At 42.1% G+C, this 210,149-nt stretch overlaps 4 protein-coding genes across 7 annotated transcripts; 3 read left to right on the forward strand and 1 right to left on the reverse strand.

Moving 5' to 3' along the window:
- Nucleotides 1-516: 516 nt before the first annotated feature.
- Nucleotides 517-3,785, reverse strand: sdsl (serine dehydratase-like). The gene is made up of 8 exons (XM_026320759.2): nucleotides 3,734-3,785; nucleotides 3,486-3,650; nucleotides 3,356-3,395; nucleotides 3,121-3,260; nucleotides 2,746-2,837; nucleotides 1,985-2,212; nucleotides 1,754-1,878; nucleotides 517-1,661 (listed from the first exon to the last, which is right to left on the reverse strand). The coding sequence occupies exons 2-8, from the start codon at nucleotides 3,636-3,638 to the stop codon at nucleotides 1,468-1,470; spliced, it is 972 nt and encodes a 323-aa protein (XP_026176544.1). The 5' UTR covers nucleotides 3,639-3,650; nucleotides 3,734-3,785; the 3' UTR covers nucleotides 517-1,467.
- A 4,979-nt stretch (nucleotides 3,786-8,764) lies between these two features.
- On the forward strand, nucleotides 8,765-159,553 carry LOC113139164 (tetratricopeptide repeat protein 28). Of its 3 annotated transcripts, XM_026322183.1 has the most exons (24): nucleotides 8,765-9,022; nucleotides 11,218-11,517; nucleotides 98,345-98,492; nucleotides 102,968-103,240; nucleotides 104,211-104,341; nucleotides 125,290-125,797; nucleotides 133,393-134,189; nucleotides 134,293-134,837; nucleotides 136,128-136,651; nucleotides 140,886-140,995; nucleotides 144,174-144,303; nucleotides 144,428-144,646; nucleotides 146,492-146,651; nucleotides 148,693-148,833; nucleotides 152,505-152,649; nucleotides 152,788-152,967; nucleotides 153,132-153,676; nucleotides 154,093-154,340; nucleotides 154,428-154,552; nucleotides 154,662-154,893; nucleotides 155,175-155,251; nucleotides 156,703-156,832; nucleotides 156,944-157,051; nucleotides 157,190-159,553. In XM_026322183.1, the coding sequence occupies exons 1-24, from the start codon at nucleotides 8,993-8,995 to the stop codon at nucleotides 158,800-158,802; spliced, it is 7,419 nt and encodes a 2,472-aa protein (XP_026177968.1). In that variant the 5' UTR covers nucleotides 8,765-8,992; the 3' UTR covers nucleotides 158,803-159,553. The 3 variants fall into 3 exon arrangements, with proteins under 3 accessions (XP_026177968.1, XP_026177970.1, XP_026177969.1); XM_026322185.1 differs by lacking the exons at nucleotides 8,765-9,022; nucleotides 11,218-11,517 and adding an exon at nucleotides 33,519-33,588; XM_026322184.1 differs by lacking the exons at nucleotides 8,765-9,022; nucleotides 11,218-11,517 and adding an exon at nucleotides 52,944-53,626.
- A 618-nt stretch (nucleotides 159,554-160,171) lies between these two features.
- Nucleotides 160,172-177,099, forward strand: LOC113138658 (phosphatidylinositol transfer protein beta isoform). Of its 2 annotated transcripts, XM_026321264.1 has the most exons (12): nucleotides 160,172-160,243; nucleotides 162,991-163,021; nucleotides 164,500-164,645; nucleotides 164,881-164,972; nucleotides 165,141-165,148; nucleotides 165,288-165,362; nucleotides 165,457-165,540; nucleotides 167,803-167,880; nucleotides 171,222-171,332; nucleotides 171,586-171,708; nucleotides 172,533-172,611; nucleotides 174,373-177,099. In XM_026321264.1, the coding sequence occupies exons 1-11, from the start codon at nucleotides 160,224-160,226 to the stop codon at nucleotides 172,578-172,580; spliced, it is 816 nt and encodes a 271-aa protein (XP_026177049.1). In that variant the 5' UTR covers nucleotides 160,172-160,223; the 3' UTR covers nucleotides 172,581-172,611; nucleotides 174,373-177,099. The 2 variants fall into 2 exon arrangements, with proteins under 2 accessions (XP_026177049.1, XP_026177048.1); XM_026321263.1 differs by lacking the exon at nucleotides 172,533-172,611.
- A 4,507-nt stretch (nucleotides 177,100-181,606) lies between these two features.
- Nucleotides 181,607-198,389, forward strand: mn1b (meningioma 1b). Its single transcript, XM_026320923.1, has 3 exons — nucleotides 181,607-182,472; nucleotides 182,620-186,204; nucleotides 197,076-198,389. The coding sequence occupies exons 2-3, from the start codon at nucleotides 182,688-182,690 to the stop codon at nucleotides 197,297-197,299; spliced, it is 3,741 nt and encodes a 1,246-aa protein (XP_026176708.1). The 5' UTR covers nucleotides 181,607-182,472; nucleotides 182,620-182,687; the 3' UTR covers nucleotides 197,300-198,389.
- The last annotated feature ends 11,760 nt before the right edge of the window (nucleotides 198,390-210,149 follow it).

A 210,149-nucleotide genomic window follows, 5' to 3' on the forward strand; every position in this document is an offset into this window, starting at 1 on the left:
TGTTTAGCTTTGTAAAAGTTAAATAGAAAAAAAAAAAAAATGTAAATAGACAAGTTATGTTTGATGGCAGTTTTTATTAATTGCTAATTCACTTCACATTATAATTTTAGTTTTTGGTTTGCACTACTCTTCCGAGAAAAAGATTCTAAAAATAAGCAAACTAGATGATGTCTGTTGGATATCCAGTTTGTTGTGTCGTTCTTTTTTATGAATTTTGGAAATTCCTGTAATCTTCTCACCTTTGTCTTGTACTCAGATGGATTCAGTTTCTTCTACTCATGGTGAAACACGTTTTCTTGTGTGAGTAAAATCGCCATTTTTCTTGGATAGAACCGAAAAACACAACAGACATGATATTTGACACATATTGGATTGTTGACTTGCTTGCTGATTTTGGTTCAGTTCGTTTGAAGGGATATACTGCTGCTAACAGGGACTCTCTCTCTTCTATCACTTCCTCCTCTGGGGGAGTAGATAAGGTCATAAAAAGGACATATCCATACAAAGAGGTGTTGCGATAAAATGTGTGCTGTACATTTACTTGATATTTATTACAATTATTTATGGTTGCATTAACTTAACTTTTACTGTCTTACCTCTGCACATCAGAAACTTAACATATCTAAAATGGATTATACAGATGTAAAGAATCAGATGGCATTTGAGATTTCTGTGTCACAATAAAGAAATGTCTTCATCTACAAGCATCGTTTCAATGTCCTGCCTTTTACATGGACTACACTTCCCCGTTAATTTAACCTCTGCCTTTAGGATAAACACTCCAGAGAGTCTGAGGACACATCTCAAAATTGATGTTTTCTATTTCAAAATCCCCTTCGAATGGGTCATTTGCATATTTGACTGAGCGGTGTTGACGTGGTGTAGCGGATATGGCTGCACTCGGAATGATTGATGATGCCTGCAAAGCATGTTTTGTCTCCTTTAGGACATGCTTTGTACGTACAGCCCCTGGAATTGACTCTGGTTACGTCATCGCTGCCAGTAAACAAGACACCTTTTAAAAGCAGCAAATACCGGCCCAGGCCAGTCCCAGCTGGATCTCTAATCATGCTCCTCACTGACTCACACTGTCCTACAGCTCCATTATGTGCTCTGATAAAGGGAACCAGATACACAAACAATGCAAAACAATATGATCCACTTTAGGGAGGTGGGATATCGTATTAAATGCTTCCACTATGTTTTAATTTGTGATAGAAGTTATAAAAAAGTTAATTTTTAAGTAAGCTTTTTTCCTCCAAACACCTGACAAAATTAAAAGTCATGTTCTTTTCTCACGGTGGCAGCAATATGCTGTCATCCATTTGTCAGTCCCAGTGCTCAGGAGTATTTTACAGTCTGGAATGAGTCAGTCTGTTGAGCACATGAATAATGGCATTTAAGGGCTGAAACCAGCTGATGGAGACCGAGAGGAAAGGTCAGAAAGACCCGAGGTAGTTGGCCGTGCTAAATAATACAAAGTTGTTTTTTCAGCCTCCACAGTTGCTGTATGCTGATATTGTTGCCTCCACACACCACGATGACCACCGGTCTCAGGCGATGTGCCAATCTGCCCTCATCCTGCATCCTTTTGATACTGCCGCTGTACACAGCTGCCAGAGCGGCGCCGCAGGCAGGCTCCACCAGGATCTTCTCATCATCTGCAGAAAGAGCAGATACCAAGAGAGATCAGTCTCTCTTGTCTGTGTCACTTTAGAGCTCGTGTGTCTGTCCAGCCGTGGTTCGGACTCACCTACAAAGCGTTCAACTGCTTTTACAGCCTCCTGGTCTGTGACTACTTCTGAGAAAACTGTGTGCTCTCCCACCAGTTTCATTGTCTGTGCAGAGACCCGTGTCAGGCCCAGTGTGGTTGCCACACTGGAGAGCAAAAATAAAAGGCCAGTTTTCACCAGAAGAGAAAACTGAGACGTGAATGACAGATAATGTCAATGTTTGGACGTAACAAAATATGATTATACAGTACCTGGTAATTTCAGGTAAAGTGACCAGCTCTCCAGCTTTTATGGCCGCATTGAGGCTATGAGCTCCCATGGTTTCCATGGCTACAATGGGTACGTCAGCCCAGTCGGCACGCCGCAGTCCCTCCACCACTCCATTCAGCAGGCCCCCGCCTCCCACTGACAGCACTATAGCCCCTGGCTTTTCCCTCAGGTCTTGCTGCAGCTCCTTCACCAGAGACGTGTGGCCTTCCCTGCACACACGAACACAACCACACGCTGTCACCTTCATGGACATTCAGCATCGAGTCTGGTATAATACGAACAAGAAAACTTTAGGCTTTTTCAGTTTTAGCAAAAATGTAAACTGCAGTCTAAAATGTTTTTATTGCTCATCCAAGGCAGCAATTCTTCTTTAAAAGCAAGTGTGATATGATATTATTTTCAGTAGTCCATGTCAGCAACTTATGTGTGTGTGTGGTTAAATGAATTATCTAACAAGCCCTTAAGGTTGGCATTAAGATAAGCAATAAAAGACTCTGCATCAGACATAACACTTCATCTGGCCCCTGCAGCTGCTCTGTGCATGAGTAGGAATGAGACTGTCTGATAAGGCAGGTGGTAATATCTGTCTTTTATTTCTTTCCCTGACAGTAAAGAATAATCTGTCTTGTATTAGTCCTCCTTCCGTCTATCTCCTGATGTCAAAAGAATTTCTTCACAGAGTACAGAGTAATGTAAATGCTGTCACAGTCACTAAAGGGCAGATGGACTGAGACGGTCTCACCAGATGAGGGGATCATCAAACGGAGAGATGAATATCCAACCAGGGTTGTTTGCCACCAGCTGTTGCCCATATTCAATGCTTTCATTTAGAGCCTGGAAGACAATACACAACTTAATTACACTAAATTCTAATTTATTCTGTAACATTTTGTAATACAATTTATTATCAACTTTAGTTAGATTTCTCCATTTGACCATAACCTCTACAACAGCACTTTAAGTTTTATGCTCAGTCATTACTCTGCCTTCTTAATGTGTCCTAAATGTAATAATTGTAACTAGAATGAAGAATAATAAGAAAAGATGTTTTACTGTGTACAACACTTAACCAGAGGCCAAGAATGTAGTAAACGATACATGCGTGTTATTAACTAACTTTTCCATAGATGACCACGGTGGCACCCTCGTCCCTGAGCCTCTCCACCGTGGGGACTGGTGTGACACTTGGAACTACTATGGTGGCAGGTACCCCAAGCTGCCGGGCAGAATAAGCTGCGGCCATCCCAGCGTTTCCTCCTGTTGGGGCCAAAAGTGTCAAAGGTTACCCTCACACACACTAACAGGACTGAGAATAATCATTACTTATGTTCTTTTATTGCTTTGGTTCTGACCTGAGCAGCAGACAAACCGCTCACATCCTCGCTCTGCCCACTACAAAAACAAAAAGACAGAGTTACATCCTTTGATTCAGAAGCCAGGACAAATCACACCACGACCACGTCAAAGAAAATAATCACTCACGGTTTTGCAAAGGTGCCCAATGCCCCTGATCTTAAAGGATCCTGTGGGCTGAGAGGAATCCAGTTTGAGATAGACAGGGGTCCCAGCCACTTTGGTCAGCGCAACACTTTGCCTCACTGGTGTGGCCACATGAAGAGGTTGTTGGGTCTGCATCTCAAAGTAGAACTGACAAACAGAGCAATGGTTTTATATATATATAAAAACTCACAAAAAAACATTGATCATTTTTTCAGTCTGCTTCAACTTACCAAGCTCAGAAAGTTATCAAAGACAGGAGAACACACTGTGCTGCAAACACTAACCCAGATGTCCTTATTCCTGACGCCTGCAAGTACAGTGCATATATACCTGCGTCCCTGTGGGCCTGGCAAAGGAAGACCCCTTGCAGACCAATCAGCGTCAGAGCCCTGCCGGTGAGGGTGAGGCAACACCAGGGCGCTTGAAACCCGCTCGATGAATTTCATCCCGTGTGGTGAAACAACTTTTTTCTGGGATGTGTCACAGAAGAATTGCTGGGTTATTCATGCGGTGTGTACAGGTGTGACTGGAAGCAGCAGTAAATAAGAGGAATGATGTCATGTTATTGTAGAAAAACTCTCTTTATTGCATAATCAGTTTAATTACAGCTTAATGTTCTTTTCCTCCGTGTAATAAACGGACTAATAACACGCTTTGCTTTGCGCTTCTCTCGCCCCTAAAGGAACTACACACACACACACACACACACACACACACACACACACACACACACACATGCTGCCATAACCAAAAAAGTCGCTACTATTTTGGTTCCGGTCCCCAACTGCCAAAAGCGAAGAGACGGTTCAAACCTGAATGATCCGGTGTTCACACAGTCATACTGACACACTCTCAGGCTGTAAACAGCCATTCAGCTGAATCTGTATCTGAGACATACTGGTCATAACATGACGCAGTGTGGCCCTGAACTTCTTATCGTATTGTTTTGACTTTCCTTCTCAGAGAAGTGTGGACCAAAGTCAGGTGACTCCTTCATGTCGCAGTGAGTTTGACCCATGCGGTAACAGCAAAGGAGGAAATTACAAATAATAGAAACAATAATAAAACATGTCTCTGTTTGACATTTAAGGTTTATGTAGAAAGGAAACAGTGTGTTTTCATGTTAATATGACAAAAACCCATTAAATAACTTCAAACACTTTGTGCCTCAGACTGTTCACAGCCAATAGGCCTAAAATGTGTCACACTATTGAGGATAATGACAAAGTTGAAAAGATAGTTTTTCTGAATTTTCCACCCTACAGTGTTAGCACCTTATCTTTTATTTATTTTTTATTTTTTTTACAATAAACCACATGTGACAAATTCCAAACCTGCAAGCCACAGGGTTTTTCTCTCAGCTGGCTTTTAGGAGCAATAAGAGACAATGATTCAGGTCCATTATAATGTCCCGTTAGAGGACGTGCCACTGAGCCTGCATGTGCAGTTATCAGTCTGCCTTCCTTTCCATCTCCTCCCACTTTGGATTTAGCCAGCTGAAGACTGGTGTTAAAATCGTAGTCTTTTTTCCCTCCGCTTCTCCTTCACCACTTTTCAGCATGTATGACATGATTGTCAACATTGTGCAGTCAGCCTGTCTCATGGTTCCATCAGTGGGTCTCTGGTCTCTGTCTCTCAGACGAACTCCCTGAGGGCTCATGAGCTCATCAGTGGGCGATGGGGGAGTAAGGCCACTGTTGCTGTTATGAGTCTCACTTAAACAAACCAAATAGTTTGGCACAGACGCCTGTGATCATGAAGCAGTTTTTCTCCATTCTGTGGACAAACCGGGCTTCAGTTCTTTGAAATAAGCCTTCGATGGTTGTTGTAACAGCGGGGCAAGTAGGAGTAGCAGCTTCTGTTTGGGGTATTTCCAGTGGTCAACTGCCTCTGTTGGGGCTGTCAAGTGGAGCTGGGTTTCTCAGTTATTGGTGTCTTTGTGGCAGAGCCCAGTCTAAGTCTAAATCTTAAACACTGCACAGACACATTGTGGCCCTGCCTCAGATAATTCCTTAGTATAAATTGAGTATTTGGACCCCGTTTATCTACCATGCACTCAGAATTAGGTTTTCTGACAGGTCTGACATTTTCTCCCACTATAGCTTTTTGGCTATTTGAGGCACCTATTTTAGACAATTCTCTAGCCGCTCCTGACATGCCCTTAGTAACCTGTCAGCTATACAGACTTCCTTTTATTCTGACCCAAGGCTCTTCCCAGAACTAACCAATAAATAAGCTGTAAAAATATTAATTTATAATTCTGAAAGTCACTGAAATTTATTGTTTTTCCAGCCCTGATCTTCTCTTCAAACCAGTTATCTATTTTATTGCTGCCCTGCCTCCACTGAGCCAGCTCTTATGGAAATAAGATGCAATATGGGGTTTGCATACACTCTTAATAGGATCATAACCTGTACTACTGACTATTGCACCACTGCTTATTACCATATATGTATATGTATCACTGGAACTGCTAACTGCACACTTGGTACTAATATTGCATGTTCTGCATTGCAGTTATATTTTAATGTACAGTTTTTGGTGTTTTGAAAATATTTATATGTATTTTACTTATTTAGCATATTTTTAATGGCGTCAATAGTGGAGGCAAAGGAAGGATTTCATTGCACAACAGACATGCTTATTGTTTATTGTACATTTATTGTGCATTTGACAATAAATGCTTTGAATTGAATTTGACGTTAAGCAAATTTTGCAAATATTAATTCATAATTCAAATTTCAGCAGTGTCTGCCTCCATCGAACCCCCTCTCTTGCAAAACAAATGTGCCAAGTGTTAGCTTGTAATTCAAATTTCAGCAGCAGAATTAATTAACTCACAAGTCACAGCGGAAAAGCCTTTACCAGAAAAGACATGTCTTGATGGACTGAGCACATTTGGAAAACAAGCAGGGCAGGGGCCCCCAAGGAGCATGGCCTGCCCACCCTTGCCCTAAAGGATTATCACACCATCTGCTGGTGAAGAGCAGCACATACATATTTTTTTTTTCTGTGCAAGAGTTGCATCAGTCTGCCTCATTTCCTGGTGTTACTAGACAGTATGCCTATGGTTACAAAATCTCTGCAAATGATTATTGCAGCCTCAGTCTTCAGGGACAGAAAGAATCACTTCTTAAATTACAGGCTATTTAAAGGCTGCAATTAATTATGGAAAACGTTACAGAAAAAAAAACAAGAATTATTTAATCCATTTTGTGTATAGCAGACACAACAGGTTATGATGTGACATGCAAATGTGTCATACAGTAATTTCAACAATTACAAAAACAACTAAACATAATAGATTTAAAATGTAAACAGCAGATTCCTATGAGTTTACAGTTAGTTATCTGAAGTGCATCAAACTAAATGTTTAATTTAAGTGTACCAGGAATCCATACTAATTAGCAAGCAAACACAATAATAGGGCCCTGAAACCAGTAAACCTAAATGGACAGCGTCCATCCATCCATCCATCCATCCATCCATCCATCCATCCATCCATCCATCCATCCATCCATCCATCCATCCATTATCTATACCCGCTTATTCCTTAACCAGGGTCACAGGGATCTGCTGGAGCCTATCCCAGCTCTCTTTGGGTGAAAGGCAGGGGTCCACCCTGGACAGGTCACCAGTCCATCACAGGGCCACATAGAGACAAACAACCTCACACACTCACACTCACTCCTATGGGCAATTTAGAGTCACCAATCAACCTGACATACATGTTTTTGGACTGTGGGAGGAAACCAGAGTACCTGGAAAAAACCCACACAAGCACAGGGAGAACATGCCTCTGACGGGTTGTGAACCCACAACCTTCTTGCTGTGAGACAACAGTGCTGACCACTAAGACACCATGAGTTTGTCTGCATGTTAATTCAATTTCTAGTTAGGTTAATTATTTTAAGCTACAATGCGGCTCTACCTATACTATATCCAGGATGGAGTGAGACCGTGATAGGTGTATTACTTGAAACCCCTAAACTGTATCTGTGCACATCTTCTGTTTAAATGTATGTATTATGCAGTTTGAGGCCTACCAGCTGTAATAGATCACTGGGGCCACACTGCTTACAGCTACATTATGAATCCTCTTGATGGCAGCTGAATAAGGTAAAAACTGACATTACTGACATACAGCAAAAGCTGCTAAAATTGTTGCAGTAAATATATTTTTAAAGAACTTGCAGAAGAACATTTACACGTCCAGCAAACATGGAGCAAAATTATCATTTTGAGTCGCATTTCAAATTTGAATTCAGGGTCCATTCTTCTTTTGGCTCTCGTTGTTTCACAGATTAGTTTGTACCAACTTTCCTCCTTAACCTACGTGGCCCTGCTCCGCTGTTCACTAGCTGCCCTTACTGTTGACTGGTGGTTGCTGCTGGGCAGATAGTGCATAGTGAGTTTAGAGCTTAGTTAGTTTTAGAGCTTTTAGGGTTTTTTCACTGAAAACTCCTGTGGCTAAAAATAACTTGAGGGTGGAGTTTGTGGGCTGGAAACCAAAACAGTGAGTTAAAAGTCTAAGATGCTCAGAGCTGAGGGGGACCACAGAGTCAGGTGATAATTCATCACCATGGGCGGTAACATGCACATTACACAGTCATTTGATCTGCTCAGCTCCAAGGCATTTGAGATCAAATTCACCCTAAATGATGCTCGAAAACATTATTCCAAGTTACTGCCACATCATTTGAATAGCCCCTATATAAGCTGCTGTTGTTTTTGTTTTGGTGTGATTTGATAAATAAGATACGTATGTAGCTTCTCTTAAACTGGCTGGATTTATTGATTAGTTGTAATATTGGGCTGTGTATTTATCTGCGTGGCAGCTGTGTCAGCTGTTTGTTAACAATAGGTGTTTTTTCCAGCCTTTTGGTGCTCACCTCTGACTGTGAATTACAACTCAGCAGTTTGAAATGAACACCTCTGGATGGTTCAGGTTTCAACAATATGACCCACACAGTCCAGGTAGTGCAGAAACAAGATGCTTGAGAGTGAGGTGTGCCCTCTAAACCCCCCCCCCAGCCCTGCCCTTACAGCCCCTACCACCGCCCGTGGACTAAAACTGTGTTAACATTTGCTTTGAATTTCACTTTATCACTTGTATATGTGACACGTGTGAAAGGCAAACAAAGCTGAGAGTGATACAGGTTCATTTAAGTGAGTCCGGCTCAGACACAGACCTTCATGCCTCAGAAATCCGCTATGGCAACAGGGGAAAAAAGGAAAAGAAAAAAAAAAAAAGGAAAAGATTTGACAACATGGCGCACTTTCCCTGAGAAAAGTTGCTCTTGAACGCCACACTGCTCCGTTTTTTTCCCCTTGCTTGTGGGTTTTATTCGCAGTTTATCGACACTTTGCACTTTATGCCTTAGTTTTTGAACGTGTCTCGCTGCGTGAAGAGTCGATTAAAAAGTCATCGAGGAGTGTGATGGGATGAGAGCGAAAACCCGCTGCACAAACCAAAGCAGTCAGCCAGGATGGAGAAGCAAGCGACTCTGAAAGAAAAGGTAAACATAAAAAAAAATACCCTGCCATGCGAGCTGTAATTTCTTTTAAAACAATTGTTGACATTTTATTGCCCCCTGAATAACACTTTTTACCTCGTGTCCTGGACAGGAAATACCAAATGACCATTCCTGAGAAAACCTCGTAAAAGACCTCTATCGATTTTCCAGTCATGCATGCATGGGGCTGCACGGTGGATGTGTGGGCTCTCCTGGCGCAGACAATAGCCAGCTTAAATATAATATGAATGTCAATGGGAGATCATACAGATTGCAAAACAGGCTGTAAATCCAAAGTACAGTCATTTGGTGAATGATCAGAGGAGCCTGCGCTGCCAGATTCCTACAGCAGCAATAGGTTAGTGTGTGTTGTAGTGAGCAAACTCTCCAAAAACAAACAAACAAACAAAGAACTATATATGGCATAATAATGGAACTATATAAATATAAATATATATTTGCAGTCCGGAGTGTATGTGTGTTTGGAGAGGCGAGTTAATGTCTTTCTCTCTGTGATTAAACTGGTATACTGTGTCCTCTGTAGTGGTCTAGACTCATTATCTGGCACTCTCCACCCTTCCTGCCCAGTGCTGCCCACATACATATGGTTGGCAGCACTGTTGTGACAGCTGAGACAACACAGAGCGGACCTTCCTGTTAAATCATTGTGATTAGTTCCTCTGATTCTCCTGTGGCCCCTGCTCGTCGGCCGAGCTCGGCCATGGTGGAGCGTTAGTTTGTAGGGAAAGGCTGCTTGCTGTCTGGGCCTGGATGCTCCAGTCTTTCTTTGGGAGCTGTGGATGTCAGTATGCATGACAGCCCTGTCAGGTGTGGCGTGTAGGCTGAGCCTGTTTTGTGTGTTTCTGAGAGGTTGGTAGCCTCCTGCACTCGGAACAGCAAATCCACCAGTACATATTTAATTTAAAACCTTTTTTTCCGAGATCTCAGAGGTTTAGCTTATCTGTTGGAGGTGTTGCAGCACTATTGAACTGCACCATTGTGCAGCTGTTGAGCTGTCTGTCAAAGATATCATACAGAGAAGAAGAAGAAAAGCTGCGAAAGATAAAGGTCAGGGGTTGCAAGAAAGTAACTGACTGGTACGGCATTGTAACTTCATGTTGAATCATTTAGATGCCCAAAGCTCTCGTGTCTGCTCCTTCTACTCCCTGGGCCTCTGGAAGTAATTACCAAGCCTGCCCTATCCCAGAATTCAGTCTGAGGAGGTGTGGTGAGAAAGAGGTATAATGGAAGCTGGCCCAGAAACATGCAACCTGAGATGAATTTCATGACTCAGTAATACCCAGCTGACCCTCCCTGTTAATCAATCAGGCTTTATTGGTTGCTTGTAGTTGCAGGATAACTGGAGTCAATATGTGAATCTGTGTTCAGATGCTTTTCCTGCCAGTTAGTTCAGGAGTGCAACAAGTTGAATATGAATGGGACTCATAATAGACTCAATCTTACATTTATGCAGATGGCCTCGCTCTAACGCAGGTATTATCTTGTTGTGGTGGGAGATTTGTCAAAGCAGCGAAGTATAATTTACACTATTGTTCTGTATCTAAACCTCTGCATTAAAGAATAATGAGCGAATGTCTGTGAACGTCAGAATAGATAGAAGCTTTATTTTGAACACAATGTGCTAAAGACCTGCTCTGTTTTAAATCTGCCCTTCTCACACAAAGGTTTGTTAAAAGAGACAAAACGTTGTAGTGAGTCAGCATAACTTGGATTATTTCTTTGATGTGTGCAGGATATACCTCAAAAGATAAAGTCATCACTCCTTCATGTAATATTTTACAGTTTGCAGTGAACCTTAAATGGTGTGTTTCAATATCTGAGTATTGAGTGATTCATTATTTTGGTCAACTTAAAATAACCTTCAGTCCATTTACACCAGACCAAATCCTTCCTGTTTTTCATAGATATTCTTTGCAGCAGACATTTGGATGATCATAACAGGAAAATCACAGGTGGAACAAAAACATGGCTCTGTTACTTCAGTGTCACGGACTGTACCACTGTGGTAGCACGCACAGTACCAGGGTCCTGCAGCTGACCAAATGAAATGGACTTCAGCCAGCCTAATGATAATAATTTTAGTTACTAGACATGTTCCAACCCTGTTTGTTATTGAGTGCCTTAGTCCTGTCCATGAAGTGATGACTGATTATTGCTCTGTCGTTCTGTTTCTCCAGTTTTCAATCTTCGGTTCTCAGACAGTGGGCAGACCAATCCGATGTGTTTCAGGGGACGACGGAACTAGGTGTGGTCTCAGCAAAGCAGAGTTCATGGAGAAGGTGCAGCAGAGCAATGAGGCGTGTCAGCGCGGTGACTTTCAGGCGGCCATTCGTTTGTACACTGATGCCCTGCAAGCTGACCCACAGAACTGCATCCTCTATAGCAACCGCTCAGCAGCTCTTCTCAAACTGGGACAGCACCAGGCAGCTCTGGATGATGCCGAAAAGGCTTGTGAGCTTAATCCCAAATGGCCCAAGGTAAGTCAAGGTTTTATGCAAGGGAAGGGAAGAATCCTGACTTTTTCCCTTTTTGAAGTAGGAATAATAGACTTTTCTCAGTTGCACCAACAAAGAATTGTAAATCTCAAACATAAAATCTAATTTGGGAGCTCTGATGTTCATATTACTGCCATTTATTGGGGCTTAGCAACATTGATTGCGAACATGCTGCGTTAGTGTAAAATGTTATGCTGAAAATAGTGATATTTTGGCAGTATAATAGAAATCATAATACAGTAGGTCTTAAGGTAGTTCTGCAGTTGTTCATCTATTCTAAATTATTTTGCACCATTGTTTGTTTCCAAGTGTTTCAGATTCCTTGCACATCTTCACTCCTCTGTTGCATTCTCGTGGCTACTGATCAATACGAAGTTTTCATGGGTCTTGTCTTTGATCTTGTCCAGGCCGTGTGGACTAACCTGCAATAGATTTCACATTACTCAGCCGCAGAGATCACTAGGAGACCAATTCCTCTCAGTGATAGAAATGCATTGATTTCATGATTTAGCATGGCGGGATTCTTTTGTCTTTGGAGAGAGAGATTGATGATTATGTGGTAGAGTGGTATTGATGATCATTTGTCGTTACCAATGGATACATCAGTGGCCACCTCTTTGATGTCAGGTAGTGATACTCAGGTAGGTTTCTCCCTCTGTCAAAAGGTGGTCGAGTTGAGAACTGAAGGATAATGTTTTGTGCTTGCTGCGTTGTCTCATAGTATATAATGATGACAGTAGTCTCCCCTCCCTGTTGTCACATTCCCCTCTTTAGCATCTGAAGGTTAACGTAGGGTACATCCTCTTTATTTGGAAGAGATTTCATAACCCTTGAAGCCAATGAGGCCAAACCTTAAAATGAAGTTCACTGTTTAAATCATTCTCCCTTTTTATATGCTATACAAGTACAATAAAGACTTTGTGGTCTGACTGGGGGATGGTTGGCTTAATCTAGGTAGTGAATCGCTGCTTTTTCTTGGATTTACAACCTGACAGTTCTGACTCTCATGCTGAAGTTTATGTTAATGGACTCGGTGTATAGCCTGACCCTTGTGTTTTATTTGGTAACATGAGACAAAGGGATTAATACGTCTGTGGTACTGACAAGTGTACAGAGAGTTACATGCCCCTTTTTAAATTTGAGTTTCTTATATCATCACTAGGGGTCAGTCTTGTCAAACTGGAAGGACGTTTCAAGCATTTTGTCTATGCATCACAAAAAGGTATTGAAGCTGTTTCATTTCCAAGATTTTTTTTTTTCACTCAGCAGGTTCAAGGAAAATGTAATAGTCATCATGTGTGGCTTTTATTTTTATTGTAGAAATGTACTTAAATGTGTATCAAAACAGTCACAATGCAGAATTATATGGGATGTGGGTTTTCTTCTTGGCAAATGTAAAGGTGGCTGCCAAGGTCACAACTAATCCATCCCACAGTTTTTTTCTCTGATATGGCAGGGGAAAAAAAAATCACATTTATCCCAAACCAATCTCTGGTTTTCTAATCAGAGATCAATAATTTCATATTTTCATATCCGCTTTGTATAGTGAATGGTGAATGAATATTACATGTATTACACTTCCTGTATTCAGTCAGTGCAGCCTTAAAGAATAAATTAGTTATCGCGGTCTTGACACTTATGGCGTTGGCCTCGGAGTGAGAAAGGTTTGGTGTTGTACCGTCCATCTGCTACGCCTGGATGTTTGATGACGGAACAGAGATTAAATCACAGAAGTGTTCTGGCATTCAGATCCTGTATGAGTACATAATATCATCAATCATACCTCCCTGTGATTGCACTTCTGGATTGGCCCGTCAAACACTGACAGGCTTGGTTTTGCTGCCCCAAGCACCAGCGAGCAGCCCACCCTCCTGAAGCCCACAGCGAGCCTGTGAAGGAGCCCCCTGTCTAATCTGTCAGCTTTGCCTGCTGTAAGTGCCAGAAAACACATTCTGAAAGAAGAAAGAAAATGTGTGGTTTAATGACCCAAGACAGCTTTAGGCCCTTTGTACCTCACCCTCTTACTGAATATAAAACGCTTAAATGAGAACAAAATAAGGTGTCATTTCATAGACCAGGGGTGCACACTTGTGTGTGTCTGTTCACATTTTGTCCCCGTGACCCTGTGTGGGAGAGAAACCGGGAGAAAATGTGCGGCACATAATCGAACGTTTTTTTTTTTTCCTTTGCATGATTAAATTTCAAATACAAAATGATGGATACTGTAGGAAATTCTTAAACTTTAGCTAATGTATTTTAAAGCCATAGGTGCGTGCCATTTATGTAAGATGGAAAACATTACAGCATCTATTTCCACTGAGTATTTTGTGATGCTGCGTTGCCCCGCAAGTACCTTTTAGGTGTACACGTGTGACAGAGCACAGTACCTTTTCTAAATGAATTCCTGTCTGTTCTGCTACTCCATCTGGTTCCTCCCTCTCAACATGACTATTCCAGTGACATGCTCAACAAACAGCCCTTTCTGCCATCACTCCCATTCTCCTGGCTGACAGGAGTGCTCCCAGGGAACCAAAAGACAACTGGCACTGCAGCGACAAGGGAAACATCTCTGTCATTTGCATGTCTTCTGATTATAGGTTATGATGGTGCCTGTCAGGGGTATTCTGTCTCCTCGAGTGTTTATTGCCAAAGTTGCCGCTGACACAGACTCATAATGACGGTTAAACCCCTCAAACCCTGTTCCCTTAGATGAGGCTGTAATACATTTTTTTGGTGCAAGCAATTTGTGTACGTTTTTCTTTTTCATCAACATACACATGTCCATTTACATCCCAGAGGAGGGTTTTGGGGACAATGAGTGTTTGCACTGTAAAAGGTCATGGTGTGTGGAGTGTTGAAAAGCGACTTTAATTACAGCAGCACCATATTGAGTAACTGTGCAAGTGGATGCTGAAGCATAAAGCATAAACCGTCTTTTTCCTGCAGTGCTGGGTGATGGCACTGGCTTTTGCTTTGCTATTGTACATGAAACGGAACAAAAAAAAAAGAATTGTCTGTGATTTGAAGACCCCAGCCTTTGCCACTCTCAGTGGTGCTCTGCTTATTTGGATGAAAACCACTGGGGTGTATTGCTCCCCCGTTACTGTGACAGTCAGTTAAACCAGCTTTCATCTGATCTCACAGTGTGTAAAGAATAAAGAACCTGGGTTTTGATCTGACGTGGAGAGTGCTTATAGTAGCTCTTGCAACTTTTCTTCTTGCTGTCATTCGCACCATCTGAACTATTTATCTAATAAAATCTTTTTATTTTGATATAGACTAAATAATGCACAAAGCTTCACAGTGAAGCCACAATAAGTTGGCTAAAACATATGTTTTTCTAAAGCAGAGAAGACATGCAGTATGACAGGTGGCCTAATACTTTGAATGCAGTATATTAGCACTGATCTAAACAGTCTTCTGTCTTGTTTTAGAGGTTGTGTTTTCATTTTCTCGGACATTGCCTTGCAGAGCTTGAAGCTGCCAGCCATAATGTGGAGTGGCTTTTTAGCCATGCTTACGATATGGCTCTAAGGACGTCAGTCTGGGTGATGTTCTGCCACTTTGCTTCACACTGAATTATCTCAACAACTGTGGGATGGATTGCCATGAAATGTGGTGTAGACATTCATGGTCCCCAGAGGATGAATCTTACTGACTTTGATGACCCCATGTCTTGTCCTGTAGCACCACTGTGAGGTTGTTATTTGCATTTTTGAGTGTAATGGTCCAACAACTATTCAGCAACTATTTCCATGGATTTATGGCACCTTAAAACAAAACGTAACAACTCTGGCATCGCCCTCACTTTTATCTAGCCCCATAGTCAGTCCACCATTTTAAATTAGTCTCATTTGCTGGCATTTGGCCAGCAGCTTGAGCTGTACTTTGTCTTTACTATGATCATGGCAAACATTATACTTGGTTAACATCGCAGCGTTAGGACCACTGAGCCTCACAGCGCTGCTTGCATGGTTGGAGACTCTTGTTAGAGCCAAACATTTAAACAACAAATTAGCTTTCATTTCCTGCCTTCCCTGGTCTGTCCTGTGCAGTTTTAGACTTCACTGACAGAAATTCCCTTTGGAAGTTAAAACCTACTGACTGTTAATAGCTCATATATTTTTTTTAATTGAACAATTATATATAAATAATATAATGTTAGATACATATTTATGATTAGCATAATCTGGAGTGATTTGAAAGCCCTAAATGCAGCTGCCAACAGCCTGCATATCTTCTATATTTATGAATAAATCCTAATGAAATATGAATGTCTCTAGTTACCGGTAGTCATAGATAGATGGCAGAGAGTCATTATAACCTAATGTTGTGCAGAGAAAGTTGCTCACTCGGTAGCTTTCTCAAATCAGATGTATTGCACCTCGCCTTTTCACGCTTGCAAATTATTGGGTTATAATGAAAAATGGGGCATAGGAGGAGGAGCTACAAATGCACATCTTTCACACTTTACTGCCACTTCATGACAGTAATTGTCAGAAGTAAATGCTGATGACTTTCTGAAGTTTTCAGGGAAGCCTCAGCATTTGAAATGTAGTATTAAGGCTGATGTAGGAGAGAAGTTCCACAAAATGTTAAATAAAAATAAATGAGTGAATATTAAAAAAATGGTAAAAACTGAACTGGATTGAGCCAGAGGAAAATAAGTAGACATATTATTACTTATTAAGCTTACTGATAGACTGGCATCTTAAAAGAATCTATTAACTTACCAAAAAGTAAACTCAATTTTTTGTTTTAGACCCAAGTCCTAGTTTTAGACCCTGCCCAGATTGACTATAGCTGGTGTGCATAACAATACAACTGTATATGTATAAAGGGTTAAAGTAACTTTCATTTGATTGAATCGCTTCACCACAGTGAATATGATGAAAACTATGATTTACACAGAAAGTTGGTTCATGCATTCAGTATTTGTTGTCTGTAATCTCAGTGCTTGTTGATCCTGAGCCTGTTGATCTTCTGCACGCCACAGCAGTGTTTTTATGTAAGAGGTTTTACAGATATATACTTATTATGACAATATACATTCCCTACTGTCTCTCTTCATGAAGATATGTGCCTTGGGTTAAAATAAGTTCTTCGTCTGTCCCACTGCTATGCTGCTGTTTTCCACTGTAGCTCCAGCGCTCACCATGGAGAGAGTAGAGTCATGAACCACTAATAAGAGGGTTCCGTTTTGCTTCTACCCAGCCGAGGCTTGAACTAATGAACAAATCAAATGAATGGCATGTAATTATAGGCCAGAGAGAGCGGGACGGACAGAGGGTTGGCGCTAGCGGGCACAAACCTGAAATTATTTGTCTGGAAAATCTGTGAAATGAGCGGGAGCAGCTATATTCTGTATTTTTCCTTTAGAAGGCCCTTGTGCCTATGTAGTTGCTGCACATACACACATGGGTGATGACGGAGGGAAAGTGGCCACACACATACACAAGTCTGCTGTTTTGATTTCAGCAGCACTTCCTTGGCAGCTATGTCTTTTTTTTTTTTTTTCTTTACACAGATGAGATGAAACAAATCCTGTGCTGCAGTTGTGTGTTTGCTAAGCAGTCCTGCTCTCTCTTACGTGGTATCCATAACAGGCTCTTGTATCCCGTATTATAGTATTCATTAATATGCAACATAAATTTATTTGAGCTACTGAATTGTTACGAATCTGATGGATGCAGCTTGCATTCAAAATCACATCCCCTTTTTCCAGTGTAATAACTCACTCAAAGTTGAACACATCAACATCCAGCACACACTGTTAGTATCATCTCACGTCACCATTTTCTACAATGTGTAGCTTTTGTGTGTGTTGAATTGCCAGTGAGTAATACAGCTCAGACACAACACGTAAATTATGCCAGTAATATGACTGATAGCATTTCTATCCAGAATTGGGGCTTTTTTTGTCTAACTCAATGCTGTTGATGTGTTCAGTATTTTTGTCTCCCCCCCCCCTCTCACAATTTGGAACAGCTGACTCCAAATCCTGCTTACCCGGGTTGCTGCGATGGTGGCCGAGTGGTTTTCCTCTCTGCCACCCAGGCGCCCCACCAAATTGTAGTGTTTAGTAAAATTTAATCTGCTTTCAAGAAACACCAGGCGCACAGAAAAATGAAAATTGCTCTGTTTTTTTTTGTTTGTTTTTTTTCTTACATTAACCATAAGCTTTGTACAGTGTACATGTTTGGTGAGTTGCTGGATCCTACAACGATCATAAAGAATAGGTTTTCAGGTCAGATGATGTAATGTGGTTGGATGTGTGTGTGATGACCTTCCTCTCACCCCACAGCTGTCTGTCTCTAGCCTTCCTGGGGGCATGGATGAGTCAGAACTGGGAGCTGATGTCATGCTGATGAAAATCTGTCAGGCTCATCACCCTATCAATATTTACTGGCCAGCTCACATGGATACGCATTTTTCGACCACCTTCTCCCCCTAAAATACTCAATCCAAATTTAATGTGTCCACTTTTTTTTTCTGACTAATTTGGTCAAGACTCTTACTGCATTAGTTTTGTAAATGTTTTCTTTTTTTTTTTTTTTGGTATGCCATTTTGTAGATAAGCTATTCAGAAAATTAAAATGCAACGGTCTCTTTGTCCCAAAAGAAATAAAGCTTGTCAAAGCCTAGGTAAGCACCTCAAATAAGAAACTTTCAATCATGTTAAAGATTGTCTGCATCCTCAGAATGCTTTTTCCCTCCGGATGCATCAATTGATTACCAGCTTAATTGCTTTTTGCATGCTATTACATGGTAAGAAATGTCAAAAGGCCCAGTGAAGGCAGGCTCATTGCCATTCTCATGGCATAACAGCATGCTGCTGATAGTGGATCAGCTTTACAAACCTGAGGAAATGAGGAAAACAATTGCACCCTGCCCCTAACACATAACCCCTTGGGTTACACAGATGCCTTTTTTCCTTCCAGCAGTTCAGCTCGCTGTCAACCTCATATTGTGCTGGCCCCTCCCACCTTGCAACTTTGGCAAGGTTTGGGTCCTTAGTCCTAGATGTCTCCAGATTTAGCACAGCCTGGCTTTGCTGCAGGGAGGAAATGTTCCCATTGGGGAAATGAAGAGCAGAGAGCAACCTGCTGGAAGCCCATTAGTATACACTGCATACGCATTGCAAGTTTTTTTTTTTTTTTTTTTTTTTCCTGTGATCTGCTTCTTGATTGCGTTGTCTTCACCTTTAAACCTTTGTGGACTAGTACTCTCTCATTTTATTCTCGTGTCAGTGCCAGCGCAGGTGTCTGACACACAGCAATACTGCAACACAGGTTTGAACAAAGAAAATTCATTCTGCTGATGCATAATATCACAGATGTTCCTGTTATATCTTTCACATCTTTAAGGAGGTGCAAGATTTGGTCTGTGCTTACATCTGAGTGGAAAGTGTCCCCTTCTTAGCTTGTGGTCTGTTTCATACGGCACCTTTTCATGATGTAACCTTCTTGCCTGAATGAGTCATATGCCGTGTTTCCTCCCTGAGAAATAAATTGGGAGGCATGAAGGAGCCACTAATTTTATTGCCACGTGGCTAGCACCAATAAATGGAAACAAGTATAGAAATAGTATGAGAAAATCAGCATCAAATCAGTTCTCACTTGAAACAATCAAAAAAAGTGGATTTATATCTGCGTTCGGGTGCGTGGCAATCAACCAACTACATCCAGTTACATCTCATTCCATAGTCCATGTCATTCCTTTTACTGTTGTCGCAGCCTTACTGTTGGCCTTTCATGTCTTGTTTGAATATGGGTGAACTTACAGTGCCAAACTAGGAGATTATATACTGTAACTGTTTTTGAAGTAAGCCATTAAAATGCATTGTGTGTATCCTTTAGGGGACACTCCACCCAAATTATATTGTTACTCACTCACCAAGGTTGTAAAAACCTTGTAGTTTCTTTGTTGGTCAACAACAGCTGTGATCAGATTCAATCAACTACTGTTAATTTCAAAGGTGACATAGAGATTTTACAAAACAAATATGTATCAAATCCTCTACACAAACTGCTCAGATCACTTATCCAGCATGCTCTGTTCCTCTGACATCCACTGTTCTCCTCGCTATGTTCCAAACAGCTGGAGTTAGGTAGTAATGATGGCCCTCCTCGAAGCCCTGAGGCTCTGTCGGAGCTAACTTATTTATGACTTTAAACATTTATTTGCATGCGTTTACAAAATCTGAGGAATGAGCGCATCTTTCCTTATTATTGCAAACAGAAAGAGGCCACATTACTCTGATAATCACAGTACACCAGTGTAAAATGTCAGTGCACATTAATATGTCACTTAAAATTAGTCACAGCCAGGTTTGTTCTGAAGCTGTTATAAACAAAGTCCTGTTTGTCAGTGTTGCTCATGTGGAACCAGAACATGAAATGTAATCAGGCTTTAGTTTAAGTATGACCTAATTTTATCCATTCAGTTTCTGCTGCAGGGTCACATTTTTCTCTATAATTACTGACTCAACTGGCATGCCCTATATAATTAATGATAGATGATTTCTAATAAGTAATGGATGTTTGGAGATCAGTTGGAAGCAAAGAATGCAATATCCTCAATATTATGTTAACTTGCTTGTGTGATAATCTCAGACTTTGTCCTGGGACATTAAGCAGGACCATTTAATATTCAAATTCAAGCCAGTAGAAGACAGATGAGCTTTTTCTATCTGAATGTCTGGTTTGTAATGTCCTCCAGCCTAATACATTCTTCTAAAGTGCTCCTTCTAGATCTCAGGGCTCGTTTTTAGGCAGCTAAATTACTCACTTGTGTCAGGTTATTACAATTAGCTGTTTGAGTGCCTGCACTGTTGTGTCTTACCTAGGTACTTCCCTCTAATTCTCTCTCCCCCATAATGAGTTTTACAGGGCAACGCACCAGCAACAGCAACAGCAGCAACAGCAGCAGCGAAATGGAAATGCCTGTGGAAATGTATTAGCTAAAAGGCTATGGCATACAGGTGGTTTATTTATGTGTGCAAAGCTGACAAATGACTTTCGTGGTTATGGGTTTTATCTGAGTATTTGACCAGAGGCACCAGTTGGCTGCTAAAAAACAAACAAACAAACATACGAACACACACATGTTCTCAAGTAGTTGTCTAGTGTGTTGCTGTTTTTAATGAGCTGGTCAAATATCGTCACATATACGTCAGTGATGAGCTGATCATTAACAAAATTTCACCTGAATGCTCCTCAAACCGGGTCTGCACTTTGACAAGTACAAGGTCTTGCTGAAAGTACCATTATCTTCAGCACGATGGCCACGAATGGATAACTTTGATCTGCCACAGGATGCTCACACAAATCACAATGAAGCCAGTGTATGACAGCTTCACTGCTCTCAAAACCATTAACGATTCCTGCACTGGACTGTACATTTGTACAGGTACGTATGATGAACCCATCGACCCATGTAGTTACACCCTCAGTCTACCATAGCGATAATGTCCCAAAGGGGATTAGACAGACAGTCAATCTTGCTGATGTTTCTTGGCCCACAGTAAAAGCCTTCTGCTGCTTACCAAGAGGATGATCCTGCCTGAGTGCCATGTGCACTGTGTTCAGAACTGGTCGTTCTACCACATATTTATGGTTTTGATGTTGACTCTCCAATACTTGAGGCCTAAACCACCTGCCATTGGTCACATTCATCTGCCACAAGCAAATGTTTTGTAATGTGTATTCTGCTCCATGTTTAGGTTTGCTCCCTTTGAGAAATGTAACAAATCAACAAAGTTTTGGTTGGGTTCAGCCCAGTGCTCAACCCCAGCCTTCCTGGAATCCACATTTCTGCTTTTTACAATGTGTGTCAGGCTTTTTTTTTTTTTTTTTTTTTAACCCATTCATATGCTGTTTATGTAGCAATACATAACGACACTTCTCCTTCCTGGGCAGGCTTTTTATTTTTTATGTGCATGTAAATCTTTGCATCTATACCATCTATATAAATTAAGCATTATAAATGATGGAGAGATTATTAGATGAAACAATGAATCAATTAATAGCTAAGTAATTTGCAGCTATTCTGATAATCAATTAAGTTTATCCAACAAAGCACACTGTGGTAAGAGTATATTGGTCTGTTAGAGTAACACTGATAATGGCTACATCCAGTCATCATCATTAGCCCAGCTGCCCTGAGCAACCACATTTGGACCATTGTCAGCCACTTCATTTGGTCTGGCTGGCCCTGTTGGTAACCACTTTTGTGTTTTAAAAATTCTCTCTCTCTGTTGTTAGTGTTAAATTCCACTTAGGAAAATGAGAGTGACAGTATTAAGTCAAAATGCAAAAGCAAAAAATTAAATAAAAAAAGGTTTTCTTAAACATATGCAACCTGCCACCCCCCCCATTTATGGCAAATGCAGATTAAAAGCCACTCTAACTCATGATTCATCCTTCATTTGTCTTCACTTTGTATTATTTTGCTTAATTAGAAAGGCAGAATTGCTTATTTTAAGGAAAATACATTTTATGCTACTGTATTAGAGAGAACCCAACCAAACCATGTTACTTCTGTCGAACTTTAACCACATTTTCGTCATGGATGAAAGAAATGACACCACCACCAAGGGAATCGACACTGAATTGTCTGCACATATCTTTTTACAGTGTATCCCCACTGAACCGCTGGAGCAGGTGGTGAATCAACAGTCAACAGCACATTAATGATCAGTAAATATCATTTTACACTGATGCTGTTTTACTTACAAAATCACATTATGTCATTACTATGAACACTAAAACGATTATCCAGAGGAGGTGGGAGGTGGATAATGATGCTGATGTAAACATCAATTATGTCCACCCACTTTCAGACAGGTGCCATCCTGCAGGCGCACCAGAGTGTCAGAGCATTATTACAACATGTGTTTATTTTATATCAAACAGTCAACATTTATTAAAACTTCTGTCCATCTGTATGCTCGGCCTGTTCCAAACTCATTGATTTCGTACGCTGGACCTCCTATTTTGTTTCATGCTCGTTAATAGGTGCACTGAGACTGTTGATCAAAACACAATTTTCTGCTTACTAAGTGTCTTGGTTTTGTGATTTATATAGAGTTCAGTCATTTAAAGCTTATTACTACTTAATTTGAAAGACTGCAGGGAAGTGTGTCAAATTAGACTTGGAGAATTGTTTCATCTATAATTAGGGTCTTGTGAGCTCCAGTGTTTCTGTTTATTATTGATTAATGCTACCTAATTAGCACTTGGTACCTAACTATGTTGGTTAAATGATGCAATTGTGTGAAAGACAATATGAAAGCAGTAAAAGAAACATTATTTATTTATATGTTTATTATGTAAACTAGTGTGTGTGTGCTGTGCAGTGTGTTGCCTAAATGGTTGGGATAGTCAGGTGCTGGTAAAGTTGAGCTCCAGTAAATGCGGCTTTTAGGAAACAGGAACAATCAGTGACATCTTTTTGTAGAGAAATAACCCACCTATGGGGTTATTGGGATGAAACCAGTGCAGTGCAGTTATTTTTAGTGCGTGAGAGAAAGGGTGAGGCAGTCTCATCAATCACTTTAATTGTGACTGTGCAGCAGTGTGAATTTTACCCACTGACCTTCCTATCAAATGTCTCCAGAAAACACTGTTGTGCAGTGCTGTTCTCCATTTGTCATATGGTACAAAAACCACAGGTGACGTCAGAGCAAGCAAAAAATTTTACCTTTGGTGTATTTACTGTATGTTTTAGCATTTTCTCTTATGTATGTAGCAGTGAGACTTCTCATCGTGTCAAACCTTATTGCAGCTGCTGCTGCTGTTGACACTGTGGTCTGCTAAGATGCAGTGCAGCAGCTGTTTGAGGTCAAATGAGCCACATGAAATTTTCTCATCCGTTGCTTCCATGAGCATGTGTGAAATGACCCATATGAAAATGAGGTCAGAACCTTCTCAGTGCGCAGAGTCCTTGGGAAATTCATATTTTTACAATGAGCTGAAAACAGGAAACCGGTTGGGAAGTTTGTCAACAAAGCTCGGAAACGACCTCTTTCGTTCATCGGGGTCACAGTTGTAGGTGTGCAAATCAAAACACTCTGAGGAAATTTTGACTTTCCTCTTGTAAATCCAGACTAACATAAACATAGACTATAATGGTTCAATTATCGGCATCTATCATCACATTAAGAAACAACGTGTGTGTGACGTTCTCTCTCAAATCACATATTGTGCATGTGGCACACAGTCACTGTGTCCTCACTGAACATATTACACTTTTTATGGGACTAATCTTTCTGTAAAGTGTTCTACACTGATCGGTTTTAAAGGCTGACGCGGTTTAACTACAGAGTTGGTGTTCACTGAGTACACTCGACTGCAAAACTATTTAATACATATTATCATTGTTTATGCCCCATCCTTTCCAAAGTTTGTTTACAGATACACAAGCATTGAGTATCATAATGAAATATAAATATATTGAGGATCAGAATGTTTCTAATTATTTTCAGTTTTCATTGACTCATAAATAGAATAAATGACACATTTACCCTAAGCATTGTTTATTTATGATGCAGTCTCCTTTTGAATTCATCTGCATCCTTCATGTAATTGCAAATTTGCATCCGAGTACCACCACAGCTCTCATTTCCCCAAGCAACACTTAACACACAACACATTCATTCATGCCACGTGGGATTTCATCATTACAAAGTCTGTGGTTAACCCTAACACGGTTTGTGGAAACAGAGTTTCATTTAAATAGGCAAAATAGGGGAGTAACATTTATGGCATCGGTACTCTAAGTATAAAGATCTATAATGTGATATATCATACTTATATATTATATGGATAATAATGCATATAACTCCAAGGGTAACTCCTTTTTTCTGCAGTCATTTGTGTGTGTTTGTCAACACCTGACTGTTGTTTTCTCCTGGAAGTCCTTGACACAGTTAATACGATGACAAAACGTACAGTAATTAAAGTAGGTAGTTTTGTGACCGTGCAGGGCCCTCTGAAGAATTGAAGTCGCTTTTGTCTGATGCATTTAATTAATAAATGGGCATGTTTGGCCAAATAGGATGGGAGGGAGGACAGTCTACAGGGGTCAACTCAACCTCACAGCTTGACTGTACACAACACAGATACAATATGCATTTGAATGTTACCTTCACACTGTGCTTCATTCATTTTGCTATTTTAGTGTTTTTTTTTTACTACCACTGTGTTTTTACAGTGTTTTGCACTACCATGCAATCTTCTGGTGTCTATGTAGCTTTAATATTTAATAAAGCTTTAATATATGTCTTATACCAATGTAAGCCCTATTAATATATCATATTTTAGTATCCTCTGTGAATTAACAGCCTTAGAGCAGTGTTACTCATAATTCACTAGAGGTTATGTTCCATAAGTTCCCCCTTTCATTTCCCTGCCATTCACTCTACAAAGAACTTCAGAGCTGAAAGAAAGTGTTAATATAGTGGAAAAAATTGCCTTAACTCTTTTCTCTGCCGTACGATAATGAAACTGTCTCCTTCAGCTGTAGCTGAGCCTCTACCTGACATATAATTAAATGTAGATGTCTGACATGAGATCTGAATTGTTTTTTCATTTGTCTAGAAGTTTGAATGTCATAGGACTTGTGTTTTTTTGGCACAGTTAATTAAAAAGCATCTTCAAATGTGTTTGTCAGGCTAATGCATTTTTCTGATAGTCTTAGTGATATCCTGATAGAAACTGATGTGGATATAATTGAATCTAACAGCTTTGCTGCGGTTAAAGATGGCTAGTCTGCTGCCAATACTGGCAATAACACAGATAAAGGCTCTGGTCGCACTGCTATCATTCTGATCATTGTTGATCTATTCCCTCGATGAATCGTAACACATTGTTTGATTGCCCTGCCGTTTCTCATCTTTATCTCTGCTGCTCTGTTATGGTCAATACCCTGGACCAATTGGTGCCATTTCACAGCGATGGTTCCATTATAACAGGCGAAATGTAATCCATCTGTGTGCGTCTGTGTGTGTATGACTGTCTGTCCCTGTTTGTCTGGGAAAGTTGAGCGAAACATGCAGACATGGAGGAAACAGACTGAGCTTCAAGTACAACACAATAAATGCACCAGTATATGTGTTTCCCTGTACTGTACACATGCTTTGGCCCCTGGTTTGTCCAACAGTTTTCTGCAGAGTGATAATGATTTGCTGATCAGTTTGTTGGTCAGTAACGGAATAAACTGCCTGATCAGACCAGAATAAACTGCCTGATCAGACCATTCTGAAACGAGAGAAGGTCACAAGGACAAACCTAACTAACTAAACAATAAACACAAACAAGACAGTCTGCGAGTTGACAAAATCAAAACCTAAGTCAAAACAAAAGCACCATGATAGAGAGAGAAATTATTGTCATTGAACAGAGTGCAGTGAAATTGAGTGTCACTTGTTGGTGCATAAGAAATAAAAATCCCAGTCACTCCTCTTTTGTCAGAGGCCTTGTTTGGTCCTTCCTTGAGCCTCTCTCCATAAACTCATTTGTCACACCAGGAAGGGAAACTTGAGCAGGTAACTCAAAAGAGAAATCAATTAATATATTTAATATAATATAAATTTTCATTTAGAAAAGAGTGTAGAATCTAAAAACACTAACAAACTAAATTCTCAACCAAACAAACTGACTGTTTTCCTAAATTAAGTGTCTGTAAATGATTCTAAGCAAACATGTAACAGTGATGTGGGTCAGTGTGTGTAGCTTAAACCTTTCATTGTGTGGCAGCCTGCTTCTTCGTACTGAATCATACTGAAATATTTCAAAGGCTATTAAATGGCCGTAAAGATTTGAAGAAATAATTATGATACTCAGAGGATAAATCTTCACGGCTTTGGTTCTCCACTGATGTTTTATAGTGTGACCTTCAGGTTGACATTTGTGGTTTTAGATGAAATGTCTTGAAAACTAAAATTTGGGTCAAATTTTCAATGAATGTCAAATTATTAGCATATACCCCCAAAAGCTATTGTTACATCTATTTATGTCCGTTTCCTCTTTAACTAAATAGTCACACTAAAGCACTGATCCACTCGTTGAGCAGAAATGACTATATGGAAATATGACCTGTTATAGAATATATCACACCCATGGTAGTTAGGGCTTCTGTAGTTACTGGCTGGATGATTGGCTATTTATGTACTTTTTGATGTGTGATAGGTGAAGTACGTCTGATACAGCTGTCCCAACCACTGCTCTGATCCCTCACCACGAGGAGTTTCATTCTCTTGTATAAGATGGTTTTTATTGGATGTGGCAGACTAATAAAGAGTCTCACTTTGTTGAGTTGAGGTGAAGGGTCAAAGCTGGTGATAAAGGTATAGATGAGGAGGGATGGGATTGTGTGTGTGTGTGTGTGTGTGTGTGTGTGTGTGTGTGTGTGTGTGTGTGTGTGTGCGTGTGTGTGCGTGTGTGTGTGTACGTGTGTACATGTACGTGTGGGTTACCATTTTGCAACCTGGCTCATATTTCACAAATCCTCAGGGTACAGAGGGGAGAACTGGACTGGGATTAGGGTGTCTCCATGCTGGATTCCTGTCAGTCACAGAGAAACACTTCCTATGCTGAAAGAGTCTGAGAAGGATGTGAGATGTACAGAAAGGCCAGGGGTGATGATGAGAGGTACTGCTGAGATATCACCGGAAAACTATAATTTTTTTAGATGACACATTATTAGAAAGATGGAAATAACCATCAAATTGTATAGAGATACTCATATGACACCAGTACAATGGATGACCACTGTTCTGTTGTTTTGTGCCAGTGATATGCAGTGTAGCATTTATCAATAACATTTCATTTGACTGAAAACATAGCAATAATTTAAGAGAAACCATGTTTACTCGACAACCTGAGGGTAGACATGATATCTAGATAACATAGCACTTATTTAAAAGCTGTGATGAAATGCTGTTTGGCTTTTGGTTGCTGTTTACTGTGTCATCAGGCCGTGTGTATTTATGTATGATACTGTAAGATTTCAGGCTGTCATATTGCTTTCAGTAGATCTGTTCGGTCTAGTGGTCCAGGAAAATATTATTCTTGGTATACAACTGGAGGAACAGTTGACCACTGGGGTCATTTTCCTTATATTGTAACAGTATATGAATCTTGGTGTTGCAGTAATGTGCAGTAAGCCACATTTTCTTTGCGCTACATGTTTCATTGTTTGGTGGAGCTGGAGTACACAAGGCTTAATGGTTCTGACTCTGTGAACGCCAGTTTTTTGTGCTGTAAATTCTATACCTCACTCATTTGTGGAGGTGGTGATACATGTCCCATATCTGTTTCCTGTGGTGTGTGTGTGTGTGTGTGCGTGTGTGTGTGCGTGTGTGTGCGTGTGTGTGTGTGCGTGTGTGTGTGTGTGTGTGTTGTTGTTGTTGTTGTGGGCGCTACAGGCATATAGGGGGTTGCACTAATTAGGACCTCTCTGCAGCTTTTGTGGCATATTCCTTCTGGCAGTTCCCTTGGCAGCTCTTTTATTAAAAAAAAAGCCCTTTTACTTGGTCATGAATTATTCACAACACAGGTGTCAGTCTGACCCTTGGTGATATCAGCTCACAAGATGGCTATAGCTCCACCACAAAAAGCAGCGCCTACTCACAGCAAGTGCAGTGCTATGTAATAATACACATGAAGGTGCTGTAGCAGTGTAAACAGACCCTTTTTGATTCGTTTGGATTTTTGCTGTTATTTGGACAATATGTGACCAGGTTTCTGTCCTGTCCAGCTTATTTTCTGTGTGTTCTGCTACATTTGACATTGTTCTCTGTTCCAGTCAGTTTTTTGCACTTTTAATCCATAGCTATAAAATGATTCCACAGATATCAACATTATATGATGCTCTGCAGAGGTTTTAAAACATCAAAACAGCTGAATATTATTAACCTGCTCTGTTTGGTAGAGCTTTGTAGATTTTTTTTGTATGATCCATATGTATTGTTGGATATTTACCTAATTTGCTAGAGGTAGAAGCAGGAAGCGGGATGTGGCTGTATTTCACTGCTCTAGTTGCCTTTTTAGAGAACTCCCACCGAGAGCTGTGGTCAGCACTGACACAGCTGGCCACTTTCATTTTCTCTGTAATTACTTTTTTTGCAATGGAGTGAATAGCAGAGAATAAAAGTAAAAAAGGCCATAATTTTGAGTCTTTCTTCATGCTTTTTCATGTTATGTTTTGTCTCTTAAAGCCTTCTGTCTGCCTGTCTCCCCATTTGATTATGCATACTGTCCTGGTCCCATTATTCCAGTAGTGAGGTCTCAGGGGCCATGTTCTCACCTAATAAACAGCTCTCTGTGTTTGTCTAATTTCTCCTTATTAATGTGGTCGTGTCTGGTGTGGAACCACTAAGTCTGGAATATTAGGCCCTAATTTGGCCTGCAGTGAAATTTGCTGTATGATGTGAGGGAAAGAGACAAGAGCGTCATCATTAAAGTTTCATGATTTAATCATGCTTGCACTAGTTTGCTTATAAGGTGATGTGGGTTGTGTGTGCGTTCATACTGTATTTACGTGTGTAATTCTACAAGAGAAGGTGAGAGAGTTAAAGTCAGTGAAAGATAAATTGTGAATATTTGGTCTCGATTGTTTACTGTGTTTTTCAGAGGGACGAAGTCACCTCCCTCTGCTCTGAGTGACACTGAATCAGCTTTAGTGGACTATCCATCACCTTGCTGTGGCGGCGTGGTCGAAGGGGGTCACTTCCGAGCAGTTACCTGTTAACACAGCTAATGGAGGTGCATATTTGCATGAGCCTGAGTAAAGAGGGAGCAGGAGCTGGATAGCAGACAAGCTGGGTGGGGCCTTTCTCATCGTGCAAATGAGACCATTCATCACAGCTTTGTTTGCCTGTATCCACCTTCTCATGAACAATTAATGTGCTGCAGACATTTTTGTGCTTCTTGGTTTTTTCCTTTATCTTACCTTCTCCCTCTCTTTGTCTCACTTTTGGGCACTGTCACTGCAGCACTAACCCCTCCTGCTGATTGTAACTTTACAGTAACTCCATTTATTAACTTTGTCTTTCCAGGCTGAGGCTGGTATTGTTTTTCCTTGACAGCCAAGGGGGACTGAGCACATAAAGCCTTTTGATTTTCCCTCTGTGCGTTACCTGTTTTAATGCTAACTGGCTTCTGTGTCTTGCCTGCGATGTGCTCCAGGCATTTTCTGATACATCAGACAACACAGGCAGCTGTGTGTAATGCTTCAAAGATTCAAGAACAGGATTAAGTTTTGCACTCTGCTGAGCAAGGTTCATCATGAAGATAATTTACTCCACAGATATCAACATTTCGATGCTCCACAGGGTTTTTTAGACCACATAAACCACTGAATATTCTTATAGAAACTTTTTTTTTTTTAGTTAGAATATTTTGTTACTTAATTAGTTACTTAATGTATTTTTATGTGTGATCAATATATATTGTTGGATATTTACCTAAGCAATTTGGTTTAAGTGCCTGATTGCTCATGAGGTTATAGAGACTCAGGTCCAACTGGGAATAGATGCCGATATCCCACGGACAAGAGTTGTCAGCATAAATCAGCCTCCTCACCATTAGGAAGACACATCCATTAGAACATTTCATTTTTTTTTGTTGCTGTTTAAGAAGACTTCTTAATATTGCCTATTGGTTTTCACACTGGGGAACATTTGTCTCAGCTTCTTCAAATATTTAAGCACAGACATTAGTTATTTCTGTGTGCATGACAGCCATGTTTTGTTCTCCGACTTGGCTAACAGCATCATAAAGACAGAAGTATGAATAATAAATGATAACAGTGACAGACGATGGTTTTGTTTTGGACTCTTCATCTCACACTGATTGCATTTACATACATGAATCTGGGTTGTTTTTCAAGAAAAACTGTAGTGATTCTACGCTGTTTGTCAAGACTTTGAATAGCTGTGGTTAAGTTTCCTTGTCGCCATGGGCAGACCATCGACCAGGATATATTGCTATCTTACACGCAATATAAAACTGTGATACTTGTAAGTAGAGCTGGGTATTGAACCTTTAAATTTGTATTCTACTTAAACTTTGATTAGCTGATTTCTAATTTGAGTTGATTCATTTGTTCAGTTTGGGTTGTGCTTTATGTTGGCAGACTTCTCATTGGCTTCTTAAGTTTGTAACATTTAAAAAGTTTGACTTTTAGAAATGTATTAGTTTACTACTAATACTAGTAAAATACTGATACCAGGGCCTACTTACAGTATAGGCTGAAAATCATTAATCATATAATGTAATCATTAAAGATATCAAGTCATGCTGCTATTGTTTTAGCAGTTCAATTCTGAAAGACTAAGACACTGACACTGTGGCATGATCTCTCAAAATCAGAGAGTGCTTTTACTAATACCACTCTGAACTGAATCGACATTTACATTCATCCACCTAAAGCACAGTTATTTGGTTCGGGATACAAATCTAATTCTTTTGACATGTAAAGGCAGCCCGTCTTTCATGCCTCAGTGCTGTGGGAATCTTTGTAAATGTGAAAGCTCAGACCTGTATTATGTTGTTTGATCTGGTGGGATTAGTGGACGTGTCAGTAATCCCTGATGATACTATTGGAATAAAATATAGACATTAAATTCCATTTGGATAGATTTCTCTTATAATTGGGATTATTAACAACTGAGTTTGTTTAACTAATGAGATGAAAAAATTGCTACATGTATCCACTTGTAGCTGCAGCACATATTAATTACACTTGAATGGGTGGCATAAATCATGTGGCTGTATGATGTTTTTGTCGTAGATTTCTCTGCACTGCATGAAGAAGCAGCAGATACTGTTGTTTTTTCACTCAGGGTGGCAGTACCCCCCTCCACAGTCTCTCTGAGGCAAAGCGATAAAACATGCATTCAGAGACCTTGGGAGTTCACACACATCTGTGCCTTTTCTTTTGCACACACTGTTAAACACACTGTTTGCAGATAGAGATCTCGGGATGAAACATTAACAAACAACTGACACCCAGAGCTAGATTTTGCTGTTTGAATTTCAGCACAAGGAGCATTACTGCATCGAGCTATATTAATATTAAGACTTTTTGCCATCTGGCCTGAAATACCACAACAGACATCAAGTGATTCATTTAGCTGTTGCTGTTTTTTCTCCACCGTGATAGAAACCAGCATGTTGCTTTAGGCGTTGCAGTGAAAATGGTAATAAAGATGGCTCAAAATCATGGAGTTGTTGTAAGAAAGCAATTCCTTTAAATGTCAGGGTGCATCTTGCACCTCCCCCTGCTCTGCTTTATTGGACATTGTCACTGGGATTGTGTGCACTCGGTGTTCCTAGGAGACTCAGTCAAGCTTGGAGATCCTTGCAGAGGGCTGGTGTGTAAGGGACTGGGGGAGGGAGGGAGACATGGTGGTAACATCAATAATTCACAACGGTATTGCTAGGGAAACAGGATGTGAAGGTATAGGGGGGAGTCAGACCAATACAAATAACACATTTCTCCAAGCTCTGTGCAAATGAACCAGACGTGGCCCCTGCCATATATTTTTATAGCATTTCCCAAAGATATAAATGTATGGAGCCCATAAAATTACTTAATGATTGCATTGATTTCAAAGAAGCTGTTTCTTCAGCTTGTGTCCCACAAGCAGAGTTTAATTTATGTCTGTTGAGGGTTCTGGCTTTATAAACCCTATAGTTGTAAGAAGAAGAGGTATAGGGAGCCCAAAAGAGCATGGGGCTGTTTCTCAGGCCTGCTTATTAAATTTCCAATCATAGCCTCTGGTGCAATGACATTACCACCATAAAACACCTCTTTGCTGTGTAGCCGTCTGGGCAGAAATTGCTATTGCTTGGTGGAAACTTGAGTGTTTCTTTAACATTGATTTCTATTGAGATGGGAGGGAGGGAAATAGAGTTTAGGTTGTCATTAAAACAGAAACACAGAGGAATTCCTATGAACTGCCCGTATTAGCTGCAGCTTTTGCAGCCTCTACCACAGGTGCTGAGCGGGCTTTATGAAGCATTCCCTCTTGTGTTTTTGGCTGCTTATTTTCTCTGCCAGGAGCTGGCCCCTGTTATGGATATAGGCTTAATCCATTATTGCGCTGATTGCCAATGTGATTTCTGTCACACCCTTCCCCAGGCTTGGGTCAATTATAGCTAGCAGTAAATGCATCAGTGGGGAGACTGTGATCAGATGAAGAGTATTTAGTCAGATGATTACCTTTTTGATAAGCAGTGAATCAGATTATTATTTGGATCTACGTTGTGATGATGAAAGCGAGAGTCCGTATTTCATAGTCTAACATTATACTACCCTTATACTATTGCTCACTGTACTGGTGTCTAGCTGCTTTTTCATCTTATCCCCACTCCCCAGTGACTCCACTCCCTCCCTCTTGCCCCTCCACAATTTTCTCATTAGTGATTAGAGCAGAGTTTCCATTTCCAGGCTATTGACTGCTGTTGGAAGCTGAGAACCCATTACATACGTTGCCCTACTAATTGTTTCCAGTTATAATGAAGTTCCTCACAGTTGAGGAATGGTAGTTAAGGCACATTAGGTCATAGGCACGTACAATGCATTAGTGTGAATGCAACCTGTTCGCTCTATCTTCGGTCAGTCATTTCGTTATTGTGTATAAATTCTGTTGTTAAGTGATTTTGGTAGCCACTCACGGGTGTAATGACTGAACGTACCTCATCTTAGCAGAGCCATATCTGATTAGTTCCCTCTGTTCATATGTATTAATTTGGATGGCAGTCAATGAGGTATGTCTTGTGACTGCAGGTTGTTGGTGGAAAACAGGCTGTGGAGTTGAGATTTCAAGTTGCTGTGTGACAGTAGCCTCAGTCTTTCTGTTAAAGGGAGTTAAAGTATTACCAGTCAGTCTTGGCTCTTCTCCCCTCCCACCAAACTGTGCTCAAAAATATGTGTGTCCTCGATCTATGGGGTCTTGTCCACAGTCAGCCAGACTGGAACACCAGGCAGCCAGCAGGCAGTGTTGCTAAGTGCCCACATCACCTCAACTGACTTCTCCTAATGGTAAGTGGCAGCAGCCAATGTGATGGTCTTCCAAAATCATGTGTATAGTTAGACAAACCACCTTGTAGAAATTCCATTTGGTTTTTCTCTGTGATCCTATTCTTTCAGCCGCTACAGTAACAACAAAAGTCGTAACCACAGAATATTGAAACAACAACTGCTTGGTAAAGTAAGAGCTTTAACATTGTTGCCTCACTGAAGACCAGTTCCAGCATTTACCTTCAGTGAATTCATGTTAACATTGGTGCTCAGCTTTTGTAGGTTTAAAGACATCTAGGCTAATTTCATTTAATTTGACATATCATTGACATACATTGTCTACAGTAGCCTAAAGGCCATTGATAGTGGACACAGAAGTCATGGCTGCTAGATTTGTGTTTGATTTACAGTAACTTCATTAGTCATATACCAAGTTGAGGCTTTTTCAAAATGAAAAAACTGATAAATAAAATTGATACCAAACTGTAAGACAAAATCTAAAATTTTAAATTTACCAAATGTACATCATAAATGTGTCCTTGGCTGTCGTTTCACCCATTGATCCAGGCCAATGAAAAATTGCCTTGTTCCTAATAGATCCTGGCAGGAATCAACCAGCCTATTGCCAACATGTTAATAGAGCCCAGTGACTCAATAATGCAGTATAATATTCAGTCCCCCTCTTACCTGCATGTAAAGTACTAATAAAAGCAGGTACATATACACATTACTGATACACTAAGCTCAATGAGTGTGTGGTCATGCATGAAGACATTGTGTTCTCCCAGTCAGATCATGAGCCTCAGTGTTGTTTAAACACTGAGTGCCAGCGTGTGTTGCTCTCCTACTGTACCTGGGTCTTCAGTAACTCTTGTAGCTTCTGTCCATGTCACATTGCTCTTATGCCTCTGCACTGTGGGGAGAGATGGGTAATACATCTCCTGAGCAGCAGCATCATGGCTCGTATTATGGCATATGGACCTCATAATTTCATAGTACATATATCAGAAAATAGCATGCCATCACAAAGCGAGCCATTGCCCCCAGGGTGGGAACAGGCGCTGGAGTCTACTTAGAAGAATCAGTGCTTCAGTGATTCTCTAGAGTGATTAAATACAGCATTTTGTCTTGGAAATGCCCACTGTCTTATTCATCTTGCACTGTCTCTGTGCCTTTTTCTTCCTGTTCCTTATTTCCCTTTTTTTTTTTTAAATGCAGCCTGAGCGATTTTCGTAGAACGATGAACTGGTGTTACCAACCCAGCAAAAGTAAATAACCAAGCCTATGAATTATTGATGGAATGCAGGACCTTTTTTCAGGAGACCCATCTTGATTGCCTTACTTAAAGCTCTCAGCAGCAGGGCTGCTCCCTTACTCTGTGTGTGTGTGTGTGTGTGTGTGTGTGTGTGTGTGTGTGTGTGTGTGTGTGTGTGTGTGTGTGTGTGTGTGTGTTCGTGTTCGTGTTTGTGTATGTGTGTGAACTTGGAGGTCTCATCTGCAGTATGCACACTTGGTTCTTGCTATTCTCACTGATGTAGAGTCTCTGTAGTGGGTTGCATCTTATTTTAAACTACTTTTGAGTGCGCTTAGGGCTGTTAGCTGGCACCTGAACAGATGCACGCACACACCAGACTTCAGAGTAAAGCTACCTTATGGAGTTTGTGAGCAGTAGAAGCACCACTGTGCATAGTGTTATGTATGGGTCGCCATTTTATTTGCTCTTGCACAAAAACAAGCACACAGGTGATTCTTGCCAATGATTCCCATTATTCCACTGATCTAGAGGTGGCCGTAATGTAGCCAAGAAATGTAGCCATGTGCTCTAAAAGGCAGGAAAGAGGACTGTTAGCACGTTAATATGGATATAAGCAATGAAGCTGTCAGATGACTCAAAAATAATCCGCTTTGCAGTTGTTCAAGTAGGAAGGATTCAACATGGTTGTTAGACTCACACAAATACGCTCAATGTGTTCTGTTACATTGCTGCGAGAAATTGCTGCTGTGACTGAGCTCTAAGACATACATCTAAACTTACTTATAGAATCAGAGTTGGACTGGGCATAAACTTGTGGCCCGTGCTCATAACATTCATTTAAATGAAGTAAAGTCTTAAATGGTGATGATTTTCCCCAGTCTAATAATTCTTATTTTTGTACGTGCTGAGTTTCTCTCAATTACAAAAAAAACAAAAAAACAACCTTCTAAAACACAAGTCTTAATTACTTTGAAGATGCTTACCAGAATTTTTGACAGGAGGTTACCAGAGTTTTTTACAATAGCATCTTGTTATTCATCCTAAGCCTCTGCCCTCTGCTGTAAGGAGAATTATGCACGAGGAGATGGCAGCATGCTGAGAAGGATGATCAAAAAGCTGATGCAAACACGGAGTGTAATTTAGAGTCACTGAAAAAACTGTACAGTAAGAAAATAATTTGCTCTGGCTGATATCACCACGGAGAGTTTTGCTCAATTGATGATGCAACATAAGAATTGTTTCAGCAATAACATACAGTATGTGGAGGGACGATCATGCTATGTATGTTTTATCTCAGTGTGAATGCAGTGCAGTGTGGCCCTTTTTACCTGGCTCTCTCTGCAGTGATCCTATAAACTGTGGTATATAATCAGGGGACTTCTGCATCACATTCAGTATTTACTCTAACTCAGTAACATGTTAGCTCATCCATAGAATTGCCAAAACTCATTATGACATTTTTAATGTACGCTGAGATCAGCCTAGAGTCAAAAAACTCTTATAAAAAGAATATGGAATGGCATTTTCTCACTCCCTACATTTGTGTTATTCATAGTCTTAATTGAGTATTTTTACTCTCCCAATAATGCATTTCTCAGTAATGCATTTGTGACCTCATCTAAAATTCATTATCCATGCAATAAACATTTTCCTTTATTCTTTTGCATACATATTAAACTCTTTTGCACCAAACAGCGTGCTGCCTACCTCAGGTCCTTCATTTGCATGTGCCTCATATTTGTTCTGGCCTGAGAGACTGTTGACGTGGGGTAATGCAATGCACCATGGAGCCTCACACGCCTGTCAGCCTCTCCATTCCCGCGTCTGTCATGTTAAAAGCCTTAAATGCTGACGCTTTGCGTATCTTTCATTGAGGCTGGAGTGTCATGTGCCGGTGCCCTAGAGTGATGTAGCAGCAGAAAGTCTGCTTAATTATTTAAAATATCAATGAATTAAATAATAACTGTGCTTCTGATTTTTTTTTTTTTTTTATTATGTAGTGTGTGATTTTGATGGGCCAGTGATGTAATACTTTGGCCTCTTTGCTCTGCACATTCTCTAGTACTGCAGAATTTTGATTAGTCACATTAGAATATATTGCATTGATGAAATATTCAAACTTCTCTGCTAGTTTCAGTATACTGTACTCCAGATACACTCTCAGCACCTCATCTATCATAAACGTGCTATTGTTTCTGGCTTCCTGTAACTGCATGCACATACAGCCAGTTTCATTCTCTGTCTCACTCTCATTTTGCACCAACTTTCACCTCCCTCTCCTATCCCACTTATTGTTCAGCTTGTGAATGGTTTGACAAGCTTATGCAGTCTCCCGTTTCTTTACTAGCTGGTTTACAAATAAAAAGAGGTGGTGGTATCTGTGCTGGCATTGCCACTCTGATCTGGTGGCTCATAGGCGCCGTAGGGCTGCCTGCTGATCCAGATGCTCAGAAATTACCCCGTGCACACTGCAGCCCCCTCGCTCCCCCAGACTGCTCGCAGCTGCCACTGAAAGGCTGGGATTTCATAGACGCTCAGTCGGCATTTCTTCACGGGCAGCGTGCACAAAATTATACTACATTACTGCAGTTTCAGCACACCAGAATCCTGCTCAGCGCTCTCATTTAAAGACTATTCTTGATGCATTTAAAGAAGATAATGAATGGAGCAAATGTTGGAGCACAGATAGGGTTTTTAATGTTTCGACGCCTCATGAACACGGTCCAATTACTAAAGCACAGATAAGATTGTAAAGGATTCCTTGCTTTTCTCTCTCACTTTGACATTTGGTCAGACATAAACTCCAAAGCTTGTGGTCCAGTGAGGAGGGGTCATCTGAGCTTAGTACACCAATTAATCCTGCCACTCATCAGGAGCTTGCTTGAGAATGGCAGTAGTTTACAGTTGAATTATGCTCAGCATTAATTAGTGGGTAACATTGACAGTGACAAGGAGAAATAGTCAGTTGGAGCCTTATCATGTGCCAGAGTGGATAGAAGAGACTTGCTTTTAATGCTGTCTTTTACACACCTATCACTCACACTCTGTCAATATCCTTTCTGCCAGTTCTATTCAGTCCTTCATTCATACATATTTCTTAACAAATCTCCTCATTCTGCTTGCCTTTCTCCACCCTGTTCTCCTCCACCCTTTCTTTTTCTTGTCACCCAGCCAGCCCTCTGGCTGTGCGCCTCACAGTTGCCATGGTAATGATATAGTTTCTCATCTCTGTAATGTGATGTCTTATTAGGTTTCATTGGGGCGTGTGTCACTATTTTATTTCACGCGCCATTTGTTGAGCTTCGGTCTCCTGTTGAAAAACCTCGTGCCTGAGAGGTGAGCAGTGAATGCACCCACAGCGAGGTGTAAAAGCTCTGATTGTACGCTGGGCGGGGGGGGGGGGTGGGGTGGTGGTGGCGGTGGTGGTGTTGGTGACGTTGGAGAGGAAGAGGACATGACTGAGTGAGACAGAGTGAGAGATATGTAGGACAGTGCCTGCTGTAGCTACATTATATTTCCTTCTTGGTTCACAGAAAAGATATATGAATCATAATGTGAAAGGCATGCTTGTCCCTGGGTAACTTTGTGTTTCTCTGTTCTGTGAGGCTGGCACCCCAGAGAGGGGTTTCAGCTGCTACCCAGCAGGAGGCACTGTGTGTGTGCTTCCAACCATCCACTGAGAAAGCACTTTATTTGCAGTACAGTGGGCTTACTGTATCTCCATCTGTCTTGAGAGAGTTTCTCGATGCGAACCACTGACGATCCAGTGGTGACTGCAGTTGCTGTCACTGCATCAGATGCAATTCTTTCGTTTTCATACGAGTCACACACTCTTGTAGATATGCGCAGTATGTCTGTAACAGCTTGATAATTAATGTCTGCATTAGTAATGACACTTGGTTTGTCTATTGAGAACATATTTCTTTTAAGTGTGTATTTTTTTTCCTGTGTGCGTTCAATTATGACCAGTGCTTTGAATAGCTGAATAAGGAAAATAAAGGTGGTAAAGGGGCTGCAGTCAATAACTGATCAATACTAGTCCAGATGCCACTGTCACAACACATCAATAGAGTTTTTATCCCCCACTGTGTATAAACTGCCTTATGTGAGCCCACAGGCCCTTTTAAAAAAAAAACGTTCTTTGCTTCATCTCTCCTGTCTTTGCAGATGTGGACTTGCACATGTAGTTTCTGTTGAGAAGTGACAGCCAGAACTATGCAATTGTGCCTATTGAACTGGCTATAGGGCTGGTAATTGCACATTGCCACTTCTCTTAATTTGCACAGGAACGCGGCAGCTGAATGAGGCTATTTTGTTTCTCTCTATTTCCAATTTGAAAGTACTCCAATTTCATTGGGGGTGAGTGTTTAAATGATGTTTTGCAGTCAAAATGACATTTCAGTTTCACACTTGAAAACTTTTCTTGTGGAGGTGCTGAAGCTGGCGCCCCATTATGCTGTTTTCTTTGCAAGACCACAGCATTTAGAGCGTATGCAGAGCCACTTCATTAAGCATGTAGAAAACCAATCAAGGCAGTGTATCATATCTCTCTCAGTGGATTTTTCTCCACTCTCATGCATCTCTTGGATTGCTGTCTTGTCTGTTTACTGTTGACAAATAGACTAAGCTTGTAAGTGATGTAGAAAAAGTATAACAACCAAGTATGTTTTTACCTTTTGAACTGTATGCAGTGAATTACCATCAACATAAGGTTTAATTTACACAATCCCCTCCCACCAAACTGCGCTCAAATACAGCTTTGAAGTTCCCTTGTAGTCCCTCTTAATAATGCTCTCAGAAACCTTCTTTTGGCTCTGTGGGCGAAGAGGCAGGTGACAGAATATACCAAAATATACCTTCCTGCCTTGTGTGCTTGTGTCTATATGTGTAGAGCTTTGGTGAAATCATGGCTAAGTAGGTAGAGCAGGTTTAAGGTTTGTTCTCTTGGGCTGCACTTGCTTTTCTGATGTATCCTCGTCAGGCTCATAGAGGAGGGCTGGTGTGCTTTGGATGGCATCTGTTGTCTTTCCTTCTCCTCTGGGCTCCATGCCAGGCACGTGTTTGTCAGATGGCACTGCTGGTAAGATGGAGGCTTCTAATATATCTTGACACGTTTGCTCTGCCTTCTCCTTGACTGGGTCATTTGTAGTATTTTTGAGAGCCTTGGCATATTATAATTTGCGTCTACAATTATCTCAAATGAACTCAAATTAGCATGCTGTCCTTTGAGCACAAATTTAGTAGTCTTACACCAGAAGCCAGGTCCATTTAAAAATGTAATTAGGATTCATCCACAATAGAACTGAACTTTAGAGTTTGACTTGGGTTAATATGATGTCAAATCTCATTTGTGTCTTTATAAAATTCATGCAAACAATTTCCCTTTTGGAAAAATTAAAAAAAAAAAAAAATTGTAATGACGCTCCTCTCAGGCCGTAGATTTGCTTAGTGCCTTCAGACTAACAACTTATCATCATATATATTTTATATATATTTGTTTATTTATTACATGTCTTTTCATTCAGAGGACAGCATAGGTGTTTGATTGTGGAAGTCAGTCAGATGTTTGAATAAGATAAAGAAAAATACATCTATGAAGCCCTCCACGTTCCTAGTGCTGAATTTTTATGAACTGCATGAAACCTGCAGTGTCATCAGAACTCTCATTGCAAAACCAAAGATAACACAGCTTCATGTTTAACGGCGAATGACATATGTAGATATCTCAGTCAAAGATCAGAATACAGCCGTATGAAATCCAAGTGATCCACAGTCAGTGTGTGAACAGTACACGCAGGACGGGGTTAATCATGGACACAGTTATTATTTGTCTTTCAGTCACACCTTCCTACTGCTCTGGAGATATTTGATTTAACTGCTTATGCTAACTTCACAGTTTCATGGATCTGGGTTGACTCAGGTGTTTCGTCAGTAAATATTGGAAGATTAATGTAATGACTGTTTCTGTTTGGCTTTTACCAAGTGACTGAGTAATATTTTCTCCTTGCTCAGCAGATGTCTCAGCGATGCCCTGTAGTAAAGCACCTAACTTTAAACTGCTGCAGAGGAGCTGCACACTGAACTCAAAATAAAATTCACAATAAGTAACTCAGTCATAAGTCATATTATTAAATACAGCATGACATCAGGACCACCCATTTCTCGGTGTCAGTTTTGGATTCATGCTCGGTCAGAGACAGAATTAATTTCACTGTTTAAAATAAGAAATTTGAAGTTGTCCACTCTTCAGCTCTCTTCTTTGCTTGGGAGAAGCAGATTTAGGTCAGAGAGATTTGGGGGTGGCAGAGCAGCTGGAGAGCTTGTTCTGGACTGTCAGAGCTGCCCTGTGTACCATCTGGATGGGCTGATAGTGCTGCAAAGCCAGTTATCCTCTTTAGAGAGCGGTGTGGATCTGCATAGCAAGAATTCTCCTCTGCCTATGGTGCACACAAACCAAACTTTAGGTGATCACATTACTGCTCCCATCCATTAAATATTACAATATACATATACACACACGCACAAATGTAACATAGGATGGTTTTAACAGTCAGGGCTTTGGGAATGTAGTAACTATTCACTCAGTTTTCTTCTTTAAACATCTAAGAATAGCAGATTTCTTTCCCACCTTCAACCCTCCACATTAGTACAGACAGGCCCAGGATGTCCAGACTGTACCCACAGAGTCTTCAAGCAGTCACAACTTTCATGCTCAGGAGCAGCCCTTTATGCCTCAGTAACAGTTAATCGGCGCACACTGATGTAGACTGAACACTAGACGCTGAAAGCTTTTACACCCCAGATTCACTTGTCAGGTTTGAGAAGTGTAATGCAAATTTGCATTCTCAGATATCATCATGTGACAGACAGCTTGAGTGTTGGTGTGAAAGCATCAGCCTCTCCCCTCCCTTTTGCTGTTCGTCACATTTCTCTATGGTTCAGATGGTTTCTAATAAAGCCAACTGAACAGAAAAAAATGAGTTGTGAATACAGTTGATAACAAAATCCCCCTTTTTTTTATTCCCCAATCCATTTCCTGTTTAGATACCATTTATAGTAGTAATCACCTCCCAGGCACCACTTCAACTCACCCTGTTGTGGAGCACCTTTTCTAAGAGGAAGGTGAAAATGAGCATCGCACCTCTCAATTAAAGCTGTGGCGTCAGTTGTTGTACCTTTGATTTCATTCCTAAGTGTTAATAAATTTTGTGTCAGCGTTAATAAGCACATAATCCACTCTTAATGCAGTTTACTTTGTGTGAGGTTTTTTTTTTAAGTCAGTGTGTGTTATGATGATGTGATTTACATACTATTATGCAGTTGTTAGTTTTAGCTAAGCAGTGTAACTGATCATAGATACGCAAATCTTGATGTTACACTAAGGTTTGCTGTGTATCATCAGATTTAGACTGATACCAAGGGACCTCCCAACATTTTCTGCTCCTGTTCCTTCTGTTTTTTTGTTTGTTTTATTGATATTTTTTGTTTGTACCATTATGAAGAGACATGAAACAACTTTTATAGATTACCCTTTTATAATCTTCTTGGTGATTTTGTATGTTTTGGTGGGTGTGTCCTAGCTAAGATATATATAGCATACATGAAATTTGCAAAGTAGAGGCTCAATTGTTTTCTCTTGTATATTACGTCATTTTGCTTATCTCCACACGGGCTGCACACTGTGTGTAGTGAGCGTGATGAAAGACAATGGATGATTGATGCACACAGAGCATTCACACATCTGTTGTGCTCCTAAGGGGGAGTTTTGAGCCATGCCCAGCCCCTCTGAGAGATGTTGGGGTGTGGGAAGCTGCAGCTGGGACACAGTGTGGAAACTCCGCAACTCCCAAACTCAGCTTTCACCGGCATTACATCATCTCTTGGACTTTTTCTCCAACCACAAAAGGTTGTGAGGCGAGGCCTGTTTACAGGGTAGATGGGCTCAACTGGGCCTTCAGTTGCCCTTAATTCTGGTCTCCTATTTCCTGTTTTCTGCCACGTGTGAATGCAAAATCTGGTCCAAGATTAATGTGATAATTAAAATTTCAAAGAAGCTATGACACAGTTATATATGCAAAGTAAATAGGTATTTACATTGACAATAGCACTGTGCTTAAAAATGTGGCATACTAGTTTATTTCAGTGATGCCACCATGTTGGAGCGGGAGTACTGACAGAAAGGGCTGTGGCAAATGAACCAGTTGAAGCTGGCTCCATTTGTGCTGTCGTCCAACGCAATGTCATCCTGCTCCGATCTGAGTTGTCCAGTCAGTTGAGTGGTTTTACAGCTGGAGTGGTGTAATTATTTTGAGATTCTTCAGACCATTATTTAATGCTATGCAGCATTTTTGCACCAGACTCACTGATGTGCTACAAAGACAGATTTCCTGATTTATTTTTTATTTATTATCTCACTGAAGCTTTATCATCACACCCACGCTAATATCCTCAAAATGCTTCAAACTGAATACTTATTGGATCAACTAATAGCATCTGACCCCTGCCGACCTGTTTGATGTCAGGAGTAGGGGGGTGCTGATTGCAGGCTTATTTTGAGGGCAGTCAACAGTTTTGCCTTTAAATATGGCTGAACGACACGATGCATAACCTAGAACGTTCCATGTATACTGAACCCTTAATGTGGCCTCATGTATTTTTAATGCAACGCGTTTAGTTTTTCATTCTGAACACTCACTGTTTGTGTATTTAGCCCTTGATCACGATTCCCCTCCATGTCCCATTAACTGATTCATCTAATAGTAAATCCAGCAAATAAGCCATTAAGTACCACTACATGTATCTTAATAATGTTTAGCCTTTAGCTGTGAGTCACCACAAGTTATTATTCGGGGTGTGTAGACAAAGGGACATCGTGATTTAGTTAGAAACTGAAATAAGGCTGATTTGAGTCACTGTTTTGTGTTGTGTTTAAGTCGGATGGCTATAGAGATGTTGTGATGTGATGAATGCCAAATGGAGTCAGATAAAGTGATGAGTCAGGCAGGAAGGATACTGGAGGGGAGCTGTGTGTGTGTGTGTGTGTGTGTGTGTGTGTGTGTGTGCGTGTGCGTTGGAGGTGCATGAAACGCAGGATGCGAGTGATGATGGATGAGGACGGAGCAAGAGAAGGACGGGGCATGAAATAGAATGAGGATGAAGGAGAAGTCCGGGCTGGCCCAGGGAGGGGGGGAAGGAGACTGTGAGACAGAGATGGAGAGACTGAGACTAGAGAAAGAATGAGGGTCAGAGAGGGACTAACCTACTGTCAGAATTGTTGATGTTTGCTTCTCTGTGCTGCACTGTACGTTTACACTTAAATTTGCATTTATCAGGCGAGTTTATCGGGCGAGTACTCATCCTCGCCTGTCAGGCCGATGAAGGTCAACATGTTGATGAAGGAAGACACTAGAAAGCCAAATACCTTCACTAACACTCTTAAAAACATTATACTATTTTATGAGCTTGAACACATTCCCTGGACAGTTGGAAGCATGTTTCTATCACATGTTGTTCTATTAATAAAAATCTCAGAGCCAGACTACGACCATGTATCAACCTGGCCATAGATTTCCTGCTAACCAATGGGGCCGAAACCATAACCTCCCCTATCAGACCACTAAGAGTGGTAAAGTAAATGGTTAACAGGCGCCTTTAAAAAGGAAATGCAGACCTTTTGTGATTTTATTCTATTCATATTCTGTTTTAGAGAAACATCTGATTGAGGTTGTGGTCTCTTTATACATTTTTAAAGCTTGGTTTAACGCTGCAATCAGTCCACTACCTGACAAACCTATCTGCTAAGTATCTGATAGAGTATTAAACCTTTTAGCCCTGATCAAACTGTAACAAACATTTTGTGCAATAATGTGAAATGTGAAAACAGTATCATGTCCAGTATATATTCATGTCTCAACTCCTTAATCTGCACTAAATTAAAGTATTTCTCTCTGCCTCATGCTCTGTAATACTGCACAAATGAACAGAAGAAATGAGCTCAAAGATGAAGATAGTGGTATCATGCTGGGATGGAGGAAACTCAGCAGGTAGTGTGATTCATATTTTTTTATTAGATTATTATAAGGATGATCCAAGATTAATTCATGTACTTTTCAGTGTCATAGTAATGTAAACGTAATTACTTAACGCTTCACGTTGTAGCCTGATAAAGGAACCTCTCTCCTGCTTTTCTTAAAACCTCATCTCTAATGACCTTCCAAATGGTCATCTGTACTGGCAGTCCAGCTGTGGCTCTGCAAATTACTGCTGAATTGTGGGTAAATGAAGCCTTCATTCTAGCTGTGAGCTGTCATGACCTGTTTGAGAAAAGTGGGATTGTATTCATGCGTGCGCACATGCTCACGTACTGTACAGCGCACACACACACACACACACACACACACACACACACACATAGCACGAACAGAGTCAAAGACAGGACGAGTCATCAGTCACTGAGTCAGTCTAAGGGTGGCATCTTAAAGGAAGCAGTGCCCTTTCTGTCTCTTTTAGCCGCTCTCTTACTTTCTTTCTCAGCCATTAGTTTATCTGTCACTCCTCATCGCTCCCCAGTAACACAGCCGCTGCTGTCGCTCTCTCTCTTTCTGGCCATTGTAGCGTGGCCTGACCTTCCTTTAGTTGTCTTCCTGTCTTCAACAGGCCAGCAGGGGAGGGCCAGATGGCTGGGTCTAGCCTGAGACTGGAGGCTCGGACTGGGGCAAACCCAGTGACCAAACTGGCAGCAGACAGGATCTCTGTGGGAAGCAGCTTCACCACCAGTGAAACTCCCCCCTACAGTCAAAAATGCTTATTATCCATCTTCAGACAGGTGGTCTGACAGTCCTGGATTTATGCTATAGCTTTAGCATAGAGACAGTGTGTCACAGGTGTAGTTTTTGTCCTAGCGCTCTTGCACAGTTTCATAGCAGACAGAAGGGTGAGCTGGAGCGTGGGATGAAGATGATTCGAGTAGAAAAGTCAAACCGATGACAAGGTGGTTTGACAGCGGGGGAGGGAGCTGGTGGGGGTGAGGGGCAGCATGTGTTGAAGAGTTTGATAGGAAAGGACTGGAGTGTTCCAATCCTTGGAGTGGAGTCAAACCCCCCACAACTTCTTTCTTCTGGTACATCAGCTCCTGCACCTCTACAGGATGTGCATTAAAAGCAAAGGGCTGTTTTATTCCTCTGAAGTATTTGCTCCACGTTGGCCAGTTAATAAAGGATTGAGGGTGTGCTTTACGTAACCCTTGTTTCAAAGGAGGCACAGCTGTTTGACTCAGCCACTCTGAAAACACGGACAGCATGCAAATGAAGTCATCTTGCTGATACATTAGAGCAGGGCCTGTTATCTGAGTGGTCAGGGTAAGAGAGGACAACTAATACTGGCTGGGTAACAACAGCACTACTTTTTTGTAAAAAAAAAGAAAAAAAAAGAAAAAAGCTCTCTTTATTCCAACCCATAAGTCAGGTGTTGGGATGAAAGAGAGGCCTGCTTGTGCTACTTGGCTAATTTAAAGGATTAACACCTGTTCTACAAAGACAGATAAATCCTAATCCTGTTTTAAACCCTTTGATCTGAAGTCAGAGTGGTTTAAGATGTGGACTGGCCTAATTCCTTCACAACAGTGACCGCAAACTACATGTACTGCCAGATGGAGCTCCTGGCTTCATGCTGCAGTATTTACTCTACTCAGTACCACAACTTTGCATTCACTTACTTTGCCTTCGTTTCTCTGCACAGGGATGGAGTCATTGCTAAGTCCTTCTGTGAATCACCCCTCCCTCTCCATTACAGAAGGGTTAATTCACATTTGATGCGCTCTCACAGGGTTAGATTAATAAGTGCAGGCAGTGCTGCCATTGGCATAATAAGCCTCAAGTATTAAGGCATTATACCCTGATAATAGAAGAAAAAAATGTGTTGTTGAAGCAAAAGCCGCAGTATCTGGCCTGGCTTTGGCTCAGTCATGCTTAGCTTTTATATATCTACATTTTAACAACCACAGTAACCAAACAAGACGCTGCAGAGGATCTTAGAGGTAGTTAAAGATTTGCACATTTATTTGCTATTAATTGTAGCCTGTTCGAGAGATCATCAGCCATAAACTGTGGCTTTAATGTCTTAATGTGCATATTATGATTACCAGATTGTGTGACTGTGTGTGTATGGGCTTGTGATGGTAACACATGGATACATTTGATATGAGTGAGAAAGGGGAAAAAAAAAAAAACGAGACTGTGGGAGAATTTAGATAGAATTGGTGTGGTGACGATGGTGGGAAGAAAGGTAATTGAAAAAGAGATGCATGAGTTTGGTTTTGAGGTTTTCTAAATGAGGGACTAGAACTGGGTGGGTCTGACCACAGCATGGTTTTGCGTATGTGTGTGTGCGCGTCTTTTCGTGTGTGCGTGTGTGCACGTATGTATCTGAGTTTGCATGTGCATACGTATTTGTGGAAAGAGACAGACACAAACACATTTGAATACATTGTCCTGCTCCATCTCTGTGTTTTGTATATAGAGGCAGGAGGACCACACAGGATCTCTGTCTCATGAGTATGTGGCAACGCTGTTATTATTGATTCTACCACAAACGTCAAACCCCAGCGCCTATTTAACTGTCGGCCTGATTTAAACGCTATGCTGGAACCTTTTTCATCCATGTCCAAGACCACTGAATTATTAAACACATCTCCAAAGCAAAGGTTCCTCTCTTTGCATAATGTCTTCACACAAATCTAGTGTTCAGCGACTCCAGGGGATAAACAAGCCCTTCTTCATTACTGTAACTGGGAGAAGAAAAAGAAAGAAGAGAAAATAAGGGGTTGGAACTTAAAGAGAATAAAAAGATTACAATCATGTGTCTTTATCACACTGTAAGAATCATTGATTAAATACTATTATGTCTCAACACAAAGAGAGCTTTCAATAGTATTATAATTATCACACATTTACAGAATACAGATAAGGGTATTTATGCTTTCTCTGTGAGACTGAAAATGGGCTTTTGGGTGCATCATGAGTATTAACACTCCAGGGACCTCAGTAAAACTGTTCATGAATGTTTAGATGGATACATAGATAAACAGTGCATGCTGCATCGAAAAGCCACAGATGATGAGAGATGTTGTATTGAAGTGCTTTCTAAAGCAGTAAAATTGTGTAAATATTGTGGAGGTTTGTGTGTAAAACTGACTAATTAACTGATTAACATTTGTAGATGTATTCAAGGTCATTGCTGAAGTTATACAGCTGTTGGAAATGATCATTATTTTGGTTAAAGTTAGGGGACCTTTGTTTTCAGGGTTGCAATAAGAACCTCTTGGTTCGGGTTAGGGAACGACTGCTTTCATGATTTAAAAAAAAAACAATGGTGGAAACGTGAAACTCTCTGTCATGTTAATGTTTGTGTCTTTCCATCCTGAACTACTCCATCTGACTTTTTACATTCAGTATGTTAACATCAAACTGCTTCCTTCTTTTCTTCTAATGGACCAAACTCAAAATTACTACAGCCACCAGAGGACCTTCTCACTTAATTATAAACAAATGGTGTTTTGGGCACTTGGTGGAACAACTAATGCTTACATCTTTATTGGGAGGAAGGTCTCCATGTGCCTGTTTAGGTAAACATTTGGCCACTTCCATTGTTGAGAAACCCATATTTATTCAAGAAAAAATAGTTAGTGCAGCAACTTTCCACTCAGAAAAGCTCCCAACCCAGGTCTCTGTACTGGCGAGCTGATGTTTTACCCCTGCTTTACTTGTGCCGCCTGATTTAGAGTATGCTTCCAGACAGTCTCAGTGTTGTTGAGTCTGATGTGGCATCAAAATGAGACAATCTGCCTGCAGTGCACATTGCCTAACGTGCATCCTGATGATCAACAGGAGCTCAACTGAGGGCACTGAAGAAAGAAACAAAGAAAAATATGTTTTTTTTTTTTTTTACACTCCAGGAATCCGCTTTTGTCATTCAGGACCAAAACAGCACAGTGGTTGAGCTGTTTATTAAATAGCTAGTGATGCCTCCAGCTGAACACTGACCCTGCTGATTCATTCAGTTGTGAGCGAGTGTTTCGCTTTCACTCTGTTCTGTCATGAGTCTACTATCCCTGTGGACATCACCCAGCAAACAAACAAGATTTGGGATGGTTTTCAGGCCCCGTAACATCATCCTTTGCTTGGGGCACATTGGGTGGTCAGCATATGTGACCTTCTCATAGCGGGGCTCCCTAGCCCCCATCCCTCCCTATTAGATGACACTTATCAGCGTCAGCGGCCAGAGTGACACAGTCCCAGCTGGGCTTCCCTGGAGGAAATGCTATGCGGTGCAGGGAATGATCCCCACAGCACAGTGAGACGTGTGTATGCTTTTGTGTGTCTCTGTTGTGACTATATATGTGTGTGTGGATTTGTTCTCTGCAGATAGGACCCTGTGACTCTGAGATATGCACATGCTCATTAATTAGAGGCTCTCATTATCCCCCCTCAGGCTTCAGACACTTAATCAACACAAAGCTATAACTAAGACATACACACACACACACACACACACACACACACACACACTCATGCACAGCCATCTACACAGCAGGCTATATTCTGACACAACATCATCCAAGAATAGAGCAGTGTAAAATAGGTGAATGAATGAATGTTGATGAGGGTTATTTGTTTTCAGTGATGTACGGCACAACAGAGTGGGTGGGTGTCATTGCCGTTTAACACTTTTATTATTGTAAATGTTGTTAAGCATTTTAAAACAGATTCGTCCATCTGCCATGTCTTACTGAGGAAGCAATCTGTCAAACACTATAAATTATATTCTTATGTTATAAATGTTCATGTTGAAAATATAATAAATGAGTTGTCAAGGCCACTCTTCTATGAATCTTGGAATTCTGCAGTAGTTTTTGTGATAGATTTTCTTTATAGGTGTGCTGTTGTCCATACAATCATGAAGAACTGAGACCTTGTGGACAGTCTGATGGCCGTTGCGTATGAAGCGGTGCTTGCATATCGTTATATATCTGTGCGTGTGCTGTGGAATTTATTGCCCCGTAATTAAAAGGCCGCTGTTTATTCGAACGAGGACGGATAGCAGACAGCGACGCTCCAGTGTCGTGACTTAAGAGCGCGAGTCTGTGTGAAAATAAATTACCGTCAGACAGTTTGGAGAGCTTCTTGAGTGTTGCTACTCTGTGGGGTTTTTAAAGACCTTCCTGACAGTTTTCATTTTATTCCCAAGCAGATCTTGTTACTATCATGTGGATGATGCACTTTTTGCATCATGTGGATTAATAAACAGACGCACAGACAGATACATGCAAACAAATGAGTGCAAAAAAACCCCCAAAAACCCAGCATTTTCCCATATCAGATAGATTTCATTTAGACCTTAAATTTGACTGGTCCCTCAAAGCTGTCTTAATTCTTGACCACCCTAAGTGGATCTGATTTGCTATGTGTAGACAAATTAGACCTGCAAATGGAGCTTTGAGAGCTGCAAATTCAAGCTACTAACCTCCATTCATTCCAGCAGATATTGTGCGCCATGTGGAAAATTGTAACTGTTACAAGGACATTTTACTAGAAGAATTTGGTGATTAAGTGAAGGAAAGGCAGTAGCATTCCTAAAGCGTTACTGGTGCCTCTAAAACTATTTCCCTTCTAATTATCTGTCCATAGTATTATTAGCAAATCACAAAATAAGCCATGTTTTCCCCTGTTCGTCAGCTGTAAGAAACATGCAGTGACACTGACTGTGAGCTTGGAAGCACAGCCCTTAGTTTTGAGATATGCCAGCGGTAGGGTGATGAATTTTTAAGGCTTAACATGAGCCAGTCTTTATTTTGTGCAGCTGTCTCACTTACATTAGTCTAAAAGCAAAACTAATTCTATAGACCGGTCTAAGCCATCTATATGAGGCCAGCTCTCGATCACAACATACAGTGGAGACATTTTTGAGGGCATTATTGGCAAGAACAAGAAAAGGAAGCACACACTTTTAAACAGCTCCAAGTTGTGGAAAATGAAAGAGGGGTTTTTGTTTCCCTCTGAAGGCTGGAGTCTGATTTCCTGTGCGGCTCTGATTGGGAAAGCAGAGGCACGCACAGGGAGCCTGCTTCTGTATGGAGATGCCAGATGACTACAAACAGACTGCTGCTGAACAGCTCAGTGAAGTGGCCTTTTATTGATCATCAAATATGTTTTATATATAAAAAAAAAAAAAATCTATTTTGGAAACCTGTTTTAGGTGAAATGTTGTCTGGAGTGCGAGTGTGTGGTTGACAGAGAACATGTAGTGCTGCATTTCCCTATGGGATACAGCCAACAGGAGTGAGTCGCTAGCTGGTCATAGAGAAAGAAGCGATGTGATGTAATATGTTACCAAGTGAAACAAAGCTGTAAAACCTAAACACAGAATAACTCCAGTTTACTTATGATTATAAATGCGTCCTTTGATCACAGTGCTTGGCCACACAGTGCCCCACTACGGTGCCAGTTGTCCAGCTGTAGTGTCACACACTTTGTTCGTGTTCATCCAAGTGGATTAGCAAGTGTCTCATGGACTCCCTGCATGGGAGTTTGTCCATAAGGCCATATGTTAGCTCACCCCCCTCCTCTCACTTGTCTTTTGTTATCTGAGTGACCCTCAGGTCTGCTGTGGACCCCGCTGACCCTGAAGAAACACCAGTGTATTGACCACCTCACGGCTCCACAGAGACCGTTTCCTAAACCAATTTAAATCACAAGCCTGTTGTTTAAACTAATTCCACCTTACTTCACTATCGACCATTTCTTTAATTTACTTTTATTCTATTTTAAGATAATTCCACCTGAAAACCTATAATTTAATAAAGTTGCTGTAATAATGCTTTCACATATTTAATAAAGGCTATTCTGTATTTTTAATTTTTTAATTTTGCTGCAGCAGCTGGCTTCAGCACCAGTCGATCTGTTTTACATGTTGATAGCTGCTCTGCTTTGTCACAGTTTTTGTTCTGTGATTGTGGCAGCGACTGTGGTGTGTGGGTTCTTACCAGAATAAACCATGTCCTCTGTTTTACATTTTATTCAGCCACTCTTCCACAATTAATGATTAAAAACTCTGTTTTTTGAGCACGGAAAATCTGCAGATATTTTTATTTCCACTCAAAATGTGCCAAAAAATACCGTGGAAATGTTAAGCACGCGGTGGCTGTATGCAGTGAAATATTGCACAGTATACTGTATGTGACAGCAGCTCTCAGCTGGAGGAAGCAGAGAAAGTGTACATAAACAGGCCTTCAGTTGTCCGCAACATCCGAGGCTCCCTGTCTTTTGTGAATCACGTTTTATCCAAGAATTCAAACTGCTGTGCTTAAAAATGGCTGAGGACAGTAGCCTCTACTGATAGAGATCAATGCAACAAGTCAGAGCATCAGTGATGTCTGGTGTAATTTGAATTTCCTTAGCTCATTAACACCAGTTTAAAGAGTGATAAGACTGTGTAGCTTTGCAGGGTTTTTATAGAGCTGCTGTGTCAGACTTGTGAACTAATGGACTATAGAGAAGTCCTGTAGTGATCCTGTAAGATATTTTAGCACTTTAAATGTTAAGTCCTTACACTTTTTCCAAATGAATATTGATGTGTAATGATGTGACTGGAGAGAGCCTCAATCATGTATTCTCTGTTGTTGAAAAAAACCTTTGGGTGGCTTTGCTTCAGCTATAATCCCAGCTGTACGTCGTGATGCTATTGTATGTTGAGGTTTATGCAGAGTATACTAAAAGCTTTCAGTTTGTGAAACAATTTATTTTAAGAGCTAGAGGCGAGGACGTTCCAGTCACCAAACCACAGGTCAATATTTTGGATATTCTCTAGGGCTCAGTGCGTAAACCTAAAGCGCACTTTTTGGCAAGCTGTGTGGCGGCGCTATGACCCTGCTGCCTCCCGCCTGCTCAGCTCCACTTCTCCAAGTCTGCAAACTGCAAGGCTGGAGGAGCGCTGGGAAGGAAGTCATCAGAGAGCTGTAGTCCAGTTTGTTACTGTTGCAGGAATCAGGATATCCTTCCAGCTCCTCACACAAATTCCAGGGATTTTTTTTTTTTTTTAGGTGGTTGTATTCCCTCCTCCCCCTGAAAGTAATCTCCCTGCTTGTCGCGCTGTCTCCGCTGTCCTCTTTTTGACTGTTGAGCCACAAATACTTCCAAAAGTATGTTTCGACTGCTGGAAAACAGGATTTGACCACTGTGATAAGTATTTCTGCGTTTTGGCACACAGTTCGTCTTCCTGTCGTGTCCTCTGCATCGAAGAGAACAGATTGGACACAGTCTATCCGTATTGCGCTGGACTAATAGTGTAGAGTACTCAGCTACAGGGGACGCTTCTTTTGGAAAAAGTTTAAGAATTAATTTTTCCTATTACAGTTCGGATTGGACCGGGCGGCGCCGATCCTGCGTGCCGAGTCAGGAGGGAGTGGGTTCATAACGGACTCGTACTTTGGATTTACGCACAGGAACCTTTACCCTGAACACAATCAGTCGACGACTCCATGTGTCTATGATTTATTCTCAACTGTGGATTTAACCGGTGTGAGATTTGTGTTGACTGTGCTGTCTCCTCTTAAAATTGCCGCAAAGCTCAGACTCGCACATCATCATGCGTCGCCTTTTGGAGAAAATCTGCTGCAAAATTGAGGGAAGTCGATGGGCAGCATGACTTGCGCTCTGGATTTCTTTGAATCTACATTCCATTCCCATGTAATATCTTAATGCTGTTCAATTTTGGTTTACAAATATGATGAAATGGCAGCCCCGGAAGAAGGTGAGTGTGTCTACTACATTTTTCCTCCAATTGTGGCGATAAAATAGCGTTTCTCTGGTAGATTACAAGTTGGAAAGAGGGGGGCTCGGTCACAGATCGCTGCTCTGTCTGTTCGTTTACTACAAATAGTAAAACCTATAGACACAGCAGTAATACCCAGGATAATACTATATTGTACTATACTCTATTGTAACCAAAACAGAGCTTGTAACTATAAAGTGTCTGTTCCCTTTGCACTTTTTCCACTATGCATTTTCTCTGGAGTCCATCTAAATGATTATGACAGAGACAGCAGTCAGCTGTTGTGCACTGCGCTATTTACATCTACAGTTTGTTTGCATTCATAGTGCATTGTGATGCAATACTAATATGTTGCTGTGATGATCTTTTATGGCATAACTTATGTTTCATGTGTTGTGAGTCTCTTTACAACACCAGACAGGCCTACACTCTTTAATCTGCACTAATCAAGACATCAGGGTGAATCTTTGGAGCTGTGGGCATATACAGTCCTGTGTTTAAAAGAAAAGAACCTTTTGAGAATGAAAGTAAGTAAAACATTGAACCTTAGCAGGATTTGTATCAAAAAAGTTTTAGGATGAGCTGGCAGAGCTCCTTACATACTTATATCTTAGAGGACAAAATCAGTGCTTCTTGGTTTCTTCTTTTTTTTTATGATCCGACATCCTTAGACAAATTGGTATTCTCAGATTTCTCTTATTGCTCCATTTTAGTAGGCTTGAAATATTACAACATGGAAAATATCTGAACATCATCTGGGGTTTATAAAAAACTGGTAGCACTAAAATGCCTGCGGTTAGGATTTTTACCAGCAGGGGGCACTTGTCTGACAGTAAGCAGTGTTCCTTTGCACCTTTACTCTGGTCTAGAGTCAGGGAAGGGAAAAATGAAGGATGTTCAACTCTTTTCTTTCCTCTTTCACCTGTTTTGCATCATTCTAAATTTTATTTTTCCCAAAGGAGTTTAATTTCAGTGCAAATCTGGATATTTTTTTTCATGCTAGCCCAGATATTTCTGCTTCTCAGTTGAGCTATAATGATGTTGTTTTATCTTTGTAACTACACAGTAGAAGGAGCACAATGAACCAGTACTACAAGTACCTTAAACTGCTGCTACTAGTAGTATATGAAATCCACTGAATGATTTTAGTAACCCTCTCATCTCTTTGATTAAATTAATTTTTGAATGCTGATTTTTTTTTTTTTTCCACATCAAGTGTCATTATTGTGGATAATCTCATCTTGAAAGATGAGATGAAAGTAAATGATGAAAAACAAGCTCCTTAATGTCAAATTATCAGCAGAGAAAATAAAAACGGTGAGTATGCCCTAATGATTTCTACAGCTGTGCAGTGTATCTGCCAGAATCATCCATGAGACCCCCCTTTGATGACTAAAAGCTTTTCCTCGGTGCAGAAATTGATTCCCAGCCACACTGCAGTTATGTGCTCAACCTGAAAATATCACAAGAGTAGCACTGTCCTTCATATGTAGATTCTCTTTTCATCATAGCCTAGATTTTATTGAAGTGGGCACATCAGATTTTGGTGGCTCTCATCACGGAAGAAAATGGTTACTGTGTTCTGTGTGATTTTGATTAATTAACCTGTTGGTGATGCTGGATGCATACGTATGAACACAAGCTCTTAGTGCATAAAACACAGACCCACAGAGCAGTGTTCAATACTTTGGATTACTTGCCACCCACACAGAGATTGTATAAGAATAAATGGTCAAGGAGAACGGAGTTGATTCATTCAGACCGTCCAGTCCATAACAAAGTACACTAATGAGTCAAAATTCCACCTCTGTGACGATGACGAGAAGAGAGAGGTTGCCTTAATTGTTGCTGGCAGATAGTTTATCAGTTCTGGAAAGACAAAGAGTTTCTCAGGGGATTTTCAGGGGATTTGGGTGATTAACTTTTTCTCTTTGAGATTTCGTGGAGATGCTCTGAACACCTGAGCCAATTAAGAAAGAGTGTCAATTACACAATGTTAAAAAAATGGTGGAGTGACTCAAGGCTGCTGTAGACTTGGGTTTCTGAGAAGGCTGTCTGGCCAGTGATAATCATGTTTTCTGCAGAGATAGGTTTTCTAATCGGTTTCAAATCCAACTGCAACAATGCACAAATGGCCTCTCTTAATTAATAGGGAATATACAGTTTGTGGGGCTCAGGGATGTTAACATAATGTATGTGGAGTAGAGTGGATGTACAGCAGTAGCCATGGCAGTCTTCTTCGATTGTGTTGTACTATAGGAACGTAAGCATTAGTACATGTGTACACTCTCAGTAATTGAATGAGTCAGGTAAGAGATAGCAGCATGCTTTAAAGTGTACGGAAACGAATGAAAGCTGTTGTGGCTGAAATCTGAGAATGATTGTTGGCTTTAATACACTTGGCAACAGAAACACTGTTTTTTATGTGTTCACATGTCTAAAGTGGTTTTTGACATGAATTATGGACTTCAGTGGCTTGGCAAGTCTCTAGTGACATATACCTGTGGTTGTGTTCTTGTCCATGGATTTTTTTTTTTTTTTTTTTTTTTTGGCAACAGCTGAAAGACATTCCATGCTTCTATTTTTTGTTTCCAGATGTGTTTTTAAGTCATCATCACCCCATGTTATCTTGAGCACAACCTCTCACAACCTGTTAATCCCAAACTGGTCTCTGTATTTGGAGTTCCCATAATGCCTTGTGGTGGTGTGACCAAGTCAAAGACATGACTGTTTGTTTTTGTGCTTGTGCCACAGGTTTCTGCAGGTTCCACAGTCATGGTATTGTGTCCCTCTCAGGTGGGAGGGATGGGATGCCTGTTTATGTTTCTGTGGCCAGACTCCGTGGGAGCTCAGGCTTTCACCATTAACAGGCACACATTTACCTCTGACCATGTTCATTGGCTTTTCACCTCAGGGAGTTTTTCATGCCGCTTTTCCTTTTTGATGTGGTATTATTTATAAGGCCTCCAATTGGGCTGTGGGGCTATCTCTCCCCCCAGCGCTCCATCAGTCCCTGTGAAGATCTCCTGCCTGGCAGCTGCGCAGCAATTTTAGAATATATTTACAGCAGGGGGAAACCCGTCAAATTGTGAAGAGAAACGCTGAAAGACACACATCTGAGCTGAGAAGAAAGAGGGTGAGGCTGTCAACGGGGGAAGGAATCACTTGGGAGAAGCTGAGAGTGCTGGACAAAGACATACATAAGGAAACAAACGAATGGGAGCTAGATTGTAGGATTGTGGGAAATAAGGAGATAGATGGGTGGATATTGAGGAGAAAAAATGGAATTGCTGTAGAGCTGTGGACACTGATAGAATTTCAGATAGTTGAAATTTGAAGAAGTGAAAAAAATGGGGAAGGGTTGGAGGCTCCAGGATAAGATAATGCAGGAGATAGAGATTAGGAGTTTAGGAGTGAGAAGTCCTGTAGTGATGCAGCAGGGATAATTAATGATAGGGAGTGATAGCACCTGCTGTTCCTGATGCTACGCAGTATTTACTGCCCAGCAAGCTGAGCGGAAAGGGATGTGGCTGCGTGGTCAGCCCCCTGGTCCATCCTCCTGGGGTGTGAAAAGACAGGGGTGGGTGCGGGGGTTTGGGGTCAAGAGTGCGTGGGGAACAGCGACTCAGCATAACAGTTTGAATTTATGTGCTGTACTCGCTCTGTTAATCCCAGTTCACCACCTCCCATTGGGAGAGCTGGACAGAGATGGAGGACAGGAAGAAGAGCTTCGTAGAACATGAGGCCTCCCTTGCTGTTATTGTGATGCAGTGCTCTGCAGTGTGCACAAGCTGCAGGCAAATGCTCAGTAAAGCACTCCTGGGAATCCACTGTCAAAACACAACAGGAGAAACAATGGAGATAGCGGTGATGCTGTTCTCATTAATCCTCATTGGGACCTGCACTTTCCACTGTGAGTGTGGAGATAGATTTTTGGATAGCACTGGTAAATGCAAAGATTGATTTATGTGTAGAATGGCCCATTTGTAATGTTTTCCTCCAAGTGTCAGAGCACTCATTTGTGATTTGCCACAGCTTTCCTTTACCCCCTAGTGCTTCTGGGTGAGCAAATGGAGCTATGTTTGAGTTTATTGAGGTCATTGTTCCAGGGGTGTGGTCAGCTGCTCTCAGGTCTCAGGAGGTGCCTGCCTCTGGGTGCCTCCATAGGAAATAAAGCGGACCTGACTTGATGGACCACATCAATAGGAACACATTTTCTTGTTCTATGGGGTGGAACAGTCCTCTGCAGGTCTTAAGTGCTGTTCTTTTCATTCTTTTCACTGATTAAGCTTCTGTATTATATACTCAGTCTTGCATGCATAGTAGAGCCAATGTTTCAGACATGAGACTTGTTTTAAATAAGGGATGTCAATGGCACTAGAGGCATATGGCCTGAAAAACATGCATACTTTTCCCTGTTTCACAACATTTATCAGAGTACAGCTGCCAAAACTGCAGATCCTACATTCCTTTGTAACTCCACATTGGACTGGCTCCAGTGGGCCAGGCATAGTATCAGCTCAGTCTGCAGGCTGCTGCAGCTGTCTCCAGCCAATGCAGCGTTGTATGTCGTGACTGACATTCACTGCCAGTGTGTTCTAAAGAGGACTTGGGATCCAGGTTGAATGTAGACGTGTGAAGAGCACCACTAATACTACCCTGCCCCATACTGACGCCCCTAAATCCCACTAATTCCATCTCTTCTTTTGTCAGAGATGGGATTCATAAGCCCTTCTTTGAAGGCTCAATTTTCCAGTAGTGTGTCCATGGCTTAGCTATAGCCTCCATAAAGCCAGGAGTAGACATTCCATTCATTGGATTGACAGTCTGCTCTGTCACCTGAGTGGTCAGTATCATGTCTTGAATAGATTATTGATGATTATTGGAAGTGAAAAAACTGAGTCAATTAACCCCTGAACCTCCCTGGTCACTGCCTGAATAAATGGCACATAGTGCAAGAGAAAACAAACAAGATTCATCTAAGCTTCTTTTTCCCCAATCAGCCTTTTAAAGGGAATAGGTGCTTTGCTGTGTTTTTGCAGTCAAACAGTGTAGTGCACACGCACGCACGCACGCACGCACGCACGCACGCACGCACGCACGCACGCACGCACACACACACACACACACACACACACGGCTTCTCCAGGAGTCAGAAATAACCAAGCTCAGAGCAGATTGTTGTAGTTCCTCTTGCCATCACTCTGGCCTATGTAGCCCTGCCTCTCCTTATTTTTCCTGCCTGCCATGCTGAATGTGGTGAGGGTAGCTGGGAAAGGCTTTTACTGCTGGTTGTAAAATCCAGCAGGAAGGAAAGAGAAATGGTGCCGAGCATGACCCACTGAGCCTTTTCCGCAACTCTCTCTCAGGGGCTGGTTTAGCTGCTGTTCCCTCTTGTAAGTCTGGATTTATTTATATGAGGCTTATGCTAGGATACTTATGTAAGGCATATGTTTATAGTTGCTAAGATATGTGGGCCAGGGGCGCTTCCATATCCTCCATGGTCCTGCCTCCTAAGGGAGATTCATGATTCCAGCTCCATTAGCAAAGCAGACAGACAGGTGCTGACTGACAGGCACGCTGAGAAAGATTCAGTAATGAGGACCACAGAACAAACCTCTTTGGTCCACCTCCCATGTTTCAACATTACAAATGATCTCATGCCTTATAGCTTTCATATATTTAACTAGGGGATCTGTAACAGTTTAATAGAGCCATAGCTACTATGCTATCTGGGCCTCCTACCCCCTCACTGTGGCTTTTCGCTGTCCCTTCTGTTGTTCACCCAAACCTCCTGTTGTTCTTGTGATTGCCTGTGTCTTAACCTAAAAGTGTTTTCTTTCTTTGTTTCTGCCATTGTCTACAAGCCTACATTTGTGTATGTGACTTGAACATTGATACATACCCCCCACACCCCTCTGGCTCCAGTAAATTGCATTGCCAAGTCCTTTTAAAGGAATTGTGTAGAGAAATATAAAAGATGTGCCTGTGTGTCTTGATGTGTCAACTTGTTTATCCCACACACTGTGTGTATTTGTAGACTTTAAAATGCTATTTTTTGTGTTTCTGATTGGAAGTTTCTTGAAAAATGTCTAGACATATACAGTACTTGTTATACTTGTGCAGTTGATGGAAACTGATGTATTAACATTCACCTGAGATACTAAAATATCTTTCTCTCTTCCAGTCTCGTATTCTCCTCCTCTAGGCCCCTCTCTTGATCTATATTCCTGTGACTGGGGTCAGAGGCCACATTAGACCACATATTGTTCAGCAGTTTGGAGAGTGCTCCAGTTACCGCTGTGAAATCTCAGGCATCAGCAGCTTCTTAGCTCTTTAAATATAGTGTACGACACTGCTACAGGGACCTTCCAGACACTACACAATGTCTGTGGTGTGACGTTACATTATTTTAAGTAATGCCTGCCTTTATAGCCTTGTAAAATGTGTTTGCTGCCTTCGCCACCTGTCTGTATGTTCTGCATGGTGAAATAGCAGTGAACGGAGCATGTTTAGGTCTATGAATGCTACTCTGTCTGCTGCAATAAAAACTGGTGTGTGCATTCATTCCAGCTGCTCCAATGATGGTTGTAAAAAAAAAAAAAAGATTCATAATCACTCAGTGGAACAAAACACCATAACTTGGCACACAACAGTTGGTGTAACGCTTCAGGTGTGAAATTACCCTCCCAATTTACATTTGAGAGTATGTATTAGCCCCCTCCTCCTCATCTTACTATGAACAATGTTGTCTTTTCCAGCTGCAGAGAAGGCTACAACTGCTGTGATAGTTTTTCTCCAGGCGTAACACTAGAATATATGACAATGTAGCATGGTTCAGTGACACTATTAGGTATGAAGTTTTGGTACAGATAAAGGACTGAAGTGCTGAGTCAAGCTTGTGGTATAATGAAGGGATATATTACATATTGCAGATACTGAATACTTCTTGTTTTTTGCTGCTGGGCAGTGCACATTTTAGCAACAGTGCCCTGGAGACATTACTGACCATAGCCATAGTGTCTGGCATTTGGACAAGTGAAATTATCACTCTTTGTGTGTGTCAGTGAACACGGCTGCACGTGTCCATGGGGCTCTGACCAGAAACAACTGCAGCCCTGAAACAGGCTGTGTTGCCTGGTTTTAGCACAAGGATACACAGCTGAACTTACTCACAAGCTTCTTACGTGGAAGCCTTGGGTTTTATTTTCTTCCATACAACTGGGACATAGTAATATTTATAGCATTTCAGTGCATACCCACTCAACAGCTGTCAGCTTGAAACTCATATGAATTGATATTATGTGCTCAAATGCAGCATTGTTGGTTTGAGCTAAGATGTTGACATTTACGCTAACAGATCTGTGTCCTCTAGCTTTCTGTCACTCCATCTACCCATCCCTCCATCACTGCATCGTGCTGCTGCACCTAGCTAGCTGAGCAGGGCCTCGGGCAGAACAGGTGCAGGCAGATGTGATGGTGGCTCTTCTGGCGCACACTCACATGCATGGATACACTCAGGGGAGATGGGTAGAGTGTGGAACTACTCTCAGTGAAGTGGCAGACCAGGATTATTTGTTGCAGAGCACCGAAAGCTCTGTGCTGGTTGTGTTTTGTGGTCTAACTAGAGAACGAGCAGGTGTTTAGAAATTAAAGCATTGTTCCGTATGCAAACGTGCTCTTGGTCCCAGAGGAACAATTTTGATCTGGTAAAATCCTGTTTGCTGCAAATCTGTGGACAATGCAGGCTAATTCTCTGCCAGTTGGTCCTTTGAGGTGTGTCTTTTTGGCATTGTGTAAAAAAATCCAATTTAATAACTTGGTTTGCCTTGTTGCTGTGATCCATACAATTACATGGTTGAAGGCCTCAACCAATAGAAATTGATCATATCTCTTGGTGTAGATGCCTTGTTTGACATACAATAAATTTGTTAGATATCAGCTCTTCTGTAGACACACCAGAAGAGGTCCTGTTATATATACAGATTACAAGTTGTTTCATGAGGAATGCACAGTGGATGTCTTATCGTCAGAGTAACACTGTGGAGAAATAGCCTGACATCTAATATCTTGCTTTTGTTGTTTAAGTGGCATCTGTCCTCCCTTTTTTTGTTCATGCTGTGCTTTGTTCTGGAAAGTAAAAATTGACTTGACATTTGAAATGGATTTCTAATCAAAGTGAGAGACGAATGTAATGGCTGCCTGATTGAGCTGTCGGTCTGATGACTGTTTGTGAGACAGCACTGCTAAACTACTTCAGAATTACTTATTTCTGCTATAGGAGAAATAATTAGAAGCTGATGAGAAATGTTAAACAATAGTAAAATTCAATCAGCACTCCACATTTAGGCTGCCTTTTTTCCTCACAGCACAGCATTTTTCCTGTGTAAATAAAGTATGTCAATCTACTGAGCACCGTGTGGCAAAGCAAACAGACAGATGGACTGTCAGGTTGACAGATAATGGGGATGTGAATGTGGCCGGTGACACTTCTTCTGAGACCTCTTTGACTGTTATCACAGCCACTTGTCCTCAATTAAGAGAGACTTTTTTAATTCCCTGTCCTCATTTCCTGCGACGACGGAAGCTGCCGCCCTGACGCAGGAACCGCTCATATCAGGAAACATACATAAAACAACGGGAGTCAGAAGGATGTTTTTCTGCTTTTCATCCAGCACATGTTTTCTGACTTCCACTTTTTCCTCATTAGCTATTGATGCATGTACTTAGTTGTCTCAATCAGAGCACGTCTTTAAGTGCCTTCCTGTTTGGGAAATTAACGTCAAATGATCTTGTTTGAGTGCCCGTTTCTTCTTGGCTTGTGTGATGGTGAGTCCTGGGGGATTCGCGAGAGGATTCATATCAGAGGTTGTTGAGGAAAGCGGGAGGGGGCTGGTTATGAAACCTGATTAGAATATGGTTTGAGTTAATTAACTAAGATTTTTTTTCTCATTCCGTCTATCTATGTGTAATCTAATTACAGATGGTGGTTTTCCAGTTCCTATCAAATGAAAATGTAACTGGTCCCATGAGGAAAGAAAGGGTGGGGGTGTGGAGGCAAGAAATGATGCCACCCACCCACCATCTCCTCCTTAAAGCTGTGCTGAAGAGTTAACAGATGTGATGTCGGGGCAACCAAAAAGCTTTGTCTCCATCATTGTGCAGTGCTTCATTTATTCTACCAGGCGCTGTGAAAATGCCACTATGTCAATGACGTTGGTGTCTCATTATTTAAAGTATTTAGTTAAGGACGCCATATGTTATGTTGCTAGTGCAGTAAACAGTTCACACATGATTAGTTAAACCAAAACAGCATCGTGCTTTTGGAGGATGATGAGAGTGTTGTGATCAGACATTGTGATAGAGGTATGGCATCACCACTGGAAAAAGCTATAGAGTATTTCCACTGCAGTATGGGCTCCAAAGATAATTCTGAACAGATGGTAGAAGACCTTTCATATTCATTTCTGCTGTCGTTTCCTTTTGCCTTTGTCTCGCCTGCATCTTTCCAACTTCTTTATATCTTTTTTCCAAACTTCTGAGTGTAGTGAACTTCTCCATGCTGACATGTTCTTTTGTTTCTGCTTGTTGAATATCTGAGAAGTTCTTGTCATGGTAGCTGATTGGAAAGATCAAGAGCTGCTCTTCAACTCTTTGTGTAAGAGAAGCTAAAGGCCAAAAATGCAATTCAAGCACTTCTGTCTTCCCTCAGAGATGGCTCTTATATTAGTGCCAACATCTTGCTTTCCTGTCTCACATCTTTTTCTTCCTTTTTTCTCTCTGTCTAAATTCGAACCTCTCATTTCTTCCCATCTACCTCTGCATATCCTCTGTTCTCCATCTTTATGTTGGTGTCTCCTAGGAAGAAACAGCCCTTAGCTGTAAATTGGCCCATTTCTCACATTTCATTTCCGAAAGTTGAGGCAGGTAGAGAGGAGTAGGGGGAGAACTTGCTAGCCCAGCACACTGGTAGAGCTGTGAGTTCATTAGTTTCCCTGGATCCTTGAAACAAGACACTAAGAGTGTTTTCTCAAAAATCAGCCAAAAATATAGTTCCTTATGTATTGCGTTTCACCGTAGACCCATCATTATGTATATACACAAGCATCTTGTGTCGTAGTCATGAAATAAAACAGAAGCAGACAGTTAACACAGAACATTTTGAAGCACACCAGGCACAGTGGTTCACTAAGTGAAGAAAAATATCAGAACATTTCCATTATTCTTCAAATGTACAAGTCCGTAAAAGCATAAAATTAGATATCTCTGGTGCATAAAATTAATTCAGAGACCTCTACAAAAGGTCAAAGCATATTTTCAAACTAAACCCACGATTAGCTTCTTGTTTGCCATACAATGTTAATGCTTTGTAAGAAGTTACTCAGTGTGGAATTGGTATGTCCAGTCACACATTAATCCAGCTCTAAAGTCTTAAATCCTTTGTGACCTACTAAGGATTAGGGCTGATTTTCTTATATTGTTCTGATGCATGCACATTCGAGACATTATTGAACTATGTGGTTACAGAGCATTTTGCTGTTGTGGCTGTCTGTCCGTGCTTACTGTCCCATTTTCTCCAGTCGCCACTTTTCGTGGTCGGAGATTAGGGGAGGGAGAGTGTAGCAGCCAATTACAGTCATATCTTTGTCCTGCTGTAGACTCCCCACTGTCTGCAGCCCTCTGCTCAGTAAAATGAGCACCCTCTTTTCTCTAGCAGCCCAATTTGTCAAGATCACTCATTCAGATTGGTGTCATTTTGAGTGGGGGCGGGTGTCTGCTTTTTAAAAGGAATGATTATGGCGAAGACAGATGAAAAGGCAAAATGCAGATGATCCTTAATCTCTTTTGAGGAGTCGTACCTCCTCTTGCTTTTCCTCACCTTTTTATCTCATGATCCCATTTCCTTTTCGTTCAAGGTCTTTCCGGTGTCCCTTTGACCTCTCATTTTTTCCTCCTTGATTTCCTTCTCTCTTGATCTCATTTCTACTCTTCACTATCTTTTCTCTTTTTGATTCAGTTTCCCAATGTACAGTTCTCCCATTTTTTTTCTGTTGCCGTTTCTTTTTCTTTCTCTGCTTTTCTCAGACTCCTTCATCATGTGGATGACATGGCACTGACCCCATGTAAATATGTGGGCTGATCTTGACTTTCATTAGTTTGTGTACATGAATATTGCATGACTGGTTCTCCTGTGCTAGCCAAGATTAGTTCTCAGTCTTTTCCCTTGGTTAATTGAAAACCATTATAACTGACTGCAAGTCAGGAGTTGCTCCAAAAAGCTCCTTTCTCAGGCTGAGGCTGCTCTGATCTGCCCCTACCCTCCCATCAAACCCAAAGCCTGCTTTTCGAATGGACACCAATCAAAAGGCTCTTCTGGGAGAGCCAGAGCAAAGTGTTGGGAAATGAGGTTAAGCGTGTAGACTGACTGACCTTCAATACTGCACCGCCCTTCATATCACCATCTGACAGCCTGTGAGAGTGCGGAAACAAAGGGTTTGTTGGGACGAGTTGTAATTGGACTGGGATACCGCACGGTAGATGAACCATTTGAGGCTCAGACAGATCTACCTCTGTGTTTTTTGACAGGACCTTCAGTTTATTTTTGACCACAACAATTGAAATGACAATCACAATACATAGACTTAATCCCAAGTTTAGTTAGTTTGGCAGAAGCCTAGAAGTCAGATGGTATCATGTAGAAAATATCAGCGGCAAGTTCATAATTTTATCCTGCCTTTTTTTTTTTTATTCACTTGTTCTTCAAATCTTCAGAAGAGTGTCTGTGGGGTGCTCTTTTAAACACGCCTCTCTCTACTCTATCTGATTTTGTGTTGTTACTTGGGGATATGGGGGGTTGAGCAGAGTGTGTCGAGATTCATTGGAAACAAGGTCCTCCATGTTGCCCCTGGACATGTTCCCCCTATCAAGCAGCTAATTTTATGCAACCCTCATCATGCCTTTGGAACAGGGAAAGAGACAGAGCAATTTTATCTTCAGGAGGGTGCTGAAATAAGAGGAGGAAATTGAGTGGAAACTATTGCTATGAATACAAATAAAAAAACAAGCAGTATATCATCATGGGAGTGTATTTCCCTGCCTCCATCCACTTTTCTCATTTGTTAATTTTCCAAATGAGACTATCCTACTGTTAATGGTTTTCCTTTGCATTTGTGTTCTACACATCAGCTGAGATTAGAGATTGAACGGTATGATTTTGTTATTCCCACTGTTGATATTTGAAACCAAGCGGATATATGATGCCATTTTGTTTTACCAATTTGATTAAGAATTTAAGCCTTTTTCCTGTTTTCTTCCACAACATTCTTCTTTTCACTCTGCCAAAAGCTAGTTATCCTCCACATGGCAGCATCCACTGGTACAAGGGCAGTTTGAATTGACAAATTCCTTTAAACAGTACTATTTTTATTCTGATAGTACATTCTGTGATTGTTGTTCACCTTTTATGCTTCAGCCTCTAGAACATAGGAAACACAGGGGAGACTTCAGCTTCAGGGCTGCAGTTGTCATCACTTTGGGGTTAGCCCCCACTTTACGCACCGCAGCAGCTGGCAAGCCAGGCTTGGACAGTTAGCGTGGGTCTTAAGGAGCTGTAGCATTTATTGGATGCAGACTGTTCCTTACAGCTGTACATTTTCTCTCTGGAATACTGCAAACCTCTCTGCACCGATTGCCTGTTTTACCATGTTCTGCTGCTGTGGCGTCACTTCTTCTTCTCCCAGTTCTCACTCGACACATCCTCACCACTGGACAGTATTTGTCATTGTTTTGGATTGTTGTAATAATAATAAAGCTACATTTCGATAAGCAACAATATTTGTCCACTCCCTTGTTTATGAGTATATAAAAATTGAAAAATATCCATTTAAGGTACATTTAGAGCGGCTAAAAAAATGTGTGATTCATTTCTAATTAATCACAAGTTAAGTTTAGACATCATGGGATTAATTGCGATCAAATTAATTGAATGACAGCGCTAATATGTGTATGTATTGTTATCTCTTCTTCTCCCTTCTCACCCAGAATGCTAGTATATGTTGTGTTTACTCAAATCGCAAAATTTGTTTCCCACACATTTTTTTCTCTGTCAGATATCTGTACTTTTTTCAGCACTTTCTTCAACCTGTGTTTTGCTCCTGCCTTGACCTTGATGATGTTCTGCTGACACATTTGTGTATATAAGTCACAATATTTTTTGCAAGCTGAATACTCAAGTGTTCTCTTCTACAGAAATACAAACACGTCATTCCTTTCCACTTTTCCTCTTCCCCCAAGTTCCCCTCTCTAGTTCTACCATGTGACACTGCAGTGCTGACAGGTTTGTGGTAAGACTTCAGGAATGGAAATTAGATGCATGGTGGCACTGTGTCAAAGAGCAGCAGATTGAACATTAGCCTAAATCGCCCAGCAAATGTTTGCAGATTTTTTTATTCAAATTAGCCTAGAATACTGTCTCAGGAGCCAAGGGTGCAGAGATAGCTCTGCAGTGGACACCTGCTCTATTAACCCCACATGATGCGTCCATGTTTGGGTGTGATTGCATGAATTATCACAAGTACGAGATAGAATTTAATGTGGGTGCTGTTTGTTTGCCTCAGTGGCTATGCATGTGATCCAAGAGAGCGTGAAAACCGAGAACAGAAAGTTAGATTTATCTGCCTTTAGCAAAGGATTAGTGGTTATATTGCATATGTCTTCCCTATGTTTATTTTCTCAAAAGCAAAGTTTTCCTTTTTTAGTCTTACATTTAGTCAAACAATAAATCTAAACCTGGGCAGAGGGAGGGAGGCTCCAGCCTGACTTCAGACAGGATTATTTATGGTGCATGTCCCTGTCGTTGGTGTTTGACTTATTGCAGGGTCACAGGATGTGGGTGGATTTAGGTGGTACTTTATCACTCTTACCTTACCATTCTCAATCTAGTCACGTACCGTCCTGTCACTGTGTTGGGTCACCTTAAGTATCTGCATCTGTATCTGTGTATGTGCTTGTTCCTGTATGTACAGTATGTAATGTATACATGTCAGTACTTGATACCACTTGATACTATTGACTTCAACCACACACACCACCTTCCTCTGGACACTGACAGTGTGAGCAGATCACCAACCAATGTCAAATGTGGAGGTTGTTTTCATCAATAAAATTAGGGCCTCGGTGATTTGATGCTCTAGTTATTTTCAGCATTTTCCTTACAGTTGATTTATTGCAGGATGAATTTGCATTAAGTGTACACTGACTCTTGTTCAGTTAGTATTCCATAAAATTGTATGTTATGCTCCTATAACACTTTGGGACTCTAGATGGATGGTTAAAAAAAGCATCATACTGATACAGCAAAACCAGAGCATTCCTTTTCTGTGTGACATCCCAGCCTTACATTACCCACAATGTTTGTTTTGGTGTGTATGCTAATAATTCAACCTCTCATTGTGAGCTCACTTCTTTCTATCTCCGTACCCCAACATTTTTGTCATCAGACCCAACCCATCTGACGAAGCTCCCTCTGGAGCCGCAAAAGGCTTTAAACAACTTATTTCTTCACATATATGCAGTGCTTCAGCTTAAGGACCTATAAACAGACTTTCATGTGTAAAATTGATGGAGAAGGCTTCCTCTTTAATTGGGAAGACTAACTCTATGCATGGTCTGCTCTGTCAACAACTGTCATGTAACAGCATCATAAGAAACTGTGTCCTTGTGTGGATTTGTGGTGTTTTATCCTTGTCATATACAGAATATTGCCATGAGTCCTTGGCCAGTTTGTGTGCACTGACAGGAATGCCCTGTTTTTAATCTTAGCCTGAAGTGAGGTTGCGTCATAATATGGTATGATACTATACCGGGGTAGGTTCAAAAATAGCAATAGTATTTTTTTTACTGTCATGAAAACAAAATCTGCTGTGTAATATGCTGTTTATAATAAATGAGTGTGTGTCGATGTCCAGCAGCAGCACCGCTGCTCGTGTCTAAAGAAGCTAAAAAGTACCCAGAGCTGCTCTTAGTTGTTTGTGTCTTCACATTGTTTTGGCTGCTGTTGCCAAGTAGGATGAGGTGACCTGCCTGTTTGACCTGGAACCTTCTTGCTATGAGGCAGAAGTGCCGCCATGTCTTCATATATATATATTCACCTTATGTATATCCTTATATATTTTCACCTTTCACAGATGCTAAACCTTTCTATAGGAATTTACCTGTTTACCTACTGTTATGTGTGTGTGTGTGTGTGTCACATACTTGACTTTGGCCTAGGAGTACTGTGTTCTGTATATTTTGCTGTGGGACTTGTTTTCAAGCAATTTAATTGGGAAAGTGTGTGCAGCTCTCTGTTGCACGTGTCTCTTGACTAAGTCTCGGCTGACTAGATATTATGTCAGCTGGGTATTAAATGTTTAATGCTGGTGGATGTAGAAGATTGCCTTCTACTTGTCCTGATTAAATATTTAGGGGTGTCTGAATGGTGCATTTGACATTGCTACTGCTGAGGGACCCTGTTCTCTGTGTGAAGTGTGGGAACATAAATGACTGCCAGCTGTCTCTTTGGCTGTAACTTGGGTGCAACAGGGACCTTGACTGAGTAAAACTGGTGGCAGACACAAAAGGGAGGTGAGAGAGAAGGTTATATTTAGCCCTGTCCTTGCAAATGCAGCCCTGCTTCCCCTCTGTGCAGCACGCCCCTACCCCTGTATGGGAACCTTACTTTGTACTATTGAATATAAGCAGATGAGGCTCTCATAGAAAACTTACTTAGATGTCTGCAGACGACTGTGAGCCATGAATGTCTATGTTACACTTGATGGACATCACAAATGCAGCCAAAATAAGAAAACTCTGCAATGGAGTATACATTAACTGAAAAACAGTGTTTCAAACTAGAATAAAAGTTCCCAAAAGGAAAGCAATTGAGGTTATTTCAGTTTCCATCTGGAAAAACCAGCAAGTCGCAAGTACAAAGACAGGCTTGGATTAATATCTTAAAATCAAAGAGCAGCTCACGCACTGAATAGCATGATCCATTTACCTGACATCTTTGTCCATAGTGGAAAAGAGTGGTAAGCAGCTGTATTTTTTTTTTGGTAGCTGATAACGCTGACAGAAACTGTTCAGTATATATTAATGTGGGATTCGTTCAGATCCTTTTTCAGTTCTTTGGCTGTTTGAAAGACTGTTTTCTGCATGCACGGAACATTTGAGAACATTTCTAACATGTCTTCTTCTGGGTTTACACCAATGTTATGCTATTACGCCTTCTAGCATCAGCATCTACATTTTATGGATTTACTGAGCTTTATTAGCAAATGGCAGAGCAATCTTGTAATCATGAAAACATTAACAGCTATATTGATGTAGCACTATGGAATGAATGACTGGTGCAATGCAAATAATGATTATGTGTTCTGACATGGTGAGTTGTGTGACATAATAATCACAACCACAATAATAATCTGTATACTCCTGTACTATGTAAACTGCTGCCTATTAAACATACGACTTTCTTTGTGGTTAATATTCGTCTTGAGTGGGATGTGATCAGAAGCAGTGAGCGGTGTTAGGATATCAGAAGTATATCTTGACGTGGGACCCCTGGGATCCACTCAGGAGACACCTGGTCACACCGCAGACCACTTTACAGTGCTGGCTCACACTGGCTGCATTGTTCTAAGAAGCTCACAGTGGAGACATGCACACAGAGACATGTTCTGCAGTGAGACGAGATGCATTCCTCTGAGGTTACGATGTACTGAACACCCTGGCGCTTTCCCCAGTGCACAAATCCATATTCACATCCACATGGCAAAGACAATTCCAGCAGTGTGTCACACAAAAACAACTGCAGTCTGCAACTGAGGAGATAAAGAGAAAGGAGGCAAACTTAGTCCAGCTGGAGAGCATTCCCTCTGGTCAACAGAGGAAGACGAAAGTAAGCGAAAAGCATGTCTGACTGAGCCTGTCTGCTTGGCTGGCTGTTGGACGACCCACAAAGGGACGCAGGGGATTGATCAGAAGAGGAGAAGACCTCCACAGGAACAGCCTGGAGGCAGGAGGAACCTTCTGCTCCACAGTCAAGTCTACTTCAGAAGAGACAAATGCTCTAGGATGAAAATAGACTCTACTGATGTGATCAGTGCCTGAGCTTAGACATGCCACATGATGTACGTAGATGTTTGGAACACACTTTGGCAAATGCTCTAGCAGTTTTTGCTTCCATAGCGGTTGGCAGATGCTTGTATTTGCTGGCCTCACCTTAAATGATTGCTCAACAGATAAGTAAGCTCATGGAGCTATTGAGAGACTCTCAATACTGTATGTCAACAGTCAAACCAGCCAAAGTCTGTGACGACCTTAGAGCAGATGTGGCTTTTATGTGTTGATAGATTAAAGCTTTAGAACTCTGTGAGCGCTAAACTAATGATTTAAAGTGTGACTTGTTGTGGTCTCACACAAAAATAAGCAAATTTCATGACTGTCTGCGCCCACTGTCTATTCTTTACAATAATCCAGGGGTTTGTGGTCGGTGTATAATACTATTTTCATTGTGTGGCTCTTTGTTTGCACTGGTATCTGTTTGTTTATTTTACCATTCTTCTTAGGAATGCTGTTGAGTCTCTGCTTTTCATTAGCAGGACTGTGTCAGGAGAATCTGACCCATGATTTGAAGAGGGCTGGGAGGGGTAAAATTATGTATGCTGTTGTAATACTGCCATGCATCTTTCTTGTAACATTAACCTGCATCCCACTTCATTAGCGTTCCTGTGATCCTGAGGCTCTGGCCCCAACATTGAGACTGAGGTCAACAGCATGCAGGACTGTATGGCAGGAGCAGGCTCATTTAAGAGCAGCTCAAAAATATGCCACATAGCTGATACACATAGGATGATAATTTTCTCTTTTTCTTCTGATGCATCACTGTTGCTCATATCTTTCTTTGGTCACACTTAAAATTTCCTCAGTGCATGCATTCATACCCTCCAGGCCATGATGTTGTGCCCAGTGTTTAGGGAACCTTGCTGTGTGGATAAAGACAGGATAAGTGGTTAATGTATGAAGGAGGCCTTATAGCCCCTGTTATGGCTGGATGGTTTAGCACTAATCCGATTGAGCAGGCTGGAGAGACTTGATGGGGGTGGCATCAGGTCCTCACAGCCAGACAACCAGGGTGCTCACACCTGCCACTCCATTTCATCTCAGTGTTCAAGCTGATTACTGACAGTAATTCAAATTGCTAATTATATCTGATTCACTATCAAGCAGGATTTGTAGAAATACAGATTATTAGCTGGTTTTGTTTTGGCTCAATTACCCACTTACCTCTCATGGGAGCTGTAGATCGTAAGCTAGACATGATCGCTGCCAGCTCAGCATCTCCAGCAGCTCACCATGGCTCCTTGCCTTAACACCTGCAGGTCTGCCTTTTGGTCAGAGGGATTGTCTAGTGTTGCAGGGTTAGCTCAAACGACTTCCTGTGATGAGAGGCCCACACATTGATGGCTTTTGTTGCAGAGAGCTAATGAATATTTAGAAGCTACATTGCATGTAAGGAAACGGGTAGTCAGAGCAAAGCATTCAGTGCAGCACATCACGGGGGTTATTGAAGTTTACCAATCAACCTTACAGAAAACATGAGCAGGATTTCCAAACAGTGAAAAGAGGAAAAAGACTTCTTCACATTAAAGGGAAGAAACCAGTGGTGGAAAACTTGAGTGGCAGAAGCAATCCTGTAAAGCAATCTATAGCAGCCCATCCAACCTTGAAGGAGCGTCCAATAGCCCGAGCCTTTCCTTCAGCATTAGCAGTCTTGTGTGGGATGCTGTATAATCTACCTGCCAGATTAAGATGACATGGTCATTGTCTAGAAGAGAGAATTGAATTATGGTGTGCGAAGGGGATTTAAATGAGATTATAGGCAAAGAACTCATCCAGCATGTGCAAGATGTGCAAAGTCAGGGGCTCTGCACACACTGACTGCACATGCACTCACACTTGCTCATGCAGTGCGAGCTATTTTGCATATAATTAAACACCAACACAAAAAAAGTGAATATGCAATACACACATTTACCCATGCATATGGACACGCGCACATGTACACACTTGGCCCACATTCATAGGCCACTTTGCCTTTCTTTTCTCTTTTTTTTCATGGCGACTCCACATCCTCTATGACTCTTTTCCACCTGCTACTGTTTTTAGAACATTGACTTGCAAGGGTTCCCCTAGCATAGGTATATATTAATCCCTAGGATGCGTGTGATTAACCGAACAAGTCTGCAACATATTTAGTTCATGTATCTGCTCTGTTTAACTGCAGCTAATCTCTAGCATCCCCAAGCTGCTGAGTTCTCATGATCCCCCCCCTTTCCATCTTTACCCTTAAACTCTTATCTCTCTTCATGTTTTTTTCCCTCAGGCTTTGTGTGCATGCATGTGCCAATGTTTTTGCAGATACAAGTGACTGTGAGTGAATGCGTGTCTTAGACATGTGTCTGCCTGTGCATGTGTGTGCATCTACGCATTCTCTGTTATCTCAGAGGATGTTATTGTGGCTACCCTGCAGGGCAAGAATATGTTTAGAGATTCTGCAACAGCAGCCATCTATTTATTTTATCATCATAGATCATCAGATGATACACAAAAGCTTTATAATAGCAGTGATGCTATCAATTAATCGTATTTACAGTATTGTGCACTATCAGGCCGTGATCTCCTCTTTCAGAACTATGTTTATGTCATACATATACAAATGCATGTGTGTCTGCATCTGTACCTCAGTTGAGGATGATGAGATTAGAATTAGCAGATGGGCTGTATTTGCATTAGCCACCAGGGTGCTAACACAGACAGAGTCAATCTGGTGTGTGGGGCTGAGACCAGGTTGTTGCCCACTGGGGTAGAGCCAGGCCAGGACACTCTGTCTGAGACTGTGCAACAGGGGGTCTGGGTGTGGCCTGCCTTGCTCAGTCTGTCCAAGGTTAAGGAGATCAGGCGCACAGGTGGGCTTAGTGGGAACCTCAGGTTCAGTGGCTGACTGATACTAAGTGATGAATTAAGGTAGAAAGCAGCAGAAATTTTACATTAAACCACTATGACTATGAATAGGTTAAGAAAGGGTGTATGACCAGGACATATAAAAGTAGCTAAAGAATAGGAGGGTAAAGAAAGCGAGAACAATGAGAGGGGGGAGGGCAAGTTAGGGGGCCTCATGAACCAAAACCCTCTTTCAAGTGTTTTAGAGTCAATTAGCATTCTTCCCAATATAGTCATGGTTTTTTATTTCTCTTTGTTCTTCTTTCTCTTGCTTGGTTAACACAGTCCCAAGCTCTCTGCAGGGGGCTGGGTGCAGTGTTTCACTATGCGAGGCTTGTGTTTGTGTCAACCAGCCCTTGTTGTTCAGTTCCCACACCATCACGTTCCCTGCAGAAATGGCCAAATCTTAATTTTTCCTCTGTGTTCTTCTGATATCTATTTCTTTCATGGTTACAAGGCAACACTGTGAAATATTACACATCCACAATTCAGCCAAGAGTTGAAAACAAACCTGTGCTGTTGTTTGTCCTATTTGCACATCGTTGTCATTGCTGATGGGAATATATGTACGCTGGCTCTACAGTTTGCCCTTTAAAATACCAAGTTCTGTTATTGTTGTCTAAATGCGAACAAATGAGTCTCGAAGAGGTCAGACAAGCCAGGCAACTGTGATTATTGGTTGTCAAGATCCATACAAATCGATGTGAACTAGCTTTACTTGTGAGAGCAAATGGGAGGTGTGAGGTTGTGCAAGGCCAATAAGTGGCCATCAGTTCCTGCCAAAAAGCAGGACTTTTTTAGGAGCAGCTCTCAGCGAGTTACAAATTAAGAAGTGATAGCAACTTGGCTGAAACTACCAAACAGTGCTTTAGCTGTGAGAGACAGAGATACTGACAGATACTTGCTGGGTTGTTTTAGGAGCGGCTTGCAAGCATGGCAGTTGTGGAACAAAAGGAGGGATGAAGGCTAGTAGTCCCCAGTGTGTTTAAGCTTTAATGCATGGACTTGGATTTTGGGAGGAATGTTTTTTTAAGAGAATAAGAGAGTTAGGGAGAAGCAGCATTTTTTTTTTATTGCACCCATTACATGTCATCACTCCAAACTAATCATGTCCTGGAAATTGAGCCTGAGGAAGACTGCTGAGCTTGGATTTTACTCGACTCGCCTCCCCCTCCCCCTTTTCTTCACTCTTTCCCTCTATCTCTCCCGCTTCTCTCTAACACCCTCACATTGTTTTCCTTTTCATCTCAGTCCAGTCTGTAATTCCCTATTCCTCCATCCATATCTGTGCCCTCTTTTATTACCTTTGTGTTCTTTGCTTTCTTTTTATTCGTCTTGCTCCATTTCTCTTTGCTCCCCTGTTTCTTTCCCTGTCTCTTCATTCTCTCTCTGGTATTTCACTGTTAACTACTGAATAAGGGAATGGTGCCCTAGCTCCCTCTATGCTGGACTGTTTCTTTCAAAGAACTGGGCTTTCAATTAAATTGGCTGTCATTAGAAAGACTGTGAATCTCGGAGGTTCCTGGGCCGTGTACAGCTTGGGCAACATTCGCATATGCTTTGATGATGGGGGCATTTTTCTTAGCGTTGCTCCCGTTTCTTCCTGATCCTGTCCGACGTACTCGTGCTCCACAGCTATGTCTGTGCATTTTAGAAGCAGAGCTCTTACCCCAGTGGTTTGGGCTCCATCAGACATGCTTATAATACCAGCTTCCTCATTCATAAGGTGGAAGTGTACTACAGTATGTGTTAAGATGTTGACTTAACCTGAGGACCCCAATCTAGTAATTGCACTGGATTAATAGTACCACGAATGCTATCTTCATGTGACAGGTGGTCACGAGATGCGGTGGGATAAATCACTGCATAAATTACCCAGACTGGTGGAATTGCTGGCCTTGCAAAGGGAGAAGCGATAAGCAACTGGATGGGAAATGTTACTGGAAGTGGTAGAGGCAACTTAACCATGACATAGAGGAAATGGGGTTTTGAATGGTTGAATCCTGAAACCATTGTGGGCATTTGTTATCTTTCAATACAAAAACAGAAATAATTCAGGTCTAGGTGAATGAGGTTGAAGAGCAGGGACACAGGGGCCTGGAGAAAAACAGCAGACAGATTACATGCCCGGTCTATCCTCCAGGGTGTGAATACCCTTTTTTCTATAACATGGTATTTTCCTACATATTTGATCCTCTCCTGGCTGTGATTACCATTCACCACAGTGTCAATCTCTCTCCACTTCCAGTCTGTCTTCCTGTAAGTGTGTGTTGGACTTGTTTGTGTGCCTATATATGCACACATTGTGGTGAGAAGGGGGCCGGCTATATTAGATTTGGCAGAGGCAGCACAATTTGTCTGACATGTTGGGGGAGAAGATTAGAGTAGGAAACACAAAATGTATCCAGTATTACACTCTCATCTCACTGCTGTAGCAATTGATTTTTTAAAAGTACACACTGGAGCGCCTGGGTCGCTGATAGCTGGGACGGAGGTGTGGAGAACTGCCATTATCAGGCCAAAGACTCCAATTCACACATGTAGAAATTCAGAATGAAAAGAGGATAAACAGCAATAATCTGTTTCTGCGGACGGAAGCGTGCCTAAAGTCATTTGGGGGAAAGCCGCAGTGTATGAGTTTCTCCACTGCTTTGGCTCATTGTCCTTTACTACATGGCTCGGCCTAAGCCTGCCCTGTGGGTCAGATTACTCACAAAATGCCTCATAGCCTTCCCAGGATTCCCCTAGTCTGAGCTTATCATTCGTGCACACATTCAGCAACTCCACTGGAAAGCACAGGCAGTGTCTTACCGCAAGTGCACATTATAGCTACCAGTTGACTAAATGCTGAATAGCATGGACAAGGAAATGAGGGGAAAAAATGCAGCCATCAGCAGTGGTCTGCAAAACATGGGTCAAGCATGTGAAAAGCTTTCACAGCAGTAAAGGGGCAACTGTGGCAAACAAAACTATCTTGAGTGAAATAGACTGAGAGTTTTCCTTATTCCCCTATGAAATAAACATTGTACATGTTAACATTCTTACTGGCCATTGGCCATTGATGAAATGAAAACACACTTAATGTCAGCAAGTTAATGCCATCCTTTGGCGATAAATGATTCCTTAATGGTTAGTCAATTTTTCCACTTTTGCTTGTAGTCTCATATGAAATGATTAGTGACGCATGGCTGTGTCAGAAGAGGGAACATCAATCAAGCCTGAGAGAAAGGAAGGCTAATGACACGTGTCTGAGAAGCAGACCTGAGGGGGTGGTGGGTGGTGATGGTTGTGGGATAGCTGCCTTTCACACTCAAAGATGTATTTTTGTTGTCTTTGTTCTCTCTTCTCATCTCACAACTTGTAATTATCAGTTGCTTGCCCGAACCTTATTGAATGTCTAAGCTCATTCTCATTGGTTCCTCTTTAGTTTCAGTTAACAGGAATACTTATGGAGGCACGTACACTAAAATGTTCGATCACCCCCCCTAAGAGGCGCCCCTGCTGCATACCTGCTGATGTAACGCCTGTGTTGTTTTGATGAGTTGTTTCTGCTCCATGTGTCCGTCTCTGACAAAAGCATGTGGCACGCTATGAACCATGAAGCCCCGGGTGTCATGTGAGCCTAACTACAAAAGGGACTCCACTCTCAAACTCACTCTTTGATCAGTCTGGAAAACTCAAAGCTTCCTTCATACTGTGCCAGTGTGTGGGAACACACTTTCACACAGAATTTACCTTGATGAAGAATTGAAACTGACTTGGTGGAGGAACGTGACCCTCCTGGGGTTTAGAACAAAGTGCTTGTGTTGGTAAACAGACACATTAAATTGCATTCTTCTGAGCTGTGAGCAACAGCTTGAAGGCCTGTGGTGGTGGTGTATAATTTCAGGATCCCTCGAGCTTTTCAAGACTTTGGTTAAACATTCCAGAAATACCATCCTGGCGATCCGTCTTAGGCCACCAAGCTAAGGAGAGGCATCCTGCTCTTTCTCCTCTTGAGGTCTGCTGATGTATGCTCACATCATCTGGCTTATTTTATAGCTGTCACTCAATATATTCAATACACGTCTCTTTCTGGAGGAACGAGTGTGTGTTGTTTTAACATATAAAACTGGCACTTTTATATCAGACTTTGCATTTTCTCATTATAAATGCTACTTTTAGGGTGCTACATCTCATTAAAACCAGAATGTGGAGGCTGAAAGGTTTTGCTCTTGTATGGCATCAAATCGAAAGCAGGCTAATTCTTAAAGGTTGCAATCATCCATCCATCCATCCATCTTCTATACCCGCTTTTTCCTGAAAGCCAGGGTCACGGGGATCTGCTGGAGCCTATAGGTTGCAATCAGTTTTAGTCTAATATATGGTTTTAAGTTCTTTATAGTCAGATAATACAGTAGTGAAAAATATGCCAGGAAAATGTCTAAGGAAATAAGACATACTAATTTAGTAAAAGAGTTTTTACTAAATGGAGTTTTTCAACTAAATAAAACAGATTTGAGAAGAAAAAGTAAGAGCAGCATACTATACTCTCAGGTTGTGCTGATTAAATGTGTACTTCCAACGGTGCTTAGATAACAAAAAAATCAAGTCAAGTGGTTAACTGCCCAACTCCCCCTGTCCTCAGGCTGCATGTCACACTTTATATACGTCGGTAGAAATCATAGCATGGTATTGCCCTAATGCAAACTTAATTATGCCCCTTCTCTCTTCTGAGCCTCAAGCTTAACCTTATCTTAGATGGCCCTGAACCATAACTGATATAATTATAGCAGTCCCTGTGTGAATGTGTTACCAGCACATTATCAGACGTGGTAAATCAGTTTATGGATTAATCAAATTTAGCCTTTAAATAGCAGCCCCCCTCCTCTCTGCCTTCCTCCGCCACCGCGCCCCTCCCGAAGTGGAATCAGCTGTATGCTTTGCCCATTTCCAGAGCATTCAGGTGTGGCTCCACCTCCGCACTCTATTAATAAGGAAGTAATGGCTCCATATCTGCTCCCACGCCACATGAATTGAATCAGTTCCACAGCTTGATTAAGAATGTGGAACTGGCTGCCTGGGTGTCCTGTGCAAGGCTGCGCTGGTGCTCTAGCTTTGGCTGAGCTGTCCAAGCTTAGGGGGGTACATGGGAGAGGTCTTGGCCTACTGTATACTCTGGATGCCTGAAGCACCTGCCTCCATTCAAACCCACTTAATCAAAGCTTCTCCACAGGAAACTTTGGTGTAGGTTTAGTTTTGGGGGAAAATACTTTTGGTATTCAGGCTTTTTAATATTGAAAGTGTCTTTGCACCACCGACTCTACCATTCAATTAATGAGTTAATTACACCCATACGGTATTATTTTATGAAAGAATTTATAATAATGAAACATAAATCTTTCCCATGGGCTATATGTATTTTTCATACACACAGATATCAGGTCAGAATCAGTAACCCTCTTTTTTTGTGCACATCTTTATTATAAAAGCAGCCATCATCTCTCATTTTTTCATTTTAATAATAAAGCATATATATATATATAAAAAGAGCCAGTGAGACAGACAAAGCAGTAACACTCAGCCAGCCACCTAATTAAGTATTTCTATAGCCAACAGCCATAGATAATGAAGGAAGCTGGGATTGGTAGCAATTGGTTTGACAGCCTTTTCTCCATGTTTCTCCCTCCTGCAGCACCGTCCTCTTGGTCTTCTGTAAATACCTTTGCGATAAATTAGCGTCACTGATAAGAACAGCTCTGCTTCACAAAAGACACCATAAGTGATGGTAATTATCTTTCTCAGATTACATTTCTAACCTTTGTGCCTTATTCCCTTTTCCCCTTAGCAAGCCTGTGGTTGTCTTAAGCACAGCAACATTGAACTGACAGGTTGTGTTTTTCAGATACGCTGTTATTTTGTGGAACTTAAGAGGCGCTTTCTCATCTCTTCCTTTGACTGGTTGTCATACACTTCAGCGCCACTGATGGAAAGAGTCGTCAGACGCTGTCAGACCAACCCTGCACAGTGGACAAATGTGACAAACACCTTTGATGCTTTGATGCTCTTTTATTTGCACGTCGTTGTCACTCACTTCACGACTTAAAAAAATTCATACTATGCATCCGAAGTCTTATGTACCACAATCAAAACTACGTGCAATGTTGTGCTCTTTTTGAGGAGAGCAGAGCTGTAGGAATGTTCATGAAGACAAAGATAAGTGATGGATACAATAAGGCAGAGGGGTGGGTGAAAAGATAAAGCAAATGTGAGGGAGGGAGGGATTGAGAGAGAGAGGCAAGAGGGAAAGATGAATAACAGTTTGACAGGTGGAATGAGAAAAGCCGCAGAGGGTGTTTGGAACAGTGTGGTAGGAGTGTGTGTGGTGCGGTGTGGCGCAGCACGGCGTTTGGGTCATACATCACGCTAATACTGCAGGAGGACATAGCCTAGCACAGCGCTATGCAGAGCAGGGGGAGAATAATGTGCTGCGCTTGCACCCGCTCAATCTGATTGAAACACACAGCACAGGGGCTACATTTACTCACCCCCCCACATGCCCACTTTATAAATCTACACTTTGCCTGTATATCCTCCTAGATAATACCTGAAAACACAAACAGAAAACAGACACGTGGGTTCTCCATCATAGTGGGAGGAGGGTCTGCAGCATTGTGTGCTCTAACTAGTTACATGTTGCTGTTTAAAGCTGCTTTTTCAAGGCCAGAAACATTAAAGTACTGTGATTGAGTGAATTAATTGCAAGGAGTGCAATTAAAAAAGCATTAGGTCGTGTTAAAAATGGGTTTGGCTTGGTATAAGCCACTAATGAAGGTTGTTTATTAATTTATAAAGAAACTGAATGAGGAAATAATGACGCAGACATTCCTCTTTTGTTGTGCTCATAGTACATGACATGCTAATTTATCTCATCTGTAAAGCCCTCTCTCTCTGTGGCTTTGTTATTTCCTATTTGAGGCTTGACACATGAGTACTATATATGGGCCCACTATTAAGGGTGGGGTCTGAGACGATGCCAGAACTGGAGAAAAAGTGATTATTGTAGATGATGGTGGTGTAAATGTTTTAACTCTCTCAATCTGTGAAATAATCTAACCTTCACCTAACTGGGCCTGCCTCTATGCTTCTTTCTCTGCTTGCCTTTGATCACTGAGGCAAGATTCAAAGCAATTCTGATGAGAGCTCAGACCATCTCTCTCATTCTACCGACATTTACATTACCCAGCCTGTGCTTTATTCAGCCCTGATAATTAGCTCCATCGCTGCAGTGCTGCAAAAAAAGTATGACAGTATCACCCCTGGAAGGGTGCTATACCAGCTGCATGTTTCTAGCCCATCTCACAAACTGAGCTAGACAGGTGATGGCCCACATGCCAATCACACCTAACACACCTGACGACATGCAGCAGACTGGCAAAGGTGATGTGATATTCATGTGCCAGGTATTAAATCCCATTTCTCCCTGAGTGTATGTAATTGGCTGGGGGTTCAGGTTTCATAGCCTGCCACCTGCTTACACCATCATTAGCATGGAGGAGGTGTTGCTTTACATTTGTCACTTCTCACCTCCTTCAGGGACCTGTGGTGTTAGGTGGGCCGAGTGTGGACCCTTTGCTGTTGTGCCATTCTAACCTCGGGAGACCATTAATTAAGGTTGAGGTCTAGACAGATGATTGCGCCTACAAGAAACACACGCAGAGGTGATGATGAGGAGCGTTTAGAGACCCCCCTGTCCAGCCTGCTGTGCTGTCTCACCTCCTGTCCATGGAGCTGATGGAATAGAGTCATCACGGATGGCAACCTCTTCCTCAGATGTGGGTGGGCTATTGGGGACCTCAAGGTCTGCCTAGGAAAGAGAACTGAATTCCCTTCACTAATAAAGATTTGTTCACCAGGGAATTAAAAATGGATAGAGGTTGTCTTTTAAAGGTATGCCTGCAGGGCTTCTGGGCGGGTTGGGTTTATGTTAGGTGACAGGTTGAGGTGTAGAGGTGACTCTTGCTGTTGACTAAGAAACTATTTTCATTTTTGTATTGGTCTTGTCTTGGGCTGTGTTCATTAGAGTTCAGGGGTTGGAGTGCTTCAACTTTCACAGATGTTGAAATTGGGGTTTCAAGGGGTGTGAAAGGGCCCCTCAGGCGGTGAACTGGTCCTTTGGAGCATTGTGGTATTTGATGGGGCAGCTGTAATTGCTCCTCCGAGACCAGGAAGAGTCAGCATCATCAAAACGAGCCCTTCAAAAGGAGATTAGCATCCAAAAGTAAAGAAATGCTGCATGGAAGAAGGGAATGCTTAAAAAGCTCAAGGCAGGGAAATGCATTTATTAATTTTGTGTTAATAACTTATATATTTTGAGAAAAAAACCTCAGATATCTTCCTGCGGTCCTTTAGAGAACTGCAATCTCTTGCCCTTTTATTGCCTTGTCCTTTTCTTCTCTGCAATCTTTTTCCCCACAAATTTATTTTCTTTCCATTTATGTCAGTGGTTGTGTATTGAAAAACATGAGAGAGTTAAGGCCAAGCCTCAGGGTCCCCCAAGGCCACCACTGAGGCTGCCTTTCAGCATGCAGCATGATGTTCAAAAGCTCCTCCAGTTTTTAGTCTAGTTGAAAGCCAAGTGTTTAGGATGATTCATAGTTATGACTGTATCCTTTGCTGTGTTGGGTCATGAGAGTGGCTTGGGTCATGGGCAGATGAGGGGTTTTGGACAGTGTCGTTGTAGTATAACTAGCCTGCAACAGCAATATTCACATCTGCTTCTAGGAGATAGTCATTGTGGTGTAGCACTTCCTGCACATGGCCTTTCTGCCCAAAGGTTTGTCTGTATGCTGTGATAAATATACCCCTGTAATAGACCAGGGTGTCACAAATCACTCATTTTTGTTTGTACGGATTGAGTGAATGTTGTTTTATGACTGAACGGTGGAGATATTTGCAGAAAGTGTGTGGCAGCGTCTGCTGTTGTATAACTGCATGTGTGTGTATGTGTGTTGGTGTGGGCCATGCATTATCCAGGCCAGTTGGGTCACCGCTGGAGTGATGGGTGTTTTTGATGGGTGACCTAACTTTCTCACCCTTCACCTGCTGTCTCCTTCTTCCATCCTTCACAGCTTTTCTCTACTGAACATGATGTATCACTGTATACTCCGCAAGCTAGACAACTAAATATTGGTTTAATCTTATCAGTTGTCGATAGGTCCACCATCTCCCGTCTGTGTAATGCAGATATATGTGCATTAATAAGACTTGACCTTCATGGCTAAGTACCCACAGAAAAGATCCCGTTCCATAAACAATAGCTTGCATCCCCCTGGGTGGGACCCCATTGGTGACCCATGATGAACTTCGACCAAAGCTGCCATGTCCTCCTGACTTGGTGCAGTGGCAATTCAGACTGTGACCAGAAGACATCGAGAGCGAGTTAGACTGACAGCTTGACCCAGACTCACTGGAATGCAAATAGGGGACCAGTAGAGATTAAACTGCCTGCTTTTTTAAATAGCCTTATCCTTCCTTTGGTGTGCAAGTCACTCTCCACTGGAGAGGCCTGGTCAAAGAGATAGGTGCCTTTTTTCTTTTCATGTTGTGAAATGTAGTTTCACTGGAACTGATTTGTCATCACAAGCAAATTATTTTCTTTCTTTTTTCATAGTTTTTTTTAGGTACTACTTTTGGCTGGGCTCAAACAGAGCGCACTGGTGAAAGATATACAGTTGGCCCTAATCTTATCCTTTCTTTTGTGTGTATGCAGTCCCAAATGGGCTGCCTCTTAGCTACCTTTGCCCCTTATGCTTTCATTCTCTCTTACCCTCTCTCTCTCTCTTCTCTCCTCTCTTCTTCACCTCCTCTGCTGCCACACTGAGACGGTTTAATGGAAATTATTCAGAAATGGAAAGAAACCTAAAGTCCAGGGTTCTCTGGCTCTTTGTCAAACCATATCTGTTCAAGTCAGGGAACGCATAGTAGTAACTGGGGCACAAATTTCTTAACTTTACTGAAAAGCCCTTTGTTATTTAGGCACTATATGTGCTGTGTTTCCTTTGTTTGCGCTTGAGTTTTTCATGATTGTTGCACATTCTTCCCCATTAACAATGAGGGCCAGTGCCCTGAATTCATAAACTTTCTTTTTTATTTTAATTTATTTAAAATCTCCTTCTGACTCCTTCATTTACTCTGAAAACACCTTATTTAAGGTTACAGAGCATCACCATATCGAACAAGACCAGATCAGCAAAATCCATTAATCACCAATGGCAAATGCAAAATGCCCCAGGGCCACATGACATTTTATCATAGGGTGCCTTTGAGATTTCCTTCAGCTCCAATGTTTGTTCTTCAAGTGACTTTGAAATTCTATTTAAGGTCCAGGTATTCTCCTGTCATTATATATAAACTCACAGTTAAGTCAATCTCATAAAATAAGAGCTTATGATGGCGTGTACGGTTACAATATTATTTCAATAATCATTTTCTGTCAAAATGGCAGTAGATCTACTTAATTGTGCATATATTAGGAGAAAAATAGGTACTCTTTTATGACAAACACTGTGTAAAGAGGCATATTCTGGTGTGTTTGTTTTGTGTAGTCTCAGTGGTACAGGACATTAAAATATCTTTCCAAAAATCCTTTCTGCCTGCTCTGCGTTGTCCCTGTTCAATCTCAGGTAGATGTGCAGTGTGGGTCTTCTCTCTAAGCTTGGTGTCACTCTCCCAGAGCCTCAAGACAGCAGAAAGAGGAGGGGGATCCGTCTTCCTTTCTCCTTCACTTACCTCTTTTGTTTGTCCTGGTTTCCATAGATGAGCAGGAGCCCTCCATTCTCTTCTCAAGCGAAACTAAGTGCTGCCGCTACTCTCAACCTGCCAGCTCCAAATTGGCAGCCTGACCTTCTTTTTCTTCCTCGGGGCACCTGCACAAAGCCATACCTCTACCATGGGGGAAAATGCAATTAAGAGGTGACATAAACACTGAGCACCCGTTGTAGCAGTGCCCAGGAAGAAGGAGGGGGTACAACAGCTGCCATTGTGACACGCATGCATAGATACTGGACTACTAATTGGCTTTACGCATTGCAGAGTTCACTGGGGTGAACAGCCTCAATAGAGAACAGTGAATGTGACTCGGTGCTACTGAATGAGCCTTGACAGGAGAGTGGTGTCAAACTTTGCTCCGGCTGGTGTATGTATTGAGCGTGGCTGCTCTCTGACCTTGTGTTTTGATTCATTGTAGACAATTATCACCTAATGTTTCTGCATTGGAGACAAACAGGCTGTGCAAAGCAGGGATGCAAATTTTAAGCAATGCCCCAATTGATATAATAACCCTCTGAAGTCATATACAAGCTACAAAATGTTAGTTTGTTAGACCTTTTAAACTTGAATAATTTCAAACTATGAACAAAATAAATAGAGAAATATATAAATAAAAACCTAGAAACCTTAGAGGCTTTGATGGAGGACATAAATTAAATGAAGCTAAAAATTTAAGGACACTGCTAAAATAATTTATTTTTCTTTTCAGAAAGAATATGTGATTTAGAGAGAAAGGACACAGACTGTTTATTTCATATTAAGGTGGAGTAAGTTGCCTGCAGCAGAAGATGTAATTCGTATAGTTTAAACAACCGACACTAACACCAAAAAAAATAAAAAAACATAAAAAATACCAGTCACACAGAAAACACATTGCTTATATTTCTAGGTGAATGATTCCATAATGACTGATAAAATATGAAGACATCATGTTTCTCTAATTAAGCTTAATAACTTGTGAATATTTGCAAATACTATATAAATTCTGCCCTATAAAATTATAATACCCTTTATAGTAATGTGATATGAGAATACCTCACAGCTTTCATTTTTAGTAGAGGAAGCCCATTAAAACAGGAACTGAGGGAGAGTGGTGTTTAATTGCCAGCGAAGGTGTGTGACATTTAGAGCAGCACATCGAATGTGGCCCAAAGTCCAAAAGGTGTTATGAGGGACTGAGTAATTACTCCGGTCTCTCCAGGCAACTGGTTTAATAAGACTTAATAAGACGACTCAGTGATAGAAGGGGCGCACACTTAAACACACACTGAATTCACACACATTTAAACCTGGCCTCACAACTTACCCAGATCACTGTGGTATATATTTTGTTTTTGTTTTTGTGTTTTTTTTTTTTGTCTGTTTAGAGGATGGAGGTGATACTTTTTGTTTGAAAGCAGTGGCTAGAGATATGATTATCTTCATTTTGACATGTTGGTTTTAATGTCAGCTTTGCAAAAATAGCATAAAATAAAAAAATAATGTTTATATAAGCAGATATTTGTCACTATTAGGTTGTAATAACCTGTGCCCAACCTTACATTTTGTCCTATCTGCTAAATACTTCATTTCAACATATTTTAATATCTTTACACTGGGAGCGATCAGGAGTTATCTATCTGCCTGGTTAGCCCTGTAAACAGCCTGCCGCTCCACCATGTCTTTGCTTACCATGTTTGTTCAGTAGATGAGTGGCTTCCTGGCCTTTTCCTCAGGGTTGTTTAGCTTTCAGACCCCTGACAGCGAAAAGGAAAATCCCTTGGGGGAACATGAAGCACTACAGGTTGAATGAAATTCTCTCTGAACACTCCAAAGCTCTCTTCATCTCCACAGGCTCCGGGGAAAAAAGCAGTAGAAAAATGTTTAAAACAGGATGCTTAATCCAGCAGCACTGAAATAGCATAGTAGTGCTATTTTTTTTTTTTTTTTTTGCCCAAGAGAGAAAACATTTTAAAAGAGGCCCAGCATGATAGGCCAGCATAATGAGCCATCACTGGCTGATATTAGGAAGTTTATTCATAGAGTAGCACTAGAAGATGGCTTAGTGCAGGATGTTATCTTAATGCCACAACATGATAAATGATGCAGGGAGGATAGTGTTAGAAAATAGTTAGGAAATATGTAGTAACATATTTTCCAGCACAGAGTAGTAACATATCTTGCAGGAAAGAAAATATAAGCAAAAAGTAAAACTGTGTGCTGAAATATAAAGACTAAGATGGTCATACAAACTGCAGGTAAACAAGGGATTAAATGAAGCTGATGTTATAGCAGGGGACCCTTTGCACATTTTTTATAATTACAATAATCATGATATAATGTGTTTCATTGTCTGTATTGTAGTTAAGTAATAGAACATCACTCATACGCAGTGCCACCTAATGATAAGTTATGAGAGTGAATCCTCCTTACATGGCCCGGAGTGTGTGTGTGTGTGTGTGTGTGTGTGTGCGTGTGTGTGTGTGTGTGTAAGTTATGGCAGGGTCTCATACAGGGGCTTGTGGCTCAGTAAATGATTGAGGCGGGGTTGGCTACATTGACTGGGGTCATCACTCCCTGGGTAGCCTGATAGGTAATTCATACACCCTTGCTATATAGGGGGCTCAGTGGCATTTATCACACCACATCTATTCCTAAAACCCACCAGCACTGCTGGCTTGTACTCAGGAAAACCATTGCATTAATACAGAGAGGCAAAGAGTGTAGTGTGTGGAGCCACAAAGCTTTGATTATTTAGCTTTAGCCAGAGAACTGTTCCTCTTATTAGCCAACCTGTGTCTTCTAGCTATTGCACCACAGAGCTGTGACTGTAAACCGACAGGTCCAGACAGCATGCTAATTTGAATTTGCAGGTTTCCTGATGTTCATTTGCTGAATGGTGCTGCGGACCTGCACTTTGCTCGGGGTAATCATTAGCACGAGAGGAGGATTTAGTATTCTCCTCAGCTGAGACACTCACATAGAGGGGTCCCTGGCTTCTGTTTCTATTAGTGTCCAGCCCTGCGGCTGCACAGCCAACACTTCAATGAGCACTTTCTCAACACGTGGCATTTTCTCTGCTGCAGCTGCTGTATTTCTAGCTCTCCAGCATAAGGATAGAAATATGACACAAGAGAACACGCATAGTATTTTCACACCCTACCCCTCTGTCTTTTCTTCTCTACCCCACTTACAATTTCACATCCAATTTTCCCATCGCCCAGTGATGCCCATTCCCCTAAGACCCCCAGCTACTGTGGGATCACTAGACTCCCCCGTGAATGTGTGTGTGTGTGTGTGTAGTCTTATTGATCAGGGTTGGGTCTCTGTGGCTTTGGGCTCCTGCTGCTGTTATCACTGCAGTGTAAAGGGTAGGGAGGAGGGAGTGTGGTTCACAGCACTGAGCACTTTGGGGCAGTGTGTGTGTGTGTGTCTGTGTGTCTGTGTGTGTGTTTGAGGGAGAGAGAGATTTAATAGGATTTACAGTATGCACAGCATGTTTTCAGTTTGAGCTTTTTCTCTTAGCTTTCGTGTTTGCAACAACAAATACAAATTACACAGTTACACCATGATTACGGTCTGTTTGGTCTGACAGCTTCCTAAAGGTAACGAGAATCCAGGTGGTGTTATCAGCGAGTATACAGCAGATCTCTGAATCACTGCGAGGACAAGTAGCACAAGTGGCATTTATAAAATGCCTTTCAATAAAAAGTTGTTTATGTACTGTAAGCAATTAAAATATGATAGATACAAAATTGGTTTTAAGGACACTGCTAAAATAATTTATTTTTCTTTTCAGAATAAATATGTGATTTAGAGAGAAGTGTTTATTTCATATTAAGGTGGAGTAAGTTACCTGCAGCAGAAGATGTAATTCTTACCTTTCACTTGGTGCAAAATTAGAGTGAAAGAAGAAGAATTGTTCCTTATTTCTGCCATTTTTGCCTCCTTTATAATACAGTCCCCTTTACTGTGGTTCCCTGTTCAGTGGGTGTGCACAGGACTCTTATGATGGATGACACTACTGGTCCTTTTGAGTGCATGCATGTGAATGAATAGGTGCACTGTGCACATGTTCCTCCCTTCTCTCCCTCTTTTCCTCATCAGCCTTTTTTCCCCTCTTCCCAAAATTCTCCTTCCTCCATCCTTTTTCCTCAGTTCAGCTGTTTTTAGACATGTGTGCAGACATGTATTCTGGGACATGCACATATAGTTATGTTCTTGTATGGCTACATTACACAGACACTCAGCAGAACTGCGTAACACCGGTCCTCTGCGGCCAGTGATTAATAACTTAACAAAGCAAACAGAGTCTTGCTTGTCAGGATCAATCTTTTCCTCGTCTTGGTGCAAGCCACTGTCACCAGTAATTTCCTAAATCTGTGTAGTATGAAATGAGGACCACTTTCACCTCTCCCTGGTTCTAAGCTAACCATAGCCTCAATTTTCTACACTTGTGCTCCTGCTCTCTTGGTTCCTGTGGATCCATTGTGCACTTTTCTTTTTTTTTTTTTCCTCCCATGTATCTCCACCTTTTTCCATGTAATACATCTCCTTCCTATGAAGGTATAGTGCTTCTGAATATAGCTGTGAGATAAGTGGTAATGGGATCTAATTTTAACATTTTAATGCCTCTTGTCATCCATGCATACTAATGGGCATTGCTCTGCCTAGCTGATCAAACACTATTAATCTATTTATAGTATGTATTTGTTTCTAAATGAGAAAATGAATACATTCTGCTATTACAGCCAGCTGAGTGCGGTGAGCCCTATTGATTGTTGGCACCCACAGTATGACTCATAGCTCTAAAGAAGTGTCTTTATTTGGCTTGCTGTTTGTGTGTGTGTACTGTATGCGTGCATTTGTATGACTGTGTGCGCTTGTTTTTTCCGGGAGGATTAATTTTATGATGAGGTCAGTTGCCAGATGAGTTTCAATTTGCACATTTAATATTTTTAAACATATAATGGAAACTGTCTACAGGTGGTAAAGAAATCTGTTCACTTCATCTTATTACTGGACAAGCCATCGAGTCACACAGCATGTATAGAGATAGGTATCAAAGCCAGGGAAGTACGGCTAACGTGATTAGCAGGCGGACACAATTAATGATGCATGGTGATGGCCAAAGAACGCTGGGGGAACTTGCTGTTTAATGAACTAACACAGAGACTGTGCAGATGTGTTACAGGGCCACTCGGTGTTATCAGAGGCAGACACCTTCTTTCTGTAGAACTCTGCCAATTAGCCCTATTATGGGAGTCGACTGTCAGGGTTTCGGTCTAAAACAGGGAGTACTTGTTGCTAAAATGTACACTAGCAGCATTGTGCTTATTAAATATGGGCAGTGATGTGAATTCTTTCCCCTCTGGTTGTGACATATCTCCTATGAAAAGGTTACTATAGTGATCAGCTCAACTACATCAGGGATTGTCCAATAATTTTCAATAGGTAAGCAGCCCTTAAAACTACTCTCCTCATTAATAATGAATATTCCACACTGATCTACCCATAATAATACTTTTTTTGATTGTTTCCCTGGTCCAACAATGTGCTGGAGCATGTCATATATATGATAAGTAGAGTGGTTTGTCCGTGTGGGACTCAACACACACTTAAATTGGTGCAGCATGGAGTTCATATTGCAGTGTGGCCAAGGGGGAATTAGCGAGTCTATATATAAACCACTCGCTGCATGTGTTGTGAATTAAAGTGAATTTATCTGGTAAGCGTGGTGGAGATCTCTGCATGCACAAGCATGGCAAAGCGGTGGCACTGCAGCCACAACAGTACAGTGACACAGCTGCTGCACTGGGAGATGGGAAGGAGAAACAGGTCATACATAGTGAAGAACTCTGATAGCCTGGATTGCAGTTGACATGTACAGCACACAAGGAATGAATAACAAGAGGCATCTCTGTGTTCCCTTCATGTGCTAACCTTTATCTCTCTCTCACCTCTTGCTCTGTCTTTCCTCTGGTGTTTTAAGTCAACGTCTACCCCTTTGGGCTACATTACCATAGTGTTTCCTCACCCTGCCCTCTTCTCTCTCCAGTCTTCAACCTCTCAGTGCCATATCTGTGATTCAGCTTGCTTTTACTCAATCATGTATGACTCCTTACCAGCAGAATCAAAAGCAGTGGAGCTCATGCCATGCTTTTCATTAGGGCTCTCCATAAAGGCTGACTGAGAGTCTTTTGAAGTATTGCAGGGCAACTCTGGAGAAGCCACACTGTCAGGCAGCCCGTGTTGCTGACTCTTGTTTGATGAAGCAACTTCCCACTATGACCAGAGCAACCTAATGAACACAGCACTGCAAAGTGCTGACACTGACAGGAAGCTGTGTCTACTGTGTGACAGTGTTTGGAAGTAATGATGTGGCGGACTTTGTCTCTCTTTAGTATCTTCAAACTCAGCAAGCTATGATAACCAACCCCAAAGAAACACCTCAGGCTCAGAAAATGCTTCTTTGAGTAGGCAGCTGAATTTTCACACCTCACAAAATACCAGTTTGAACATCTTTTGCACCGGTTAAATAGTTGGTCAGGTAGATATTACAACAGCCTTTGTCTCCTGCTAGAAAGTCAATGCATCATTTGAGATGGCAGCAACGTATGAGATGTGAAGAGTGTCATGGTTTAAAGAGGTGTTGAGAAGGGGTCATTTAGACATAGCTACCCATCTTTATTCGTTAATGGAGATGCCTGGTTCTCATGTTGAGAACATGTGTCTCAGCCAGTGTTTACTAAGAGGAAGGTATTTTTCATGCTTGAGTTCACTGTCAAAGCCAATTAAGGGCATATAAATGAAGATGGAGGACGTGGTGCCTCAGGCCAGGAGAGTACGGCACTGGGGCCAAGTAGTTTGGCATTACTGTGGGCCTAAACACATCAGGGACACATATGGTCTGGGCTGTTTATTCAGTTTCCATTTGCTACTGTATAAATAATCAGAACCTAAAATTTCTATTTAATAGTTAATAGTTTCATAGCCTCTTTTCGTTATTTGTTCCAATTTTGAATGAAATTTAATAATTGGTAAGAAATGTAGTTCTAACAGTCTACACTTAATTCCTCACCTGATATCTGTTTGATTGCAAAACATATACTCTATTAAATGTACGCCTGATAGGCATTTTTAATAAAGCCTTTTATGACCACTCCTGGTTTTGTCAGGGTGGAAAGCACTTCTGCAGCCTACAGTTTGCTCTCTTTTTCAGGTTCACCATCTGGCCTTGATTGATTAAAGCTCCTTTAAGTAATTAATGCCTACTTTAATTGAGAGTCAGTGCCTGTGGCTTTGGGGTTTGTGCGCAATGCTCAAGCAGAGAAGAGCCAAGGACCTAGTGGAGAGGGGCACGGAAATCTGTTTAGCACCCTGACCCTCTCAGCCTCACTTCTCAAGACTCTTAAGATGCTAATAAGAATGCAAGTATGCTAGCTGCATCCATGTGACAAATCGGGCCATAAATCATAGTGGTAGAGTGTGACAAGGTTTTTCCAACATTGGAATTAACGTGCTTGGAATGAGCTACCAGCATATTGCTGTTTTATCTGCTGGTTTATCACTTTCCATTGGTCCATTTCCTTTGTGAAAAGCGTCATTTGTGTTGGACATGCACGTAGTGGAAAGAAAATTGAATTCCCTCTACCCAACAGTGTATTGTGACAGCATGTCACTGTCCGACCCCACAGCTTGCCACTATTGTGCTGTTTCATCTGTTTGTGATAAATGAGCAATATCAGTTTTTCCCTTCTGTTGTACTCTGACTGTCACAATGGATGTGCACCACATGACACTTCCACAATCGTGAGGCCTGACCTTCTTTATTGAAGATATTCTTTGTCTTTTGGTAATTGTTTTTAGGAAACGTTACTCCCTCCCCAAGCCAGATAATGTGAGACAGTGAATACAGAGTGCTAAGCATTGATTCCAAATACCTGACTATGACCTTTTCCAATCTGAAGTCCTGCTCTTGCTGCCAGTTTGATGTGAGCTTGCTAATCAATTCCTCACAGCTGTGAGAGAGTACTACAATGTTTCTCATACTGAAGTCTCTACCAGGCAGCCTGCACTTTACCAGGGTCTTCTTATTGTCACCACTCATTGAATAATAAAACATTTACCCTTTAATTGCCAGCTTCAGAAAGAATGATCAGTTTTCATTTACGTTCATTAAAGCCAACTAATCTAATGGACTAATTAAGGGCTTTGGATGGAACAGCAATCACCAGCATCTACAACGCCCTTAGGGAGGAATACATCAATGGATCATAAATATTTTACTGCGTCTACCTACATGCAAATTGTAAGGTGCCTCAATTTGACTTGCATAAGTGCTTAACATGCACCTTTGATGTGGCTTATGTTGTTAACATAAAATTACTGTAGACTTGGCCGGGGCTGTTCTACAAAAGCCCTCCAAGTCAGCATATAGAACAAAATAAAGTCCTGAAAAAGCAACATTTTCATTGATTAGCTGGATTAAGGGCGAAATCTTTCACTCAGTGTGAGAAAAAATAACAGTCTGTCCCTGTTTTTTCTCACAGATAAAATGCATACACACAAAAAAAACACTTGATCGATGTAGGTCAAGGTTGTTTGCTGGTTTAGGGCTTAGTCTTATTAGATTGGGGAGATTGTAATAGACAGGCAGTTGTGTCATGATTCTTTCCCTGTGACCCTGGGGCCAGAGGTTTGTGTCTGACCCGACCTCAGACCTCATCAGTCCTGGGAGAGGTCCTGAGATCTGTACCTGCAGGGAGATACAGGAGGATGAATAGAAAGTCACAGATTTGGCTTCAGAAATAGATTTAATTAAGCGCTGGCTTCATTGTGCTGTTCTGTGGCTTTCAGCTTGTCGAGTTGAAGGGCAGAAGGCCCAAAGCAGCAATCACTCCATTTCACTTTTTCTTTTTTTTTTTTTTTTTAGCTCTTCTTCCAGCTAATTTGTCATGGTCGACAGTTATCCCTGGATATTAAATTAAGCAGTTGACATTTTGTGTACCCTGTGAATCGACTGTGTCACCTTGAAAGTGTAGTGGAAGAGATGTGCAAGGGATGGCAGAGGGGGATGTCTTAAAACCTGGTCGACACATGACATTTCTGGGTCACATTGGAAACCAGACAACGACACCTATAGTTAAAAAGTCAAGAAGCAGAGGAAAAAAAGGCAACAATCCCTTTGTTTGTGTCACACCATCAGTGTTAATCTGATCCCAGCTTGTGTGGAAAGCTGATTCCAAGTAATACATGTTTGTTGGAGACAGATGGTTGGTTTTCTTGAGGAGTTATTGATGTATTTTTCGGTTTGTATTTGTGTGTGTGTGTGCAGTGTATTTGGAGTCTGCTGTCTCTATTTGATGGTCTGATTTGGGTCCCATTATGTCGCCAGCAGGGGTTCTGTTCAGAGTTGTCGCATTGCCACCAACTGCCTTGTGGGTAATCAGCAACCATCTGTAGTAGGCGTATACTAAACGCACTATAGCAGTGAAAGGTGTGGCACAGTGTAAATGGAGTTTACGTGGCTTCTATTGATTTCCACATTTGAGAGCATCTTTATTATTGCTGATCACTGATCAGGGCACAACAAGCCCCACAGGCCTCGGGCTACCGGAGCACAGCTGGAGTAGTCGGTTCAATGGCTGCCTGAATTGTGAGCAAGGAGTTAGGCTGTTTGTTTACAGAGACATCATTGTGGTGGAGATATTACAACTCTGAATGTGTGGCAGAAAACAGCTTCAACTGTCTGTAAATAACCTGACTACACAGGCAGGTTTCCAGCTCCATCGCCCTTGATAAAAAGCATTTACAGTACAAATGAACTTGGCTATTTGATTTCTAGCTGAAAGTGGCTGGGGTAAACAAACAGGTATGTCTTTAGTGATAATTTTGTCTTGAAGCACTTGTCTTTTCACATCTGCGGGAGTCAGTGCGTTTCTCTGCATTTATTGCATTTGAAGATGTTAGATGAGAAACTTGCCATATGCCAAATCATACCCCTCTTTTTAATTGTTCATATCCATCTGGTGTAACAGCACAGCTAGTCAAGATATATTTTCAGTGAATTCCTGCTTTAAGCCTGTTAGGCCCACATCTTGAATGAGGATAGACAAGTACAAACATAGACATGCTCCCAGGGGCTGGGGACACGCGTCGGGTTAGTGCACTAAAGAGGATCCTACGCAGGGGGCAAGGACATATGCCAAGACATTAATCTGCTAATAGAAACGGAGCCTCCAACAGCTGGTCTTGCACCAAACTCCCTATCTTAATCTTGTAAACTTTCTGTTGATCTGCTCTGACTGTGGGCTTTATTGTGACCAGAGTTGTCACTGAAAGAAAATTGTTCATGTTTCATTGTACGTGTCTTGTTAGAGAGAAAAAGAGCTTATGTGACAGTAGTTTGCATGAACTTGTTTGTGCATATCTGTACGGAGAATGTGGGTTCCCCACAGTGTGTAGAGCAGTGCACCAGAGTGAATAACTTTTTTTTTGCATCATTTTTTTCTCCCTCCTAAGCATAAAAACATGAATATTTAAAACTACATCAAACAAGCATTCATGAAATATTAAAATGTTCGAGAAACAAGAAAAGCTTTTACCCTCTTTCTTACTCGCATGTCTTTTGTAGCTCTCTCTTTCTCTCTTTCTCACACGCACACACACGCACGCACGCACGCACGCATAAACACACATTTACTGACAGACATGCATGTTAGCACTCTCTGAATTTACCCACAGGTTAAGAACCACAAACCTTCCCACCTGATCCACTCTTCTGTAGTGTCAGCACATTGCTGCATTAAATAGAAAAGACAAAGATACAGGGAGGTTCAATAATGTACCCCCAATTGAATTTTGGGAAAAATACATCATGAGAACTCTTGGTTTGTGGATGTCATTTAGTACATAATGGCAAAAAGATACATCACATTTTAGGTGACCCTATGTTCTTTGAGATCTTTGAGTAATTCTCTAATATGCATTCTGTTTTTTTTTTTTTTGACTAAAGTGCCATTAAGTTGTAATGCTCAGAGTTGACAGAGTAAAGTTAGGCTAGTCTGTAGAGCCCTCTCTTTCCCTCTAATGCTCTCTCCTTTACTTCCTCTTTAGTCCTCTACTGTACAGCTCTCTCTCTTTTTCTCTCACTTGTTGTCTGTGTATGGCTAAGAGCTGGAGGCTGCACTAATCACTGTAGCAGCAGCTCTAAGCAGATGCTGCTGTGTTTTTAGAAAAGATCCTGTTAAGCGTGAATTAAAAAAAAAAATGCTGTGTAGGGATAAATCCCTGTTCTCCCTTCACCAAAAACGCTTCATGCCAGTGGTGTAGTTGACCTATTGGTGTTACATCTGCAGCTGAGGTTCACCCCTATACTATACAAGCATTTAGTCAAATATGCCAGTTTTAGTTTATCTTGAGCTTCCCATCACTATCGCTGTCAGTGTTGTCCCAAATTACTATTCAGCTATAGTAATGTAAATTCAAGTGAACACTGTTTTATGAGCAGCACTGCTTGAATTGACTTGTTAGATTATGCAAAGGCTGAGGTTATGTTTTGTGCGTATGTCTTTGTGCAGCGACTTGATGTATTTTGAAGGCAGTGAGAGATTAATGGAAGAAAAAAAAAATCCTATAAAGCTGTACGGCACATTGATTCTGTCATTTTTGCTGTGGTTCTTTCATTTCTGCATTTATTCCCAGGCTTATGTTTGCAGTGTTTTAATGCACTTGCCACGCAGTCTAGTATTTTAACCTTATGTAGGACAGGATATGGTTAAATAAAAGGATTAAATAAGATGCCAAATTTTGTTCGGAGCGAGTCTTATTCATCTTTTCTTTCATTCCGTTTTCCTGGTACTCTAGGTCAGGGCACGTCGCTTAAGAGAATGAAAGAAAGATCTGTGGGAGAGCAGTCATATTGTGGGCTAAATCTAATCAAAAGGAGAAGTGCTTTTAAATGTCTTTTGTTCTCCTGGGCGAAACGTTTGTGGGCCTCTCCACTCTTTCCAGTGCATCCTGTCCAAACTCCACTACCACTAGATGCAATTAATATTGAGCAGCTACCCTGGCCTACACTCCCCTCATATAATAACAGTGTCAGAACAAAGGTTAATGCTTTGAATCTAATCTCTGTCCTCGTCATTTTCAGTGGAGTTGTGATGCGAGCGAAGGGAGGTAGAAATGCTGAGGGGGGGCCACAGGTCTGGAGAAAGATTGGTAGTTCAGACGGAAGCAAAATTAATTACTCTTCTCTATAAATTCAATGTCATGTCTCATTTTCTCTAATCCTGCCCGCCTTTCTCACTTCCTAGCAGTGCTAACAGAGAAGCTTGGGAAGACTAATGAAAAGGCCTCTTAGATGCTAATAGCAAATTAGCCCTTGTGTCACTTTTGGAAGCTGCAAGTGGAGTGACTGGCTAGAGTGAAGAGGTGGCCCGACAGCAGGGTGGACTGCTGCTGCCTCCCTCGCTCAAGCACAAACACACAAAATTAGGAAAGGTTAGGACTATGACAGCCGCACACAGTGCTTATCCCTCATTGTCCTTCATGCTTTGCTGCTGTAATTGTGCATTTCTGATACATAATCCTAGACATTAGATATATACTGTATATTCATCCATCCATTTTCTGTGCCACTTATCCTGTAGAGGGTGACAGGGGGACGGACAGGTGGCTTGTCTATCACAGAGCTGACAAATAGTGAGAGGAAGCCTGAGTGCAAGGAGAACATGCAAACTTCACACAGAATGGCCTTAGTCAGCTGGCAGGTTACGTTGAGGCGACCGTGCTAACCATTATTTTCTGTACATATATTAATAAATATGATTATTCTGAGAGACAGTCTGCTTTCCCTTGGGGGAGTTTAGTGGTTTGGATCATGAATAATGAGCTGCATCTACTTCCATCTCTTTTTGCTTTGGCTGTTAGACTGAATCCAAATCAGTTTTAATGACTAACCAGGATTATAGTCTGATCATGACTAACACACAAACATACTGAGCCACAAACTTTCCTGGAGAAAGCGTCTCTTTTCTCTAACGAGTCCAAACAGACACACTGAAAAAAGAAAAAAAAAAAAGCACTTATTGATGGGGCTTTGGATCGCAGAGGCAGTGTCTGTTTTAATTTTTGATCTGAACAATGTTCCAAAACATTTTAGTCTCTCACAGAAAGATACAATATGTCAGCAGTCACATGCTGTTTATGGCTCAGTGGTACTGAATTATTATACTAGCAACAAAGTGACTGCTCTGTGAATAAATGCCTGGATGACAAATGTATTTAATTTTTGTGTGCTTGAAGAGGCATTTGCGTCTCAAAAACATGATGTAAAAATATGGCAAAAACAGACTCCCGGCCAGTTGTGTTTTTTATTTTACAACTGCGCATTGACAAAGGGAATGCACAATCTGCAGTATTTATGGATGTTCTTTAAAGGAGTTACAGACTCACTTGAGTAAGTAGCTCTCTCTCATTCTCTCTTTTATTTTTCTTAACTTTCTTCTAACACAGTCAAATCCCAGTGCTCTGTACTTGTGTGCAGTTCACTCCCACAGCAAACAGAAGAAAAAAAAAACACTTAACAGAAAAACAATAGTTGCTCCTGAGAAGGCAGACAGCCAGTGTGTAACATGTGCATTTATGTAAAACTTATAATCCAATTAACAAGTACAAAAAACTCAGTGATCACTCTATTATGGGAATACAAAAGAAGAGAGGTGCCATGTTCTAAAAACTGCTCATGTGGAAAAAATGCAAATGGCGTGAAATGAGTGTGTCTGGTAATGTGTTTGTGTAAAGCCCCATGCTGTTGCACTAGACTGGAGCCCTGATGACTCTGCTACTTCTCTCCTTCTGCAGGCATACTTCCGACAGGGTGTTGCCCTTCAGTACCTTGGTCGCCATGCCGACGCACTGGCCGCCTTCGCCTCCGGGCTGGCTCAAGACCCCAAGAGTCTACAGCTGCTGGTGGGCATGGTAGAAGCTGCCATGAAGTCGCCACTACGAGGTAAAAAAAAAATAAAAAATGCAGTTATATTTGCTCGTAGACAGTGTGTTCATGTGCATCGATGTCACTGTCTGTCTGCTTCTCCCTCTCCACATGTTTTGTCCTACGACTGCCTAAAAGCCTGTCTCACAGATAATCCTTACGCTCTGTCAGTCAATAGGCGTGTTGGGGTGACTTTACCTGTCAGTTTTTTACCCACACAACAGGCAGGCCATCTCTCTATCTGTCCGTCTTTCTGCCTTTGTGACTGGCTGGTGTCAAGTACTTACCTCTGGACTCAGAGGCCTGATGCCTGCAGCATCAGCATATCTTATTGTTAGTCAGGCTGATCATACGCACAGATATCCTGTTATCTTAATGAGCATCCAACACTAATGCCATTGTCTGTGTCTGCCCTATGTAAGCCTTTTTCCTAAAGCTGAGTGGCTTTATAAATAGTGGATTCAAGCCAAGATTGTTACTTAAATATGTTCTTTCTGCTTTTTTTGTTCTGTTATTTCTTATGTTTTATCAGCCAACTGCAGTGTCCTAATTGTCCATGAGTAATCGGTATGGGCCAACCTAATGAGCCTCAAAACAAACCTGGCAACAATTTTAATGACCACTGCAGAGGTTTGAATATGCTTCAGATCTGGATGGCACCGACTGCCAGCACAGACTTAGTCATCCTGCTGTCTGCCTTCAACATCGCCGCTTTTCCAAACTGTGTTGAAAAGTGTGCCTGTGAATAAATGTGGCCTTGTTTTATAATACACGATTAACTGAGACGTACGATGAGATCAGCAACTCTGAAGGTTGTTGAGTGTTCAGCGAAGAATTAGTCTTCTTTGATTGAATACAGTTGTGTAGCAAAAACATATTCCAAAGAGAAGGAAGAAGGAAGAGAGTCAATCTGAGCGTCATAGAAGCCTGTAACTGGAACCAAAACAAAAAAAGGATTTGGGTGTGAGCCCAGACCCTGATCATCATGGACTAGAATGGGTCCTCTCAGGAGGGGAGGACCAACATGTAGCCCAAGTCATTTAATCTCTTAATTGTTTACCCTATTTCCCACAGTGCCAGGCAACCAGCAGAGAACCCAGTCCAAGGTGTGTTGTGGAGAGGTAGCTAGGTCAAAGGATTAAGAACAATGATCCTCTCAGAGGGGCTCCTGGCACAGGGGAACGATAATCAATGTTACGCCAGCAAACAGGGAGGATAATGAGTGTTACTCAGCCAAAGTCCCCTGATAAGTGAAAGGTAGGCAAGTGTTGCTTTCTCTCCTTCAGTGTGGAAGAGCACTGCGTTCCTGCCAGCTGTGTTTATCGGCCACATAGCACACTCATCCCAGTATTCAGCTTGTTGATTACCTCTCCCACCAATTTAACTGGAGTTAAGCCTCATTGGAAAATTGATTCAAACATCTTCAACCAAAAATATGGCTTGTTTTGGAGTTTAATGACATTGTAATTACACTAAAAAGTTGTAATTACACTTCTCTTATATCATCCTGTAAACACACCATTATTCCCTAATGTGTGCAAACTCAATGTTGTTGCCGCGTTGCCAGGAAAGAGCTGATTGTATCTAGCTGTGATTGCAGTGTTCACTTATCTCAGCCAGTTATCTTACCACAGACATCTCAACACATTGTGATGTTTTTATTCCTCCAAAAGCACCTTTGTGTTTCTTTTTCACAGCAGAGCAAAGAGATCCAGCTGATGACATTCATACCAAAATAGTCAAATAAATAAATCAGGAGAGAGGAAGATGAATAATGAACCTGAGAGAACAATATCAATGCATATGCCTTTGAGAAATCAGCGTGTAGTGAATTCATCAAAGCTTGCTTTGCTTTGTTTCCACACTAAATTTAATATAAGGTGTATAATTCCCCAATTCTTACAGTGTCATATACAATTCAAGCCTCACTCTCTGACACACACATCCACTCTGCCTTTTACAGATCAAGGTTTCTTCTCATTATTTCAGAGTTAAGCAGCTGTTATGTTCTCATGTGACTCATGCTGTAGTTCCCTCATCAATGGACTCTCACACAAGTGGAAACTGGTACAATCTCAACCCCTTGTCCTCACTGTATCTGTCTATCCCCATTTGTCACTTCTGATCATCCTGGCAGCAGTTTTCCCTCTAGTGTCACCATTGTCTGTCTGTATCACTAAATGAGCTTGTGTAAACCAGCCACTCACAGTTTAATATATTGGAAGCTTTGTTTTAGTATTTACTGTATTCATTCACATGGGTAATATTCATACTATTTGTTCTGCTTCAGGTCTGTCTCTCATTCGGCTGCTTGGGGCCAGAGAAAGTGCAAAGGCTCCATTAGCTGTTAATTATCAGATTATTTTCCTCAAATGCTAACTAAGAATGGGTTTTCTCTTGAAGATCCCTCTAGATGGTTTCACGTTGCGGTAGTTATTGATCCAGCCCTGATTATTTTCCATTGAAATGATTTTCCTTTAACTGGACGTTCATTAGCATCAGCGCCTTTTAGCAAAGTGCTTTTGATGCTGAAACAGTTCTAGCACCAGAGGGCCTGCAGTATAACTTCCCTTACCTCCCTGGAGAGGCAAAGACATGGAAGAATTTTGCTAGAGATCAATTTAGTGTGTTGCTACTTACAAGAATTTATTCAATACTTTTTAATGTCAACAAATCCAATGAAAAGACCAAAACAAAGAATGATCCTACTAACAATTACTGTGTGTGAAGCCTAAGTTTTGGGCATTCAATGGTGCCATACCAATTTAACCAAGAACTATTGAAAAACAATTAAACACTGAGCTGAGCACCGTAGGTTGGTAGGGAAAACCATCAGACAAACAGATTGATGGTTTGGATTTATTTTTATGGTGTTTATGGTTTAATGGGGTAATCACTACACTTATTCTTTACAAAGGCTAGTTATGCAGATTAGTTACATCTTCAATGTTTATCAAAATGTATGATAACTGTCATCGCTAGGATGGTAATGCTCATTGGATCATTGATCATCAGTGTGCTGTCATTACAGCAAGGTGTGGTCCTAGCTGCTAAAGCAAAATCAAACGCTTCCCTACAATTCTTGCTTCTTAAATGCCAGCCTGAATGCTTGTGTGTGTGTGTGTGGGTGTGTGTGTGTGAAACAACACACTTGGATGTTGTCATAACTACCCATTTATGAATGCAGCAGCCATGACACCTTTTTAAAAAACCATTCTCTCAGTGTTTGATTTATGACTCAGCTTTTGGTGTCACTCTGAAGGCAATTACAAGCTATGAATGGATATTATATGCACACACTGTCTCTGTAAGCACGACATTCTGCCAAGTGCTGGAACAGAAGCGACGCTCTTGAAAGAGCATCATCAGTTATGCTTTTGACTGCTTGCGTGGGGACACATCTCATATTGTGTGTGTGTGTTTCTACGTGAATTAGAGTCTGTGTTTCAGAGAACTGTTGGTTTTTTTGTCACTAGGTACTTGTTGTGTCTAAATGTTTGTCTAAACAAATTAAAGTAGTAGTTTTATGAAAGTTGGACCTCATGATGAAATCTACACTTCAAACACAGCCTCACAGAGCCAGTTTGTACCGTCACAGTAACACCATGCAGTTATCTGTAGAGTACTTCGACCTAATTAGTAGCAACTCTGCTCAAAATATTTGCAAATACTGGCCCATGGGAATTAACCATCCCCCTGATACACTCCTATATATGAATGCAAATGTGCACTGACTCATACAAATGTATCAATAGTTCAAAGACACACACACACTTGGGTGTGCCTTCTGTGCCCACCCCCTCTCGTTTTTCGATGCTAGTGTCTGGCAGAGGGCTTTGTAATCTGAAGGGGCTGTGGATCCTGAATCCCGTGCGGCCCACCATTGATTTATGTCATTGTGTGCATTTTCAGCTTCTGCAAAGGTCACCTTGTCTGTCTCCTTTGCTCTGCATTCCTCTGCTGCTGTTGCCGCTGCTGCCATTGTACACTAGCTGCATCAGTGTCCCCGTCATTCTTTAAACTCCATCTCAAAACTCACACAGCCCTCTCTATTCTCTCGAACAACCACATCAACTGACACGCAGTGAAGGCAGAAATGTAATTTTGCTCTGTGGTTTGTAAAGGCAGTTGCCCACAATGGTCTAAACCTGTGCCAATTTTATGCAGTGGTGTTGGAAATTGCCTGAGATTACCCCAGTCTGGGTGAAGAGAACAGAAAAATGGCTTATGTGTTGAGTTTTTGTTAAATTGTCAGTGAAAGCTGTCACTCAGTCAGGCTGCAGGCTATGCTTATCCAGCAGAGAAAACAGACCCATTACTGCAGAATAGTAGAATCTGAATTCATGCAGCAGTCATGTTTATCAGGGATGGTAAATATGTTACACACTTACTGTAATCAATGTCAGATATCAGTCACCATGTCAGCACAAGGTTATGTTTAGTATATTACAGAGTAGATTTCTGATCTCTGTCTTACTCATGTCCTTGCGCAGAGTCTCTGGAGCCCACCTATCAGCAGCTGCAGAAAATGAAGTTGGACAAAAGTCCCTTTGTGGTGGTGTCTGTGATTGGCCAGGAGCTGCTGACAGCAGGCCACCACACAGCGTCTGTTGTGGTGCTGGAAGCTGCTTTGAAGATCGGCACATGCAGCCTCAAACTACGCGGCTCTGTCTTCTCAGCCCTCAGCAGCGCCCATTGGTCCTTGGGCAACACCGAGAAGAGCACTGGCTACATGCAGCAAGACTTGGAGGTGGCCAAGACTTTAGGTAAGAGGCCTTAAGTATAGAAGCAGGAATAATAATGTAGTGTTTCTACAAAAAACAATTATTTAATTTAATTTAATTTATTTAATTATTCTTTTTTTTAATTGCTTCTTTGATGACTGGTTTAGTCACATAGTGTCCCAAGCCCAAAGTAACCTCCTAAAGCTTATTTTGTCAATGCAACAGTCCAAAATTAAAAGATACTAAATTTCTATTAAACAAACCAGAGCAACACATCAACCCTTCACTGCCCAGTTTTTGCTATTTGTCTTGGTATCTTATTATTCATTGAGCCTCTGGATGAATTTTAACTTCAGTGGTCTCTTACATTCCTACTTGTTGTTAAGCATACCCTCAGTGATGCAAATGACATGAGAATTTCTTGTAGTAATGTTGTATTATATGCCATTAGTTTCAGCATTGTGTACCTAAAAATAAACTGCCATTGGGGTGTAGATCTTACTTATGTACACACTATGTAGGTGGTACACAGCTGGAAATAAAGAAAGAAAACTAGAAAGGTAAGATGAAAAAAAAAACAGAGAGTAACACAGACTGGCTCCACTCTTTTAACCCCCACACAGTTTGACACATGACTGGGCAGAGCAGCTGGAGATAAGGAGCTGTGGTTCTCAGGTGGAGCACAGAGACTTGCACTTTACTTTAGCCCTGTGTGTGGGGCCTCTCTGTCAGGCAGAAATAATAAGGCTTTCCCCTCTCACCCTCTGGAGCATTGAGATCAACAGTACCAGCTGTCAGGGAAGCTGCTCTACTGTGGAGAACTTAAAGCGTCCATTTTCCCTTTTAAGGGTACAGTGGCATGTCAGTGGCATGCATGTGGTTCATCACATCGCTGTTCAACGGTGGCAGTGGGATGATGGGAAATAAGCACCACTTGCTTTGTTATCACATAGGATTAACTGTAAATATTGTTTGTTGGCTCTCTTCATCTCTTTTGGCTTTTCCTCTACAGGTGACCAAACAGGTGAATGCCGTGCCCATGGCAATCTGGGCTCGGCATTCTTCTCCAAGGGAAACTACCGCGAGGCACTGACCAACCATCGCAACCAGCTGGTTCTGGCCATGAAGCTAAAGGACAGAGAGGTAGGAGGAACACAGAAAGACGTTAACAACAGACGTAAAAGAGCATGCTAACTCTCACTCTCAGGACAGTGAATTGAGTTTACAAAGTTTTTTTTTTTTTTTTGAGTATGTAATCATGTTGCAGGTGTGAGATTGTGCTGTGCCCAGCATTCCTCTGTTCTGGTTGTTTAGAGGGTATCTGACGGAGGAGGCTGAAGGACACAGAGATGCTTCTGCTCTTTGTCTATTTAAAAAATGGCTGTCAAGTTGGTGCAGAGAACGAATGAAGGTGATGGGGGAGGAGAGGGTGTGAGGCAGCTGAAGAAAAGGCCAGCAGGATTGCTTTAGCAGCTGGTCCCCCTTACTATCAGTGCATATCACGATTTTTGAAGATATTATGCAGATGTTTATCTGGTTCAAGTAGCAGGAAGTCTAGGGCTTTGTAACTTATGCCTAGTTTGGAATGTAATTTACACAGATTTAAGTTGTTTGAATATGTGGCAGAGAGAAAAGAAGGATAGAGAAGACCATGAAAGAGAGAAATGAGGTAGCCAGGCTTATCCACTTTACTTTTTGTTGCCCTCTTTCTCTCGCTCACTCTATGTGCTAGTTCTCTCTCTCTCTCTCTCTCTCTCTCTCTCTCTCTCTCTCTGTGTGTCCCACCTCTGTGGTCATTGTTGGAGGGGGTGACAGGTGCTTGTTCCAACACAATTCCCGTCACACAAGGAGAAGAATGGCTTCCGTTTCCCCTTCATTCCTTATCCTCCCCACCAGGCTGGCAGGCCTGCTTGTTTGTGTTTTCTGATATCAGGAGACATTTAAACAGTCCAGTTAAATGCAACACAATGCACCAGGATGAAACTAACAGTTGAAAAATGAGGCCAGCGGTCCCTTTGACATCTGTCCCTCCCACGGTTTGAGGATATGTGCAGAGCAGAAGTACGTTTATGAGTCTAGAGACAGAATGCCAAAAATGTTCTGTCATTTAATGAGGTTAGAGAAAGAGATGGGTGAGAGACGTAGAGGACACAAGCAAGGTCTTTAGTGTGTGCTCTAAGGGTTTGAATTCTCTGCAAATGGTTGGCTGTAGCACTAATTGGCTGACCAGTTTCAGCTTTTTTTTTTTTTTTTTTTTTGTGTGTAAGTGTGCATACCACATGCACACTACCATATCCCACATTCAGTTTTTCGGCACCTATTGACATTTAAGTACCTTGCAGATTAGTATCAGTACATCTGCTAAAATCAATAGTATATCACATTTTCAGCCACTCAGGGCTGTGCTGCTCACAATTTGCTGCTCAGAAGAAAACAGTATCGCCCATCATATACGAGTGCCACAGTGTCCCAGGCACTGGTAGAGGTCACTGAACACGGCTAATAGTTTCATTTTATAGAAAAGGTCCTGATTGGTTCTGCACACCCCACCTCTTCTCTTGTTCTTCTGTAGGCCCCCTAATCAGAGTCATATGTGTGTCACACCACCTGGTCTCCCTCAGAGCACGCTGGAGCCTGGTGGATAGCTCATTACGCCAAGGCTGGTGTTTTTGTTTCTGATGTAAACTTTTTATCTGGCCTTTCTGAAGCTGAGGTCACTTCCTAGAGGCCAGGGACAGGATGTTGTTTCTGACTGGGTTTCCATCATGCAGCCTACATTCTCAGACTGTGGAGAAGACGCAGAAGACACTTAAAGAGAATAAGTGGCACTGATTCCAGTCATTGGGAATGTAGGGATTTGTGGCATATTTGAACTGAAACAACTTTAATTAGAGTGCATTACAGTTACAGAGAATTGCCTGGATCTTCTAATGAAATCATGCACCGTATATTTCCGGACTATAAATCCCGCTTTTTTTTTAGTTCTCTGTCTTGTGCTGCAACTTATATAGTAAAGCAACTTATGTGTTAATTTACTATCATTTCAAATAGTCATTAGCATTAGATTGCAGTCTTGGCACAACTGAATATAATACAGTACGGCTGAAAGAGTGAAAATGTTTATGTTCCCGCTAAACTCTAACTCTTAGTGTAACACAAACAAAATGCCGCCCAAAAGAGAGAGAAATACTGCAGATCTCAAAGTGCAGGTAATAAAGTCTGCAGCTGAAACAAAGTTTGGAGTGAGTGTCAGCATTCAGACAACCTGAGAGAGGAGGAGACAGCACTTCATCTTTTCCCCAGTGTTGGCACAGCTGTTTAACTTTACTTGACACAGATGAAGGAATTTTGTAATGCACTTCTCCTTGTTGCTATGCCTAGCCTATGCTCTTCATAGGCTAATTTAGACTGCAATTAGTATAATTAGAAATGCAACTTATACACCAAAGCACTTTTTTCTGTTCAACAAGGCTGTTTTTTCAGTGCGACTTATAGTCCGGAAAATATGATACATAGCAAAATGTTTAATGTAATAAAAGGATCTGATGGACCCTGTGGCTTTGATAATGACATGCGATGTGGGTCTTGATTCTGTCGAGCTTTAGGTTTTGACGTTGTAGGTAAAAAGCCCCGAGGATGATCAGATACATTTAAATGAACCCTACTTGAAACTTGATATAGCGTTAGTGGGTATCTAGGTGTGTGTGTATGTGTGCAAGAGACCAACCCTAGTCAGAACCCTAGTCTTTTTTTCTTGCATTGGATACTGCCACATTTTAAATAAACTCCAGTTTATTGTTGGCGCTGTTTCTGTGGTTTTCAGGTCATTGCTTCTATGTCTAGTAAGACTGTATTCATAAAATGGCCTGTGGTTTTCTCTGGGTACTCGGGCTTTCTCCCATAGTCCAAAGACTTGCAAGGTGATTGGTGATTGGTTAATTTGCCCGTAGGTGTAAATACGAGTGTGAGAGGTTTTCTGTGTCTATAGATGATGGATCCAGTAATTAGATGATCCCTTAAACGTGGCAACATATACCTCAATGTCCATCTGTGCTACAGTAATCCTATTATAGAAACCACTGCTAATGTTTATAGTAGTGTAACTTTAAAACTTTAGTTGAAATTCTGTGGCCAGTGTGTGATGAAGACGTGGAGAAATAAAGAGATCCCAGAAGAGTGTTCTCTATAAATCAAAAAGCAGTACAGTACCAGGAAATCTTTTCTTGTGACTCTTTAGAGCAGAACACAGCAGCAAAACAAGGCAGATGTAGTGCTGGCTTTTTGCCTGTATCTGAGAACCGGACTATGTGACATTAATATATCACCATGAATCTGACCAGGACACTCTTCTATAAAGATGAGGAACTGAAAAAAATAGAAAATAAAACAGAAAAGAAGGCTGAGCTGGGGAAAGGCTCCAAGAGTGAGTGCTCTGTCATCCGCAACCTGGACTGGGAGCTGCGGTCCTAACCAGTGAGGTCATAGGCTAGCATGAAGTTAGTGTTTCTCTTTAGCTTGCTGGCTTTTTGGAAATATCCTTAGCACATTTTTTAGCTATCACATATACTGTGGGTAAACATAAACACAATCTCTAACCTTTGTAGCTCTGTTGTGTCTTTTGTTTTTCTCTCAATTTGAGCACCTGGCTTCATCTAAGGCCTGCCAGTAACCGTCTTTAACCAAGGCCTTCTCTGTCATTGTGAGACAAAGCTGTTAAGTTAGGTCTCTCCTCTCCATACTCTCTTTCTCATGCCCTCTGTTTGTCTGTGACATTTTCATCTTAAATAGCAGTTTTAACTAGAATGAGGTAACCCCTAATTTGGGGTGTGAGTATTTAGGAGAAACTGAGGCGGGCTGGCAGCAGTGTGCTCTGTAATTATATCTTATGGATGTTAAAAAGAGTCTCTGACTCTGACTGAGCTGCTGACTCCCCCAGCCCCAAGTTGAAATGGAAATCATGATCAGGGAAAAGTCAAAAAACATACAAACAGTTTTTTTTCCTACTCTGTCTCCCACCACTATTCTCTTTTTTCAACTCTGGCTTTGTTTATCTATGCTCTCCCTCCATCTGCCGCAAGGAATTCACTCAAATCTTGCCCCTCACTCTGAAAGTGAAACGGACTATTTCATCATGGGTGTTTATCTTACTGCTAGTTTGGAGCTGTATGGATTCTGTTGGACCTTAGCTGATATAAGGAGTCAGAGGGCTGAGAGATGAGCCTCTAAATAAGGGGTGAGAAGAGGGCTAAGTGTGGGTGTTCCTCTTGTCAGGGTCAGGGTTTGTCAGTGTTTGTCAGCACTGGAGGGGATCATTAAGGAATAAGTGGGGAATGGACGTGTGCCTCCACCGCATCTGGGGGCCCATGCTAACAGAGGATGGCAGAGGGTGGAATTCGGCACCCTTGTCTCTTTTCTTTAGCCTCAGCTGCTTTTCTGATTAAGAATGAGGATTTGAGGATGACTAGATGGGCTTATTTAGCCAGAATCTTGGATGGCGGCAGGGGAAGAACAGTGTCCAACTAAATAAAAGGCTATACTTTTCTTGCACACTTCATAAGGCAAGATAGTCTGCAAGTGCACTCAGCTGTTGATATTACTGTGTACAGAAGTACTTGCTTCCTCACCTCATGTTGTGCTGGACTAGGGCACAGAGCTGGCTATGGTGTAGCGGCTCTAAGGGCAAGTCCAGCCCGCTGTGCCTTAATGACGCACAGGCTCTCCGTGGCCCAGTGGTTTAGAACTGCTCTACAGGAGCTTGCTTAGCCATGAATCATGAGAGATGGAGGGCAGGCATCAGCCAATGGGCCATGCCCAGAAGCGGGAAACAAGGATTTGTGTGTGTGTGTGTGCATGTGTATGTGTGTGTGTGTATTAATAGGAGCACACATCTGTGTTCTAGTCTTCCAATGTCATGTGTGTGTCGTGTCCTGTTCACATGTGCGCTTGTCTTGGAACACTTCAGTGTGTTTGCAAATAAACATTAAGCACATTTCTCAAAAGAATGCAGGGTTGTAAAAGGTGTATTGTGTAAATTTGAGATGGGTTTCCATCTTATAAGTTTGTTTGAACTGCCCTTTAAATTTATTGCTCCCGATGTGATTGTTGCTGCACATACACATCATTTTAACAGAACAGCAGATGGGCTTTTCATGTGCATGAGTGAGAGTAAACATATGTGAACATGTGTGAATGTCTGACCGAGGCCCACAGCTATGATTTGTGCGTGTACAGGTTTTGGTGTGATGTTATATGTACTGACTTAACATGTCCTGCAACATACTATTGAGCCAGAGGTCTATGTGCACCCGCAGCAGAATCAAGGGCCATAAACATGTATGTCCTCTGTGTGTTTAGGCTCGTGAGTGTATGTATGCAAACGTGTGTAGGTGCTGTGCATTTGCTGCATTCGAGGTGACGCAGCTTTGTGTCTCCCCAGTGAAGCACTTGGAAGGCTGTCAGAGAGATGAATGATTGTTGTTATATCGACTACTGCTCTCTAACTCTTTGCCGCCTTCTCTCTCTCCTTCCTCATTGCCCCTTGCTCCGATTTTTTTGTTTCTCAGCTCTTCCACATTACATCTGATTTTTCTTTTCTTGTCCCCTTTATTTTCCCTTCTGTTCATTTTCTCTTCTTCATCCCTGTTAGTCCTATTCTTTCTCCATTTTATAGAATCTCAGACCATGTCACCATATTCACTTTAGAGGATACTTTGCCATCAGGGACTTTTTAAATTGGTTCTTCGATGTGAAGTGCTGTATGGTCTCCTACGTTTACTGATTGAAGCATCAATATGCAAGCATCACAGACCCTGCTGCCAATGATACTCTAACAAGACCTTAATCTAAACACTGCAGTGCCTTATGTAGATTGAACCATGTGCAATTGGGAAGTTAAGTAATTGCCTTGAATATTACACCTTGTCTATCTTTTTCTGCCTTGCTGTTTCAATCGAAGGCAATACAGAAGGACAGATTAGATAACAAACAAATAGTGACATGGACACAAGAGACTCCTTCGCTTAGTGCTGCACTGTTGTGATGCATTATATGATTATAGATGGCAACCAACAGAAACACAGACAGTGCACATCAGAGGGAGGAGGGGATCCAACAGGCTCCTTGGGGTTTTCACTGCACCACAGGACACTGAATACACCATAGAGCTTTTAATCATTAGGAAAATCAAATGTCCAATCATTAATCTTGGCAGAGGGATTAGATGTCACATGGGGAGAGGGATGGAGACGGAATGCGCCAACTCATCTTTTCTCGATAATGGTTGACGATTAAAGGCGTCAGCCAGAGGAACGTTAGTTCACATGGCTTTGATTTAAATGAACTGCTTGTAAGCGTAGCCAAGTTAGACACTCCCACCTCCATTTTGTCCCAGGATCTTGAGGAGTCCCATTATACAATAAGTCTCACATTCAGGAGAGCTTGCAAGTGGTCCTGAGAGGCTGGCTAAGGTGTTAGCTTTCATTCCGCCTGATTAATTCGTTATCTGATCTTGTCAAAGCAATACTTATTACGGTGTTGAGTCATCGTCTGCCTTATCCCTGCCATCAAGGCAATCTAAGTCTTACTCACTGGTGACCAAAAATGCATCAGAGTCCAGACTTGGGGCAGAACTCCCGGTTAAACCTGGCACTCCCTCCCTGCTTCTCGTTCTCCCCTCCGGCCTCAGGCCAGCCAGGCCCTCATCCATGCTGGCCAGAGAGCCATTTAAAGCTCTGGAACTGCATCCCTTTCTCCAGCCCGATCGATAGTGAAGCTGTCAGCAAGATGAATGGAGGCTTTAGGAAGTCCATTTTAATGAAGGAGAAGGAGCAAGGGAAAGATAGGTACTTAGAAAACAGGGGTGGGGGTGGTAAAAGGAGAGGGGGTCACTGAAGGTAGTTATGAAGGAAAGGCAGGGAAAAAGGGAGAGAAAAGTGAAGAGTGAGGCAGAGAAGAAACGTGTGTGTGCGTTTATTGAACATGTGTGCAGAATTATGTGTGTACTGTGTAGTACCGTCTCCTCTGACAAGTGTTGGGGAGGGCTGGACTGGGCTGATTTAGCTACAGTAAGTCCTATTTCTAGCTCAGCAGTGTGAAATGGCTCCTTAGCTACAGTAACTTGTAAAGCACACCCCCAACACAGAAACCTATATTAGTGGACTGAGGGGATTTCATCTGGCCTGCACACCAGCACCACATCAAGTCCTCTGGCTCATGAATCATGTCAGCAGTTCTGTGGTAAAAAGATATTGTTGTGACAAGCGAGAGCTACAAATCCAAGTCAACTCCCCCCACAGCTACCTTCAACTAACACGCTGGCTCGCGTCAATAGATTTGTGCACATTTGCATTTAGAAGATGTCCTTTGGAACAGACATTTAACTTGGGATTGTGTTGTTGTTGTAGTTTGTTTGTTTTCACCCTGTTTAATAGGCATTCTGAGCTGATACCCTTTGCCTTACGCCAATATGCAGAAAAGGCTGAATGCTAATTGGTGATTAAGAGCTAAGGTCAGAGGTTAGGTAGAGCCAGTGGTGTAGACCAATAATCTTCTCTTGGAAATGGCCCAGCTGAACCATTTTTTCACTCATTGGAGAAATTACTGGCCCTGATTAGTCATTGCAACTGTGGAGATGATTGCTGATTTATGCACATAGCCAAATACCTGCTCTAGTCAGCCAGAGCTTTGCACGAGAATGCTCCCTACTTTCCTAAAACCACTGACATCTGAACAGATAACGGATGAAAGTGGTCCATTGACCTGAAACAAAACACTGAATAAAGGGGAGCAAAGCAACATTTAATGCTTTCTTTTCTTCACTTTTGTATTCTTGCTTACTTGTTTGAAATATCCTTGTGTTCACAGGAGTAGGCCAAGGCAGTGTTTCATTAACTAATGCCTATTGTGTTAAAGTAAACAACAGGTGATTAAACAAGACACAATAGTAAAACGAAAAATGTGATATATCTGAGAAAGTAAGTGCAGTTGGTTGCCTTTGTGTCCTGATTCCTGTTGCTGCCACACTATATGTTTACACTGACAAAGAAAGAAGGTACTCTAAGTTCATTCTCATGGTGCAGTATATTTTGTCCTTTCCCTCCTTTCTTCTCTCACCGAAACAGGATGCATCCTCCTTCTGTGCTTTCCCTTTCTCAGATCTTTAAAGAGTGAAGTCAAAGATAGGAACCAGATAAGTCGTCTGCACTCACCCATCTGTAAAATAGAGATGAGTTTGTGCTTTGAGATAAGGCGAAATTCAGATGGTGCAGTGGACTTTCCGACCAGTCTGTGTGTGTGCGTTTGGGGAATGGTTTCTGTATTATGAGAGAACAAGGGGTCTCCCAGGGAGAGAGAGGTCAGCGCAGCTACAAGCGTTTGATGTTTGCATTATATATAGCTGCGGTGCACACAGGGATGTAGAAGGCATTTTTGCAGAGTGAGGAAACGGTCTTCTGCAAGACTCCCTGACATCATGCCAAAGACAGGGATTAAAGCTCCTAACAGCTCCTATACACTGAGACTAGCTCTCTTTCTCAATCTGTCTCTCTCCACTCTCATCTTTAGCTTTTGTCCCGCGTTACAGCAGTGTCAGCACTCTCGTCCCTGTGGCACAGTATCCAGACCTTCCCCACTCACTCTTGGACGGGATCCCTGTGTCTCTGTGAGGAGGTGGAATGTCTCTTTGTGGGAAGTGCTCAGAGAAAGCAATAAAATGGAGAGAAAATACGAGGCCCCAAGTGAGTGAAATGAAAGTACTCCATCTTAGGAGGGGACAGAGGCCTAAGGGTTCTGCTCATACTTGACCTTGCAGCACACACAGTATGGTCACTAAATAACAGTCGAGACCGGCCTTAGCTGGCAACACGTCACCCTCAGAAAAAGCTCTTGAATGTGCTGTCTTAAATAGAGAAAGGGACCAAGTGGAATCAAGGTTGTAAAATATTCACTAGAGGGCCCAGAGGTACAGACTGTGCTGGTATTTTATTGTAGCCAGACTCAATTTTGAAAAGTAGCTATTGCTGGTGCTGTCAGCAGATTTAATTGTAGCCACTGGCTTTCGCTTGTGGCAAGGTGCAGCCATCTCTGTTTGGAGGTACATGGCTCTGTTGTGGTGCCATGAACACACATGCACTGAAACTGAAACTAGATTAGTGTTGTTCAGTGTATAATAAATAGAAATGCTTTGTTTCCTTGATCAAGACCTGGTATGTTGCGAGAAATAATTTTATATTTCCCCCCGAAATTTACCTTCAGGGATTAATAAAGTTTATCTTATCTTTTTTTTACTACAACGTTTTTACTCCTTGTACAGGATTGTTCAATTATATTTACTTTAAAGACACTAGAGAAGAGAAAACCTGGTAAAAAGTAAGCCTATACCACGCAGCTACTCAGGTTTGGTGGAAGGAGTGCATGGAAATAATTGAAGCTGAGGTACATGAGTGTATAAGTGTATAAATATATTGTGATCAAGTAGATTTTTGCAGCTGGACAGTAAGATGACACTGAATTTTTAAAAAGTGAAGGGGACATGATCAAATTGCACCCTTGACTGTGTGTGATTCTTACTTTTGTGATTTTCCTGTAAAATGACCATAATTGGTTCAGACCATGTTTGGTATCAGACTACACACAGCTGCTTGTCTGTTCCATGCTTTGTGATTGTGTTGGGGAAATAGTGTTTGCAGTTATGTGTGTGCATCTGCGAATATGTGCATGGGCACGTTTTTGACTTCATCACCATTCAGAGAGGCTTAGTGTGATCTCTCATCATTAACTCTTCAGAGTTAATGATGAGAGAAGCAGTAGCTCCACAGAGGCCAATCACACACCAGCCTCTGACAGCATGCAGAGCCTTATCTTGCTCTTTGTATTGTGTGTCTCTTGTCTCTGTGCACTGCATGGGTTCTACTGCATGGGAATATATATGATGGGATTTCAGCTATCATTTCTTACACAATAGTGTTTATCATCTACCCTGAACACCATTAGAATATGCATGATTGCTTTGTCTGTCTGTTTGACATTTGGGGGTTTATGGACATACAAAGCAGAATCCATAATCATATAACTTTATTATGCTAGTATCAGACACAGATCCAGCACAGGAGGGGCTTTTGGTACCTCCAGGTCTCGTTCAGGGCTGCACCGCACGCTGAAGAAGGCCGATGGCGGTTTCCCCTTCCCCACACTCCAGGGGACTGACTGACAGGTTTAATGACACTGTCGGGGTTACAGCACGTCTCCAACTCATTTTCGAATGTGATTGAAGTTCGCAGTGGGTAGCTTTTCATCAACGTTGAGCAGACAAAAGGGACCTTTTCAGTGTAGTCTTTGTACGTGTGAGCAGTTTGTGTGTTTGCGCATTTACGTCTGCAGCTCTGAAGAGATGCACAAGAGAAAAATCGCTTCATGGTTGTTTGTATGGGCTGAGTCGGAATCTCATGTTGCCAGAGATGATGAGTTTTGTATGGGATTGTCTCTAGTGTGTACTCTGCCTGTTTATTACATACCATACATACACACTGATATACTTCAGCCTCTGAACTGAGAATGGCTGAAAAATAGGATTTCATTTCAGGGTGAGTGTGTCATTAAACTAATGCCTTGTGTAATATTCAAAACTTACAAGAATCAAAATTTACGAATCAAAACAAGGGAGGGGACGTTGTCTGAGTCTTATTGTATCAGTATAAATGTAATGCAATACACAGGAAGTCTTATGCAAAGAAGGTAATCGTGTTTCGTCCCTAGTGTACATACCAGTGTGTCCATTGGCTGTGCTGCTCAGCGGTGTCCAGCTGGGCTCTGGTTACAGTCCACCTTAGGCTCAAGCCCTTCCTTGCTGCAGATGTGGGATGAGTCATGTAATAGTTGTTGGTGTTGGCACAGCTGTATTTCTAACCCCCCTCCTCCTTCCCACCCCTCCTTTCTCATTTCCGCCCCATTCCTTACTCCCTTTTTCTCAGGTCTTCTAAAGCAGTCTGCTCGCCTTTCTTTGTTAAGTAGCAACTAGGCATATGTTATGGCTGCGAGCCCTGCATCCTGTCACTTAATGTCAGTGCAAAAGGGGTCTGGGATTGCTCCATCACTCCAGTGTGAAGAGGCCAATCTAACACAGACAGAAATCCACTTTGTTTGAAGCGACACTGGTGTTTTCCTATCATTCTTGCTCTTGACTGGTGGAAATAGAATTCGATTGGTGCTTATGCGTCTGCTTTGAGTCAACTGACACTCTTCAGCTATTGCTCAGCATACAAAGTTTCCCCCCACCTGGAGTACCTTTTTTCAGCTTCAGCTTGTCCTCAGTGGGGAGAGTTTAGCAAAGCCAAGTATTCCTCCTACGCTTGCAAATCCCCCTTATTACATTGCGTGACCTGAACACAACAGGCATTCCAGAAAAATCATGCCTTCAAATTCCAACACAGTCCCTGCAGAGTGTTTGGTAAACATATTCGCCTCTCCGCTCTCTGTGTCTTTCTAGCTCTGCCTCCTTATTCCTTAAACATCCATTTTCCCCATGTGTATCCTCCTCCATTAGGCTCTGTTGTTCTTTTTTTCATCAGAAGACTTTTGTTACTGTAGCAGAGACAGATGTGTGTTTGTGTATGTTTTGTGGGTACAGGACACAAAGCAGCAGTAGGAAAACGTGTGTCCCGGGTGGCTTGGCTAGGATGCCAACTTAATTTGTGGCTGAAGGGCTGTAACAAAAGCCAATCACCCTTCCACTCTGGCTTCTATTCTGCCACAGGCGAGAGATACAATCAGGGCCCCTGCAAGCAACTATTTACCTTCCCTGTCAATCAGAGCCCTCTGGTTTGTGCTCACAGCTGGAGGCGTCCCTGGCAGGTGGCCCAGCATCTTCCAGAAAAAAATGCCTTAAAAGCAATGATTATTTCCTGATTGTCTCTTCCTGTCTTATCTGTACCTCACCCCACGCTGTAACCTGGCATGCACTTGATCCTTCATTTGAGATTGCCTTTATTTTTCTATCTGCCTAGTTGTCACTATTCCACATTACCTGCAAATGAATGGCATCACCGCTGCTCTGCTGTACTGTCCTGGGAAACTTAGGACTTAAGGAAACTAATTCGGCAATTCTGGTTTTGATCCTTCTGCCTTTGCACACACACTCAAACACACATTCAGAACAGGGACACAGTCACCCCAGGAGGCAGATGTGTCTTTCATGGGACGTGGAAAGGAATGTCTCTGGGATTTGGTTTCCATCATGCTGCACTAAGGGGGCTTACCATCCTTATGGTCTCAAATCTTTGTTGCAGTTGGAGGTAGTGTGCACACACGTTCTTGAGCATGTGTGCATATGTGCATAATGTGTTTATGGATGTGATAATACACCCCAGTAGTAAGATCCTCTTCTTAGTCTTTATCAGGCAGACCAGTTCTGTCTGTCTGAGGTTCAAGCAAAGGACCCAGTGGAGCAAATAGCATGAGGTTAGTCTGGTGAAGCTCAGAGGAAGGAGGCACAGTTTATGGAGCACTGAGGTGCAGAGGTGATTTTGAGGGACATCTCTGTCTTTTGATCCCACTGAGTGTTGGTGTTGATGCTGTGTTCTGCAGGCTGCCGAGGCCACAGTAGCCATCCTCACCAGGCTTGTAATTACATTTGGGGAATAAAAGCACAGAGGGAGGAAGGGATTTAAATGGTTTGTGTGGTGGCCTGGAGGTAAAACGAGGTCCTTTCGCTCTCTCAGTTGCATGTTATTGTGGATTTATGCACCCAACACTTCAGCGCATGATGGCAAGACTCAGTAAAGACAGCACTGAGCTTGCTATTTGACTTGCAGGTGAGAGGTGAGAGGTTGTTTTGATGGGGATAAATGTTTATTTAAATGTTTTTAATAAATGTTAATATTCTGGTTCTGAGTACAGATTATATTATACATTCTAAACCTTACTTTGTCATCAGAGCTGCCTATGAAATTAGTTAGCATGGACTACATATATTCATAAACTTAACTGTTCCCACGCAAACACTGATATTTCTGTTCCTTATATTATTGCCTTCAACCTTCTTTAGTAATATATTGATAAATATAGCTATTCATCATGAAAATGAGTTTTTTGGCCACATGGGGGCAGAAGAAAAATCTAAAAACACCAACACCAGAGATGTTTAGAAAATGTGTTGGCTATTGACACATCCAGTTGACACAGAGACACGTTAGCCGTGGAAAATCCAGGTTCAATATTCACTCTCTTTCTCATGATTCCTTTTTTTTTAGGACAGCATTTGACAAAAGAGGGTAATAAAAGCTTTGTAGGGCTGCAGAGTTAGTTTTCACTGTGACACACTGCATCAGTGGATCTACTAGTACTATGATCCATAAGTGTAGCTTTAAGTGCAGTAACTCCATGGAAATTGGAAGTTGTGCCGCTTTTCTTTCCTTCTCTTGTGAAGAATACAAAGGCTATCATGGGTGTCTCTAAGCAGTTAAACTGTTCACTTATCCAGTTGAGTCACAGGAGAACAACTTTTTCCAGCACATAATTAAACTAAAACTACAGAGAGTTTTGAGCCTTCTGGCCTGTGTCAGCCACCAGTTTATTATGTTAACCAGGCAGCAAGAAAGCAGCATCACCTCAGATTCACTGCTGCTGACCTGATTCTGAGATGACAGAGGTGGGAATAATTCATTCTGAAGATGTGCAGTGCTTTTCATTACTCTGGAGCACACACACAACTCAGACCATCCCCATGTGTGAAAGTTTTAGACAGGCCTTAGAAATGAAAAGAAACCACCAAGAAGGTAAAATTGTTTTTTATGACAATTCTTCCATGAGCAACCATCTAATTTAGATATAAGGGAATATAGTATATCTCACCTTTTAACATCACAAAAGAAAAACACACTTTAAAGCAATGCAGTTGAAAGTGGTAACCTTGTATTTCACAAAAATCTGATATGGTCTTAACCCCTTAGGCATGAGTTGCTTGCTGTTGCAGATATATCAGAGGAGAGCAGCACAAAATCTCTGTCTCCTCTCTCAAACACAACTATGAGGTGCAGAGAGTCTGGACATTTGGTTGTCACTCTTCATTTCTCTCATTGTGTCAGGCTGCTCCAGGCAACAGCTCTAGCCAGCTCATATTGATCTGGATCTTCAGACCTTAACCTGTGTTCTCTTATCTCTCTCCTCTCCTCTCCTCTCCTCTCCTCTCCTCTCCTCTCCTCTCCTCTCCTCTCCTCTCCTCTCCTCTCCTCTCCTCTCCTCTCCTCTCCTCTCCTACCTAACAAATGGGGTTTTTTTTTGTGTACCACTGAAAAGGGTTGGACTGTGTATTCTTATATGTCATGCCTGATTCGCCCAGCTGTGTGGGCTGACAGGGACAGCGCCTCCCATCCCTCGGCCTCAAAAACACCCTTGAATAACCCTGGACTCCTGTGTCCTTGGATTGACTGCCCGGTTTCCTGCTGAATGCTCATGCAAATGAGGGGCCTGTAAGCTACAGTATGCTATATTTGGCACTGTGTCCTCAGACCCAGCAGGAAGATATAACAACAGCTAATTAGCTTTTAATGGATAGACTTTGAAAGTGATGTTGTTTCATTAGATGTGCGTCCCTTTTAGGCTAACTTTAGACTAGCGTGGATCTAAACTGGATCACTGTGATTTTTTTTTTTTTAGTCACAAACTATTTCTGCTGCCAACAGGTAGCACCATTTGGATTAGCAGAGACATTTCTGATCACTTTCAGCAATGTTGCTTTAACTGCTCCTAATCCCTATTAGTGTTTAAAATGGAGCTATCCGCTCTCTGCTTATTCCTAGCTTGAGGCCTTGCAAAGTGGCAAACCTTGATGTTTACCTCAAACCCCTTCTGGAATGACTTTCAAACACCACTGTGATTTCCCCTTCTGTCACCACAAGGTCTCTCAAGAATTGATTCCCTGCACCAGCAGGCTTCACACAGCTATGCCCGTGGAGATTTGACTTTAGTACAGAAATAAACAACAGCCCTGTGCAGCCCTTCAAGGCTTTGCTCTGATTTAGAGTACATTAAGATTCATTCACATTGCCCCGCTTCCCCTGTGTGCCACCTCTTCAGTTTCCTCCTCAGACTTTAGATTCATGTGTTTATATCAGAAGGCAGGAGGGCTGTTATAGCATTTGAACAATGCTGACATCCTGACACAAGGGACACGCACTGGGACTGAGGTAGGGGCTACGGGGGATGAGTGAAGCTCCAGTTCAGTCACTGTGCAACCCTCCCTCTCTTTTCCTCACTTAACATTTGGCCATTTCTGTAAACCTTGTTTTGTCTGGTGCATTGTCAGGGAGAGGCAGCTTGAAATATCAAACCCCCACGCCACTTGAAGGGAACAGTCAAATTTTCCACCAACACCAGTGGAGACTGTCAGATCCAATGTTACTCTGTGCCTCTTGTGCCTCTTGTGCCTTTTGTGCCACCAACTCGCCCAATATAGTCTCAAACAAATACACAGGCACATGACTTGAGATAGATGCACAAATGTGTGCCAAATGCAAAAATCTGGTCACACGCAAAAGTGGTTGCACACACACAAACAGAACACATCAAGCTCTGGGATAGATTTGGTATATTTGAGTGTTACTTTGTTTCTGTGTAAGGATGTGCGAGCGAATATACAACGGGTCTCTGGAGTAACCGCAAATGATCCACCATTTGCCCGGTACCGCTGCACGGACTACCCACAGCTCAGACAACAAAATGACTTTTTTACTACCAAAAGCATTCCCTGCACTGTGTGCCTGTCTGTATCATTAGTTCACTTAATGCTGCATAGATGGTTGTGTGTTTATGTGCTCGTTCCTGTGTACATTATGTGTGAATGTGTGAGTGTGTGACCGTTTGAGCAGCAGACAGTCTGACAGACAGCACAGTAGCTGTCACGAGTGCCCTTACCCGTAGCTTAACCTTTAGTGACAATCAATCCCTTGTATGCTTGTCCTGTGAGGGCTAAAGGAATTATCAAGCTGCAGGCCCTCTGGCGTCATTTATCTGCGAGCTGGAGGTCACAGAGGTTACGGAGAAACAAGTGGCTTCACTGATGTCTTATCACTGTTAACAGATCAGGTTAGCTCTGATGATTGATTAGATTAGAAATTGGTTGATGGCCATACCAAGTTATGGTATTTGCATTAGTTTTCTTCTGAAACAAATCAAATGTGGACTTTCCAAAATAAGGTTTATTTGAGGACACTGTCGGGAAAACAATGGCGTTATGACTTTCATGAATATTATTTTAAAGCTTGGCAAGGTAAAGAGAAGGGGGTTCTGTAAATTGGCTCCAGAGAAAGCAAAGTTCAATTCAGTTTGGCCTGTTCTACAGTGGACTGAATCCTGTGTATGTGTCCGTGTATGCTCCTGGGTGTGTGTATGAAAGAGAGCAATCAGGCACAGCTGTACCTGCCCTCACTTGGCAGAGCACAGCATTTGCCTGCTCAAAAAAGCAGAAGGTTTTGATATAGCAGAGAGGCAGTCATTTGGCTGATCTAATGGTCGCTCCCATAGGATCCATATCTGTGTGCAAACACAGAGTGAGGAAAGACAATGGCATATACACCCATAAAACCAGCTGAATATTTTATCATTCCCCCCCTGCCCCCACCCTCCACACCAGCATGCTGCCTCTGTTCTCTGCCTTTTCTCTCAGTAATGCAAGTCTGCACATACATGGTGTTTTGCACATGCACACACAGACAAGATCATGCACATTTAGAAAGCAACATTCAGGCTTCTTTGAGAGCGTCCCTGACTGATCTGTTCTGTCTCCAGGTTTATTACAGTTGAGATGTTTCCCTTTTTTGTCAAAAAGCATCTCTGCAGGTGAATTCAGATCTAAAGACATTTTTGCCCTGGGGATGTCTCCAGCATTCTCTTCTCTCATCCTTCAAACACAGTCTCTCTCGTAGCCTTTTATCTGCCCCCACACTCCCCCTTCACCCCCCACACCACTCTCCCCCCACACTCCCCACATCCCCGCTTCCCCCCGTGTTCGGTTCTGTTCCCTGCCAGCCGGCTCCTGTTGCTGTCTGAGCCCAGCTCGTTAAGGGAAACACTGGTGCATGGTCCTCCTCACCTTCCCTCTGCACTGCCTTTTAATTAGACAGCTGTTTGTGTGTGCACTGGAATACGTTGTGCAGTGTGTGTTTGTGTGTGTGTGCATGTAGTGTTTTTCGGAGGGCTGGAGTGTTTTCAGTCACATGAGGGATCTTTTTGAAGAGATTGGTATCAGAGTGGCTTGTTTGTTTCTCTGATGTTCAACCAAGGAGCTAAATAACAGTGTGCACTCAGTACAGAGTGTATGCAGCTTCTGTACACACAAATTTTACTTTATCAATTTAGTTGGTTTTTAGTACTGAAATGGTTGATTAATGAATTAGCCAGGCAACAGAAAACAATTTGGGTAACTCAACAACAGTTTGATTAATTGTTCACTGATTAATTGCAAAAACTGACATTGGCATTTATTGGTTCCAAAATGATGTTTTCTCTGTGGTTTATTTATGGTAAATTGAATTTATTTGGGATTGAAGGCAGTTAGTCAGGCAAAACAAGCTGTTTGAAGATAAGGCAGTGCGCATTTCAGTGTTGCTGATTTTATGATGTTTGTTGTCCTTTTAAAACAGAATTTTTGTGTTGCGTTCAAATTCATTCATGCTCTGAATTTTTATGACTCTTTAGCATTTGTGCTAAAGGATATTGCACAGAAATGTAATGTGTCTTTATTCGGTCACTGCAGTTCGTGAATGTGTCTGCATTCGTGCAAGTAATGTTTTTTTCCAAACTAATAGCCTTAAATCTGTATTAGCACAGTGAAAAATAGGGTTGTGCCCACTTCTGTGGAAAAGCAATCAAACCTGTTCTCCATCCCCTCTTGTCAAGAAGAGAATGACTCCTCTCCTCCCCCATATAATCCCATTAACAGCACTTTACTGAAGTAGTGGCTGCCCTGCTCTCCTGCAGGACATACTGTTTGGACACAGGGCACAATGTGGGCTCTTTAACACCTTACCCCCTCTTCCTAACTCTGTCTCAACTATGATCCTTTTATCAAAAAAAAATACTGAAATTATTGATTCAAAATATTGAGAGAATGGTTACCATGCGTTATCTTATTGACACTGGGCATTAACAAGTGGCACATTTTCACTTCTAGGCCTTGGTGATTTCTGTCAGGCTGAAATGTACAACACTGTACCAGTGGCTCTAATAGAATATAACTAACAAGTGTTGTTGAAGAAACAACAGGAGCATTGTTTTGAAAGTGGTTGATGTCAGAGCAGTAGATTCTTGTTTGTACACTTGCCAGTGCCTTTGTTTGAGTATTTATGCCCACACAGAAAGGGGATACACACGCCCATGTTTACGGGCATAGTAGAGGTAGCCTCCTCTACAAGGTTGGGAAAGTACAATCCAACTATTTACTGCACATCTCCATGACAACTAGGCTCGTCCCGTAAGCTCTGCCAGTCTATGATGATAGCCTTGGTTGTTTGGAGCATATCAGACCGCATAGGTCTAAAGTAAAATATGGAGAACTTTCAAAGGCATATTCGCACAGCTGCAAGGCGAGGCATAACCACATAGCTCAATACAGCAGAGAAGTGGTGGACAGCCCTCTGCTGTTTCAGGGTAAGAAATAAAACACACACCAGGGGTTCAGAGTCACAGACTCACATACCACCATGCTTAGCCATCAGGAACAGCTCGACTGCATGACATAAGGGGCTAATTATGCTAAGTACAATACATTACCTCTAGCATGTGCTGTGAAAGCAGACATTTCTCTAACACACTTAGTAGAGGGGGCTGACAGAGAGGGATCTGCAAAGAATTCTAAACCCCTGTCCTGGTCAGAGGAAAGAACTGGAATAATGTTGTTGAGGCCAAAAATTTCTGATTAACATGTCATCATAGACTTCTGCTCCCTCCCTTCTCTTACTCGCCTCTCTCACCAGAAGACCCAGTTTACCTTTTATTAGCAGACCCTTGGTGCAAAATTTGTTTGCTGGTAAGAACCAGTCGTTTATCAACAGTTTATAAAGGAAAGTGTTGGGATTAATCAAATCAGCACACATCCAGAGAAGTGCCGGACTCTGTAAACACAATCAGATCTGACTCTGTGGACAGACTGAGAGAAGTGGGAGGGGTTCAGGGGAACAAGGAGGGAGGAAAGATAAGTGCAGAGAAGAAATGGAATCAAATTAGAATGAACTCAATTTGGCAGAAATTATGGATTTCGCGCAATCATTTCCCTCACAGATGGGGTGTTATTTTGCGATACTGCTGGGAAGTCAATTTGAGCAGTGGTGGGAGAGGGCTGCAGTCAGAAGAGAAAGATACAGTCCCAGTGTCTGTCCCTGAGCCAAAATCAGTGCATCCTCTATGACTGGCAAGGCTGGCTCCTCATTATCTGCCTATCTTGGCTTCCATCTGAGTAGAAAATGCAGCGTTGCAGTCTCACTTTAGAAGGACACTGATCACAAGAGCAACTCATCTCAACTGGAGAAAGATTGCAACCCCCCCCCCGCTTTCTCTTCCCATGTCTCCCACCGCACTAAGTTGAAGGCAGACAGAAGTGAGGAATCCTCTCTTGTTTTATGCTCAGAAAAGTGGAAGTTTGAGTCGGGGAGATGGAGCGAAGCTTCAAAAGGGACATGTAATTGAGCAGCCCTAGATAGGCTATCTGGGAACATGAAACAGCAACAGTTGTGACGGAGGGTAATTGCCTCCCTGGGCCTGTATAATGCCTTGTCGAGTCTTTAAACTTAAGCAAACTGCTGGAAGTCCTTATGTCAGCAGGTAATTGGTTCCAGGCATGAGCAGCTATGTGAAATGAAGGAAAGATAGGTAGGTGGAGTGTATATGTGCATTCAGTAAGAATGTATGAAAGATTCAAAGAAAAGTGTTTGTCTTTGTAAGTGTTTTTGGGAGCATTCTGTTGTATTGATTTTTGTCTCAACAGTGTGCTTTGCTTGCAATTATTCAGAGGGTTCAATATTTTCATTATGTGGCGCTAAAGCAAAAAAAACATATCTCCTCTCTGTGGGCACATTTCTTCAAATTGCATCTTGATGTACTTGTGGAATAATACCTATTTAAATATGGAATTCAGGATGGTGGGGTTCCTGCTATCAGCGGCTAGTTTGGTAACACTGAAACGACTCACGACTGAGTAGTTCATTCTTTACAATAGCCACTTTTACTGATTCCTGTTGCTGAAGTTCCAGACGATGCAGGAGGGTCAGCACTGTGGCCTTCACTGTCACTGAGTGTTTGTCCTCTCCTCTGGCCTGCATCCAACCCCCTTCCTGGCTGGAAGATGCAGAGTGGGACCTCAGGAAGAAGATTCTTTATTAGCTGGCCCTGCATGATTAATTGAACATCTGTTCACACAAAGACAACTGACCCCAATTCCCAGCTGTTTACCCTCTGTATAAACAGTTAATAAGCCTGCAGTGAACGTGTCACCTAGGAGGTTGAGGCCGCATTTTGTGAAACCTCTTCATTTTCCTGCTGAAACTCTCCTTTTGCTGTTGTAGCCAGAGCTCTCTGTATCTTTATTTTTACAGGCAAGCGTTCCTTAAGAAACTGGATGATAGAATAGCTGGAATACACAGAATATTGTTCTCTGTTTTTTGTTTGAGAGGTCTTGCCAGCACTCAGCCAGTCGGCCTCCCGTGGTTCCCGCTTCCTGATTAGCCTTGCCTTTGTTCTGCTAGTTGTAGCACGCCATGAAGCGTGATTGTAGTGGGCAAACTGATGCCTTTAAAACTAGCCTGCTGCTGCGTTGATCTGAATCACACTTTTCCCCCTCTATGTTTAGCAAAGAAAGAATCAAATCAGGTTTTGCTTGTTGTTTGTTCTCTGAGCAGTAGGCCTCCAATGAGATTTGAGTATTTAGATGCTTCTGGCTAAAGGGACATTTAAGTGTGGGTTGGGAATCTGTGATGCAAAGACAACAAAATTGCTTGCTGTTGGTGAAATGTGGGTATGATTAATGTGGGAGTTTTTTTTGTGTACAGTTTATTATCTTGCTGTTTTTCTTACTCGCTGTCTATCTGTCTGTGTCTCTCTATACATAGGCTGCTTCAATGGCGCTGAGCAGCTTGGGCCATGTATATACAGCTATAGGGGACTATCCAAATGCCCTAGCCAGCCACAAGCAGTGTGTCCTGCTGGCCAAGCAGTCCAAGGATCAGCTCTCCGAGGCCCGGGAGTTGGGAAACATGGGGGCTGTCTACATTGCCATGGGAGACTTTGACAATGCTGTCCAATGCCATGAGCAGCACCTGGGCATTGCCAAGGCACTGGAAAATAAGCGCGAAGAAGCTCGGGCATATAGTAACCTGGGCAGTGCCTACCACTACCACCGAAACTTTGACAAGGCCATGTCCTACCACACGCATGTTCTGGAGCTTGCCCAGGAGTTGGAGGAAAAGTCCATCGAGATGAGAGCCTACGCAGGACTGGGTCATGCTGCTCGCTGCATGCAGGATTTGGAGAGGGCCAAGCAGTACCATGAACAGCAGCTGTCTATAGCTGAGAGTTTAAAGGACAGGGCCGCAGAGGGAAGGGCCTCCTCCAATCTGGGTATGTACGCAAAATACTAAAAAATTTCTAAGATGATTTAGCTGTTAAGTAATAATATCATGGACAAATCCTCCATATATCCCTGGTAGGTCATTTATGTCTGTATGGCAACACTTAATATACAGTGTCATTGCTTCAGAATTGAAAAAAATTATAATTACTAGTAGCGTCAAGGCTAAATTCAAAATCTTATCAGAGGGAAGGAAGCACCTGGTAGTGAGATAGCAGGAAATCTTACAGACTGGAAGTAGGTAAATGTTTACTGATTGTTTCAACATGGGATTTAAGTGTTATTTTAGCTGCCTTGGACGTAGCTTGCTGAAATAAGAGCAAGGTGACCGATGAGACTGAATATGCCATGCTATGAAACGTTCAGTAACAGTGTTCTCCATTGCCCTGTTATTGTGCTGCTGGTGTTTTCACTATGCTGCTGGATTCCTTTGATTCTCTTCATTTAAATTAGCTCTGTACCTATTGTTGTTTTCACTGATATTCACAGCAAATATGACCTGAGTTATGTGAAGCTGTTTGAAGATATAGTAGTCAGGCCCTGCACTATGCTCTACAGTGAACAGTATCTAGTAGATTATGGAAGCATAGTGGAATCAGGGCAGAAGATGGTGTGTTAGGTCTGGGTCATTTTAGAGCTCCAGCAGTTCTGTGGTGATCAAACTAAAAATAAACCTCCATAAAAAATGTTGTTTTTTTTTTGTTGTTTTTTTTTCATAGAAAATCTCCACCGTCACTTTCGCACTGGCTTGGATTCAACTACATATTAAAGCTATACAAACATAAATAAAAATGAGGTAGTGGTAATTAAATATATGATCAGGTCTTGATTGAAATTGAAAATGTCATTTCTGTCCCTGTTATAATTTAGTGTTCTAGAGGCAAGTCCTGCCAAAATGAAATTATTAGCAAGGTAACCTTGGGGAGTCTGCTAATATAATGATGAAAGGAATTTTAAAGATAAAGATGTCCCTTTAGATATTTAATATCCCATCAGATATATGGTATGACCAGTTCTCTTGTATTTTGTGCAGCAATTACAGCCTTCGCTGGATGACTTATGATAGCCATCAAGATAGTAGTAAACCTGACTCTAATGGAAAAGTAAGAGGTATAATAGTTTCTTCAAGATGAATTCTTTAACCTAATGTATAAAAGTAGGCAGACAGAGAGCAGGGTTAATCAGCCAAATGTAAATTGAAGTTGTCCTTTGACCACCTGAGTGGTCACACATCTTGGGTTGCTTTTAGCTCCAACACACAGCTGATTTTAAAAGTGAACTGGTAACTGGTAGTCATAAATTGGGCGCTTGAATGAGAACATTTTACGATGCTTGAGTACATGTGAGCTTTGATTCAAGTGGGCACTACATGTCAGGCAGCGAATTTATTCCTATCTATAGTATGATTGCTGTTGCAATGGCCAGAGTACTCTTATTCATTATTGGTTGCAACATTACCGTTCTTCTAGTGGCTGACAGAGTAATGATAGTGGTGGTGATGCAGTGCCAAAGACCTCAGACTGGTGACAGTGCAGACACTAAGTGTGTGGGTGGTAGTGGTGAAGCCTGTTGCTCCATGGAGAAGACCTGGACAAGCTGAACCATCATGTGGATACAATAACTCTTGATACCCAGGGGAGCCTACTGTCTACCTCCACGCAGCCTGCTCTAGTTGATGCTTCTTCTCGTCTATTCTTTCTCTACTCCTTTTTCACTTTTTGATGCCTCCTTCACTCACTCTCCATCTCTCCACTCACCCCTACTGATTGTAATCTGCAGCTGTCAAGCTCCCAGTAATTGAAACTGACTTGATGAATCGCTTAATTACCTTTAATAGCTGATTCAAGAGGAGCTGAATAATGAAGATAACAGAGAATGAAGTGGAGGATGTGAAGCATCAGTCTGTAATTGCTCCATTGTTGTTGTTTTTGTTTACGACACAGGGGTGTGCGTCATTATTTCGTCGTCACTGCCCGCAAGCCTGCTTAGCACAAGAAGATATGGGCTAAAACTAACAGGATGTTGTTTCAGACATCAAAAAATGGTGCTGTGCACAAAGAGAGAAAGGGTGAGCCAGTGAAGATTAATGAGCAGCGATAAAAGCAGAAAACAGAGATGGGAAGAAGAAGTTGCAGAAACAGGAAAGAACAAACTTTTATTATGCCCTCTCAGCTTGTCGGTAATGTTGCGTGTAGTGTTGGTGGAGCAGCAGCTGACATGGCTCTGAGGTACGGTTGTATAGAGAACGCTGTGCTTTAATATCTAACCATGATGCCCAGCGGTACTAGCAGCCCTGGCTCAGCACACTCTGACCTATAAAGGATATGAAAATGTAGCGTTCCAGCCACATTTATTATTCATTAATTGGCTAACTTACCCTCTAGTCAGCAATATTTAATATCTGGGGGAGGACTGAAGTGGTGTTTCCATGTAGTTCACATTTCTGGTATTCTTGAAACAGAATCTCAATAGATATTATTTTTCTTTGCATTTCACTTCAAAGAGATTTTAAATAAGTTTGTTTGGAAGCGTTTGTGTTTTATGTAGCTTGGTCTTTCCGCTTGTTTTTCCATGGTTCACACCTCCCTCGTTTGACCATATGTCTCAAACAAGTGACTTGAAATGTCGCCTCTGTCACTCTGAAAGGCTGGAGGTGAAAGTCCTAATTAAGCATTTCCCCCTCCTTTTTATCCAGCGCCCCTAGAGAATGGTTTCTGCTGATGTTCACAAACACAAAGCAAGAGAAAGAGGAAAACAACAGGAAGAAGAGTTCACACAACAACACATGCTCTGTGCTCAGATCTTCTCACTGGCACAAATTCTGTATTGAATTATATTTCTTTATGATAAACCACTTTCCCTATTTCAACTTTTTTGGGTCATGTGAAAATGACATTACAGAAAAGCAGTGGTGGAAATCTGATTTGTCCAGACATCTGACATGTCAGAGTAACACTGTTACATCAGTAGCTTAAGCATCATGATTTGTTTTTAATGGGCAGCCGCTCTTGAACATCTGAGTGTGAGAGGAATTATGTTAACATAGCCTTTTAAGGCGAAGGCATATACAGTTAATGGACAGAATAATCAAATAATTAAAAGATCGGATAAATGTCCGTTATCATGACACGATTTTTCCACTACTGCATCATCGTTATCGTCATCATCTAACAATAACAGTGGTTGTGTGGACATAAATTCTGTGCTTTTTCAGTCTGCACACAGCATAAAGCAAACAACACACAGGGACCAGACTTTGCCTGAAGCACCAGGACAGAGAGATTGTCCTGTTTTGTACCTTAAGCCCTTTAGAAACAGCAGTGCTTGTAGATATATTATTAGTATGAGCAGGGCTGAGAGAAGGAGAGCGATGAATTTACAGAGGAATTCAGTGAGCCTAATGGTCCAGACAGGATGAGTGAAAGAGCACTGTAAGAAGGAAGACAAGCAAAGAGCTTAAGAAATACGTAGAAATGCAAGTTCCATTTATCTGAGATCGGAGACATCTTCCATTCTCCGTTTTGCCGTCCGGATAAATACCTTTAGTAAATATTAGCAGGCCTGCAAAAGGAGAGCAGGGGAAGAGGAACATAGTTGGAGAAGAGGTGAAGCTGTGGTTATCAGGATTAGGATTATTAGGATTCCAGTGTTATGTTACTCTCCTGCAGAGACCTTTGCTGATCTTTGCAGCCTGCCCCCAAATTTCTGTTAGCTGGAAAAGCAGCAGACACATGATGCCTCCCCCTTACATGGCCTCGTTCAGTCTCCTGACAGAGGACCATTCCAGAAACTGGACTAGAGCCCCTGCGAAACACATTCTCCTATTCCTTGTGCTTACCTTCAATTTTAGCTTGCTGTATGCAGTCATTATTCTACTCACTGCAGAGCTATTAAATGAAACAAAAGAGCTGTAGCATTCTTCTGCATTAAGCATCTGTGGCCTTTTTTAGCATATCTGCAAATTCAGCATGAAATGTGATCTGTTCCTAAATGGAGAGGCGATTTTGCAGTGCAAAAAAAAAAAACGACTCAACAATGTTTAAATAGTAGGAGATATCAGATGTCATGTGTGCACAGTGCAGTGGCAATGTAGGAGGGGTGAGGGTCAGCAAGAGCGGAGAAGAAAGATGCTCAGCTGGTGCTCAGAGTACAGCACTCTGCCTGTGTTTCTGTTGGCAGACCACATATTCATCATGCACGCATTCATCTGCTCATAACCTGTCTTTTTCACTTTCTCCCTCCTGACTCTCTGTCCGTCAGACTGTCGGAGGTCTTTGTGTCTGTAAGTGAGCCATGATCCCTATAAATATTAGTCTAAGGGACAAACTGAATTATTGTTTTTATATAATGATTTAAAAGTACATCTACTTGGAAATACCTTTCGTGTTTTACCTTGCTTTATCAAGGTAAAACACTTTTCTGTAGTAAATAATTCTTTTAAAATATTTCATTTTATTAACTGTCCATTTTGAAGACAGTCACGTTACATCCACTAGTAACAACCGTTAAGTTATAAATCATGAAAGCTATTCAGAGCCACTGAACTATCTGTGGTAGCTGTGGTAGGATAGTTCCTTGTGTTGAGACTTCCGCTGGTTTTTATTTCTAACACATGAATGTATGCCGACCTCATTCTAAAATATAAATGAGGGACACGCTCAAGCCATTATTTTGGGCTCAGGATGGTCATCTCTAGTATCAGTACCCAATCCAGTGGCAGCAGCATCACTGTCGGTAAAATCCTCTTAGCTGTAAGCAACAGCACACTGGACTTACATAGCTCCTGGAAGAATAACACAGTGATTACTCAGGACACGTCACCATCCCTCAAAGTCATCACTGAAGCATATTCCTCTATGTACAGCCAACTGTGTAATGAAAAGTGACAACACATTGCCATGCTTTTAATGTCTTTGGTTATGGGGGGCTGGATATGACTTGTATAAAAGTATTTGAATGATGGTGGTACAGTATCCAGTTGATCCTAGTATTTCTTTATCTCATACTGTGTGCAAAATAGAAATAATTGAGCCGTATTGTTTACCAGGTTAGAGTCAAGTGCATTTACTGTAGTGTGCACCACAGACTTATTGTCATTAAAAGTATAGGCTATATCAGATCTCTAAATCAAAATGACCTCTGAAAAGTATTATTTTAGACAGCATGCCCTAATGGCCACTCCCGTTACTAATTCCCAATTTTGAGGTTCCAGCAGTTTTTATCAGCATGTTTGGTATGGTTTTATTTACTATCCAGCTGGATACTATTCCCAGAGGTTTCCATAATCCCCTTACCAATTGCGGGGAGGTGGACAGAAAATATTTTCTTGCTTGAAGTATGGCTCCAGGCGTAGCCTAAGGCTTATGGCAAATTTGGCAGCAGTTTCCAAGCCCTACTTCAGACTTAGCCATACACCCCAGCTTCTGCCCCGGCTGTCTCCTCTAACCCTGCGTCCATCGAAGGGACCCAGATCCATTTTTAGCCTGCAGCGCAGACCATGTTTGCTAGTAATACATCAGTAGACATTATATCCTCAATAAGAGCAGCCTCCATTGGGGAATGTGTAACCTTGGGAGTGACTTTGTGGCGAAGGCTGTCAGGTGCTCTTCCAACTAGCCTGCTGTGAATCTTAACATGCTTCCACTCTGAGGTAGGGCTCCTAGGAAAGCTGAACAAGATTGTCCAAGATCCAGGAAATGTCAGTGTCACTATAACCTTAAAATATAATTATCTGTGCCTTGTTCATTTATTTTTCCATGACAAAATAACACATCTACATTATTTGGACTGTGCAAATGGATTTCATTGATTGTGAGGTTTTAGGGGTGGTGTGATGGTGCGGTGTATAGCACTGTCATCTCACAGCAACAAGCTTCCAGTTTCAAATCCCATTCAAACCTAATGCCTTTCTGTGTTCTGTTGGTTTTCTCTCACAGTCCAAAGACATGCAGATTAGGTTTAATTGGTGACGCTAAAAGTGTTTATCTCTATGTGTCTGCCCTCTGTCCAGGGGCGTATCCCGTCTCTCACTTAGTCGCTTAGACAGCTGGGATTGGCTCCAGCCATTATTGTGACCTGGAATTGGACAATGCGGTACAGAGAATGGATGGCTTGATGAAAGTCTTCATTATGAAATGATGACATTTGCAATCTGAATTCTACCTCTACTATATCATATCAAGCTCTGCTTCTCTGTGTTGTGCTCTGCCATACGCCCACCGTACCAATTCATCAGGGCAGTAATTTGATGAGGTCAGTTCAGGTTATATCACTTTAACCTGAGAACACAAGCAAAACAAACTGAAAATAGGTTTGATTTGTCAATAGGTCTCTGCTGCATACTGAATCATGGTCTGAATTAAGTAGGCAGAAGATGTCTGATGTTTTCCCAGAAAAAAAAGCTGTTGGATTTTTTTCTGTTTCATTTTTAGATACCCAATTCAGGATGGTTTAGTATATAACTAATCGCCTCACTTAGACTTGATTTAAAATATTAATACTCATTTCTTCCATATCCATCAACCTAAAGATGTGTGCATCATCTGTCTCATATCTGGTAATGTGTGAAACCAATATACAGCCCAGAGGCTGAAACTGTAGATACACCAAATGTTTTTCCATTCTCACTGGCATGCTGTGCTGCTATTAATCTGACCAACATATGGATGCATATCCATACCTACAGTATAGCATTTGCAGTCATTTGAGCCATCTGTTTACTTTCAATCCCACTGTTTATGTAGCCTGTGTTTAGGCCCATAATGTGGCAGGTTTCGGATGAACTAAATGGGAAAACACACATGGCGGTTCCTAATCCCTGCAGCACCATCACATACTCACCACAAGCCACAGAGCCTCTCTCCATCCCTGCTTCCCACCCACTCTGGCTCAGGAACCCTTTCCATTTCTGGTGTCCCATCAGTAGCTGTACCCCAGTCCTAGTAACTCATTAGTCTCCATGCTGATGCAGCAAAGTCATGATGGCCATGCTGTGTGGTGGATGAAAGACTAAGTTATTTCCCTTATAGACTATATTCTTCTCCCTCACTGAGCATTAATGTTATCAGCCAGATGCCTGGCTTTGGGGTAAAGCTTTTATTTTTCAGAAGATGGTTTTATCAGAGATAATATACTGAATGCACTGAGGTCTCCATTATTTATTGTTTCTCCACACTTAACTCATTTTTCTAAAGCTATTTGCTGAGCTTTCCATCAAGTCTTCACACTGTACTTTAACTTTCACTCTTTCTTTCTTGCTCTCTGTTTTTGTTCTCCAACCATGTGGAAAAGTGCTTGATTTTGGTGAAATTCATCCAAGGCCATCATCAAAGACTGCTTAGACAATCAAATGAGTCTACTTTGGTGTTATAATAACTGTTTGATTGCTCTAAATTTCAATGACCACACTTATGTGGGAATACATGTTGTGTAAGTAGAGAAGAGATGGCTTAGAGAGCATATTTTAACAACCAAATTACTTGTTTTGCACATGAAGAGCTGACGAGGCACTTGAAATTTACTCAATTACAGTTTTTCCCTGAACCGGTCTAAGTGCATCCTCTTGCTCTTTCTCCTCTATCCACAGGAATCATCCACCAGATGAAGGGGGACTATGAGACTGCACTGAAACTGCACAAAACACACCTGGCCATTGCTCAGGAGCTGAATGACTATGCTGCTCAGGGCCGGGCCTATGGTAACATGGGTAATGCTTACAATGCCCTGGGAGCCTTTGACCAGGCTGTTCGTTACCACCGCCAGGAGCTGCAGATCTCCATGGAGGTCAATGACCGGGCCTCACAGGCTTCCACCCATGGCAACCTGGCTGTGGCCTACCAAGCCCTGGGAGCCCATGATCGTGCTCTGCAACATTACCAGAACCACCTCAACATAGCTCGTGAGCTCAGAGATGTCCAGAGCGAGGCACGGGCTCTGGGCAACCTTGGCAACTTTCACTGCTCTCGAGGAGAGTTCCCTCAGGCCGTGCCCTACTATGAGCAGTACCTCCGGCTGTCCCCTGACCTCCAGGACATGGAGAGTGAAGGGAAAGTTTGCCACAATCTGGGTTATGCCCATTACTGTCTGGGCAACTACCAAGATGCCGTCAAATACTATGAGCAGGATCTAGCTCTGGCCAAGGACCTTCACGACAAACTGAGTCAGGCCAAAGCATACTGTAACCTTGGTTTGGCATTTAAGGCCCTAGGAGATTTTTCTAAGGCAGAGGAGTGTCAGAAATACCTGCTGTCACTGGCCCAGTCTCTGAACAATGCACAGGCTCGTTTCAGAGCTCTGGGAAACTTAGGAGACATATTTGTCTGTAAAAAGGACGTGGCTGGAGCCATTCAGTTTTATGAGCAGCAACTGGCCTTAGCTCACCAGGTATGGTCACACATATCAAATGAATGAATGTGTACATATACTAGAATGATCTCTTTCACTCATGGGCCTCATGCTGATATGGTGACATTCCTTCTTGTTTCAGGTTAAAGAGCGTAGGATGGAGGCCTGTGCCTATGCCGCCCTTGGGGCTACGTATAGACTTGTGCAGAAATATGACAAAGCTCTGGGCTACCACACCCAAGAGCTGGAGGTGTACCAAGAGCTAGGTGATGTATCAGGAGAGTGCAAAGCCCATGGTCACTTGGCAGCTGTCTACATGGCCCTGGGGAAGTACGCCATGGCTTTCAAGAGCTACGAGGAGCAATTGGAGCTAGGCCGGAGGCTCAAGGATCCTGTCGTGGAGGCTCAGGTGTATGGAAACATGGGCATCACTAAAATGAATGTAGGTGTGATGGAAGAAGCTATTGGCTACCTGGAGCAACAGCTGGCCACTTTACAGCAGCTGAGTGGCAATGAGGCAGTAATGGACAGGGGCAGGGCCTATGGAAACCTGGGAGACTGTTATGAGGCACTGGGAGATTTTGAGGAAGCAATCAAATACTATGATCAGTATTTGTCAGTGGCCCAGAGCCTGAACCGCATGCAGGACCAAGAGAAAGCCTACAGAGGTTTAGGCAATGGACACAGGCAAGTCTGGCATTATGTTTCTCAGTATTTCACATTACTAAAAAAAATACTTTTTAGGCTTTGTATATTGCACCACGATAAATTTCCTTTAGCTGTTGCAGCAGCAGATAATTGTATTGACTAGGTGTTACTAATAATCAAAGTAATCTCCATTTGCATATTGTTTTTTGTTTTTTTTCACTCACTGTGAAAGACTATTATAGTTTAGAGACACCTGCCAGTGAGCAAGGCTTGGATGTGAGCCTACTGTTAGTGGCCCTGGCCTTATCTGTCTACAGAGAGGCTTTGGCATACAGACATCTGAAAGGGAAGGAAGCACAGTTATTTTGAGGCAGCCCCTTACATCTTGTGTCTTCTTTCTCCTTATGCACCACAGAGCTGATAGCATCCTAGGAGACTGCACAGCAAAATAAAACACCAAAAGCTCGCTGAAATCCTCATTTCTGAGATTATTTTTTTTTCTTATTGTGATTCATCATCATGGCACCACAGCAATCACACACGACAGTATTAGCCATGCATGAGTTCAGAGAGGGGAATAATAGGCATCACACACATACACACATCCTTCTCGTCTTCTACCAGCTCTTAGTCAAGCACATGCATTATCACACAACATTAATTAAGCTGAAGGCTTTTATTCTTTTAATGCTCCGTTTGAACTGGTATCCACCAATTGTTGTGAGAATGTGAATAAATTCTGTTTGAAGGCCGTGAAGGCGAATAAAAATGTCAAGATGGAATGAATGCTACTCTGTCAACACAATATACAGGAGGATGGAAGCGGGGATCCTTTGACAGATGACCCATCCCATATTAGAGGATGGTAAACAGTGTTCAAACAGTGTTCAGTTTCCATCCAAAACAGGCAAAATTTTTCAAATTAAAAATCATGGATCACAAGCACTTCATTCTGTCCGCTTTAGCAGCCATCAGCTCCATGGTTAACAATTAGATCTGTATTTCATATGCACCCAAGCTGAAATGATCTGGTGCTTTGTAAATGAAAGTGTTTCTGTAATGTGAAGTGTAGTAGTAGTGTGTTGTTTTCTGATAGCACTGTGTTTCAACAGATTAGATATGTATCTGTTTAAATAAAAAATGTAGATTCCACTAGATGCATGTGTTAGATTTTAATTTGAGCTTGAAAGAGCTTAGTTTTTTCACTTTGAAAAGAAAATGCCAATGGCAGATCTTTTTATAAGATGTCTTGTTGGACTGTTATCTCACACATCTCATTCCTAATCTGCTTCAATTTGACACTCATTGGTTTTCTGTCTTCATCTGCAGGGCCATGGGAAACCTCCAGCAGTCACTAGTGTGTTTTGAGAAGCGATTAGTAGTGGCTCATGAGCAAGGGGAGAATGGAGGAAAGGCTCAGGCCTATGGTGAGCTGGGTGCACTCCACAGTCAACTGGGCAATTACGAGCAGGCCATCTCTTGCCTGGAACGTCAGCTGGCCATTGCCCGTGACACCCAGGACCGGCTATTAGAGGGTGATGCCAGCTGTGGTTTGGGTGCTGTATATCAAGCTATGGGAGAGTATGAGACAGCCCTGAGATGCCACCAAAGTGACCTGGAGATTGCAGAGGAAGCGGGCAGCCCCACGCGCCAGGCCCGCGCTTATGGCAACTTGGGCCTTACCTATGAGTCGCTTGGAAATTATGAGCGGGCAGTTGTGTTCCAAGAACAGCACCTAAGTGTGGCGGCTCAGACTAATGACTTAGCTGCCAAGACACTGGCCTATGGCAGCCTGGGGAGAACACACCACGCACTGCAGAACTACTCACAGGCTGTCATGTACCTGCAGGAAGGTGAGTGAGTTAAAGAGAGCAGAAGAGAGGATTGCCTTTGTTGCCTGCTTTGATAGGCTTAGAGTTTGTGAATTCATGAATAGGAAATTCAGAGTCTATTTGTTGCTAAGCCTTTGCCACATTTTTATTAGCCTGTGTGCATGTATGCATGCATGTGTGAGTGTGAGTTCTAGTGCTTATGTTTTATAAGTGCACAGGGGGGATTTTGTGTGTATTATGCATTTGTGTTGTCTCGTGTGCTGTATAGGTGTACCGGCATTTGTGTGTGTTGTGTTTGTGCAAACCTATCAGGATGCATGCCAAGGCATTTTTCCTGTTTACTGCTAGCTGTTCTTCACACCTCTATATCTTCTTTCCTCAGAGGGTTCTTTGCAGCGTGCTGCCAAAGGATCTTTTCACACAGTGGTTGACAGACTCCTGGCTCATGCTTCATTGTCCCGTATAGATTATGGTGAAATAAAAACCTGCAGCTTGGCCCTTCAAAAATTCATTATGTCAGTGACAGTTCAGGAAGTGTTTGTGATAAGTGGAAGCATCCATAGATGTGAGCTGAATGTCCAAACCACCAACCATGCTCATGCCCATTGACAGACTTCATGCCCAAGGACACCCGCTGTGTTTATTTAAAACACACCCTGTTTGAATCTAGGAATATTGCTGCTTATATAATAAGATAGTTGTATATTTCATACTGCAGGGAGTGACTGCAAGGGAACAGGAATACATCTCCTCTATCTCACCTCTGTTTGCCTTGTTAGAGTTAGACGGACCTGCAGCGACCCACACACCTTCCACAGCCCGGCTTGTTGAGCTTCAATGGAAACAAAGGCGACAGGCCATTCTGTCTCCACCCTGTCCTCCTGTTGTCCCCCCGCACTGTCCTTGCATTGTTCCTCAGTCTGGCTGTGAAAACGAACAGTTCCTTCACTATTCTTGACAGCCAATTATTTCTAGCCAACCTACCCAAACTGAAAAGTTGGCAGTGCTCCCCCCCCCCCCCCTTCAGTTTTTCTATATTTTCTCCTCCTACGGCTAGTTTTGTGTTTGTTTTTTTTTTTTTTTTTTTTTAATTCTTCATGTTGCACTGCTTATTTTTTTGTTTTTGTTTCCAAAAAAAGATCAATTGGAAGGAGGGAGAGAAAGTACATTCCAAGTACACATATATCTGCTTATGTGTGTGTGTGCGTGCTTGTGTAGGTGTGTCTGATGGGTTTTCTGTGTTGCAGAGTAATACAGAGTAATAAGGCTATAAGGAACCAGTGTTAGACATGGATGGAGATAATCAATTAAGTGCTGATAGACAGACATAGTTACCGTCACTTCTAGTGTTCACACTACTCCCCAACTTGCCTTTGCTGTAATTTGACATTAAAGGCCATTGCACAGCATTGTCTCTGAGAGACTTTTCACACCAAGATGCACTTTTCACTGATTAACACAATGGTGTCATTAAATCAATGCTGTCATTGTAGCGCCTAATGAAGGTATTACACTTTCTTCATGCTTGGGTTATGGAACAACAACTAATGGAATAATAATATTAACGTAGAACGGCAGTTTTGGTAGAACTGTACCTGATCTGTGAACCGGGCATAAATAGGGTGACAGGTCTATTAATGAAACTATAATATATAAACAAGTAGTATATAAAAAAGAAATATACATTATGGATATTGCATTATGGCTTGCATGCTTTACATCTTTCATATCGATTTCATATGAGATTTTATATATATGATATAATATTATTAATAAATATTTAATGTAATAGTTTATTGTATTTTATTGTTTAGTTCTGTAACTTCTTATTTTCATAACTGACCAGATCTTTTGCTCAGGTACATATGCTGTAAGATCATCATGTCAAACACTAAAAAAGCAATTACCTTAGTTTTCCATAAATTCTAAATTATTCAGTAAGCTTCCACAAATGCCAATATTTTGTTCGTAACTCAGACGTCAGTACTATTTTGGAACTAGTGTGTACTGTTGCATAAACTTGTTTAAGTAGGATGAATGGTACATCCTTTTGAACAATTTATAAGTCATTGCCTATCATCTTCAGTGTTTTGCCTATATAATAGAGGTCGCTGTATAGTAGAGGTCTGATGGTGGTTGTTCATGATACTGGATAGGTAAACTAGTTTTGGGTGTGAAGAAACAAAGTAGTGAGTTTTTATATTTTAAAAATGTCTCCAGGATTGTGTTTTTTTTTTTCCCTCAAAAATTGTTTCTAATACACTCCCTTGTATACCACACATCTTTTCGCCATGTGGTCATGATGAAAGGGCACTGTCGTGTGTGTCTGTGCCAGGGTGCCTGTGTTTGCAACACAACATGCTATCGATGCATGAGATTTTGTGCACTTTTACGAACACGTGTAGTTGGTGTCTGTGCGTAAAGCTTGTGTCTGAAGGCAAAAGTGCTTCGGCCTCAGGGGCTGCAGAGAATCTCTCACCCAGCTGTCAAGAAGCCTTTAAAGTGTTCTCTGGTTGCTCTTCAGGGTGCAGCCAGCCCTGGCCACATCCTCATGTCAGCCACTGCTACGTGACTGTGCCTGCAGGGCGCACCAAAGGCACGCACAGTGACAGTGACAGACACTGAATGATACTGAGCGGGAGAACACAGGGAATGAAAGAATTAGGGAGGGAAGGAAGGATGGAAGAGAAAGAAAGAGGATGGCAGGCGAGCGGAGGGGAAAGAGAGAGATCGGCTTGAGTCATAATTCACATGTATTATTTCACTGTCAACTGGAGAATAAAGAAAACATAGAGTTGGTTGACAGTCAGGCTTGATCATAAAGAACTATCACAGAGCAGCGCAGAGAAAGAAAAGTCTGTGTGTGCGTGTGTGTATGTGTGTGTGAGCTTGCGGGCACATGTGTGAGTGTGTGTGTGTGTGTGTGTGTGTGTGTGCAGATGAAAGGCTCAGAGTTGGAGTTGAGATGAGTGAGGGGTGAGGCTGTCAGAGAATGAAAAGGATAATTTAGATCTGTTTCCTCTCTCTTGCTCCAGCGCCTAATGAGCCCTAAGCAGTGCAGAGTCCCTGCAAGCACTGCCACCACAGTCAAGATGAAACAGGTAGAGAGAGCACAGGGGGCCCAGAGACAGAAGAGCGGAGATGAGAAAATGAGTACAGGAGGTAGCAGGAGAGAGAAGCACAGCAGATACATGGGGGAAGAGGGCAGGCGGGCAGAGAGGGGGAGGGTGTGTGGAAAGATAAGGAGAGAGGGGAGACTGTTGCAAGCTTCAAAGACAGCTGGCTAGTGTGGCCATGGAGGAGCCATGAAGTCTATGGTTGCATGGTGTGCCTGGGTCTTGCAGAATAGACTGGCTGTTTCGGGTCACGCTCTGTTCTTGGCTTATCTGGTCCAGCCACAGACTGTTTTCCAGGAATGCAGAGAAAAGCAGACTCATACAAGGATGGCTTGGCCCATTTCTTCTCTTTTTCACCAAAAGCATGTTTAGACCCCTCCATCACACCAGCGAGTGGAGAAAACAGACTTGCAAATACAGAGTGTGTGTTTAGTGAGACTGTGCACTATCCTATTGCACAGTGCAAACTGCTTGCTATGCATTTAGTAGCTTGTGGGTGATATGTGGCCCAGCAGCTGTCGTTTTTTTTTCATCATGGTCCTCTGTGGAGTGGCATTTTCATCTCAGTAATTGGGCAGAACCAAGTGCTTGGTAGGCAGACTGAGGACACATGCAAAGATATGACATACACCTCAGTGCTTGAGGGATTGGACGTTTACATGCACATTCAAAACTCCCTTAAATGCCTCTCAGACAAAATATCTCAAAGTAGACTTTGCAATGTGGGTTTGCAAACAGACTATAGTATTAGTTTATTATTGTGTTTGCAAATATTTGTAGACGCCTTCATGATATTGTGTGGCTTCTTTTATGTAAGCACTGAAAGCGTGTTTGTGTTTGCCCAGCTAGTCAATCCTGAGCATTGATTACTATGCTGCAGTCCGATTAGTACAGCTAACAGCTTCCCTCAATGACAACAGTGTGAGGGTGTGTGTTTCAGACCCAGTGTGAGCAGTATCGTACAACTGAGGCCAAACATCCAAACCTGTTCACTGTCAGAACATCAGTACCACGCTATGCTTACATCTGTTACTCTGAAAGATGCCTAAGAGTCTGCCTGCTCTGAATAATTTTTACTCTGCTCTCCTCCTCCTTCTCCTCTCTCTCTTATCTGCTCCCCTTTCCTCTCCTTCTGACAGGCCTGCGGCTCGCAGAACAGCTGGCTCGGCGTGAGGATGAGGCAAAGATCCGCCATCGTCTGGGGCTGTCTCTGTGGGCGAGTGGGAATCTGGAGGAGGCCCAACATCAGGTAAACTATCTCCTGTTCCACTCTCCTCTCCTCTCCTCTCCTCTCCTCTCCACTCCTCCCCTCTCCTCCCCCCCCCCCTCTCCTCTCCTCTCCTCCTCTCTCCTCCTCTCTCCTCCCCTCTCCTCTCCTCTCCTCTCCTCTCTCTCCTCCTCTCTCCTCCCCTCTCCTCTCCTCTCCTCTCCCCTCCTCTCCCCTCCTCTCCTCTCCTCCTCTCTCCTCCTCTCTCCTCCCTCTCCTCTCCTCTCCTCTCCCCTCCTCTCCTCTCCTCTCCTCTCCTCTCCTCTCCTCTCCTCTCCTCCCCTCCCCTCTCCTCCTCTCTCCTCCTCTCTCCTCCCCTCTCCTCTCCTCTCCTCTCCTCACCTACCCTCCATCTGGATTCGTTCGAGCAAATTCACCTCTTGCAGTTAAAACCGCCCTCTAATAAGCACACATCTGTTGGTCAGCAAAGATTACAAATGAGAGCAGGAAGTAGATGTCCAAAGACATGGAGTGTGGAATAGAAGTTTTTAGAAATTCCTTTTTGTGACAGTGAGAAAACAACAATAGAAATGGGAGAGGTGGCTATCGAACTTAAACACAGCTGCTGGTAGTATGCTAGGGGGGTCTGTTGAACTGCTAAATGCTGTCATCTCAGCAGACAGGCGACAGATGACTGAATGTTTTTTTTTTTCTTGTATCTGTGTGCTTGGTCTCAGGAGTCCCAAGCCTCTGCATCACACAGGCATTCACTCCTCTTCAGCCCACTGACCACCTGGCAAGCAAAGAATATCCCGCTAACATCTCTCTTTACAGTCTGTCCACACACTGCAGTTCAAGATTAGTTTTTTTTCTACTTAGCTCATGTATCCATATACAAGTCTGTGAACAGTCAGCCAACAGCAGCGGCTGTCACGTGTGTCTGTAGGGATGTTATTCAGCTGCTTTCGTTTTCAGAATCTAGTCCAAAGCATTTCTGTGATGGCACACACACACACTACGTGTGACCCAGATAGCTTTGTTTTCAGTCCTGCATTATATTTTTCAAAAAGTAACTTTGTCTGTTTGCAATTATATGTAACAAGAGTTGGGAAAGAAAGACTGAACCAAGGTGGTGACTAGAGCAGGGGCTCATGAGTCATACGGAGGAATTTGTGTTCAATTAAAGCAAAATATTATTCTAACAAACCAATGCAACATATTTTCCACTGCGTGTTTGCTTTCCAGTTGAACGCTTGACCATAAGATCTTAGCAATGAATGTTAACATTGTGCTGTCCTTGGTTTAACTTACAGTGATTCATTGTTTTGCCCACATAATACCACAGCAATATCCAAGATTGTTTTTCCCTATATCAGCATGTAGCCCCCAGGGTGAATTGGCGGTGGGTAAGGACACTGTTGTCCTCAGGGTACAGAGTAAGTGTTTTTGTCAGTAAGCTGGACTGTTTCTACACATGGCCTTGGTAAATACCTTATTTGAATAGGCGTGTAATGTTATTCATGCAACATCCACAGGTGTGGGATAAGAGTACTTGACCTAATGTTACTCATTATATGTCATATATATTTAAACCCAGTTGTATTGTAACACCCTAGCTTTGATCCCAGTGTTCACCGTGACACACAGATGGACATACCCTGATTCTAACCAGCTATTTCGACAGTGCACGCTCCCTCTGAGAAGTGTTCACATCCTTATCTAAGGAGAACTTGAATCAATAAATTCATGTTTGCTTTAATATCAATGGTCTGCACTGTAACTGTAGATTAAGCATTTCATTTTTTAAAACTCTGATATCATCACGTCAGAGAGGATGCGAGATCCCCAGGGAGGTTTTATAAAAATCATTAGAGGCATGTGTGTATAAAGCTTCACTCGCTTTACCAATTTGGTGTGGCATTGACATTCACTTAGCATGTCAGATAAAAGCAATGTTGGTGACAGTGACTGTTCACCATAAGAGTGCTATCTGAGTGCTCTGCAGCTAAAGAAATGTAGCAGATTTTACCGTTACCACTTCCATAAAAGTCACTGCAGACGCAGCATATTTGGGATTGTCTCCCATTCATCTGTGCCAGGAGGGGTCACGCCAGAGGAAAGGCGTTATGAGAAATTAGTTTCACTCTTAAAAAGGATATCTGCAAGCCTAACAGATTAAACTAGCAGTGCAGCAATCAGGCGACAGCGCTATCAGAGAAATCAGCCTGGGACTAGCAGCTCCGTCTACAAGCAGTAATGCAGCATAGCTCACAGATTCTTTGCTGATTTCTACTCTCCCCCTCCACTCCCTCTGACACACTTTTCCTGGATGACCTTGGGATATGCCAGATGAGCTTCAGCATAGGCATATATGTGTGCTCACAAGAAATACGCACACCCTTTCTTTCTTTTAGTCTCCTAGAAAAACCGTAGTGCTGATAGAATGTATCCACACTAGCAACCTTTTCTTCTCTGCAGTTCTTTGTCTTATACAGTATGTGTGTGAGCAACCTCCCTGCTGGCCCCGGACTCCTGGAGAGTGGCTCTATAGCAGTCCCAGTCATCCTACAGGGCAGCCATAGGTGCAGAAATAGGAAATCAATAAAAGCTCCCATGAATCAGCACTCCTGGCCACCTTCTCTTGGCCAGTGTGCAACACTGCCTGCCGCCACACCTCTCCATTGTGTCTCTCCTGCTCTCAATCCAATGTCTGCCACTGAATGGAAAGGTTCAGTAACATAGACGGGCCTTCTGAGTTCACAAAGCATTTATTTCCTTTGGATGTTGTCTGTCCGAGATGCCTGGGTACTGGTTATGCTTCTCATTACCCTTTTGTCTTTCAAGGAGGAAATAAAAGCTGAAGAAAGGATTACTTGTATTTAATGGTGCTTTAAGCAACGTTACAGTACTTTCCTCTATTGGGAGTGAAGCAGTGAGCCCAATCAGTGATGACTGGTGAGGTGGGCTGCTACCATCTAGTGGCCAGAATCATTCTCCACCTACAACAGTCTAACCATACATGCTCATAGTAATGGTGGACGGTTTTATCCAAAATGTCTTTCTTGTGGTTTCATGACAGCTTACATTTTTAATAAAAACTAATAATATTAAGAACTAAAAAGTGTTGTTTTATAATTTTTTTGTATGTGTATGAACAAGCCTGGATATCGGAAAATGTCTGATTGTTTTTTTTTTCTTTTTTTTTTTTGTTCTTCATCAGCTGTACCGGGCATCTGCGCTGTTTGAGACCATCCGTCATGAAGCCCAGCATAGCACAGACTATAAGCTGTCCTTGTTTGACCTGCAAACCTCCTGTTACCAGGCACTCCAAAGGGTCCTTGTCAGTTTAGGTATGCCCACACACATTTCTTTTATCCTCACTAATATGTGTGGTTATATTTCAATGGTTATTCTTTTATTTATATCAAAGATTAGGTTTCAGAATTTGCACATTAACCATCATTGACATCACAGGCCACCATGATGAGGCCCTGGCAGTGGCAGAGCGGGGGCGTACACGAGCCTTCGCTGACCTCTTGGTGGAGCGGCAAACAGGCCAACAGGACTCAGATCCGTATACCCCAGTAACAGTGGAGCACATTTTGGACACTGTCAACAGCCAGAGGGCTTTGGTGCTTTATTTCTCTATGGCTGCTGGTTACCTGTACAGCTGGCTGCTGGCTCCAGGAGCAGGTAAGATTTGGCTCCCTGCTTGGTGTATTGCACAGATGTACAGTAAATTGTTTTTTTGGAATAATTTAATACTAAAATATCTGTTATTTTTTCTGTTCTTTTTTTTTTCTCGTTGCCAATTACCATATGTTCTTCAACACAATCAAATTTAGTGGAGAGGTTTCAAATTTCCGCTTTTACAGCTGACCATAGGACACTGTCAGTGGTAACTTTACACTTAGGCCATTAACCACTGAACCTACTTGAGTTGCTCTCCCACAGTCCTTTGTTCAACACATTTTTAGACTTATGATAAACTTATTTTCTGCAGTTTCTTCCTCAAATACTCAATTCCCTGTGAAGTATTACACACAAGATATATGTAATGCATATGTATGTATAAATAATTTACACAGCTTAAAATATTGAACACTAAAATAAGCTAATTTGTTTGATGGATGGGAAATCAATCAAATACTATGTATATAGAATGATGGGACAAAATAATAAAATAGTTTAAAATAATGCCTAAATATAGTATATGGATATAAATAAAATCTTTTCTCTATATATTAAAGCAGATTTTTTTGTACAGAGCTTAAAGCTGTAAACACAAAACTAGCTAGTTCAAATCAAAGTGGATCAAAGACCTAGAGGCTATGGCTTGTTTTCAGCTGCAGGGGCAAGAAGGCCAGCTTTAACACCATGTGGCAGTGCCACCTGCCACTCCACTGTTAGGATATGCCCCCCGCCTCGCTTCTCCCCACAGGAGGCATCTGCCAATGAACCATTCTAATTGATGGTGACACAGCCAAACAACACCGGAGACATCTTCACATGTGCCAGCAGGAAAAGACTTTGCTGTTACGCCAATTCACAACATAATTTCTCTGTCTCTTTTCATCTATTCTGATTTTTGTTTTTTAAATCTTTTTGCTTTTTGTAGACCCATACTTTTGCACTTCTTATTGTTTGCTTCATTTTTTTCTCTTGGTGACACACAAAGTAACAGCAGGGGTAAAATTCCAGTTTCACAATGACACCAGGCAAATCTGCAGGTGAATTACAGTGCATGTCACATTATTTCTGTAGTAGCCATAGTGTTTGCTGTTTCTTTGGCTCTCTTCAGCTCTCTGCTGTAAGGAGAGGAAATAAGAGCTCTAGGCCATGTCCCATGTCACAAGACCCAGCATTTGATCAAATCCAGCTCCTAGGCAACCAGATGAACTTGACCCACCAGAAACTAGTCATACGGAGGGGTGGAACACTACAGGGACGAGTGGAGATCTTCAAAGTGCTGAATATTGCCCCAGACTAAGAGGAAGCCACTTGATCACTAATCGCCTGTCTGTCACTTCCTGGCATACCCTGGCATCCAGTTGGCACGCAAACATGGCCAGCTCAGTCAGTAAAAAGGGCTACTAAAGTCCTAATTACTTCAGCTGTGTAAATTCAGTGACATTTTGAAGACCTCTATGTGCACACACACACACACACACATACATAACTATTTATTACAAAATGTGAGCACTTCTAGATTTATATACCACTCACACACCCAAAGACACACACACTTACACACACAGCCTGTACTACATCTCCAAGTGTGCTCTTCCCCACCCCCATGTGATGTTCCTGCATGAAGCTCAGCTGAGCACTCATGGCGGGCAGCAGATGGCACAGGCAGCCTTCTCTTATCTTTCATTGAATGATATTTGTTTTATTCATTTTGCTCCACAGATGCACTACTGCAAAGAGAATGGTTCTACTTTTTTTTTTTAATTTTTTTTTTTTTTTTTTTTTTTAACCTTTCACTTCATAAACACCTGAAAGCAGCCAGTCATGTTTATCCTCCTCTCTACGCAGGTATCCTGAAGTTTCATGAGGTGTACCTGGGCGAGGGCGTATCAGAAGGTGGCTCAGACTTCCAGGACGGAGGCGCTGGTGGAGTGATCAGCGGATCCTCATTGGAGCAGCACATTGCCAGTGCCCGTGAAGCTCTGGGAGTAGAATCTTATTACAGCAGGTGAGATGTTTTCAGCTCTCACAGTGATATAAGAAGTCTTTTTTTAACCTTATCCATAACATTGGATACTTATTTGCCAATAATTTGCAGAAGTGGATCACTTGTTTTTCCTTATCAAACATGAATTTATGCATTATCTTATAGCATGTGCAAACGTTCCAAGTGGTAATGTCACCACTGGTTTTATAACAGCCCGTTCTCTGGCCCTCATGTAATATCAGTTGTGGAAATACTAAAGTGACACAAGCATGGTATGATGGTGACTATTCTGGTTTTCAGTCTTTACCTAGCCACATTTCTTTTCCTATAACTTCAAGACATTTTGGTGCAAATGACTTCATATCCTCTGTTTTGGTCCAGCACTTGTCAACGCTGCCTCTCGCTTTATGATCAAACATTTCACTTTTATGAGATAACTGTTAAATGCAAATAAGAAGCAGCAGACACTCATTAATATTTTATAAGTCGACTGCAACATTCTGATCTAAAAATTATTGATTAATATAACCCAGTAACCATTAAGTCTGTGCTAAATGTACTTTTCAGTTTTTTTATTGAGCAGGGATAGCTGCCATTAAGAAAAAAGACATATTTGTAGAAATTTTGAAAATTAAATGAAAGGTGGTACAGAGAACACTGTGAAGTGCAACAAACTGACTGTTCACAAACTTATAATCACAGATTTAACTTTAAACAAAAAAACTAAATTAACCCTTAGACCAAAACTTTACTCCCAGATCTAGCAAAAGAAGTTTTTTTTTTTACCATTCAGAGTGGCTGAATATGGCTGAACAGTATTATTCTGCCTCATTGCACCCTGTGATGACAAGCCTTTGCTACCTGCCTAAAGTGCTCCACTCTCCACAGTGGGAATAAATGAGACGGAATAATGGGTCTTCAGATAGCCAGACTGTTGAACTCACTGAACAAACAACGGATTTGACAAGTAACGTAAGAGAAAATAACATTTACTCGTTGTGTAAGGAAGACGGTTGAGACAAGGTGGTAAAATCAATGGGGTAAAAGTCAAAGAAGCATAGGCTGATGAATAAAGACCAGTTCAACAGGGAATGTAGCCAATAGGGACTCTGCAGGAGATGAGAAATGTAGCGAGATATGTTGACAGCGAATATCACCCACTGACATCCTTGGGTCTACACCATGTTTGACGTTAGCCTTGTTTCTCTAGTTGGGGTTTGATCCATAGTGCCCAGCTGGCCCGCCCAGTGGCAGGCTCCACCACCCTAGCAGCCTGGTCCTCCTGCCCCATTACCAGCTCATTTACTACTCCAATGGGAAGTTGTATACACGCCACTGCGCCTGGATGGGCACAATATGGCACCACTTACCAGCCTATTCATTCTCCAGAGTGGAGAGAAAAGGGAGGGAGCACTCTGAAATGACTGGAGAGACAAAGTGAATGGGATGAAGAATGAGGAGACCATATGTGAGTGAAAGCAAAGATGATTAAGAGAGGGGAAGGATGCAGCCTTTATAACAGCATAAATATGTGTATGAATATATGGCTATAACCTACTAGCAACTTTTAAAAAAGGCTTTGTATTCTGCCTCCAACATTTCAGTCTGCATGTGTCAGTCACTATGTGCCCACTGGGGGAAGTGATCTTCAAATTTGATAAATTCTACATAGATTTCAAAATAAATGGTGGTGGGAGTAGTGGGAGCATATGATGGTAAGATCACATGGTATAAGGCATGAAGGGAGTTATGGGGGAGAGTGTTGGTGAGGTGCTGATCATGGGGTGGTTGACGCCCCACTGACTGGATCAGCATCACCAGAATTATAATGAAAGGATTTGACTCCATTTACCATCAGGGTGCTGGACCAAGCCTGGGAAATTAGGCCAAGTGTGTGGGTTGAAGATTGTGTGTTTTAGGCAGATCAGGAGTGTGTGTGGTTGGTTTATCCACAGACAAACAATATAAGTCTGTGTATTGTCTACTTTGCTGAAGTGCCTTTTTCTTGCCAACATTTCAGCGGCCGTGCACGTCTCATTCCATCTTTCCCTTTCTTTTACAGAGGATGTTCAAGCAGCGAGACAGAGAGCGAGGCAGGAGATTTGTTGGACCAACAATTTGAGGAGCTCAACAACAAGCTTAACTCAGTCACTGATCCAACAGGCTTCCTACGCATGGTGTCCAGAAACAACCTGTTTAACAGGTAGGACATTGTTGCAAATCACATAGACGTTCTTGCACTTTTGATGAGAGATGACCTTAATCAACAAGCCCTAGAGCCCGGTTGCCATGAAAAAAAAAAAAAATCTCTTTATTTAGAGAGATTTGTTGGTATTTTGGCTCATGTGTGAAAAGAGTCTTTTCTTCGTTGTTTAGGCAGTGTGGAGGCAGCATGTGAATCCTCCTTATTAAATAGATGGAGCAGAGCCAAGCTGCTAAAGTCCCTGTCAGCTGCCTATTCTGATGGGGCCTTGTGTTGGTGTGTGTGTGTGTGTGTGTGTGTGTGCGTGTGCGCCTAGTACTAGCCACATTGTAGTAAATGATATTGTGGAGGCCGAAACCTGTTTACACAGTCACGTTATTCGGGGTTCCTCTTAAAAACAAATATGTGTGTGTGTGTGTGTGTGTGTGTGTGTGTGTGTGTGTGTGTGTGTGTGTGTGTGTGTGTGTGTGCACGTCAGTGTGCATGTGTGCGTCAGCTTGCCAGACATTGAGACCAATGTGGTTTTAAAATGTTTGCCCTGTCTGTGCAGATTTATGGCTGAGGAGGTTTCACGGAGTCTGCCGGTGGTTTGTTCAGAGTATTATTTAATGATACAAATGCAAAGTTTTCATTTACATTGTGCTGATTGGTAATGTATCAGTAGATTGTGTGTGTGTGTGTGTGTGTGTCAGTGTCAGTGTGTTAGTGTGTGTGTGTCGTTGTGTGTGTGTCTGGGTCATATTTCCCTGTCCTCGTCCACAGTTGAGCTGCTCTTTGATGAGAGGGTAATTCCATCTTTAATTGAGTCTCGGTGCTCATTAAGCCCCTTTAATGGGCTGCCGGTAATAATCCGCTCATTCTTGTGGGCCTCAAAAAACCCTAAATTATAAAGCTCCTCACGCTTAGGAGCCTATCATCTATCACAATGTTAAAGCACGATTGCATGATAAAAGGAAGAGAACCCCATTGTCATTTCAAGTCATACACCTTGGGATTTGATGTCAGCTAATGTACATTTATGTGCTTTTTCAAGGTCTCTCATTGACATCTATTCCCCATTATCATTTTCCCTAACATGTTAAGATATTATTGCTCTAAAGACAGTATTTCCACAATTACTCATAATTAAGACAAAGAAAATGATAATAAACTTCAACTGAATGACCTCAAAAATCAGCAAACACAAGAACATTTTCCATATTAAAAGATCTGTGCTTATATTGATTTCCCTACTTTAATCTGTTAGATCTGATCTTCATTAGTGAGCTTGGTAGGATTTCTACTACTAAGGTGATAATGAAACTTGTGTCTAATCCCCTCAGAGTGCAATTGAAAATGTTTTTTTATGTACATTGATTGCATAATAAGATTGATGATCTCGATGCAGATGTCAGTAAAGAAGCAGAAAACACTGATGGAGCAGGACTCCTACATAAAAAAAAAGCCACTAGTGGCCACTAGTTTAACCACTTTTAAGCAACAGTTTATCTTCTGACTAGAAATGAGGTCAGTATAAAAACTGTAAGTCTGTGACAGAAGCTAAATTGTCTTCCATTTTATTATCTGTCAGATCACAGTAGAAGCAAGTCGTTCAACTGCAGACCGAACTAGGCAGCCACTGGACACTTCATCTTCAGCCTCACCGCTCTTAGTCTGTTTTTTTCACCGTTTCCCTCCACATTTGACACTCACCTTCTTTTAGCTTATCCCCTGCCTCCCCTCTCATTCTTCCTGTCAGGCTAAACAAATGATTGTTTGCTTTCCCATGGAGGCTTATGCCAAGGACTGGGAGAGAGACAGAGTGTTGGGAGGTTGGAGACAAGCCAGTGGCTGGGAGCAACCCGAAGGGCAGGATAGATATCACTTGGCTGGGCCCTTCAAGAAACTCTGGCTGGTGGAACAGATGGAGAATTGTGACATAAAGCTTGGTCCTGTGTGCCTACAGCTCCAAAAGCTTCTAACCCCACCGGCCACAATTCTCACTATGTTGTGTGTCTTTGTGTCTCAGCAGAGAGCTGTCAATCTCGTATTTTGGTTTGCTTCAGAAACTTTAAATACCGAGACATAGGCATTGACAGTGCAATGAACACACTTACAATCTCATCTCAGTGGAAGAGCTGAGGACTTACACAGAGTAGGTCCTTGTACTGATGGGATAAGCTGCACTTTCTTCCTCTTCCTGGGGTGATTCTGTCAAGCTGAGCGGATTCAACATTAGTTCATTTCTGTAACCCTACTACAGAACAATACTGCCATCTGGTGGAGCTTTACATATTGAAGTAACATTGCAGTGGTATTGGCCTCACGTCATGTGAAATTATAGACTCAGTTTATTAGATACGCCCAGTTAAAACTAATGTGCTCTGACACAACGGTCCTACAGCAAATCCTGCCTTTATGACAGTGATAATGTTTTAATGTTTTAGGGACAGGTTGATTCAAATGTATGGTCATTTTTGGAGGATCTAGTCTCTGATGCTGCCACATTGTATTGCTTTATATTAACAGGTGTTTCTGGTTTTTTTTTTCCTATCAGTGAGGGTTGGCCAAACAACAGCTCTCTGGATAATTCTGCACAATTTAACACCACACACTACATCATCCAGTTCAATCAACACCCCTTTAAAACGGTTTCAATTAAAATGGGGCATTATGACCTTAAAGAAGGGATGATTTATTGCAGGACCGTTGTATTAGACTGCATTGTTAGATAGATACATCTAATAAAGTGCAAACTGAGTGTGTGTGAGGGACTGAAGTATAATGGAGATACAGTATGGCCTGGCTTTTTCCACATCCTGTTCAGAGTGACTAAGATCTGAATGTAACAATCTCAGAAAAAGAAACTGATTGAGAAAGGTGGATATCATTCTTCTGCTGCAGCTCTGTTCTGCAAACACACATGGCCTCACAGAAGCTACAGTGTTTTGAGTACAAGTCTTGCTAGAGCTGTATCTGATGTAACACTATGCAGCAAGTTAGACATGGAGCCTGTCAGCCACATACTCAGCACATCTGCAAAGCTCGTCAGGAGCAGCAGGATAGTTTTATGTTCAATGATAGTTTGTTGCACAAGAAGCCTGTTTATTGATTTGGAGACAAAAAGCAGGCCAGAACTGAGTATGTTAAAGATGTAGTGATAAAATTACAGCTGACAAGGCAACTTAAGTTGCAGACTAAGTAAGTTAAATTGTTGCCCAAAAACTGTTTAGTGTTGTGGGTAGTGTATTAAAACATTTCCAATTAAAAACTCTCTTGATTTGACAGTTGACCATTGATTTCTTGATTTATAGTGTAAGGCTATTCAGGTTTGTCATGTAGAATTAAATCAGCACAGCAGAGTCTAGTTAACTTGAGGTTTTTATTATCTCTAGGTTTGGTTGAAGGAAAGTTATTTTGTAACTTAACTGATGACTCTAAATTGCCTACATGTGGGCATGTGTCAGCCCTTTGATAAGACTGGTGACCTGCCAAGGTTGTACCCCACCTCTCGTCCAAGTTGGCTGTGAATGGCTCCAGCTCCCCCATCACTCTTGATAAAAATAAATGGTATAAATAATGGATGGATAAAAATATGTGATGTGGCAAACTGTCTAAAGCCATCTTGAGTCTGCAGCAAGTATTGTGTACCATATGAACTCATAGCATTTCTTGATGTTGTCTTTATATAGGAGTTGCCAGAGTATGACCAGCCTTTTCAGTAACACTATGTCACCTGCCAAAGATGGTAACTCTTCCCTGCCCCGTCGCTCCAGCAACCTCAGCAAACCTCCGCTCCGGGCACTCTATGATTTACTCATCGCACCTATGGAGGGGGTGAGTACTAACTCTATACTACCTCTACCTGTCTGCTGATGCAGCGCTGCAGCACAAAAAAGAGCATAAGAGAAAATGCAGTTATGAGAAATAGAAGTCAAAAGCGTCATATATTGAATGTTACGTTGAATTCTTTAGGGCTTGATGCACTCCAGTGGGCCTGTTGGCAGACACAGACAACTGGTGATGGTGCTGGAAGGAGAACTGTACCTTATCCCCTTTGCCTTGCTGAAAGGAAGCTCTTCAAATGAATATCTGTATGAGCGTTTCAGCCTTATTGCTGTTCCCTCCATCCACGGCCTTGGATCCAGTGTAAAGGTCGGACTTCTCTTTCAGATGACTAACAAATAATAACTAATGATGTTTATGTACATAAATTCTTATTTTTACAATATCCTCTAAGGTCATTTTTAACCAATTGTTGAACTCCTGCTCCTTTGACTGCAGACCTAGCATTTAACCGTTTTTGCTCTGCTCTTCAGGCTCATTCTCGACGTCCAGGACCAGCTCCATGCGGTGGTGTCTCAATGGCAGCAGTGGTTGGTAACCCTCGACTGCCCTCACCTGTGATGGACCGCTGGCTGTGGGGACCCATGCCCTCTGCAGAGGAGGAGGCTCTAATGGTGGCTGAGCTGCTGGGATGTCAACCTCTGGCTGGCTGTTCAGCCACCAAGGAGAGGGTGATGAGTGCCCTCACACAAGCTGAGTGTGCTCACTTTGCAACCCACATTTCCTGGAAACTGGCGGCTCTGGTGCTCACCCCAAACCCCGAGGGTGTACCTGGTGGGGCAAGTGCAAGTGTGGGAGTGGGAACAGTGGGGAGAGGTGCGGGAGGGAGGAGAGGCAGTAGTGGCCGAGGCAGGAAGGGCTCCATTGGAAGCGGCTACACAATCCCAGAGTCTCTCCACATGCAGGATGACAGCAGTGATGTAGAGAGCATCTGTGACAGTCCACCTCTCCAGGAGTTCCTGCTTACAGCGGCAGACATACTGGACCTGAGGTTGCCTGTCAAGCTAGTGGTGCTGGGGTAGGTAGACTGCCTAGGGGAAAAAATTTAAATGGTGATTTCTATGTTAACATGACATTAACATTTTACTTTCCAAAGGTTATTTTAAAATTAATCCAATTAATAAATATCCTCTACAATTTTTTTAGGGCTTTTTTTTGTGGTAATATATAATTTTTCATGCATTTTAACGCTAAATTTTTAAGAACAATATCATTTACTAATTTAGGTTACTAATTTATTTACTAATAATGTAGTAAGCTGTGTTTGAAATGGAATTAAAGTGTTTTGGGAGCATATCTGGGCATATATATGTGTGTGTGTGTGTGTGTGTGTGTGTGTGTGTGTGTGTGTGTGTGTGTGTGTGTGTGTGGAAAGCATAGAAAGATACAAAAATGGACAATACTTATGTATTGTGTGCATCACTGTGGCTCCAGGTCGTACCAGGAATCCAGCAGCAAGGTCACAGCAGACGGCGTTGTGGGATTGACCAGGGCCTTCCTGGCTGCTGGGGCTCAGTGTGTTCTCGTGTCCTTGTGGCCAGTCCCTGTTGCAGCCTCTAAGGTTTTTGTTCATGCCTTCTACACTGCCCTGCTTAATGGGACCAAGGCTAGTGCAGCACTGGCAGATGCCATGAAGACTGTCCAGAGCAGCAAGCAGTACTCACACCCCTCCAACTGGGCAGGTAAGAGATCTTGTTCACTTATGTGTTAATTGTAAAAATCACAACCTCATAATGAAATTCTTACTTACTGCATTTTTATCTGTCCAGGATACATGCTGATTGGCAGTGACGTGAAGCTTAACAGCCCATCTTCACTCATTGGCCAAGCTTTGGCAGAGATTCTACAGTATCCAGATCGGGCACGTGATGCACTGAGAGTTTTACTCCACCTGGTGAGATATGAACACGCAAACACAATTCTTTTGAGGCTTAGACTTACTATAAAAACTTGCCTCAACTGCAGACAAATATACTGATGCTGCACTTTTATGCTCCTTGCAGGTGGAGAAGTCTCTTCAGAGAATACAGAATGGCCAGCGTAACTCCATGTATACATCCCAGCAGAGCGTGGAGAACAAGGTTGGGGGTGTCCCAGGCTGGCAGGCACTGTTGACAGCTGTGGGCTTTCGTCTCGACTCTGCAGGCACCGGTATCCCTGCCGCTGTCTTCTTTCCCACTGCTGATCCAGGTGACAGGCTCCAGCAGTGTAGCACCACTTTACAGTCTCTACTGGGTATGTATCAGAGACAAGCTCCACACAGCAGTTTCACCAAATTCCTCTTCTGTCCAGTGCTTTACCGATTTGGGGATTATATATTTGATGTGAGTTTTGGGCAATGAATTCATGTGGATTTCCAAATACATTACAACATAGCCACTTCTGTCTTGTTCGCAGCAATGTTTTAATGCACTCTGTATGATACTACCTGTTTAGTCACAGATGTGTTTAGTTTGGCGTATAAAAACGACCACTTTGTAAGACTAAAGAAGAACTTTCTTTGATCCAACCTTCAGGTCTGCCACCACCAGCTCTTCAGGCTTTGTGCAAACTCATCACAGCTTCAGAGGCAGGAGAGCAGCTCATCAACCGGGTAGGCCCCTGCAGGTCTCAACAGAAGGCAAAATACCATTGATGTTATGTAGTATTAAAAAAAACAATTGCCCCTTTCTCTCTGGTATACTTTCTCTGAGTGTGTCGCTAGAAGAGAATATCAAGTATATATCATTGCATAACTCAGTGACGTTAGGACTAGATGCATGCTAACACATGGGCATCTCAAGCTGCAGATTCATCAGCATTGAAATGCTGTGTGGAAACCTAACAGTCAGTCCTTCTAGTACAAAGTTTAAACTACAGTTTGAATCCTGCTCACTTATACAAAACTCATGACACCAGAAGAACTAATGTTACGCTGCTGAGGCTTATACCTTTTTTATGCTGGTTGGTGATTAGCAGGTTTTGTTGCCTCATATTACAAATACTAGTTTCCCTGCACAGAAAATGAAATAATCTCTCCCTAATCTAGGTATGCTGATTGCAACAAACACTGATAAATATTAAAATGTTTTGTTAGTTGTTGCTATTAACCTAGTTGACCTGTCGCTTTGTAAGCTTTGAATGGCCTGTGTGCATGCAATTAAAAGCCTATTCTCTCTCTCCTGTCCTAATGTGTGGTCTGAAGGCTGTTAAAAATATGGTGGCAATGGTAAGTGTGCATTCACGTGCCTGCACTCAATCCCATTCTACACTGTTCCTCCACTCCCCTTCACTTTCTGTCCTGCTAAGCTTCCTAAAACACCACTTTCATGCATAGAAGCTGCATGACAATTAAATGGTCTGTTTTGTTTTCATGCAATTTTGGCATTTTCATGGATAAAGTGCATCTGAGCTAACATTTACTGTGTTGTCTTATTCATGATTCCTCTGTCGTTCCTTCCTGCAGCCAGATCTTAGGGATTTTGAGTATTTAGGGATTTACAGGTCAGAGGTCAGTGGTTTTGGTGTGGTCGAAGGGATAAAGCTATGATCTAACAACAAACCTCACATAACAATTAAGAATGACGTGAGGAAAAGAGGCGTGTTTCTACTTTTGGCAAAGTTACGTCAAGTTGACAAAGGTGTCTCTGTTCCAAGCCAAATAATCCCCAAGCAAAACAGGCTAATGTGTGCTCGAAGGACACGGGTAAACCCTCACACATGTGAAACCCTTTCAGCTCTGCTTCCCTGCAGATGTGTTAATATTCATTAATGGGCTCAAACATGTTAGAAAACAAATTCATACATTCTGCACAAATTCTTTTCACAGTAGTTCCGCTATAAAAAGCAGTTGCCATTTTATAAGGGGACTTGGAAGGAACTTAAGGAATTAACCAAAAGCTAAAAAGTATTTAACTTTGCAGATAAATTATTTAAATTCAGCATAGAGCAGAAATTATTTGATCTCATAAATGAATTTGAATCATTTTAGTCACATCTTCAGTAGATTTCACAAAGCTGTTGTATTCTTGTGCTCATTCCTGACCACTTTACTATTCTTTCCAGCTCCACCAGGTGCTAGTCCAACTTCAGACAGGAGAGAAAGAACAGGATTTCTCCCTCCTGCCCATTCAGGTGTCCATTAGTGTGCAGCTATGGAGACTGCCGGGATGCCATGAATTTCTAGCTGCTCTTGGTGAGTCAGCCTGCGAAAACTCCCTATTCATGCATTTATATGTCCTGGTGGACTCCCAGAGACACTGTTAAATATATAAGTTATGACTGTTGCCTTTTTGTGTTTGTGTAGGATTTGACTTATGTGAGGTAGGCCAAGAAGAAGTGGTGCTGAAGACAGGCAAGCTAGCCAACCGTCGCACCTTGCACTTTGCTCTGCAGTCTCTGCTGGCGCTGTTTGGTAAGTGTTACTCAATATTTATCGTAAAATTTCTGTTCTTATTGTCAGTTACTCCACTGTACATCCAGAATGTGTTATAAGCATTTATGTGGGCCTGTCATTTATGTGAGATGTCAGATTTCTTTTTTCTTTCTTTAGACTCTACAGAACTGCCCAAGCGTCTGAGTCTGGACAGCTCATCTTCCCTGGAGTCTCTTGCTTCAGCCCAGTCTGTGTCCAACCCCCTGCCCATGGGATACTCAAGCCTTCCCTTCTCTCCTCCTTGCCTGGACAATCAGGCATCAGATGCCATCTCTGTTTATAGCCTCAGCTCTGTAGCCTCCTCCATGAGCTTTGCTTCCAAGTCAGAGTGTGATTTTCTTGGTCACCGGCAACGCAGTGGTGCCACAGCACATTACTCTGTTCACAAACACTCTCACGTTCCCCGTAGCCGGTCGTCCCCTCACGGTGCGACTGCTGCAGTGGCAGGAGCTCGTGGCGATGAGGAGGAATATGAGGGTTTCTCTATCATCAGCAGTGAGCCGCTGGGAAGTCACTGTGACTCTCTGCCTCTGCCACCAGGCCATGGCCAGCGCCACCACCGTGGTGGCAGGGGGGTTGTCGGTGGGTCAGGCGCAGGAACAGGGAGAGGCTACACTGTATCAGTATCATCAAGGGGCAGTGTGAGCACCCCCACATCCCCTGTCAAAACATGCCTAGTGCCCAGCCCAAACTCACCATTCCAGAAGGTAGGTAAGGTGAGCAGCTCAGACACAGGAGAATCTGACCAGTCCAGTACAGAGACGGACAGTACTGTCAAGTCTCAGGAAGAAAAAACTGTCCCTCTGGATCCTCAGGAGCTGGCCCAAAAGATTCTGGAGGAGACTCAGAGCCATCTACGGGCTGTGGGTAGTCTTCAGCGGGCCGGGGCAGAGAGTGGGACAGGTGGAGGATCCTCAGCTCGGAGTAGCAACTTCCGCTCTTCTGAAACAAGTGCATTCAGTCGTCCTAACAGCAGCGCTAGTGGCAGAGCTCAGTCTTCCCCAAGACCCAAACCTCCCTCGCGTTCCTCTTCACTGCAGAAGATAAGCTCTGGCTACAATAGTCCTGCAGTCTCAGAGTCTTCCCATAAGGAGGGAAGCCATCCTTCACCCAGTCTGGACAGCCATGCACAGTTCAAATTAAAGTATCCAAGCTCCCCATATAGCGGACACATCTCTCGCTCCCCAAGTAATGTGTCTCCCAGTTCTGGCCACCAGTCACCAGCTGGTAGTGCTCCCTCCCCTGCGTTGTCCTATTCCTCTACAGGCTCTGCCTGTTCTACATCGGCTGACGCCCCAGACTTGGACCGACTAAGAAGAGGGGTCATTGATGAAAAAGTTCAAGCTATCCACAATCTGAAGACATTTTGGGCTAATGCTGCGGCCCAGCAACAGCAACATCTAGGTCCTGTCAAAGCCGTCCACAGCTCCCCTGGACCACTTGCTTCTGGCAGTAAGGATGTACTGAGCCTTCTCAACCTCTCCCCACGCCATTGCTCCCCTAATGATACCCAAGACAGCCTGGAGCTGCGGGAGCTGGGGCTGCAGTCACTGGATAGGGGCAGTAAGAACTCTTCTAATGGACATCACTGCTCCAACCCCAGAAAAATGGCCCCATCACCAACTATTTCCACAAGCAGTAGCCCTGGTGCTCGTTCTATTCGACTACCTGCTGGCAACGGATACAAGTTCCTGTCGCCTGGAAGATTTTTCCCTTCCTCTAAATGCTGAGACATTTAAAATGGTCCTATACTTTTATCTGTCATTTAATATCCTGTGTGCTGGAGGAGTAGGGCACTTTTTGATGACCACTATTGGTCCACCAAACTTGACTGTCAGTGAGAAGGATTTTATCGGTCAGTGAGTGTGATCCTGCAGAGGCACATGAATACTTTAGAGAATTCTTTTCTTTGTGCCCATAACACTGTAAATGGCAACGAAAAATACTCAATGACCTGATACTGTGTATGTGTGTAACTGTGTGTCAGGTAGATGTAAATGCCATTTGGTATTTTTCCCCAAAAACTTTGCTGTTTGTGTGGGCCGAGATGCAACAGCTCTGACTGATTTCCTCCATACTATTTTTTGTTTTTAAATTTAACGGTTATTGTTATTATTGTTTGTTATTGTTATTAATATAATAATAATTATTATTATGTTTTGTAAATTAATTCCAGTGTTTCACAATCAGTATTAAGCGTTTTTATATTATTAAAAAGTGAACAAACCTGTACCATGTAAAGATGGATAGAGTGGAGAAAAAAAAGATTTAATATTTTTTAACGAAATCAAAAAGGCATTTTGCCTGATTTCTTTGTGAACTGAGTGTCTGCTCTGAAGCATGGATTCTCTTGTTATTCAATGTTAAGTACCATGTATGACTTTTTAGCCCATGATTTTTTGAGATTAAACATGACAATTTCATGACAACCATTTGTCATTTATCAGTAAACTGTTTCAATAAAAATCATCATGTTTGTTTTCTTGTATTCCGGACTTAAATTATTTGCTGTATAGCCTCATTGTGTGACACCTACAGGAGCTGTGGCATGGCAGAGATAGTAGCCAGAGTGTATGTTTTATGAATGAGAGATTTCAGTTTCTGATTTTCACTTTGCCATTATAGGTTATTGTGTAGATGAGCACTGACTATGGAAGTGTTTTTGTGCCACAAAACCGAAATTTAAAAAAAAACTGAAAAAGTCTATAACACAATAAAGTGCAAAAGTGAAGGGGTCTGATCCTTCTGGAGTGTTATTAGATATGCTGGAGGGCCTCTGAAAAATACTCGCAACTTATAACCACATATACTGACAGACCTAGCTTCATTTCATTAATTTAAAGATAAGAGAGTATGCACCCAATGCCAGGCACCAAGTCTAAGAGCATATTATTATAAGGGGCCCAAATATGTATCATGACATTTTCCCGATTGGGTTTGAAATCAGTCTGAAAGGATGTGGAGTCGGTAACTGCTGCGGTTTTACTTTGTTGAAGAACATCGCCAGCAGAGAGAGACTGGATTGGTTAAGACGTCTGTCCGTGTCTCCTTCTGCAAATCAGCGCTCACGAGGGCGGGACCGGACGCAGCTCTTAGCAGTGACGTCAGCAGTCATCACAGGTCCCTGTGGTCTCGGAAGAGGTTTGCAGCGATGGTCCTCATCAAGGAGTAGTAAGTGCGCAGTTTTTGGCTAAACTAGGCCTTTTCCCACCTTTCTTAAACACACACATCGTTTGAAAATGGGTTCTGTAAGGCACGGCAGCTTTTCTCAGTGTTTGGACACTAAAACAAACTTTTAATTCGGTCTCGGTGCCTGTGTCAGACACACGAGGGAAGGGTGGCGAGCTGTTGTGGCCTACCGGCTTTGACAGCACTGTGACATTGTGTGACAGCGCCCGCTAACCTACGGTTTCTCCTCCGTCCACGTTAAGTAGCCTGTGGCTTGTGTTATGTGTGTTTCAGCCTGTCGAGCTTGTGTTTATTCAAGCTGCGCTACGAATTACCCTGCGATGTGCTAATGCTAATGTAACGCTGTAGCTGACATTAATGGGAAGTCACGTAGAGCTGCTAATGCTATCATCGCAAAACTGACACGTAAAACCTCTGGCCGCGTCTGACAGTTAAACGCTACTTAAGAGAAAAAGAAAGTTGGTTAATGGGCGAATTAACTGGGTGCTCTACTGTTTCAAACCAAGCTGTTTGACTCATCATCTAGCATTAGCCTGCTAGCAACGTAGTAGCTAGTGTTGTGCTAGGTTAGGCTAGCTGGGTGTTAGCTGTCAGTCATGGAGCTGAATCAAAAATATAATAATGCATAATAATAATAATAATGACATTATCAGTTCGGAAAGTTAGTCAAGCCACAGTCAGCGTCTAAACGTTTCCTTCGTCAGATCAGTGTCTTCATAGAGGAATGGGTGTATTTTGATCAGGGCAGGAAGTGTAATGTTACTAATGTGCACAGTTAGCGCTTTTCTTCCTAGCCTGTCTTTGACTACCACCATCATCGTCGCATTTATTTTCAGAGCAGCAAAGGGAGATTTACTATATCTCTGACACACATGCCACATTTTAAAATCTCTTACATTTCTGAAGCTCAATCAAATTAACTCACCTCAAATTATTAAAGTCTCGTAGCACACAAACGTGAGTCCAACAAATCCGATTACAAGTTGGTTTTTGTGTGTATGCCATAACAGCGATGTGATAGAAAGCAAGGCTAGACTGTAATACAGAAAAATATCAAAATAACTACTACAAATTCTTTGACGTCGTGGCCTCATGTATGGTCAGTGTTGTGAGCTGGTCCTGTTCATGTCAGTCTACACTGTGTTTGTGTTTAACAATGTGCTTAAACCCATACCTTCATTTTTCTTACATGTATCTTAAAATTATCTTTGCATTTCTACATAGATAGTTAGATAGATAAATAAATACTTTATTAATCCCAAAGGAATCTGTTATTCAACTACTCCATATCACAGCACCCAAAACATCCAAATACAGAAACATTCATACAAAGTGCATTAAATGTACAGATAAATAGTAATAAATAAATAAAAGATATTTAAACAGTGAATTAAAAAGTAATACAAAATAAAGTGCAAATTTTTCTGCATATTACAACATATTTGTACTTACATGCTTGTGGCTTAGACCTTTTTGGCTTTTAAAACCTTCTTCATTCAGATATGAGGAATGAATGCTTGGATGGATGGAAGAATATTTGCAGTGTTGTCAATTTGTTGAGTTGTCAATGGTCTTGTAGCATCTAGGAAAGATAAGTTATTCTCTTATGTTAATAAAGTAGTATTCATTCTGGGCAAAGCTGAGCTGTGGCAAACTATGACAATGGATAGGAAAAGTGCAATCAAAAAATAATACATGCACCAGGTGTGTTTACGTCAGGGTAAACTGCAGCCTTGCTTTAGCGCTTTGAGAGAGCTTACTCTGCATACTTTTCTTCTTCTTTCACCGTGTGTTTAGTGGTCACTGTGGCAAGTTGGTGCTCAGCAGGGTAAATGATGCAGTTGGTTTGGGCGTGGCCCTAAATTAGAAGTTGTCATGCACTTCTACAATACACTGAGTAAAGACAGTGTCTTTAGTGTTTGGATTATCCTTGGTAATAAATATTTAGATATTTTTTTTTTCCTTTGTCAAACAGCAACACCTTCTGCCACTGGTCTGTGCACCACATTTATTTGGAGTCGATATTTGTGGCCCCTTATATCTTCCTTTGCCACTCTTTCTCTCACAGCTGTTTTAATTTGCTTCATCGACTAGCTGCTATACTTTCAATGTTTGTTCTTCTCTGCTCTAAATTTCCCCCCTTGTCTGGTGACAAGTTCCTCTCACTTTGCTGAAGTCAGCAGTGTTAAACTGCACAGTAGTACTTTTATCTGCAGCAAGAGTGACCATGACCACCTTTCTGTTTCATATCAGAGAAACTTTGTGTGCATAGTGGAAGTTAGTGATTAAGCACACGTGGCTATGGCAGTAATGCTTCTTGTTCACTTTTTGCTTGATACTGAGTGGAGAGCAACTATTTGCATGCAGTCATTATGAATATCCAAAGTACAACATATTTATAGGAAATTGGTTGTATTTTGTGTATAATAGATAATAGGCATGCACAAATTCCCTCTCTTTAGATATAGAATTTCTGTTGCCATAGTCAAAGTGTTTATATTTTTATCTGTGGTATTTTCTGACCCCTGCGTTTCCTTATTAATTTTTCAGTTTTTGAATGTGGTATACATTTTGAGCAGTTTGACTTTAATCATGTTTTTCTGAACTTTCTGTGGATGTTTTTGGTAGTAGTATTATTGTGTGACTTTGAATTTAAGCAAAGTTGGAATTCTTAGCATTGTGTGACCTTGTTGTACAAGTTTCAATGTTGACAATTCTCTCTTTTGCAGCCGTGTGGTTTTACCCTGTAGTGTAGAGGAGGTGAGTAATCGTTTTATTTTTTTAAAAAAAACATTTGTCACGTTTTAAAGTTGAGAGAACTGCAATTTGTCACTCTTGTCATTGTTTTGCTTAGGCAGGCAATTGCTTCTTGTATTTAAAGAGCTTTGTGTAATGAATCAAAGCCTTTCACCCTGCTGCCTTATATGGTGAAAAAATTTCTTGGCAATTAGTGCCAGTTTTTAAAACTCATTCCAAGTATTTGAAAAGTAAGTGTTCTCTTTAGGGGAGCAACATTAATAAGAGCTCCGGTACTGAAATATAAGCAAACATCCGCCCTTCTGTCGCACTGTCGTCTGTTGTTTAAACATCACTTCACATAAGACGCTCATTAATTTCGCCTGTACACTGTGGGATCGACAAAGTTTAATGTGGAGAGCCACTGTCCCGGACAGGGCTGCTCTTCACGGTATTTAAAAGACAACAGAATAGTTGATACAATCATGCTCCCACACCATAATTCATATGTATTAGCTAAATCTGCAGTCCATTGAAGTGACACAAAGACAGTAATACATCTTACTCAGTTCATACTGGTTTAGTTGCTCAATTTAAAACACATCAAGAGATACAGTGGTGTGAAAAAGTGTTGGCCCCCTTCCTGATTTTTTTTTTTTTTTTTTTTTTGCATGTTTGTCATACTTTGTTTCAGATCATCAAACAAATTTCAATATTAGTCAAAGATAACACAAGTAAACACATCATGAAGGTTTTTATTATTAAGGGAAAACAAAATGCAAAACTACACGGTCCTGTGTGAAAAAGTGTTCCCCCCCCGTTTAAAACATAACTGTAGTTTATCACACCTGAGTTCAATTCCTCTAGCCACACCCAGGCCTGATTACTGCCACACCTGTCGCCATCAAGAAATCACTTAAATACAACCTGCCTGTCAAAGTGAAGTAGACCCTAAAGATCCTCAAAATCTAGACATCATGCTGAGATCCAAAGAAATTCAAAAACAAATGAGAAAAAGTCTGGAAAAGGTTATAAAGCCATTTCTAAAGCTTTGGGACTGCAGCGAACCACAGTGAGAGCCAAACATCTCTATTTAGTTGTTTTTTTTTGTTTTTTTTTTATGTATACTTTAGTTGAACTGTTCAGTGTTGCCTATGGGGTGACTACATAGGCTGTGATAAGATATATTTAGTTTCATCTGAGGGCATCAACCATAACAATAGTTGAGAGCCACTGGCTTAAAACAGAGATAAGATGAAAAGAAGAGAAAACATAGACAGGATTTCTTATTCACAGGCCACATGCAACTTGTCATCAAAAAAACAATGCAATGCAAATGATGTTTATAACTGTTTTCTATCTCAGCAAATTTTATATAGCTCATCAAACCTGGAACATTAACAAGTTAGTTTAAACCAGCTTTCTGACTTTCTTTGAATTTTTTTTTTTTTTTTTTTTTTTTTTTACACTGTCACCTATCTATTTTGTTATTTGTGTTGCAGTATCAAGTGGGACAGCTGTTCTCAGTGGCTGAAGCAAGTAAAAATGAGACAGGTGGTGGTGAAGGCATTGAGGTGCTCAAGAATGAGCCCTATGAAAAAGAGGGCGAGAAAGGACAATATACACACAAAATCTACCACCTAAAGAGGTGTGTGCCTTTTTTGGTCTTTTTGAATTTAGTTTGATCCCATGTTTGTCTTCTGATATTGTAATAGCACAGTTCTACCAGGCAGTGTCAGTGTTGCCTCATCTTTGTTGTGACACAATTTTTGGCATTTTTGCTCCTGCACAATCTTTCCTCTAAAGCCCTTGATAAGTGTGTCTTACTTTTCCCTTTCTCTACCTCCATCTACCCATTCCCATCATCTCTCCCCACTGTACAGTAAAGTCCCAGGGTTTGTCAGACTATTAGCCCCTGAAGGCTCCCTGGTATTCCATGAAAAAGCCTGGAACGCCTACCCCTACTGCAGAACCAGTGAGTCCCCCTTCCTATGTCACTGAAACCCTTAATCCTCCTAAGGGTTAAATACACTTATTTGCATCATGGCCATATATTGTCTGTGATGTGAATTTACGGAGTATTAGTTTTATATATTTACTGATGCTTCTTTTCTTTTTTTCCTCATGCCTAACCTTGATTCAGTTGTGACGGTAAGCCTTTCAATTGCTTTTTTTAACTTTGTTTCTTGACTTATCAAAATATTCCTTCAAATAAGTTTAAGGTGTTTTAGTATGATCAATAAATTCAGTTCTGTCACATCAATCCTATCCTGATTTTTTTTCCTTGAAGAACGAGTATATGAAAGACAACTTCTTCATTAAGATTGAGACGTGGCACAAACCAGACCTCGGCACACAAGAAAATGTGAGTACATTTTCATCTAATCAAGGAAACATTCAGTTTGGACATAACACTGGAGTTTGTATGCTTTTCTTATGTTTTCTGTTGGGTTTTTCAGGTGCACGAACTAGATAATTCCACGTGGCAAAATGTGTCTGTTGTACCCATTGACATCGCAGACAGAAGTCAAGTGTCTTCTTCTGTAAGTACTCCCCCCACTGCAAGATAAAAAAAACAGTTTGGCGCCTTCATGTGGACAAACCTGATCATTACTAAGCTGTTTGCCACACTCAGTTCATTTTACATATGACTTACCAGTGATGTTGATTTATACTGATATATTTTTGAGCTGCAATAATTGTATCACTTCATTACTTTTGAGTGTATATTTGTTTTTTTGATTTTTTTGCTTTTTAAGTCATTTTGTTTTGTATTTCATGAGTTTAGAATTATGGTGTTGCAGTGTTACTGGCACAATCAGTAAATTTGGGGAGTTAATAAATGTGAATGAAACTGCCAATAGACAAATATTGTTACATTTAAAACTGTATGTTTTCAGCAAATTGACATGCACTTATGTTGCTGTTGATCAGATATTGCTGGGCCAAATGTCACATTATCCAGCATCTAATTCTTTCTTTCTTTTTTTCAATCATACCAGACAAGCTGGAATTTGTGTGAAGCTGTTTTAGTAGACCTGGTGGATCTCAGGCTGGGAATGTATTTTAGTTAGCTGGAGATGAAACACATATCTTCCTGGCAAACACTGGGTTGCAAAAATTGGCATGTTTGTTGGAGAAAATGACATTAGATTGCTGAAGTATAATGTTTAAACAGTTTCTTAAGATTTGGTCTCCTGTTTGCTGTATTATCTTGAAGGTATTGAAATGTTTGTACTCCATTTAAAGAGTGTGTATATACCACCAAAATGAGCACCAAAAATGGCCTTGATAATTTTTCAAAATACATTTTTTTTAACTCACATTTGAAATCTGTGAAATCTTACTTGAGGATGTTGCACATTATTTCTGTTATTTGACAACACATTGCCTCATTTCACTGTGGCTATGTGCGTATGTGTGGCTATTTTGGCTGAGAAGCACTGGTTTGTGTGTGTACGTGTTTGTTTGTGGTGGGTAGTTAACGAGGCGGACGTGTTTGCCTTGCTGGAAGAGTGTGTTGTGTCTGAGGGCCCTATCAGCCCTCAGCCTCAGGCATGGCTGCAGGGCCCGGGGCGTACCGCCAGCACAGATGAGTTTGTTAGTGTAATTAAGGCTCACAGTGCTTCATATGCCGGAACTAGGCAAATACACACATGACGCAAACACACTTGGTCTTTTAACACGCACACACTCTTTTACTTGAGGAGTAGCTTCTTTTCGTTTACCACGGCGCATCGATTCACAGACCTCATTAGTGCAGCACAGTGTATTGTTGTAGTGATGGTGCTCTCAGCATTAAAACAGCCAAATTAGAGAGTGTGTGTTGTGCGTGTGTGTTTATGTGTCGATGTATGTCTAGGGGTGGCTTTCTATCTCTTTCCACACGTTTGGCACACTCCTGTTGGCCAATAGCCCTGAAAAGTAGCTTTTAGCTGCAGGCATATCATGATTTATTTAAAATTACTGGGCCCTTGAGCTGTTGATAATTTGAAAGCCATTTCATTTATTTGTATTACTCTTCTCTTGCCTGTTTTATGAAGTCAACTTTGTCACGTGCTCAGCATATGTACTCACTATCCTTCTGTATTTTTCTATATGCCTTTTAAGTGTGTTTTTTTTTTTTTGCCCCCCCCCCCATGAGACTAACAGTCTCAGGCTAGACATTGCTTAATGTACTGCATCTATAGGCTAAAGGAATGCTGTTTCATTTAGAGCTGTAGGCGCATACACACACACACACACACACACCCCAACCCTCATCAGCACATATGCAAGTAGATGCCAACACATTCACTTACAGTACATGTACTGGCACTGCTCTCACCCTAATTAAACAGATGTTGCTGGTGGCATCAACGCGCCACAGACAGCCTTATCATCGAGCTGCTGAGTTGTTGCTCCATGACATTATCTCTGGTGGTGGTGGGTCGTGGAGAATAAATGCAGGTCTCACTGGCCTTTCAGTAGCAGTGACTGCTCTGCTCCTTGGTTTAGAGCACTGTTAGTGAACCATAGTGTACACACAGCCAGTTCTATAACCTACTGAATACCACAATGAAATGAAACTTTTTTTTGTTTAATTATTATTATATTAGTTATTCTAATAATGATATTATGTTAGAAATTCTTTTTTGCAAAAATGGTGCCAGACTTTGAGATATCAGAAATTTCTTAAATCATAGTATAGCAGTATCAATGTATGGCCATTTAAATTAAAGTTACAAAAGGATGAGCTCACTTTGTGTCAGAAATATATAATGTGGGATGTATTTTATTCATTATATAAATTGCTCTCCATCTAGGACTACAAGCCAGATGAGGATCCTGCCAAGTTCAAGTCAGTTAAGACTGGTAGAGGACCTCTTGGGCCCACCTGGAAGGTAATGCTCTTTTCAGCCACAGAAATTAGATATTTCACATTCACACACAAATGGCAAGTAATGTCACTGGAGATTAAATTCAACCCACGTTTGACCTTGGATACCAGACTGCTGTATACCTGTTCACTGTCATTTATATAAGACTTAATTCTACAGCTGTGGTTTCACAAACAGTTCAGACCATAAGTATTTGGACAGCTATACATTTTTTTGTTCTTCTAGCTCTCAGCTTTACATAAGCACAAAATGAACTATGTGTGAAATCTAGTAGTTCAAAAGTAGTAGGACAGATACACGAGGGTTAAATAAAATCATTTAATATTTAGTGGAAAATCCTTTCTGCTAAGTGACTGCCTGAAGTCTTCCACTTTATAGATGTTTTGAGTCTTCATTGGTGATGCTCTCCCAGGTCGTCACTGCAGCCAAGTTCAGCTTTTGTTTATTGTGGAGTCTGTCTGCCAGTAGTCTGGTCTTCAGAAATTAGAACACAGAACCACTGAACTAAGATAAGATCTTTAGTTGTTTAAGATGTTGTCCTGCTGAATGATGAAATGCCGTCCAATGAGATTAGATGCATGATGCATTTGGCTGAATCTGACCAAACAAAGTGCTTGTCTGTGCATCTGCATTATCCTCTTGGTTCCAGCAACAGTGAAATAATCAGTAAATGGCAGTATGACAGCTCCACTGGCCAGCCATACTGTACGTGCTAACATCGAAACAACAAAGAGCCCAAGAAACTTGTAGTAGCCAGGTGTCCAGTTACTTTTAACTGTTGTGGTGTGGTTATAGTGTTTTAAAAGGGCTTTATCTTCTACTTGGTTCTTTTAATGTGATATCCATTTATTTCAAGTTGAGTGTGCTGAAGCACTGAGTCTGAAGAACAAAATGTGTAACTGCCCAAATTCTTATGGTCTGGACTGTAGTTTGCACAAGACCATGGATAATTCTGTGCAGTTGTCATGGTTTAAAATGAATGCTGCAGTGTTTTTATCATTTAAAAGTTCAACATGGCTGCTGTAACGTTACTGTTAAACAGAACACTTTCAGTGCACTAGTGAAACTAAGTTGGTTGTAATAAAATGGAAAAAATATGGAACATCTGTAAATCTGTCCAGGACAGACTATACCCCCCATAGAGAGCCTTATGCTAGCTCTGAAGAAGCTACAGGGTTGAATGGCTGGAATAAGAGACACCATGCATACAATTGCTGGCGACACCCTCAGCTAACAAAAACCCACTGTTGAAAACAAAACACATGACATTTTGGTTAGTGTTGCCAGAAGGTATGTGAGCAACTTCCAGAAAATGGAAGAGTTCAGTGGTCTGATTGGACTCAGATTGCATTTTGTGTTTGGTGGTGGAAGCATCATGTTGTGCTTATGACGATAGCAGGTAGAATGAATGAAGCCAAAGTCGGCAGGAGAAATGCTACTTGGGGAGAAGATTTATTTTCCAGTAAGACAACAACCCCCAAAAATAAAGCCAAAGCTACACAGGAAATCCTAAAAACAGCAATGTTCTTGTCCGGGAGTTAGTGTCAGAGTCCAGACCTCAATCCAATCAAAAATGTGTGGTTGGACTTGAGAAAAGCTTTTTGCTCATGGTCACTGTACAGCTGAATAGTGCTTCAGCAGTCTTTCAAAGAACAATGGAGGTGAATTTCAGTGTCTAGGGGTGCAAGGCGCAGCTGACATATTCACATAGACCCTAGTCTTGGAAAAAAAAGTTGCCATGTAAGAGATAAATACTGTTCTTTTTTTTTTTCCCCCTGTTTTGTTTGTATTCAGAGATTATCTTTCCATAGAAATGTATTTTTTTCCACAGCACATCAGAATAGCTTTGTGTACAGAAGAGCTCAACACTGCAGGACGTGGTGTCAGTTAGCACTGTAAGGCTGCAGTTTGATGAAGACAAATCACCTCTTTCTCAACCCTAATTGGATGTAATAGAATTCTCAAGTCACCAGGTCAGATCCAGGTTCCACACTGAGCTTAGTCTGCCAGAGTTTCATCATGACAGTAGATGAAGAGGGAAATGGGAAAGAGGCATGTGTATGGACATCGATTCTAAATTTGACAAACAGCAATTCTGCATACAGACTTTGCCAGGAGTTTTGTTGCATTCCCCTCCCCGTCGTACCCCGCAGCCTCACAAACGGGTCCTGCTCACTGGTGGAGCACTGAGAATTTCTTTTCTGCGGTGGAGCCCTCAAAGTTCACCATGGGAAACTTTCCTCTACTTCAAAAATGTTCACAGAACAAAGGCAGCCAAACAGCTTTTAAAAGTATGGAAAAAAGAAGCACAACTTTTTATTTTGTGTTTTTAATTAGATCACTTTCCCGTCCGCTGTGGACATGGAAAAAGACTGTTTTTGAAAAGGTGAAAAAAAAAAAAAAAAAAAAGTAGTTATGTGACAACACAGGCACAATTTCTGCTGGCTTCTCAGAGCAATGAAACTCTTGTCTATCTCTGCATGCACACATGCTTGCATATCAGTACCCTTTGTATTTCTGAAAACTTCTGCTCCTTTGAGTGGGGCACAGAGAGGGAGAGAAGAAATGTCACCGTAAGTGTTTTGATGTAGAATCCGTTTCATGTGAAGTTCTCCTTTAGCGATGACAACTTTTCTAAACCCACTGCAAATTTAGAAATGTTTCTCATTTCCCCTCTCCCCGCTCTCCTCCATGATCGCAGCATCAAACAGCAGTGGGATGAGGGTGATTGAGGCGGGTCTGTGGCATTTTCTGTTGGAATGCCGAGCCAGAATGAAGTGATTAATTAAACAGGTGTTCTCAGAGGGAGAGTATGGGTGTTCTGGGGGCGAGTAGGTCCTAGGTGTTAATAATGTAACTCGCTTTTCACCACGACGCCCTTATCACTCCGCGAGCACCGTTTTATCTACCTTCCGTGGCCACAAAGGCATGCCTGTCGGGAACGGTGTCGCTGTCAGGGCGGAGGCAGAGAAATGGTTCCTTCATCTGGAGTTTATCCACTTTGCTCTGCCCCAGCCCCCCTCCTCCTCTCTTCTCTTCTTCAGAGGGAGGCAGAGTGCAAGCTGCGGATGGATTTAGAAAGTGTGTTGTAGATTAGAGCACTTTTATCTCTCCACAGCACATCTTCATATTGATAATTATTTCAGCAAGCTCCATACCCAAAGCATTATGTATTAATGGTTTTAGCTTTTAATGCAGCCAAGATTAGTCTAAAATAATAATCTCTCAGCCTTCTGCTGTTACGATTATGCTCTCATTGCAAAGTTTCTGTCAAGTTTATGCTGTGCTTTAAAAAGTGATGGGTTGTAAGTCCTGGTTTTCTTTTGGTGGTGTTCTCCCTAAAGAAAGAGCTGGTTAACAAGACTGACTGTCCAAGAATGTGTGCCTACAAACTGGTCACAGTCAAGTTCAAGTGGTGGGGCCTACAGACCAAAGTAGAGAACTTCATCCATGAGGTTAGTGAGATGGTTATACACATACACAATTTATTTTTACTCAGGAGTTGTATTCAAGCTCTGAGAGTTCCAGATTTTCAGAAGCAGTACTCTGATTGACCAAGACTAGCACTGAGTGATAATCCACCATTTTTTTTGACCCTGTGCAAATGGAGCATCATGATATGATTGTATTGTTTTTTTGTTTTCCAAAAATTTTGGATTTTCATCCATATCAACCAGCCCTAATCAAGACTACCACTCTCCCCTGCAGCAAGAGAAGAGGATCTTTACTAACTTCCATCGCCAGCTCTTTTGCTGGATTGATAAATGGGTGGACCTCACCATGGATGATATCCGGCGGATGGAAGCAGAGACACAGAGGGAACTGGATGAGGTGAGTGCTTAAAGTAAAGATTATTCCATAACTGATGGTTAACCTTGTGAATAGGAAACTACATTACATTTCTAATATTGGCCAAATTTCAGATACTCGACTTTTTTATCCTATTAAGGCTGTTTTTACATCCAATAATGGGAAGTAAAACTGTACAGACAAGAAGTGTAGTGTGCTAAAACAGGAAGCTTGTTGGAAGCAATCTTGTCTTAACTGATATTCTGAATATACATCTTAAAGGTAATTTACTCTTTATTGCATATGTAGCCCAGTGACCTGCTTTGTTGTCAATGGATTTTAAAGTATGTGCTATCGATATGGTGTTATTGCTGTCATGGGAAATGTGTCTGACAATTCTTCAAACTACTTGAATATTATGTCTGAAACACTTACATATTGCCACTATTCCCTAGTGGAAGTTTTAAGTTTTATACTAAAACATTCTGTGAACAGCAGAAAATGTATTTTTTTTCTATTGAAAGATTTTTTTTTTTTTTTTTTTAAATATCCTGATGAATTATGCTAATGAATCAACTGACATTAGCATTAAAGAACATTAAAATAAAAATGTATACTAACATTTAGCTTTCCTGATTAACACCACTGTATGACCAGCTTTCCAAAGACTAACGTAACAATTACGCATGTCCTGTTAACATTTTGCACCACAACCATTACTTCCTTGATAGCCAGATTTTGAGAATATGTTTTGGAATGTATAACAACTAAAAGTAAGAAACTTTCTTAACCTTTACTTCGTCCTGTCTGCCCCCACCGGCCTCTTTATCCCTGTTTTTGTGATGTACTGTGTTATTTTTGTCCAGATGCGTAAGAAAGGCTCTGTGCGAGGTACAAAGGCTGCAGACGAGTAGCCAGGCCAGGTGTAGGTCTGAGTGTTTCTGTGTAAGTTCTCACTGGTAGAGGGTCTTCGATCTTCGATGCTTACCCTGCTCCCTGTGGGCATTCTGTGTTGCTGCACGCCTGTGCTGCTTTCACTCTTTGGTGTTATGAAAGGGCTCTGCTATGTCTTTGTGCACACATGTGCATGCTTTCACATGCAACTCCATAGCTCACTCTGAATTAGTTAATCAATAACACCAGATCACAAAGGAATGTGACGTGTGTGCTGGGTGGTTAGGGGTTTTGCTGACCCGGTGAAAATGGTTTGCATGATTGCGTTTCTGTGTGTGTGTCTGCAATTGTATATGCAAGTGAGTTGTTTTCTGGATATACCCAGACATCTGGACAGACTTTTCTCAGTCACTCATGGTATTTTATTAAGAGGTGGCCAGCAGTTAAAAACATATACAAAAGGCCTGTCCAGTACCTGCAATCCAGAACCTCCTGAAAGAGGAATACAGGGCAGATGAGAAAACAATCCTCTGGTAAATCACAGACTTTAATTTCTGTGAATTACATTCTCTCTAAAACCTTACCACTAGCTGTTGAAACTACTCTGAATTTCAGCCTGGGAGCTTTTGGCCGTACAAGGAGAAAAAGGGAGGAATCCGGGCTGGACTGGCCAAAGTGGACCAGGCTCAAACATTCCTGGCTTACTACCAACATACAGCATTTAGTGCTTAGCCTCCTCCCTCCTCCACATCTCGCCCAATTCACCATGTGTTTCCCATTTTCCCTTGGAGTAAGTAAACAGGCGGGTGCCGTCAAAGAGGGCTGTGGTGAGGAGGCGGACATGGTCTGAACCTCTGGGCTAAAGGGTTAGCAGGGTCACAGTTGGACTGTACAGGACGACTTCGTGATAGTGGCCAAAGCCTACTTCTAGTCACCGCCAGTCAGGTTCTTAAGAAGACTTGCTTTGAATGAATGAGAACCTCTGCGTTATGGAGACAATACAACAGTCATGTCTGCTTTTCTTTTTTTTGTACCTATATATATATATATATATATATATATATATATATATATATATATATAGGTCAGTTGTAGAAGGGGGAGGAATGAGAGAAGAAAGGAGTGGTTTCAAGATGGCTCCTTTTTTCCTCATTAACATACAAATGGAAAACTGCAGTTGAGAAGAAGTGATTGAGAGAAAAAAGGGAGAGAGGATGGAGGAAAGGATGGAGAAGTGGGAGGGTGAATCCATTTCATCAGATCTGTCTATTCTTCTGTTTAGAGCCACTGTTAGGTTGAACTGTTCCATTAAGGTGTTCGGCTATCAGATTCCAGCACTAATTGACTTTCCAAAGCCATCAGCCTCAGGGTGGGAGAATTTGAAAGCGATGCTTTTATCTAGAAGACAAACAAGGCGTTTGATAAAGACTGCTGGAGCAGATTTTTAAGGAAAAGCTAAAGATTTTAGTTTGCAAAAAGAAATTTGCATTTTTAATGGCATGTGGTGCAAGAAGTGAAGTCATGTTTAATGAATACAATAGAAATGTCTAAGCCCTTTGCACAGTAACTAGCAAACATTCATTCCAAGCATCCAATAAACCTGCCCTCACTTGTTTAGCTTACATAAATCGTGTGTGTGTGTGTGTGTGTGTGTGTGTGTGTGTGTGTGTGTGTGTGTGTGTGTGTGTGTGTGTGTGTGTGTGTGTGTGTGTGTGTGTGTGTGTGTGTGTGTGTGTGTGTGTGTGTGTGTGTGTGTGTGTGTGTGTGTGTGTGTGTGTGTGTGTGTGTGTGTGTGTGTTCTTTTCCCCACAGCTTCGCAAACAGGGTGAAGTACGAGGAACCAGTGCTGCAGACGAATGAAAAGGCAAAGGATTTTAAACACCCACCACGACAGCAGCAATGGAGACGAAGAGGGCTCCTTTGGTGCCACTTTTTACCTTAACTGAATTAGGCTGTGGAGGAGGGAGTGCTGCTACCTGCAATCAATAAAGCAGATCCCTGACTTGCACCCAATCACAGACATTCTATCCACAGAGGAATTGATTTGTAGAAACCAACACGATCCCAGCTGATAAGCCTCTGGTTAATTTTGATCTCCCAGACAGAGAAAGGCCAGCTATCAGCATCACAGTATTGACGAGACCTAGCCTTGTGGAGAGATATGAAGAGGAGCCACTTGCAGTAGAGAGGGGGTTTTTTTTGTTTGTTTTTTTTTAAACAAAAGCAAATCCATTGGCTTGATTCCACAGTGGCATATTATTTTGGTTTTTCTTTTTTTGTCAGTGTAACCCTCCAACACATTCCTCTCAGAATGATGCCCTGTCTGACCTCTCTCTGTCTCCTCGGTTTTAACCGTACACACTGTGGCTCAATGGTTTGCATTCCCCGGCATGAGTCTGTCTGTTTGTCATACTCATGTTCCTTCCTGCCACAGCCTCCATTAAAAGATTACTAACACCCTTGGCGCCTTGGCCCATTGTAATCCTTCCCCCATCACCCCACCTTACACAAAGCACTGCATCTTATTAACACTGACAATCATGCCTGTGCAGGTATTCACTCTCACTCCTATACAGATTTAATAGAAACCCGCACGCATACATACGACACACATACATTGACACATGAGGATCAACGTGCGAATTCACACTCGCAGGTGTGGATGCCTTTGCAGTGACTGGTACCTTTAGCTCAAGCTGGGCAGATCCATGCAGGCTTTTTCAGCTATAAAGGATGTTACTCTGGAAGTGTTTACAGCTTGGTCCCCCTCCCCATCTCCCCCACACACTCCCTGTTCTAAAGAAAGCCACACATATGTAACATACAACGCAACATTCACCTAACAAACAGATGTCCCCAGAGAAAACCTGCACTGAAAAACAGCCACAGATGGTGCTACACCCCTCCAGCCTCTGTCACAAGCAAAACTGCACCTCACTGCTCACCCCGCCCCACACAGCCCACCCAGGAGGCCTGCCTCGCTCGTCTGGTCTCTGTGGTAGTTTTCCAAAAGACCTCTTCTGCTTCATGCTAGTTGTGTTTACAGATTAAAACGGGTTTATCAGCGCCCGGTCAACACCAGCACCACACACTGCTTGCCTTAATCTCCAGACCTTTATACCTGTTGCACCTGTTATACCTATTGTACCTCTGCTGACAGCTGTTGCTCTAGCTACCTCCCTCAGTTCACAGACAATTTTCTGGATGCCTAAAGATTAGCACTAGTTGCTATTTTGTTTGGAGTAAATCATGGCAGACAGAGCTTTATGAGTGACAATGTTTGTGATGTTTTCCTCAGTGTGTAGAATTGCTTGCGAATCCCTTCGTTTCCTGATAAGTGTCACAGCGCCTGAGCAAGTGCAATTCCTTAAGCAAGCAAAAATTTGTGCTTTGCAGCCGTAACAGGCAATGTGCACTGTTATGGCTGCAGATTTACAACTCTGCCTCAGACCAGCCGTTTGACTTTTCAACATTGTTGCACTTTCACAAGTGCTGTTTCTTTACTTAGGCTTCAGAATCATGTGGCAATGACCTGCAGTGTTGATCATCACTAGTGTTACATATATTTACAGTGCAAGTGATTTCATGTCCATGTTTTTCAGTTTTCTTTTGTTTTTTTTGTGTGGTGTGGCAATGTCTCCAATTGCACAACAGGATTTGTGTGTATGCTTTTTTTTTTTTTTTTCTAAATAATTGATTTTCCACATTTTTAGGACCCAGATAAAATATCAGAGTTAAATTATTTTAGTTTTTTTTTCTTTTTTCAATTATTTTGTTGGTCCAATGAGAGAATGTAATTGTTTCCTTAGTAATGGGTTATTGACTTGTCCAAAGCGTGTAAATGGATTTCTGATATGTTTACATGTATTTGACAGTTGTAGGCTGTTAATTTAGGAAAAATTTGAAGCAACTGTATGATTCAACATTTTTCACAACAAACTCTTCTCAGGTGACCAGTACAATGCTTTCCTGATATTGTTCCTAAGTTGCCCAAACCATGGATTCCTCTATATCACACCATGCCCTTTTCTGTGCTAAATATGGTATTGCAGATTGAAAACGATGAGAGGTGGTCATGATGCAACCTCTGTTCATTTTTATCACAGTATGCGAAACAGCCATGTGGTCTTTGTTACTGTACTGGGATTGTGCATATGTTTTAAAAGAGCAAAAAGTGTCAAACATTTTGGCTTCCATGTAATCAATGTTTCTGAGTGTATCTTAATGATTCCTGCTGTCTACTGAATAGAGAACCCAGTGAATAATATAAATCGATGGTTTACCATCTGTCAAAACTGTCACACAGGGGAGAGGAAGTATTGGCAAAACAACTGTATAGTCTTATCCTAATTTATGAAATCTCCAACTGTAAAATTTCTGGCCGTCTTGCTTTTAATTGTTTCTGATCATCTTTTTAATTTCAGGGGACACGGTAGTGAATGTATCATATTTTGTGCCTTTTCCATTCTGTCGATCTTTTTGTGTGCCTTACGTCTACATCTTGTATCTAAATATCAAATAAATTTTGTCTGGAAGGTACGCTTTGATTTCTGCTGTTTTTGTATGGTTGTGTACAGGTAGATGCCAGAGAGTGTATGTGGTCTGACATTTGTGTTGTGCAGCCATGTTTCCTTCAGGCCAATGGATATGTGTTATCGACTGGTCCAAGAGATGTCACTGCTGTTTCTCCCCTTGTAACAGCTTTGACCAGCTAATGGCACTAGCAATCCTGTAGACGACTAGCTTTGGAAGCACTCTTCACAATATATCCAGCTTTTAAACCACTGCCTAGTCATTTATAAGTCACTATCTTTTAAATAATGCAGTTAACAGATTTTGCTTGAATTAATTGAGAGGGCTGAGAATTGAAAGTGCTAGTTCTCTGCTCCAAAATGCACATATGAACAGATAAACATTTCTACTGCAAAGTTACTGGTGACTCCAAAATGCACCAGACGTTCGGTGACCTGTGGGTCAGAAGAGTTGCACAATAGCAGCGGAATCCATGCTAAAGAGCAGGAAGAGCCACTGGTCTGCTGGCTGAGATATCTGCCTTTTTTTTTTTATTGTTTGTGCAGGAATGGTCACATGTGCGTGCTGCAAGGAAACCAGTCGTAATGTCCCAGAACAAGCAAATAATGCTGTTTCTAAAAGGGGAGATGGGTAGACTCGCCCACGCACCTCCTGTTAAGTGGCAGCTCACAGCAGTCTACAGTAGGCATCTATCCATCCATCCATGTGTCTCACTTGCAGACAGGATGAAGGGACATGTCATGAGTGAGCCCCTGTCGTTTAAATAGATGAGGCAACAGATGAAGAGAAGAAATGAATCTCAAAGGGAGACTCAAGATTTGACACAGCAGGACATTCGGGCATGTTGCCGAAGAAAGCCTCCACATTCAGATCTAAAAACATTTTGTGATAGCCAGAGCAGCCAGCTTCGTTCCTTCAAATCATAAACAGAATTCACCATATACTTAAGTGTGTGCAAACGATTGTAAAGGCCTAGACTACAAAGACTTGCACTGTTTCTCACACCACATGGCTGCATTTCCTGTTGCAAGACTGTACACTGAGGTGAGAGCTTCTGCTATTGGAGGAAGTGGCACAATGAAGATTAAACTCACAGTTTGGTCCATTCCTGCCATGTTTGTGTTTGTGGCCTTCCCCTAGGGCTAGATTTGCTCAGGAGCTGTGGGTTTTCTCAGAGTGGGAAGTTATTTCTGGCTTCCACTGGTTGGTAGTGATGTCACGAGTGTTTCCTCATCCTCCGGGCTCGGGTCAAGTTTAGCCCCGGAGACTCTCCTGAGACTTTCCTGTTGTTTTGAGCAAGGTGGAAGAGGTGTTGAGCCAACTGACGAGGAGGGAAGGGTCAGACGGTGTCTCTGTAGCATCCCTCCTCTTTATACAATGGTGCTTCTCTGGATGACAGATGCTGCTTAACCCCCCCTGACCCAGGGACTTGTGATAGCTCAGCTGAGTGACAGTCCCAAAGACAACACACAGAGGCTCTACACTGCCCGATCTGCACAGGATGCCGTCCCCCCTCTACAAGGGAAGGAACTGTCTCTTTGGGTAACCCTCATGATAATATATGTCTATGTGAGGAAAAGCTTAACACCATGAATTAAGGGTAGAGAAGGGCACCCACTTCTGCTATCTTGACTATTCAGTAAAATATTGAGACAAATTGAGTGCTAAATCACTGCAGAGAGTGCACTGTGACAGTACATGTAAGCCTGTGGACTGTCCATTGTCATGAAGTTGCCTCAGCAGCAGCTCTGAGCTGCATTTATCATCACTCGGGACTCTGGGGGAAAGAGACCATGCCATCGGTTTGTCATACTTAACTTGTCTGTCTCCATTTGTGTAGACAGCAGACCGAGTTGGCAGGAACCCTATTGCAGGGGTATTAGTATTACAGTCAGACAGAACAATATCTTGATCTTCCTTTCTGCTGTTAAGCTGCAGAAAACTTGTTTCTAGTGTTTTGTGATAAAACAGGATTTTGTACATTGAGAAATGAACTTGAATGCTGGTATTTGTAAGGAGCTTCGCAGTGCAGTGACGGCAACCGTGGCTCAAAACTGTTTGATATTCATTCTCTGTTGTGTTTGTAATTCTGCATCTAGCTGGCTCTCAGATGGAGTCAGTTCTCCAATGAGGTGATACTGAGAAAGTGTGTGATTTTATTTATTTATTTTTTTTTCTTTTAACAACACACCACACAAGCCCAGCAGCCTTCTGAACAACTCAACACCTCAACATTTCTTCCCTAGAAGACAGGCACTTTACACCATGTCATCTTCGAAACACCACCACTGTCTGTCCCTGGCTCCACACACTGAGCTGCTGTTCTCTCTGCTCTAGAGTGCACGTCCACACCCCCAAAATTCCAAATATACACACTTCCCAGCACCTTTCAAAGCCTTGTCCTGACCTGTTTTTAGCCTTAGTCCTGACATGGAGCCTTCTCCTCTAAATGGAGGGCTAGGCATATTGTCTGCTTCTGTACACCAGCAGTTTGTGTCATTCCTCTGGTGCAGAAACATCCTAGAGTGGCATCTATAAAAGAAGCATTAAAAATTCAATCAGAAATTGCAGTATAGTATAGAATATTTGTACATTTAGAAATCTAATTATTATTAATCATTATCTTCTAGAAGAGAAGGACTCATGTCAGCCTTAGGTGATGATCACATTACTGCCAACCTTTCACTGAATTACTGGACTTCTCTTAAAATAACACGACTAAGCCAGTGGGGCTGAACATAGTTTTAAAAAAAAAAAACATTTATTTATTTATCTATTTATTTATTTATTTATTCAAAAATGCATTTACTTTAACACACTTCCATCTATTTACACTTTCAGCCCCAGCTTTTCTTTTATGATTTTTAAACCAAAACATAATATTTCCCTGCCTTGGATTCATACAAGATTAAAAATGTATTGGCAGAATGTACCAGTTTGAGCCTTTATGCTTCATATCACCGTTTTTCCTTTATAGCGCCAATGTGCAATTATCCTCCACTTCACTGGCGCCAGCCGCTAGGTGGCACTGTGCCTGTATGGTAAAAGTCTTCGCGCTTCCCTCCCCAAAGGTACAGCAGCACTGTCAGACATCATATCCTCCAAATGAACACTGTCCATTGTGTCGGGAAGATAAAACATAGTGTTATAATTTCACCAAAGTAAATGTCCATTGTGCTGAATGAAATAGCGTTTTGTTCAATATTCCCACGTGTCCTTTATTTCTAATCATTAGACTTCTCGTAATAATGTAAAAATACAGCAGCCACACAGACACACAACCCTGGATGAAAGTAGAATGAAACACATTTGACACATTTCAGATACACATTTCTTTGTGTTCCCTGCTCATTGCACGGGAGCATGAAGGCGCATTATGAATTAGACTACAGGGCAGAAATTAGGACAAAGTGCCTGTGTAAAATGACAGCACAGAGGCCGAAGATATCAAAAAGTAGACTGGAATCAGATTAAGGCACTGACTCAATCGTTTTGAAATTATTGTAGGCCTTTTTTTTTTTTCCAAACTCACCTAAAGTTCAAACCAGACTATTTTCAGTTCATATTTAATACAGCTCAACCATACACACATAATCTAGGCTACTGTGGGCCTACAGCTAAGTAACCTATACAGTCAATTATCCCTGATTTGCAAACACCTTCTAGTTTACAGAGTATGATACTTAGGTGATGCTGTTGTTAATGAAACTTTGGCTCATCCACATGATTTAGTTCAAATGGTCTTTTAAGGCGGATTTTCCCCGTTGGGACTCAGGCTGGTGCGAGTTTGATTAGTTACAGAGATAAGAGCGACTCACTTTGTAACTTTATCCCCAACATCAACTCTGATATTTAGGCAACATTTCTCATTGGGCACAGGCTATAAATAGATCTATTGAGGCCGGACGAACAATATCTTTGTTTTACCACAGAATCCCAGTAACATGTTGAGCCTGGAAGTGTAACAGTGGCTCACACGTGACAACAACTGTGACACTGAGCCCGTGACCTCATTAATGTGGATGGACACAGACTAAAACGTTGAGTCTTAGTGATGAAGCCACTGCTCGCTCATCAGTGTTGTTGCAAACATGCTGCATGGCTGTAAAAGAGGTGTAAAGCAATACGCACTGATTCTTACCTCAAGTGCTGTTACTCCAGGGGAGGATATGAGAATTACATGAGTGTTTCCTCACCTAAACCTACTGTGGACTACAATTCTGTGGTGTGAAATAAATAAATGTTACGTGGCCATCCCGATGCAAATTTGATGATGGGTTTTAACGTGAAAATATATATCTAGTCAGAATATGTCTAGATGTTCAGTGAAAGCCATTTCTAAGATCTGATGTACAGAGAAGAGTTTAGGATCTCATTGATTCTGCAGACCACCTTAAAAGCATTTGTCCCGCCCTCGACGCTTTCCTTGGCTGCTCTGATTGGCGGATACCTCGCGGATGGAAGTGGCTGTAGAAATGCAAAACTTGTTGCTGGCTCCTCTGGAGGCGTTGATCTCACACAGCGCCAAGCGGCAGAGCGGAGTGTGAGTGTATCTGTGAATCGCTCCCAAGTGCGCTCATACCACAGCAGACAGGACTCGGTAAACGAAGGGACGCACACGTTAGGAACGAGACGCACTGAAAGGACTTTAAGGCACGGCGCCTCACTGCAGAGCGCATGACCGGCAGCGGGTGGATGATGCTGTCCAGCCGCTCCGTGGTTGTGGAGTGCGGGTAGTGCACGCCGCGCTGCTCCGGGTTCAGGTCGCGCAAACGGACGCTCCGGTTCTCCGGTGCCTCAGTTGGAGAGCCGTGTTTGTGGACTTTCCATCACACTGGACTTTTGACTACATGCCTGCTGAGCAGTTGTGAGATTGTGAAGGACATCGCTAGGCAGTATTTATTTAAAGACTCTTACCTCTCAAAGTCAGTGGTGTTCGAACTACACGGCTCCAATTGGACTGTACCTTGTTTCCAGTATGGGACCTTATAGAAAACGTCGCTCTGGGACATTTGGCACTGGACTGGAGTAGGGTAATGATTAGATGACAGAAATTGTCATATTCCCTGTTTGACCACTCCAAGTCTTCTGTGCTCTCCTTTTAATTTGTTAGCGAGATGTTTTTGTTCGCCATGAAGAAACGCGCCCAGCAAACTTTGGAATATGATAAGCCGCTCGTGCGTCAAGATAAATAACAGTATTTTGTATTTGTTTTCTTAATCAAAGAGAAAAGGAAGAGCAGCCAAGTGCAGCATAAATACGAGCACACGGACACGGTTTACGTGCGTATTTGGACACAGTCTGTCCCCTCGCTCCTCCGCGTCCTTGGAGAAGTTGAACAAACAAAAACAATTGATCCAGCACAATGAGAACTTATTGGTGAGTTCTTACATTTAACACAGATAAAACAGTTTAATCGGATGTGTGATAAAACATTTTGTGAATAGTTTATTGTATATCTTTTAATTCTTTGTTTTTATTTTTCGCTTTTTTTTTTTTTTGTGCTTTTTGCTTTTTTGGGGACAGACGGAAAAACAGACAGTGTGCCGATGTCTGGCAAAGTGGCCGTCATGTGGGATTGATTGCAGGGGAGTATGTTTGGGCTGGAGCAGTTTGGTTCTCAGATTAATAGCAGAAACCCTGGCCAGTCAGAGAGAAACATAAACCAATCGAGACTGAACATGGGCTCCCATTATAAAAGCCCAGGTTTTCACGCTGGAGGCCCGCCGGGTGCCGTGGAACCCGGCATGGGCCCTTTGAGTGAGCCGCAAATGCTCGGGCTCAATATGAACATGAACGGAGAACAGTATGGGGGCTTTCACCCCAGGGGCCACTCGGACATGCATGCAGGCGGTGGACTTCAACAGCAGCAGCAAGGACCCATGCATGGATTTTTTAACAACCAGCAACCTCATCAAGGACATCCTCATGGCCATCAACCTCACCCCCACCAACATCACCCTCATTTCAGTGGGAACTTTGGAGGCCCAGAGCCAGGGTCATCATGCCTGCATGGTGGCAGGCTAATGGGCTACAACAACAATATGGGACCACAGCAAGGCTTTGGAGAAGGATTTGATCCTCTGGCTGAGGGACAGGCTGGGGATGGTTTTTCCCAGCAGCAGCAACAGCAGCAGCGGCCCGGTAACCTGCCTGACTTTCAACATCATGGGCCTCCCAGTGGCAGCCATGCCGTCCCTGCTCCCTGTCTACCCCTGGACCAGTCACCTAACAGAGCAGCATCCTTTCATGGTCTGCCTTCCTCCTCCTCCTCCTCCTCTGAGTCTCATGGCTTGGAGCCTCGGCGGATGCCCAACCAGGGAGCTGTAGAGGGATTAGAGTATAACTTCCCAAGCGAGCCTCCATCTGGACATTTTGATGTACCTGTATTTTCCCCATCAGAATCAGAATCTCAATTACCCCACTTTGGGCCAGGAAGGCCAGTTCCCAGCGGGAATTTCCCAGGGAACCCTGGAATGCCAAGGACACCAGGTATGCAGGGCATCTCTAAGGGGCACCAGCCACCACCACAGCCCCAGCAGCCTCAGCATGGAGTGTTTTTTGAACGTTTTGGAAATGGGCGGAAGGTGCCCGTGGGAATGGAGCCGGGGGTCAATGCAAGGCATCCTCTCATGCAGCAGCAACAACAGGCTGGCTTGATAGCCAGACAGAACTCATGCCCCCCTGGCCTCCCCCGACCCCCTCAGGCTGAGCCCGGTCCTGCTAACCCTAACATTCTGGACGGAGGGGTCATGATGCCTGGCCAACACAACCAGTTTGAATATCCCATTCACAGACTGGAAAATAGAGGTCTGCACCCCTATGGGGACCCCATGTTTAATATGCAACAGCCAGCTCCTCCTCCCTCCCAGCAGCCCCCAAATCAGAGACTGCAACATTTTGACTCTCCTTATATGAACATGGCAAAAAGGCCTAGATTTGATTTTCCTAATGCACATGGTGGTGAAGGCTGGTGTGGTGGTATGGATAACCACCTCTCTCCCTCTGCCTATCCCGGGCTACCTGGAGATTTCACCCCACCTGTAACTGAGGGTTTCCCACCTGGTCCCCTGCAGCATCCAGTGCCTGAGCAGCAGTCTCTGCAGCAGCGTCAGAATGCAGCCATGATGATTAAACAGATGGCTTCCCGCAACCAGCAGCAGAGGATGAGGCAGCCCAGTCTGCAGCAGCTGGGTCACCATGGCGATGTTCCTCCTGGCCCAATGGCTCATGGAGGCCCAGTTGGGAGCATGCCCAACTTCGACAGGGAGAATGGTGGCAGGATGCCCAACATTGATGGACAAAATCCTCATGTAACTCAGGAGAACTCCTGGTTCCAAGGGTCCCACCCACCAGGGGAGATGATGTCACGTCGTATGGGTGGAGCGGGTAATGAATCAGGGCCTCATGACATGGGGCTACAGCAGAACGGGGCTGGGATGATGTTTAGGCCAGGCATGGGCATGCAGGAGCCCATGAGAATACCAGGAGACGGGCATGTACAGGCTCTCCATTCCCCGGGCATGCACTCACAATTCAGTGGTAACATGGGCAGCCTCTCACAAATGCAGTCTCCAGGAGCAGGAGCAGGGCATCCAAATGCACCAGCAGAGAGGCGGCCAGCTGACTTCCCTGCACCTCCAATGGGAGCACAGCCAGCGTTTCCCTATGGAGGGGCTAACCGTCAGGGACCAGCCCACAGTGCTCCCCAGGGGGTGAACACCTCACCAGGGAGCTACCCTCCTCAGTCTGAGTTTCCTTCAGGCCAGCGGTCGTCTGTTAGTAAGCTTGGAGCTTTGTCCCTCGGGAACTTTAGCAAAACCAGCACTAAAGACAGTGTTTTCGGCCAGAGCTGCCTGGCGGCCCTTTCCACAGCCTGCCAGAACATGATTGCTAGCCTAGGGGCCCCCAATCTTAACGTAACATTCAACAAGAAGAACCAGAATGAGGGCAAGAGAAAACTGAGTCAGACTGAACAGGACATTAATAGCAGCACATCTAATGGGACTGGCAGTGCTGGTCCTGAATATTTTCAGAGCAGCACTTCCCAGAACAGCCAGATGCCTGGCACTGGGAATAGCAACTCTAAGCCTGCAAGTCAAAGCCAGACGGTGCAGGGGGAAGCCAGTGCCCTCTCCCCAAATTACAACATGGACGCTACCCCGTGCAGTGAGGGGAAGGCAACAACAGGGAGTGGGAGAGGGAGAGGGAGGAGAAAAAGAGACAGTGGACATGTGAGCCCTGGAATTTTTTTTTCCTCTGACAACGGTAACCCTGTTGTAAGTCCAGGCCAGCAGACCCCCTCAGCTGGCGTTGGGGAGAGGGGTGGGGGCACGCCCCATGATAAACACCTTCAGTCACCTTCTTGGGGGAAAGCAGGCGACCTAATGTTGGGGGACCAGGCCGACCTGATGTCTTCTTTGGACAGTGGCATTCAAAGTGTCGCCAAGTCTGACAGTAGCTCACCACGAGTGGACTTTCCTGACGATGTCAGCACCCACTATGGCAACGAGGATGAGGTGTCCTCCAGCTCAGATGCAGCAGGGACCTCAGCCTCCAAGCCTAACCGCAGCCCTATGATCACCGGCTCACCCAAAATGCAGAGAAGTGACCATGGGTTGATAAATGGACAGAAGCCCCTAGGCATGGGCATTAACAATCATACTACCTCGACACCAGACAGCTATGGACTGAATACTGGTGGGGGCACAGGGGCCAGTGGGGTGAGCCACCCGGGCACTCCTGGGGTGGATCAGGTACGCACCCCATCCAGCACCTCTGGCCAAGAAGAAATCCATCCTCTGGAGATTCTGCAGGCCCAGATCCAGCTACAACGGCAGCAGTTCAGTATCTCTGAGGACCAGCCCCTGGCCATGAAGAATGGCAAAAAGAACGGAGACTGTCCGTCACAGAACGGAGACAATGAACTGGTGAGCTGCAGCCCTGATGCTGGGAAGGGCTCAATGGGCACTATTGACCTTGACACCCTCATGGCAGAGCAGCACGCCACCTGGTACGTGCCCGGTGACAAGGCCATGATGGACGGAGCAGAAGATGACAAGGCCATGGGACCCTGGGAAAAAAATAAGAGCCAAAACAGCAGTAAAGAAGGTAAACAGAACTATTTCTTTTCTTTCTTTTTTTTTTTTTACCCCACTTTCCTTTCTCTCCTCTCAGTCTCTAACAGTCACTTGACACTTACAACGCTACATTCACATCTATTTTGTTTATGAAATTATTTAAATATTTTTCTCAAAATGTGATTTATTTTTTTTAATTTGAAATGCAGCGTAACATACAATACAAAATAGATAAAATGCTGTGATGTGACGCTGATACTAGAGGACCTCATGTCTATATTGTGCGGGCACAAAGCAGCCGACTCTGTATAACCAGGGTCTTTGAATTTTAAAGCTCCAGCCTATAGGAAGATAATAAATTTAATGGTAGCTCTATTCAAGTCTTTACAAAGAAGAAAGATTTATGTTGTATTTTTCTTGTTGAAGTGAGATCCTACTGAAGAATTTAAAAATGGCCATAGGAATGGAGCAGTTTTAAGTGCAGTGTGACCGAATAAAGTAAAGCCTGCAGTCTCTGCAACATATTTTCATAGGTCTCTTCATTGTAGAGGCACTTCAAAAGAACAGCTCGAGAAAAGTAAACATTTCCTGTGGTTCTTTATCTCGGTTTTCAGGGTGAACAACTACATTGAGAAGATTAATAGCTTTTTGAGGATATGCGTTTGCGCAGCGGGGTTTCCCTCGCCTTGTTACGTGTTTGTTTTTGTTATTACCATGGGATAATACAGAGCTGGTGGAGTGGATTGAATTTAGATTGGCAGGACAGGATTTCGAGGATTAGATATCATGGTGAAATTAATGCAGCCATTTAGCTTTAGTTTTATTTTTCTGTGAGAAATTGTTTTTATTTCGTAGCTATTTCATTTGAAATTGTGGTCTGGTTATTATTGTTAAGCAATATGTTATTACTAGTCACTGCTGTCATTCATCAGTTTTTATGTTTGACTTAAATATAATTTTTTTCAAAGTTAATTAGGATTTGATTACAACACAAAGTTTCTCAAAGCTGAAAAACTAATTTCTGATGTAGGAGAAACAGAAGCGTTTTTTTTCAGATAGACCCGAGACATTAGGCAGCAGTCAGCATCTGCAGGTTCATGGTTGGTAGCAGTTTTACCTTAATGTTTAATGATGACTCTAAATCAAAATGCAGGTAACTCATTTTACTGTTACGATGTTCAGCTGCGGATGCGTTTTTTTTTGTAGCTAATTTGCCCTCAATGATAATAATAATAATAATAACAATAATGATAATAATAATAATAACCATAATGATAATAATAATAATAATGATAATAATAATAATAATAATAACAATAATGAATTCTTTAATTTGTTATTTACATTTCATCATGCTTTTCTCATAATACAACAGATAGATACGATGGTCTAATTTGTGAAGTTGGATATAGCCCAGTAAAATGTGTTGCTTTTATTTATTTATTTATTTTTTAATGTTGTTTGATTCTTGTGTCTCGCGTCTGATAAACCTGTGCGCGCTATAGGAGGCCTGTGGATGAAGGACGTGCAATAACGTGGCTATGTACATAGATTTAATTGCAGACAGCGCCTCGCGCGTCTCCAGCGCCTCTTTGTTCTGATCGGTGCGAGTGCAGAGAGGGGCGGGGGCGCGCACCGTGCCGCGTCTGGGCTCCAGGCGCATTGTTTAGCTGTATGAGACTGAGCACCGGGAGTCGGCTGGTAACACTACATCCGAAGCAGCACCGTAACTTACTATTTCAAGAGACACATCACCGGTCACAATAATTATCAAGAATCAGAAAAATTACACAAAGTTCATAAGAATTTGAGCCAGAATTATCAAAAGCAGTACATTCCTCGTCAGCCAGCTCACCTATCTGTTTTCCCCATAATTGGTCTTACTTTTTGTTCCCATTATTTCTTTCATCATCACCTCTAAAAGAGATAACTGGATTCTATTTATTTATTTTTTAAAAAAGCCATCAAACAAAAAAGAGAAGCTCATTGATGCTAAGGAGTGATAGGTCACATCATTTCTGATTAATGAGTATTCTTTTCAGTAATGATAAGCAGTCAGGCAGTCTCACCTTGTTGCATTTACTGTTTTAATATTTCTGGGACTGATTTTTACATTTTACGTCACATTCACAAAAATCAGTGGGTATTTAAAGGCAGAGTCATCTATTTTCTGTTTTTTCCCCTCTTCCCTCCTCTCCTTCTCCCTTCCTCTTCCCATGACTCCTCTCCTCTGCTCTCCTCTCCTCTCTCAGCCCTCCCTGCATGGACAAGAGGCATGCAGCTCTGGAGCGATCGATAGCTAGTTAGCACAAATCACGGCTCCTGACAGTTTCTCATTTGAGTGCTTCAGACAGCAAAGATGAAAAAAGGTGGAGGTGTATTTGGGAGGGGAGGGGGATTTTGAGATTGAATCTGATGCTTAGGCTACACAGAAGGGAGCAAAATAACATAATAATTTAAGATAAGTCCTAGCCCACAGTGTAGTTCCATAAGAGCCAACATCCCACAGGCTTTTCACACTGCAAAAAATATCCACGTCAACCTGTCAGTCTAGTTTTAAATCCTCAGTGCTGTGAACAAAAATCTGCCATGGGGGAGATAATGTCAGTGACACTAATGTGAAATAAATCAGGCCTATTCATCAGTCAATTAGCATGAACTAAATGTAACTTGGTCAATAGAATTCGTACAGTTCATTTATGCTATTCCAGTGAGAGTGAAAACTGTATTTTTCCCCCACTTATAATAGAAATAGAAATAATTTTAACAGCCAGCAGAAGATGGCATAAGCAGCTGAGATTTTTTTTTTTTTTTTTTTTTGCAGTGGAAATATTCTGAAATACAAACTAAGAATTTTGTTTTCTAAAGTGGAAGATAAGGTGTATTTTTTTCCAGTGGGTAAAATTGTTTTCTGCTTCAAAAACTCTTTTTGTCATGGCCATTTCATTTACATACCTTATTTTGCTCTGTCAGGAGTGTTGTTGAATTATGCATAGATTATTTTTACTCAAATCATTATTATTCCAACAGGTTATGAAATTCAGTAATGATGAACTGTAGTTATTACATTGATTTACACAGAAATGCCTTATTTTAACTGCTTAATTAAAAATGAAAATATAATTGAAAATTGATTAAATTGTTATTTATTATAAGCAGAATTTAATTTTTACACAATTTATATATTTGTTTGTCAGGCGTTCGAGTTTACCTATAGTTTATCTAAATGCAATATCTTTTTCTGATGAGTTTACCTTTTGTGCTGAGAGCTATCTGTGTGTGTTAGTTTTAAGTTAGTGTTTTTTGCGTTGTGTTGTATAGGACATTAACTTTAACTGAGACCTGAAACAGGTGAACTGTGGAGGAGTGTGCTTCAGATGAGCTGATGGCAGTGAGAGTGAAGGAGCTGGGGGTCACGGGTCAGTTCAGTCACATAAGGTGAATGTTTCCATCACTCGGTGCAGCTTCACTAAAAATGCTAAATGTGAAGTTGTGAACAGGGGCCGCAGATCATTTTGTTGCCAAGTGTGTTGTTTGTGTTGCACTATCTGCAACAGAGACTATGGGAGCCACAAATCTTGCTATGATTCGAACAAGACACTGTGGAAAGTCGATATAATTTTTTTTAGCTAACTTCTGAATGTTTGAATGTGCAGACGACTAGCCTGTAAAAGTTACACCGCAAGGAGCCGTACTCTCAGTGTTGTTGTGTGTTCACCCAGGGCAATCCCAGCTCAGTCTCTCTGTGGTCCCTGTGTGCCTGTTTAAAGTGATGCGTGCTGCAGTAATGGCTCCCTTTGGACCCCATCATTTGGCCTCCTCTCTTTGTCACAGCACGTAGCTCAAGCTTTTCACTGAGACACAGTGATACCTGCCCCTGTAAGCTCACAGCCTGCAGATTCCCGTGTGCTACAAGTCTAGTTACGCTCCCAAAGACGCAGGGAGTGTAGGTCGACACAGGCAACTTTCCTTCTACGGTGTCAGTTAATAGTATTTCCCCTTTTTAAAAAACATTATTTTACACTCTTCCTGTTCCCTTGTGTATCTTAGCCAGAAGCTGACCGTTCACTTGGAAACTCATGCATGGTCTTGATAACAGCCACCCAGCAAGTGTAGGAAGTGATTCAGTTATTTTTATTTTTACTTTTCACAGTTTTTACCACAAGCACTTATGTCATTTTTTTCTTTTTTTTTATCAGCACAGTTAAAACACTTCACAGTTTGACCCTGTGGAATAGTTTCACTCTTCGCTGTCAGTAATCAGCCTAAACAGCTCTAATAATGATCACATTTCTGTCGCACTGACATTGACAAGTTTGAAAATAGCGAACTTGCATCTTATCACACCTACTAGAAACCAAGAGAAAGAGCTGTATTGATATCCCACCATGGAGAACAATCCTATGAGACTTGCCTGCCTTTGACATTTCAGTACAACTACCTCACAAATTATAGAAGTAATTTCTACTTCCTGTTTCAAAAAAAAAAAAAAAAAAATTATGAGGTGATTGGCACATGCTTGAATGTGGAAAAACAGCTCGGAGCTGTCTGTGTTCTTCACCTGTCATTACAAGTTGTTTCATATTGACTTTTTCAAGAACACACATCCACCTAGTTTCTCTCACACCCTGCATTGCAGTAATGATAATCATTATAGTAATCATACCAATTAGTCTTGGTAATATTGTTTCCAAAAGTCATAATTCATCCTCAGGCAACTTCTGTAAGTTGACTTGTTGACTTATTGACAGGTTCATCGGGGCTGCAAGAAAAAAAAACAAAAAACAGGTAGTTTATGTCTGTAAGTGCTGATTTCATCAACGTTAATTTTTTTTTCTTGCTTTGTGTTTGTGATTGTACACATCTGCACGCGTGTATTGGAATGCATGTGAGAAGGTGATGAAGGGTACGTTTGTAGACGCTGCAACTTGGTGGTGTGGATTTGTCAGCCGTAGACATAAAGTTTGATTTATTTAGACTCGGTGTCACGCTCACAGCTTCAGCCCCCCAATCTCAGGTGTCTTGCTCGGTGGAACACGCTCACTTAATTCAAATGTGTTGAAAATATTTAAGAGTATTTACTTGACTTGTAAATAGTGCGGGGCTGCAAAACGCCTATCACACATTTCAAGTGTCTGGAATTTAACACAGTGTTTAGAGTGCAGGTTTGCTTATGTGCTCACATGTGTGTGCGTGCATTCATGTGTGTTGTATATTCCTGGGCAAGTCTGTCTTGCAAGACATTGAGCACTAGTGACAGTCAAAGGGAGCCTATTAAAGAAGCGTGGTTGTGACTGATGAAGAGAGAAAAAGATGAACAAAGGTGTCAGGCCTTTTGCCTTGCTGGATTTTCAACTCCTCAAAATAACAGCTCATCCGGTGTTTTGTTTTCCCTGGGGAAGGGTGTTCGGATAAAATAAAACTTGCCTCAGCATGTGGTAAATACTCTTCTTGGATGCAGCAGAGAGTGGATAAGCTGGGAATTGCACTGAATGATAAGCACCAAACCTTCGCTTGTGAACGTATGTGACAAGTGTCCAAGTGTCCACTGTCTGCCAGTGGGATTCAAACAAGAAAAGCAAGTGTCACTTTGATGCAAAGATCCTGAAAGGTGTTCCAGGTTCATCTGCTGCCTGTGCCCAAGCACAGCCTTTAAGAGGTGTGTGTTTTCAGGTTTTCAGGGGTGTAGACGTCACACTGGCAGCAGGAGTTATGTTATTTGCCGTACAGGTAGTCAAGCAGCTTTAATTTGTATTGAGGAATTGACAAATGAGTTATGACACTGGAGCTGTCTCATGGGAGACAGAAGTAGAGACTGGTGTGAAAGAAAAAGTAAGAGAGGGAGAAGATTTTTTTTTTTTTTTTTTTCAGTGAGGATCTGTACTTTTCTTCATGAGTCAAGTGGCTGGGCAGTATGTATGGCATTTTTTCATTCTCATGCATATGTAGATGTTGTAAAAACATATTTTTCTGCACGTATGTATTTTTAAATATGTCTAAATGGTGTCACTAGCAGCAAAAGACCGATCAGGCAATATTAAATGTAATGTCTTTAATTACACAGATTAAAATGATTGATTCATACTGCTACATTTTTACACTACCTGCAGCAGAATCATTTTTACTCAGAAAAAAAGTCTATGACATGCTAGTGGTTCTAATCTCAAAATTGCCACTGTTTTCATGTGTGGTTGACCTTTTCCAAAAAAGGTGGAAACACAGAAAACAAACCATGCAGCACAGTGCTGAAACAAAATAGAGACAGCGAAGTAGATCAATATGTCACCGGCTTGGATGACATGCTGGACAGGTCCTGGACATGGTTGTGAGTTATGAAGGAGGCACTAAATCACTTCCCATGTTCTGATTTGTGTCTGGTTTCCTAAGCACTTCTTGTGGCCAGAGGGGGAGGTGTGTGTGTGTGTGTGTGGGTGGGGTAAGGAGGGGGTTATGAGCTTGAGAGGATGGGAATGGGTGTGTTGCTGGAGTGAAGGTAACGAATGCTGGGGGCAATGCCTGCCTGGGCAAGTTTTTCTTTTTTTTCTTTATGTTGTAGGCCAGAGAACAGAGAGGAAATTCAAACCAAAATAACCCCTGTGCCCTTGCCTGAGAAATATGCCCCCTACCCCACTGCTCCCTCCAGATATCCTCCCTGCTCTGAGAGAAAGGTCACACCACAGCAGTTGGGTGGAACTGAGGGGTTGGTGGGGGTGGTGGTTGCAGGGAGTCTTACATGCCCCCCACTCACCCTGGGGGCACAGGATACCTAGACAATACCTCTGTTAGCTCCTATATACTTCATTAAGACTTTCCTGAACACATGATATTATTTGATGTTGTGAGTGTGTTAATTACATCTGATCACCTTTTGGGACTGACCTGCATGTGCTGTCACTTCTGTGAGACTGTGGTGAACACAATATAGGGAGAACCATAAGGTGTTAGATTACAGCTGGCCAGAAACTTCTTTATCCCTCCCGGGCCCCTTTTTTTGAAAACAGACTTTTTCTCTGTGGTGTGGCGAGAGTTTTGTGCTGACAAAGACAGAGTCCTCACACAAGGCCATAGTGCTAGTTGTTATGCTAAAGGAATCTGACCTGATGTCACACACTGTCATAGGAGCGGAGGCCTTTGGGTGTTTTTGTCAGCAAGCGGGGCATTCTGATTGGGCCAGTTTGTGTTCAGAGAGGAAAGGGTCACGCCCTCAGGAGCACAAGGTTAAAGGTGAAGTGTCGTCATGGAAGTATAGGGCTTGGGATAGAAAGGGCAGAGGCCTGCCACACTGGGACTCTGGGTCCTGGGAAATCAATGTGACAACTCTGAGAAAGCAGCAAGAAGCTTTGCAGAGTCAAACCATCTCCCTCACACTTGATTTTTCCTTTTCTGTTATTGAAGAAAAATATTTCAGTCATCCTTTTTTTTTTCTGTTCTACTCATTTTACAAATAATCACAGTGTGTGTCGGCCTCAAAGGTCAGAGCCATTATTTTAAACTGTGCAGTTTTTTTTTAAGATTAATTGAAAAAATAATTGCAGAGTGTAACACTTATTATTGAATTGCTGGAAAATACAGTCTCCAAGCAGCCATTGTTTACCTCTCCATTGCTTCGAGCGTGTTGAGTGTGTGTGTGGTATGACATGTAAACCCGTGTCAGGCCGTCAGCTCGCAGACACATTGGTGTCAGCCAGACAAACCAGTGCACTGTGCTCCTTGCCTCTACTCATCTCTGTAAATCGTCTCTGGCTGTATCTGTGAGACAGCTCCAAAACCCTGCTGCTCCTGCTGCTGCGTGTGTGTGTGTGTGTGTGCGTGCACATGTGTGTGTGAGCATCATTGCCGAACACTAAATAACAAAGTACGGCACTTGGGGTGAGAGATATAGCGATATAAGTGCATCACATTAAATTCAGTATTTACTTAACACATCACTGTGGTAATCTTTTCTGGCTGTAATGTGGTTAAGGATATTTAGGTGTATTTGTGGCTCAGCGCAGCTGCTGTTACTGTTCCCTTTTTATTAGGTGTTTTCCCCCCTTGCTTATTGATGCTAAGCACTTGTTCACCTCAGATGAATAGGCTATTATGGAGATATTACCATGGATATGATTTCTGTGTTAGTCAATGAACAGCCATAACAAGATAGATCTGATTGAGGGGGGAAGAAAGATTTCCTTGCTTGTAAAATGTCATGGTGATTTGGGGTTTAGACTTGTGTGATATAGAATTTCACACTGCCTTTTCCACTTTTGAACAAATATGCTACCATGGACAGCTAATGCTTTCAATTTAAGTGCAATGTCTTGACTCCCCCACCCCCCCTTAAAAAATATATAAATTAAAGACTTATATCCCTTGAATCCCCGTTTGCTACTCTGTAATACTGACTGATATTTTAATCCTGTGGTGGTCAAGTATTTTACGAGTGGTGAATTTATTATGTTCTGTTAATTGAAAAGTGTATTGTAAAAACAATAGCAATCACAGTATTTAGAAAGACTGCAGTTCCGTATCTTAAAGAGATGATAGAAAAAAATTACCAACATTTTTTTTTATTGTTGCAGCATTTGTTAAATTGATTTTATATATGTGTAAAAAGAAATTCAGTTTTTATACATGAATGATCCCTGAACATGAAACCTGGGACTATAAAAGCCATAAATGTGTGTGTGTGCGTGTGTTTGTACTAAGAGTTATCATGTTTCTAATTTGAGCTAAAGTATGTGTATTTTACACTTACGTCCTTGGATTGAAGCTGAGTGATGTGTCTAGCTGGAATTGTGTGTGTGTGTGTGTGTGTGTTCATGCATGCACGTCCATATGTATGCAGGCGTGTGTGTGCATGTTGAGCAGCAGCTGAGGGCTGGTGTGGGCATGGCAGCGACAGCAGCGGCAGTGGTTGGCGTGTTGTGTGTTTTTGGCTGTGCGTGTTGTCAGTTTGTTGTGTGTCAGCAGTGAGCCAGGGGAACGCTTGGCTGCCTATTCAGGCCGGTGCGGACCCTGCTGTGCCCAGCTAGCATGAGCTGCTGGCGGGTGCTGGAGGGCACGACGCTGGAAAGAGGGAGTGTGAGTGGGTGGAGGGGAATGATACTGGCAGGGGGTGGGGATCCGCCATGCTGAGGTGTATGACTGGACCCTCTGGCAAATGTTAGATCTTGTCACCACCACCACCAACGACGCTCTAAATCCTCATTTCTCCTTACCTCCAGTACCCTCAGCCCCCACCTATGCCATGCCTGTAGTCTTTGAGAGGCAGATCAAGAGAAAGAGAAATTTGCAGAGGTCGACAGTCACAGAGACAAATGAAACAGGGAACAACGGGAGGCATGGCTGCCTGACCTTTTACCAAATCCCTCCACTTTTCCATTCCAGTGGTCGCAGGCCAGACAGGCTGGGGGGAAAGCCTGCCTCACTGCCTGCATGTCTGCCTGACTGCCTGTCTTGGTTGTCCTAGCTGCCTTTCTTGGCCTGGCGTGGCCTGGCTTGGCCTGGCCTGGCCTTATTTTCTCTGGCTGTGTTTTTGGTAACACTGCCTCACTGCTGTCTCTGGGTTTGTGAGAGCGGAGAAGTAGGAAGATGAAAAACAGTATGCAGAACAAAGAAAAACTCTTTAAGTAGTGGATAAAAGTCAGCTAAAAATGGGACGGGGGTTAGTGGATGGTATAGAAGTTGGCAAAGTGTTTCTCTTCTCTCTTAGGTGAGCAGCAGACTGACTGGAATGTTGTGATCCGCAACTTCTGTGCCCAGACTGTGTCGTCTATCACAGCCTCTCCCTTCTCAGATACATGTAACTCAGCTTGTCAGAGCTGTTTTCTACCTGTCTCTACACTCAGACACCAGGTTGTCCCTGCGCCTTAAAGCTCGGAGTCTTTATGCAGCACAGTGATCTGTTACAACCATCCACATGGAGCAAGGCAGTGGCTCTGTTCTGTGGTGAGAAGATGGGAGAATAATCAGATTGATTTTAGCGAGGGATCCCTAACATCTTAACACACACTTTCTCTGTGCTCTGGGCTTGCTTGGAGGCAAAACCCAAAGCACACGATGCAACACTTGTGTCATAACACGTAGCCGTTCCATTTCGTCTTCCCTAGTAGCTGTGCAGCTTTCCCCTGTTGTATTTTGCGTATCTTCTTCAAAACTTTGTTGCCCCATTCTCCCTCAGTATAATGCAGTCTGTATCTCAGTCTGTATTGAAGTGTGATGCTGCACTTTATGTATAGTTTAGCCAAGCACTTCCTGTCCTCATCAATCTTCCCCTTGACTAATTTTTTTGTTACACGGCACAAAGTGATTTTTTTTCCATATGTGAAGTGTGTGTCTCGGGCGTCAGTATTTATTTTGTAGCACAGCTGAGTTTTTTTATGTGACATATAATCAACCCGTATATGGATTTTCCAGAAGCGTGGTGCGACCATTTAATTTGAGGTTCCACACTTTGGTGACACAGGGTCGATACTGTGGCATGGCCATTATACCAGTAAATTGGGTCAAGACGGGTTAAAGGCCAGTTTTCTCAGTGCCCTTTGACCGTCTGACCGGGGGTCATGCAGGAGTGCTCCAGATTTGCACGCCTGACTGAGAACAAATGCAAATGAATGCATGTATGGTTGCGTGTGTGTTTTCACATCTGTATATCAGACATGTGGATGAGGAGTGTGAGGAAAGGAAGCAGCCTCTTTTTCAGGTTGTATTGATGGGGTGGAGGGGTGGGGGGGTGCAATAGTGTTGAATTAATTTCACAGTGCAGATTTAGAGTGGGATGTGAAAATGACACTGGTTTAATTAAAAGTGTGTATTTTAAATGGTTCATCTGTATCAGAGAATGGCAATAGCTCAAAGCTTTTTTTTTTCCCATTTTTGTTCAATCTTAATTAACCTTTTCCTCTCTGTGCTGTTCTACAGAATCAGAGCTGTCCCAAAGTAAGGTTGGAGCTGGGGCCCCGGGGGCTGGAGGAGGAGGAGGAGGAGGCGGGAGCAGTGGAGGGAACCACCTGCAGTGCCTGTCCGTCCACTGCACTGACGAGCTAGGGGACAGTAAGGGCAGAGGGGGGCCCGTCTCGTCCTGGCGCTCTCTCCACTCTGATATCTCTAACCGATTTGGGACATTTGTGGCGGCACTGACTTGAAGAAAAAGCAGGCCTTGCAGGAGAAAAGAAGATCGCAGAATAACAAGAAGGAAAGCTTCAGATACAAATACCATGAGGATGATTATTATAAGGTGTCGATGAGGCAACTGCGAGCAGCTCTTGCCTGTTCAGGGAGAGAAGGACATTTACACACATAAATGCAAACATTGCGAACACAGACATTTACTCAAACACATACACACACATAGACACATGCAAATGCCATGTTTTTTCTTTCACATGCAGTCACACTTTAGGACACCCTCTCACATACTGCTGGACAATACAGCTCGGGCCTCTATTCAACAATGCCCAAATCTGGAAAACCTCAAATCAATGTTTTTTTCTTTTCTTTTCTTTGTTGAAGAAAAATAAAGAAATGTCAAAGGAGGAGAATACAAATACAGAAGAAGCAGAAGAAAAGATATTCAGTTGTCATTGGCTGTGATTGTATACCCCCCCCCCCAAACCAATTTTACAGCGTCCTAATATATAGAAATAGGGATTTCTCCTCCACACTCAAATGAAGCCTGCTGGCTAATTAGAATTAGTCTGAACACCAAGAACTAGAAAGATGGGACGAGGGGGGATTATGCATGAATGTAATTCAACAATTTCCCGCTCCTTATCAAAGAACATTTTTACTGTTATCATTTGCTGCTCTTAATCATTTTGTTGTAGTTCTCGATTCTTTATATTGGTGAGAATATCTTTCCCTCCTTCTCTGCTATTGACTGTATGTGCTCAACCACTTGTATACAATTCAGCCAATGGGAACTGAAAATGGAGGTCAAGAGATTGTTTAATAAGGGAATTGAAAAAAAAAGACTATTGGTATTGCACATGTATAATAAGAGAAAATTTGCTGTGTGTTAGGCAATCTTGTAATCTTTAAATAAAGCTTCTGTTGAATTTGAATTTCTGAAACATTAGATGGAGGACTGTGACGGCAATTTACAAACTGATTTTTTTTTTTGTTTTCTTTTTTTAATAATATGTAAAGTGCAGTCGTCTGTTTTCCTGCATATTGTATATATCTGTATATGTTTTATTGAGTAACTAAATAACAATAAATATGACGTTAAAGGTGTCATTTGTCTTTACTTTGGCTGTTTTTATTTCTTTGCTACTCTATTATTAGTCACAGCAGCAACATAAGCAGCACAACATGAAATCATAAATAATCACGAAGACCCAAATGAAAATATATCCAAAATTGGTATTCTGCGTGCGAGCACATTTAAAGGTTTTCTATTCAAGGAATATTCAATATTATAGTATAGTGTGTGTGTGCCCTGAGGATCCTCACTGAATTGCAGAGGTGCCTACAGTATATTCCAAGTGACAGATATGACAGGGATGTTGTGAACTGATGCACACTACCTGACAAGCATGCAGGAACCTGTGCCATATTAAAGCCAGAAGCAACATCATTCGGAATGCTAGGAAAATGTGGCTTCCCGGTGGATTAGGTCGCCAAGACGATTAATTCCATGTACACCTGCTTGCAACCTGTGTCACATTTTATCCGCCCATCTCACCTGACGTCTTTGCTTAAATCCTTAGTGTATAACAAATCAGCAAAGACAAATATAAAATTTCTAAATGATTTTTTAGAATGTTGGTCAAAATAAAATGTATATAGCCACAATATGTTATTTTCATTTTCGTTTTTATTTTATTATATACTGTTACACAAAGGCTACTTTTACTTTCCTGTTTTCTCCATTATCTCGGTTGATTTTGGACTTTTTACTACCTTACTACCTACCCCTTCTTCTCCAGCCAGCTCTTGTAGCCCCGCACACATATGCACACTCCCTCTCTTCCCACTCCCCAGGCCCTCTTTGGCTCACCTGCTTTTTATTGGTCATCTGCATGGATGCTTAATGCTAATCAATAACTCCCCTGTGTGCCAGCTCTTAGGTGGAGACGTCAATGCTACCTAACAGGGGTAGTGATCAACTGCATCACTGCTGTCTTGGATACCCACACACAGCTCCCTGCAGGACCCTATCTGTATTATTCAGGTGTGTCTGTGCTTGCCTCTGTACTCATTGCCTGCTGTGTAGGATTGCAGAGCCTGTTGTCGATGTGGTGCGTAGAGAGCTGCAGTGTTAGCAAACAGCAGAAAGTGGTTATATGAGAGACTGTCATGTCACCTGGGAGGGCCTGTTAGGAAGGAAGAATGGGGGGAGAGAACTGGAGATGGCTGGGGAATAAAGGCAGATTACGTTGCTCACCATGAAACTGAAGCTGGAGATTTTCTGTTAGGTTTAATCACTGAATCAGTAAAATACTGTGTGAATCTTTATGCTTTTGAGTGTGCACTGTGTTTTTTTGTATGTCAGTCTTTTCCAAGTATTTTTGGCACTTCATCCCTTGAAACATATAATGCATTCAGTCAATTCTATACTGCAATTAAATCTGTCATCTTTCTGTTGTTCATTGTACTGTACTGTACAAAAGGACAAGTTCATAGTCACTAATGACACTGGTTTGACCTGTATCTGGCAATACAGATGACACAACTGACTAGCATACATTTAATAGATCAAAAGATGTGTCTTTTAAAGGGGTGGGTTGGTGACTGCGTAGAGATCAAAAAGGTTTCAAGTGTTTCTCTAGTGCCAAGGTGCTAAATTTCCTTAAACAGTAACCACAGTCTTTGTATGCTAGGAGACTCCTTTAGTTACACACTACCTGCCTGTCTGGTTTGGCTGACCTATTTTATAACAGGACAAGGGCTTGTGCTCACAGGTTTCTGATGCATACAAGCTGTTTGTGAATACAGCGTTTTTGTTATCTGATGACTACTTTTGCTTTCTTGCAGATGATACATTTGATCCATAATTGCATTTGATGGATCTGACCCATTTTTCCTGGAATGGATTTGAATGTAACACTTATTTTAGATCCAAAGTAGCATGTTAATGTCCCATTGTGCCTTACACAAGCTAGATGTGGAAATAAGAGCTATCCTGTTTTCCCAAACATGCCTGCAGCCTAGCCACATGCCATGCGGAACACAGTGACAAAGAGGCCTTGGGATATTGGCTCCAGTCAAGATGTATGGTGCTGGACCTTTTCCTTCAATGGGCTCCTCTGCGTGGCAGCCATATTGGGAGTACTGTGTGGTCGCCTGAGAACTTGTGTGTTTCCCAGCCAACGTGCATCTAAAGAATAACAATTTCACTAGCCATGAAGACCATCCATGGAGCCATGGGGGCCGTAGCCAGAAAGCTCGGCCAAACACTCTCCTCTCATGCAGCTTTCTATGTACTCCTATAAATACATCTCCTATTTGTATAGAGGCGATATGCATCTTTGGGAAAATACCACAATGTTGACATAAGAGCACCCTCTACACCCCACCTCCCTCTTATTTCCCCCTCTACTCTTTCTCTAAACTCTTTCTACCCCTTGCAGAACCTTTCATAGCCTGAGAGACAGAGATGGAGAGAGAGAAAGAGAAGGAAAGAGAAATGGAGGGAAACTAGGAGTAAAAGAAGTGTCTCTTAGAGGCCTCCACGGTCTTTAAGCCACTATGGTATCCACCAGAGCCCTCACATACACTCGGCCTCTAAAGGGCTTTTGTCCTGTAAAGAGGGGGTTTGGCTAAATTGGGGGTGCTTGTGGATTGGCGGGTGGGATTGGGCTTGGTGTAGTATATTTGGCTCCCACGTCTCCATCACTGAAATGGTGAACTTTTTTTAAGCTAGGGAATTCAGAGGTGGGGTTTGGAGGGGCAAAGGGGGTTCTGGTTTACTGGGGGGAGAGAGATTTGGAAATCTTCCAAATAGTGCCTTTTTGCTTTCAAAGAAAGCTCCACTTGTGTAAATGTGCTCTTTGTCCCTTTGCCTATTGTTTGAATAGCATTGTGGACTTTTTGTGGGAAGCTCACAGGGGCCTGGGGGGCCTAGGGGGCCAAAGAGGGACCAAGAGGGGCTTTGCCTGAATGACTCGTATGCAGGATGACAGAACTGTGGAGAGTCTAAGGTACAATTAAGAAATGCTCATGGATGTGCACACACACACACACGAACATACACCTGCTCAAATGCATGCAGACATTTCAGTACAAATAAACACCGACATATGAATATCAAACCAAAGTTCAGGTATTATCTGTGCAAATCTAAAAATGTATTTAAAACTATAAGGTTCTAATTTCTATCACCAGTGTAAAGTTAATGATGTAAATGGTAACAGAGACCATACCAGCTCTGGTCTTACACTGTCATGGCAGTAGTCTCTTTGCTGATAGCAACAATATGAAAATGGTCTGCCTTCCTCCAACCATAAAGGGATTTCTTGAGCTGAGTGTCTGGAGTCCCTCGCTGCAGCCAATTCACAACTTCCATCTGTCCTCACTCTCAAAAGATGCCGGCAGGTGGAAGAGAAGCATAAAAGCATTTGCATGTTGGGCCTATTGATTCTCCATTTACTGAGTCTATTGGAGAGTCAAGGAGAACATTTACGTACATTGTAAAATTTTAGAATTAAAACATATTAACGGGCCTGAGACCTTTGTATGTGTGTAACAAAGAGGAAGGAATAATATATCTGGCATGTGATAAATTCTTAATTTAATGATAAGTAATAATTTCAAAACACATAACGTACAATTAAGAAGTATTGTTGTGATTATACAATATTGCTGCAACAGGTGCATGTAGTTACATTGACCGGAAGTCGGCTTAAATTCAAATCCAATGAGGATAATCCATTGAGGATAAAATAAGGCCTAGTAAATCTCCCTCTTCCTTGTCAGGACAGTCTACTTCTCTGTCTTCTCTTACTCTGTCCTCTCTGTTTGTCTAAATCCCCAATCCCAGTCGTATGACCCAACTTCAAACAGTCCCTATTCTTTCTGTAGTTGGTTCAATATCCTCCACTGTCATCACCAGATATCCTGTGACCTCTCATTCCTCTCAACCCCCACCCCCTCGCCAGCACTGCATGCAGGCTCTCTGCTGGAACTCCTGGAAGGTGATTGAGCATGGCACCCTGCTCCAGCCCTGTCCTGCTTTGTCTGGGGACGTGTGCCTGTGTCAGGAACCACAATTAGTGGGGCGCGTCCCCTACCATTAATCACAGAACAGTCCTGAATCTCGGTGCAAGCTCAGTCCCCCCACAGCTGCACAGTGGCAATTTGCTCAGCATCAACCCTCGCATGTCATCGACATCCTCAGCACCATTCAGCTGTTTTTTTTCGGTGTCTCTCACAAATTCTTGGTCATCAGTGGTAACATTTGTCACAATATAAGCACTCACTGTAGTGAATTGTGATGCATTATTTTATGCTGGAATGTCCACAGAACAGCTAATACTTAAATCTGTATTTTTGTTGCCATTTCAGTTTCAGTGCATTTCCATCCATCTATCCATCCATCCATCCATCCATCCATCCATTATCTATAGTGCTTGTTCCTATCAAAGGCTGTATAAAAGTGCATTTCTAACTCAACTTTATTCTCTCTCATCTAGAGGTTTCCTATTTTTACTTGTTTGAACTTTTGTTCCTCTGAAACCTTTCATCAAATTCTGTACCTCAAAAACAATTTTCCTGGTGTCTAATATAGATTGAAAAAATTCTACATCAGTGTACCACTTCACCGCTTCAGCTGAACTTTGCAGCCCGTCTAGACAATGCTTTACAGTGAAGAAATGGAAACAATACATGCATTTTGCAGAATGTACCACAGACAGAGGGCAAATACAAGCCTGACTACAGGAGGGAAAAGCACATCCTGAATTCCCTCTTCACTTGGGGTATTCAGATCAATATTGTGGCAGGATGTTAAATATTTGTCATCAGATGACCACATTGATGAAACAAATCAATGGATGATCGCAGGGAATGAGACAAGGGGGTGTGCTTGCTTACCTAGCTCCTATGGGATGAGGAGGAAAATGAGAGGGAGAGATAGAGATTTGTTGTTTTTTCTCCAGGGCACAATCTGACTTTTTTTTCTTTTTTTCTACTTTTGGGGACTATTATGAAGAAACTGATGAGGGACCGTATGGGTGGAGGTGTATATGTGTGTCTGTGTGTGTGTGTATGCATGCGTGAAGAAATCCAGCAATGGAAATGGATGGTCAGGAAACCACTGTCAAAATCAGCTCTTTGTACTACATTGGTTAGCCCAGCTGTCTGTGTGCCAACTACTATTTTTGTACCCACATACATGAATATAACACATAACGCACACACGCACACACACACACACACACACACACACACACACACACACACACACACACACACACACACACACACACACACACACACAATGCTCCCAAACCTAAACGCACAGCACAAACACACTCCGTCTCTATCATACACACACACATATAAACACACCACTCAGTATGCTTCCCTTTCTCTCTTTATTTAACGCATAATGAATTTTGTGCCCGTCTCTTTCGATCTCTCTCTCTCTTGCTCTCTCTCTCTCTCTCTCTCTCTCTCCCCTTGCCTTATAAAAACAGAGGAATGAAAAGCAGCCAGATGGTAGCTCAGGCCTAATATAAAATCAATATGCTGCCTCCAAGAGAACTGAAGGGGAAAAAAAGAAGAAGAGTTGGTGAAAAAAAGAACATTCAAACACCAGGAATGCCAAAATAGAGTTCTTTGGTCTCTTCTTTCTTTTCTTCACCCCCCCCCTCCCCCTTCTTGCTCTTTTCCTCTTTCTCTCTCACACTGTGTCTTTCCTCTGACACAGATATTTGTGCTGACGGTCACACATGCATGCGCATTGGCTCCAGTGTGCTTCAACCACTCTCTCCAGCTTTGAGTAGGCAGAGGCCAACGGACTTCCCTACCTTTACCACCTCTGGAGAAGGCAAGAGGAGCTGCTCATGTGTATGTCTGTGTGTGTGTGTGTGTGACATCTCATTGGGCTGCAAATTGAGAGAAAGGAGGAGGGCAATGTAGAGATAGCCTTTGAAGAGGGAGAGGACTGAGGGCCATTGAGAAGTCATTAGGGTAATCATAATTGGCGCGGTGAATAAGCAAAGGGAGAAAAGAGGGAGGAGAGTATCTGCATGTGTGAGTGTGTGTGGGATGGGGGTGTTAAGATGCAGAGAGGGGATACATTAGAAGTTAATTTGATTGACAGCCACATGTTGGATGGTGGTATGGCTGAATCAAATGTACTAGTGAAGTGTTAGATGAGTCCTTACTTATTTTTGTTTATGTGAAACAGAGAACAGTTATATGTGATAGAAACAGAACGGAGGAAAGATAGCGCGAGTGTGTGCGTGCGATTGTGCGTGTGTGTGTGTGTGTGTGTGTGTGTGTGTATGTGTGTGTGGGTGTGACAGCAGCTCCACTCCATGTGAGAGGAGCAGTAAAGCCTGTCCCCTGGTGACTGGGCCTGCTTGCTGGGTGACAGATAGCCCAGGGAGAGAGGGGACACCAGGCTGTTTAGCTGATAATTAAGGGGGTTTTATCTTAATTTGAGCTGTTACTCTCTATCCTCTCCTGTGATTTATGAGTGGCTTGCCCAGCCCTGCTCCCCTGCTCTGCCCCTTAGCATCAGGAACAAGACAAAGAAACCTCTTCTCTCTGTACACATATAACACACACTCATACATTATGCACATACAAGTAAATGCACATTATCACAGTGCAAACTCCAAGCACTGACTCAAAAACTGATAATTGCAGAATGCCCAAGGAATACATTTTTATATTATCTCTCAAAGGGATGCAAAAACTCAAAGCACACAATATCAGCTAGTTGGTATCTGCCTGCAGTGGTGCACAGCTTTCACTTATGGCATTTATTCTCCTCAGTGAGGCTCTGGTGGTAATGAATCACGTAGAAAAAAGGGCTGAAGCTTTTACCTGTCGCTGGCTGGCCCTCGGAGAAAAATAAGGAGCGGCGCAGGATTGGGTTCCTGCAAGGTGGAGTGACCGCAGGCAAGAGTTAACTCAATCTTCAGCTGGGTGGGGTACAGGGTGAAGAGGAGGTGGGGGGGAGGGAAAGGTGGGATAGTACAGGCAAACAATGTGAGCCACTGTTCTCAACCTATCACCCTCCGGGGTCACAGAGAAGAAGACATGCTAGTGCAACCTCATCTCCTCCAGTCGCCTCTCACATAAAGGCTGGGGATTTCTCCAGCACCCCAGCTTGGATGTTGTTTTTACCCAGATTGTGGGTAGGTCTTTTTGCCAGGCGTGTTTCAGGCTGTGCAGTGGTAATCCCACAGGTATTTAGCTGGAGGGAGGGACCTTCACACCTCTGTCAGAATGGTGGAGGGCGCGAAGAGTGTGTGCGTTTCATAGGTGTGTAATGCCAAGATGTCATTCTGTGTGTCTTTCTTGCTGAGCTGTTGTTGTGTAAACTTTTCCTGTTAGTCTACATTTAGAAGATATTTCTGTTAGGTAGTAGAACTATTCATGCTTTCGTCGTTGTTCTAGGACTGTCTTACAGCTAATGCCACAGTTGTCAAAACAAGTCTGAAACTAGTTTGACAAAACAATAGAAAGGTAGGTCTGTACAGGAATTCAAAGATGTTCTAGTTTCTGTAGATCAAAACTTCAACAAAAGGCAAGAACTGACGAAATCCCACTTTAGTCAGAGGACATGTATGTGCATGTGTGATGAGATGTCCAATAGGGATAGGTGTTCACTGCTGGAAGTTCTCCCATTGACCCTTGACCTCTGTGAGTCAGAAACCTGTTTGTGTTTCCAAATGGGCCCACCTCTTTTGCTCTTATCTGTAGCCTAGTGGGGAAGCAGGGGAAGTTGTGGTTTCAGCCAAAGGCACGGAGTCTTCTCAGGGCATGAAACCCCATCTATCCCCTCCTCCTCTGTCCATCTAGGCTCTTAACTTTCACCCCTGACCCTGTCACACCCTCCTCTGGGCTCCAGCAACAACAAAAGCAGGAGATTAGGGAAATCAACAGGCTAGAAGGGATTACTGTAGCCCTTTTCATCTCAGGCTGCACTCACAGTTGACACAGTCTGTTAGCAGTACTTCAACTTAATCTGAGTGCAGTTTACTTTTTAGTTTGTGTATTTAACTTAGGCATGGTTTGTACATAGACTTAACTGTAGCAAAATCCACAGGAATAACAGACTCCCTCGGTTTCATGTGCTTCAGGCAAGTACTATTCATTTACACTTATAAGACTTACATTAATAAACACACACCACCACATCCAGCACACATGTGATTAACTAACTTAGCTGAAGGAAATGTTGACATGTATCTGCACTGTTTTGTCAACTTCAGAGGAGAGTCTCTGTTGAGCATGTTCTGTCTCTGCACACATGTCAAACCCAGGCAGGAAGTGGAGCGACCCAACAGGAAGTCAGTGGATTAAGTGGCACATGGGCAAGAGAAGTGCCAAGGCCTAACAGAAAGTGGTTACTGACAAGACAAGACACAGCCATTTAGATAGTTATCAACTATATTATTGCAGTGAAAGGATTCATGAGAGGATTGTGTTGCTGGATGCTTGGTTCTAACAAAAATGGCTGCAAGGAAGTAGGTAAGTGAGTGGTCTGATTAAAATCAACAATAAAAAGTTGGGTTTTTTTTGCCTTCCTAAAGTAAAATGTTTAATTAAGGCACATCTGTGCCTCTTTATTATAGTTAAGCCTTTCTTCCATCTGTCTCTCCTCAATCTCCTTTTCCTTTCCCCCTTTTAGCCCAGTCAAGTGCCACTGGATTGCCTTGACTCTCAGACTCTGGCAGCAAGTCAAAACTACATGCTCGACCCTCCAGAAGCACGTTTGCTAACCGTTAAGCCGGTTAGCTCCTAATACCAACAACAAACACTCGTTCTGTGCTGGCCCTGGGCACAGTGCACAGCGAGCTGCCTGTGAGAGAGGTCAGACAACTTTATAATCAGACTCTACCCATCTGCCCTGTGCTCTCCCACACTGAGTAGCAGGTTGGGCTTCTCAGCAGGGGACTAAGTGGGACATGGGGACACAGATGCCCATTGACACCATTCATAGAGCTTAAGCCCCACCATAGCCACCCTGTGATCTCACAATGAGCAAATCATTTAATGATGTGGTATTTGTGTGCTTTACTCGTGTGTGTGCGTACTGTATGTGTGTAGAAGCTGTGAGTGGGAGTGAATGTGTGGATGTGTGAGAGCCGGTGTTATGAACATGCATAATTGTGCGCGGAGAGGTGTGTGTATGCCTGTATATTTATGAAGTGCTAGTTCAGACATTTAATTTGCCACAGCCTAGTGAATGTGCAGAGAGGCGTCTCAGTAGATGTGTGCTGTCACCACCCTCTCTGCCCCCCTCTGTCTCCCAGCATTCCTTCTCCTGCACCAGTCTCCCACCCTCATTTTCTTTACACTTCTTCCAGTCTCCCTCCCTCATCCCTGCCCCCACTCCCCTGTTCCTGCACCCCATGCTGGGGCTAATTTTAGAGATTCTTGCCTGGAACCCAGCATTCAGCTGGAGGTGTCTTTCCACCCCTGCCTCACTGAGGAGCATCTCTCATGGATGTGCTCCACTGAGCACTCCAGTGTTCCTCTGGGGCATGTAAAAGGTGTGCTGGAGGGAAAGGACGGTGGAGCATTGGGAAGGTGGGGGTGGAGGCAGGTTAGCTCAGAGCTCCATGCTCTTTAACCATGCCAAGGTGCCATGGTAACAGGAATATACCTCTCTGATGTGTGATTTTCTCATTCTTACCCTTTGTTTTCGTTTTTCCACTTCTACCATTCACCCCATTCACTGGAAGAGCACTGTTCTCCACCCCAGAGTGTACGCTGACAGGTGATTGGCTAGGTAGAATCCCTTGTGATCTATTAGCAGTTAGACAACACATCACATAGTGTGGTGAACACATTTACAGACAGCTTTCTGTCAAATGAACTGAAATGGGACACACAGCTGCACAATCACATCCAGAAAACAACACACACATGCAGCAGGTGTCAGCATTAAGTGTAGCCTAACTGGGAACTTGGTAAATACCATTTCTAGCCTAAATGTAAAATAATAAAACAATTTTCAAAATAACTTAAGACGGAACAGGAAACTGATTATTTAGATCCTTTATAGAAAACAATATTTAGCATTGATTTTTTCACTTTAGATTTGTTGTAGGGCAGGTTGACTAAGCCAAATATACTGTAGTACAAAGGGGTAATATACAAACAAAACAATTTTGGTGTTTTGTGACATTCACAGTTTTGTTTCTTTACAGAGCAAGACTGCCCCTTAAAGCACAGTGGAAAATGTTGTGTTTTCCTCAGTTTGTGTTTCTATTACACCATCACTGTTCTTTGTATCACAAACTGTAATTGAAATTGAAAGTGTTTTACCAGCATGCAACAGTGATCTCAATGACCGCTGTGCTGCCTATAAAAAGCAGCAGCAGAAAGTTACAAAACAAACTGGGCAATGTCTCACTTTGTCGTCTGTCCGCCTAGATTTGCTTCCTTGTTGTTGTTTTTGTCCTAGCTTTTGGGCCGAAGCTTTACATGTAGGCGTTCATTCAACTGCTCTAACAAGCCTACTGGGGCATGAACTGAGCTATCTGTGGGACATGAATCGGACCTGGCCAAAGGCACAAATCATAGAGAAAGCAGAAGAGAGACCCAGACAGCAGAGGGCTGCAGCTCAGTTTTCTCCCTCCTCCCCTTTGCTCCTTGGTGGACTTTCTGCTTTTCCTGCTCTCTGTACTGCTGTTGAGAGCTCCGACTTGGCTTGTTAAAATTAATCTCCATGCACCACGAGGGAAGAGGACAGTTGTTTCTCTTGCCTGGACTGCTCTGAGCTGTGCTGAGAACCGGTGGGTTGGCCTGTGTTTGTGTGTGCCGTTTTGGACGGAGCAGGGATGTGATTCATCATGTGGTGGTCAGGCGGACTCAACAGGCGTAACCACAGCCAGCCACACCAGGCCATCTGAGACCATCTGAGAATCACTCTAAACACCCCTGGGTATGCAGTGTGTGAACAGGCCCTGTGAAACACACAGGGGAAAGCCTGGAGAGTGTTATCACACACACACACACACACACACACACATAAATATATATATATATATATATATATATATATATATAAAATTCATTGTTCTAGCATGCAATGTTTCTGAAAATTTTCTGTAAAAAAGGTTATGCCTTTCTTTCCATGGCTTGCCCATGGAGAAAGTTTCCGGCTGTGGCTGAGGCCTCAGGTTGCCGAGTGGTAAGGGGGGCTGTATTTCTATCCCCTCTTCCTCTCCATTGCTCCATCTCTAACTCCCTCTCTGTCTCCCTTTCTCCCTATGGACAGAGCTGAAGGACATGTCACCACAACAAGACACTGGATGAGACAAGACCCCCTCCCCCCAGCTTCCCTCCCTCGCCTCCCCCCTTTGCAGACACTTTCTTTTTTTTCTTTTTTATTCTGTCCCAACAAACAAACACATAAACAAACTCAATTAGCTAATGACACTGGCCTGGCCATTGGGTGGTCCTAATTAACGTTTACTGGCTGCCTGATGTCAGCTCTCAGACAGTGATTAATAACTTGTCCCCGGCCACTACACAAACACACGCTTCCACATATACATATATAGTGCAGACAATGATTATAGAGGTGAAGGGGTGCTAGTTTTTTCATATTATGATACTACCATGCAACTGCTGAGGCTGTCACAACTCAACATGTGCCGGCTGGCTGCAAACCAAACCTGTTTTTTTTTTTTTTTTTTTTACTACTCAAGCACTCCTGAGAGGTAGAAACTGTAATGTGACCATTAAATCCTCTGTGCTGTAAAACAGATTAGAGTCTGAGGGGAGTATGGTGGAGTAATAAGAGGTTCAGTCCAAACATACCGGACCCAGCAGACAGTGTGTGAACAGGCCCTGTGGAGC

The sequence above is a fragment of the Mastacembelus armatus genome, chromosome 9, assembly GCF_900324485.2.
Source record: "Mastacembelus armatus chromosome 9, fMasArm1.2, whole genome shotgun sequence".
Classification (NCBI taxonomy): Eukaryota; Metazoa; Chordata; class Actinopteri; order Synbranchiformes; family Mastacembelidae; genus Mastacembelus; species Mastacembelus armatus.

What these genes read in the sequence shown, in the direction of transcription:
- sdsl (XM_026320759.2), bottom strand. Translation starts at nt 3,638, where the DNA reads ATGCAGACCCAACAACCTCTTCATGTGGCCACACCAGTGAGGCAAAGT. An exon ending in GCGGTTTGTCTGCTGCTCAG is followed by an intron (nt 3,261 to 3,355) that starts GTCAGAACCAAA and finishes TGGCCCCAACAG; the next exon opens with GAGGAAACGCTGGGATGGCC. An exon ending in ACTTTACCTGAAATTACCAG is followed by an intron (nt 1,879 to 1,984) that starts GTACTGTATAAT and finishes TTTGCTCTCCAG; the next exon opens with TGTGGCAACCACACTGGGCC.
- LOC113139164 (XM_026322183.1), top strand. Translation starts at nt 8,993, where the DNA reads ATGGAGAAGCAAGCGACTCTGAAAGAAAAG. An exon ending in TGTCATGTACCTGCAGGAAG is followed by an intron (nt 136,652 to 140,885) that starts GTGAGTGAGTTA and finishes TCCTTCTGACAG; the next exon opens with GCCTGCGGCTCGCAGAACAG. An exon ending in AAGGGTCCTTGTCAGTTTAG is followed by an intron (nt 144,304 to 144,427) that starts GTATGCCCACAC and finishes TTGACATCACAG; the next exon opens with GCCACCATGATGAGGCCCTG.
- LOC113138658 (XM_026321264.1), top strand. Translation starts at nt 160,224, where the DNA reads ATGGTCCTCATCAAGGAGTA. An exon ending in ACCTCGGCACACAAGAAAAT is followed by an intron (nt 165,363 to 165,456) that starts GTGAGTACATTT and finishes TGGGTTTTTCAG; the next exon opens with GTGCACGAACTAGATAATTC. An exon ending in TAGAGAACTTCATCCATGAG is followed by an intron (nt 171,333 to 171,585) that starts GTTAGTGAGATG and finishes TCTCCCCTGCAG; the next exon opens with CAAGAGAAGAGGATCTTTAC.
- mn1b (XM_026320923.1), top strand. Translation starts at nt 182,688, where the DNA reads ATGTTTGGGCTGGAGCAGTTTGGTTCTCAGATTAATAGCAGAAACCCT. An exon ending in CCAAAACAGCAGTAAAGAAG is followed by an intron (nt 186,205 to 197,075) that starts GTAAACAGAACT and finishes GCTGTTCTACAG; the next exon opens with AATCAGAGCTGTCCCAAAGT.